Source organism: Bos indicus x Bos taurus, chromosome X (genome assembly GCF_003369695.1).
Source record: "Bos indicus x Bos taurus breed Angus x Brahman F1 hybrid chromosome X, Bos_hybrid_MaternalHap_v2.0, whole genome shotgun sequence".
Lineage (NCBI taxonomy): Eukaryota > Metazoa > Chordata > Mammalia > Artiodactyla > Bovidae > Bos > Bos indicus x Bos taurus.
In genome coordinates, this window is record NC_040105.1 from 55,914,639 (window position 1) to 56,150,248 (window position 235,610).

Here is a 235,610-nt window from a genome sequence, read left to right on the forward strand (position 1 = left end):
AGGATTGATTGGTTTGATCTCCTTGCTGTCCAAGGGACTTTCAAGAATCTTCTCCAGCTGCTGCTGCTGCTGCTGCTAAGTCACGTCAGTCGTGTCCGACTCTGTGTGACCCCATAGATGGCAGCCCGCCAGGCTCCTCTGTCCCTGGGATTCTCCAGGCAAGAACACTGGAATGGGTTGCCATTTCCTTCTCCAGTGCATGAAAGTAAAAAGTGAAAGTGAAGTCTCTCAGTCATGCCCGATTCTTCGCGACCCCATGGACTGGAGCCTACCAGGCTCCTCCACCCATGGGATTTTCCAGGCAAGAGTACTGGAGTGGGGTGCCATTGCCTTCTCCCATCTTCTCCAGCACCACAGTTCAAAAGCATGAATTCTTCAGTGCTCAGCCTTCTTTAGAAATGGCAACCCACTCCAGTATTCTTGCCTGGAGAATCCCAGGGACAGAGGAGCCTAGTGGGCTGCCATCTATGGGGTTGCACAGAGTCAGACATGACTGAAGTGACTTAGCAGCAGCAGCAGCAGCCTTCTTTACGGTCCAACTCTCACATCCATACATGACTACTAGAAAAACCATAGCTTTGACTATAAGGACCTTTGTTGGCCAAGTGATGTCTTTGCTTTTTAATATGCTGTCTAGGTTTGTCATAACTTTTCTTCCAAGGCTACCCAAGCTAGATTTGATGCCATTCCTCTTTACTCCCATAGCACCCTTTACTATCCCTCTCATAGTCCTGATCACACTAGATTGTACTGGCTTGTTTATGGTCTGGTTTACCATGGTAGTCTCAGCATCTATCACAGATTCTGGCACAGTGGCACAATGAAGGCTATTGAATGAGCAAATGAAAGAAAATTCATTTCTATGAAGCCTCCCCCACCTCTCTCAGTCAGGACAAACTGTTCTTTCCATGTTTTATAGCACTTTTTTACAGACCTCTATTCTAGGCTGTCTCATGTTATAATTAGTTGCGTACAAGATGTCTTCCCTCACAATGTTTCATGCTTCTAGGGGCAAGGAATTAACCTTATCTATCTCTGAATTTTCCCTAAGACCTACACTCTTCCTTATTTGTACAAAGTAGACCTCAATAAATGTTTGTTGAATTGAATTGAATTTTTCTGCCCTCTAGCCCCACTGTCACACAGTTGATGATTAGTAATGAGTGGTTCATGATCTGTAAACAAAAACTTAACTGCACTAGAGAAATTGCTATTTTAAAGAACCCCTTAGCAAATGTTTGGGGGTAGCAAAAAAAATATGGATGGTGTAATGTGAGTAATTATCTCTTAGTTTAGCTGGTTTGTAAATCCAATATTTCATAAATAGATTCTTTTTACTACAAAAAGAGGCATACTCTTGTGATTACTTCAGATTTTTCAATTTTACTGTTTTGCTTCTCAGAATTATATATGTATATGAAATGGTCAGGATTAACCTATATATATTTGTGTGTGTGTGTGTGCGTGTGTATGCCAGAATTAATTTAGAGAACTAAATGAGAAGACACTGAGATGTCATATGCATGCACATACACACGTATGGGAAAAGGTTGCAAATTAGAGAGACCTTTTTGGTCTTAGCTCTAATCTGAGAGGGCACAGTTAACTGAGATGAGAGGCAGCATAATGAACATAGCCTGACACTTTTGCAAGGCACTAATTTAAACTCAAGGCATGTATGCTGCTGCTGCTGCTGCTGCTGCTAAGTCGCTTCAGTCATGTCCGACTCTGCACGACCCCATAGATGGCAGCCCACCAGGCTCCTCCATCCATGGGATTTTCCAGGCAAGAACACTGGAGTGGGTTGCCATTTCCTTCTCCAATGCATGAAAGTGAAAAGAGAAAGTGAAATCGCTCAGTCGTGTCCGACTCTTAGCGACTTCATGGACTGCAGCCTTCCAGGCTCCTCCATCCGTGGGATTTTCCAGGCAAGAGTACTGGAATGGAGTGCCATTGCCTTCTCCGCAAGGCATGTATATTCATTCTTTAATTTGTTGCTTATATTGCATACTTTGGTCACAACTTTGAAAAATTAAACAGAACATTGCCATCTCTACTCTACCGGTCTCCCAGTAGAAAAACTTTCCCTTGCGCAGTCCGTTTCCCACACAGCTTGCCAGAGTTTTCTAATGAAAACATAAATCATATCACATATGTATACTGCTTGCAACTCTCGAATGGCTTTACACAACATGAGGGCAAAAATACAAACTCCCTATCTCAGTCTAGCAGATCTCAGATGACTCAAACCCTACATACTTCTCTTAACTATTCTCCACCTCACTCTGATTGTTGTTCAATTCCTTGAACAAGTCAAGCTATTCCCAGCTGAGACTTTGCAAATAGTTTCCTTGCCTTGAATACTCTTCTCTTAGCTCTTCCCAAGGCTGATTCCTTTTCATCTTCCTGGTCTCCAGTCAAATACCATACCCTGACCACTTTACTTAAAGAAATACTCCATCCCAACATTGGTCACTTTCTAAAGTCATTACCTTTATAGCACTTGGGCTTCCCTGATAGCTCAATTGGTAAAGAATCCACCTGCAATGCAGGAGACCCCAGTTTGATTCCTGGGTCAGGAAGATCCACTGGAGAATGGATAGGCTACCCGCTCCAGTATTCATGGGCTTCCCTTGTGGCTCAGCTGGTAAAGAATCCGCCTGCAATGCAGGAGACCTTGGTTCGATCCTTAGGTTGGGAAGATTCCCCAGAGAAGGGAAAAGCTACCCACTCTAGTATTCTGGCCTGGAGATTTCCACAGACTGTATAGTCCATGGGGTCGCAATGGGTCAGACATGACTGAGCGACTTTCACTTCACTCTACAGCACTTAACTGCCATCTAATATCATTATCTTATTTATATACTTGCTTATTGTGTGTCTTTTTCTTTAAGAAAGTAAGTTCTATTAAAGCAAAGGCCTTGTACACTGCTGTATCCTCTGCAGCTAGAATAGTGCCTCATACAGAGTAAGTGTTTAATAAATATTCATGAAATAAATGATTGTGAAAATCAGTTGGGATCCTTTTCAGTACTGAGATAGTTCAGTGTCTTGCCAAAGGCTGAAAAATTCAATCTGACTCAATTTAATTTAGTCCAGCAAGCATTTATTTGTGTTATTCACCTCTGATTCTCTAGAACCTAAGAATAGAGCCTGGCACATTGTAGATGCTCAACTAACCATGGTTAAATGAAGGAACAAGCTGTGCACCTACTGTGTGCAACAATGAGATAGGGATAGTCCCTGGGAAAGGGGGCCACAATAATGAAGAAAGCAGTCCAAGAATTATTTGTTGACTACCAAATGGCCAAAGGCAGAGGCTTGGTCTGGTCTCCATGGCAACCTTTCAACAGAAAGCATACGAAGGAATCTATCTTATACCCTTCTGTGAGGCCAAATAGGAGCTGTAAAGAAGTAGAGAGAAGGAAAGGAATTTTTTTCCAAGGCTCTATGTCACTTCTCCTTTCTACTAACAGGGTGTGGATCTTCAAACTGCATGCGGGAGGTCTGTTTGGGGAGAGGCCTCTCCGTCAATCTTGTTTCCACCAGAACTCACTGATGGAGGAGTAAGTACAGCACAGCACCAGTTTCCTAGTAAGGGGATCCCTGGAGGCCTACCTGAATCACTGCGGAGGAGGAGTTTCCATGGAGAGGGCTTCTTCCCTTAACTCCATTAGGCCTAGATGAAAGGTGGGGATGGCAAGTGGGAAGGGGCCTAGCCTGGATTAAAGCTGCAACTTACGAAGCAGGAAGGAGGCTCTGTGCCACTTCTTCCTACAGCTGCATCTCGCCCCTGCTGCCCTATTGGTGACATGTTCTGGAAAAGTACTGTCTATACTGTAGATTGTACAGAAAGTCTCTTTCTAAAAGCATCAGTTCAGCAGGGCTGAGCTGGATTATCTATGAAGAATTGGTCCCGAGATATGTTACTTCTATTTTTCCAAACTCTCCAAAGAAGGATAATACTGGCCTCATTTTACAAATGAGAAAACTGAGACTCAAGTTAAGTAGAAGTTTAAAAGTTCAGACTCTGAAGCCAGACTACCTGAGCTGAGTTCCATCACTTAACCCTTCAGAGCCTCAGCTTCCTCATCTCTAAAGTCATGGTGAAAATCCACAGGTATTACACAAACACACACACACACACATGCACACACACTAATCCTGTGAAAGTGCTTAACACATTATCTAGTAAATAGTACATCATCGTTCAATAAATATTAGCTGCTGTCATTATCCAAAGTTACCCAAGTAGTGTGGAGTCCAGATTCAAACCCAGCTCTGTCAGGCCCCAAAACCCAATTGCTTTCATTATACCATGGGTTCTCAAATCTTAGCATGCACCAGAATGACTTAGAGCATGAGCTAAAACACAAGTTACTAGGCTTTGCCCCTAGAGTTTTAGGTCTCGGTGGACTCTAAGAATTTACATTTCTAAGAAGTTCCCAGCTGCTACTGCTGCTATTGGTCTAGAGACCTTACTAGGGACCACTGCACAAAACCCCTAAACTGGAGGTTTGCTTTCAAAGAACATCTAAAACCAGTTCAAGAGATTTTAGATGATAATAAGGTGTGAATTCTTCCAGAGCAACTGCATTTTAAATAGGGGATTATAGAAGCTGAGAGACTGAGGCTCTGCCTACAGAGAACCACAAAGTAGGGCTGCATTTTTAGAGCCAGGAACTTGCCCCTCCAATCATAAAAACTATATGCCTGCTCTTCATCTAGAGACTATACAGCTACTGTGAGCAACATAAGAAGGCCCAAGGGGATAATCTCCTCTTGACTGCTCATCAAAGCCACAATGGCAAACAGCCAACCCTTGAGGGGAGGTGTTCAGGACTTTTCTAGGGCTTTTTGGGGCTTGTCCAAATCACATTATTGGCATTGGTTCAGGTCTGAGCTCACACCTTGGGGATTTGAGAGCTAATGGGATATATGGAGCCTATAGGTCTGTTTTAACAGTGAATCCACTTGGCTGGGATGGACTTTTCCTTTCAGTGGAACAACTGTAAAATACTGTCTCACCAACAATTCATTTCAAAAAGGATGGAACATAGATACATGGGCCTTTTCAGTTCTCCCACTAATTAAAGTATATGTCTGGGAATTCTGCACTCTGGAACATCCATATCAACTTTCCTAAACTCCTATCTACAGTCCAGCTACCATTGGAGGTAATAATGCATCACATAGGGCTTATGCAAAGCCCCTCTCCCCACTGCTTCTTAAGACTCTCTGTGCTATGCTTGATGCCCATAATAACTATCCACTTCTACTCTAGACTCTCAATTATTTATTTCCCCCTTATAACAACACCATCATAGGTATCCAGAGACCAGATTCAGATCCCTGATAGACAATATTTCCCTAATTTTCCAAGAAACATTGGTTCAAAATATAGTCTTTTGGCATAGGCTGCTCAAAATACAAACATCCCTGGCAGAATAAGACTTCAAAACACAGTAATTCTTAATACCTTAATGTCAGTGATTCTGGAAGTCCTTTCCAAGTGTCAGCAAGCTAGGAAAAGATGGGGCATACAATGCAAGCTTCTAAAGAGCTGGGCCTATGGTTGCCATATCTCCATATTCATATTCCCAGGAAGGTCCTGCTTTTATTCTGCCCTGTTTCTTTTCATATTTTGTTGTTTCATTGGGAAAGCCAGTTAAGAGTGTGCATGCATTAGCTACTAAGTCTTTCAGAATGTATCTATACACTGAAAACATAGACATTTTACTTTACTGTGCCAGGTCTCCAGTTTTGACTTTTGTAAACAATAGATAGCTTTCTTTCCAGACAGTGTAAGTCCTATCTGGCTGTCTGTCTGTCTCTCTCTCTCTGTCACACACACATATACATGTCTCTTTATGTAATGTTACAGCTGGAAATGCCTTCATGATCATCTATTGCCCATGTTTCTCAGTTGGAGGAATGTATTAGAATCAGCTAGGTCACTTTATGGCTGCAAAGAATATAATCAATCTGATTTCAGTATTGGCCATCTGGTGATGTCCATGTGTAGAGTCTTCTCTTGTGTTGTTGGAAGAGGGTGTTTGCTATGACCAGTGCATTCTCTTGACAAAATTCTATTAGCCTTTGTCCTGCTTCATTCTGTATTCCAAGGCAAAATTTGCCTGCTACTCCAGGTATTTCTTAACTTCTGACTTTCACATTCTAGTCCCCTATAATGAAAAGGACATGTTTTGGGGCGTTAGTTCTAATGAAAAGGGGCTTCCCTTTTCACAACTAAGCGACTTCACTTTCACTTTTTAATGAAAAGGACATCTTTTTGGGGTGTTAGTCTTGTAGGTCTTCACAGAACCATTCAACTCTAGCTTCTTCAGCATTACTGGTCAGGGCATAGACTTGGATTACTGTGATATTGATTGGTTTGCCTTGGAAACGAACAGAGGCCATTCTGTCATTTAAAAAATTGTATCCAAGTACTGCATTTTGGACTCTTTTGTTGACTATGTTGGCCACTCCATATCTTCTAAGGGATTCTTATTCACAGTAGTAAATATAATGGTCATCTGAGTTAAATTCACCCATTCAGTCCATTTTAGTTCGCTGATTCCCAAAATGTCGACGTTCACTCTTGCCATCTCCTGTTTGACCACTTTCCATTTGCCTTGATTCATGGACCTAACATTCCAGGTTCCTATGCAATATTGCTCTTTACAGCATTGGACCTTGCTTTTATCACCAGTCACATCCACAACTGGGTATTGATTTTTCTTTGGCTCCCTCTCTTCATTATTTCTGGAGTTATTTCTCCACTGATCACCAGTAGCATATTGGGCACCTACCGACCTGGGTAGTTCATCCTTCAGTGTCCAATCTTTTTACCTTTTCATACTGTTCATGGTGTTCTCAAGGCAAGAATACTGAAGTGGTTTGCCATTCCCTTCACCAATGGACCACATTTTTTCAGAAGACCAGGAGTTGACTATGGCTCAGATCATGAACTCCTTACTGCAAAATTCAGATTTAAATTGAAGAAAGTAGGGGAAATCACTGGACCATTCAGGTATGACCTAAATCAAATCCCTTACGATTATACAGTGGAAGTGATAAACAGATTAAAGGGATTAGAGCTGATAGAGTGCCTGAAGAACTTTGGATGGAAGTTAGTGACATTCTGACTTCCCTGGTGGCTCAGATGGTAAAGCATCTGTCTACAATGTGGGAGACCCGGGTTCAATCCCTGGGTCCGGAAGGTCCGCTGGAGAAGGAAATGGCAATCCACTCCAGTACTATTGCCTGGAAAATCCCATGGACAGAGGAGGCTGGTAGGCTACAGTCCATGGGGTCGCAAAGAGTCAGACACGACTGAAGTGACATTCTACAGAAACAGGAATCAAGACGATCCCCAAGATAAAGAAATACAAAAAGGCAAAATGGTTGTCTGAGGAGGCCTTACAAATAGCTGAGGAAAGGAGAGAAGCAAAAGGCAAAGGAGAAAAGGAAAGATATACCCATTTGAATGCAGAATTCCAAAGAATAGCAAGGAGAGATAAGAAAGCCTTCCTCAGTGATCAATGCAAATAAATAGAGAAAATCAATAGAATGAAAAAGACTAGAGATCTGGTCAAGAAAGTTAGAGCTATCAAGGGACCATTTCATGCAAAGATGGGTACAATAAAGGACAGAAATGGTACGGATCTAACAGAAGCAGAAGATATTAAGAAGAGGTGGCAAGAATACACAGAAGAACTATACAAAAAAGATCTTCACAACCCAGATAATCACGAAGGTGTGGTCACTCACCTAGAGCCAGACATCCTGGAATGAAAAGTCAAGTGGGCCTTAGGAAGCATCACTATGAATAAAGCTAGTGGAGGTGATGAAATTCCAGTTGAGCTATTTTAAATCCTAAAAGATGATGCTTTGAAAGTGCTGCACTCAGTGTGCCAGCAAATTTGGAAAACTTGTGGCCACAGGACTGGGAAAGGTCAGTTTTCATTCCAATCCCAAAGAAAGGCAATGACAAAGAATGCTCAAACTACCGCACAATTGCACTCATTTCACATGCTAGTAAAGTAATGCTCAAAATTCTCCAAGCCAGGCTTCAACAGTACGTGAACCATGAAATCCCAGATGTTCAAGCTGGTTTTAGAAAAGGCAGAGGAACCAGAAATCAAATTGCCAACATCTGTTGGATCATTGAAAAAGCAAGAGAGTTCTAGAAAAACATCTATTTCTGCTTTATTGATGATCCCAAAGCCTTTGATTGTGTGGATCACAACAAACTGTGGAAAATTCTAAAAAAAGATGGGAATACCAGACCACCTGACCTGCCTCTTGAGAAATCTGTATGCAGTTCAGGAAGCAACAGTTAGAACTGGACATGGAACAACAGGCTTGTTCCAAATTGAGAAAGGAGTATGTCAAGGCTGTATATTGTCACCATGCTTATTTAACTTATATGCAGAGTACATCATGAGAAACGCTGGGCTGGATGAAGCACAAGCTGGAATCAAGATTGTCCGGAGAAATATCAATAACCTCAGATATGCAGATGACACCACACTTATGGCAGAAAGTGGAGAGGAACTAAAGAGCCTCTTGATGAAAGTGAGAGAGGAGAGTGAAAAAGCTGGTTTAAAACTCAACATTCAGAAAACTAAGATCATGGCATCTGGTCCCATCACTTCATGGCAAATAGATGGGGAAACAATGGAAACACTGAGAGACTTCATTTTGGGGGTTCCAAAATCACTGCAGATGGTGAGTGCAGCCATTAAATTAAAAGACACTTGCTCCTTGGAAGAAAAGCTTTGACCAACCTAGACAGCATATTAAAAAGCAGAGACATTATTTTGCCAACAAAGGTCCATCTAGTCGAAGTTATGGTTTTTCCAGTAGTCATGTATGGATGTGAGTTGGACTATAAAGAAAGCTGAGCACCAAAGAATTGATGGCTTTGAACTGTGGCGTTGGAGTCCCTTGGACTGCAAGGCGATCAAGCCAGTCTATCCTAAAAGAGATCAGTCCTGAATATTCATTGGAAGGACTGATGTTGAAGCTGAAACTCCAATACTTTGGCCACCTGATGTGAAGAACTGACTCACTGGAAAAGGCCCTGATGCTGGGAAACATTGAAGGTGGAGGAGAAGGGGATGACAGAGGATGAGATGGTTGGATGGCATCACCGACTCGATGGACATGAGTTTGAATAAACTCTGGGAGTTTGTGATAGATGGGGAGGCCTGGCGTGCTGCAGTCCATGGGGTCGCAAAGAGTCAAACATGACTGAGTGACTGAACTGAACTGAGCTGAGGTCACTTTTTAAAACAAGGCACCTAGGCCTTATTCTGTATTTATTGTGGCTCTCACAAGGAGACCTGAGCAACTAGATCTTCTAATGCACACAGTTGGTTGATCTAGTTCAGGCTCTTCATTTTTAAAAAATTTAGAACGTGAAGTCCAGGGAGGGAAGGCACTTGCCCAAGGTTACATTGTCAGTCATGACGGAACTGAAATAACCAATCTTGAAATAGCCAATTCATTGCCTTGACTCACAAATTTGTCCAGAACTATTCTGGTGACCCAACAAAAGCTATGAAACAGTGAACACAAAGATAAGGGATAAAGGAAAAACAGGGAGAAGGAAAAAGAAAGCACAGTGGATTTCAAATGATTCAGGAGCTTTGATGGGGATAAGGACCTGGGAAGTTGTGAAATTTCCAAAACTTACTAACTGAACAGAATCTGCACAGAAACTATTTGCAAGTCATACTGCAAATTCTATTGGGAATTATATGATCCTTGAGCTCAGTCACTGTCATCTTTGTATTGCTATTAGTCACCTTAGGTTGGTCTTCCATTCCCCCACTATAATCTCTTCAATTGTCCTTATCCCCAGGCTGTGCTGTGTGACACTTTCACCCCACACTGAATTCTACCCAATCTTCTGTCTCTTTTTGGGTCAGACAGGCTCCCATCTATCCTTTGGTGTTACAGCCACTTGTGGATGGGCAGAGACAATGTCCCTACGGACTTATTTACATGAGTTAGTTTTCTTTTCAGATTTATTTTTGAGAAGGAGGGAACTGAAAGGCTCCAAAGCTTTTTCTACCAACACATCAATGATATCCCAATCGAGAGGAAGGATTTTTTAGTTGTCACAGCTGTCTGTTTGAAATAGGGTCCTGAAAGAAATTAAACTATTATAAATTCAAGATTAAGGAAACTGGCTAGAAGGCTTGTAGCATCAATTACTCAACCATCTTAACCTTCTATCAATACACAAGTAACCCCTACCATGTGCATTTGTGATTTCTGCCCTTCTGAGCCTTGATAACAGAGGTCATAAAATTATGCTGAAGTCATTTTCTTCAGCTTTGAGTTTTATTTTATTGTGTGAAATACATGTATAGTTACAAAATTGAAAAGGTACAAAAGGATATAATTTTACATGAATCACTTCCCCTTACCCACTCCCGCCCCGTTGCTGACCTCCACCCTTTTGCTCTGTCATTCAGTTCTGTGTACACAAAAGATACATAGTTTACACTCTTGTTTATCTTGCTTCTTTTACATAATATTTCTGTATAGTTTCATATCGATATGTATGAAACTACCTCATCCTTACTGCCTATAGTAACCATAACCAATTGGTGGGTAGTTCAATTCCTTATCTTATGCTTTTACAAATAATGCTATATTGAGTAATCTTGACCATACATCAATTTGCATACATACATCTTTATCAATATGATAAATTCTTAAGAATAGAATTATTGGGTCAAAATCTAATATTTTAAACTAAGTTTTAAATTAATTTTCTGTTTATACCCAATAGGAGTCATAATATTCTAGATTTTCTGAGAGAAATAAGGATGTTTTAATTCTATTTTTTTAAACTTTTTATCTTGTATTGGAGTAGAGCTGATTAACAATGTTGTGATAGTTTCAGGTGGACAGCAAAGAGACTCAGCTGTACATATACATGTAAATTCTAGAAACTCCTCAGCATGTATTAAGAGCAAGACTTGAAAGCCTATACATAATTTTACTATAAGCAAGAGTATATAAAGCACACAGGATGACAGATAGGAAATTTCTGTCACACTAGAAGAAGAAATCTTTTCCAGTGCTGAGAAGAGCCATAGGTCAGTGTCTTCATTCACCTACACACCTTTTCAGAGGCTGAAAATGAAAGTAGGAAATGGAGGTGCTGATGATAATAGTGATCATGATAAAAAGAGCTGGTTAGCTTCAGAAGGAAATCTGAGAACAACAGGATTGCCTTAAAAAATTGACGCTTTAGGGATAGAGAAATTCTAAGAGGGCTGGTCAGCTAGTCAAAGCCTATAAACAGAAAGCCTAGATGCCACCGAGTACCTGGACCTCAAAGCCAGAGGTTCTCAAACCCATAGACTATAGCAATATTCAAGGTCATCTCTCAGCTGAAAAGACCAGCCAAATCTCAGCTGACACATGCATTGAACACCTAGTGCTTAGGTAGAACGGCAAATGTCTAAGGTGAAGCCAGTTAGTTGCCTGGCCTATGGCAAGTGAATCACCACTGGTCTCCCCTTCCCCATGACTATGGGACAACTCAAACATCCTCCTTTTAATTTGCCACTATCTTAAAAAGAGCTTCTCCAGTGGCCCAGTGGTAAAGAACCCACCTGCAATGCAGGAGATGCAGGTTTGATCCCTAGGTCAGAAAGATCTCCTGGAGGAGGAAATGACAACCCACTCCAGTATTCTTGCCTGGAAAATCTCACGGACAGAGGAGCCTGGTGGACTATAGTCCATAGCATCACAGAGAGTAAGACACGACTTAGCAACAACAACACAGCTTAATGACAATACATCCCAGGAAAAAAGAGATTTGGGGAAATTCCTTAAAGAGATTGAACTTGTAATTGAATGACACAAGGAAGTTAAGAAATTTTGTGTGGGATTTGAAGTAGAATACACTCTAAACCAAGGAAATGGCATTGCGTCCAGTACCTTGAGTTTTTTGTTTGCATATGCTGAAGTCATTTTATACATAGATTTTGGCTCCTCCATTACATTCCCTAGAGTATTCATCACATATCTTCTCTACTCAGTCAAGCCCCCCTCTACGCAATCCTGCCTACCACTTTACTGAAAACATCATTCTAAGTGAGCACCATAGAATTCCCTTCTCCTTACATTTCTACCCAGCATTCTGTTTCCTTCTTTGTATTAACTACCTTCTCTGCAAAAACTGTCTATGTCCCTCTATTTGCCCTTTCCTTAACCTCCAGCCCTTCAGCTTCTAGCCCCACCACTCTCCTATACTCTTCTACTTTTTTTTTCTTTTTTTAAATTTTATTTTATTTTTAAACTTCACATAATTGTATTAGTTTTGCCAAATATCAAAATGAATCCACCACAGGTATACATGTGTTCCTCATCCTGAACCCTCCTCCCTCCTCCCTCCCCATACCATCCCTCTGGGTCGTCCCAGTGCACTAGCCCGAAGCATCCAGTATTGTGCATCGAACCTGGACTGGCAACTCATTTCTTACATGATATTTTACATGTTTCAGTGTCATTCTCCCAAATCTTCCCACCCTCTCCCTCTCCCACAGAGTCCATAAGACTGTCTTACTCTTCTACTTTTATCAGTAAACCCATGAAATGAAATAATAATTTTAGAGTATATGGCAGAGTTCATGACACAGAATTCATGTTTGATAACATTGTAGGTTTCCTCAAACATATGTGTATGTGTGCACCCATGCATACACACACACACACACACACACACACACACACACACAGAGTCAACTCCAATGACTTTCCCTCTCTCATTCTTTACCTCTTTGTAGCATTTGACACTATTGACCACTCTCCTTCCATTTCTCAAAGTTTCTCTCACTTGATTCCAGGAACACTACCCATTAGTGTAGTGCCATAATATTTTTCTCTTTTCCTCCTATCCCCTCCAAATACAGTCACAGCCCAAGGTTCACAATGGAAATCCCTTATGTCTCTACATTGTCTCTCCCATAAAGCACTGCTACACAAACCATAGTTCATGTATCAGTACTGATACTCAAATTATTAGTTACTAGTCCACAATGAGATAAGAAGCTTGTCCAGAATGTAAATCACTCACATCACTAAGCACATAGATTAGCCCAGCTGGCAGTTTTGGGTAACAAAGCTTTCTCCATGAAGAAAGCAGTGCACTGATTTACATTCTACCCAAAGCGTCTGCTCTCATCACAGTCTGGTGCCTTGAGAAGTATTGCCTTTGAGGTCCTACATTGTTATGGCTTCACTACTGGCTTCTAGTCAACATCCCTAACCCCAGCTTCTCCCCCAAAGTTCCAAACCTGCATCTCTAGCTGACTGTTAGACCCTAACAACCAACAACAACCTGGATATTATATTAGCTCTTTAAACTCAACAAATCAAAAACTAAACTCATACCTAAAATCCTTTTTTGAAACACATAAAACTACAATAAAACCAAATACATCTTTTTATATAAATTTTTATCATATGCACAATATATGCATTCATTTTCCTTATAAATTTTTTGATGTTACAGATGAGGCTCATTCTGCATAACCATTAATAGTCAAGGTCCACTCCTTTCCTCCTCAGAAATAATCCTTGTTGACAGTTTGGGTTTTGGTATACTTCTAGATCTTTTTCTACATGTGTACATATATACATACAGAATATGTACTTATAGAAAACATAGGCATTTGGGCTTTTTCATCTCAGTGTTATATTGCAATGTATCATTTAAAATCTATCAGTGGAATGTGAATGGAAGTGATACATTCTACTGCTAAACCTTGGTGCTAAAATACAAGTCCTTCTGCTCTCTCTCTTTCCCTTCTATTGTGACCATGGAGCCCATATGTGGAAGATAGTGGTTTACAATATGGCAGAAACTGGATCTCTGGATGACTGTGAGAAGCAGATGATCCTTCACTGGCTTCATTGGACCATCTGTGTGAACAATATATCATTGGTCATATATGAACAAACAATATATTTTTATGGTTTAAAGTCACAGAGATTTCAGGGTTGTTTATTACAATATCTAGCATTTATTATCCTGATCAATATATACCTGTAGGTTGTCTTAAAGCTTTTGCCACTTCAAATAATGCCAAAATGAACAAGTTTTGCACATGTCCATTTGCTTTCCTGTGATAAATTCCTTTCTACACTTTATCCTCTACTTTGGCTCAAACTTCATGGTCATTGTTAACTATTTACAATTTTGCCCTCCTCCCCATCCAGTTAGTTATAAAACTTTGGTAAATTTTACTTGGTAATGTCTCTTACATTTCTCCTTTTCCCACCCCCTCTAATATCAACTCAGGTCAACCTCCTATCTGATCTCACTGCCTCAGTCCTCTACCTGCTCTAATCAATCCTCACAACCATAGTTGATCTGAGTTTCATACACTTCCACTTTGATCAAGAAATTATCATGAGCTCCTCATTCCATATACAATAAAATATAAACTCTCTGACCTGACACTTAGTCACAATCCAGTCCATTTCTACCTTTCCAACTTTAACATTAGTTACTTCCCCTAAGAAACTCCACTTCAATCAGAAATATTTTCCTTAAATATAAATTTGCTGCCTATATTTACAATGCTGCTTCTCTTTAGTTCCCCTTTCTATATATCTGAGTCCTACTATTTTTAATGATCATTATATCCTCTCTCTTCTGTGAAACTATTTCTGACCAGTTTACTTCACTGTAACTTCCAAGTCCACTAATTCCATCAGCAACTTTATTTCCTCATTTGGCTCATAGACACTCTCTGGTTTTTAACCTTTCAAACAATCAATTTCATATCACCACCCACATCAAGACCTTTCTGTAGAATAATACAGCTTTCCTGCTTCAGGACATCATCTGTTCTGAAATTTTCTACCATACATGTATTTTCTTCCCACTTAGGAATCCTGTGTTACCTCCTTTTTGTCTCTGTTCCACCATGTATTTCTCCTTTTGGTATTTTTTCGTAAATATTCTTATATCTTCAAGCACAGCAGCATTTCTCTTCTGGCACTTTTCCATTGACCCTAAAAGACTCCCTCATTTTCTCTTGTCCAAATATGGGTCAAAATGTGTAAGACTGGACGCTTACAACTTTTGCTACTTAAAGGAAAGTGGAAGCAGCAAAGATCTTGTGGTCATGTTGGGCAGTTACTGGGGATTTTATAAAAGAGGGCAGAGGCTAGGTAAAAATATATATATATATAGAAGTCACTTCAGGAGTTCCAGATAAAAGAAATGGATGAAGCAGTCTGGAGGAGGGAAAAACCAAGACAGAAAGAAATTGGAAGAGCTATACAACTAGGGAGAAAACAGGCTGGATGGAAACTATGGACCAAGTGTTTAGGAGGTGAAAAGGTAACCAAGAATCTATGATACCTACTCCTAGGTAGCCAAAAATCTATGATAGACTTAATGTTTTCTTCTTTGTTCCATTTCTGATTCAACCAAAGGCTATAACTATGGTTGATGAGTGTAAAAGCAGTGCTGATGCAACCAAATTAATGAATTCAGAACCATGTGCTTTAAAGTGAAATTAAATATGGTAGAAAAAAAAACCTGTGCAACGTCTTCTAAAGTCCTTAAAAGTGCCAAAAGTCCTATTTAGAAACTCTACTGAAGCCTTCATCTTATTTTATCCCATTCCTAATTAAACCAGTTTCTCTTCAAGTACCAGCACTAAAACACGTCTTAATAAACTTTATAAGTTTATTTAATTATCAGTGCATTATTTCTCTTGCTTGACCACATCCAATATACCTTGATTCATGGACCTAGCACTCCAAGTTCCTATGAAATATTGTTCTTTACAGCATCAGGCTTTATCTCACCACCAGACACATCCACAACTGAGTGTCATTTCTGCTTTGGCCCAGCCACTTCACTCTTTCTGGTCAGTCAGTCAGTTCAGTCGCTCAGTCACGTCTGACTCTTTGCGACCCCATGAATCGCAGCACGCCAGGCCTCCCTGTCCATCACCAACTCCTGGAGTTCACCCAGACTCACATCCATTGAGTCAGTGATGCCATCCAGCCATCTCATCCTTTGTCGTCCCCTTCTCCTCCTGCCCTCAATCCCTCCCAACATCAGAGTCTTTTCCAATGAGTCAGCTCTTCACATGAGGTGGCCAAAGTATCGGAGTTTCAGCTTCAGCATCATTCCTTCCAATGAACACCCAGGACTGATCTCCTTTAGAATGGACTGGTTGGATCCTTCTGCTCTACCCCAGTAGCATGTTGGACACCTTCCATCTGGTGGGCTCATAATACAGTGTCATATCTTTTTGCCTTTTCATACTGTTCATGTTCATGGGGTTCTCATGGCAAGAATACCAGAGTAATTTGCCATTCCCTCCTCTGGTGGATAATGTTTTGTCCGTGAATCAAGGTAAATTGGATGTCATCAAGCAGGGGATGGCAAAAGTGAACATCAACATCTTAGGAATCAGTGAACTAAAATGGACGGGAATTGGTAAATTTAATTCAGATGACCATTATATCTACTTCTGTGGGCAAGAATCCCTTAGGAAAAATGGAATAAGTACTCCTCATAGACAACAAAAGATTCAGAAATGCAGTACTTGGATACAATCACAAAAGTAGGAAGTCAAGAGATACCTGGAGTAACAGGCAAGTTTGGCCTTGGAGTACAAAATGAAGCAGGTCAAAGGCTAATAGCGTTTTGTCAAGAGAACACACTGGTCACAGTAAACACCATTTTCCAACAGTACAAGAGACAACTCTACACATGGACATCACCAAATTGTCAATACTGAAATCAGATTGATTATATTCTTTGCAGCCTAAGATGAAGAAACCCTTTACAGTCAGCAAAAACAAGACCTGAAGTTGACTGTGGCTCAGATCATCAGCTCCTTATTGCAAAATCCAGGCTTAAATTTAAAAAAGCAGGGAAAATCACTAGGCCATTTAGGTATGACCTAAATCAAATTCCTTATGATTATACAGTGGAGGTGACAAATAGGTTCAAGGGATTAGATCTGGAAAACAGAGTGCTTGAAGAACTATGGACAGAGGTTCATAAAATTGTATAGGAGGCAGTGACCAAAACCATCCCAAAGAAAAAGAAATGCAAGAAGGCAAAGTGGTTGCTGAGAAGGCTTTACAAATAGCTGAGGAAAGAAGAGAAGTGAAAAGCAAGCGAGAAAGGGAAAAATATACCCAAGTGAATGCAGGATACCAGAGAATAACAAGGGCAGATAAGAAGGCCTTCTTAAGTGAACAATACAAAGAGAATGTGAAAGACTAGAGATCTCTTTGAGAAAATTGGAGATATCAAGGGAACTGTTCATGCAAGGATGGGCATGATAAAGGACAGAAATGTTAAGGACCTAACAGAGGCAGAGAGATTAAGAAGAGGTGGCAATAATACATAGAAGAACTGTACCGAAAAAATGTCTTAATGACTGGGATAACCATGATGGTATGGTCACTCACCTAGAGCCAGACATCCTGGAGTATGAAATCAAGGAGCCTTATGAAGCATTACTACAAACAAAGCTAGTGGAGGTGATGGAATTCCAGCTGAGCTATTTAAAATCCTAAGAGATGATGCTGTTAAAGTCTTGCATTCAATATTTCAGCAAATTTGGAAAACTCAGCAGTGGCCACAGGACTGGAAAATGTCAGTTTTCATCTCAATCCCAAAGAAGGGCAGTGCCAAAGAATGTTCAAACTACCAGACAATTGTGCTCATTTTGCATGACAGCCAGGTTATGCTCAAAATCCTTCAAGCTAAGATTCAGCAGTACATGAACTGAGAACTTCCAGATGTACAAGCTGGATTTAGAAAAGGCAGAGGAACCAGAGACCAAGTTGCCAACCTTTGTTGGATCGTAGAGAAAGAAAGGGAATTCCAGAAAACATCCACTTCTGCTTCATTGACTAAGCCAAATCCTTTGACTGTATGGATGACAACACGTTGTGGAAAACTCTTAGAGATAGGAATATCAGACCACCTTACCTGTTTTGTGAGAAATCTGTATGTGGGTCAAGAAACAACAGTTAGAACCTTACATGGAACAATGGAGTGGTTCAAAATTGGGAAAGGAGTACATCAAGGCTGTAAATTGTCACCCTGCTTATTTAACTTATATGCAGAATACATCATGAGAAATGCCAGGCTGGATGCAACACAAGCTGGAATCATGACTGCAGGGAGAACTATCAATAACCTCTGATATGCATATGACACCACCCTTATATCAGAAAGGGAAGAGAACTAAAGAGCCTCTTGATGAAAGTGAAAGAGAGTGAAAAAGCTGGCTTAGAACTCAACATTCAAATCACGAAGATCATGGCATCTGGTCCCATCATTTCATGGCAAATAGATGGGCAAATAATGGAAACAGTGACAGACTTTATTTTCTTGGGCTCCAAAATCACTGCAGATGGTAGCTGCAGCTTGCTCCTTGGAATGAAAGTTATGACCATCCTAGACAGCATATTAAAAGGCAGACATTACTTTTCAGACAAACTTCTGTCAAGTTGAAGTTATGGTTTTTCCAGTAGTCATGTATGCATGTGAGAGTTGGAACATAAAGAAAGCTGAGCACTGAAGAATTTATTCTTTTGAACTGTGGACTTGGAGAAGACTCTTGAGAGTCCCTTGGACTGCAAGGAGATCAAACTAGTCAATCCTAAAGTAAATCAGTCCTGAATATTCATTGGAAGGACTGATGCTGAAGCTCCAGTACTTCGGCCACCTGATGCGAAGAACTGACTCACTGGAAAAGACCCTGATGCTGGGAAAGTTTGAAGGCAGGAGGAGAAGGGGATGACAGAGGATGAGATGGTTGGATGGCATCACCGACTTGATGGACATGAGCTTGAGAAAGCTCTGGGAGTTGGTGATGGACAGTGAAGCCCAGCCTGCTACAGTCTATGGGGTGGCAAAGAGTTGGACACGACTGAGTGACTGAGCTGAGCAGAGTACATCACATAAGGTGCTGGGCTGGATGAATTACAGGCTGCAATCAAGATTACTGGGAGAAATATCAACAACCTCAGATATGCAGATGATACCACTCTAATGGCAGAAATGGAAGAGGAACTAAAGAGCCTCACGATGAGGGTGAAAATGGAGAGTGAAAAAGTCTGCTTAAAACTCAACATTCAAAAAACTAAGTCATGGCGTCTGGCCCCATGACTTGATGGCAAATGGAAGGGGTAGAAAGTGGAATCAATGACCCATTTTATTTTCTTGATCTCCAAAATCACTTCAGACAATGACTGTGGCCGTGAAATGAAAAGATGCTTGCTCCTTGGAAGGAAAACTATGACAAAGCTAAACAGCATATTAAAAAGCAAAGACATCACTTTGCCAACAAAGGTCCATATAGTCAAAGCTATAGTTTTTCCAGTAGTCATGTATGGATCTTCCCAACCCAGAGATTGAACCCAGGTCTCCCACATTGCTGGCAGATTGTTTAAGAAGAATGTTTAAAAACATTCTTTAAAGAGAAGGTTAAGTGCCCAAGAAATGATGCTTTCAAATTGTGGTCTAGAGAAGACTCTTGAGAGTCTCTTAGAGACTCTCAAAGAGATCAAACCAGTCAATCCTAAAGGAACTCAACTCTGAATAGTCATTGAAAGGACTGATGCTGAGGCTGAAGCTCCAATACTTTGGCCACCTGATATGAACAGCCCATTCATTGGGAAAAACTCTAATGCTGGGAATGACTGAAAGCAAAGGAGAAGAGGGCGACAGAGGATGAGATGGTTGGATAGCATCACTGACTCAGTGGACATGAATTTGAGCAAACTCCAGGAGATAGTGAAGGACAGGGAATACTAGTTTGCTGCTGTCCATGAGGTCGCAGATTCGGACATGACCTAGCAAATGAACAACAACAACAACAAAAGCACGTTATTTCTCATACTAATTTTTATAACAAATATACAGCATTTCAGCTATGTCATGGGACAAATCATATTTGTGGATGCACCTTTATCAGATCAGATCAGATCAGTCGCTCAGTCATGTCCGACTCTTTGCGATCCCATGTATCACAGCACGCCAGGCCTCCCTGTCCATCACCAACTCCCGGAGTTCACCCAGACTCACATCCATCGAGTCAGTGATGCCATCCAGCCATCTCATCCTCTGTCGTCCCCTTCTCCTCTTGCCCCCAATCCCTCCCAGCATCAGAGTCTTTTCCAATGAGTCAACTCTTCGCATCAGATGGCCAAAGTACTGGAGTTTCAGCTTTAGCATCATTCCTTCCAAAGAAATCCCAGGGCTGATCTCCTTCAGAATGGACTGGTTGGATCTCCTTGCAGTCCATGGGACTCTCAAGAGTCTTCTCCAACACCACAGTTCAAAGGCATCAATTCTTCGGCACTCAGCCTTCTTCACAGTGCAACTCTCACATCCATACATGACCACAGGAAAAACCATAGCCTTGACTAGACGAACCTTTGTTGGCAAAGTAATGTCTCTGCTTTTGAATATGCTATCTAGGTTGGTCATAACTTTCCTTCCAAGGAGTTGCGTCTTTTAATTTCATGGCTGCAGTCACCATCTGTAGTGATTTTGGAGCCCAGAAAAATAAAGTCTGACACTGTTTCCACTGTTTCCCTATCTATTTCCCATGAAGTGGTGGGACCAGATGCCATGATCTTCGTTTTCTGAATGTTGAGCTTTAAGCCAACTTTTTCACTCTCCACTTTCACTTTCATCAAGAGGCTTTTGAGTTCCTCTTCACTTTCTGCCATAAGGGTGGTATCATCTGCATATCTGAGGTTATTGATATTTCTCCTGGCAATCTTGATTCCAGCTTGTGTTTCTTCCAGTCCAGCGTTTCTCATGGTGTACTCTGCATATAAGTTAAATAAACAGGGTGACAATATACAGCCTTGACGAACTCCTTTTCCTATTTGGAACCAGTCTGTTGTTCCATGTCCAGTTCTAACTGTTGCTTCCTGACCTGCATACAAATTTCTCAAGAGGCAGGGCAGGTGGTCTGGTATTCCCATCTCTTTCAGAATTTTCCACAGTTTATTGTGATCCACACAGTCAAAGGCTTTGTCATAGTCAATAAAGCAGAAATAGATGTTTTTCTGGAACTCTTGCTTTCTCGATGATCCAGCAGATGTTGGCAATTTGATCTCTGGTTCCTCTGGCTTTTCTAAAACCAGCTTGCACATCAGGAAGTTCATGGTTCACATATTGCTGAGGCCTGGCTTGGAGAATTTTGAGCATTACTTTACTAGTGTGTGAGATGAGTGCAATTGTGCGGTAGTTTGAGCATTCTTTGGCATTGCCTTTCTTTGGGACTGGAATGAAAACTGACCTTTTCCAGTCCTGTGGCCACTGCTGAGTTTTCCAAATGTGCTGGCATATTGAGTGCAGCACTTTCACAGCATCATCTTTCAGGATTTGGAATAGCTCAACTGGAATTCCATCACCTCCACTAGCTTTGTTCATAGTGATGCTTTCTAAGGCCCACTTGACTTCACATTCCAGGATGTCTGGCTCTAGGTCAGTGATCACACCATCATGATTATCTGGGTCGTGAAGATCTTTTTTGTACAGTTCTTCTGTGTATTCTTGCCATCTCTTCTTAATATCTTCTGCTTCTGTTAGGTCCATAACATTTCTGTCCTTTATCGAGCTCATCTTTGCACGAAATGTTCCTTTGGTATCTCTAATTTTCTTGAAGAGATCCCTAGTCTTTCCCATTCTGTTGTTTTCCTCTATTTCTTTGCACTGATGGCTGAAGAAGGCTTTCTTATCTCTTCTTGCTATTCTTTGGAACTCTGCATTCAGATGTTTATATCTTTCCTTTTCTCCTTTGCTTTTCCCTTCTCTTCTTTTCACAAGAAGATGGGCGGGTCATGGTGGAGAGATTTGACAGAATGTGGTCCACTGGAGAAGGGAATGGCAAACCACTTCAGTATTCTTGCCTTGAGAACCCCATGAACTGTATGAAAAGGCAAAATGATAGGATACTGAAAGAGAAACTCCCCAGGTCAGTAGGTGCCCAATATGCTACTGGAGATCAGTGGAGAAATAATTACAGAAAGAATGAAGGGATGGAGCCAAAGCAAAAACAATACCCAGCTGTGGATGTGACTGGTGACAGAAGCAAAGTCCGATGCTGTAAAGAGCAATATTGCATAGGAACCTGGAATGTCAGGTCCATGAATCAAGGCAAATTGGAAGTGGTCAAACAAGAGACGGCAAGAGTGAATGTCGACATTCTAGGAATCAGCGAACTCAAATGGACTGGAATAGGTGAATTTAACTCAGATGACCATTATATCTACTACTGCGGGCAGGAATCCCTCAGAAGAAATGGAGTGGCCATCATGGTCAACAAAAAGAGTCCGAAATGCAGTACTTGGATGCAATCTCAAAAACGACAGAATGATCTCTGTTCGTTTCCAAGGCAAACCATTCAATATCACAGTAATCCAAGTCTATGCCCCAACCAGTAACGCTGAACAAGCTGAAGTTGAACGGTTCTATGAAGACCTACAAGACCTTTTAGAACTAACACCCAAAAGAGATGTCTTTTTCATTATAGGGGACTGTAATGCAAAAGTAGGAAGTCAAGAAACACCTGGAGTAACAGGCAAATTTGGCCTTGGAATACGGAATGAAGCAGGGCAAAAAGTGATAGAGTTTTGCCAAGAAAATGCACTGGTCATAACAAACACCCTCTTCCAACAACACAAGAGAAGACTCTATACATGGACATCACCAGATGGTCAACACCGAAATCAGATTGATCATATTCTTTGGAGCCAAAGACGGAGAAGCTCTATACAGTCAGCAAAAACAAGACCAGGGGCTGACTGTGGCTCAGACCATGAACTCCTTATTGCCAAATTCAGACTTAAATTGAAGAAAGTAGGGAAAACCTCTAGACCATTCAGGTATGACCTAAATCAAATCCCTTATGATGATACAGTGGAAGTGAGAAGTAGATTTAAGGGCCTAGATCTGATAGATAGAGTGCCTGATGAACTATGGAATGAGGTTTGTGACACTGTACAGGAGACAAGGATCAAGACCATTCCCATGGAAAAGAAATGCAGAAAAGCAAAATGGCTGTCTGGGGAGGGCTTACAAATAGCACCTGTTATACTACCCATCTTTAGCAAGTTCCTGATATGAAGTGCACTCTAAGTTCCAAGCAACTGCCTTACAACCAAACTTTAAGAAGCACCACTTAGTTTTCACTTTTCTACATGTCTGTTTCTTGCCTCATCAAATACTCCATTTTGCACCACAGAGTCAGGAACTCTGCCATTTTCATCTCTTATCCGTCCCCAGTGTTCCCTTGACACAGGGCTAGGCACACAATCCACATCTTCTTCAAAAAAAAAAACAGAGTTCAAATAAGTATTCAGTTAAATGGCAAAATACACCTGTATTCTTCAAAACTGTTCTTTCCACTTTCTCTCTTCCTTTACCACCACACTTCTGGTGTGTCTGTCAGGACAAGTCACTTGACCTCTCTGACTTTGTTTCCACATCTGTATCCTGGGAACACAGTAATTTACTTAATTGATGTAAAATGTCGAGGACAATGTCTGGATATTTAATAAAAGCGGTCCATCATTATTATCTCTCTTCTTGGCTATCACTGAATTATTGTTTCTGATACTGCAAATCAGACAACCCCACTCTTTGTGTGATAGAGTGAGAAAAGGATTAAGCACCAGTGTCTGAGATGGTTCCTCCATGGATTTCAGAGTTTAGTCTTCATAACTGCCTTGAGAATCCCTGATGGACTCAGAAGTGCTCCTCAGTCTTGATTTGCAAAAAAGTCTTTATGCCTATAAAAAGCACACAGAAAGAGCAATATTCCCAGCATGCATTAATTCAGATGATTCCAGGAAAGATTCATACCCTACAGAATAACATTCCCTCTAGGTTAGGGAGCTTTTTATGTAGGTAGAAGCTTTTCTTAAACCAAAGGAGTCAGTAGGTCTATGGACCTTACTCTCCAGATGGGAGTTCCTACACTGTAATTGTGCTTACGGTAAAGCATCTGTCTACAATGCGGGAGACCCAGGTTCGATTCCTGGGTTGGGAAGATCCCCTGGAGAAGGAAATGGCAATCCACTCCAGTACTATTGTCTGGAAAATCCCATGGACAGAGGAGGCTGGTAGGCTACAGTACATGGTATCACAAAGAGTCGGACACGACTGAGCAACTTCACTTTCACTTTATCAGAAACCAAAGCACCCTCATATATGTATCTTTACTTATGTGTATATTATGCAAACCACAGTACAGTATACAAAAATAAATACTAAATGTGAGATTCAGATAAAAAGCATCCGTTGCTAATCATTGCATCTCAGTGTACAACAGACTCTCAGGGTAAGTTTTGTTGTTATTGAAATGTTTATAAATCCATAGTGCAAAGTAAACACAAAAGGGTAATCTCTCAGTCTCCACTTCCTTTCCTCCCATTTGTGTCTCAACCCCCTTAGCCTGGGTTGCTTCTGGTGCAATTCTACTGAATATGCTCTCTAGTACTGAATCATGTGGGCCCTTCTCCTATCATCATCTTTCTTGACCTCTATATAGTAGTTGACACTGGGGACCAGGCCTTTCATGTGTCCAACTCTTAGTGACCCCATGGACTGCAGCCTACCAGGCTCCTCCATCCATGGTATTTTCCAGGCAAGAGTACTGGGAGTGGGTTGCCATTGCCTTCTCCATTGAACATTCTAAACCCCTTTATATTTCTGTTTCTTCACAAATACCTTTTCTTATGCATGGAATGACTTTTCCCTTTTTCTCCTTCTTTGAAACATATCTCAAATGTCACCTCCTTTATGAACACTTCTCTGGTTCCCCTGGAGCAAAGATAGATTATTCCTCTTCTGAGTTAGCATTTCATCTAGGCATCTAATCCTATTATTCTGTATTTCAGTGATTTGTGCATGCTTTTGTCTTAAAGAGAGATCTGTCTATGAAGCTGTAGTAGTATGGAAGGCAGTAAATTGTAGGTGGCACAGTGGTAAAGAATCCCCCAACCAATGCAGGAGACTCACGAGACAAAGGTTCGGTCCCTGGGTTGGGAAGATCCCCTAGAGAAGGAAATGGCAACCCAATCCAATATTCTTGCCTGGGAAATCCCATAGACAGAGGAGCCTGGTGGGCTATGGTGGGGGTGGGGGGTCCCTCCCATAGGATCACAAAGACTGGACACAACTGAGTGACTGAGGATAACACAGCACATGTGTCTTTACACCTTTAATACTTATTATAGTAACTGGCATAGAGTAGATGCTCAATAGGTGCGTGGTGAAAGGGTGAATATGGTTGACTGCCTAAACAGGCACTAAGCCAAAAAGAAAATTAATACAAACTACTCCCTACCCAGAGTTGCATGCATGCACTGAGACTCATTAATTAGTTGAAACTCAAATGTCTGGGTTCACAGTCAATGGCTACATGAACTCTACTCTAAAGGTGCCTAGGGCAATAATGGAAGATTCTATAGCAGCAACCTAAACTATAATAACCCAGAAAATAAGTTACTTAGTTACTTATGGCACTGTGATTTTTTTTTTCATTCTTTAGTACCTTCATTCTCAGTGCAGAAGAAAAACATTCACCCTTAAGGCTAGTGGTGGAGGTGGGAGTGGAGTTGGGGAGTCAGGATTAGCTGACTTCTTGAGTCTCATTCACACATTTCAGTTTCCATGGAGGAGAGAGAGAGAGCACATATGTGATGTAGTCAAGATTACAAAATCTTCCCTCATCATTCTTGTCTCCAAAGAAGTCAAATCTCTTTTAAGAACTCTATCCTCTGACTTCCACTCATCCACCTTCACTAGTCAAATAAAAAAAGACCTTTATCAAGGGAGGAAAATCTATGATATTTCAGTATGTAGTCAATCAATCTAGTCATCTCTTTTATCATCATACCAGAAGTATGTCTTGATGAAGCTTAATATAGTACAGAAGAATGAGATTTACAGAGAAAGACTAAAAATCTAACCAGAACTCAGCAGAAACAAAATGGTTAAAGGCAAAGAGTGAATCATCTCTACAAGCACTGCCATAGCTAGTGGTACCTAGGAAAACATGGACATGCATGCAAACCTCACCTGTGTTTGAGACAACAACCTGACTTTGTTTTCAGTGCCTTGTGTTCTCACTCTACTGATTAACACTGCAAGAAGGGGGAGGTTCGATGAGGACCCCACAAAACAGTTTGGTCTTCCGCCATGTACTGAATTGTGTCTCATGAAAATTCATAATGCTGAAGCCTTAACCCCTAATGTGATGATATTTGGAGGTGGGGCCTCTGGGAGGTAATTAGGCTTAAATGAGGTCTTGAGAGTTTGTTTGGAGAGGTTTGACAGAAAACAGCAAAATTCTGTAAAGCAACTATCCTTCAATAAAAAATAAATTAATTTTTAAAAAAATGAGGTCTTGAGGGTGGAGGAATTAATGCCCTTCAAAGAAGAGACAACAGAAAGCTTGCTCTCTCTTCACTGTATGAGGACATAGTGAGGAGGCAGCCATTTGCAAGCCAGGAAGAGAGCTCTCACCAGAACCCAGCCATCTTGATCTCAGACTCCCAGCCTACAGAACTGTGAGAAATAAATTCCTATTGTTTAATAATGTCAACCAGTTAATTACATTTTGTTACGGCAACCCAAGCTGACTAAGACATCCTCCTAGGTTTTCCCAAGGGTCACAACCCCAAGTAATTAATGGTGAATTAATTTACTGTATACTGTCTATTCCCAGTTCTCGCAACTATTCCACTTCTCAAGAAGCTCAGGAAAAGTTCCAAATTGCATTAAAATCACTTCTCCCAGATCCCCTTGTTTGTCTTCCTGCAAGCTATGTTCACGTGAACAATTTAAGACATTTCCATTCTTAAGTGCTTTATTCCCAAAATTGTACATTAGCTTGCAAAGTCCTCTTCATCTCTATTCTAAGTCTCTATTTCTCCTATGAAGAAGTTGTGGAGTAGAATAAGGCTGCAGTTCTGTGCTGCAGATGGAATAAAGCATAAGAAAGGATTTAAAAAGGAAAGAATGGCAAGGCAAGAATGGGAGGAAGTGGTTTATGGGCAGGGGAGGGAGAATTGATAAAGAGCAGATGTCTCTTACCACAGGTTTGGAGTGTACAGCAAATGATTAAGAATGACAATGGCTAATGTAATGCCCTTTTATCACTTCTAGAGATCTGACACAATTTGTAGGGAAAATTATTCTCCCCAGACCTTGATTGATTTAGAAAGTATCCACTTGAAGGATCCAACAGTAATAAACCATAGTTGGTATTTATCTCCCAGGGCTGTTGGGGAAATTAAATGAAATAATATATATAAAGGGTTTAACAAGGCTTATAATAATTACTCCATAAATGGGAGCGATTGTTGCAGTTGTTGTTGCTGGTGGTGCTGTTTAAATTAAGATAACTTAATTTAACATGGTTACTGTGTTCCTGGCAATGTTAGATTTCTCTGAGTCAGTTCTCTGGTGACATCAATTGTGGTAGTGAGGGGAGACAAGTGAGTTGATAGCAGTCCTGGAAAACAACCTGACAGTAAATCAAGAAATAGATGAAATGTACCATCCATCCTGCTACACGAGCTTGAGAGTCATCAGTGACATCTCTCTCTCTCCCCATCCCCTCTCATACATGCACCACACACACACACACACTCAATCTACCATCAAGCTCTATTTCTCCTCTTAAGTAGCTCTTGACTGGCTACCTAATTGCTCTCCCACCTTCTCTTATCCCTCCCTCATAGTCTATTCTTCACAAAAAGGTCAGTGTAATCTTCTTAGCATGTAAATCGTAACATCCCACTGACCATAAAAATTTGAACATACACATTTACCTCCACTCCTTTGGCAAACTCAAAGACAGTAATTAGGGAAGAAATGATGATAACAATATATATATTTTTTTGAGCTAGAAAATAGAAATACAAGAAAAACTGCCTTTGCATACCGGAGGAAATTGAATCCAAAACTGGCAGTGGGGGAAGTTGGTAAGTTCACAACTCGAAACAAAGAACCTCCAAAGGCTTAGCAATCAGTGGTATCAGTACTTCTATAAGTGAAGGTGAATGGGAGGTTTAAAAGAAGAATATTACTTGAAACTTTTATTAAGCAGTTAGATCCCAAGATCCCCTAAAAAACTTCACAGTTAGGTGATTGTCTCTGCCCTCCTCCCTACCAGAAGATGTGAAGTTTATTCTCTAGAGAGAGTAAAACATAAGTTCTCTGGACTGGGGAAGCATTGAGCATAGCTGAGGCAGAGGTATTATATGGAAAACTTAAAAATTTCACATTTTGATGGTTGAGACCCCTAGTCCCTTATCTCACTTGGTTCTCAGAATGTTGGCAGTCAGCTGTTAGGCAGAGTATTGGAATATTCTCCTTTAAGAATATGAGAAATCTAAGAAAAGACTTAAACACGCTGGCATATGTGGTTGTCCAATGAAATGACCCAACCAGATCATCTTGCAGTGAAGCTTCTCATGGTAGATAGACCCTAAGGTGATTGTCAATGAGTCCCACCTCCTGATATTCATGCCTGTGTATAATTTTCTTTTCTTAAATGCTGTTGAACCTGTGACTTGCTTCTAACCAATGGAATATGGCAAAGGTGATTCATTCCCATCTTTAAGTTATGATATATAAGATTCTGCTTAGCAGATTGGAGCCAGAGTCTCTTCTTCTGAACTAAATGAAATCAGAAGTCATGTTGGGTAATTCCACATGGCAAAGAACTCCACATGGCAAAGAACTGCCAGCAGCCTTAAGGAACTGTGGGTGGCTTCCAGGACCTAAGGGCGACCTTCAGCCAATAGCTAGCAATAAGCCAGAGTCCTCAAGTATATGATCACAAGGAAATAAATTCTGCCAAAAAACTGAATGAGTCTGAAAGCAAATTCTTCCCCAAATTTTTAGATGAGAATGCATCTTGACCCACACCTTGATTCACCCTGTGAGACCTTGAACAAAAGACCCAGCTATGCTCTACCCCTCTGGATGCATAGAAACTGTGAGATAATCAATGTGTCATTTTAAGCCACAAAGTTTGTGGTAATTTGTTATACAGCAATAGAAAATTTGTGTACTGAGATAGTCTACAAGTCTCAATAAGCACCCTGATCTTCTAATCACAATTTTTAGGAACTTATTCATAAATATGAGCAGGAAGCTAAGGATGATGAGGTATCTGAGAAAAGTCTCTGATATCAGGGTAGAGATCTAAACCAACAAATAAATCAAAAACTTAAAAGAAATAGGGAGAGAAAAAAAATATTATCCTCAAAGAAATTCCAGAAGCTGATGCCTCCACCAACCAAGAACAGGATGATACATAAGGGCGGGGGGAGAGAACACTCAGAAAACAAATTAGTCTTAAAAATTCCTGCTTTTGAATTTCTTATTAGAAATTGTCATAAAATAAGGAATCTGTCTGGTCTCTATCCCACGATCATGGGATGGAGCTTCTAAACTCTTGGAATTTCTTGAGTGATAAGATTGTCTTTGTTATTCATGGTAGGCCTCTGGGACTGTGCCGAAATTTATGCTAATTAGGTAACTGATGGGATGACTGTAGATAGTTTCAGGATGGGAGCCGGCCATGCTGGAATGACCAACCATGTGACGAGAGAGGCAGGGCTTTGAGCCAATTATATAAGTCCAACTTGATATCTGGGGAGGGAATGGAGAGCTGGAGATTGAGTTCATAATTCAACCAAACATATCTACATAATGAAACCACTAAAAACTCTGGACAGGAAAGCTCAGGTGAGCTTCCTGATTGATTGAATACATCAATATGCCAGGAAAGCAATGCATCCTGATCCCATGGACTCATGGGAGGAAGGGTATGGAAGCTTCATTTTGGGGACTCCCCCCTCCCCCGCCCAGACTTCATCCTATGAATCTCTTCATTTGACTAGTCCTGATTTGCATCCTTTATAATAAAAATGTAATTGCAAGCATAGCACTTTCCTGAGTTATGTGAGTTGTTCTAGGGAATTACCAAATCTGAGGGGATACTGGGAACCCCTAAGTTTGTAATCAGTTGGTCAGAAATGTGAGTCACATGGAGACCCCTGAATTTTGGCTGGTGTATCAAAGGAGGGTGATCTTATTGGAAACTGTGCACCTAACCAGTGAAGTCTGTGCTAACTCTGGGTAGCCAGTGTCAGTATTGCAGAAGGTTTGGAAGATAAAACTGAGGAAATCTTTCAGAAGTAAAACAGACATAGAGATAAAAAGAGATAGAAAATAAAATATAAGCAAATTACAAGATCAGTGCAGGAAGCTCAATATAAGAATAACATGACTTCCAAAAAATAAGTCAGAAAAATTGGAGAGAAAAAATATGAAATAAATAAAGAAAATTTATCATAATTTAAAGGACAGTTTTAAAATTTAAAGGGCCCAAAAAATGCCCACCACAATGGAAGAAAATAGATAAGCACTACTAGGACTGTGAAGAAAGCTGAGCGCCGAAGAATTGATGCTTTTCAACTGTGGTGTTGGAGAAGACTCTTGAGAGTCCCTTGAACTGCAAGGAGATCCAACCAGTCCATTCTGAAAGAGGTCAGCCCTGGGATTTCTTTGGAAGGAATGACGCTAAAGCTGAAACTCCAGTACTTTGGCCACCTGATGTGAAGAGTTGACTCATTGGAAAAGACTCTGATGCTGGGAGGTATTGGGGGCAGGAGGAGAAGGGGACGGCAGAGGATGAGATGGCTGGATGGCATCACTGACTCGATGCATGTGAGTCTGAGTGAATTCCAGGAGTTGGTGATGGACAGGGAGGCCTGGTGTGCTGGGTTTCATGGGGTCGCAAAGAGTTGAACAGGACTGAACGACTGAACTGAACTGAACTGAGGGTATTTCAGTGTGATATTGCATATTAAAGGCAAAACAAAAAACCTAACAACTTCCAGAGAAGAAAAAAATTGAAGGTCACTTATAAGATACCCCAGGTAGCTCAATGATAAAGAATCTGTCTGCCAATGCAAGAGCCGCAGTATCCATGGGTTCAATCCCTTGGTCGGGAAGATCCCGTGGAGTAGGAAATAGCAACCCACTCCAGTATTCTTGCCTGGAGAATCCCATGGACAGGGAGCCTGGCAGGCTATAGTCCATGGAGGTGCAAAGAGTTAGACACGACTGAGCACGGATGCACCTTGTAAGATATAAGAATGGCTTTAGGTTTCTTAAAAGTTAGGAACTAGAACACCATGAGGCAATGTCTTCAAAATTATTTAGGGATATCATGGGATGAGAGCAGTACCACAAATCTACAGTGCAAACAGGCCATACCGGAGAAATTCAAAAGAATGTCTTCCGAAGTTGAAATTGATAGAAGAGTCAATGTTCTCAATGCTTTCAATCTTCACATATTTGGAGAATATTTAGTTAATTGGGGAACAGGTTACAGATGAAGTAATGTTGAGTATATAGAAAATTAAGAAATTGAATAAACAAGATAATTATCAGGTCCATTAAAAACAAACAGATGTGCAAGAAAGCAAAGGTAATCACAGCATGCTATATAACTTTACTGTGAATAGAATTTCCCTAGTAATAATAACATAAACACTGAATATGGATGTAATTAAATTATGACATAATTATACCAGGAAATTGGTGAAATGGGAAGTTTATGTTTGTGTGTACATGACGGCTGATGGTGATGATGAGCTAACCTCCCCTTTTCCATAGAATACTTTAATCTGAAAATTATGCATTAGCTTTATAAGCATGCTATTTGACTAAAGGGGTTGAAAGTAGTTGCCTTTGGGAGGTAGATAACAGGAGTGGGCTTCTCTGATCGCTCAGACAGTAAAAATCTGCCTTCAATGTGGGAGACCTGGGTTGGAAAGATCTCCTGGAGGAGGGCATGGCAACCCACTCCAGTATTCTTGCCTGGAGAATCCCTGTGGACAGAGGAGCCTGGCGGGCTGCAGTCCACGAAGTCCCAAAGAGTAAGCACAGCACAGCACAGCACATAATAGGAGCAGGGGACACTGACAGCTGTGACAAATGATTTTCTCTCTTTAAACTGCATATAAAGTAAAAATTTTAGAAAATAAAAACTACTTTTAAAAGAAAATTCAAGTCATATCATGTCACCAAATTGTTTAAAACTCTTAGTAGTTTACTATTGCAATTAGAATAAAATTCTAACTCTTTCCCATGATGTATAGGGCTCTGAATCATGTCTAACTATCTTACTTCAAGTATGCTCTCTTCCAAGAAGCTTTCTCTGATTCATTCACAGGATCAGTGATATTTTGTGCTAGAACAGACTTTAAAGCTAGCTGATCAAGTTCAACTATCTTACTTTATCTCATACCATTCCCCGCATCACCAGTATCTAGGCCCCAGCCCCTCTGGTCTACTTTCTCTTCTTCAAACACAACAAGCTTGTTTCCAACTCAGTGCCTTTGTGGTCCCTATTCCCTCTGCCAGAAATCACTGTCGCCAGATCTTTGCATGGCTGAATCCTTCTTTTCATTCAGGATTCAGCTGAAAGTTGCCCCTTTAGAGATGCCTTCCACAATCAGACAAACTCCAATTGAGGAACAGTCTGAAAGTCAGCTGACCTGGGCTCTTCAAAATGTCAGTGTCATGAGAGAAAAATTAAAGCTGGGACTAGTCTACATTAAAGGAGACTAAAGAGACAAGAACAGTTACATGCAATTTATGATTTGACTCTTTATTTCTGTTTTTATAAAGCTATACTGAGCATTATTGGGACAACTGGAGAAATTTTAATATATAGTGTTTAAATAATAGATAATAGTGTTATTGTTAAAATTCCTAAATATGGTAATTATATATTACCATGTATATATTAAATATGTTAAGTACATATATAAATTAAATATGGTATATATTACATATATATTATATATAACATATATATATTAAATATGGTAAATATATATGCAAGAATGCTTTTGTTCTCATGAGATATATGCTAAAATGCTTATGAGTGGAGTTCATGATGTCTGCAATTAATTTCCAAATGATTTAAAGCAGAGAGGGAGAGAGAAAGTTTATAGTTTATAGATATCAAGTAACTGTGGCAAAATGTTAACAACTGGTGAATATTAATGAAGAATATATGTGTTCACTATTTTATTCATGCAACTTTTCTGTAGAATTGAAAACTTGCCAAATCAAAAGTTGGAGGAAAAAAATCTTGAACTTTACTTAGTAGGTTTGCTGATAGTGTATTTGTGAAGTAATTCCAAACTACCTTGCATATGTAATAGGATTAGGCAAATGAGTAAAAATATTGACCAAAGGAGCCCTCTAGTCACTTTTTATCGTGTTATCCTGTTTTGTTTTCATCATTACATTTATCATCTCTACAGCATTCATTTTATTTGTGCATTTGCTTAATGCATAAAGCCCCTACCCAATAAATGTTATTTAAGCAGAGATGGTGTCTGTCAAATTTACTTTTGAATTCTCAGCATTCAAACAAGTGCCTACCTAGCACATTGATATTTGTCTTGTTTATTCAATTTCTTAATTTTCTATATACTCAACATTACTTCATCTGTAACCTGTTCCCCAATTAACTAAATATTCTCCAAATATGTGAAGATTGAAAGCATTGAGAACATTGACTCTATCAATTTCAACTTCGGAAGACATTCTTTTGAATTTCTCCAGTATGGCCCGTTTGCACTGTAGATTTGTGGCACTGCTCTCATCCCATGATATCCCTAAATAATTTTGAAGACATTGCTTCATGGTGTTCTAGTTCCTAACTTTTAAGAAACCTAACGCCATTCTTAGATCTTACAATGTGCATCCGTGCTCAGTCGTGTCTAACTCTTTGCAACTCCATGGACTGTAGCCTGCCAGGGTCCCTGGCAGCCCCCCAAAACCCTTGGGTAGAAATAATGGAAAAGGAGAACTGCAATTTTGCCCCTACGACCAAGGTAAGGCTCTGACGCACAGTTGCGAAAGGGTCTTGTTATTTCAGAGACCTGTGAAGTTGAGATAGGAAAAAGAGAGAAACTCAGCCTCATTCTGGCATGTGGACTGTGCTTAAAGGTAATAACCACTACCTGAAATGGCAGTGACCCCAAAGGTTACAACTACAGGATAGGGACTTAAAACTAAAATGTGAATGATGATGGAGAGGTCCTGGAAATGACTTTTAATGCTTTAATCTCCATCTAAGACACCTGAGTTATGTGACACCTTGTCCTTGCAAGTCACTTCAATTGTGTAAAGACTTCCTGAAATGCCCTCTTCCCACAGAGCTGATGAATGGTGCATTTCCAGCTAACTTTCAGTAATGGAAGAGAACTACAGGGAAGAGAAAATGAGGCCCCTAAGAACACAGTTGGTAATTCTTTGGAAGAAAGGAAATCTCCCTTACTTCTCAACTCTTTTCATCACAGCAGTTTTGCCTATCAATGTCTTTTTTTTTTTTTTTTTTGTGAGACCTTAGTTCCCTTGCCTGGAGAATTCCATGGACTGAGAAGACTGGTGGGCTACAGTCCATGGGGTCATGAAGAGTCGCACACGACTGAACAACTAACACGTTTTTTAGTTTCACGAACAAGGATTGAATCCGGGGCCATGACAGTGAAAGCGCTGTGTCCTAACCACTGGACTGTAAGGGATCTCCCCAGCCTCTCTTTTTCTTAATCTCCTTTCCCTACCTGTTTCTCACTCTTCCATCATTCCTCCCCACCAGGTTGGTGCCAGAAAGAAGTGCTTGTGGAGAGTGGTGGGATAATAAAGTAATTACGTGCACGGATAATCCTTACTAAAACAATCTCTATTTTTTTCATTTTTGGATAAAGACACAAACATGCACACTCAAATACAGAGAATGACTAATGCAGTTGTCTGCTTGCCTCCATTATTGACGTCATACCATGAGGGTTCTAAGACAGAGTCTTTTCTAGTCATTCCAAACACCATTACCTCAGGAATGCTATCAGCTCTTTGCTTTCCCTCATCCTACCCTCCCACACACCTGTGATCTGTCACACTACTGCTTTCTCTATGGCATTAGAGCAATCTGTTTTCTCTTATTACTCCTAGCTCAGTTTAGATCCTTGGCAGTTCTTGACTGGATGGCTGTTCCTCATCAGCTTTTCCCCATGTTAAAGCCATAGTAAGTCAAAGATACTACAAAGATCCACTTTTCTTATCCTCCTTCAGATTGTCCTCAATCTCTTAAACTGCTTTCAGGTCCACAACCATCCCACTCCTGCCTCCTTAAGACTTTTCTCTCATCTCCTCTAGTCTGTTGGTCATTCCTTATTGGTTAGAATTTCAAATTAGGAACTCCATTATGATGTTGAGCCCACTGAAGTCAAATGACCCCATTATGGACTGAATCCAAATGTATAGGCAAGTGGTTAAGCAGGTTGGGCCAGAAGCCTTGGCAGTAAATACACAAAACTAGAGGCTGCAACAAAAATAAAGAATCATAATTTCACAAGTGACCTGAAATTAACTGGATACCAACTCAAAGGGAGCAAAGTAGATTTTGTACATGCTTCCAAAACTAAATGCACTGTCAAGGATAATTTTTCTCACTAGTTAGTTTTATCATTTTGCCATGTCACCCCTACTCAAACAATATTCATTGACTCCCAATTACCTTTACAATAAAATTTTCAAATCCTTCAGTCTGGCATTCAGTGTCTTTTACAACCTGCCTTCTTCCTACCACTTACACTTACTCTGCTCTAAATTCATCTTTCATCAATCCTTGGTAGGGTCCCCCTACCTCAACCAATGACATATTACCACCAGGTTTCAATCCCTGCTCCTCTCCCTTCAGCTTCCTTCTTATTGATTCATATTAACTGCATCATTCAAGATCCACTTCAAGTATGCTCTCTTCCAAGAAGCTTTCTCTGATTCATTTACAGGATTAGTGATATTTTGTGCTAGAACAGACTTTAAAGCTAGCTGATCAAGTTCAACTTTATCCCTTCACCCCCTTTTTTCAGATGAGAAAACTTTAGGCCCAAAGATAGTAAATGATTTGTATAAGGTCATGCTGTAAGTTTCGCGGTAGCAACTTAATCTGAAGCCAGAGTTCCTGACTCCCTTTGCAGTTTCCTTTCCACACTGTCACACTTTGTTCCACTGCTACACCCCATGTGCACAAAGTGTGAAGTCATAATCATAAACTGACATCTGTGCTTGGATTTCTTTTCACCTGTAATTGTCCTGTTTCAATCACCAAGTTCTAAAAATTCTTGAGGGAAAGGACATTGTCTAATATTTCTGCTCCATCTTCTCCTTCCCCATCGCGGCTAAAAGGGCTGTATATACCTCGGACTGGCAGTAAATGCCAGTTAAATCTTAACTGTGGAATGCTTCACTCAAGAAAATAAAAAACAGAACCAATAAAACAAGTACACACTGGGTGAATTATTATATTACATACATATTCAAAAAGATTCCTCTAAGCAGGGGCCTCCTATAGTGAGGTTGGCTACAGATCATTAACTACCATCGAGAGAAAGAGTGAGAGTTGAGAAACCTAAAGGTAAAAATGTAAGAATCACTGCTCCTCTTACAGGCTCAAGAAATAGAAGGGCATTAAAGCAGGGTTCCTGCTTTGTGATGGAGAGGATTCATGCAGCCCCTGTCTCACAAACCCCAACTCAGCACTACACTCTGGGAGTTGAGTGACACAAGTTCTAAATGTCTGTTCCACCACTAATTATCTCTGTGACCTAAGACATATCATTTAATCTCAATGGACTTGTGTTTTCTCATCTGTAAAAGGTTAGAGGGATGTGGAATGGAAGTCCAGACTTGCTTTGCCTCACACATTTGCTGTGAGGCTCAAGTGAGATAATACATGTGAATGTACTTTAGAAAGCAAAGGCTCTATATGAATACAAGATATTAACTCTTAAACCCCCAATCTTGGATCAATTAAATCCTATGGGACTAGAGCAAGTGAAAGATAATGGGTTTGCATGTTAATCCCATTGAAATTAATTGTCTGAATCCTCTACCTTCCTCAGTAAACACTGTTCTTCATCCCATCTCTTTATTTTATTTAGTAGAGTATTCTAAAGGTTGTTATTTTGGCTTTTCACATTGCCAAGGTGGCAGAAGTGGGGGAGACTGGCAGCTAAGACTCAGTAAAGGCACCTATTTCATCCCCAAATTGCTCTAAAAGGGAAGGTTTAGGAAAATTGAAGCTATGGGTCAAGGGAAAAAGGGGCTTCCACTTAGCTCAGCAGTGTCACACTCTCACTCAATAGTGAAAAGAAAATGAAAAAAAAGGAGTAATAAGAGCTTTAATTTGGCCACATTTCTTGGGTTTTCTCTACTTTGCCTCTCCAGAATTTCTAACAAGCCTGGAATCAAGGATCTCTGTTTTGACTTGGATTTACTTTATTTTGTGTGGAAGTGGGATAAATGCTAGGGGTGGGGGTGAGGTAGCATATTGCATACCCAAAGGTATGAGCCCACCATACTGATAAATCCTTCATCCTGCCCAATTGGATAACATATATAACATGCCAAAAAGTCCCAGCTGAGGGACCATGTCTGCCCTGGGACACACAGAATCATGTCCACTCAAGCCTCTGTGGAGATGGTCGTCATTCTTACTCTTATGTAGCTCTTGGCCCTTTTGTCAGTATTGTTGAATTAGAAAAGAGCCTCTTAGGAGATCATCAATCATCTGGAATATCAAATACTTTTTAGAAGCAATTCAGAGGAGAAAGACATCCTAACCGGTAAGCTGCACATCCATTTAGCAGACATTTCCTGAATCCTTACTATGGCCTCAGCACTGGGTTACGTTTTAAAGAAAATACACAAGCATCCAAGTAAAACTTTCTCTCTAGGAGACCAGTAGACTATGGGGGAGAGGAAGGTATAGATAAGATACAGCAGAAGTGTCTCCCTAACTCAAGCACCAATCAATCCATTCTAACCACCCTCCCCTTCTCTCCCCCGCCCCACTCCGCTGCAAACCGTGGTCCCATGCAAAGCACTGCATTCAACACTGAGCTGATGAGGGAATAAAAAGCAAAACAAAACACTGCTGACACATAAGGCAATAAGGCAGCTTCTGATGTGCTGAGAACTTTCTATTAAATTAATCATAATACAATCTAGCCAATATATCTCTAGTAACACACCCTAATGGAGCAAAAGTCACCCACAAACAACTATTTTAACATTCACCCTCAAACTAACCTTGCAGCGAGACTTTACATCATACATTTTGGACTCCTTGTGATTAAATATAGAAGAATAGACAAGAGTATCAATTAACATATATAAAGCAATAGCTCCAAGTTTTCCTCTGGTGGTGCCCTGCTTGATGACACCTGGTCTATGCCAAACTGCACCCCATCACTCTCTAACCCAAGAGGTCATTCTACTCAATGACTCCTCTGCCTTCAGCTCTTCTAATATGCCAGGGCCTAGTGAAAATAAGATTTAAATGTGAGATAATGGCCCTTTCTAAGGTTAGAGATTTCACCAAAGCCTAAAAGCCCAAGAAGTGAGCTCCAAGCATAGGCTTACTGGCTGGTCAGGTCTGGCATCTGTATGTTCAGTCCTGAACCCTTAGGGGTAAAAGCAGCTTGGCTGCTTGAGTAAGGGATAGGAAAGAGGAAGAAAACCCCAAGGAGGATGAAGAGGATGAACCGTCTGTGTGGATTTACTGGAAGGAGTTCTGCCATCAGTGAAGAACTTGATAGAAAAGGTTCACCTCCCCTGGACTTCTCCAGCCCCAGAGGTTAGAGATGGTCCCTGTGGTAGCTTAGTAGCTGTCAAGCAGTGTAACCCTTCTCCAGAAGAGTGGGTTGAGGCTGGGATGCTGCAGTGAGGATCTGGGAAATGCAGCTCTCATCAGAGATTCTGGTCTTTGGACGGGGATAGGGGAGACTGTCTTCTGAGGTGTTAATAATAATAATAAAGCAAATATTATTAATATTTAGTGCTGGGATGTGGTGTGGGAAACAGAAAAATGTTGCAGATTCTAGAAAATTCCGGGTGGGTCACTGTCAGTTAGCAAAAGAAGAGGGATTAGTGGAGGATATGGTCTGGGAGGAAACGGGGAAAGGAGGGGCTGCAAAAGAAGGGCTGCCATCCACAACAGCAGCATTATGTGTGTCAGAGATTAATTCAATTGTCATATTTCAAATTAGGTTTATAGGTGCTCCTTCCCCCACTCCCACAGAGCAGTGACTTAACGAGCTGTCATCTCAATTTTTAATTGCAATTTTTCAGTATATTAGCATCTAAAGTCTAGCTCTGACTGAGGTGATAGTTTGTATGTACGTGAACATGTACATGACTAACAATCGAGAGAGCTTCTAAAGTCTCCAGATGCGGTGGGAAGGGTGATGCGGCAGGCACCGGCCGCTCTTTTTTGCAAGAGTATGCTTCGGAGGTATCAGGAGGTGAAAAAGGTGTGAGTGTTGCAGTGAATTTCCTCAGCCCAAGATGCACACACACACATTAACAAGTTCAGTAAAAAGTCCTCCTGAAACCTGACAAGTCCAGCTAAAAGCAAAAGGCAGTCTCCTACCGTAAAGGCGAGCCAGACAGACGCCCGGCGGATCGCTGCGGATACCCGGGCAGCCTCAGCTCAGGAGAGCACAACCGAGCCGCCGCTACCCGGGCACTCTTGTCTGGTTCTTGGGCTACATCCGCGGGCTGCGGAAAGCCAGGGCTGTCGCCCAGTTTCATAACACACGTTTCCCGAAGCACTCTCAAACCCTGTACCCTACGGCAAACCTCTTGGATCTGGCAAAGGTCAGAAATGCAAAAACTGAGACAGGGGACAAATTTTACTTCAATGCAAAAGATTGACCACACACACACCCATTTTACTTCAACCCCAAAGACTGAACACATACACAGACACAGAGAGAGATACACACACCCCCAACCCCGTGCCACCTAATTTCTTTTCCCTGGTTAGAAAAAAAGGATTACTTGCCCACAGAGGCTTGGAGATGGGGGGCAAGAGGTTGGTCCGAGGCTAGGTTCACCTGCTGCTGAGGTGAGAGAGCAGTCACAGGATGGAAGCCGACCTGAGCAGCAGCTCACAGCTGGGTGGTAAGGGGGATTGCAAAGACCCTCAAGTTCGCTTTTAGCTTTTTATTTTTTATTTTTTTCGCATTTGCGTCACTAAAGGGTTAAACACAGCGGGGCTCCAACACCCCCCTCTCAACGCCTCCCCACTCCCCCTCCCCTTTGTGTCTTCCCCCTCCCCTCCCGCGCGTCGCTAGGAGGTCATCAAGCGCTCTGTCCAGTCCGCGTTCTCAAGCCCCTCCGCTTCCCGCCCATCCGGCCCGTGGCTGCTTACGAAGAGGTGTGCGCTCACCGAGGGGCGTGTTCCAGCACTGGGAGACGCCGAGCATCCCCCGGTTAGACCTCAGAGCAGAGCCAGCCATGGAGCGGGGCGGGGGAAAGTTTGGCACCTTGAAAGGGGTTGTTGAACTGGGGTGGGCGGGGCGCCCGAGGGTACTTTAGCTCTCCGAATTCAAGGGCGCCCGCTGCCCGGACCTGAGGCGGTGTGCGGCCATGGACCGCGGAGCTGCGGCGGCCCAGGGCACTGCCCCGCCTCAGGATGGAGAGCAGCCCGCGGAATCTCCAGAGCCGCCGCCGCCGTGGCCGCCGCCGCAGCCGCTGCTCCTGCCGTCGCCACCGGCGCGGGCTCCTCGGCTGCTCCGCGCGCCTTCGCCGGAACCGGCACCGCAGTTCTGTCCAGAGCTTGCTCCAGAACCTGGTCCGGAGGCGACCCCAGAACCAGCCTCAGAACTCGACACAGAACCGATCCTAGAACCAGATAGAGAACCAGCCCCAGATCCAGACCCTGAGCCGATCCCAGTACCAGCCGTAGAACCGGCCCCCGAGCCGGCCCCAGTACCAGCCAGAGAACCAGCCACAGAGTCCTGCCCTGAGCCGGCTCAAGTGTCCCGTCTGGAGCAGAGCCCAGCACCACATTTATTGCAGTGTCCGGTGGTCGCTCCAGAGAAGGGTCTAAGGACCTCGCCAACGCCGCGAACACCAGTGCCAGTGCCACTGTCCAGTATAAAGGTAAGAAAAAGACCCCCTGGGGCGGGAGGGCTCGTAGCCAGGCGAGGCCGTATGGCTATCCTGCTTTCGGGACTCTGGGCACCCTTAGCATCCCATTTGGTTGCCACGGACTAGCAAAGATGCTCGGAAAGATGCGGGGATGTGGGAGCCCAGGGAAGAGGGAAGCGGTTGGGAGGCGGGAAGCAACATGTGGAAGTGAGAGTGGGCTGTTAGGGGTCTAGAAACGGGGGTGATAGCACCGGTTGGGAGTCAGAGCAGTGTTTCCTATGAGAAGTGACAGTGCAGTGAGCGCCTATATCTTGAAAAAGAAGAGGAAGATGACCCAGGGAGCGAAAGAGACCTAGAGAGGTGTTAGCGGCCGGTCCACGGTACCCAGGGATGGGATTGAGTGGGGGCAGTGGGATACACCTATTAGCCGCGGTCACTGCCGCAGAGGCCCAAGCTGTGGAGCCGCAGTCGTTTGCTTGACCCCCTCCCTGCCACTGGAGAGGGAGTCCTCAGCTCGGGCGCAACTGGCAGCGCTCCAGGGAAGGGCCCGGAGTCTCTGTTGCCCGCTGGGCGCTGGTAGTCGATTCGGGTGGGGATTAGGGGTTGGGCGGCGCCCACGCGCACTGCAGGGGAAGGGCAGGGTTCGCCCGAGAGGACTGGGAGAGCATGCGTGCGTCGAAGCCACCATTCCATCTGTTTGCAGGATTTCCCGTCAGGTAGGTGCAAACACAGTGTTACAGTGATGGGCCGCGTCACAAGCGGGCGACTGGCATCCCGCACTGGTGCCAGTTGAAATGGTACAGGAGTCCTGGTTTAAGGACAGGAAAATAGGAGTTGATATTTGAGAGCGTGTGAATGGGAACCCTCCTCTCTTCCAGTCTTCAGAGACGCCTTTGTAAATGTTGCACTTCACCGGGATCCTCCCGCTAAGGGGGGAGGGGGAAGAAAGAAGGTTTTCGGTCTTTCTTTGGACCTTGAAACCCCAAAAACGACGTCTGATCTTCAGGAGTCTGTCTCTCATGCTTTCTTTGTGCTCCCCCTACTCTTCGTTTTCCTAAACTTCGTTCCACAAGATTGTGAAAATCATAATAATGTATACATACACCTTCATTGAGCTTAGCCCCAAAGAAAAACAATACAAAACACAGAAACAACACACCACACCAACCTGCTGCTTAGCAGGGCATAGGGACAAGGCTCAGAATCCTGTCACTCTGGACCGCACACTTGTAGAATGTAGGGGAATGGGAGACAGAGGTTGTCATCTTAAAATGGAAATGGAAGCGCTGGTTGCTTCCTGAGTTACGAATAGGGAGGCTTGAATTTGCGAAAAAGAGGAACAATGAAGGGAAAAGTTTAACAGGGGAAAAAAGTGCACAGGTTTCAAAAGAAAGAAAACAGAACTGCAGGAGATTAAGATTAAAAAAAAAATCCAACAATCCCGCTTTCACAGAGAGTGGATCTCCACGCCCCACCATTTCCTCCTGCAGCCCTTCCCTGCAGTGATCTCTAGGGCAGCTGGGCCTGGGAAGTCACCCTAACCAGGTGCTTGCTCTTGTCTTTTTGGGAGAGTTTGCATAAAGCTGATAAGAACAATAAGGCTGACCTGACTTGTGGCCTTCTTGAGATTCCAACAGCAGGACTGAGAAACTGACACCTGAAGGCTTAATTACCAGGATGGTCAGTGAATGTATGGCCTCTTTGGCCTCTGAAAGACTGACTGGAGGCCGGGAGCTCCAGGGATGAGCCCTGTGACAGAGGGAAAGCATCTCTCACCAGCTTGACAAGAAAATTTCTATTGCCAGACAGATAAGGAGTATCAAGGTAGGTGTTAGCTTGTGTTAGCTTCCTCCACACAGTGTCCATTCAGGCATGCTAGCCAACTGACCCACAGGTACTTGGCCGTCTCAGCAGGTGACCATGACCACCTCCCTCCAGTTTGATTTTGCCAAGTAGAGCTGGTCTTTTGTTCAGTCACTTATCTTGTAGAGTGAGTTTCTTCCCATCTGTGAAAAGGGTCATATACACGAACCCTAGAGGGTTTTGAAGGATGCAAAAATCTGGATAATGCTAAAACTGCCAGGAGCAAACACTTCTCCAACAGTCTAGGTGTTGCTATGCAATTGTTCCCTGGTGCAGATGAGAATACCTGATCTTCAGTGATAGGACCATTCTCGGCTGCATTCTCCTCAGGCAAATAGCACCCATAACCAGCTGACTTGCATCTTAACATTCAAGGCAAACGGGCTGCCATCTTATCTAGGGTTTTGTTGCATTGTTCTCAGACACTGCCTTCTTGAGGCAAGCTTGGGGAATGACATATACACACACACACACACATATATGTACACACACACAGAATCTTAGAGATCAAAACAATATATAGCTCTCATCATACAATGAAATCCTACGTGGTAAGGCACAGTCAGTACCAGTAGCATGAAACTAGCCTGATAAATCAAAGGACAAAATGAGTGAAACTAAGGCTTTGAATGTGACTGCAAATTTCTCCCAGATAACTTTGCTGACCAGTACTGCACTAAAAAAAGGTCTTCTAGTGTGTAGTCTGCTCTCTTTGGGGGTTTCAGAACCTGCTGGTTGCAAATCTATGACAAGCATAAGGGTAGAGACAGAGAAAAGAGGGCTAGTATTTTCTTTCCAAATAGCTACCAGAATAACAGACTGTGAACCAAATTTATTTCCTTCCTTTCTGAAATGGTTTAACTTCCAGGAAATGAGCCATGGTCTCCCACCTGGTGGCAGCAAGTATAAGTAAAGATGTGTGAATTGGTTCTTTAACAATGTTATAACTCTCTTGGGTGGGGCGGGGTGGGGGGGGGTCCTACATGTGAACCATATTTGCTTCCTTTCCTTCAGCTGTGGTTGAAAAAAGACCATATGTATTTTTATTCATTGGGTTTGATCAGCTATGAAATTATAATCACACCACACAGGTGACTGATGAAATACACTTTTGTGGCTTTTATTTCTAGGGTGGAGAGAGGCCTCTGTATCCCTCACTCCTAATGACTACTCAGCAGTGACCATTATATCCCAAACCATAACAGAACAGTTTCCTGGTATTTTTGCACACATTTTCTTGAAAAGCAGCAGGCATTTGCTTATATGACACCTGGTAATTCTTGCTGGAATGCTTTATTATCTTACCTATGACCAAGCTTCTCAAAGGTAGATACCATCTCTCCTTCCCAGTGCCCAATACAATTCAGCCCTTACTATTTTTGCTCAATAAACACTCGCTGAGGCTTGAGACCTATCAATTCCATTTTCAGCAATGACATAGAGACTGCTTCTGTGAATGAATAAAAAATGCATTCTCACTTATTTCAGTGGGATAAGTAAATGCTTATTTAAATAGCCTGGAATATATAGCCCTTGGGGAAATGCAGTCAATCTTTCCATTTTCAGAATGAATGTTAGAATCATAATTAAGAAGCAAATTACTAACAATTAAAAAACTGATTTGGAAAGTGTCCTTATTCCCTGCAGTCTCAGCAGCAGCAGACTAATGATGTTGTTGATTTCAGGGGTAATACATTTTTTTTCCCTAAGTGAACAGAATATCTGCAGTGACTGTAAACAGCTTCAGGATTGTAAATTCGAATGTTTAACCTGTTGAAGGTCAGGATGAAATTACTTTCTTTCCTGTTAGGCTCTTTCCCCCCTCCTTACCAGGTTTTGATGACACCATCTGATATATTTGGTATATTCCGAGAGCGCCTGAGCATTTGCTGCAGGATGTTCTAAAAAAGTTAATGAGATATTTGGCCAGTGGTCTTTCTTTTCTGAGAATACAGTTCTTATGTGTTTATTAAAATCTCCAACTGGGGCTTCTGGGGATCTGCAGCCCAAAAGGCACAGGAACAGCTGAGCCATCAGTTACCCAAAGTGCTTCCAGGGAAAGGGGGAAAATCCACAGAGGCCAGGAAAGCATTCAGGGGCATTATCACAAGGATTATATAATGCCTACTGCTAGTATGGTACTCTACAGTTTGCAGAATGCTTTCCTCTGCATTATTAACTCTTTTATTCCCCTGAAGAAGGCAGCAGGGTGGGAGAGAGCAAAAATAGAATGTGATACCCAATGAGTGCATGTATGCTAAGTCGCTTCAGTGGTGTCTGACTCTTTGTGACCCCCACGGACCATAACCCACCAGGCTCCTCTGTCCATGAGATTCTCCAAGGAAGAAAACTAGAGTGGTTGCCATTTCCTTTTCCAGTGACACCTAATAGGGTATAACTATCAATTTATCTATTATAGACTTTTTACAAATCCAACATATGCCTTTCTGTGACACACAAGATGCTCATTTGTTTAAGAAAAACTTTTAAGCTGACATTCCATTAGGCTTGATTTTTTTCCCAAAGTAGTAATTGCTGTTCCCTGTGTGATGCTCCCAGAGGAGACCATCATAGAACAGGAGCCTGAGGAGGAAGGAGAAGAGGCACAAGACCCTGAACCTATTACTCCCAAAGAAGCCCACCTTTTTTTCTGGAAAGAAAATAAATAGAAATTCTGCTAGGGATATGGTTCCCAATCTTTCCAAAGCCTGCCTACTATAATCTTCTAAGTGGGAAAAAAAGCATTTAAAAAAGAAAGCAGTCATTCCAAAAGGGAGATGCCCCCACCCTCACCAAAGCAAATAAACCTTATTCTCAAAATAGAAGAAACAAATTTACAAATTTTTTAAAAAAGAAAGGGACAATGACCCCAGATAATGAAACGCCCCTGAAAATTATTTTAAGAAAAAAAAAAAATTCTAAAGGGAGGAGCTCCTCTCCTTCGACAAAGCCCATGAAACATGTCCCCAAGAGAAAAATCTTAATGAAAAGAATGAAACAATAAGAAATCATGTCAAGGTAAACAGTATTTTTCACCCTAAAATTTTCTTGAAATTTATAAACTTTATTTGCACCTCATGGCCCATGCCCAGTCTCTCACAAAACCTATGGGGGTGAAAATAAGTTGATGTCCACCAATCTCATCAAAGCTCCCTACAGTCATCTCTTCCAATTATATGTGATGTCCAAAATAAGCAAATCCTTAGAGACAGAAAGTAGATTAGTGGTTGCCAGGAACTGCAGTGGGTGGGAGGGCAAGTGTGGGTGATAGCTAAAAGGTATAGGGTTTCTTTGGAGGGCGATAAAAATGTTCTGAAATTAGGCAATGGTGATGTTTGGGAGGGGCTTCCCCAGTGGCTCAGTGGTAAAGAATCTACCTGCAATGCAGGAGACACAGAAGATACAGGTTCCATCCCTGGGTCAGGAAGATCCCCTGGAGGAGGAAATGGCAACCCGCTCCAGTATTCTTGCCTGAAAAATCCCATGGACAGAGAAGTCTGTGGGCTATAGTCCAAAGGGTCGCAAAGAGTAGGACATGATGAGCACAAGCACGATGTTTGCACAGCTTGTGAATATACTAAAAACCACTGACTTGTATGCTGTAAAATCATGAATCTTATGGTATGTGAATTATATCTTAATTAAAAAGATAAGAGATTATTCCTCCAACTATATGATAATAAACCTACTACCTTCCCACAAATAAGCAAACAAATGAATAAATTTTAAAAGAGAGGATCCTCTTAAGGCCTTCCAACCTCACCAAGAAAAATAAATTTTATTCACTTCCATTTTTTTTTCTTTTGAGAAAAACAAAAGGGGAAATCTCTTCAAGGGCATATACTTTCAAAATCATCAAAATTAATGAAAGTTATGAATCCCTCCACCCAAATGCATGTAAACATTTTAACTTAATAAAGAAAGAAATATTAAAGGATAAGGTTCCTAATCTTACCAAATCCCCTGAATGTTTAATTCCCATGAAAGGGGGGAAAACAAATAAATAAATAAGGGGAGATGCCCCATCCTCACCAAGAACATGAATATTATTTCAAAATACAATTTCTTTAGGATTTTTAAGATTTAAAAGAAAATTAATGATGGAAAGACGTGTGTTGGTGGATGGGATTATATCAAAGAAATGAATACAAAATCCTCTTAAAAAGAAGCTCCAATCTCACAGACACATGAACTTTTCTGTCAAAATACAATGAAAACAAATGCAAACAATTTTTTAAAAGAAGAAAAAAAGAAAAGGAAATCTTCTTCTAGTGAGAGGTGACCTGAATTCATCAAAACCCCAAAGCTTTATTTTTAATACAAGAAATTTTTACCTTGGAAAGGTAAGAGAGAAACAGAAACAAGACCAAGAAAGTCCTCTTAAGGAAAGATGTCCCCAGTCTCCACAAAGTTCCCTTTTCTCAAAACAAGTAATGCATTTAGAATTAGAGGGGAAAGAAGAAAGAAAATAATATAACATTTTAAAAGAGAAATCTCCTTTTTAGGGAATGATGAAGCTCCCAAACTCACCAAAGTCCCTGAACATTTTTTCTCCAAAGAAAGAAAGAAAGAGAATGAGGGAGGTGGGAGAAGAGGAGGAGGAAAGGGAGAGAAAAGATAGGAGGGGAAAAGGAGGGGGAGAAAGGAGGGAAGAATGGAAGAGGAGGAAGAAGAAAATAAATTAAGGAGTAATTTTTAAAGGAAAAAATTCATAGGGGAGGTGAACCAATGCCTTATTGAAAATAATGAATGTTATTTCTGATAATCAACCCACCCCACCCCACATAAAAAGGAGAAATAAAACACAAAATCTCTTTATAAAGCTTCTTCAAAGGGAGATACACCCAGTCTCACTGGAACCCTGGTACCTTATCTATCTTCCATCCTTCAAATATTATTTTCTATTAAAAGGAAAATAAATTCTTTCAAAGACAAATGTTCCCAATCTTACTTCTTCCAAATAGATTACTTATTTTAAAGAAAGAAAGAGAAATCCTCCTGAAAAGGGCTCCCCAATCTCATTAAAGTCAGTGGCCCTTAGAGCTCCTGTCCACAATACCTGTTTAAAAAAAAAAAAAAAAAGGAAGTCCTCCAAACCTAAAGAGAGGTGCTCCCTCTAAAGAAAAAATTTTCCATCATAAGAGATACCCTCAAATTCACTAAAATCAATAATGATTCCTCTCCACATTCAAAGGGTTTGGGGAAAAAAAGAAATTTAAGAGGAAAAGAAGAGAAACCCCCCTAACCTAAGGCAAGTTGGCCATAATCTCACCAACAGCCTTGAACTTTATTCCCCTAAAGAAACTTCTTAAAGAAAGAGCAAAACTGAGAAAAAAGACCAGTCTTTTAAGAAAAAGTACCCTCTCTACCCACCCCACTCTAAAGACTAGAAATTATTACACAAAGAAAAGTGGTCACTCAGTCGTGTCCAACTCCTTGCGACCCCAAGGACCGTAGCCTACCAGGCTCCTCCGTCCAAGGGATTTTCCAGGCAAGAGTACTGGAGTGGGTTGCCATTCCCTTCTCCAGAGTATCTTCCCGACCCAGGGGTTGAACCCAGGTCTCCCGCACTGTAAGCAAGACACTTTACCGTCTGAGCCACCAATGAACTATGCAAGGAAAAGGTTATATCATTCTAGAACCAGTGAGCCTAGGGCTTCCCAGGTGGCGCTATTAGTAGAGAACCTGCCTGCCAATTCCAGAGACCTAAGAGATGTGGGTTTGATCCCTGGGTCAGGAAGAACCCCTGGAGGAGAGCAAGATCCGTGGAGGAGAGCATTGCAAACTGCTCCAGTATTCTTGCCTGAAGAATCCCATAGGCAGAGGAGCCTGGTGAGCTAAGGCCCATAGGGTTGCAAAGAGTTGGACATGACTGAAGTGAGTTAGCATGCATGGCACGCACACCAGTGAACCTTAAATTCAGAACATGAAGCTGAGGAGTTTGTTGTTGTTGTTTAGTTGCTAAGTCATGTCCAACTCTTTGCCATGCCATGGACTGTAGCCCATCAGGCTCCTCTTTCCATGGGATTCTCCAGCCAAGAATACTGGAGTGGGTTACCATTTCCTTCTCCAGGGGATCTTCCTGATCCAGAAATGGAACCCATGCCTCCTGCATTGGCAGCAGAATTCTTTACCACTGAACCACCAAGTAGGCTGAAGTGTAGTCAATGTTTAATTCCAGGCTGGCTTCTCTCTGCCCCCCGGCCCATTTCAGGTTAACCTCTCCCATCCATCAGTCAGGGTGTACAGTCAGGAAAGGCAAATCCTGTCCATGGAAAACAGAATTAATAAGGAAAACCTTCTGAGGAAAAAATCATATACTTCTTTTACAAACCAAACAGAAATAATTTGGGAATTAACTGTATTATTATGCCTCTCTAATACTATAAAACTTCAAGAGCTGATGATAAACTTAAAGCAATGACAGTCTTACTACTAATTTTCAAATTAGACACACACCCCTACCTAGCTGAGAAGGAGCTTAGCCAGTTCAATAATGGTGTTCTGACAGTGGCTGTCTAATTATGTGCTCACTTAAATGTCTGTTCTTGTAGAGTGATAAAGGGCTTGGCTCTTACAAATACATACAATTTCCAAGTCAGGTTTATAAGCAGAGAATAAGACTCAATGTTTTCCAAATTTTAAACTTCATTTACTTATTTAAAAATTAAATTGAAGGTCCTACCGTATAGCACAGGGAACTATATTCAAGATCTTGTAATAACCTATAATGGAAAATAATCTGAAAAAGAATTGTGTGTGTGTGTGTGTGTATATATATATATATATATATATATATACACACATACATACATATAACTGAGTCACTTTGCTGTACACCTGAAACTAACACATTATAAACCAACTATACTTCAGTTTTTTAAAGGGTTTAAAAAATTTTTAATTACACTGAGTGCCTCTTTTGTGTCCCTACTTGTTTAGCACTGAGGAATCCATGGTGGGCAAAATCACATAGATGAGATTTCCTTGAAGCAACACTAGTAAATGAGGGACCCAGTTAGCAAAACAGATGTACAGGGAGTGATTATTTGCTTTCCCAGCTTGCTTTACCAAGGCATTCACTCAGTCAATTCTTTCAGCATACCTCTTCTTAAACAAAAATGTAATACAATAAAACAATGAAATATATACTAATTTCAGGGAATGTGGAAAATCATGAAAGCTTCCAAAAAGTAAATAAAAATTATATAGCAACCGACCAATCAAGAGATAATTACTCATACATTTTTCCCATTTATTTCCTCTGAATACATGCTTATAGTCTACAACAGTGAGATGTTAGGGAATGTGCAATTATGTCTCAAGCTTCCTCCTACCCCAGTCACCTCCCTCACTTAATCATTAGGTCATGTGCATTGTTCTACACTGTATTTGAAAGTGAAAAAAAGTGAAAGTATTAGTCACTCAGTCCTGTCTGACTCTTTGTGACCCCATAGTCTGTAGCCCGCCAGGCTTCTCTGTCCATGGAATTCTCCAAGGAAGAATACTAGAGTGGATAGCCATTCCCTTCTCCAGGGGATCTTCCCGGCCCAGTAAACACGAATTAATTTTAGCTTAAAATGTATCTACCTGTATGATATGCTTGCTAAACATGTGCTTGAAACATAACTATTAAGGGATGTATTAGAGGTATAAAGCAATGAGAGTATACATTTTATGTATACACAATTGGTGTGTCTACACACACAAAATGTCTCATATGTAAATAGCAGACTGAACTCACATTTACTTGGCCATCTAGATTTCATTTGTCCAGCTAGGTTTGTGACTTGAGTTTGGGGGAGACTCACTGTTAAATTTCCAAAAGGAAAATCTAAGTCTCTGAGACTATTTTTTAGCCATATGCAAAAATGTACTGATGGCTTTGTCTCTTTAACACAAAGTTACAGAATCATGCTTTTCTGTGTACCTCCTACCCAGAAGGGAAATACCTATGTGTTGAGGACATTATCAACAATTATTAGGAGACAGACTATTCAATTTATCCAGCTTTCATTAACCCAATATAGAAAATTAAGAGAGTTAATAAAATGTGTACAATCCAACCAAGGTTGAATCAGTAATTTAAAAGGCAAATGTAATGCAGTATTGAGTGGCTAAGTGGTTAAGAACCGGCCTGCCAATGCAGGAGATGTGGGTTCCATCCCTGGATCAGGAAGATCCCCTGGAAAAGGGAATGGCAACCCACTCCAGCATTCTTGCCTGGGAGATCCCATGGACAGAGGACCCTGGTGGGTTACAGTCCACGGTGTCGCAAAAGAGTTGGACACGAGCAACTAAACAATAACTATGCAGTATTAAGATCAGAATCTTCAGCCTTGTCTGTAGCACTTAGAGATTCTCATCTTCCAAAGTGTTACAAGTATTTGCCGTTTAAGTCTTTTGCTTTTAAAAAGCCTGTAAGAGAGATATTGGCCCCTGAGAATAGGGATTCCCATTGCCTTGTTTCCCTCATAGCAACACAAGGCAAGGCACATGATACTGTGGGATTCTGAGATAAGCATGATGCTCCCACCCAGAGCTTTGGTGAGTTCTTCTGAAACAAGAAGTGATGGGCATGGGGACTGAGCTTGGCCCCTGCCTCCAGGAGCAGGAGAGGCTAGAAGCACTGCTCACAGGACTCAACTAAGAACACTCAGAATCCTGGATATTCATTCATTTGCTTTCTGCTGCCGCTAACGTTCTCGTCTGGAATTTTGCAACTTGAGGCAGGAAATGAAAGGTACCTGCTGAGTAAAATTTGTTCATCTCCTTGGCTCTGAGTAGAGATGCTTGAAATCAGGAAAATTTTTCAGTAACCCTGGGCTTTGTCAGTTGAGTTCCCATTCTCCTGAAGTGGTTTCAGCATCATCCTCCAAATCCCAACTCTAACAGTAGTTGCCACATCCTATTTTAGAATTACCTTGATTGTTAACTTTCCTTTAATAAGTGTCATTTGTCATTAATAAGTGTAATCTATTATCTACTTTTAACATACTATTTCATGGTTTACTTACATCACTGTACATCTCCCTTGCAGTATAAAAGGAAAATGTGATGTAGCATTATTAAAACAGCTAAGCATAAACAGAAGAGAGGAAAGTAAATGAGGCTATAAAACAAGATTATTGATTTCAGAAAATTAACAAGTTGGTGCCCTTCTCACTAACAATTAATGCTTATTGTGACGATTTCCCTCCTGCCAGACTTGAGTAGAACATAACTTTTCTCTTACCCATAATTTGGATACTGTTGTCCTTTTTTCCTCACCTTAATCAGCTTGACTAATGTTAAGACTAATTAAAATGATAATTTTGGTGTTTACCATGGTCTCCTTTGCTTTAATGTACTCAACTTGTAACAATATCTCCAGGACATTTTTGCTTGTTTTTGACTTCACTTTGGAAGTCCAAGCACCCATTCAGTGGCTCTCTTCATGGTTTTCCTATTATATCGCTTCTCACTAGTGAGTCCTCTGTCTAGAAGTTCTTGGAAAAGCCTTATTTTGCCTTTCCAACATCCCTCATCAGAACTAAAGTTTTTTTTTTTTTTTAAGTTTTTTAAAAAGAAGAAAAATTCTTTTCTTCTAATGGTGCAAATCAAAAACATACATTCCCAGGCAGCTTGAAAGCCAGCTTTGTTTTTCTGTTTGTTTGTATCCAGTATAGCATAAGCATCATTGTGAACTACACATATCTGCTAATTTGTTCATTAAGTGTTAATAATTAGATATTGATGTTCTGGGCTTCGCAGGTGGAGCTAATGGTAAAGAACCCACCTGTCAATGCAGAGATGTAAGAAATGCGGGTTTGATCCCAGGTGAGGAAGGTCCCCTGGAGGAGAGCATGGTAACCCCCTCCAGTATTCTTGCCTGGAGAATCCCATGGACAGAGGAGCCTGGTGGGCTACAGCCAACAGGATTGCAATGAGTTGGATATGACTGAAGCAACTTAGCACACACGCACTGATGTGTTAAATGCTTTACAATATGGTACATATTTGGAGGACAGTTGCATAAGTATTTTAGAGTGTTTTAATGAAAACACTAAGTCGGTTGAGGATTTTGAAGATGGAATGGGAAAGCATTATTACTTTTCCAATTATCAGAATGGAATAAAGTTGCCCATTACCCAAACTTTTCATGGATGGGTTAGATTCAGATATAAGGGATTGCCTAATAGCAAATTTACTTTGATATAAGAAATTTAGGAGAAAGAATGAAGTTGTTTGAGGAAAGTGGAAACACTATATCTTCCTCAAACCTAGAGAAAAGTGGAATTAAATTAAACAGAGACAGTGGAAAATATCAGGTAGAAATGTGGTGTGCTTGAAGAATTATGGTATGCTTGAAGAAGAATTATGCTTCAATTGGGCAAGTGAGGCCAGGGCCTACAGATGGGAGAGTGAGGTATATGGACTTAGAAGTAAACGCCACTTTGATAACATTGCAGACTACAGATTGAAATGTTGTGGAAAATAAAGTGGATTGGGCAAAGTCCTATTGAAACTTTGAAGGCAACTTATACAATTGTGTGTATCATTCGACTGATAAGGTACAACCACTGGAGAGCTGTTGATTAGTAAAATAATGACTGAAGCAGAGGGTTGGCTGATAAGGCATGTAATTAAACACTAACTTTTAATTTCCTTGTATACCAAATTCCAAATAAAACTATTAAAACTAAAAATGGAAGAAAATAATTACATTATCTAGTGTCTCTTTTCTATTGTTTTGGGCCTTCATTGGCCACATGCCACTTTTGTAAAAGCCTAATGCGCTTTCTCTTCAATATTTTTCCTATTTCATACCACAGGATTTTCTACAGAGAAAATAAGAAACCATGATGGGAATCCAGTGAAACCTTTTATCTTCAGTATTGTAGACCCATGGACTGTTGTGAAAGGGACCTTTGGAGTGTTTTTAAAACAATAGTCCAGTGTTTTAAAAAACCTTTTTAGCAGTAGAATCTTTTAATGTTGTTCTCAATGAAGTCAAATGAAAGCCTAATATTTAACACAAATGCAAGAAGTATTTCATTAGTCCTTATCTATGCTAATTTGGATCTGTAACTGACCTACCTTCCCAGTTCTTTATTTTAAGCTAATAGGAAAGTGAGTTTGTACTCCCTGTTTAGTACTGGCTTCTTAGCAATGGTGCTGGTGATGTAGGAACATGCTGTATAATAAAAAGAAGAAAGTCAGAGTTTAAAATTTGACCTAATATTCCAGAAACTAGATAACACTGTCCTGGAAACATGGTCATTCTAGAGAGTTCCTCCCTCCTCACCCACCCCAGGAATGTATAACAGCTGTCTTATAAAGTAGGTTGTCATAAAGTAGGTTGTATACTGTCTTTGCCTGTAGAAACATTTTTGTTATTGGGGATTGTGTTCCTGACTAAGGACACCACAAGTAAATTGTAGATAGAACTAAAAGTAGGTAATAAAAGCTAATATATAACTGTAAGCTTCTGTAATAATTTAAAACAGTAAAATTGTTCCAAAACCTATAAAATGGGCATAAATGTGTCATACACATTGATTTTGTAAGGGGCCCCAGGGTACTGTAAAATGTGCATTTGAGGTAATGTATATGTTTCCATGCTACTCCCTCGTTTCATCCCACCCTGTACTTTCCACACTGTGTCTACAAGTCTGTTCTCTATGTCCGTGTCTCCCTTGCTGCCCTGCAAATAGGTTCATCAGTACCATCTTTCCAGATTCCATGCACATGTGTTAATACATAATATTTGTCTTTTTCTTTCTTACTTTACTCTATACAATAGGCTCTATACAATAGTTACTCTACTCTTAACTTTACTCTATACAATAGGCTCTATACAATAGTTACTCTACTCTTACTTTACTCTATACAATAGGTTCATCCACCTTATTAGGAGTGACTCAAATGCATTCTTTTTTTTATAGCTGAGTAATGATAGCCAGTGGGAATTTGCTGTGTGACACAGGGAGCCCAACCCAGGGCTCTGTGACAACCTAGAGAGGTGGGATGGGGTGGGAGGTGGGAGGGAGGCTCAAGAGGGAGGGGACATATGTATAACTATGACTGATTCATGTTGATGTATGGCAGAAACCAATATTGTAAACAATATTGTAAAGCAATTATCCTCCAATAATTTTTTAAATGTGCACATGCAGCACATAAAAGAGCCTGTAATCTATTGTTATTATTTATTTAGAATTCATACTCTGCCTGCATCCAAAAAGAATATAAAGTATTCTACAAAATTAAACACATAAAATAGGACAATTAAGCACAAATAAAGATAGGACAAAACCAATTCAAAGCAGTGGTGAATGAGACTTTAAACTAATATATACTAGTTATAATAAACCCTAATTACACATTTAATTAGCAGTGCTTTTGTCTTCTGCCTTTGGTGGTGGAAGAACTTTAGAGAATGATTTGAATGACTCATGTTTCTTAAAGTTGGTATCCAAGGAAGTTAGAGCTAATGCCTCATTTTTATGCAATACATCTTCCTGTAGCAAGCTCTGTGTGTGTGTGTGTGTGTGTGTGTGTTAGTCGCTCAGTTGTGTCTGACTCCTCGCAACCCATGGATTGTAGCCCACCAGGCTCCTCTGTCCATGGTATTCTCCAGACAAGAATACTGGAGTGGATTGCCATTCCCTTCTCCAGAGGATCTTCCCGACCCAGGGATTGAACCCAGGTCTCCTGCATTGCAAGCTGTAGCAACCACAAAATTAAGAACTAGAGGTTGCCAGGACTGTGGCATAGGTATTAATTAGCTATCCTAAGAGGCTACAGGTTTGGATTATTTTGGTGTGCCTGAATTTTTCTAATATTCTAACGTATGTATGTGACTAAGAGGCATATAAGTATGGAACTTTCTCAAATAAAATTTATTTCTGAAATAAAATGATACTTTGTAACCAGACATTCAATAGTTTTTGACTCTTTCTTGGATTGGGAGGTACTTCACATTGGTTCTAGTCCTGATCACTATATAGCTGTGTAATAAGGAGTCGGAGAAGGCAACGGCAACCCATTTCAGTACTCTTGCCTGGAAAATCCCATTGATGGAGGAGCCTGGTAGGCTGCAGTCCATGGGGTCGCTAAGAGTGGGACACGACTGAGTGACTTCACTTTCACTTTTCACTTTCATGCACTGGAGAAGGAAATGGCAAGCCACTCCAGTGATCTTGCCTGGAGAATCCCAGGGACAGGGGAGCCTGGTGGGCTGCCGTCTATGGGGTCGCACAGAGTTGGACACGACTGAAGCTACTTAGCAGCAGCAGCAGTAATAAGGAGTAAACTGCTTAATCTTTCTATAGCTTAGCTTTTGTGACTCTTAAATGAAGCCAGTAATGTGCGGCTGACTCAGTTCAGTTCAGCAGTCTTCTCTAGCAAGTCTTCACCAGTATCCCATCTGGGTTGGGTGCCCTTCTTCTGGACTCCTGTACCACCACCCTGTACAAACTTCTGCTTCTCATTTGCTTCTCATGAACTGAGCTTATCAGCTTGTGTCCCATTAAGGCTATAAAGATAAGGCTCTTAAGGCCTAACATACTTCATGCCACTCCATACATGGTGGCTGAACTACTTTATGAAAAATATAAAGACTGAGTGAAAAATTAGATTTAAAATACATATTTCAAAAATAAAAATATGCAAATACTGGCTTATTTTAGTATCATTTGCATATGTGCCATGATATTTGCCATCATTACTTTCTTTCTTTAGGTATACAGGTAAGTTTTAATATACTCACCCCTCAAAAGCTGGACTTAATGACACAGGTGCATTACCAATAGGTGATGGGAGGCGGGGCTGCCTCCTGTCCTCCCAGAAGGCTATAGTTTTTTCTATCTCACCCAGAAGGACCCTATATATTATTAGCACTCATGTATTGATCATGTGAACTTGAATTACTAGTCTTGAGTTATATGTGTAATCCTGATAAAAATGAGAATGATGAGTTGTCTAGTCAGGTTGTTTTACAAAATGCAAATTTATTAAAACACAAGTATAGCAACACTAAAGAATATTATAGTATATAGAGAGCAAGGTTTTGTGTTTAACTACTTGGCATGATTTTCACTAATCTTAACTGTTAATCAGAATTTAATTTATTTATGGTATTCTTTTCACCACAGTTGAAAAGCTCCTGACTCATTATCTTGGTGTAAAATTTCTGTATCTGGCACCTGAATTTGAAGGTAGATGTCAATATGACTATTCTAAGGTTCTCCCTTTCTTGTGAGGAATAAGAAGCAACAATTAAGCTTTGATGCCCCCTTGGCAGTCCAAGTTTTATCCAAAATAGCTTTCTACTAGTTACAGGAAAAGCCTTAATTTATTTTACCAATGCCTCTGATCAGATCAGCACCCTGAGCTTGAAAATGCTCTGATCAGGAAAGTGAACATGGAGTCTCTACTTAGCAGGGAACTCTAATAGCCATCTTGTTTCCAATCAGTAGGAGCTTCTCCATTAAATGAGGTAGAAAACTTCTACCATTTCTAGACTAGCTACGAGGCAGGATCACCACATAAAGCTGTGCAGGTGTACACTATGTGAGGCTGCCATGCCTAAGGGGACACCTTTTGCAAAGTAGACATCATAAAGATAGATACAGATATTTAGTCTAACAGTTTTCCTGCAGATGGCAGTCAAGTGCCTCACACTAACAAAATCAACTGACCCCTTTGAACAACTCTGGGGTTAGGAGCAGCAACTTTCCACTCAGTCAAAAATCTGTATATAATTTGTAGTTGGCCCTCTGTATTTGGACTTCCTCCTTATATGCGCTTCCTCCATATCCAAGATTCTACATCTGTAGATTTAACCTACTGCAAATCATGTAGTAGTATAGTATTTACTATTGAAAAAATTCCACCTGTAAGTGGACTTGAACAGTCAAATCCATTTTGTTCAAGGATCAACTGCTTTGTGACAATTTTCTGACAAAGGAAACTAAAATATCTTTAGCAATGGTACATTTTCCAATTGTGTCTTATGGACTAATCCTGATACTAATTCCTCACATTTAAATACAGCGGCTCCCTTAGCAACCCCCAGAAGCCTGTAAACCATATGGTTTATATGCTCAGAACTGATTTTAGAAGTCCCTATTTTACTTCATATCACATTTAACCTGAGCATCATTTTATGGACCCAGCACACATCCACTGTGCCACTCTGCTAGATGTGAGCATCATTTTAAAACAGAAAACTGTGACAAGGATTTGAACCAGGAGTTTATAGGGGCACAGTCATGGGAAGGTATACATCCATGGATACATGCTGGTAGATTCACTCCCAGGAACATACCCAGTATATGTTCTTCAATAGATGAACAACCTGGTAGGTAGGCGTGTGCACATATGCATGCATGCACAACACACACACACACATGCACACATAGATAAATAGAGATTTAGCTGCACATTGAAGAATATAAAGGAGGAGGTTCTGGCATCAAGCTCTTGCCCACCTCTCCTATGTAACCTGTTTTCAGCCTATTTCATTCCCTGTCTTCTTTAGGCAATGATTTCCCTAAAGTTTACATGCTCTTATGTGATTTCAATTCAACAAACATCTCTAGGGTATACTAGTGACAAAGAACTGTGCTAAGTAGATATAGGAAGTCACTCAGTCTTGGAAGGTTATTTGATGGAAGTGAGATCTGAACTGTGTCTGAAGATTGAGGAGGATAGGCAAGCATAGGGAAAGAGATGGGAGGCAGAGGGAATATCTTGAGTATAGACATGGAAGAAGTAGAAAGAGTGATACTCTGAGAATCCCACAAAGACTGGATATGTTTGGAACATTTAGTGCATCAGGAAGAAAGGCTAGAAAAGTTAGTTGGAAGCTAAATTGCACAGGGCCTTGAATGTCAGATGAAGGAATCGTGTGTTCTGTTTCATAAGCAGTAGAGAATTATGGAAGGTTTCTGATTGAGAGTAACATGACTAGCTTTAGATTTAAGAAAACTGTCAATATATAGGATGGGTTAGCCAGGAAGATGCTAGAGAAAGGGACATTAATCTAGGCAAGAGATATTGAGGACCTAAGGCAATGAGTATGAGAAAAAGTGGATAGAAGAGATACTGTCAGGATTTGGTTTGTAACTCATTTGGTGTGGATGGTGAGGAAAGAGGAGAATGGAAGGTGACTCAACTTTCTAGCCCGAAGTTGTTAAACTGATAAAGAAAACAGGAGCAAGAACAGGCTTAGGTAGAATCCAGAGGAAGATTATGAGTACACTCGTGGAAATTTTGAGTTTCAGGTGTTGGTGACACCTAAAGCCCAAGAGAGTGATTAGAAAAGGGTGAGACTGCTGCTGCTGCTAAGTCACTTCAGTTGTGTCTGACTCTGTGCGACTCCATAGATGGCAGCCCACCAGGCTCCCCCGTCCCTGGGATTCTCCAGGCAAGAACACTGGAGTGGGTTGCCATTTCCTTCTCCAATGCATGAAAGTGAAAAGTGAAAGTTAAGTCACTCAGTTGTGTCCAACTCTTAGTCACCCCATGGACTGCAGCCTATCAGGCTCCTCCGTCCATGGGATTTTCCAGGCAAGAGTACTGGAGTGGGGTGCCATTGCCTTCTCCGGAAAAGGGTGAGAACTCAAGGGTTAAATGACCAAAGCATGTGTGTTTCCCATGAAATGTAGGCAAGGTGAGAAAAGTTTGTTTCTCCCCCCACCCACCACACACGTATACACTAATTGAAAGTAATGAACAAAATCAGTAGAATCAGATAATGGAAGAGAGATGAACATGAAAAAAATGTTTGGAGACATAGGCAGAGAAAAAGATATTGATTTCAAAGTTGAAATATTGAGCAAGAAGAGAGAAAGAAGAGACTTTGTAATTTTTTACAGAAACATTTTCTTTGGAAGTGTTGATCCTGAGTAATTTTTTTCAACAACTTTTCTATCTTCTCCTTTGGCTGTTTTCTCTTTGTTGAGAAAAATTCTCTGAATGGGGATATTGTTCATGTGTTGTCCTTGGATAGGATGCAAGTAGCTTTTCTCTTATTACTCAAGTCTTTATCTGTGAGTCTAAGAATATACTGTGTTTTGGGAAACCAGTAAGTAAGGTTAACAGTTATCTAGTTATTGATAGGAAGACCATGAGAACATTTTTCATGTGTTAAAGAAGAATATATTGTTCTCTATATCATAAAGATTCTATTTTAAAGCTCTTCACATATAGTAGGCACTTAATAATTGTTGAATTTGCAATAAATAACAAATAATCATATGTTATTTCTTATAAATTTGATAGCTTGTGATATTAAGATGTTTCCAAAGACAGCAAGCTAAGATATACTTAGGGTATTGTAAGATTTACTCTGAAAATATTGAAGGTAGGTGGGGGCTTTCTTAAAAAAAAACTATTCTTACCAGGTAAATTTTGTCTTTTAGGTATGAACTGAATAATAAGCCCCTCAAAATAGTGGCAGACAGTGAAAGGAAACAAAGGAAAAGCCAAATGAAATAATCAGGGAATAAATTGACAAATGTTTGAAAATATGAACTAAAGACCTGGTAGGTCCTCAGACCTTTGCTATGCTAGTTGATGTGGACAGAACAAGGGAAGCTGTGAAGTCTTCAGTGTCACTTAGAAAACAAAACATGTATACCAGAGACAGGTACATAATAATATAAGAAAATATATGAGTATGTTACAGCATGTGTAGGTCAGAGAGTAATGTTACAGAATTATAAAAGAGGAACAATAAGGGATAGAAAAGTGAGGAAAGGCTTCCTGACAGAGGTGAGATCAATGTAACTTAGACCTTGCAGCAACATATACAAAGACTTGGAAACAGCAAGGACTCTATTCAACTGATATCAAAGGGTTTTGAGAGAAAGGCAGGAGAATTTGCACATTATTCTGTATAGCAGGACATTATTTAAGGTTCTTGGGTATAAGAAAGTAACATAATGAAAGTAATTTTATGAGATATATATTGTGATAATGAAAAGGATAGACTAGAGTGGGATAAGTAGTGGGGAGATTACTTAGGCTGTTGCAAAAATCCAGGTGAGAGATGATGGTGGCCTGCTTATTGAAAACAATGATGATCATTTGTTCATTCATCTAAAATAACTTCTTGAACATCTATTCCGTGTCAGGCACTGTGCCGATAACTATAAGTTCCCTGAAGAAAATTATAGCCAAGTAAGAAAAATAAGACTGAGCATAAAATAACTACCAGCCCCAAGCAGAAAATGACAATGGTCATGAGAGAAACTCTGAGTTCAAAGGAGATGAGAACTGATTACAGCCTAGCAGGATGGCGTAGACTTGGGTTTGGAAATGAGTAAAAGGACATTCCAGAATTTTTATTTGAGAAGAGATGCTGGGAAGAGTGCTAAGAAGGGAATTCTAGGCAAACAGAACAGTGTGAGCAAAGGAACCAAGGAGAGAAAATACTGGGTATTTTTTGGAGACCAGAGGATGTGGGGTGCAGACAGAAATAAAGAGCTAGGAGAGGGCAAAAACAGGACAAGCAAATGGGGGCGAACAGGTAAAGAGAAGGGACATTAATCATTTCTAATTTTTTTCCTGCTTTGCAGCTCACAGTTTGCTCAAACTCTGTCTGGATTCTTTCCAAGGGTCTGGGATGCTTTTGTTTCATTCCTGGCCTGCCCGCTTCTATGCACCATCTTCTCTGACATAACGTCCTGACTGATAGTCAGAGGTGCCCTGATCTGAGAAGGGAACTGATTCCCCCTCCCACGCATCTTATACAGGGCCGTTTTGACACTAAGCAGAATGTATATTCAATCTTTGGTATTTGAGGACATGTCTCAATTTTGCTGCCAAATATGCTTATTTGGCATGCCTTTGGAATGCTTTGTCATGCATGTAAGGAACACTATCCCTAATTCATTTCTTAGTGCATTTCAAACTGAGCCTTCAGAGATACTTCTCAATTAGGTATGTTATAGCTATAAAATGTTATGGCTAGACTACTAGACTACTACTTGATATTTGTATCCTACTCTACGGCCTCCTAAAATGCTTTCACATTTCCCATGTCCTATGTCCTTGAATTCTTACCCCAACTCTGTATGTGATGTTGGTTCTATCCCCATTGTGCAGATGAGAAAAATGAGGCTAAAGGAAATCAGGGTCAAGATTCAAGCCCAAGGCTCCTGATGCCAAATCCAATCCCTAATCCATGTCAGGCTAGTTAGTACAAGGTTTTCAAAGCAGCCCCCTTGAGCCCAGAAATGATCTAGGATCCTCTAAACAAACTAGGATAAGGGGCCATCTGCCTTTATTTTAGAACTAATTACCTTCCTTAAAGCTAACAAATCCAAAAGCTTAAAATGAGACACAGCTTTAAGTTGGTTGTAATGGTTGTTTTCTAAAAAAATTCTTTTGGGTGCTTATAATGATGATTCATCGTGTAAATAGTTTGGTACTTCCCAATATCAGAATTCTCAAAAGGTTCTACAGTTTGTAAGAGATTGAAAGCACACCCATCTAGAGGTTTGGGCCTGGAATTGAGATTTAAGAGGCTGATTCTATTCCTAGCTGTGCCTTTGTGATTTGAGGTAAATCCTTTAACCTCTCACTTCTTATTTATCCATTGGTAAGTAAGCATAATTCCCATCATATAATATCTGGGAAACACTTTAAAATTCTAAGCTCAAGGGTATTTTAAAGCCTTGCAAATCCTATAACGCACTTTGTACAGCTTCAAAATGACTGTGGCATCAATACCTGGTGGAATTAGTTCATTAAAAGCAAGTGTATGGAGACAGGGTTAAAGCACGGATTTCTGCCTGCTTACTACTGTTTCTTAATAGGTACAGCTTAGATCTGTGTTCCCCTTTCATCTCTGCCACAATGTGGTATTGCCACAGCAAGTTGGTTCATCTTCATGCCACCTCCTGCGAAGTCATATGTCATTACAACTAATTTCCCCGTGTAGAGATTTTTCTAAGGTAGAAGCCTAGTGAAGAAGGCTAATTCTCTATTTCATTTCTTCCCTTTGAAGGCTAGATTGTGTGGAAGGGAAAATGTTTTAGACTCTTTGGAATAATACTTCTCTGTCCTATGCCTTAATGTCTCTGTCTATAAAATGGAGCTATTAAGATCTGCTTCTACCTGCGGAAACAATACATGAGGCTAACCATGGGAGATGCAGTGTAAACCTAATGGGCCCTAGAGTAGGACACATTTGGGTTGAAATCCATCTCTGTCACTTCCTAGTTCTGTGACCTTGGGCAAAGAACTTCACTCACCTGTCTGAGTCTCATTTTCCTCATCTATCATATGAGATTAATAATTCCCACTTTGTGTGCTTGCTGTATGGATAACATAGCAAGTGTTTACTTCAGTGCCTGGTACCTAGTTAGTTCTTGTCAAATTGGTAGCTATTAACACCTATCCTGCTCAAACTCTTCTCAAAAATTGCAAAGGGAGGAAAACTCCCAGACTCATTCTATGAGGCCACCATCACACTGATACCAAAGTCAGACAAAGGTATCACACAAAAAAGAAAATTATAGGCCAGTATCACTGATGAACATAGATGCAAAAATCCTCAACAAAATTCTAGCAAACAGAATCCAACAACACATTGAAAGGATCATACATCATGATCAAGTAGCATTCATCCCAGGGATGTAAGGATTCTTCACTACATGAAAATCAATCAATGTAATGCACCATATTAATAAATTTAAAGAGAAAAACCATATGACCATCTCAATAGATGCAGAGGAAGCTTTTGACAAAATTCAACACCCATTTATGATTAAAGAAAAAGAAAAAAAAAACACCTCTCCAGATAATTGGCATAAAAGGAACCTGCATGTGTGGGTGCTAATAAGTCACTTCAGTCGTGTCCATGGGATTTTCCAGGCAAGAATACTGAAGTGTGTTGCTATGCCCTTCTTCAGGAGATCTTCCCAATCTAGGGATCAAACCCATGTCTCCTGAATCCACCTGCAGGATTCTTTACCGCTGAGCCACCGGGGAAGACCCTAGAAGGAACCTACCTCAACATAATAAAAGCCATATATGACAAACCCACAGCAAACATTATTCTTAATGATGAAAAACTGAAAGCATTCCCTCTAAGATCAGGAACAAGACAAAGGTGCCCACTCTCACCCCTATTATTCAACATAGTTTTGTAAGTCCTACACATGGCAATCAGAAAAGATAAAGAAAAAAAAAAAAAAGGAATCCAAATTGGAAACAAAGAAATAAAACTCTCACTGTTTGAAGACGACATGACACTATATATAGAAAACCCTAAAAATACCACCAGAAAAATTACTAGAGCTAATCAGTGAATTTAGTAAAGTCACACGGTATAAAATTAATACGTAGAAGTCCCTTAGCTCCCCAACCAGGGATCAAACTTGCACCCCCTGCATTGGAAGGCAAAGTCTCAACCACTGGACTGCCAGGGAAGTCCCCCTATGGTTGCTTTTCAACAAATCTTAACATCAGAGTCATAGACCCCCTCCCCTTTATATACTGCTGCTCTCTTCTAGTTAAATTAAGAAGGGCATGTCAAGAGAGAGACTTGCAATTCAATTCAACAAGTATTTTTGAGCACTTAGTAATTGCATCTCTGACTTCTTTCATAATAAATTCTCTCCTGTTTCCATAATTTATTGGTAAGAGCAGATATTTCATTCGTATTAACTAATTATAGAATTCTAAATTTCTAGTTAATTATTTCAATTCTGCCTGACATTTGAGCTACTGATATCTCTCAGGATTTTTTCCCCCAGGAAAGCAGCAATTTTAATTTGAAAGCAATCTTATGTGTGAGTGAAAGAGAGGAGAAAGGACCCCCCCCCAGCCCCCCCTGCTGGCGAGCTGCAGAGGAAAAAAAAATCTGCAACACCTATCTGTGTAAACCTGCAAAGAAAGACAGATGGTAGATAGATAGATATGATAGATATAGATAGAAGATAGATTAGACAGGATAGATAGATGATAGATATATAGAGAGAGGGCTTCCCTAGTGGCTCAGATGGTAAAGAATCTGCCTGCAATGCAGGAGACCTGGGTTCAATCCCTGGGTTGGGAAGATCCCCTGGAGGAGGGCATGGCAATCCACTCCAGTATTCTTGCCTGGAGAATTCCCATTGACAGAGGAACCTGGCAGGCTACAGTCCATGGAGTGGCAAAGAGTCGGACACAACTGAGCAACTAAGCACAGCACGGCATAGAGAGAGATGATAGGTAGATAGTTGATAGATAGATGATAGATTAATAGATACAGATACATAGATGATAGATGCATAGATACATAAATAGAGATGATAGATACATAGATAATAAATGCATAGATAGATGATAGGTGATAGAGAAGACAGATAGGATAGATAGTTATAGATAGGGCTTCCCTGGTGGCTCAGATAGTAAAGAATCTGCCTGCAGTGTGGGAGACCCAGGTTCAATCCCTGGATCAGGAAGATCCCCTGGAGAAAGAAATAGCAACCCACTCCAGGATTCTTGCCTGGAGAATTTCATGGACAGAGGAGCCTGGCAGGCTACAGAGGATATCTGTCCTCTGGCATATGGCTTCCTTCTAACTCTGGGGTAAAGTGGGGGGGGAAGCAAAGTAGCAGTTGGCCTTCTCTTTCTTCATGGGAGGAAAAAGATTTCATGGGATCTCAAAGAGTTAAATACAACTGAGAAACTAACACACATAGATATAGATAGATAGATAATCATAATCTCCAGGGTACATAGAATTGGTACCAAGTTAATTTGGGCTGGCCTCCAGCAAGAATGTTAGTAACACTTGAGTGATCTTCCTTTGAACATCAAGTTCATGATGAACTTTTATGATCAAGCGAAATGAGAATTTACAAAGTCTAGTGTTAAGTTGATTCTAATATTTGTAGAAGTTGCCACAGGAGCCTAAGTCCTGAAAGAGGCTTTTTTTTCACTTGGAGACTCTCCAAGGGAGATTTTTCAAGCAGATATGATATTTTCTTAGTATTGCTTTGTAATTTGAGGTTGTAGCATAGCAGTAATGGCAGGCTCACTCTCTGACATGTGGATTTATATCTAAGAACACGGATGTTTATGCACTGATAATACAACAATGTTTGCTATTAAGAGACCTGAACTCTGATATCAAGTTTGGCTTTTTGACAAGATCTCCAAGATCCTAAGACTCCTCATAGAGAATCATATCATGTATAACCAACTCTCCATCTCTAGGTGAAATAAAAACAGATTTAGGTATTTAATCCATGGTGCCAAGTAGCCTTGAGATTTTATGAAGGAGGCTCATAGCAGAGAAATTCTTGGACTTCGTAGTTTAAAAATAACACTTAAATTCCAAGGATAGTGATTTAGATACTGCTGTGGTTAAATGGTTACATTTGCTAAGCACACACCTCAGGAGACAGGCAAATTATTATAAATGACAGTACATATACAGCACTGCACTTCTGGGAAGCATGAACAAATCCAGTTTATGTGTCATCCTGCAACAGCATCAAGTTCTGTCCATGGATGGCATTCAGTGGAAAGGTACCACTTAAATCTCACCAATGGAACACAGAGGGCAGTATCAAAAGTCAGGGCAGCAACATCTGAGTTCCCATCACCCCTCAGTTCCTCTGAGTTGGCACTCTGTGGATTATCAATGGAAGCTGGAAATTCAACAACCAGTATGTGATGGAATGAGGTAATCAGAAGCCTAGAGGATGAAGAAAAGCTTCCAAGACACACTCAGTTCAGTTCAGTTCAGTTGCTCAGTCGTGTCCGACTCTGCGACCCCATGAATCACAGCACGCCAGGCCTCCCTGTCCATCACCAACTCCCGGAGTTCACTCAGACTCACGTCCGTCGAGTCAGTGATGCCATCCAGCCATCTCATCCTCTGTCGTCCCTTTCTCCTCCTGCCCCCAATCCCTCCCAGCATCAGAGTCTTTTCCAAAGAGTCAACTCTTCGCATGAGGTGGCCAAAGTACTGGAGTTTCAGCTTTAGCATCATTCCTTCCAAAGAAATCCCAGGGCTGATCTCCTTCAGAACGGACTGGTTGGATCTCCTTGCAGTCCAAGGGACTCTCAAGAGTCTTCTCCAACACCACAGTTCAAAAGCATCAATTCTTTGGCGCTCAGCCTTCTTCACAGTCCAACTCTCACATCCATACATGACCACAGGAAAAACCATAGCCTTGACTAGACGGACCTTTGTTGGCAAAGTAATGTCTCTGCTTTTGAATATGTTATCTAGTTGGACATAACTTTCCTTCCAAGGAGCAAGCGTCTGTTAATTTCATGGCTGCAGTCACCATCTGCAGTGATTTTGGAGCCCCCAAAAATAAAGTCTGACACTGTTTCCCCATCTAGTTCCCATGAAGATCATGGGGTGCCATGATCTTTTTTTTGTGAATGTTGAGCTTTAAGCCAACTTTTTCACTCTCCTCTTTCACTTTCATCAAGAGACTTTTGAGTTCCTCTTCACTTTCTGCCATAAGGGTTGTGTCATCTGCATATCTGAGGTTATTGATATTTCTCCCGGCAATCTTGATTCCAGCTTGTGTCTCTTCCAGTCCAGCGTTTCTCATGATGTACTCTGCATATAAGTTAAATAAGCAGGGTGACAATATACAGCCTTGACGTACTCCTTTTCTTATTTGGAACCAGTCTGTTGTTCCATGTCCAGTTCTAACTGTTGCTTCCTGACCTGCATACAGATTTCTCAAGAGGCAGAGCAGGTGGTCTGGTATTCCCATCTCTTTCAGAGTTTTGCACAGTTGATTGTGACCCACACAGCCAAAGGCTTTGGCATAGTCAATAAAGCAGAAATAGATGTTTTTCTGGAACTCTCTTGCTTTTTCCATGATCCAGCAGATGTTGGCAATTTGATCTCTGGTTCCTCTGCCTTTTCTAAAACCAGCTTGAATATCAGGAAGTTCACGGTTCACATATTGCTGAAGCCTGGCTTGGAGAATTTTGAGCATTACTTTACTAGCATGTGAGATGAGTGCAATTGTGCGGTAGTTTGAGCATTCTTTGGCATTGCCTTTCTTTGGGATTGGAATGAAAACTGACCTTTTCCAGTCCTGTGGCCACTGCTGAGTTTTCCAAATTTGGTGGCATATTGAGTGCAGCACTTTCACAGCATCATCTTTCAGGATTTGAAATAGCTCCACTGGAATTCCATCACCTCCACTAGCTTTGTTAGTAGTGATGCTTTCTAAGGCCCACTTGACTTCACATTCCAGGATGTCTGGCTCTAGGTGAGTGATCACACCATCGTGATTATCTGGGACATGAAGATCTTTTTTGTACAGTTCTTCTGTGTATTCTTGCCACCTCTTCTTGATATCTTCTGCTTTTGTTAGGTCCATACCATTTCTGTCCTTTATCGAGCCCATCTTTGCATGAAATGTTCCCTTGGTATCTCTAATTTTCTTGAAGAGATCTCTAGTCTTTCCCATTCTGTTGTTTTCCTCTATTTCTTTGCATTGATTGCCAAAACACACTGAAACATAGCAAGACATGCTCTTGGACTTAACTCACTGTGGGAGCCGTTGAATCACTCTATACTCCATGTGTGTCTGAGCAAGAGTGGGCATCATACCAATAGCATAGATGATAGCACTGGAATAGTTGTGAGCCAGTTCACTTCTTATGGTCAGAGTGCTTTATTACTGCTTTTTCTCTCTAGGGAGCCTGGAAACGGGTATATGCATGATGCATTGCCTTCTTTGCTCAGAGGCTGCATAGGATATCTGTCCTCTGGCATATGGCTTCCTTCTAACTCTGGGATAGAGGAGGGGAAAGCAAACAAAGTAGCAGTTGGCCTTCTCTTTCCTCAGTGTCTTTTAGTCCTATCAGTGATGAACTTGGTCTTAGCTGTTACACGTCTTAGCTTTGTCTTAGCTGTCAAGGCTTTCACCTCATCAGACATTTGTGGAATAGCTGTTGGTGGGGCAGTTGGGTATGTCATCATCTTCAGGTAGGCCTTTCCCAGCTTCTGCTTCAGGAGGAGAAATGTGGGAGGAGTGACGGAGGAGGGGGCGCTCCAAGTGGGTAATATCTCAGATGCTGTTATTTCTCCCTCTGACCCCTCCCTGGGCTGCCATCCTAGGGAGCACACGGTTCCTGGGTTTTGGTGTCAGCAGTAGTTTAGCATGTTACAGTCCAGAGCTTGAACTTCCTGCCTCACAGGAGTAGTGTAGTGATGACCTCAACAAAGAAAGAAATTGATATTCTTTGTGAGAAACAAAACTAGTGTGGGCAGGCTACTGATGGTATGGGCTGATGATAATGACCTCTGCTTTACCCTGCCCTTGCTGTAGGAAAACGGTCCAAAGAATCATTACAGGTAAAGATACCACTCAGTTCATTCTGATATCCTGGCAATTATTTTGTTAGGGTGGATACAGGGGCAACTCTCTACCCCTCCCAACATCACAGGTCCCTGCAGTCCCTCTAGGGCAGCGAAGGCCACTATTTGTAGTGAATTCTGCAGGAAGAATTGCATGTCAGGGGGCAGGATGGAGCCCTTAGCTTTTATGGATTGCAGTGTGGTTTACTGTTGGGGCACCTTCCACAGTGACTCACAGTAGGCGCCTGATCTTCTGAGTCACCACTTTTAAGGGAACATGGTCATCCAGTGCTCAGCATGAGGCCCTGATAGCTACGAAGACTTTACAGGCCCTAAGAAGTACAGGAGAATCTATTTTGAAGCTCATCACCCTCTACTGCACCCCTTCTATGCGTTATTGAGTCCATTTATGGCTGTTGTATACTTATGCAGTTTCATATGGATTCGCCCCTGGTGATGTATGTGTGCTTTTCTTCCTACGAGTGTGGGTCAGTATTTTGTGTAGGTGTCTAGCATTATATTTTTAAGTCAAGTCCTAGGAAGGGCATTCTCAGAAGAATTAATAGAGCAATTTGTTTAGAAAAAAATTCCCACCTCCAGATGTCCCTAAGCAGACCAGGCTGGTTACAAAAAGGACCAATTCAAACCAGAACTCTTTGAGAAGTTCCCAGAAGATTAAATATCTCAACATCAGACCAGCCATTTGTGGCCTGGGGAAAGATATTGGGACTAGAAGCTATAAAATGGAGGTAACTGGGCATGGGATAGAAAAAGAGGAGGGGAGAAAGGAGGTTTGGTAAAAGCTTAAAAAGAATAACAACTAAAAAGAACATAGTTCCTGCCAGATGCCTAATTTCTCTTTCAAAGTTTGGAAATACCACACAAATAGCTCTTGCATTTGAGTTGTCCAGGTGACTAGAGATCTATTTATTTTGCATTTAACCAAGGGTCAAAGGATCTTTGATGATGGTTTTGCTTAATGGTTCCAAATAAATTTCCCACCATGTTTATCTGGGAATGGACTGAAGTAGAGGTGGTTTATTTAGTACTTAAGTTATTTTTAGATCACCTTTAAAGTCACTCCTTTGGAAGAAAGCAGCATTTATATCCTGAAGGATTTCCAAAAAGAATCCAGAAAAGTTGGGTTACTACCCTTCATTCCTGACTCTGAAAGGATTTCCAACTAGGAATCCAAGTAAGTCACTTGGACTATCTGTTTGCCCCAATCTCAAAGGGGAAAATAACTGAGATTTGTCAAATAGTGGTAAACACTAAGCCAAAATATCAGAGATACAGCCCTCAGTTCAGTTCAGTTCAGTCGCTCAGTCGTGTCCGACTCTTTGCGACCCCATGAATCACAGCACGCCAGGCCTCCCTGTCCATCACCAACTCCCAGAGTTCACCCAGACTCATGTCCATCGAGTCAGTGATGCCATCCAGCCATCTCATCCTCTGTCGTCCCCTTCTCCTCCTGCCCCCAATCCCTCCCAATTGAGTTTCAAAGGCTGATAATGACAACTAGTCAGTGCTTGGCGATATAAACTCATGGAATCTGACTGTCCTCATATGGAATACCGAAAACCACTGTCCTGCTCTGAGTCCCATTTTACTCAATTTTGATTCATGTTGGCAACTTACTAAAAGTAGATGTGTCAAGCATTTTATGTCTGGCCACATAATTTTTAAGGTAGAAATTTCACAGATTTATATGACATTGTATATATATTTGGTGGGCTGCTGTCTGTGGGGTCGCACAGAGTTGGACACGACTGAAGCGACTTAGCAGTAGCAGCAGCAGCAGTATATATATTTGGAGAAGGCAATGGCAACCCACTCCAGTACTCTTGCCTGGAAAATCCCATGGACGGAGGAGCCTGGTAGGCTGCAGTCCATGGGGTCACTAAGAGTCAGACATGACTGAAGCGACTTAGCAGCAGCAGCAGCAGCAGTATATATATTAGTCATGTGTATCTTTTCTAAATGGAGGACAGCAGAATTCAAAGAGAAATTGTAATTTTATGAGCTATTTCTACCCTGCTCATATCAGGCATGGTAAATAAACTCTCAAAATTCACTAGGTGTATTTTATAGTATTATATGCAGTTCTAGGAGCCACATAGTAATACAAATACATTAGTAATTATACAAAAGCCCAAATTCTTCTAGACAGACCGGTGCGCGCGCACACACACACACACACACACGGAAAAGCCTTCCAAGGCAAGAAAGAAGCAGATAGTCATGGTGAATGTGTTCTCAAAACGTGTTATAAAATAGGCATTTACCAATATGATAGCGAAAGCAAGAGCCATAAAAATAAAAGGTAATAAACTTGACTTAATCAAAATGTAAAATTTTTATTCTGTGAAAGATCTTGTTAAGAGGATGAAAAGGCAAATTACAGACTGGGAGAAATATTTTCAAATCATATATGTATATCTCAAAGGACTTGTTATTAGAATGTATAAAGAACTCTAAAAACTCAACATTTTAAAACAAAAAATCCAATTAGAAAATTGGCAAAAGACATATAGAGACATTTCATCCAAGAGAATATACAGGTGGCAAATAAGTATATGAAAAGATGTTCAATACCATTAACCATTAGGGAAATGCAATGAGAACCACAGTAATATGTTACTACATACCTATGAAGTAAAATAATAGTGACACGACCAAATGCTAGAGAGGATATAGAGAAACTAGATCATTCATAAATTGCTGGTGGGAATGTAAAGTGGTACAGGCACTGTGAAATATAGTTTGGCAGTTTCTTTTCAAGCCAAAAGTAGATTTACCATATGGCCCAGCAATTGCATACTTGGGCATATATTCCAGAGAAATAAAAACTTATTTTCATCCAGAAATGTGTACACATATGTTTATAGCAGCTTTATTCATAATAGCCAAATACTGGAAAGTACCCAGATGTCTTTCATTAAATTGAATGGCTAAAGAAATGGTGGTACATGCATACCATTGAATACTACTGAACAATACAACCTCAAGGAAACTATCCTATGTGTAAAAAGTCAATCTTAAAATAATATGAACTGAATGATTCCATTTATGTAACAATTGTGAAATAACAAATGATAGCGATGGAAAACAGATTTGTGGATGCTATGGGTTAAGAGTAAGAGGCGGGGCCAGAGGAAACAGGTGTGGTTATAAAGGAGTAGTGTGAGGGAGTGGTGATGGTACCACAATAGTGGTGATGGTTCAGTTCAGAATCTTAATTAGTATGATGTTTAGTCAAAGCTACAAATGTGATAAAATTGCATAGAGGTCCACACACATACCCACACAACTCACATATAAAATGGGTACCTGTATCACTGGTGAAATCTAGATAAGCTCTATGGATTGTACGAATGTCAGTCTCCTGATTTTGATATTGTGCTATAGTTATACAAGATGTTAACATTGAGGGAGGATGGGTGAAGTGTACACAGGACCTCTCTGAACATTTCTTTGCACCTTTCTGTGAATCTGTAATTATTTCAATTTTTTATGTTTAAAAAACAAGAATAATAATTTTTGGATGCTGCATATTTTGTTTAATATACAAGGCACAACTTTTTGCATTACAAATAATTCCTGTGCATTAAAAATAATTTTATATTTTTGTGCCAAAATATAACTTAATGTATTTTTAAAAGTATATCTTCTAATGTAAAAATTAATAATTCTGTGGTATAGGGGTGCCAGGGTGGAAATGGGAGATACCTAACAAAGCCAAACCCAGAGTTTTATTGTCAAACTGTAATTGACAAATTTAATAGGATCTTTTGTTTAGGATTTTGCAATAATCAGTCCTCAGTTGTCGTAAAGCTAATTAAAATACATTTATATTTGTCTTTTAAAATAGGTTTTACACTTTCATTTAAATATGCTTGTATAAGCCTGAGCGACTTCATATTCCATTCAGAAAATAGATGACAATAAATTACATCTTAAACTCATGAAAAGTACTCAAGAACACTTTCTTGGGACTTGAAAAATGTATTTTTCACATATTTCATAGCTTTCAGTTGCTCCTGGTTGTTTATAACATGGAGAAATGGCCTTGTGACATTAAACTTCAGGTAATTAATCAGATATTTTGATTCAGGAAGCTTCTTTGGGGGCTGTAGTTTGCATCAGAATTTAAAAAGAGAAAAAAGAATGTTATCAGTAATCTTCCTCAGGATTCTTTGTTGAATTGTATCAATGAGCTCCTGAAGGCATTTGGGCCCAGGAGAATGAGATCATTTTTACTTATTTATATAAATTTACGAAAAGGTTTATACCTAGACTAATATATGTCTGCACACATTCTGAAAAAGCATATAAGTGATGATACTACAAAATGACCATGGTCTATAACACACTTTCACATTCTTAGACGTAGATGCTACTGAGAAAATATGACATTTTGCTACGTTTTAAACTTGGAGAAGGAAAAGCGCTAAGTGTACCTATTGAGGCAGTGAGTTACAAAAATGATTACCTACTTCCTCATTCACAAAACTAAAATCATGGCATCTGGTCTCATCACTTCATGACAAATATATGGGGAAAAAGTGGAAACAGTGACAGATTTTATTTTCTTGGGCTCCAAAATCATTGAGGACAGTGACTGCAGCCATGAAATTAAAAGACACTTGCTCCTTGGAAAAAAAGCTATGACAAACCTAGATAGCATTTTAAAAAGCAGAGACATCACTTTGCCGACAAAGGACCATATAGTCAAAGCTATGGTTTTTCCAGTAGTCATGTATGGATGTGAGAGTTGGACCATAACGAAGGCTGAGTGCCGAAGAATAGATGCTTTCGAACTGTGGTATTGGAGAAGACTCTTGAGAGTCCCTTGAACTGCAAGATCAAACCAGTCAATCCTAAAGGAAATCAACCCTGCATATTCATTGGAAGGACTGATGCTGAAACTGAAGCTCCAATACTTTGGCCACCTGATGTGAAGAGCTGACTCATTGGCAAAGACCCTGATGCTGGGAATGATTGAAGGCAAAAGGAGAAGAGGGTGACAGAGGATAAGATGGTTAGATGGCATCACTGTCTCAGTGGACATGAATTTGAGCAAACTCAGGGAGATTGTAAAGGATAAGGAAGCCTGGCGTGCTGCAGTCCATTGGGTCACAAAGAATCAGACACAACTGAGTCAGACATGACTGAGTGACTGAACAACAACATTGCCTTTGTGTGATGTTGTAAGGATAAATCAGGCAGAGTATACAAAGTATTTTCTGCTTAATGCAAAATATATGCTTGAAACATTTTTCTATATAATAAAATATTTTACACACTGAAAAATTCCTTCACTGACACCTTTTATTCTAATTACCATTTCTTGCTTTGACTTTCATATCCATTCAGTCCAGAACTACCTTCTGTTATCTAAATATCCATATACCTACCCTAGTTTCAAGCCATCAATGAACATGTCCTTTTACTTCTGAACATGCTATTTGGAGGAAATATATATGTGAGACTCAGGAAACTGAGACAGACCAAAGGGCATCCCAAAACAACCCTAAGTCCTTGAATGAGGAGATGACATGTATATGTGCTTTTCACATTTTGGGGTCAGAAAGATTATCTCCTTTCACACTTACTCAAAGCTCATGAGGTTTCCAGTTTGCATTTCTTTTGTTATTTTTCATTACGTAAGTTGCTTCTCCTAGCTAAAAGCACTTCAGTGAATCATGAGCCTGGAAAGAGTCTTACACGGTGTTTTCAGGTGAGAAAGACCTGAAGAAATCAAAAACCTCATCAGTTGAGAATGCCAAGGTGGAAATTCTGCCCATCAGGAAAACCCTAGGGATTGTAGGCAAACATGTTGTTGTTCAGTCACTAAGTCCTGTCTGATTCTTTGCAACCCCATGGACTGTAGCACGCCATGCTTCCCTGTCCTTCACTATCTCCTGGAGTTTGCCCAAACTCATGTCTGTTGATTCAGTGATGCCATCCAACCGTTTCATTCTCTGTCGCCCCCTTCTCCCCCTGCCCTCGCTTATAGCTCATTTCTCTGTAATAACCATAGAGAATTCACTGGCACAGGCAATCTCCGTGTCCTCTACACTCATTTCTCTGCAGGAAAAGTGCTCTTGGTTTTTCACTGGTCTCAAGTTAGTAGAGCAAATCTTCAACTGCTCCTGTAGAATTGAGAGCTAAGAAGAATGAGCATCTTTCTTTGCATCAATGGTAAGAGGAGAAAGATTTTTTTAAGAAAAGTAAGAACCAAAAAAGATTTTAAAAAATAAGGATAGTCATTTGGATGAGATAACTTACGTATATAGTCTTCTCCCATTGCCATGGGCAAGGTGGTGGATTTGTTGACTGTGAAGTCCACTCTAACCATCTTAAGGTTTTGAAAGGGACACATGTAATGAAAAGATACATTTGCCCATTATCACTGTACAGCTGTACATTTAGACTTTCCTTGAAAGCCCAAGGAACATCAATGGCAAGGTAGAATAAGAAGGGGTTGGAATTTTTGCTTTAGGACAAATACATGCAGAAGCTATTATATGGATAGTTGCAGACTTCTGGGTTCTGTCCATTGTAAAAGATCTAGTCAGCTGGTATGATAAAACCCTGATTTTAGTTAGTTATGTGGCAAAATTGCCTTATGATATTTCTGTTTATTTCATTTAACTAGTTTTAAGTTTGCAAGGTTAGACTTCTAAAAGCTAATGATTTCCTCCTAGATAATTGGCCTGGGATAATAGGAATACTATCAGTAGAATAAAATGCCACCTTTAGTTATGGCAGATTATAGCTGCCTTTGAAAACTGTGTTTCTCATAGTTGTGGTTAATGGAATATAATAGAAGAGGATATTTTCAACTAGTTATCCTTTTTGTCCTTCAAAATTTGCCTCACTGTTTTAACATAAACATTACAGAAGATTAGATTTGAAATGTCTATGTGCTAAGTTTAAAGAGATAGAAACACTTGAGCTCACTAATCCTAACTGTTCTAATCAGCACTTGTTCTCACACTGGTTTCTCTTCCAGGCTTGAACAGAACATTTCTCTTAACTTGCCTTAAATATTCAAACCTACTATCAGAAGCCCTTCTGATCTTCTAGGTTCTTTTTTTTTAAGGGAGGGGAGTTCAAAAGTCCCAGCATTATGGGTATCTTTATGTGGACGGCAGTCACAAATTCATCTCCAGACTTAAATTTGATTTTTTATTTATAGTCTTTGTTTCCTTTCTCAGCCATCCCCGTTCTGTTACTCATGGGAAGGAAAGAGTCTGTGTTTGCACAGACTAAATCCACAAAAATCAAAAGCACACTAACCACAAGTATTAAAAGATCCACTGGACTTAGATTATTATCATTTAAATTATGCTCCCAATTTTGGGGGCAAATACTGATTTCAAATTAATCCATTAATCCACCAATACCCCATTGCAACCACATATACACTTACACTTGGTAAGTCTTGTGGTCCAATTTAGAGGTCAAAATATTGACACCATATCCACAGAGGGGAAGAGGAAATATACATTGAATTTCTACTTGGCCATAAGCACTTTCATGTATTCCCTTGATCTTTGTAAGAGTTGAATGTCTTTATATGTTGTTTTGCAGATAAAAATGCTGAGGTTTCTAAGTTAAATTACTTGCCCAAAAACAAACACATAGTAAGTGATGGAGTTAGTTTCAAATCCAAGTTCATTTGATTTCAAAATCTATAGTCCTTTACACCATACCAAATTGGTTTTTGCCAGTCGTGGTTAGAAATGTAAATAACATCATGTGTTTCCTGCAATAGCAACTGGCTTTTAGGAGCCAAGTGATAGGCTGAACATTTGAGAACACCTTTTTTTTTTTTCATTTTCAGTTTCTCATTGTCCTCTCTAGGTGTGTTTTCCCTTACTCAATTTCATTTTATAATTATTTATCAAATACCTACTATGGGTAGGTTGTAGCACTCTGGGCACTTTGCCTGTCAGACGTAACTCAGCTATAGCATGTATTTGTGATTACCAAGAAAGCTTTAAACTGAGGTTTGCCTTCCTGATCTAATTGGTTTTGAAATAATTTCTATTTCTGGGGCCAGGGCCTATCCTTTGCTTCCATCTTTAATTTGGTAGGAGGTTACTTTGTGACAATAGACCTGAGCAACCTTAGCAGTTTTGTTCTGTTATGCATTGGTCTTCCCTTGATGAATCAAGTGCCAAATTTTAGCATCTTTATCTGCAATTCTTAGCATAAAGTTGAGAGCTTGGGAAAGTGGCATGACTTGCTTATATAGCAGTTTACTTCTGGAGCCCAAACTGTATGGAATTCATAGTCCATTAAGCCACTGTCTTTTCATGGTACCATATGCTGCCCATACTGCACCCATGTACAAATATTTCTGTGAAAACTCACAGGTTGAATCTTTCAGATCTCCCATGGTTTTGCAAACTACCTATCCCCCTACCCCAAATCAACTCTCACTTTCCAGGAGAGAGAGAGACTAGGCATACAGTATAATGAGTAGAAATGTGTGTAGGCTTTAGAATCAGACAGACCTGGGTTCATAGTCATCTTCCTTTGTAACTGTGTGTGATCTTAGAAAAGTCAGCTGACCAGTCTGAGCTCCAGTGCCTTATCTGTAATGTGAGGCTAATAATACTTACCTCACAGTTTTATTGTATTATTACTAATGGATATAACTCGCTTAGCAAGATGCCTAACCATAATGGACATTTCAGAAAAGGTGTAGATTTCAAACTTAAGGGGCAAAAGGGGTTAGCCTTGTGTCTCCATATTTCTCTGTATCGATTTTGGTGTATGTATATTGCTATTAGTGAGTGTTTTTGATACTGAGTCTCCCCTGCCATCTCCTCTGCTTCTTTTCTTTCTTAAGCAATGCTAGTTTTTAGGCTCTGTTTCCAATTAAAGAATAGTCCCCTCCCCCTGCCAAAGGACAATTTTGCTTACTGTTTATTTTTTGTGTGACTCAGGTCTAGCTGTCCCCCAGATCTCTGTTGATAAATCCTTCTCTTCCCATTTTAGTCAGCACTGTCTTCTCCCCAGCAAGCTTAGAACAGAGAACTATACACATGGATTAGGGCACAATCTCAGAGCCAGTGAAATAGTGGTTGAGAGAAGGTTCCAGGATCAATGAGAGTCCTATGCATCACTGGTGGGGAAATGAGCCTCTTGTGTCATCTATTCTGTGTTTTCAGTTATCCCCAGCCACCCCTCCATGCTCATCCTAGTCTTATTTCTTCTCGATTCCTCCTCTCTTCCCCTTTTCCAGGCCTGTCAGCTTAACTTTCTTCCCCTCTCTCTTTCCCTCTTCTTCAGTGCAATTGTACTTTTCTGGTGGCCCCTTCTGGATAAGCTATAAAGAGCTGAACAGTGCAAAAACTGACTGGTAACAGTCAGTCAGGTTTGCTCTAAGCCCTGGTCAGTGGGTGTTAGAATTTGATTACTGTAGTTAGTAGCCATTTAGGAGTGGGGAAGTCTTAATCCCTTAAACATAGCCTGGCTAGAGAGGCTGGTGGTGTTTTACCAGGTGTTTGACTGCAAGGAGAAGGTGAAGAAGAATGCAGTCTTACAACAGAGAAATAAATGAAGGTCTAAAACTATGAAAAGAGTAACAGCATGTCTTCTGGTTAAAGCATCTGAATAGGCTGTGGGAAGTGGCCCCTAGGAAGGGAGGGGAACAGTAATAGCAGTGTTCTCGGTCTATCTAGTAAGATCTTTGTAGAATGCTTTTGTGGGGTAGTTTCACATCCAAGTTAATTTTTCATTATTGTTACTAAGAGTCATCCAGGTCAGAGAAGAGTTTCCCTTTGGGTCCAGCATAGTACTACCATCATTAACCATGAAGATGCCTGCCAATGGCACACTTGACTATGTCCATATTTCTTTACCAGCAGTGATGGCAGAGAGTTCTATTGCTGGATGGCAGAACAGGGATGATAAGGGGAAATTGGACTTTGAAACTACAGACTACTAATTAAAATGATATCAAGCAATATAGAAGGCTTCCCAGGTGGCTCAGTGGTAAAGAATCCACTTGACAATGCAGGAATGCAGGAGACAGATGTTTGATCCCTGGGTGGGGAAGATCCTCAGGAAGAAGAGAGGGCAATCTGTTCCAGTATTCTTGCCTGGGAAATCCCATGGACAGAGGAGCCTGGTGGGCTACAGTCCATACTGTTGCAGAGTCAGATATGACTGAGTGACTGAGCATGCATAAACAACACAGAAAACATAAAATACAAAGATACAGTGAAAAGAGCCTTGTACCAGAAGTCAGGAGGCCAGAGCTAGTTTACAACATAGTGACCTTGGGCAAGTCATTTCACTTCCTTGAGTCACATTGTTCTTATCTTGAAACTAACCCATAGTATTACCTCCCTCGTTGACTCCTCACAGTTATTTTCAGAGTCAAGTGAGAATCTTCCAGCTCTTTATAGCCGATAAAGTGCTGTATAAATTAAACATTATTGTTGTCTTAATTACTTTAGCATGTAATATTAAAAACAAAACTATGATTGAATCAAATATGTGCGATTGACACCACCACCAAGCTCCCCTGGCTGTCCTGCCTCCTTCTGTTAACTGATGTAGGATAGGGTATAACTTACAATAAGACCAGTGATTTAAACCCTACTCTTTTTCTTTCAATGAAGGAATAACTTGTCTTCCATGTCCTAAAAACTCCGAGAGAGTTTCACTCTACTATTTATTAACCTATTAGAGAATTTACCTAATCTCTCTAAGCCTCAGTTTCTCGATCTATAAAATGAAAATTGTTATGGCACCTACTTATTAGAATTGTTATTGGGCTTAAGTGAGATGTAACATGATTTAATCAGAGAAGGCAATGGCAAGCCACTCCAGTACTCTTGCCTAGAAAATCCCATGGATGGAGGAGGCTGGTAAGCTGCAGTCCATGGGGTCGCTAGGAGTCGGACACGACTGAGCAACTTCACTTTCACTTTTCACTTTCACACAATGGAGAAGGCAATGGCAGCCTACTCCAGTGTTCTTGCCTGGAGAATCCCAGGGACGGCAGAGCCTGGTGGGCTGCCGTCTATGGGGTCGCACAGAGTCGGACACGACTGAAGCAACTTAGCAGCAGCAGCAGCAACGTGATTTAATACAGTGCTTCCCACATAGTAAAGGCTCACCAACTGTTAGTAATTCTTGTTACTACTACTATTACTACTACTACTACACTACTATTACTACTCCAGAAAGCTTGTCCCTGGCAGCCTCCTTTTACTAACTGGAATAGCTTTTCAACTTTGTTACCTGGCCAGTAATTTCACCATAACCAAAGCCTACAACATAGTCACCTCTTTGGCAGATTAGTGTCTCCTGCAATCACAGCTCTTTCCTCCATTCCCCTCCAGGCCTGGTGGGCTATTAAATTACCATACCTCCTGCCTCCTGTTGACTTAAAAAAAATGCTCAACATGAGAGTTGCAAGTTAAGTTTTATTTGGGGCAAAATGAGGACTGCAGCCAGGGAGACAGCACCTCAGATAGCTCTGAGAAACTGCTCCAAAGAGGTGGGGATGGGGGAGGTCAGAATATATATGATTTTGGTGAAAGGAAAATACATACAATCAAACATATATTTTTCCAGAAGGTTTCTGCTAGTCTCATGAAACTTTCTGCTAGTCACGAGGAACAGTCATCACCATGAAGGATTTTAGTACTTTTCTGGATAGGAGATACAAGAATTGAGCTCATATTAATAAATTGGCTCCTGAAAATATTTAACTCTCTTGAAGACCTGTTCTGCCAGTTTTTCTCTGAGCACAGAGTGCCTCATTTCTGCTCTCCACCCTGAAGTTCTTTTAGGGGCTGTTGAAAATCGGCAGCTACAGCAGCACATGCTTTAATCCTTGTAGAGGTAGATGGCAAGCACCTATGGCAAGTGTCAATTTTTAGTTGACACTCTGCATGAGGCAGTTTTACTCAGCCAGGGATAGTCCTCTACTCAGAGGCAGCAAGGCTATCCACAGCTTTAGTTGTTGGCTGGAGTCTCCCATGGCTCTGTCCTTCACCCTGCTCCCAGGCCAATCCCATCCCTCAGGTTCCCTTACCTGAGACCTTTCTCCTGCTCTCACCTGTCACTGATGGGGCAAAGTGGGCAAGCACACACACACGTGTGCGTGCGCACACACACACACACACAATATGCATATAGATCTTCTATTCCCCCCAACACACAACCACTAGTGAATCAGTGAACTTCATCTTGCCTAGACTATTACTGATGTAAGAAGCAGGCAAGAAGCAAGCAAACCAACTGTTTCTAGCATCAGTTTGTCTTCCAACCTCACAGTTCTTGTCAACACCAATTCATAAGGCTGAGAACAAATTAAAATGAAAAAATCTCACATCCCCTTTTTATCATCTAATCACTTCATCCCCAGAGGACCTGTTAGTGACTGTATTTTTAGGTCCTGTGCACATCTTCAGATGATTGTCTGCATGGAGCCAGTTTCACAATAAGGCAATCTCCCCAACTCCCCAAGTATATATGGTTAGGTGATATGGGTTCATCCAGCCCACTTATCAGAGACTTTTGAAGCCATGATTTGAAAGAGGTATTTCTAAAGATGAAAGCACCAGTCAAATCTTCATTGATTTGCTCTTCAAGTGAGTTATAGCCAAATGAACTACACATTTCCATTCCTACAAAGTTTTTTTGGCCTCAGGTTGCAAGCACTTTAAAATACCTCTAAAAGCTGAAGTCCTCAGGTTTAGGAGCTCCTAGAAATGGTATGAACCTAACAGAAGCAGAAGATATCAAGAAGAGGTGGCAAGAATACACAGAAGAACTGTACAAAAAAGATCTTCACGTCCCAGATAATCACGATGGTGTGATCACTCACCTAGAGCCAGACATCCTGGAATGTGAAGTCAAGTGGGCCTTAGAAAGCATCACTACTAACAAAGCTAGTGGAGGTGATGGAATTCCAGTTCCTGAAAGATGATACTGTGAAAGTGCTGCACTCAATATGCCAGCACATTTGGAAGACTCAGCAGTGGCCACAGGACTGGAAAAGGTCAGTTTTCATTCCAATCCCAAAGAAAGGCAATGCCAAAGAATGCTCAAACTACCGCACAATTGCACTCATCTCACATGCTAGTAAAGTAATGCTCAAAATTCTCCAAGCCAGGCTTCAGCAATATGTGAACCGTGAAATTCCTGATGTTCAAGCTGGTTTTAGAAAAGGCAGAGGAACCAGAGATCAAATTTCCAACATCCACTGGATCATGGAAAAAGCAAGAGAGTTCCAGAAAAACATCTATTTCTGCTTTATTGACTGTGCCAAAGCCTTTGACTGTGTGGATCACAATAAACTGTGGAAAATTCTGAAAGAGATGGGAATACCAGACCACCTGCCCTGCCTCTTGAGAAATCTGTATGCAGGTCAGGAAGCAACAGTTAGAACTGGACATGGAACAACAGACTGGTTCCAAATAGGAAAAGGAGTACGTCAAGGCTGTATATTGTCACCCTGCTTATTTAGCTTATATGCAGAGTACATCATGAGAAACACTGGACTGGAAGAGACACAAGCTGGAATAAAGATTGCCAGGAGAAATATCAATAAGCTTAGATATGCAGATGACACCACCCTTATGGCAGAAAGTGAAGAGGAACTAAAAATCCTCTTGATGAAAGTGAAAGAGGAGAGTGAAAAAGTTGGCTTAAAGCTCAACATTCAGAAAATGAAGATCATGGCATCCCATGATCTTCATGGGAACTAGATGGGGAAACAGTGGAAACAGTGTCAGACTTTATTTTTGGGGGCTCCAAAATCACTGCAGATGGTGACTGCAGCCATGAAATTAAAAGACACTTACTCCTTGGAAGGAAAGTTATGACCAACCTAGATAGCATATTCAAAAGCAGAGACATTACTTTGCCAACAAGGTCTGTCTAGTCAAGGCTATGGTTTTTCCTGTGGTCATGTATGGATGTGAGAGTTGGACTGTGAAGAAGGCTGAGCACCAAAGAATTGGTGCTTTTGAACTGTGGTGTTGGAGAAGACTCTTGAGAGTCCCTTGGACTGCAAGGAGATCCAACCAGTCCATTCTGAAGGAGATCAGCCCTGGGATTTCTTTGGAAGGAATGATGCTAAAGCTGAAACTCCAGTATTTCGGCCACCTGATGTGAAGAATTGACTCATTGGAAAAGACTCTGATGCTGGGAGGGATTAGGGGCAGGAGGAGAAGGGGACGACAGAGGATGAAATGGCTGGATGGCATCACTGTCTCAATGGACCTGAGTCTGAGTGAACTCCGGGAGTTGGTGATGGACAGGGAGGCCTGGCGTGCTGTGATTCCTGGGGTCGCAAAGAGTCAGACACGACTGAGTGACTGAACTGAACTGAACTGAGACATGTGGGGTCGCACAGAGTTGGATACGACTGAAGCGACTTAGCAGCAGCAGCAGACGTGATCCAGCATATTGTTTCAAAGTATCAACATATGAAAATATGGGATTATTATATTTCAGGCGTCCCTCAAAAAACTGACTTTTTTCTTCCCTTGTGAAATCATTTATAATACATGGTCTCCTTCTGTTAAACTAGTGGGAAATCTGCAGACATTACTGGCCATGGCTTTGCCTCCTAAGTGAAATATTGGCCTCTAGGGGAAGAAATACCAGACCACCCTACTTGCCTCCTGAGAAATCTGTATGCAGGTCAAGAAGCAACAGTCAGAACTGGACCCTGAACATCAGACTGGTTCCAAATCGGGAAAGGAGTACATCAAGGCTGTATATCATCACCCTGCTTATTTAATTTATATGCAGAGTTCAGTTCAGTTCAGTCGCTCAGTTGTGTCTGACTCTGTGACCCCATGGACTGCAGCACGCCAGGCTTCCTTGTCAATCACCAACTCCCAGAGCCTATTCAAACTCATGTCCATCGCATCAGTAATGCCATCCAACCATCTCATCCTCTGTTGTCTCCTTCTCCTCCTGCCTTCAATCTTTCCCAGCATTAAGGTCTTTTTCAATGAGTTGGTTCTTTGCATCAGGTGGCCAAAATATTGGAGTTTCAGCTTCAGCATCAGTCCTTCCAATGAATATTCAGGACATATGCAGAGTACATCATACGAAATTCCAGGCTGGATGAACCACAAGCTGGAATCAAGATATCCAGGAGAAGTATTGATAACCTCAGATATGCAGATGATACCACCATTTTGGCAGAAAGTGAAGAACTAAAGAGCCTCTTGATGAAAGTGAAAGAGGAGAGTGAAAAAGTTGGCTCAACATTCAGAAAACTAAGATCATGGCATCTGGTCCCATCACTTCATGGGAAATAGATGGGGAAACTTCATGGAAGCAGTGAGAAGCTTTATTTTGGGGGGCTCCAAAATGACTGCAGATGGTGACTGCAGCCATGAAATTAAAAGACAGTTACTCCTTGGAATGGAGAAGGCAATGGCACACCACTCCAGTACTCTTGCCTGGAAAATCCTATGGACAGAGGAGCCTGGTAGGCTGCAGTCCATGGGGTTGCTAAGAGTCGGACACGACTGAGCGACTTCACTTTCACTTTTCACTTTCATGCATTGGAGAAGGAAATGGCAACCCACTCCAGTGTTCTTGCCTGGAGAATCCCAGGGACGGGGGAGCCTGGTGAGCTGCCATCTCTGGGGTCGCACAGAGTCAGACACGGCTGAAGTGACTTAGCAGCAGCACTCCTTGGAAGGAAAGTTATGACCAACTTAGACAGCATATTAAAAAGCAGAGACATTACTTTGCCAACAAAGGTCTGTCTAGTCAAGGCTATGGTTTTCCCAGTAGTCATGCATGGATGTGAGAGTTGGACTATAAAGAAAGCTGAGCACTGAAGAATTGATGCTTTTGAACTGTGGTATTGGAAAAGACTCTTGAGAGACCCTTGGACAGCAAGGAGATCCAACCAGTCCATCCTAAAGGAGATCAGTCCTGGGTGTTCATTGGAAGGACTGATGCTAAAGCTGAAACTCCAGTACTTTGACCACCTGATGTGAAGAACTGACTCATTGGAAAGGACCCTAATGCTGGAAAAGATTGAAGGTGGAAGGAGAAGGGGACGACAAGAGGATGAGATGGTTGGATGGCATCATTGACTCGATGGATATGAGTTTGAGTAAGCTCTGGGAGTTGGTAATGGACAGGGAAGCCTGGTGAGCTGCAGTTAATGGGGTCACAAAGAGGCGGACACAACTGAGCAACTAAACTGAACTGAGGGTAAGAAATAAGTGGACTGAAGTGATCCCTAGGTTGGATCTGACACCCATGCCAGATCATGATGACCATCATTCTGTTGATGCTTAGGATTTTGTGGGGGGAGAGGCAGTAGTGTCAAACGGAGCTGGCTTTAAACCCCAGCTCTGCCACTCACTGTGACTTGGAGCTAATTACTTAACCTCCCTAATCCTCAACTTCTCCACCTCCCCAACAGGACAATTTCTGTAGGCAAGAAATTAGATAATGCATATAAAACAAAGGCAGATAGTAGGCATTTGTCAGCCAGAAACAACTGTCTTCCTCTGGAGAAAGATAATTGAAGAGAAGCTTAGAGAAGATGCTGCCCTGGCTGCTTCTATGGGGATGTCACCAGAGTCAGAACAGGAGCCACATGTCTCACAGAAGGTGGTTAGGACAGAGAAGGCGTGTGACATGGTGGTGGCACCAAAGGGCTAGAAGCAGTAGGGGCAGTATCCCTGAGAGAAGAAACATACACAGGATGTTATAAGAACCTATCCATTTCTGACTACAGATAGTCAGGTGAAGATACGGGGAAGAAAGCAGTTGGAAGCAGTTATGTTTTGTCATTCCTTGTAATTCAGTGGCACTAGATATGATAATGTGTGTTCTGGCCTCTGTGAGCTTGGTTAGGTTGAAGGCCAGTGTCCAAAATTCCCTAATATCTTTCCTTTAGGGATTTTGTGTGACCACAGAGCTTCCTTTTCTAGGCAGCAGTTGCTGCTTCCACTTAGCTTCTACTTATACTGCTCCTTTAACTGGATTTCCTGCTTCCAAGATTTTGGTTCTCCCAAGGCTAAAACTGGGACTCAAATGGTAAAGAATCTGCCTACAATGCAAGAGATATGGGTTAGATTCCTGGGTCAGGAATATTCCCTGGAGAAGGAAATGGCAACCCACTCCAGTATTCTTGCCTGAAGAATCCCATGGACAGAGGAACCTGGCGGGCTCCAGTTTATGGGGTTGCAAAGAGTCAGACATGACTGGGCGACTGAGCACAGCAGAGCACAACACATGTTTGTGCATGTATATAAAATCTCTTTGGAATGATATGGAAGAATTGGTTAAAATTTTCTCATATTCAGAGAAAAATGTAGCATCATTTTCAACTGTCTTTTATTTCACTAACAGAGAATAGGGATGTGGTTGAGCCTCTGCAGTTCTTCCTTAGCACAGGAAGCAGCAGGAGGGATTTGAAGCTATAGTCCTTGTAGACCTGAGCAGTAGAGAGACCTGGCTCCTGAATGCTAGGGTGACCAACAAGTCTCAGTTTGCCTATGACTCTTCTGGTTTTAGCACTGAAAGTCCTGGGAAAACTGAGACAGTTGGTCCCTATTCCTCATTCTTCTGCTTCAGCCTTTAGCCAGCCAGGCCTGCTAGTAGGGCCAGAGACAGGAGCTCCCAGTAGTGGGATGAATGGACTGCTTGCCCCCACACACCACAAGGGACTCACACTTAGATGGTGGCTGTCAGGCACATGCTCTGCAAGGTATTCTCATCTGACAGACAAGGAAATTGAGGCTCAGAGAGGTTAAGTGATTTGCCCAAGGTTACACAGCTAGTCAGTGCTGGAGCCAGTCTGTCTGACTCTGGCAACATCAACAAGGACCCTGGGGAATGTAAAGCTTTCAGAGACGCAGCGGGCCTGGCCTTTCTTAAAGCCTAAAAACTCCCAGAGTTGCATTTTAACCAAATCAAACATTGTTGCTCTGAATCAACTTTGGCGGGCCTGGTTTACGAAATGGCTTTCTTTCCATCACCCCCACCCCCAAAGCAAAGAGAATAGATGTTCCAGGTTTTGGACTGAAGGAGCCATAGATATAAAACTGACTTCCTTACCTGTGCTCATAGTGGAAGTCTGGTTTTCACTGGAGGAATGGTAACCCACTCATCCCAACTTGGTCCAGCCTCCCTCCCAAGAGCAGCATGAGGAAGTAAAACAGAAGAACAGCCAGCTAATAACAGGTAGTGGTGCATGTCATGATACTTGCTTACTTTTTGATTAGGTGGGGGTGAAATTCACTCTGGCTATGTAATAGGGGCTCCTTTTGCTAGGACAGGGTAAGAGAATCCTCCAAAGCCTCATCCAGCAAAAAACCACTGAGCCACAGAAAAAGAGGCCTAACAGATAGTAGAAGCTTTGGAGGATTTTGGAGGAGCACGAGGAAAGTTTCATAGAAGCAGTTGTACTTGCCCTTTCCCAACTAAGCAGCAGGCAGGTGTTAATTATATATAGGCAATGGGGCTGCTTTACAGACCTTGTTGAGATATTTTATAAAATACACTTTTATAAATATGGAGCAAAGGAAATCCTTACCATCACTGTTGGCAATTAATTTGTACATGCCGAGTTATAGAACATCAGGGAGAAAGATCACTGGTGCTAGAGTGCAGGGGTTTCTGGGACTAATGAATTGAGGGGTTGGCTTATTAAAGAAGACACAAAAAGAAACTGCTTTCTCTTCAAGGGCTGCCACAGGTTAGGCAAAGATTTTTTGTGTGAATGCTGTACTCAAGACCTGAATTAACTATGCCTCAATAAGTCCTGGGGGCTTCCCAGGTGGCTCAGTGGGTAAAGAATCTGCCTGCAATGCAGGAGACGCAGGAGACTGGGGTTTGATCCCCGTGTGAAGAAGATCCCCTGGAGGAGGGCATGGCAACCCACTCCAGTATTCTTGCCTGGAGAATCCCATGGACAGAGGAGCCTGGCGAGCTACAGTCCATAGGGTCACAAAGAGTTGGACAGGACTGAAGCAGCTAAACGCACACGCATGATAAATCCTGCGCTTTTGAATTTGAATGAAGTCAGTTGATGTCTGTGGTAATTGAACTCAGCATCACACTCACTCCCACTATGAAACACCCAGCCTTGAGAGTTTAAGAGTAGAGATATCAGTGCTATTTGCATTTTAATGTCAGATAGAACTGCGTACAATGTGTTCTGACTTAAGAAGCATTTCAGTATGTACAAGGATCCAATGGCCCTTCCTAACTTTTTCCTATTTGCAGCACCACACATATTGCCACAGGAATGTGGCAACTTGAACCAAGAGGATTACAGGTGTGCCTCATTTTATGAACTATCTGTGTGCCTATAAACATGGCCACCAAAAAACAATTCCCATACATAATCCTGTTTTTTATTGCCTCCCATAATAACACTGGAGATGCCTTCTTCTGACAAATGTTGTAGTCCCAAGATGCTGCAAAATCTCAAAAATATCAAACATTGACCATCTTACTTGAGAAGGAAATTTTCAACTGTCTTGATAATGCCTTAGAAATAAAAATAGTAGTCGCTTAAAGAAATAAAAGTTCAGGGTATCTTTCATAGGACAGAATTGATGTAGGTGCCTTTCACTACCTACTTCAGAGTGATGCTGGGGAGTTTCAGTAACAAAAGTAAAAGCACTTTATCCATTGCAAAGCTCTGTATGCATGTGAATTCTCCTTACTCTTCTAATTATTCTTGGATAGTCACTTTAAAGAAACAGAAAAACTCCCCATCTGGAAATTGGAAGTAACATTTCACATGGTTGTGGCAAGGGGTCAATGAAATGATGTTATCTGGAAACTGAAAATCCTGTTACAGGATAAGCGAGGGTTCTTCTGCTAATGCATCACTTTATAGGCTGTATTTTTTGGTTTGTTTCTTCCAATTTTTGTCTCATGTCCTTGTTAAGTTTAGTGACCCTAGGCAGGTAAAGTTTCGTTTGCATGCACATATTTTATTGACTTGTGGTAGCCTATTGATTTGAGTGGCTTTTTAGCGTCTGCTTGTTCAAACTGACTTTTGGGAGCTGCTTATTGTGTTTTTAAGTAAACCATGGTTTATTTAGAAACATCTCCCCAAGGGGGACAGAGTTTAAAGAGAAAGAAACTATAGGAATTTTACCTTCTCTCAACCCATTAATGGGTATTTTTGAACAGTAATGGATTAATGGATATTTGTAGAAGTTCAGAGTTGACGATATAGAGCCTGAGTTTAGAACTTGGTACATTATTTACCAGAGACATATTAATGCTAGAGGCATTAGTTTCTGTAAAAATCGCCCAGTCAATAATGTGTTAAGAAACTTTTAAATGGTCTTCTAACCTTTCCCCTTAATTACTATACATGAGTCACATCAACATTTATCTGCTACCAACTTGGTAATATATATCTTACATATACAGGCACACAAACGCTGAACTCATACACTGCAACCTCTTCTGCTGCCAGCCAGGAATACCCACCACTCACTCATTTTGTCATCTAGAGAAACTGACAGTAGTTACGTTCAGAAATTGCAAACTGGTTGTCTGTGGCATAATTTTGGCCTCATCTATGTTTTGTTTGGCCCTCTCAAGTTTTTTGTTTTAATTTAATTAGTAGTTAATATGTCCATATTCCAAAACTTCACACAAATTTTCACCTGAATTGCCAACTTGTCTTGAAAAATGGAATGAATTGGTAATACTGGGTCAGCATTCAATAATCCCCTAGAATTTAGCAGCAACTGGGCTTGGGCTCCCAGTTCACCTGCTAGGTTGTTGATTCTTTTGTAACCAGCTAGCCTTCTATGGTCATTGAGTAGACAGCCCTGTACTTAAAACTAATGCATTCACAAAGACCAGTTTAATATCATGGAACAGAGAGGAGATAATTGTGTTGGCCAGTGTACCTAATGGCAGGATGTGTGAGTGGATAGCCACTATCTTAGTGGAACCTCTCATTTGAACCAGAAGGTAAAGATTTAACGCAATGGACATGAAGCTCCCACGGCTCTTTCAAATGGTGCTCTGAGCTCATATAACTTCATGTTTGTCTACATGGATTATCTGTCCCTCCACCTCCACTCCCACTATCCATATATTTGAGACAGAGAAAGTAAAAGTGAAGACACTCAGTCGTGTCCGACTCTTTGCAACCACATGGACTGTAGCCTATCAGGCTCCTCCGTCCATGGGATTTTCCAGCCAAGAGTGCTAGAGTGGATTGCCATTGCCTTCTCCAGGGGATCTTCCTGACCCAGGAATTGAACCCAGGTCTCCCGCATTGCAGGCAGACGCTTTACTGTCTAAGCCACCAGGGAGACAGGGAAGGTGCTTGCAACTTCTTTAGCTGCTTCTAAGGGCCTAGCGTAAGGTGGAGTCAATAGTAGGAGCTCAGAAAATATGAAGCATTCTATCCAGTGATCAGTTCAGTTCAGTCACTCCATCGTGTCCGACTCTTGGCAACCCCATAAATCACAGCACACCAGGCCTCCCTGTCCATCACCAATTCCCGGAGTTTACCCAAACTCATGTCCATGGAGTCGGTGAGGCCATCCAGCCATCTCATCCTCTGTCGTCCCCTTCTCCTCCTGCCCCCAATCCCTCCCAGCATCAGAGTCTTTTCCAGTGAGTCAACTCTTCGCATCAGGTGGCCAAAGTACTGGAGTTTCAGCTTTAGCATCATTCCTTCCAAAGAAAGCCCAGGGCTGATCTCCTTCAGAATGGACTGGTTGGATCTCCTTGCAGTCCAAGGGACTCTCAAGAGTCTTCTCCAACACCACAGTTCAAAAGCATCAATTCTTCAGCACTCAGCTTTCTTCACAATCCAACTCTCACACCCATACATGACCACTGGAAAAACCATAATTTTGACTAGACGGACCTTTGTTGGCAAAGCAATGTCTTTGCTTTTGAATATGCTATCTAGGTTGGTCATAACTTTCCTTCTAAGGAGTAAGCGTCTTTTAATTTCATGGCTGCAGTCACCATCTGCAGTGATTTTGGAGCCCAAAAAAATAAAGTCTGACACTGTTTCCACTGTTTCCCTATCTATTTCCCAAGAAGTGATCGGACTGGATGGCATGATCTTAGTTTTCTGAATGTTGAGCATTAAGCCAACTTTTTCACTGTCCTCTTTCACTTTCATCAAGAGGCTTTTGAGTTCCTCTTCACTTTCTGCCATAAGGGTGGTGTCATCTGCATATCTGAGGTTATTGATATTTCTCCTGGCAATCTTGATTCCAGCTTGTGCTTCTTCCAGCCCAGTGTTTCTCATGATGTACTCTGCATATAAGTTAAATAAGCAGGGTGACAGTATACAGCCTTGACGTACTCCTTTTCCTATGCACCATAAAGTCTTTCTTTTTTTAAGTATAGCAATATGAAGCTTATTAAAGTAAACTAACATGCATGCAGTTAAAGCTATCCAGTCCTTACAATTAGAGTAGCTAGATATTGGTTACATGGCTTTTACCCTGAAAGAAAACAATTCTTAGTTAACCAAATCACCTGTCATTTTCTTTCTTTTCTTTTCTTGACCATGACAAATGCAGAGTTCATGAAATGAGAACTGAACATTTTGATGATTTGCTGTGTCTCCAGATTAATGGATTAATTAACTAATTAATTAACTGGTTTTCTGTGTGCCTAGGTGGATAACATGATTAATTAGTAGGGCACAAGTAAGGGAAGAAAAGGAAATATTTCTTAAGTACCGGGAAGGGGAATTAAACAGTGATCATTACTACAGGTTGATAGAAGGAAGTAGCTGGGGAGAAGAGGCTGAATTCTATATGTTTTAGTATGTCAAATCATAGGGTGTGGCAATTTTGTGCGGGAACCAGAAGGTCCAGGGTTCTGGGAGTCTTCTAGAAAAGCAAATCCCCCTCCTCATTTCATCATTGCCACCTCACCCCATCATCCTAATCCTGAAAGCAACAGGAGGAGAAGGAACCTGGGTATGGCAGCAGGGGTAAGAAAAAGCAGTTGAAATTAAGAGATGTTTTAAACTTAAAATGGAATGGGGGAAATATCCAGCCAAAAACTGTAAATAAACTATTACAAAGGATAGCATACATGGTAAAATAAGAACAATAGAAGAATTTAGCAATTGACAAAGTAGAATAGCTTGGGAAAGGGGAAGAAATAATGGATGTGGCTTCAGTTGTATGAAGTTGGAGCACTTAAAATTTTGAACTTAAGTCTTTGGCAGAGAGAAGTAAATATGACTGTCTAGGTATCATGAAGACTTAGTGTGGAACAATATATGGCATAAAGTTGAAAAGATTGGGATAGAGAATACCAAATGCCATCATTGAGAATATATTCCATAGGCCATCTGACCAGAGAAAGAGTGATACAATCACAGTGCTTACACAGAGTTGTTTTCTCATTGATGACTCAATTTCAACAATTTAAATGTAATTTCTCACTCTCCATGCCACATTCCCACAAGATCTTTTTTTATTTTTTTGTCTTGACTCCTTGGCACCATTCTTTTGTAAACATCTCAAGGGTGGTACAGTAACTTGGAAACTCCCATAAGTTGTCAAGATGATTCAGGTAAACTTTGATTGCTATGAACTGACTTTTCAATTGACATACAAAGGCTCTCTCCATTAGTACTAACTTATTGGTTAAAGAATTGAACAGATAGTATAACAGATATGGGTATATTTGGGAGAGCGGAAGTAGCAAATGATTGTTTAAGTGGGGTCCCAAACTTAAATACCTGCTGGAATTGGGTGCCCCATCTAAAGGGAGCAGCTGCTACTCTGTTCCAGCAGACTGTTGCCATGTGAAAATGTAGGTCCCCTGTTACCAGATGTTCAGATTTTTTAATAGAAACTTGGATTTTTATTTGAAATTTTCTGCTTTTTAAATATTATCAATTAATTAAGAACTTAAAAACACTAGGTGGGCCAAGCAAACACTTCCATAACCGCCAAATGGTGAATTCTAATTTAGATGATGGATGGAATTCATGATAGAACTTTGATTTTATGACTTAAGTCTGTCTCTTCGTCCATTCAGCATGGGCTTATTTGCAGTTTGGTGGATGTGAGTACTCCCAGATGGTAGTCTTGCATGTTGACTTGTATCCTATAAGGTTACATTGGGGAAAGCCTCCCCAACGGTAACATGGTAAGCAGACTCTGCTTGGTTAGAATCAATCTGTCGACAAGTAACAGAAAAATCAGTTGGTAAAACTATGAGATATGTAAAGTAATCAGATGGTAGTTCTTGTTCATGCACTTTTTGCTCTCACCAGATCATGAATCCCTTGAAGGCTATGATAAAGACTTGGGATTTGGTTCTAAAACTGTTGGGAAGCTATTGGAGGCTTGCGAGTAGGAAGGGATATGATCCAACTTATTATTCTAAAAAGAACACTCTAAAATAGAAGATATGAAAGCCCTGTCTAGGCCTTCAACCTGAAGATTTCCAAAATATCTGTCCTTACTGAACTCAGCCTCTCCCCCAACCATTTGTCCTTCCCTAGGAATGTAGCTCTTATATTTATGTGTTCTGTCTTTCATCCCCTCCTCCTCCCACAAATGAAAATGTTTTCCATGGTTGTTGGGCCATGTGTCCTAAGAAACTTAGAGCCTATATGATTTGGAATATGTTATCCAAGAGTAACCAATGCTTTTTCTGAATAACTAAGAAACTCTGTATTCTTGCCTGGCCCTTAGGCCATTTCTCAGATATGTGACAGGGCCTTCAAGATATCTGAACTTCTCAAATGAGAGGACAAGTGATATGGTCTTGCAAATTGACCTAATTACTCAAAGCTATGCTTCTATCTTTCAGAAAATACTGAAGGAAGGACCTCTGCTAAAGAACTGTAACTCATTCAAGAGATGGAAGCTTAGATATTTTCTGGTTCGAGGACAAAGGCTCTGCTTTGCACACCATCCTGCGGTAAGAGAATATATATATATATATATATATATATATATACACACACACACACACACACACACATATATACACACACACATAAATGTGTATGTATATATATATACGTATATGTGTCAATTGTTTTAGTAGGTAGGTACCAGGAAATAATTTGAGAGGAGATAAACCAAGAGGTAAAGACATGTTAGCAAGAATTAAGGTGGATAATCCTAATCTGCTCCACTATGTCCCTAGCTAGACCATATCCCATTATGTTGTTGCTGTTCAGTCCCTAAGTCGTCCCAGACTCTTTGCAACGCCATGGACTGCAGCACTCCAGGCTACCCTGTCCTTCACTACCTCCAGGATTTGCTCAAATTCATGTCTACTGAGTCAGTGATGCTATCTAATCATCTCATCCTCTGCTGCCCCGTCTCCTTTTGCCTTCAATCTTTCCAAGCATCAGGGTCTTTTCCAATTTTTACATCAGGTAGCAAAAGTATTGATGCTTCAGCTTCAACATCAGTCCTTCCAATGAGTATTCAAGGTTAATTTCCTTTAGGATCAACTAGTTCAATCTCCTTGCTGTCCAAGGGACTCTCAGGAGTCTTCTCCAACACCGCATTTCAAAAGCATTAATTCTTCGGTGGTCAGCCTTCTTTATGGTCCAACTCTCACATCCATACATGACTACTTGAAAAAATATAGTTTTGACTAGACAGACCTTTGCAGGCAAAGTGATGTCTCTGCTTTTTAATATGTTATCTAGGTTTGTCACAGGTTTCCTTTCAAGGGGCAAGCATCTTTTAGTTTCATGGTTGCAATCACTGTCCACATGATTTTGGAGCCCAAGAAAATAAAACCTGTCACTACTTGCACTTTTTCACCTTCTATTTACCATGAAATGATGGGACCAGAGGCCATGATCTTAGTTTTTTGAATGTTGAGTTTCAAGCCAGATTTTTCCCTCTCCTCTTTCACCTTCATCAAGAGGCTCTTTAGCTTCTCTTTACTTTATGCCTTTAGAATGATATCATTTGCATATCTGAGGTTGTTGGTATTTGTCCTGACAGTCTTGATTCCAGCTTGAGCTTCATCCAGCCTGGCATTTCTCATGATGTACTCTGCCTATAAGTTAAATAAGCAGGGTGACAATATACAGCCTTCTCACACTCCTTTCCCAATTTTGAACCAGTCCATTGTTCCATGTCTGGTTCTAACTGTTGCTTCTTGACTGGCATACAAGTTTATCAGGAGACAGGTAAGGTGGTTTCGTACTTACATCTCTTTAAGAATTTTCCACAGTTTGTTGTGATCCACACGGGAAAAGGCTTTAGTGTAATCAATGAAACGGAAGTAGATGTTTTCCTGGAGTTCCCTTGCTTTCTCTGTGATCCAACAAATATCGGCAATTTGATCTCTGGTTCCTCTGCTTCTGTTAGGTCCATACTATTTCTGTCCTTTATCGAGCCCATCTTTGCATTAAATGTTCCCTTGGTATCTCTAATTTTCTTGAAGAGATCGCTAGTCTTTCCCATTCTATTGTTTTCCTCTATTTATTTGCATTGATCACTGAGGAAGGCTTTCTTATCTCTCCTTGCTATTCTTTGGAACTCTGCATTCAGATGGATATCTTTCCTTTTCTCCTTTGCCTCTCACTTCTCTTCTTTTCATAGCTTTTTGTAAGGCCTCCTCGACAACCATTTTGCCTTTTTGCATTTCTTTTTCTTGGGGATGGTCTTGATCAGTGCCTCCTGTACAATGTCATGAAACTCCGTCCATAATTCTTCAGGCACTTTTGACTAGACAGACCTTTGCAGGCAAAGTCTGTGTATCAGATATAATCCCTTGAATCCATTTGTCACTTCCACTGAATAGTCATAAGGGATTTGATTTAGGTCAAACTTGATTTAGGTCAAACCTGAGCGGTCTAGGGATTTGATTTAGGTCAAACCTGAGTGGTCTAGTGGTTTTCCCTACTCTCTTCAGTTTAAGTCTGAATTTTGCAATAAGGAGTTCATGACCTGAGCCACAGTCAGCTATAGAGCTTCTCCATCTTTGGCTGAAAAGAATATAATCAATCTGATTTCAAATCCCTAAAGATGATGCTGTGAAAGTGCTGCACTCAATATGCAAGCAATTTTGGAAAATTCAGCAGGGGCCACAGACTGGAAAAGGTCAGTTTTCATTCCAATCCCAAAGAAAGGCAATGCCAAAGAATGCTCAAACTACCATACAATTGCACTCATCTCACACGCTAGCAAAGTTATACTCAAAGTTCTCCAAGCCAGGCTTCAACAGTACATGAACCATGAACTTCCAGATGTTAAAGCTGGATTTGGAAAAGGCAGAGGAACCAGCGGTCAAATTGTCAACATCTGTTGGATCATTGAAAAAGCAAGCGAGTTCCAGAAAAACATCTACTTCTGCTTTATTGACTATGCCAAAGCCTTTGACTGTGTGGATCACAAGAAACTGTGGAAAATTCTTCAAGACATGGGAATACCAGACCACCTGAACTGCCTCCTGAGAAATCTGTATGCAGGTCAAGAAGCAACAGTTAGAACTGGACCTGAACAACAGACTGGTTCCAAATCGGGAAAGGAGTACAGCAAGGCTGTATATTGTCACCCTGCATATTTAACCTATATGCAGAGTACATCATGAGAAACGCTGGACTGGATGAAGCACAAGCTGGAATTAAGATTGCCAGAAGAAATATCAATAACCTCAGATATGCAGATGACACCACCCTTATGGCAGAAAGTGAAGAAGAACTAAAGAGCCTCTTGATGAAAGTGAAAGAGGAGAGTGAAAAAGTTGGCTTAAAACTCAACATTCAGAAAACTAAGATCATGGCATCTGGTCCCATTACTTCATGGCAAATAGATAGGGAAACAGTGGAAACAGTGACAGACTATTTTGGAGGGCTCCAAAATCACTGCAGATGGTGACTGCAGCCATAAAATTAAAAGACACTTGCTCCTCAGAAGGAAAGTTATGACCAAACTAGACAGCTTATTAAAAAGCAGAGACATTACTTTGCCTGCAGAGGTCCATCTAGTCAAGGCTATGGTTTTTCCAGTAGTCATGTATGGATGTGAGAGTTGGACTATGAAGAAATCTGAGCACTGAAGAATTGATGCTTTTGAACTGTGGTGTTAGTGAAGACTCTTGAAAGTCCCTTGTACAGCAAGGAGATCCAACCAGTCCATCCTAAAGGAAATCAGTCCTAAATATTCATTGGAAGGACTGATGCTGAAGCTGAAACTCCAATACTTTGACCACCTGATGCTAAGAACGGACTCATTTGAAAAGATCCTGATGCTGGGAAAGATTGAAGGAAGAAGGAGAAGGGGATGACAGAAGACGAGATGGTTGGATGGCATCACTGACTCAATGGACATGAGTTTGAGTAAACTCCAGGAGATGGTGATGGACAGGGAGGCCTGGCATGCTGCAGTCCACGGGGTCACAAAAATTCAGACATGACTGAGCGACTGAACTGAAGGCCCACTTGACTTCACATTCCAGGATGTCTGGCTCTAGGAGACTGACCACACCATCATGGTTATCTGGTTCATTAAGACCTTTTCTGTATAGTTTTTCTGTGTATTCTTGCCACCCTCTTTTAATCTCCTCTGCTTCTGTTAGGTTCTTACTGAGCCACTTCATTCTTTCTGGCCTGAGTACATGCTAAGTCACTTCAGTTGTGTCCGACTCTTTGCAACCCTAGGTACTGTAGCCTGCCAGGCTCCTCTGTCCATGAGATTCTCCAGGCAAGAACACTGGAGTGGGTTGCCATGCCCTCTTCCAGGGGATCTTCCTGAGGCAGGGATCAAATCTGCATCTCCTGTGGCTCCTGTATTGCAGGCAGATTCTTTCCCCCTGGGCCACCAGAGAAGCCTCATTCTTTCTGGAGCTATTAGTAATTGCCCTGAACTCTTCCCCAGTAGCATATTGGACATCTTTCAACCTGGGGGCTCATTTTCCAGTGTCATACCTTTTTGCCTTTTCATATTGTTCATGGAGTTCTCCAGTCAAGAATACTGGAGTGGGTTGCCATGCCCTCCTCCAGTGGACCACGTTTTGTCAGAACTCTTCACTATGTCCTGTCCATCTTGGGTGGCCCTGCATGGCATGGCTCATAGCTTCCTTGAATTATGCAAGACCCTTCACCACAACAAAGCTGTGATCCATGAAAGCAGTATCCTACTATGTTCTCCAGCATAAACCTTTAGTTTTAAATAATCCTGAGCTACCTAAGCTTTCCTATAAATCCCATAAAAGTTTGGGGAAGAGTTGTGTTTTGGGTTTAGTTTGGTTAATTTTCTGTTTGTTACATGATATATCAATCAAAACCATGATGCTAAATAAATCCAGCACTCAAGCCAAATAAATAATGGGATTATAACTGCCAAAAATGCCTTTAGTGTACCTGTGTGTGTGTTTAATTTTTAGTGTATCTTTGCCTCAATAACCAGATGATTCCTTTTCCCTCTCCCTCTCATACCTTTCCAGTTTGCACGCTTTGAAACAATTGATTTGTCTCAAGTTGCCTTGGCAGAAAGCAGCTGTAGAAACCTTTGCCACAGTTTTTGCGTAAGTAAGATTAGGATTGCCTGAATGGGCAAGGGTGAGAGCTAGCTGGGAAGAGGGGTCTCCATATCCGCCTGTTGCCTGTTTGGAATTCAAATTTCCCAAGTCTTCTTTAATCCCAAAGTGTGTTTGGAAATCCACTTAGAGTAGCATTGCAAATGAGTGCTAAAGATTATTCATGTGAGTATTTTCTATCAGCCCACTGATGGGGGGAAAGAGCATGATTGCCCTTGTCTCTATTACCAGTTTGATATAAAAGCAGAGATGATTTCAGAATGTGGGTGACTATTTCAAAAATCAATCCTTCTGGTGAAGGTAATTTAAATGAATATCATTGGGAGGCTTTCAAGAGACTGCTAATATGTTGTAGACTAAATCAAGATATTTGAGCTACATGGCATTTTCTCCTTTGATGAAACAGATAAGAACCTAAATCCAAAGTGAAAGTTACTCTATGCTGAGATTACTAATGAGAGTACCTCAAAGAAAGCAGAGGATTTTCCAGGGATGTATTCAAGGGCTTGTCACTGCTAAAATGTCATAAGACTTGGTCATTCAGGTAAATTCAGAACAGAAATCTCACTGAAAAATAACAAGTCCATTGGCCCAAGAATTCTCATACCCATCTTCTCACAGAAATGTTTTTTTTTTCAGCGTCAGTGGTGGGTTATGGAGAGCAGGGTTCCTCTTCAGGCAGGTGGAGAGTGGTACTTGGCAGACTAAAGAGCTATGGGCCCAATACCCTGCTTCCATAGCTGGTCCACAGTCTCTTCTTTGAAAGGAGAGCAGTTGAAAGGAGACCCTATCTCATTTCTCTCTCATTGCATCATACTGACCCAGGAAAAGCTGAGGGTTCCGTTGACCCAGTTCCAAAATCTTAACTTTTGAGTGATAAGCACACAAGATAATGTTTTGGGTATCATTCTATAAAAATTCCAAGGGCTAGGTTTCCCCTTAGCCTAATTAAAACATAGAGGCACTATGCATCAACCCCACATAAGAATGGGTTTAGACCAAAGGAGCGACTGTTGTTACTAATTCCAACTAGTTCCTATTGCCATTATCACAGAATCATGCGGTGCTACATGCACAAGAAGAACAAATTGTTTGTTGTTGTGGTGAGCTCTAGCTGCAAGATTTGGGCTTGGGGTGGTGGACACTGGTAATGAAGACAAGTAGGGCCATTGAAGCAATGCTATAGCTATAGCTATCCATGCTCCCTCCTGCCCTTTGGGAAAAGATGAAGTTAGCAGGGTCTACCTCTGCTAGACCCTCAACATGGCTTTCTCATTGTTTCTGCAAGGTTTTTGCACCAAGCAGGATTAAGAGAGATAATAGTAAAATTCTCTTCAGATTTTCCCTGACCATAAGAAAGAAAGAAACTGGATTTGTAGTTTCCTCACTCCAGTCTCACTCTCCCCTCAAACAGAAATAGCCACACCCTGATGAAAAAGAAACACTTTTACCATTTCAGGTAGGTAGAGCAGGAAGTAAACAAGTAAGATTTTCAGGCAACTTTATTTTAGTAACAGATGGGTGCTTGGCCTAGTGTTTAAGAGCATGTGTGCTGGAGCCAAAGAATCTAGATTCAAATTTTGGCTTAGTTTCTTACCTACTCTTTTGCCCTGAGCAAGTCATTTAACTCCCTTTGCCACAGAAAAAGTATCCTGACTATAAAGTGAGGGAAAATAATACTGCCTAGCTCTTGGATTTGTAATGAAGATTGAAATAAATAAGATAAATAAAGTACAATAGAACAGTGCCCGGTACATAGTAAGTGCCTTTAAATTGTTGTTTATTACTGTTATTAGTTGGGCTGGCTCTTGGAACTGCTGTCATATATTTAAGAAGTGGCTTTGGTAGTGCTTGGTAGACCTGTCTAGTATCTTAGAGAGTTCAAATGCTCTGGGGGCAAAGTTTGAGTTGGGAACCAGCTAATAATGTGACTTTCTGTAGGTGATCACACCACAACGAAAAGTTACGCTGGCTGCACCAAATCGGAAAGACATGGAAGAATGGATTAACGTCATAAAAACCGTGCAACAGGGAGAAATCCGTAAGGTAAGCTAAATAATAGAGAATCCACTCAACTCTCATGGGTACACACTTAATTGACTGCATTAGCTAAGCCACCTTTCAAACACGGAAATAATAAAATGGAAGCAGATACCATCTGATCAGGAATTTTGTGTGTATATCATTAGGAAATCTGTCTATAAATAGAATTAATTCACTTAGACTCAAACCTTGGTAAATATGTGGTTTAGAAACCTCTGTACACATCCAGTTTATATATAGATGTCACTGTTTGCTCAATGGATGAGGTATTCAAGATGAATGTGGGAAGCTAACTTAGATGTTCTTATGTTATTAATAGCATAGCTGCAATCAGCAGTCTTGACTTGAGTCTGCGAAGTGACTATAGTAAGAACTAAGGAAACTGAGGCTCAAAGATAAGGAACTAGACCAAGACAAAATAACTATTCAGTTGCAAAGCCAAGATTTAGACCCAGGCTATGTGAATCCAAAGCCTAGGTCCCTAACCATTATGCCCTTCTGCCTCTCTGTTTACTGTTCACAATAAAGGAAATATAGAGGGAGGAGCAAGGAACAGTCTTCCCCAAAGCATGGCAGGGTTCCTTTTCTCCTTAACAATACCAAGCCCTGGGCTACTGCTCCGGGCAACAAGTGGTACTACCATTGAAACTCTGGGCTATGCCCTCTGCTCAGACTTCTACAGACCTACTGCACTAGAAGTTATGTAAGTTCCAAGAGAGGAGGGATTTTTGTCATTTATTCACTTAGAGCAGTGTCTCGCACATAGTAGAGGCTCAATAAGTATTCTTTGAATGAATAAATGAATCTGAGGGTAATCTTGGGGCCAGGGTTTAGAAAGAGAGTGATATATAGTTCATCCTAAACAAAGTTCTACTGTGAAGATTTTGAGATAATGGGGAAGATTAATTCAAACGTGAAAAGAAACTGATGTATAGGAGATGTATAGGCCCTGTGATACTCAAGAGGGATAATGGATTCTATACTCCCATAATCATAAGCTAGCAAACTTTATAAAAACCATTAAAAAGTAGAGCACCTATATATGAAAGGGGTCAAGTTTTCCAGTAAAATGCTAATGTTTTATAGTTTGAGAATTCAGGATTTCTTTCTCTACTTATTAGCAAAAATGCATATAAAAGTTAAAAAATATAACCTGATGTCTTAAGTAACTAGTAAAGGGTAGAGGATTGTTATAGATATTTGGGGTGGAGCGGTAATGGCACCCCACTCCAGTACTCTTGCCTGGAAAATCCCATGGACAGGGGAGCCTGGTGGGCTGCAGTCCATGGGATTGCTAGGAGTCGGACACGACTGAGCGACTTCGCTTTCACTTTTCACTTTCATGCATTGGAGAAGGAAATGGCAACCCACTCCAGTGTTCTTGCCTGGAGAATCCCAGGGACGGGGGAGCCTGGTGGGCTGCCGTCAATGGGGTCACACAGAGTCAGACATGACTGAATCGACTTAGCAGCAGCAGCAGCAGTGTAAAATAATAGGTAGTGATGTTGTTCAGTCGCTCAGTCGTGTCTGACTCTGCGACACCATGGACTGCAGCACGCCAGGATTCTCTATCCTTCACCATCTCCTGGAGCTTGCTCAAACTTATGTCCATTGAGTCAGTGATGCCATCCAACCATCTCGTCCTCTGTCATCCCCTTCTACTGCTTTCAATCTTTTCCAGCATCAGGGTCTTTTCTAATGAGTCGGTTCTTTGCATCAAGTGGCCAAAGTATTGGAGCTTCAGCTTCAGCATCAGTCCTTCTAACGAATATTCAGGACTGATTTCCTTTAGGATTAACTGGTTTGATCTCCTTGCAGTCTAAGGGACTCTCAAGAGTCTTCTCAAAACCACAACTCAAAAGCATCAATTCTTTGGCATTCAGCCCTCTTTATGGTCCAAATCTCACATCCATACATGACTACTGGAAAAACCATAGCTTTGACTATACGGACCTTCATCAGAAAAGTAATGTCTCTGCTTTTTTAATATGCTGTCTAGGTTTGTCATGGCTTTCTTCCAAGGAGCAAGTGTCTTTTAATTTCATGGCTGCAGTCACCATCTGCATGATTTTGGAGCCCAAAAAAATAAAGTCTGTCACTGTTTCCATTTTCCCCCCATCTATTTGCCGTAAAGTGCTGAGACCAGCTGCCATGATCTTCATTATTTGAATGTTGAGTTTTAAACCAGCTTTTTCACTCTCTTCTTTCACTTTCATCAGTAAGCTCTTTAGTTCCTCTTCACTTTCTGACATAAGGATGGTGTCATCTGTATATTAGAGGTTATTGATAGTTCTCCCTGCAGTCTTGATTCCAGCTTGTGTTGCATCCAGCCCAGCATTTCTCATGATGTATTCTGCATATAAGTTAAATAAGCAGGGTGACAATATATAGCCTTGATGTATACTTTTCCCAATTTTGAACCACTCCATTGTTCCATGTCTGGTTCTAACTATTGCTTCTTGACCTGTATACAGATTTCTCAGGAGGCTGGTAAGGTGGTCTGGTATTCCCATATCTTTAAGAATTTTCCACATTTTGTTGTGATGCACACAGTCAAAGGCTTTAGCATAGTCAATGAAGCAGAAGTAGATGGTTTTCTGGAATTCTCTTGCTTTATCTATGATCCAGCAGATGTTGGCAATTTGATCTCTGGAGAACTCCATGGACAGTATGAAAAGGCAAAAAGATATGACGTTGGAAGATGAGCTCCCCTGGTTAGAAGGTGCCTGATATGCTAATGGAGAAGAGAGGAAGGCAATTACTTCTGGCTCCAGAAAGAATTAAGAGGCTGGGCCAAAGCGGAAACATTTCTAAGTTGTGGATGTATCTGGTGGTGAAAGTAAACTCTGATGCTGTAAAGAACAATATTGCATAGGAACCTGGAATGTTAGGTACATGAATCAAGGTAAATTAGACATGGTCAAGCAGGAGAGGGCAACACTGAACATTGATATTTTAGGAACCAGTGAACTAAAATGGACAGAATTGGGAGAATTTAATTCAGGTAACAATTATATCTACTACTGTGGGCAAGAATCCCTTAGAAGAATTGGAGTAGCCCTCATAGTTAACAAAAGAGACTGAAGTGCAGTACTTGGGTGCAACCTCAAAAATGACAAAATGATCTCAGCTTGTTTCCAAGTAAACCATTCAACATCACAGTAATACAAGTCTATGCCCCAACCACTGATGCCAAAAAGGCTAAAGTTGACCACGTTTATGAAGACCCACAGCACCTTCTAGAAGTAACACCAAAAAAAGATGTCCTTTTCATCATAGGGGATTGGAATGCAAAAGTAGGAAGTGAGGAGATACCCAGAATAACAGGCAAGTTTGGCCTTGGTGCGCAAAATGAAGCAGGGCAAAGGCTAGCAGAGTTTTGTCAACAGAAAACACTGGTCATAGCAAACACCTTTTTTCAACAACAAGGGACAACTCTACACATGGACATAACCAGACGGTCATACAGAATTCAGATTGATTATATTCTTGGCAGCTGAAGATGGAGAAGCTCTATACAGTCAGCAAAAACAAGACAAAGAGCTGAATATGGCTCAGATCATGAGCTCCTTATTGTAAAATTAAGGCCTAAATTGAAGAAAGTAGGGAAAACCACCAGAGAAGGCAATGGCACCCCACTCCAGTACTCTTGTCTGGAAAATCCCATGGATGGAGGAGCCTGGTAGGCTGCAGTCCCTGGGGTCGCTGAGGGTCGGACACGACTGAGCAACTTCACTTTCACTTTTCACTTTTCACTTTCCTGCATTGGAGAAGGAAATGGCAATCCACTCCAGTGTTCTTGCCTGGAGAATCCCAGGGATGGCGGAGCCTGGTGGGCTGCCATCTCTGGGGTCGCAGAGTCGGACACGACTGAAGTGACAGCAGCAGCAGAGAAAACCACTAGATCATTCAGGTATGACCTAAATCAAACCCCTTAATGATTATATAATGGAGGTGACAAATAGATTCAAGGGATTATATCTGGTAGACAGAGTCCCTAAAGAACTGTGGACAGGTTTGTAACATTGTACAGAAGGCAATGACCAACACCAACCCCAAGAAAAAGAAATGCAAGAAGGCAAAGTGGTTATCGGAGGAGGCTTTACAAATAGCTAAGGAAAGAAGAGAAGCGAAAGTCAAGAGAGAAAGGGTAAGATATACCCAAATGATTGTAGAACTCCAGAGAATAGCAAGGAGAGATGAGAAGGATTTCTTAAGTAACCAATGCAAAGAAATAGAGAAAACAATAGAATGGGAAAGACTAGAGATCTTATCAAGAAAATTGGAGACACCAAGGGAACATTTCATGAAAATATGGGCACAGTAAAGGACAGAAAAGGCTAGGACCTAAAAGAAGCAGAAGAGATTAAAAAGAGGTGGCAAGGATACACAAATGTATACAAAGAAGGTCTTAATGACCTGGATAACCACAATGGTGTGGTCACTCACTTAGAGCCAGATATCCTGGAGTGTGAAGTCAAGTGGGCCTTAGAAAGTATTAGTATGAACAAAGCTAGTGGAGATGATGAAATTCCAGCTGAGTTATTTAAAATACTAAAAACAATGATGCTGTTAAAGTGCTATACTCAATATGTCAGCAAATTTGGAAAACCCGGCTATGGCCACAGGACTGGAAAAGGTCAGATTTCCTTCCAATCCCAAAGAAAGGCAATGCCAAAGAATGTTCAAACTACCGTACACTTGTGCTCATTTCACATGCTAGCAAGTTAATGCTCAGAATCCTTCAAGTTAAGCTTCAACAATATGTGATCTGAGAATTTCCAGATGTACAAGCTGGATTTAGAAAAGGCAAAGGAACCAGAGATCAAATTGCCAACATCCGCTGGATCATAGAAAAAGCAAGGGAATTTTAGAAAAACATCTACTTTTGCTTCATTGACTACACAAAAGGTTTTGTGTGGATCACAACAAACTGGAAAATGCTTAAAGAAATGGGAATACCAGACCACCTTAGCTGCCTCATGAGAAACCTCTATGTAGGTCAAGAAGCAGCAGTTAAAACTGGACATGGAACAACTATGTGGTTCAAAATTGGGAAAGGAGTGTGACAAGGCTGTATATTGTCACCCTCCTTATTTAACTTATAGGCAGAGTACCTCATTTGAAATACTGGACTGGACGAATCACAAGCTCTAATCATGATTACTGGGAGAAATATCAACAACCTCAGATATGCAGATGATACCATTCTAATGGCAGAAAGTGAAAAGGAACTAAAGAGCCTCTTGATAAGGGTGAAAGGAGAGTGAAAAAACTGGCTTAAAACTCAACATTCAAAAAAACTAAGATCATAGCATCTGGTCCCATCACTTCATGACAAACAGAAGGGGAAAAAGTAGAAGCAGTGACAGATTTTTTTTCTTGGGCTCCAAAATCACTGCGAATGGTGATTGTAGCCATGAAATTAAAAGACGTTTGCTCCTTGGAAGGAAAACTATGACAAACCTAGACAACATATTAAAAAGCAGAGACATCATTTTGCTGACAAAGGTCTGATAGAGCTATGATTTTTCCAGTAATCATGTACAGATGTGAGAACTTGACCATAAAGGAGGCTGAGCACTGAAAAACTGATGCTTTTGAATTGTGGTGCTGGACAAGACTCTCGAGAGCCCCTTAGACTGCAAGGAGATCAAATCGGTCAATCCTAAAGGAAAACAACCTTGAATATTCACTGGAAGTACTGTTGTTGAAGCTGAAGCTCCAATATTTTGACTGCCTGATGAGAAGAAATGACTTGTTGCAAAAGACCCTGATGTTGGAAAAGATTTAGGTCAGGAGGAGATGGGGGTGGCAGAGGATGAGATGGTTAGATAGAATCACCATTGAGTTGGAAGATAGTGGAGGACAGATGAGCCTGGTGTGCTGCAGTCCATGAAGTCCCAAAGAGTTGGACTGGACTTGGCAACTGAACATCAACAACAGCATATATAATTAAATCACTCTACTGTACCTGGATCTAACACAATATTGTAAATCAACTATACTTCAATATTTAAAAAAGAGATAACACAAGAGGTAATTACAAGAGGTAATAAGTCCTGACAAGAATGTGGAGAAAAGAGATTAATAATAAATTATTATTGATACAGGCCTTATAAAAAGTAGTATTGCAGTTTCTCAAAGTATTAAAAATATAACTACCTTATGCTCCAGCAATTCCACTGCTGGGTATATATATCTATCAGACATGAAATCAGGATCTTGAATATGTATCATCACTCTCGTGTTTCTTTCAGCATTATTCACAGTAACCAAGATATGGATGTAACCTAAATGTCCCTCAGTGGATTAATGGGTTTAAAATGTAATATTTTATATACAGATACAATGGAATATTGTTCAGCCTTTAAAAAGAAGCAAATCTTGCCCATTGGAATAACATGGATGAACCTGGAAGACATTATGCTAAATTAAATAAGCCAGACACAGAAAGACAGTACTGTATGTCCTAATTTATATGTGGCATCTAAAATAAACTCAATCCCCAGGAGAAGGAAATAGCAACCCACTCCAGTATTCTTACCTGGGCAATCCCACGGACAGAGTAACCTGGTGGGCTACAGTTCATGGGGTCACAAAGAGTTGGACCCCAAACTTCTTGTCACTAAGAGTTGGACCCCAAACTTCTTGAAGGGGTTAGACTGCAAGAACTTGGACTGCTACAACAAATCCATAAATTGTGTGAATTAAGAAAATCTGTCACAGTTCTGGAGTTTAGAATTCCAAAATCAGTGTATTGGCAGGGCCATGCTCTCCTGAAGCCTCTAGAAGAGAATCCTTCTTTACCTCTTCTTAACTTCTAGTGATTACAGGCATTCCTTGACATTCCTTCACTTGTAGACACATCATTCCAATCTCACCCTCTGTCAGCACTTGCGGTTCTCTTCTGTGACTGTGTCTGAATTTCCCTCTTCTTATAAGGACAGTAGTCACTGGTTTAGGGCCTACTCTAATCCATTTTGTGTGTGTGTCTGTGTGTGTGTGTGTGTGTGTCTGTCTGTGTGTGTGTGTGTGTGTGTGTAAGTCGCTCAGTCTTGTCCGACTCTTTGTGACCCCATGGACTGTAGCTCGCCAGGCTCCTCTGTTCACGGAATTCTCCAGGCAAGAATATTGGAGTGGATTGCCATTCCCTTCTCCAGGGAATCTTCCTGACCCAGAGATCAAACCTAGGTCTCCTGCATTGTGGGCAGATTCTTTACCGTCTGAGCCTCCAGGGAACCCCAATCCATTATGACCACATCTTAAATTGATTGCATCTATAAATATCCTATTTTCAAATAAGATCACATTAACAGATACTAGGAATTTGAACATATTTTGGCAAGGGACATAATTCAGCATACCACACATACTAACTCAGGGTTGTATGCATCAAAGTTTCCTTATACAATAAGATGCACATAAGGAATATAAATCCCATTTCCTCTACTGCTAAACCAAAACAATGTCCATTTTATATATGTTTATATTATGTAGCCAATTGTACCGTGAAATTCAGTATTCTACTCAGAGTTCTTCATTTCTTCCATTTGTCCCATAGAATCTTGATCATTATAGGAGAGCTCACTTGTAAGTCTATACTGGAAGGATCTGTTTAGGAAGTTGTCTCCTACCGTAGACCATGAGCTCCTTGAGGGCAAAAACTATGGACCATGCATCTCTGCATCTCTAGTTCCTAGCTTCATAGATGACACAAAGTAGCTCTTAGTAATTATTGGAGGAGAGGGGGAAGCTGGAAGGAAGGAAGGTACTTGTAGAGTTTTTAATCTAGTGGCTTGAGAAATGGAAAGGTGCTGGTTGCTCAGTATGTCAAGACCAAGTCTATTTCATTTCCTCATGACTCTACACTCTCTACTCTGATCTTCTTGGAACTTTGTCAGGGTCTCAATATGCAAAAAATAATACAATCACAAAGTGACCTCATACTAGATGAGCCTTTGTCTCATCCAAGTAGCTTTTCCTTCCAGAAGCTTCCTAGTCAATCCAACAGCAATTTAGCACATAAATAGCATGTCAGAGAGGGAAGCAGGGTTCAAAGAGTACCATATACAGGCTATGTTTTAGATGACTAATTCCTATAAATTAATCAAAGTTGAAGACTAAATGTGCTAGGTCCCTTAATAGTGCCCTCTCTCCTCCCCCTCTTTTTTTTTCTCTCTCTCCTATCCTTCTCTCTCTCTCTCAGGGACCACTATCAGGAAGACTGTGTATTTCATTTTAAGGTCTTATGCCTTTACACGCCTAAATGATTATAACATCAAGAATAAATAGCTGAATATGTATGCCTATGTCTACATTCCAGAGGAAGGCAGAGAAAGAAGAGATCAGGCATACACAGGAATTAGAGAAAAGGTGGAAGTGTCCTGTGGAATGTACACCCAGAATAAATTGGAAGGTTTTTGGTGCCCACCCCTCCCCTTCTCCTTTTAACCCCAAAACTAGTTGTTGTTATACCCTGTACCTGCCCAACAGTCATGAGAAATAGGCTGTGTTAAACAAATGCAACATTTACAGGCAGGTTAATAGTAAACATCAAATTCAATACCATGAAAGAGGGACACCAAACAGAATGCTGTTTCAAGAAAGCAGAGACTTTGTCTTATTCATCATTATATCCCCAGTGCCTTGAAAAGTGCCAAGCACATAGTAGTTACTTGGTAAATATTTAATGAATTTTGAATGAATTAAATTGATTAACCAGAAAATTTCTATAGGCAGTCAGAGCATGGTATTCAGAAAAGAATGCTTTGGCCAGAAGCTTCTGAAATGAAACTATTGTCCCAGCAATGCAATTTTCTACTCACTTGGCAGCACTAAGCCAGGAAGGGTAACATATATCTCCAGGAGGAAGCTAAAGCCTGACAAGTATTCCTTAGCCCAGGGTCAGAGCCCTACTTCCTCCCTTTCTTGCCTGGTCAGAGGATTTGGAACCCATGCGCCCTGCACTGGGAGTGTGGAGTCTTAATCACTGGACTGCCAGGGAATTCCACCCCCCTCATTCTTTTTCCCTTTCCAAAACCATTGGGAAAAAATAGAGATGGGAGGTTTATTAAGTGTCAGCTCAACTTTGATACTTACTTTTCACATGCTCTGGCACCTTATATAGATGGCCATTTCACCCTTAGCATCAGGTTTTCTGGCCTTCTCTAATCCATCTCTGTGATTAACTCTCTATTCTTTGTTCTCTTTGCTTTATTTTAGATACCTGCAGCAGAAAACAACCCTTTTCTTGTTGGAATGCACTACTGGTATTCGAGCCACAGTCCCCGGACCCAGCACTGCAATGTTTGTCGGGGGAGCATTCCTGCCTTATCTCAAAATGTTATCATCTGTGAAGGTAACTTTCTGATTCCTTTAGGAAGTGGAGCTCAGTGGGTGGAGAGAGGGGTGGAAAAGTTCATGTGGCTTTAGTATCATTGACTCAAACCACATCGCTGAGTCTAGTGTAAGATTAACCCTGATATTTAACGACTGGGAAAAGAATATGGGAGGAAACTGGCATGAGGAAGAATTTTCATGAATCAAAAGAGAGGGTTGGATCTGGGAGGACTGGACAATACAGTCACATGGTTGAAAAAAAAAAACAGAAAATCACCTCTTTTTATCATCAATTTCCATTAAAGTTGGGTAGTAGAAAATTTGGCCAGGAAGAATAAAAAGAAACTGAAATATATGGAAAATAAGCCTTTGGAGTTAAGTCATAACTACTTAGATGCATCTAGGTTCTAACTTTTAGAGCAGCTTAGGGAAAAAAAAATAGAATCTTCATTGTCACCAGATTAACATCCATCTTTTTTCTTCTTTTTACAGTGTGTAAAGTAAAGTCTCACAGATTATGTGCTTTAAGAGCAAACAAAGATTGCAAATGGAATACATTATCCATTACTGATGACCTCCTCATGCCTGCAGATGAAGTAGTGAGTACCAGCCATGCTTTCTCGTAATCACCCTTTTACATCTCCCCTTCAGTCAGGACACAGACAACCCAAGTAGGCTTGTTCCCTAAGCTCATGATCCAAACAAATCTATAAGAATGAAAGCCTCCTCCCATCTCCCACCTGTCATTGGTCACTAGCATTGAAGTAGGGAGAGCAGGACGATGGAGAACTTCCTTAGGGTTATCTAGTGTCCTCCGGGGGGTAGTACAGTTATTCCAGCTGGCCTTCCTCTCTTTATATCTCTAACTTCTATATCTTGTCTCTTTCTATCCTTCAGAAAACCATGCCTCATCAGTGGGTAGAAGGAAACATATCTGCCAGTTCTCAGTGCGCAGTATGTCATGAGAACTGCGGCAGTTACCAGAGACTTCAAGATTTCCGGTGTCTCTGGTGTAATTCTACGGTAAGATTCTTCTCATCTTGATACTTAGAGAATTGACTTCTAGAGAAGGGGTGGGTTGGAGGTTGATTGTGCCTACATATAGATAGAAATCTCAGTGACCCTTACTCAGAAATAGATTATACAGATTCTATAGTGTAGAACTCAATATCCTACCTTTCCAAAATTGGCTATGGAATCTTTGAAAGAAAGATGTAATACTCCCTCTTATCTTTGAGGGTCTTAAATGATGAAGCCTGCTAGCAAATGGGAAGAGCTGAACTCTTTTATGACATTATGGTCAATTAAAAAAATTGTTCTCAGTATACCCTTAAGAAACATCCTGCTTTCCTCATTTACCATTTCCTAGGAAATTGTAATCTTTGTTAATTAATAATGGTTAATAATATTAGCACATTATTACTGCCACTATATATTATTTTATATACACAACCTCATTTAATCTTAAAACAACCCTAAACCAACCCTCATTGTCCCCATTTACAGAAGGGGAAAGTGAGGTTCAGAAAAGTGAAGTGATTTGCTCAAGGTCATGCAGCCAGTAAACAAAACAGTCTTGATTTATACATAATTGTGCAAAAAACTATGTTCTTAACTACAACATTACCATACCTTTAAACCAGTGGTTCTCAGTTGGGGTTATTTTCTCCCACCCCCAGAACACATTTGACAATGTCCAGAAAATTTTTTGTATCCAATGATATTCTGATGGAATTTTTTCTATTTATTGAAGTATAGTTGTTTTATAATATTATATAAATTTCAAGGGTACAAAATGATGATTCACAATTTTTAAAGTTTATACTCCATTTATGCATATTATAAAATATGGTCTATATTCCCTGTGTTGTTCTATATATCCTTATAGCTTATTTATTTCATATATAATATTAGTAATTTGTACCCCTTAATCCCCTACCCCTATCTTCACCTCCCCTCTTCCTTCTCCTCACTAGTAAACACAAGTTTTTTTCTCTATACCTGTGAGTCTATTTCTTTTTTGTTATATTCACTAGTTCATTTTTTAGATTCCGTATGTAAAAGGTAATATACAGTATTTGTCTTTCTCTGTCTGACTTATTTCACTTAGCATAATACTGTCAAGGTCCATCCATGTCAGTGCAAATGGCAGATTTTCATTCTTTTAAATGTCAGAGTACTATTCCATTATATATAACAGAAAAAAAAACAAATGAACTTTTTAGCTCTCCAACCTTTATATATCTAACAATTGTTCTTTATCAATTCATCTGTTGATGGGCACTAAGTAAGGATGCTTCCATATCTTCACTGTTACAAAAAATGCTGCTGTGAACATTGAGGTGCATGTATATTTTTGTTTTTTGTTTTTGTTTTTAACTTTTTTTAAATTTTATTTTATTTTTAAACTTTACAATATTGTATTAGTTTTTGCCAAATATCGAAATGAATCCACCACAGGTTTACCCGTGTTCCCCATCCTGAACCTTCTTCCCTCCTCCCTCCCCTACCCTCCCTCTGGGTCGTCCCAGTGCACCAGCCCCAAGCATCCAGTACCGTGCATCGAACCTGGACTGGCGACTCGTTTCATACATGATATTATACATGTTTCAATGCTATTCTCCCAAATCTCCCCACCCTCTCCCTCTCCCACAGAGTCCATAAGACTGATCTATACATCGGTGTCTCTTTTGCTGTCTCATACACAGGGTTATTGTTACCATCTTTCTAAATTCCATATATATGCGTTAGTATACTGTATTGGTGTTTTTCTTTTCTGGCTTACTTCACTCTGTATATTTTTAAATTAATGTTTTCTTCAGATATATAGCCAGAAGTAGGATTGTTGGATCCTAGGAGCCTAGCAAGCTATAGTCCATAGGGTCACAGAGTTGGACACAACTGAAGCGACTGAACATGCATGTGGTACCTCTATGTTTAGTTTTTTGAGGAACCTCCATACTGTTCTCCATAGTGACTGTACCAGTTTACATTCCCACCAACAGTATACTAGGGTTCCATTTTCTCCATATCCTTGCCCACATTTGTCATTTGTGGTCTTTTTGATGATAACCATTCTGACAGGTGTGATGTGATATCTCATAGTGGCTTTGATGTGCATTCCCCTGATAATTAGTGATATTGAGCATCTTTTCATGTGCCTGTTGGTTTTCTGTATATCTTCTTTGGAAAAATTGTCTATTTAGGTCTTCTGTCCATTTTTTATTGGAAGATAATTGCTTTAGAATGTTGTGTTGGTTTCTACTGTACAAAAATGTTCATCAGCCATAAATATATACAGACTCCCTCTTGAGCCTCCCTTCCATTTTTTACTTTGGTTGTTTTTAAATACTGAGTTGTATGAGCTATTTATGTATTTTGGCTATTAACCCCTTAATGGTCATATCATTTGCAAATAGTTTCTCCCATTCTGTCGGGTGTCTTTTCATTTTGTTGATGGTTTCCTTTGCTATGCAAAAGCATTTAATTTTAACTGGACCCCATTCGTTTATTTTTGCTTTTATTTCCCTGCCTTAGGAGACAGATCAAAAAAAAATTGCTATAATTTATGTCAAAGAGTGTTTTGCCTATATTCCTTTCTAGTAGTTTTATGGTTTCAGTTCAGTTCAGTTCAGTTCAGTCGCTCAGTCGTGTCTGACTCTTTGCGACCACATGAATCGCAGCACGCCAGGCCTCCCTGTCCATCACCAACTCCTGGAGTTCACCCAGACTCATGTCCATCGAGTCAGTGATGCCATCCAGCCATCTCATCCTCTGTCGTCCCCTTCTCCTCCTGCCCCCAATCCCTCCCAGCATCAGAGTTTTTTCCAATGAGTCAACTCTTTGCATGAGGTGGCCAAAGTACTGGAGTTTCAGCTTTAGCATCATTCCTTCCAAAGAAATCCCAGGGCTGATCTCCTTCAGAATGGACTGGTTGGATCTCCTTGCTGTCCAAGGGACTCTCAAGAGTCTTCTCCAACACCACAGTTCAAAAGCATCAATTCTTCGGTGCTCAGCCTTCTTCACAGTCCAACTCTCACATCCATACATGACCACAGGAAAAACCACAGCCTTGACTAGACGAACCTTTGTTGGCAAAGTAATGTCTCTGCTTTTGAATATGCTATCTAGGTTGGTCATAACTTTCTTTCCAAGGAGTAAGTGTCTTTTATTTTATTTATTTTATTTTATTTAACTTTACAACATTGTATTGGTTTTGCCATATATCAAAATGAATCTGCCACAGGTATACAGTAAGCATGTTTTAATTTCATGGCTGGAGTCACCATTTGCAGTGATTTTGGAGCCCAGAAAAATAAAGTCTGACACTGTTTCCACTGTTTCTCCATCTATTTCCCATGAAGTGATGGGACCGGATTATATTTAGGTCTTAAATCCATTTTGAGTTTACTTTTGTATATGGTATGAGAAAATGTTCTAATTTCACTCTTTTACATGTAGTTGTCCAGTTATCTCAGCACCACTTAATGAAGAGACTGTCTTTTCTCCATAGTCTATTCTTGCTTCTTTTTTTGTAGATTAACTTATCATTAAGTGTGTGGGTATATTTCTGGGCTCTTTATTTTGTTCCAATGATCTATATATCTGTTTTAGTGCCATTACTATTGCCTATTGCTCTGTGTAAGGTCTGAAGTTAGGGAGTATTTCTTTCTCAAAAATGTTTTGGTTTTCAGGGTCTCTTGTCCCATATAAACTTTTAGAATTATTTGTTCTGGTTCTGGAAAAATGCCATTGGTATTTTGATAGGGATTGCATCAGACCTGTAAATTTCCTTGGGTAGTATGGTAATTTTAACAATTTTAATTCTTGCAATCCATGAAAAAGGTATATCTTTCTATCTGTTTGTATTGTCTTTCATCAGTATATAAGTACAGGTCTTTTTACCTCCTTAGATAAGTTTATTCTTACATCTTTGATTCTTTTAATGTTATAGTAAATAGGATTTTCCCATAATTTTCTGATGGTCCATTGTTAGTGGATAGAAATTCAACAGATTTCCATATATTAATTTTGTATCCTGCAACTTTACCGAACTCATTGATGAGCTCTTGTTTTCGGATGGTGTCTTTGGGATTTTCTATGTATAATATCATGTCATCTGCAAATAGTGACAGTTTTACTTCTTCCTTTCTAATATGGATTCCTTATAATTATTTTTCTTGTCTGATTGCCATGGCTAGGAATTCCAATACTATGTTGAATAAAAATAGTGGGAATGTCTTTTCCTGATCTTAGGGGAAGTGCTTTCAGCTTTGTGCTACTGTTGAATATGATGTTAGCTGTGGGATTATCATATATGGCCTTTATTATGCTAAGGTATGTTCCCTCTATACACACTTTCTGGAGAGTTTTTATCACAAATGGATGTAGACTAAAGAAAGCTGTGTGCCAAAGAATTGATGCTTTTGAACTGTGGTGTTGGAGAAGACTCTTGAGAGTCCCTTGGACTGCAAGGAAATCAAACCAGTCAATCCTAAAGGAAATCAGTCCTGAATATTCATTAGAAGGACTGATGCTAAAGCTGAAGCTCCAATACTTTGGCTACCTGATGCAAAGAACTGACTCATTGGAAAAGACCCTAATACTGGGAAAGATTGAAGGCAGGAGTAGAAGGGGATGATAGAGGATGAGATGGTTGGATGGCATCACAAACTCAATGGACATGAGTTTGAGCAAGCTCTGGAAGTTGGTGAAGGACAGGGAAGCCTGGCATGCTGCAGTCCATGGGGTCACAAAGAGTTGACCATGACTGAGCGACTGAACTGAACTGACTGAATTGAGAATTCACCTGTGAAGCTATCTGGTCTTGGACTTCTGTTTGTTGGAAGTTGTTTCATTACTGATTAAATTAAATTATTGGTAGTTAATCTGTTCATATTTTCTATTTCTTCCTGGTTCAGTCTTGATAGATGGTACATTTCTAGGAATTTGTCCATTTCTTCTATATTGTCCATTTTATTGGTATATAATTATTTGTGGGAGTCTCATTATCTTTTGCATTTCTATGGTATCAGTTGTAACTTCTCCATTGTCATTTATAATTTTATCAATTTGGGCCATCTCTCTTTTTTCTTGATGAGTCTGGCTAAGGGTTTATCAATTCTGTTTATCTTTTCAAAGAACTAACCTGTAGTTTTACTGATCTTTTCTATTGTATTTTAGTCTTCATTTTGTTTATTTCTACTCCAATCTTTATGAATTTTCCTCTACCAACTTTGGGGTTTGATCTCTCTTTCTACTTCCTTTAGGTGTAAGGTTAGTTTCTTTGAGATTTTTCTTCTTTCATTAGGTAAGCTTATATCACTATAAAATTGTGTCTCATATATTTTGGATTGTGTGTTTTCATTTTCATCAGTCTCCAGACATTTTTTTAAAATTTCTGTTTGAGTTCTTCAGTGATCTATTGGTTGTTTAGTGACATATTATTTAGCCTCCACATGTTTCTGTTTTTCACAGGTTTCTTTCTTTCTTTCTTTCTTTTTTTTTTTTTTTTTTTTTTGCTTTTAGTTGGTTTCCAGTTTCATAATATTGTGAAAAGAAAAGATGCTTTATATGATTTCGGTTTTCTTAAGTTTACCAAGGGGCCTCCCTGGTGGCTCAGATAGTAAAGAATCAGCCAGCAATGCAGGAGACCCAAATTCAATCCCTGGGTCTGGAAGATCCCCTGGAGAAGGGAATGGCTACCCAATCCAGTATTCTTGCCTGGAGAATCCCATAAACAGAGGAGCCTCGTGGGCTACAGTCCGTGGGGTCACAAAGAGTTGGACATGACTGAGCAACTAAGCACATATACACATGCAAGTTCACTGAGATTTGTTTTGTGATATAGTATGTGATATATCCTGGAGAAAGTTCCTTGTACACTTGAAAATATGTGTATTCTGCTGTTTTTTGATGGAATATATATACATATATATTCCACTTTCTCTAATATGTCTTTTAAGTGTTTATTTCCTTTCTGGATGATCTGTTCATTGATGCAGTGGGGTGTTAAAGTCCCCTCCTATTATTGTGTTGCTATCAGTTTCTCCCTTTATGTCTGTTAATATTTACTTCATGCATTTAGGTGCTCCTATGTTGGGTGCATATATATTTACAACTGTTATACCTTCTTCTTGGAATGATCCCTTTATTATTATGTACTATCCTTCTTTCTCTCCTGTAATAGCTTTTGCTTTAAAGTATTTTTGCCTGATATAACTATAGCTATCCCCTTTTATTTTCCATTTGCATGGAATAATGTTTTCTATCCCCTAACTTACAGTATGTGTTTGTCTTTAAATCTGAAGCGAGTCTCTTTTAGGCGATATATATACAGGTCTTGTTTTTGTATCCATTCAGCCACTCAATATCTTATGATTGGAGCACGTAGTCCTTTTACACTGAAAGCAAATACTGATAGGTATGTACTTATTGCCATTTTGTTCATTGTTTCTGGTCATTTTTAGTACTTTTTGTTCTCTTCTTCCCTTACTCTCTTCTCTTATGATTTGATGACTATCTTTAGTGTTATGTTTGGATTCTTCTGTTTGTCTTTTGTGTGTGTGTACCTATTATAGATTTTAAATTTTTGGTTACCATGAGGTTTATATCTATATCTATACTTAATTGTTTTAAGTTACTGATCTCAATTTCAAATACATTTTAACAATCCAACATTTGTACACTCCTCCCTTCACAGTTTACTGCTTTTGACATCACATTTTATATTTAACTCTTGTGTAATCCATAACTATTTATTGCAGATATAGATTATTTTATTCCTTTTTTCTTTTAACCTTCCTACTTTCTATGTGGTTGGTTTTCTACCTTTACTGTATATTTATCTTTTAACAACGAGCTTTTTCATTTTGTAATTTTAATGTTTCTAGTTGCGGGCTTCTGTTTTTCACTTAGAGAAGTCTCTTTAACATTTGTACGACTTGTGTGGTGGTGCTGAACTCTTTTATCTTTTGCTTGTATGTATAGCTTTTCACCATTCCATCAATCTAAATGAGAGCCGTGCCAGGTAGCTTATTCTTGGTTATAGGTTTTCCCCTTTCATCACTATAAATATATCATGCCACTCCCTTCTAGCCTGCTGAAAAGTCCACTGGTAGACTTATGGGAGTTCCCTTGTGTGTAATGTGTTGCTTTTTCCCTTATTGCTTCTATGGTGGCTCAGATGGTAAAGAATCTGCCTGCAGTGCAGGATACCCAGGTTCAATGCCTGGGTTGAGAAGATCCCCTGGAGAAGGGAATGGCAGCCCACTCCTGTATTCTTGCCTGGAGAATTCCATGGAGAGAGGAGCCTGGCAGGCTACAGTCCATGGGGTCGCAAAAAGTCGGACATGACTGAACATGACTTTCACTTCACTTCATTTTCATTTTTTCCATTTTAATTACAGTGTATCTTGGTGTGTCCCTCTTTGGTTTAATCCTGTATGGGTCACTCTGCACTTCTTGGATTTGAATGTCTATTTACTTTCCCAAGTTAGGGAAATTTTCAGCTATTATTTCTTCAATTATGTTCTCAGCACCTTTCTCTCTTCTACTTCTGGGTTCCCTATAATGTGAATATTAGTGCTCTTGATGTTGTCTCAGAGATCTCTTAAACTGTTCTTATTTCTTTTCATTCTTTTTCTGTTCAGCATCAATGATTTCTGCTACCCTGTATTCCAGCTTGCTGATCCATTCCTCTGTATCATTTAGTCTACAGTTGATTCCTTCTAGTGTATCTTTTATTTCAGTTATTATATTCTTCATCTGTTTTTGGTTGTTCTTTATATTTTCCAACTCTTTGTTAAAAACTTCTAACTTTTCAACTCTGTGCATCCATTCTTCTCCCAAGTCCTTTGATTATTTGTATGATCACTACCCCAAACTCTTTTTTAGTTAGATTGGCTGTCTCCACTTCACTTAGTTTTTCTTCTGGGATTTTGTCTTGTTCCTTCATTTGGAACATGTTTGTCTGTCACCTCATTTTGCCTAAGTTGTTGTTTGTATATATACGGTAGGTTAGTTACATTTCCCAACCTTGAAAAAGTAGCCTTTTGTAAGAGACATCCTCTGTGTCCCAGAAACACATTCCTCTCTTATCACCAGAGCTAAATTCTCTAGGGGTCCCCCCTATGTGGGCTACATGGGTCTTTCTGTTGTGGTGGGCTGACTACTATGGGTCGTCTGGTAGTCATGGCTGACCTTCAGTCCAGCTGGTTGACAGGTTTTGCCTCATGTGGGTGCTGCAGGACCAAGTCACTAGGCGGCTGGCTGTGAAACAGCAGGGGGCCCTAGGACTAGTGCTGGCTTACTGGTGGTCAGAACCAGGGTCCAAGAGATCCTGGGGCTGTTGCCAACAGACTTGTGGTTGAAGCCAGGTCCTCTGACTAGTGGTGGCCCACTAACAGAAAGAACTGAGTCCTGAGGTCTGGCTTCAGGGCCCCACAGCTGGTGTTGGACTCCAGTGGGTAGGGCCAATTTCTGACACAACTGGCCTGGGGTGTCTTGAAGCTTGTATTGGCCTGCTAGAAAGCAGGACTATGGCCCAGTGGTCCCATGGCTGGTGCGTCTGCAGGCTGTGAGGCCATAGTTCTCTTGTGGGTGGTGTCTGTCCACTGATGGGTAAGGCTGGTCCTGAGGCTAGAGCAGTCTTGCTGGTGGGTGGGTCCAGGCATTCTAGAGCTGGTGCCTGCCAACTGGTGGGTAGAGGTCAGTCCCAGGTCTCTGGCTGCCAGACTCTTAGGGTTCCTGGTCTAGTACCTTCAGACACTGGCGTGTGGGGACACTCCCTGGGCCCTCTGGTGGGCAGGGCCATGTGTAGGGGGCTGTTTGTGGGTTCAGAAGATCTTAAGGTAGCATGTGTGCTGGTGGATAGGGCTTGCCCTGAGGCATTCTGGTACTGATGCCTATGGACTGTTGAGTGGGAGTGGGAAGGGTCCTGAGATTAGTAAGATGTAGGGATGATTCCAAAATGGTGCTTGCTAGCTCCAGTTTCCCCATGGTAGAGCAAGCTTCCCAAAATGGCTGCAACCATTGTCCCCAGAGTGAACTCCACTTGCCACCTGCCTCTCCAGGAGAATCTCCAAGATCATCAGTTAGGTCTAACCCAGGCTCCTTTCAAATTACTGCTTCTACCCTGGGTCCAAGAGCATATGAAATTTTGTTGTGTCCTTTAAGAGTAGAGTCTCTATTTCCCACAGCCCTCTGAGACTCCTGAAAGTAAGCCCTGCTGACCTTCAAAGACAAACATCTAGGGGCTCATCTTCCAGGGCAGGACCCCCAGACTGGGTAGCCTGATATGGGGCTCAGACCCCTCTCTTCTTGGGGAGAACTTCTACAATTGTAATTCCTATTTGTTGGTTGCCCACCCAGAGGTATGAAAATTGACTATACCACAACTCCACCCCTCCTACCCATCATGTTGTGATTCCTTCTTTATAGTTTTAGTTGTGTTAATAGAAGATCTTTTCTGATAAGCTCCAGAATTTCTCATGGATGGTTGTTCTGTAAATAGTTGTATTTTGGTGTGCCCAGTGAAAGGAGGTGAGCTCAGGATCTTTCTACTCTGCCATTTTGGCTGATGTCTTTGTCTGGAGATATTTTTATTGTTACAGTGTCTTTGTATAGAGATATTTTTATTGTTACAACTCAGGGGGAAAGGATGTGCTGCATACTTCTAGTGAATAGAGGCCTAAGATTCTGCTAAACTTCCTGCAATACACAGTATAGCACAAAGAACTATTTGGCCCAAAATATCAGTAGCAATGATATTGAGAGACCCTGATCCAGTCTTTGTAGCCTTTTATATGCTTCTTTAAAACCAATCATTCTAAACAAGAAGAAATGAAAGTATGAGCTTCTTGGAAGATTTTGGTTTCCTCTGCCTTGCTTCTGCCAGTGGACATCATCTTTGTAATTTCCTTCTGCTCTGCTCCAGTTTACCATTATCTCCTGGAAGGAAGCTTCAGCCCTCATCAGGTGTCCTGATTTTTGCACCTGCCCCCCAGGGAACACCTCTAGATCACCTGGATCTGATGACCAGCAGGATTTTTGCTCAGAGGTCCCAACAAATTGTAACAAATGAAGAAAGAGTTCTTATAGCTGCCACCACCAGGGCACAGCAAGAAGCACAGATTGAGGAGCCCAATCTTTCTGCAAAAGAGGTCTGTTATCTTATCTTCATCCTAGCAGCCTGAGGAATAGACTTTTAATTAAACATATATCTAAGAGCCAACTCTAATCCTTTCCACAGACCTTAGAAGCAGGTGCTTTTTCACGCTCTCTTTTTTGACATGATCCAAAATGCTAGTATCTCCTGGAGAGGAGCTGTTACACATGTTTTGTGCCCAAGTGTTTTGTGATTTCTGCCCAAGGGACAACTCTTGATTGCCTGGCTCTGGTGGCAAATCTAGCTTTCATTTTGGGGTCCCATGGGACTGTAACAGAGAGAGAGTTTTTGGCCAACCACCACCCGAAGGGCACACACAGACAGTAGGCTGAAACACAACTCGTCTTTCTGTGAAAGAGGCTTATTTGCTTGTCCTGGAACTTTGGCATGGAGAGCAGGCTTCTGGCTTCACACACATCTAAGAATCTACTGAGATGCTCTTTGAGGATGGTGGATGCCACAATTCTGCTCTCCCTATGATTTACAACAGGTCATGGACATCTACTGGAAAGGGGCATGTATACTATCTGGCACCCCAGTTTTTGCAAATGCCACACAAGTGACACTTATAGGTCACCCAACTCTGGTGACCAGTGGGACTTACATATTCAATCCCACAGAACTATATGTATTGGCATACTCTAAAACCTATGGCCTGAGGACCCAGCTACCAATTAATCTGAATCTAGGTACTTATTGAGCTATTCTCCTTTGGGACACTGAGGTTCAGTTCAGTTTAGTTCAGTGGCTTAGTTGTGTCCAACTCTTTGCAACCCCATGGACTGAAGCACACCAGGCCTCCCTGTCCATCACCAACTCCCAGAGCTTACTCAAACTCATGTCCATCGAGTTGGTGATGCCATCCAGCCATCTCATCCTCTGTTGTCCCCTTATCCTCCTGCTTTCAATCTTTCTCAGCATCAGGATATTTTCCAATGAGTCAGTATTTCGCATCAAGTGGCCAAAGTATTGGAGTTTCAGCTTCAGCATCAGTCCTTGCAATGAATATTTAAGACTGATTTCCTTTAGGATTGACTTGTTTGAGATCCTTGCAGTCCAAGGGACTCTCCAGAACCTTCTCCAACACTACAGTTCAAAAGCACTAATTCTTTGGTGCTCAGCTTTCTTGTTTTCTCACATCCATACATGGCTACTGGAAAAACCATAGCTTTGACTAGATAAAACTTTGTCAGCTAAATAAATAAATAATTTTTTTTAAAACAAACAAACTTTGTCGGCAAAGTAATGTCTCTGCTTTTTAATACACTGTCTAGGTTGGTCATAACTTTCCTTCCAAGGAGTAAGTGTCTTTTAATTTCATGGCTGCAATCACCATCTGCAGTGATTTTGGAGCCCCCAAAAATAAAGTCAGCCACTGTTTCCACTGTTTCCCCATCTATTTGCCATGAAGTGATGGGACCAGATGCCATGATCTTAGTTTTCTGAATGTTGAACTTTAAGCCAACTTTTTCACTCTCCTCTTTCACTTTCATCAAGAGGCTCTTTAGTTCTTCACTAGTTGGGACACCCCAAATATTGTGATCAATTAAAAATAAAATAGGCTGCTTGGAAAATCATAAAAGCTTGAGAAACAACCAAGACCTAGGGAAAGGTTGAACAATAAGATTCATCCTCTATGAGGCCACTTCCCCAAGACTGGTAGAAGTAACTGTTTTATATAATGCTAAAAAAAAAAAAAAAAAAAACAGAAAGCCAAGGAAAATGAAGAAACAGAGGAATATGTTCTAAATGAAATAACAATAACATAAACAAGTTCAGAAAAAGTCCTTAATGAAACAGAGATAAGTGATTTACCTAATCCAGAATTCAAAATAACAGTCATAAAGATGCTTACCATGCTGAGGGAAAAAAATGGATGAACACAGTGAGAACCTCAACAGAGAGATGAAAATTATAAAAAAGTACCAAATGGAAGTCATAGAGCTGAAGAAAACAATTAAAGTGAAAAATACACTAGATGGTTTCAACAGCAGACTAGATGAAACAATAGAAAAGATTAGAGAACTCAAAGACAGAGAAATGGAACTCATCCAATCAGAGTGACAGAAAGAAAAAAAGACTGACAAAAAGTGAAGATAGCTCAAATAATGTATGGGGCAACATCAGGCAGACAAACACTCACATTATAGGGGTAATAGTAATAGAATAGAGACAGAAAGTGGCAGAAAACTTACTTGAAGAAATGATAGCTGAAAACTTCCCTAACCCAGGAAAGGAAACAGCCATCCAGACCACTTAGCCCAGAAAGAGCCAAATAAGAGGAACTCAAATAGACCACACCAATATACATTGGAATTAAAATGTCAAAAGTTAAGGACAAGGAGAGAATCATAAAAACAGCAAGAGAAAAAAGTTATGTACAAGGTAACACCCATAAGACTATGAGCAGATATTTCAGCACAAAATTTGCAGGCCAGAAGGGAATTGCACAATATATTCAAAATGCTGAAAGAAAAAACCTTCCAATTTTGCCAGAAAAAGCTGTCCTTCTGAATTGAAAAAGAGAGAGTTTTCTAGACAAGCAAAGGTTAAAGGAGTTCATCACCACTAGACTAGCATTACAAGAATATTAAAGGGAAATTAAGCTGAAATTAAAGGGCACTAACATGAAAACACAGGAAAGTATAAAGTTCACTGGTAAAGGTAAATATGCAATAAAATTCAGAATAATCTAATGTTGTAAAGGTTGTACATTGATCACTTATAAAACTAGTACGAGGTTTCGTGAAAAGATGCTCAATGTTGCTCATTATTAGAGAAATGCAAATCTAAACTAAAATGAGATATCATCTCACACCAGTCAGAATGGCCCTCATCAAAAAGTCTACAAACAATAAATGCTGGAAAGGGTGTGGAGAAAAGGGAACATTCTTGCACTGTTGGTGGGAATGTAAATTGATATAGCCACTATGGAAGATGGTATGGAGATTCCTTAAAAAACTAGGAATAAAACCACCATATGACCCAGCAATCCCACTCCTAGGCACATACCCTGAGGAAGCCAAAATTGAAAGAGGCACATGTATCCCATTGTTCATTTCAGCACTACTTACAATAGCTAGAATATGGAAGCAACATAGATGTCCATTGACAGATGAATGGATAAAGAAATTGTGGTATATATATACAATGGAATATTACTCGGCCATAAAAAGGAATGCATTTGAGTCAGTTCTAATGAGGTGGATGAACCTAGAACCTATTATACAGAGTGAAGTGAGTCAGAAAGAGAAAAATAAATACCGTATTCTGAAAGGTCCATCTAGTCAAGGCTAGGTTTTTCCAGTGGTCATGTATGGATGTGAGAGTTGGACTGTGAAGAAAGCTGAGCACTGAAGAATTGATGCTTTTGAACTGTGGTGTTGGAGAAGACTCTTGAGAGTCCCTTGGACTGCAAGGAGATCCAACCAGTCCATTCTAAAGGAGATCAGTCCTGGGTGTTCTTTGGAAGGACTGATGCTAAAGCTGAAACTCCAATACTTTGGCCACCTGATGCGAAGAGTTGACTCATTGGAAAAGACTCTGATGCTGGGAGGGATTGGGGGCAGGAGGAGAAGGGGACGACAGAGGATGAGATGGCTGGATGGCATCACCTACTGGATGGACATGAGTTTGAGTAAACTCCGGGAGTTGGTGATGGACAGGGAGGCCTGTCATGCTGCGATTCATGGGGTCGCATAGAGTCGGACACGACTGAGTGACTGAACTGAACTGAACTGAACTAAATACATATATACAGAATCTAGAAATATGCTACTGAAGAATTTACTTACATGGCAACAGTGGAGAAACAGACATAGCGAATAGACTTATGGACATGGGGAGAGGGGAGGAGAGGGTGAGATGTATGGGAAGAATAACATGGAAACTTACATTACCATATGTAAAATAGATAGCCAATGGAAATTTTCTGTATGGCTCAGAAAACTCAAACAGGGGCTCTGTAACAACCTAGAGGGGTGGGATGAGGAGGGAGATGGGAGGGAGGTTCAAAAGGGAGGGGTATATGTATACCTATGGCTGATTCATGTTGAGGTTTGACAGAAAACAGCAAAATTATGTAAAGCAATTATCCTTCAATAAAAAGTAAATTAATTTTTTTTAAAAACTAGTATGAAGGTTAAAAGACAAAAGTAGTAAAGAATAACAACCATAACTACAAAGAGAAAGAGGTAAACTGTGGAAACAAAAACATAAAAGTTGTCGAGGGAGAGTAAAAATGTGGACCTTTAGAAGGCACTCAAACTTAAATCATTATCAACATAAATTAGACTATTTTAAGTCCTTGTGTGTAAACCTCATGTTAACCACAATGCAAAAACCTATAGTAGATACACAAAAGATAAAGATAAAGGAATCTAAGCATACCACTATAGAAAATTATGAAATCACAAAGGAAGAAAGCAAGGGAAGAAGAATGGAACAAAGGAAATACATCCAGTGAACAATTAATAAAATAGAAATAAGCACGTACCTATCAGTAATTACTTTCAAAGTAAGTGGTCTAAATTCTCCAATAAAGAGATAGAAAAACATGGCTTATCTCTATGCTTCCCACAAGAGACTCACCACAGATATAAGGATGAAAGGGGGTACTTTGTGCAAATTTAATGCAAAAGAAGGCAAGGGCAGCTATACTTATATCAGGCAAAATGGACTTTAAAACAGTGACTGTAATGAGACAAAAACTGGCCATCATATAATGATAAAGGGGATAATCCAAAACAATCCTAACAAAAGGATATAGTATTTGTAAATATTTATGCATTCAACATAGAAGCACCTAAATTATAAAGTAAATATTAACCAACTGAAAGGGAGGGATGTACAGGGTATATTAAGAGCAGGGGATTTTAATATCCCATTATCATTAATGGATAGATCATCTAGAAACAAATTTCAAAGGAAACTGGCTTTAAATGATACGTTATATCAGATACATACAGAATATTTCATCCAAAAGCAGCAGAATACAAATTCTTCTCAAGCACACATTGAACATTTGCGAGGATAGGTCATATGTAAGGCCACAAACAAGTCTTGATAAATTTGAAAATATTGAAATAATCTTTCCTAACCACAATAGTATGAAACTACAAATTAATTACATGAAGAAAACTGGAAAATTCACAAAGATGTGGAGATTAAACAACATGCTACTGAAAAACCAATGGGCAATGAATAAATCAAAAGATAAAAACAACTTTGAGACAAATGAAAAATTTTTTTAAAAAGCATGAAAAAACATATGGCATACTACAAAAGCAGTTCTAAGCAGAAAGTGTGTTGTGTTTAGTCTCTAAGTTATGTCCAACTCTTTCGCAGCCCTATGGACTGGAGCCCACCAGGCTCATCTGTCCATGGGATTTCCCCAGCAAGAATACTGGAGTGAGTTGCCATTTCCTTCTCCAGGGGATCTTCCCAACCCAAGGATCAAACCCACATTTCCTGCATTGGCAGGCAGATTCCTTACCACCAAGCCAACAGGGCAGCCCATAAGAAGAAAGTACATCATGATAAATGCCTACATTAAGAAAGAAGAAATTTTTGAAATAAACAACTTAACTTTGTACCTCAAGGAATTAGAAAAAATGAAAATATAGAGCCTAAAATTGGTAGGAAGAAGGGAATAATAAATATCAGAGTTGAAATAAATGCAATAGAGACTAAAAAGAAAGCAGAAAAAAAAATCAGTGAAATTAAAACAAGCAGAATCAACAAATTATTAGCTAGACATACCAAGAAAATAAGAGACAGGATTCACATCAATAAAATCAGAACTGAAAGAGGAGAGATTGAACCAACACCTAAGAAATAAAGGATCATAAAGACTACTGTGAACTATTTCTCAAGTGGAAACATAAGAGATGGACAAATTCCTAAAAACATAGACTGAATCATGAAGAAATAGAATATCTGAACAAACTGATTGCAAGTAATGAGACTGAGTCAGTAATCAAAAAATCCCCACAAAGACAAAAATGCAGAAACAGATGGCACTTGGCTGTTGAATTCTACCAAACATTTAAAAAAGAATCAATAGCAATCCTCAAATTCTTCCCAGAAAATAAAAGAGGAAGGAACATTTCCAAACCCATTTTACCAGGACAAAATTACCGAGACAACAAAACTGGACAAAGATGATACAAGAAAAGAAAATTATGGAAACAATACCCCAAATGAACACAGATGCAAACATCCTCAACAGAATATTAGCAAACTGAATTTAAAAATACCTTAAAAGGACCATATCCCATTTTCAACTGAGATCTATTCCAAGGATGCAAGGATGATTCAACATCTGCTCATAAAACAATGTGATACATTAATACAATGAAAGACAAAAATCATACAATCATCTCAACTGATGTAGAAAAAGCATTTGACAAAATTCAACATTCGTTTATGATAAAAACCCTCAATAAAGGGAGTATAAAGGGAATGTACCTAGACATGATAAAGGCAATATATGACAAATTCTCAGCTATCATCACATTAAACTGGAAAGGCTATAAAGTTTTCCTCTCAGATCAGGAATGAGAATGGACAAGGATGCCGATTCTTGCCACTTTTATTCAACATGGTGTTGGAAGTCTTAGCCACAGCAACTGAGCAAGAAAAAGTAACAAAAGGTAACAAAATCATGAAGAAGTAAAACTCACTTTTTGGAGATAATGATGTATTTTTTCCTTGCAATTTTATTGAGATACAATTGACATACATTCATGAAAAGATGGGCACAATAAAGGACAGAAATGGAAAGGACCAAACAGAAGCAGAAAAAAATTAAGAGGTGGGAAAAAAATACACAGACGAACTATACAAAAAAGGTCCCAATGACCCAGATAACCACAATAGTGTGGTTACTCACCTAGAGCCAGACATCCTGAAGTGTGAAGTCAAGTGAGTCTTAAGAAGCATTAGTACGAACAAAGCTAATGGAGGTGATGGAATTCCATCTGAGCTATTTCAAATCCTAAATGATGATGCTGTTAAAGTGTTGCACTCAATATGTCAGCAAATTTGGAAAATTCAGCAATGGCCAGAGGACTAAAAAAGGTCAGTTTTCATTCCAATCCTAAAGAAAGGCAATGCCAAAGGATGTTCAAAGTACTATACAATTGTGGTCATTTTGCCTGCTAGCAAGGTTATTCTCAAAATCCTTCAAGCTAAGCCTCAACAGTACATGAACCAAGAACTTCCAGATGTACGGGCTGAATTTAGAAAAGGCAGAGGAACCAGAGATCGAATTGCCAACATCTGTTGGATCATAGAAGAAGCAAGAGAATTCCAGAAAATCATTTACTTCTGCTTCATTGACTATGTGAAAGCCTTTGACTATGTGGATCACAACAAACTGGAAAATTCTTCAAGAGATGGGAATATCAGACCATCTTACCTGCCTCCTGAGAAGCTGGTATGCAGGTCAAGAAGCAACAGAACTGGACATGGAACAATGGACTGGTTCAAAATTGGGAAAGGAGAGGTCAAGGCTACATATTGTCACCCTGCTTATTTCTATGCAGAGTACATCAAGCAAAATTCTGGGAAGGATTAATCACAAGCTGGAATTAAGATTGCTGTGAGAAATTTCAACAACCTCAGAAATGCAGATGATACCACCCTAATGGCAGAAAATGAAGAGGAACTAAAGAGCCTCTTGATGAAAGTAAAAGAGAAGAGTGAAAAAGTGGGCTTTAAACTCAACATTCAAAAAACTAAAATCATGGCATCCAGTCCCATCACTTCATGGAAAATAGATGGGGAAAAAATGAAAACAGTAGCAGATTTTAATTTCTTGGCTCCAAAATCACTGTGGACAATGACCACGGCCATGAAATTAAAAGGCGCTTGCTCCTTGGAAGAAAAGCTATGACAGATCTAGATGGCATATTAAAAAGCAGAGACATCACTACACCCACAAAGATACATATAGTCAAAGCTATGGTTTTTCCAGTAGTCATGTACAGATGTGAGAGCTGGACCATAAAGAAGACTGAGTGCCAAAGAATTGATACTTTCGAATTATGATGAGCAATGGCACCCCACTCCAGTACTCTTGCCTGGAAGATCCCATGGACTGAGGAGCCTGGTGGGCTGCAGTCCATGGGGTCGCTAAGGGTCGGACACGACTGAGCGACTTCACTTTCACGCGTTGGAGAAGGAAATGGCAACCCACTCCAGTGTTCTTGCCTGGAGAATCCCAGGGACCGGAGAGCCTGGTCGGCTGCCATCTCTGGGGTCGCACAGAGTCGGACACGACTGAAGCGACTTAGCAGCAGCAGCAGCAGCAGAAGAAGACTCCTGAGAGTCCCTTGAACAGCAAGGAGATCAAACCAGTCAACCCTAAAGGAAATCAACCCTGAGTATTCGTTGGAAAGACTGTTGGCTGAAGCTGAAGCTCGAATACTTTGGCCACCTAATGCATAGAGCTGACTAATTGGAAAAGACCGTGATGCTGGGAAAGATTGAGGGCAAGAGGAGAAGGGGGTGGCAGAGGATGAGGTGGTTGGATGCATCACTGACTCAATGAGTGAGCAAACTCAGGGAGATAGTGAAGGACAGCGAAGCCTGTCTTGCTTCAGTCCATGGAGCATGGAGTTGCAAAGTCATCTGAACAACAAATTGACATACAGCACTGTACAAGATTACGCTATCCAGCATAATGATTAGACTTAACTACATACATCATGAAATGATTGTTAAAATAAGTTTAGTGAGCCTACATTATCTCATAAAGATACAAAATTAAACAAATAAAAACATTATCTTCCTCATAAGGAGAGCACTTAGGATTGACCCTCTTAACAACTTTCGTATATAACGTGTGCATGCATTCTTAGTGGCCTCATTGTGTCTGACTCTATGCAACCTCATGGGTCCTTTCTCTTTTCTTTCTTGTACCCTTATAATGCAAATGTTGGTGCATTTAATGTTATTCCAGAGATCTCTTAGGTTGTCTTCATTTCTTTTCATTCTTTTTCCTTTATTCTCTTCTGCAGCAGTGAGTTCCACCATTCTGTCTTCCAGGTCATTTATCCGTTCTTCTATCTTAGTTATTCTGCTATTGATTCCTTCTAGTGTATTTTTAATTTAAGTTATTGTATTCTTCATCTCTGTTTGTTCTTTAGGTCTCTGTTAAACACTTCTTACATCCTCTCAATCTTTGCCTCCATTCTTTTCCCAAGATCTTCGATCATCTTCACTATCATTATGCTGAATTCTTTTTCTGGAAGGTTTCCTATCTCCACTTCATTTAGTTGTTTTTATATGATTTTATCTTGTTCCTTCATGTAGGAGATAATTCTCTGCCTTTTCATTTTGTTTAACTTTCTGTGATTGTGGTTTCATTCTGAAAACTGCATGATTGTAGTTCTTTTTGCTTCTTCTCTCTCTGTCCTCTGGTGGATGAGGCTATCTAAGGCTTGTGCAAGATTCCTGATGGGAAGGACTGGTGGTGGGTAGAACTGAGTCCTGCTCTGGTGCTCAGTAAAACTTTAATCCACTTGTCTGCTGATGGGTGAAGCTGTGATCCCTCCCTGTTATTTCTTTGGCCTGAGATGAACCAGCCTTGGAGTCTACAAGCTCTATGGTAAGGCTAATTATGACCTCCAGGAGGGCTCATGCCAATGGGTACTTCCTAAGACTGCTGCTTCCAGTGTCTTTGTCCCTGCAGTGAGCCACAGCTGCCCCACACCTCTGTAGGAGACCTTCCAACACTAGCAGGTAGGTTTGGTTCAGTTTCCTGTAAGGTCACTGCTCCTTTCCCCTGGGTCCTGGTGCACACAAGTTTTTTTGTGTGCCTTCCAACAGTGGAGTCTCTGTTTCCTCCAGTCCTGTGGAAGTCCAGCAACCAAGTCCCACGGGCCTTCAAAGTCAGATTCTCTGGGGATTCCTAGTCCCTTGGGTGCCAAATGCTCAGCTTCTCTGTACACTGGTGCTGAATCAAATCTCAGACACAGGGTTTGGGGAGAAGTAGAGAAGGATAGCTTTATTACTTTGTCAGGCAAAGGGGGCCACAGCCAGCTGGTGCCCTCAAAACTGTGTGTCCCAACTTGAGAAAGATAGTGAGAAGTTTTATAGTGATTGTTCAAGGGGACGTGATCAGCTCTGGACATTCTTCTGATGGGTTGGTGATGAGATAAGTAGGAGTCAGCATCATCAAGCTTCAGGTCTAATTGGTCTGGGGTCTACATGCTCATAGGGAGCATATCACCATTAACTGTTAACTTCTCCCAGGTGGAGGGGAGTTTAGTATCTACAAAATAGCTCAAAGATATTGTTGTGTGTATCTGTTGATGGGAAAACAGGACCTTGCCCCAAGGCTGCTTTTGACTGTCTCTCCCTGGTCTCACCCCCTCTCCCTTCTCTAATTAACAACTGATTGAATCTTCCCATTGGTACTCAGGAAAGGTTATGGAGGCTGAATGAATGCTGAAAGAAATGGGGGACACAGAAAGGCTTTGTGCCCTGGAGCCCCACAGGGCCCTGCATGCTATCACCTTTGCTGGATGCTCAGGCTGGGAAGCCTGGCTGGGCTCAAAACCTTCACAACAATGGGAGAACTTCTGTGGTATAACTGTTCTCCAGTCTGTGGGTCACCCACCTGGGGGTATGGGATTTGATTTTATTGTGACTGCAGTCCTCCTACCTTCTCCTTTGTTTTTGGATGTGGGATATCTTTTCTGTTGAGTTCCACTGTCTTCTTGTTGATGGTTGTTCAGCAGTTGTGACTTTGGTCTTCTCACAGGAGTAGATGATGCAACTCCACCATCGTGAACCAATTTTCATTGTGGGTTTTACTTACATTTCCATGATGATTAGTGATATTCAGCATCTTTTCATGTGCCTGTTGGTCATCTATATGTCTTCTTTGGAGAAATATTTATTCAGGTCCTCTGTCTATTTTTCAACCAAGTTTTTTGTTTTTATGATGTTAAGTTATATGAGTCCTTGTACAATATATTTTGGGTATTAAACTCTTATTGGATATATTGGTTGAAAATATGTTTTACCATTCACTAGGTGGTCTTTTCATTTTGTTGATAGTAACCGCCACAGTGCAAAAGTTTTCTATGAATAGTTTGATTAGGTTCCATTTGCTTTTGTTTCCCTTGCCTGAGCATCACTCCAAAAATATTTATATTACTAAGACCAGTAATATTTATATTACTAAAACTTACTGTGTTTACTTACCTGTGTTTACTTCTAGAATTTTTGCAATTTTAGGTCTTACATCTAAGGTTTTAATCCATTTTGAAATTTTTTTGTCATGGTATGAGAGAGTAATCCAGTTTATTCTTTTGCATGTAGCTGCCAAGGTTAATCAGCTCCATTTATTGAAGAGGCTATCTTCTCCCTATTGTATATTCTTACCTCCTTTGTCATAGATTAATTGCCAAAAAAGTGTGCATTCATTTCTTGGCACTCTATTCTGTTCCACTGAGCTATGGCATTTTGTACCGCTACCAATGTGCTTTGATTACTGTAGCTTTGTAGTACAGCTTGTAATCATGGAGGGTGATACCTCCAGCTCTGTTTTTTTCAAGATTATTATAGCTCTTTTGGGTCTTTTGTGTTTCCACACAAATTTTAGAATTATTTGTCCTAGTTCTGTGAAAAATGACATTGGTATTTTTATAAGGATTGCACTGAATCTGTAGATTGCCTTGATAATATGGTCATTTTAACATTAATTCTTCTAGTCCATGAAGATGGTATATCTTGTGTCATATTCAATTTCCTTCATCAGTGTTTTATAGTTTTGTGTAAAGGTCTTTAATATCCTCAGTTATATTTATTCCTAGGTATTTTATTATTTTGATGTTATTGTAAATAGGATTGTTTTCTTAATTTCACTTTCTCATAGTTTGTTGTGAGTATATAGAAATGCAACAGATTTCTGTGTCTTAATTTCATAAACTACAACTTCCCCAAATTCATTGATGAGTTCTAGTAGTGTTTTCATGACATTTTTAGGGTATTCTATGTATAGTACCATGTCATCTGCAAACAGTGACAATTTTACATCTTCCTTTCCAATTTGGATTCCTTTTATTACTTTTTTTTCCTATTGTGGCTAGAACTTCCAGTATCATGTTGAACAAAAGTGGCAAGAGTGGAATGCTTTGTCTTGTTCCTGATCTCAGAGAAAATACTTTCAGCTTTTCACATTGAGTATGCTGTTAGCTATCAGTTTGTCATTTTGTTAGCTATCAGTTGGCTTTTATTCAGTGAAAGTATGTTTCCTCTATTCCCACTTTCTGGAGAGTTTTATCATAAATAAATGTTGAATTTTGTCAAAAGCTTTTTAGGCATCTATTGAGATTATCATATGATTTTTATTCTTTAGTTTGTTAATATGGTGTATTACATTGATTGATTTGCAGATATTTAATCATCTTTACATCCCTGGGATAAATACTACTTGATGTATGATCCTTTTCATAATGCATTGTTAAATTCAGTTTACTAATATTTTGTTAAGGATTTTTTAAAAATTTGTGACATCTTTATTGAGACATAATTCACGTGCCACACAATTCACCCATTTAAAGTGTACATTCAGTTTTTTTAGTATATCACAGTGTTGTGTAATCACCACTACAATATGTTAGAACATTTCATCACCTCAAAAAGAAACCACACACCTATTGGCAGTCAATCCCCAGGACCGCTCTTTGCAGGCTCTGGCAACCACTAATATACATTTTGTCTCAGAATTTGACTATTTCAGACATTTCATATAAACGAAATCACACAATAGTGGCTTTTTTTGACTGATGTTTCATTTAGCTTAATATTTTCAGGGTCCATCCATGTATAAGAATGAATGTACTAGAGACTGTCATGCAAAGTGAAGTAAGTTAGAAATAGAAAAGCAAATATCGTATATTAATGCATATATGTGGAATCTTGAAAAATGGTATAGATGATCTTATTTGCAAAACAAATAGAGACACAGACATAGAGAACAAATGTGTACACACAAAGCTGGGAAAGGGAGGGGTGGGATGAATTGGGAGGTTGAGATTGATATATATATATATATATATATACACACTATTGATACAATGTATAAAATTGATAACTAATGGAAACCTACTGTATAGCTCAGGGAACCATACTCAGTGTTCTGTGGTGACCTTAGTGGGAAAGAAATCCACAAAAGAGGAGATATATGTATACATATAGTGTATCAAAGACAGCAGAGTAGAAGAATGTGCGCTCATCTTCCCCTGCAAGAACTCCAAAATCGCAACTTGCTGCTGGGCAACCATCAACAGGAGAATGTTGGATCCCACCACAAAAAAGATACCCCACATCCAAAGACAAAGGAGAAGCCCCAAAAGACAGTAGGAGGAGTGAAACCGTATTTAGAATCAAACCCCATATCTGCCAGAGAAGATCAGAGGAGGGCTCAAATGTTTGAGTGTTGACTGCGGAGGCACTAGTCAGCAGAAGCCTGCTGCGGGGACAGTGGCTCTGGCTGCAGCAGATCTGGGAAGCACAGTGGGTGGCTCCAAGTCCTCTTGGAGGAGGTCGCCATTAGCCCCACCATAGAGCCACTGATCAGATGACCCACAAACTGGAGAACAGTTTTAGCAAATAATTTATCACACTGTTATGAAAGTTCTAGGGCCCACAACAGATTTCCCAACCTGGGGATCTACAAAGGGACTGAGAACCCCAAGGGAATTTGACTTTGAAGGACAGTGGGATTTGATTACAGAACTTCCACAGGACTGGAGAAACGGACACTTGGAGGGAACAAACAAAACCTTGTGCACACCAGGACCCAGGAGAAAGGAGCAGTGATCCCACTAGAGACTGAGCCAGACTTGCCTGTGAGTGTCCAGGAGTCTTCAGTGAAGGCGTGGGTCAATAGTGGGCTGCCATGGGGTCAGGGGCACTGAATACAACAGTCCTGGGAGCCTCAACATAAGTCCTTTTGAAGGAGGTTGGCATTACCCCTACCATAGTTTGGCCTCAGGCAAAACTACAGGGAGGGAACACAGTTCCACCCATCAACGAAAAAGTGAATTAAAGATTTACTGAGCATGACATTGCCCATCAGAGCAAGGCCCAGATTCCCCCATAGCCAGTCCCTCCCATCAGGAAGATTCCACAAGCTTCTTATCCTTATCCATCAAAGGCCAGACAAAATGGAAACTACAATCACAGAAAACTAACCAAATTGATCACATGGATCACAGCCTTTGTCTAACTCAGTTAAACTATGAGCCATGCCTGTGTAGGGCCACCCAAGATGGGCGTGTCATGGTGGAGAGTTCTGACAAAATGTAGTCCATTGGAGAAGGGAATGGCAAACTACTTCATTATTCTTGCCTTGAAAACCCCATGAATAATTTGAAACAGCAAAAAGATATGACACTGAAAGACGAACTCTCCAGGTCAGTAGGTGCTTAATATGCTGCTGGGGAGAAGAGTGAAGAAATAACTCTGGAAAGAATGAAAAGATGGAGCCAAAGCAAAAACAACACCCAGTTGAGGATGTGACTGGTGATGGAAGTAAGTCTGATGCTGTAAAGAACAATACTACATAGGAATCTGGAATGTTAGGTCCATGAATCAAGGTAAATTGGAAGTGGTCAATCAGGAGATGGCAAGAGTGAACATTGACATTATAGGAATCAGTGAACTAAAATGGACCAGAATGTGTGAATTTAATTCAGATGACCATTATATATACTACTATGGGCAAGCATCCCTTAGAAGAAATGGAGTAGCTCTCATAGTCAATAAAAGAGTCTGAAATGCTTTGGGTGCAGTCTCAACAGCGACAGAATGATCTTTGTTTATTTCTAAGGCAAACCATTCAATATCACAGTAATCCAAGTCTATGCCCCAACCACTAATGATAAAGAAGCTGAAGTTAAATGGTTCTATGAAGACCTACAAAACATTCTAGAACTAACACCAAAAAAGATATCCTTTTCATCATAGGGGACTGGAATGCAAAAGTAGGAATTCAAGAGATACCTGGAGTAACAGGCAAGTTTGGCCTTGGAGTACAAAATGAAGCAGGGCAGAGGCTAATAGAGTTTTGCTGAGAGAATGCACTGGTCATACAAAACACCCCTTTCCAACAACACAAGAGACGACTCTACACATGGACATCACCAGATGGTCAATACTGAAATCAAACTGATTATTTTATTTGTAGCCGAAGATGGAGAAGCTCTATACAGTCAGCAAAAACAAGACCAGGAGCTGACTGTGGCTCAGATCATGAACTCCTTATTGCAAAATCCAGACTTAAATTGAACAAAGTAGGGAAAAACCACTAGGTCATTCAATTATTAACTAAATCAAATCCCTTACGATTATACAGTGGAAGTGACAAATAGATTCAAGGGATTAGATCTGATAGAGTGCCTGAAGAACTATGGATGGAGATTCATAACATTGTATAGGAGGCTGTGATCAAAAACGTCTCCAAGACAAAGAAATACAAAAGGCAAAATGGTTGTCTGAGGAGGCCTTACAAATAGCTGAGAAAAGAAGAGAAGCAAAAGGCAAAGGAGAAAAGGAAAGATATCCATTTGAATGCAGAGTTCCAAAAAATAGCAAGGAGAGATAAGAAAGCCTTCCTCAGTGATCAAAGCAAAGAAATAAAGGAAAACAATAGAATAGGAAAGACTGGAGATCTCTGCAAGAAAATTAGAGATACCAAGGGAACATTTCATGCAAAGATGGGCACAATAAAGGACAGAAATGGTATGGACCTAACAGAAGCAGAAGATATTAAGAAGAGGGGGCAAGAATAAATAGAAGAACTATACAAAAAAACATCTTAATGACCCAGAAAACCACGATGGTATGATCATTTACCTAGAGCCAGACATCCTGGAGTGAAAATTCATGTCATCCTTAGGAAGCATCACTATGAAAAAACTAGTGGAGGTGATGGAATTCCAGCTGAGCTATTTCAAATCCTAAATGATGATGCTGTTTAATTGTTGCATTCAATATGCCAGCAAATTTGAAAACACAGCAGTGGCCCCAGGACTGGAAAAAGTCAGTTATCATTCAAATCTCAAAGAAAGGCAAGGCCAAAGAATGTTCAAACTACTGCACAATTGCACTCACCTCACAAACTACTGCACAATTGCACTCATCTCACACACTAGCAAAGTCATGCTCAAAATTCTCCAAGCTAGGCTTCAAAAGTATATGAACTGAGAACTTCCAGATGTTCAAGCTGGAATTAGAAAAGGCAGAGGAACCAGAGATCAAATTGTCAACATCCGTTGCATCATAGTAAAAGCTAGAGAATTCCAGGAAAACATCTATTTCTGCTTTATTGACTACGCTAATGCCTTTGACTGAATGGATCGCAACAAACTGTGGAAAATTCTTCAAGAGATGGGAATACCAGACCACCTTACCTGCCTCCTGAGAAATCTGTATGCAGGTCAGAAAGCAACAGTTAGAATGGGACATAGAACAATGAACTGGTTCCAAATTGGGAAAGGAATATATCAAGGCTATATATTGTCACCCTGCTTATTTAAGTTATATGCAGAGTTCATCATGTGAAATGGGAGTCTGATTGGAACACAAGCTGGAATCAAAATTTCCAGGAGAAATACCAGTAACCTCAGATATGCAGATGACACCACCCTTATGGCAAAGAGGAATTAAAAAGCCTCTTGATGAAAGTGAAAGAGGAGAGTGAAAAAGCTGGCTTAAAGCTCAACATTAAAAAAAACTAAGATCATGGCATCCAGTCCCATCACTTCATGGCAAATAAATGGGTAAACAATGGAAACAGTGAGAGACTTTATATTCTTGGGCTCCAAAATCACTGCAGACAGTGACTGCAGTCATGAAATTAAAAGACGCTTGCTCCTTGGAAGAAAAGCAATGACAAACCTAGACAGCATATTAGAAAGCAGAGACATTACTTTGCCAACAAAAGTCCATCTAGTCAAGGCTATGGTTTTTCACTGTCACGTATGGATGTGAGAGTTGGACCATAAAGAAAGCTTGAGTGCCGAAGAATTGATGCTTTTGAACTGTGGCATTGGAGAAGCCTCTTGAGAGTCCCTTGGACTGCAAGGAGATCCAACCAGTCCATCCTAAAAGAAATCAGTCCTGAATATCCATTGGAAGGACTGATGCTGAAGCTGAAACTCAAATACTTTGTTCACCTGATGGGAAGAACTGACTCATTAGAAAAGACTCTGATGCTGGGAAAGATAGAAGGCAGGAGGAGAAGGGTACGACAGAGGATGAGATGGTTGGATGGCATCACTGACTCAATGGACATGAGTTTGAGCAAGCTCCGGCAGTTGGTGATCCACAGGGAAGGCTGGCGTGCTGCAGTCCATGGGGACACAAAGGACTGAACACAACTGAGTGACTGAACTGAAAGTTGATCCACTTGGCTGTACAGTAGAAACTAATACAACATTGTAAAGCAACTCTACTCAAATAAAAAATAGAAGGCTAGTAAACAAAACAACAGCAACAAGAATGAATGTAATACTTCGGTCCCTTTTATGGATGAGTAGTATTGCATTCTAAGTGTTTCTATTGCTTCCTATCCTCATCTACACTCTTTATAATCTTTTGTTTCATTTTTAATGAAAGTATAATTGAGTTATAAAAGTATGTTAACTTCAGGTGTACAGTATTCAATTTTTTGCAGATTATATTCCATTATGGATTTTTACAAGATATTGTACATACTTCCCCATGCAGTATATATACTATACATACTGCATATTCCCTATATAGTAAATCTTTGTTGTTTATTTATTTTGTGTATAGTACATTGTATCTATTAATCCCATACTCTTAATTTGTCCCTCCTCTAGTTCCTCTCCCATTTGAAAAACCCAAGCTTTTTTCTTTCTCTGTGAGTCTATTTCTCAAATTTATTTGTATTATTTTTTAGATTCCACATAAGAATAATATCATATCAGTCAGTTCAGTCGCTCAGTCATGTCCGACTCTTTGCGACCCCATGAATCACAGCACGCCAGGCCTCCCTGTCCATCACCAACTCCCGGAGTTTACCCAAACTCATGTCCATTGAGTTGATGATGCCATCTAACCATCTCATCCTCTGTCGTCCATAGTATTTGTCTTTCTCTGTCTGACTTATTTCACTAAGCATAATATTCTCTAGGTCCATGCACTTTGCTGCAAATGGAAAGATTTCATTCCTTTTATGACTAATATTCCATTGTGTATACATTTCATACTTTCTTAAACCAGTCATCTTTTGATGGGCACTTGGGTTACTTCCACATCTTGGCTGTTGTAAATAGTGCTGCTGAGAACATTGAAATGCATGTATCTTATCAAATTAGAGTTTTCATTTTTTCCAGATACATACCAAGGAGTAGAAATGCTGGATCATATGGTTTAGTTTTTTATGAAAACTCCATACTGTTTTCCACAATGATTATACAAATTTAAATTTCCACAAACAATGTAGGAGGGTTCTCTTTTCTATAAATCCTCTCCAGCATCTATTATTTATATACCTTTTGATGATAACCATTCTGAGTGCTGTGAAGAGATACCTCATTATAGTTTTTTCCCTATTTGCATTTCCCTAATAATTAGTGATATTGAGATCTTTTTGTTAGCCAACTGTATTTCTTCTTTAGAAAAATGTCTTTTTAAGTCTTCTGCACATTTTTTGATTGGGTTGTTTGTTTTTTCAATATTGAGTTGTATGGGTTGTTTGTATATATTGGATATTAACTGCTTCTTGGTCACATTGCAAATATTTTCTCTCATTCCATAGGTTATCTTTTCATTTTGTTGATGGTTTTCATTGGTGTGCAATAGCTTTTAAGTTTGATTATGTCCTATTTTAAAATATTTTCCAATTATTTCTTTTGCTTTGGGGAACTGATCTAAGAAAATATTGCTATGATTTATGTCAAGGAATGTTTTGCCCCTGTTCTCTTCTAGAAGTGTTATGTCATAACATTTAGGTCTTTAACCATTTTGAGTTTATTTTTATATGTGGTTTAAGGGAATATTCTAATTTTTTTTAATCTACATGTCCAGTTTTCCCAGGACCACTTACTGAAGAGACTCTCTTTTATCTATTGTATAACCTTGCCTCCTTTGTCATGGGCCGTATCTGTGTGGGTTTATTTCTGGGCTCTCTATTTTATTCCATTGATCCATGTGTCTGTTTTAGTGCCAATACTATAATGTTTTCATTACTGTTGCTGTGTATTACTACAAAGTCTGAAGGTCTGAAGTTAGGGAGTGTGATTCTTCCAGCTTTCTAATTCTTTGTCAAGATTTTTTTTTTTGGCAATTCTGGGTCTTTTGTGGTTTCCTATAAATTTTAGGATTATCTGTTCTAGTTCTGTGAAAAATGTTATGGGTATTTTGATAGGGATTGCATTGAATCTGTAGATTGCTTTGGGTAGTATGGCCATTTTAGCAATATTAGTTCTTCCATTCCAAGAACAAGTGATTATCTTTCCATTTCTCTGAGTAATATTTAATCACTTTTATCAAAATTTTATAGTTTTCATACAATGAGTCTTTCACCTCCTTGGTTAACTCTATTCCTAGAGTTTTTTTTAATGCTACTTCAAATGAGATTTTTTTCACTTTTTTTTCTGATATTTCATTATTAGTGTATAGAAATACAAAAGATTTCTGTGTATTAAACTTGTATCCTAGTCCCTTTCTGAAATCATTTATTAGTTCTAGTAGTTTTACATATCGGAGAAGGCAATGGCACCCCACTCCAGTACTCTTGCCTGGAAAGTCCCATGGACGGAGGAGCCTGGTGGGCTGCAGTCCATGGGGTCGATAAGAGTCGGACACAACTGAGCGACTTCACTTTCACTTTTCACTTTCATGCATTAGAGAAGGAAATGGCAACCCACTCCAGTGTTCTTGCCTGGAGAATCCCAGGGATGGGGGAGCCTGGTGGGCTGCCGTCTGTGGAGTCGCACAGAGTCGGACACAACTGAAGCGACTTAGCAGCAGCAGCAGCAGCAGCAGTTTTACATATAGACTTTAGTATTCTGTATATAGAGTAGCATGTCATCTTCAGATAATGACAGTTTTATTCCTTCCATTCCAATTTGGACAATTTTTGTTTCTTTTGCTTGCCTCATGGCTATATCCAAGACTTCTAATGATATGTTAAACAGAAGCAGTGAGAGTTGGCATCTTTGTCTTATGCCTCAATTTGGCAGGAAGGTTTTCAGCTTTTCTCCACTGAGTATTATGTTTGCCATGAATTTGTTGTTAACAAACACATCTTTATTATATCCACTTTGATGAGAATTTTTATTTTGAATTTTGTCAGATGCTTCTTATACATTTATTGAGATTATCAAGTGCTTTTGCCTTTCTTTTTGTTAATGTGCTGTATCACATTGATTGATTTGTGTATGTTGAACCACCCTTGTGACTCTAGAATGAATCCAGCTTTATCATCATGTATGATCCTTTTTATGTATTGTAACATTTGTTTGCTAATATTTTGTTGAGGATTTTTGCATCTATATTCATCAAAGATATTAGCCTTTGATTTTCTTTTTTGTAGTGTTTTGTCTGGTTTAGGTATCAGGGTAATGGTGGCCTCATAGAATGAATTTGGAAGTGTTCCCTCTTCTTCAATTTTTTGAATACTTTGAGAATATAGGTGTCAACTCATCTAAATGTTTGGTAAAATTCACCTGCAAAGCCATCTGGTCCTGGACTTTTCTTTCTTGAGAGTGGTGTCTGATTACTGATTTAGTTTCATTACTAGTAATTGGTCTAATAATAGTTTCTATTTCTTCTTGGTTCAGTCTTGGGAGATTGTACATTTCTAGGAATTTGTCCATTTCTTCTACATTGTCCTTTTTACTATTATATACTTTTTCATAGAAATCTCTTATGATCCTTTGTATTTCTGTGGTATCAGTTGTAAATTCTTTTTCATTTCTGATTTTATTTACTTGGATCCTCTCTCTTTTTTATGATTCTGACTAAAGGTTTATCAATTTTATATTTTAAATAACCAGTTCTTAGTGTCATTGATCTTTTCCATTTTTTAGTCTCTATTTCATTTATTAGAGAAGAAATCTTTATCATTTACTTCATTCTATTAACTTTGGGTTATATTTGTTCTTCTTTTTCTAGTTCCTTTAGGTATAAAATTATAGATTGTTTGTATGAGATTTTCCCACCATCCTATCTTTCAGCTCACTTATCCTCTCTTCTGCCTCAGTTATTCTACTGTTGGTTCCCTCCAGAGGGTTTTTTATTTCATTTATTGCATTATCCATTATTGATTGACTCTTTTATTTCTTCTAGGTCCTTGTTAAACATTTCTTGTGTCTTCTCAATCCTTGTCTCTAATCTATTCATCTGTAACTCCATTTTGTTTTCAAGATTTTGGATCATCTTTACTATCACTATTCTGAATTCATTTTCAGGTAGACTCCCTATCTCCTCCTCTTTTATTTGCTTTGGTGGATTTTTATCGTGTTCCTTCACCTGCTGAATATTTCTCTGCTTTTGCATTTTGTTTACATTGTTGTGTTTGGGGTGCCCTTTCTGAAGGCTGGAAGTTCGTGGTTCCTCTTAATTGTGGAGTCTGCTCCCTATGGATGGGGTTAGACTAATGGCTTCTCAAGGTTTTCTGGTTGGAGGAGCTTGTGTCTGTCTTCTGGTGGGTGGAGCTGGATCTCTTCTCTCTGGAGTGCAATGAAGTGTCCAATAGTGAGTTTTGGAGTTTCTATGGATTTGGCATGGCTTTGGGCAGCCTGTTTTTTAATGTGCAGGGTTGTGTTCCTGTTTTGCTGGAGAATTAGTATGGTGTGTCTTGCACTGGAACTTTTTGGCTCTTGGGTGGAGCTTGGTTTCAGTGTAGGTGTAGACACTTTTGAGTGAGCTCTTGTCTATTAATGTTTCCTAGAGTTAGGAGCCTCTTGATGAAAGTGAAAGTGGAGAGTGAAAAAGTTGGCTTAAAGCTCAACATTCAGAAAACGAAGATCATGGCATCCGGTCCCATTACTTCATGGGAAATAGATGGGGAAACAGTGGAAACAGTGGCAGACTTTATTTTTCTGGGCTCCAAAATCACTACAGATGGTGACTGCAGCCATGAAATTAAAAGACGCTTACTCCTTGGAAGGAAAGTTATGACCAACCTAGATAGCATATTCAAAAGCAGAGACATTACTTTGCCAACAAAGGTCCGTCTAGTCAAGGCTATGGTTTTTCCTGTGGTCATGTATGGATGTGAGAGTTGGACTATGAAGAAGGCTGAGCGCCGAAGAATTGATGCTTTTGAACTGTGGTGTTGGAGAAGACTCTTGAGAGTCCCTTGGACTGCAAGGAGATCCAACCAGTCCATTCTGAAGGAGATCAGCCCTGGGATTTCTTTGGAAGGAATGATGCTAAAGCTGAAACTCCAGTACTTCGGCCACCTCATGCGAAGAGTTGACTCATTGGAAAAAACTCTGATGCTGGGAGGGATTGGGGGCAAGAGGAGAAGGGGACGACAGAGGATGAGATGGCTGGATGGCATCACTGACTCGATGGACATGAGTCTGAGTGAACTCCTAGAGTTGGTTATGGACATGGAGGCCTGGCATGCTGCGATTCATGGGGTCGCAAAGAGTCGGACATGACTGAGCGACTGATCTGATCTGAGAGTTATGAGTTCTCTGATGTTTCACAGTTTTGGAGTTAAGCCTCCTGCTTCTGGGTTTTGATCCTTGTCTTACAGTAGCCTCAAGACTTTTCCATCCATACAGCTTAGAAGATAAAACCCCTAGGTTATTGGTGAAATGATTCTCCACAGCCAGGAGTACCCAGAGAGATTCACAGAGTTATATACAGAAGAGAAGAGGGAGGAGGGAGATAGAGGTGACCAGGAGGAGAAAAGGGGGAGTCAAAAGGAGAGAGAGCAATCTAGCCAGTAGTCAAATCCCTAAGTACTCTCCATAGCCTGGAACACCCAGAGAGATTCACAGAGTTATATAGAGAAGAGAAGAGGGAGGAAGGAGATAGAGGTGACCAGGAGGAGAAAAGGGAGAGTCAAAAGGGGAGAGAACAATCAACCCAGTAATCAAATTCTTAAGTGAAAATGGATAGCAAATATTAGATTCTTAGCAGTACAAAATTGATAACAAATATCAAAAAGCAAAGATTAAAAACCTAGAATAGAGGTTAGATTCTCAAAAATACAATATAAAAAATACAAAACATAATCACAAAATTTTTTTTAATATATATGGAACTTGTTTTAAAAAATAGGGTTTTTTTTTGAAAAGTAATAGTAGGCTATAAAAATGAAAGTTAAAGGAGTAATAAAAACTAATTTTAAAACAATAATTAAGTGGTAATAGTAAAAATATATCTAGAAATTTCTCTTGGCTGTTGTGGGCAGTGTGGGGTCAGTTGTGTCAGATGATCCCTCGTTCCAGCTTGTACTTGTTCTCAAGGTCTATGAGTGAAAGTGAAGTCGCTCAGTCATGTCCGACTCTGTGACCCCATGGACTCCTCTGTCCATGGGATTTTCCAGGCAGGAGTACTGGAGTAGGTTGCCATTTCCTTCTCCAGGGGATCTTTCCCACCCAGGGATCAAACCCAGGTCTCCCGCATTGTGGGCAGACGCTTTACCATCTAAGCCACCAGGGAAACCCATTAAGGTCTATCGGTGACCTTCAAATGCAGTCTCCAGTACTAAATGCAGGGCTTTAATCTGTTGCACCTGTCACTTCCAGAGCGGTTCCCCCTTCTTTGTTTATTTTGGCTTCCTTCCTTTGCAAGTCTCTTCAGTATCTAATTTCCACCCTGACACAAGGGGGCAAAGGGGGCCACTAATTTAGGCTCACTTGTTCAGTTGTGTTGTGGGGAGGGAAGGACACTGCAACCAAATACCACTGGCATGTGGGGGGCAGTGCTCGCAGTGGATGGACCTCATTAGGTTTGCCACAGCCCAAGGCACCATGTATTTCCCAGGTCTACACTGCTCAGGCTCCAGGGTTCTCTGCAAGGGCACTGTCTCAAGTGGGCCCTGCATTTCATGCAATTCCCAGGTATAAGCCACTCAGGTTCTCCGCAGGGGCACAGACCCAGATGGGCTGTGTGTTTTGTGCCCTTCCCAGGTCCGAGCAGCTCAGGCAACTGGGCGCTTGACGAGAGCACTGTCCCAGGTGGGCTGTGCTCTTATTCACCTCCCTGGTCCTGGTCACTCGGTTTCCTAGGTGCGCCACTAGAGCACAGTCCCAGCTGTTTGATGTGTCTCCTCTGGGGAGCCGATCTCAGGCTGTGACACTCCTGACAGATGTCAACCTTCCAGGATCCCTGGAAGATGTGGTTAGCAACTGAGAACCTGCTCACAGTTTGGTGGAAGATGCAGTCTCTGGGGCTGAGGTTGCAGCAGCCCCTTGCCTTCTGGCTCTGGCTGTCGCAGGCCTGCCTCTCTGCCTCCGGGGAGGGAGGGCCCTATGTGGCAGCCAGCTTGCTCTCCTTTGGTATTCACTCAATCCTTTGTTCTGTGATCATGCCAGGGGTCACCATGAGGCTTTAGAGCCTTTTGCAGGAAAAGTTTTTTGTTTTTTTTTTTTTGTTTTTTTTTGTCTCTGGTGTTCTGAGGATTTGGGTTGTTATCTCACATTAGCTCCTTCAGATTGTCCTCAAGGCATTCAGGCCCAGTCCTTACCCTAAGGACCAATGATGCAGCCCAGGTCCCCCTGCCCAACCCCCACTTGCTGCTGGAGGACATGAGTGTCTGGGCCACTTCTCCACTGGCAGTTGTGGTTAGGCGCATATTCTGTGGATTTTTTTTCCCTCCCAGTTATGTTGCCCTCTGAGATTCCAAAACTCCCCACAGACATGCCTGTGAGAGAGTTTCCTGCTGTGTGGAAACTTCTCCTTCATGACTCCCTCCCCAGGAAGGGTCTCCATCCCTAAATCTTTTGTCTCTTTTTGTCTTTTATATTTTGTCCTGTCTCCTATTGAAGAGATTGGGCTGCCTTTTTGGGTGCCTGGTGTCCTCCACCAGTGTTCAGAAGTTGTTTTGTGGAAGTTGCTCAACATTCAAATGATCTTTTGATGAATTTGTGGGGGTGAAAGTGGTTTCCCGTCCTATTCCTCTTCCATCTTGGGATTGCCCTCCTCCAGTTTTGTTTTTTCTCCTTGTAGTTTATTTATAGTCTCATAACATTGTGGTCTGGAGAGGGCAATGGCACCCCACTCCAGTACTCTTGCCTGGAAAATCCCACGGACGGAGGAGCCTGGTAGGCTGCAGTCCATGGGGTCGCTAAGAGTCAGACACGACTGAGCAACTTCACCTAACATTGTGGTCAGAAGAGTTGTTTGATATAATTTCAATTTTCTTAAAATTTACTGAAACATTTTCTTCAGCCTAACATGTGATCTATTCTGGATAATTTTCCATGTATAGTCAAAAATAATTTATTTTCTGCTGCTTTTGAATGGAATATATATAAAGAACAGTTTGTCTTATGTATTAAGGACAATATTTCCTTATTGGTTTTCTACCTCGATAAACTGTTTATTGATATGTGGGTTGTTAAAAACCTATTATTGTGTTACTATAAATTTCTCCCTTTAATATGTGGGTTGTTAAAAACCTATTATTGTGTTACTATAAATTTCTCCCTTTATGTCTGCCAGTATTTGCTTCTGCCTGCATGCAGGAGACCTGAGTTCGATCCCTGGGTCTGGAAGATCCCCAGAGAAGGAAATGCAACCCACCCCGGTACTCTTGCCTGGAAAATCCCATGGACAGAGAAGCCTGGTAGGCTACAGTCCATGGGGTGGCAAAAGAGTCAGACACGACTGAGCAACTTCACTTTCTTTAGTGTTATGTTTAGATTCCTTTCTCTTTTTTGTATGTATGGTTGTTGTTCAGTCACTCAGTCATGTCCAACTCTTTGTGACCCCATGGACTGAAGCATGCCAGGTTTCCCTGTCCTTCACCATTTCCGTGAGCTTCCTCAAACTCATGTCCATTGAGTTGGTGATGCCATCCAACCATCTCATCCTCTGCCATTCCCTTATCCTCCTGTTCTATCTTTCCCAGCATCAGGATCTTTGTATGTATATCTAATAATTATATATATATTGTTGTTGTGGTTGTTTAGTCTCTAAGTTGTGTCCAACTCTTTGCAACCCCATGCACTACAGAACACCAGGCTACTCTGTCTTCCACTATCTCTAAGAGTTTGCTAAAATTCGTGTCCATTAAATAAGTGATGCTATCTAACCATTTCATCCCATCCTCTGCTGCCCCCTTCTCCTTTTGCCTTAATCTTTCCCAGCATCAGGGTCTTTTCCAATGAGTCAGCTCTTTGCATTAGGTGGCCAAAGTACTGGAGCTTCAACTTAAGCGTCAGTCCTTCCAATGAATATTCAGGGTTGATTTCCTTTAGGATTGACTTGGTTTGATCTCTCAAGAGTCTTCTGCGGCACCCCAATTCAAAAGCATCAATTCTTCAGTGCTCAGCCTTCTTTATGGTCCAACTCTCACATCCATACATGACTACTGCAACAACCATAGATTTTACTATATGGTCCTTTGTCAGCAAAGTGATGTATATTTCTCAATATGTTGTCTGGGTTTGTCATAGCTTTCTTTCCAAGGAGCAAGCATCTTTTAATTTCATGATGGCAGTCACTGTCTGCAGTGATTTTTGGAGCCCAAGAAAATAAAATCTGTCACTGCTTCCACTTTTCCCCCTTCTATTAATATTTGCCATTGAGTGATGGGATCAAATGCCATGATCTTAGTTTTTTTTAGTGTTGAGTTTCAAGCCAGCTATTTCACTCTCCTCTTTACCTTCATCAAGAAATTATTTGGTTCCTTTTCACTTTCTACCATTAGAGTGGTACCATCTGCATATCTGAGGTTGTTGATATGTCTCTTGGCAATCTTGATTCCAGCTTGTGATTCATCCAGCTTGGCATTTCACATGACGTACTCTGCATATAAGTTAAATAAGCAGGGTGACAATATACAGCCTTGTTGTACTCCTTTCCCAATTTTGAACCAGTCAGTTGTTCGATGTCTGATTCTAACTGTTGCTTCTTGACTATCATATTGGTTTCTCAGGAGACAGGTAAGGTGGTATGGTACTCTGATCTCTTTAAGAGTTTTCCACAGTTTGTTGTGATCCACATAGTAAAAGGCTTTAGAGTAGTCGTTGAAGCAGAAGTAGATGTTTTCCTGGAATTCCCTTGCTTTCTCCATGATACAGTGAATGTTGGCAACTTGGGCTCTAGTTCCTCTGCCTTTTCTCAACCTAGCTTGTACATCTGCAAGTTAGTTCACATACTGCTGAGACCTGTGCTGTGTGCTGTGCTTAGTCACACAGTTGTGTCTCTTTGCAACCCCATGGACTGTAGCCCACCAGGCTCCTCTGTCCACAGGGATTCTCCAGGCAAGAATACTGGGGTGAGTTGCCATGCCCTCCTCCAGGGGATCTTCCCAATTCAGGTATCAAACCCATGTCTTCCACATTGCAGGCAGATTCTCTACCATCTGAGCCACCAGAAAAACCCAAGAATACTTGGATATTCTTGTGGATATCTATCTGAGGGATAGTCAGATAGAGAAAAACAAATACAGTATTATTTCATATATATGTGGAACCTGAAAAGAAAACACACGAACAAACATAACAAAACAGTGATATCTTGTGGATAGCCTGTCCCTCCTCCAGGGGATCTTCCCAGGAGTCATACCTATGACCCAGGAATCATACTGGGGTCTCCTGCATTGCAGGCGGATTCTTTACCAGCTGAGTTACCAGGGAAACCCCACTGAGGCCTAGCTTGAAGGCTGTTTTATAGCCCTAAGTTTGTGCCTCTTAATCCCACTCACTTATTTCACTCACCCCAACCTCTTCCACTCTGGCAACCACCTGTTTGTATATATGAGCCCATTTCTGTTTTGTTATGTTTGTTATTGTGTTTTCTTTTCAGGTTCCACATATATATGAAATAATACTGTATTTGTTTTTCTTTATCTGACTTATTTCACTTAGCATAATATCCTGCAGGTCCATCCATGTTGGCACAAATGACAAAATGTTGTTCTTTTTTATGGCTGTGTGATATACCATCCAGTTCAGTTCAGTTCAGTCGCTCAGTCATGTCCGACTCTTTACGACCCCATGAACCACAGCACGCCAGGCCTCCCTGTCCATCACAAACTCCCGGAGTTCACTCAGACTCATGTCCATCGAGTCAGTGATGCCATCCAGCCATCTCATCCTCTGTCATCCCCTTCTCCTCCTGCCCCCAATCCCTCCCAGCATCAGAGTCTTTTCCAATGAGTCAACACTTCGCATGAGGTGGCCAAAGTACTGGAGTTTCAGCTTTAGCGTCATTCCTTCCAAAGAAATCCCAGGGCTGATCTCCTTCAGAATGGACTGGTTGGATCTCCTTGCAGTCCATGGGACTCTCAAGAGTCTTCTCCAACACCACAGCTCAAAAGCATCAATTCTTCGGCGCTCAGCCTTCTTCACAGTCCAACTCTCACATCCATACATGACCACTGGAAAAACCATAGCCTTGACTAGACTATATAAATATATATGTACATATATATGTATACATTATATATATTATATATGTGTATGTATATACATATGATGTATGTGTGCATGTGTATATGTATGTATTATATATGTATACATTATATCTGTGTGTGTGTGTGTATATATATATATATATATCTCACATGTTCTTTATCCATTCACCTATGAATGGACACTTACAGTGGTTCCATATCTTTGTTATTATAAATAGTATTCAGTGAACATAGGGGTATGTATATCTCTTGGAGTTAGTGTTTTCATTTCTTTGGATAAATACCTAGAAGTCGAATTGGTGGATTGCATGGTAGTTCTATTTTTAGTTCTTTTGAGGAATCCCCATAATGCTTTACATAGTGGCTGCATCAATTTAAATTCCCACCAACATTGCACAAGTGAACCTTTTCTCCACATCCCCACCATCAGTTGTTGTTTCTTGTCTTTTTGACAAGTCATCAGAAACTTGTGAGATGATATCTTATTGTCATTTTGATTTGCATTTCCCTGATGATTAAGGATGTTGAGCATCTTTCCATGTGTCTGTTGGCTATCTGTATGTCTGCACTGGCAAATGTCTGTTCAGGTCCTCTGCCCATTTATTAACCAGGTTTGGTTTTTTTTTTTTTTTTGTATTGAGTTGTATGTGTTCCTGATATATTTTCCATATCAACCTTTTATTGGGTATATCACTTGCGATTATCTTCGCCCAGTCAGGGGGCTGTCTTTTCATTTGGTTGGTGTTTTCCTTCACTGTGCAAAAGTCTTTGTTTCATATAGTTCTATTTGTTTTTGCTTTTGTTTCCTTCCCTGAGGATACATATACAAAAAAATATTTCAAAGAGCTCACTGCTTATGTTTTCTTCTAGTTTTATGGTTTCAAGTCTTACATTTAAGCCTCTAATCCATTTTATTTTATTTTCATATATTTGTAAGAAAGTGGTCCAGTTTCATTCTTTTCAATACAGCTGTCCAGTTTTATTGAAGAGGCTGTCTTTTTTCCATTTATATTCTTATTATCTCTTTTGTCATAGGTTAGCTGATCATATGAGTGTGGATTTATTTCTGGACTCTCTGTTCTGTTCCCTTGATCTGTGTGTCTTGTTTCTGTGCCAGTTCCATACTGCTATGAATTCTATAGCTTTGTAGTATAGAACTGTGACAGCTCTAGTTTTGTTCTGTCAAGATTGCTTTGGCTATTAGGAGTCTTTTGTGTTTTCATTTAAGAACTGTGTTTTTTCTTGTTCTGTGAAATATGCCATTGATATTTTGATAGGGACTGAATTTACTCTGTTGATTACTTTGGGGAGTATGGACACTTTAACAATATTGAATCATCCAGTTCATGACTGTTGTATATTTTTCCATATTTTGGTGTGTCATCCTCAGTTTCTTTAATCATTGTCTTATTGTTTTGAGGTTACAGGTCTTTTTACTTCCTTGGTTAAATTTATTCCTAGGTATTTTATTATTTTTGATGCAATTATAAATTGGATTCTTTTCTTCATTTCTCTTTCTGATAGTTCATCATTAGTATATAGAAATGCAACAGGTTCCTGTATATTAATTTTGTATCTGCAAATTTCTTAATTCATTAGCTTTACTACATTTTTGGTGCAGTCTTTGGTGTCTTCTCTATATAGTGTTCTGTCATATGAAAATAGTGATTTTTTACTTTTCTTATTTTGATTATTTTATTTCTTTTTTGTACCTCATTGCTATAGCTAGGTTGAGGATTTTTGCATCTATATTTATCAAAGATATTGGCCTGTAATTTTCTTTCTTGTAGTGTTTTTGTCTGGTTTTGGTATCAGGATAATGGTGGCCCTATAGAATGAGTTTGGAAGTATTCCTTTGTCATTTTTTTGGAAACTGATAGATATTAACTCTTCTTAAAATATTTGGTAGAATTCATCATGAAGCCATCTGGACCTTGATTTTTCTATGGGGGAGTCTTTTGATTACTGATTCAATTTCATTACTAGTAATGAGTCTATTCAGATTTTCTGTTTCTTCATGATTCTGTATTGGATTATTATATGATCTAGAAGTTTTTTTCATTTCTTCTAGGTTGTTTAATTTGTTGGCATATAATTGTTCATAATATTCTCTTATAATCCTTTGTATTTCTGGTGTGTAAAGTTGTAATTTTTCCTTTTTAATTTCTAATTCTCTTTTTGGGGGTGCTCCTTTTTTTTTTCTTGATCAGCTTAACTAAATATAAGTTTCTTGATTTTGCTTTTCTTTTTAATGCCATGATCTTAGTTTTTTCAGCGTTGAGTTTCAAGCCAGCTTTTTCACTCTCCCTTTTAACCCTCATCAAGAGACTCTTTAATTCCTCTCTTAAACCAACTCTTACTTTCATTGATCTTTTGTATTTTTTAGACTCTATTTCATTTATTTCCTCTCTGATCTATTATTTTCTTCCTTCTCCTAAGTTTGGGCTTTGCTTATTCTTCTTTTTGTAGTTCCTTTAAATGGATATTTAGATTCTTTGAGATTTTTGTTTCTTCGAGTACACCTGTATAATTATAAAGTTCCCTCCTAGGGCTGCTTTTGCTGTGTCCCATAGATTTGGGGACATGCAAAAAAAATGCTCAAACTACACTACACTGTGCTCATTTCACATGCCAACAAGGTTATGCTCAAAATCGTTCAAACTAGGCTTCAGCAATACATGAACTAAGAACTTGTAAATGTACAAGCTGGGTTTTGAAGAGGCAGAGGAATCAGAGATCAAATTGCCAACATTCATTGGATCATGGAGAAAGCAAAGGAATTCCAGGAAAACATCTACTTCTGATTCATTGACTACTCTAAAGCCTTTGACTGTGTGGCTCACAACAAACTATGGAAAATTCTTAAACAGACAGGAATACCAGACCACCTTACCTGCCTCCTGAGAAATCTGTATGCAGATCAAAGAAAAAAAAAACAGAACCAGACTTGGAACAACTGACTGGTTCAAAATTGGGAAAGGAGTATGACAAGGCTGTATATTGTCACCCTGCTTATTTAACTTATATGCAGAGTACATCATGAGAAACGCTGGGCTGGAAGAAGCACAAGCTGGAATCAAGATTGCCGGGAGAAATATCAACAACCTCAGATATATAGATGGTATCACTCTAATGGTAGAATGTGAAGAGGAGTTAAAGAGTCTCTTGATGAGGGTTAAAAGGGAGAGTGAAAAAGCTGGCTTGAAACTCAATGCTGAAATAACTAAGATCATGGTATCTGGTCCTATCACTCAACGGCAACTATTAATAGAAGGGGGAAAAGTGGAAGCAGTGACAGATTTTATTTTCTTGGGCTCCAAAATCAGTGCAGACGGTGACTGCAGTCATAAAATTAAAACAAGGCTTGCTCCTTGGAAGGAAAGTTATGACAAACCTGGGCAGTGTATTAACAAGCAGAGACATCACTTTGCTGACAAAGGACCATATAGTCAAATCTATGGTTGTTGCTGTAGTCATGTATGGATGTGAGAGTTGAACCATAAAGAAGGCTGAGTGCCAAAGAATTAATGCTTTCAAACTATGGTGCTGGAGAAGACTCTTGAGAGTGACTTGGACTGCAAGGATATCAAACCAGTCAGTGTGTTAGCCACTCAGTTGTGTCCGACTCTTTGCAGTCCCATGGACTATAGCCTGCCATGCTCCTCTGTCCATGGGATTTCCCAGGCAAGAATACTGAAGTGGTTGCTGTTTCCTTCCTAAAGGAAATCAACACTGAATATTTATTAGAAAGACTGATGCTGAAGCTGAAGCTTCAATATTTCGGCCACCTGATGCAAAAAGCCGACTCACTGGGAAAGACCCTGGTGCTGGGAAAGATTGAAGGCAAGAGGAGAAGAGTGTAACAGAGGATGAGATGGTTAGATAACATCACCAACTCAATGAACATGAATTTGAGCAAACTCCAAGAGACAGTGGAGGACAGGGGAGCCTGGCATGATACAGACCTTGGGGTTGCAAAGATTTGGACACATCTTAACACTGAATACAACAACATAGATTTTAGAGGTGTGTTTCCATTTTCATTTGTCTCAAGGTATATTCTGATTTTTTATTGACCTATTGGTTATTTAGCAGCATGTCGTTTAGTGTCCCTATGTTTGTGTTTCTTCCCGTTTTTTTCATGTAGTTGATTTCTAGTTTCATAGTGTTGTTTTCAGAAAAGACATTTACCATGATTTGATCTTATTACATTTAATGTGACTTTGTTTTATGGCTTAGCATGTGATGTATCTGGAGAATGTTCTATGCACACTTGTGTTAAGGTAATCTAATTTGTAATCTAATTTGTTAAGGCCAGTGTTTTCCTTATTGACTACCTGTTGGCTGATGTATCCATTGATGTAACTGGGATATTAAAGTCCTCTAAAATTCTTGTATTCCTGTCTCTTTCTTCAGTTATTTCTGTTAATATTTGCTTTATATATTTAGGTGCTCCTCTGTTGAGTGCATAAATGTTGACAAATGTTATATATTCTTGTTGGATTAACCCCTTTATCATAATTTAATGCCCTTCCTTGTTTTGTTACAGTCTTTGTATTAAAGTCTGTTTTGTCAGATATAAGTATTGCTACTATGGTTTTCTTTTAATATCCATTTGCACTTTCAGTCTGTATGTGGCTTTAGATCTGAAGTGAGTTTCTTGTCCGCAACATATATGTGCCCTGTTTTGGTATCCATTCAGTCCTCTATTTCTTCTGATTGGAGAATTCATCCATATAAATTTAAAGTGATTATTGATAGGTATTTACTTACTGCTATTTTGTTCATTGTTTTCTGGTTGTTTTTGTAGTTCTCTGTTCTTGTCTTCTCCTCTTGGTTTCTTGTGTCTTGATGGATTCCTTTAGTAATATGTTAGGGTTCCTTAAGAAAGTAAATCTAGTAACCATCAGTGACATATGGAACAGCACAGGGAACTCTGATCAATATTCTATAATAATCTAAATGAGAAAAGAACATGACAAAAGAATATATACATGTACATGTGTAACTGAATCACTTCACTGTATACCTAAAACTAGCACAACATCATTAATCAGTTATATTCCAGTATAAAATAAAAATTTTAAAGGAAAGTAAATCTTAAGTTTTCATCACAAGGAAAAAAAATGTAACTATGTATAATTATTGATTTAACTAGACTTACTCTGGTGACAGTTTCACAATGTATACAGATATCAGGTTGTTAGGTTGTATACCTGAAATTAATGTAATGTTTATTTCAATTATATTGTCATTTAAAAAATAAGACAACTCTGGTTGTCCTCTGGATCTTTTTAAATTAATTTCGCCTAATTAGGCCAGGTTCATGTTATCTAGTAACTGTAATTTTTCAGGAAGTGATGCTTGAAGATATCAGAAATCTGCGAAGTATGCCATTAGTAGGGAAGGTAGCCGAGTCTTAGGTTTTTTACGTCAAGGTTTGACCTTGAGCAAAATCCTTTTCCTCTCTGAGCTTTGGCTTTCTTATTTCTAAAACAAATTTAATAATGTCTTCCCTAACACACATCACTGTTGTAAGGCTTGAAGTATAATAACATATTGTCAGGATTAGCACTCTTATACTGCAAGTAAACTCCCCATTCTGTAGGCCACTAAAATTATACCCTAGGACTGGCATCTACTCAGTGTCTATAATAGTATCTTCTGAAAGGCACCTTTGAAAGGAACATGGTTCAGAGACCACATTCAGGGATGATGCAGACTCAAAATGGAGAAAGCCGTTGAGTCAGGAGTATGTGTATGGCACCAAATCTCAAAAAGGGAGTTTTGAGTACTGAGCACTTAAATTTTGGAATTGAGACAAAATGATGCTGTATGTTATCCTTTTCTCACCCCACTCATTTTTTTTTTTTTCTTTCTTTCTTCTGTCGTTCCAGGTGCATGATGACTGCAGGAGACGGTTTTCCAAGGAATGCTGGTTTGGAAGTCATCGATCATCAGTCATTCCTCCCACTGCCCTGAGCGACCCCAAAGGTGATGGTGAGTAGCTAAATGTTAATCTCAGAAATACATTGGGGAGGGAGGGAAGGTGCAAAGCCTGGGGGAAATGACTGCAATTAAATTATTCTGGTCAACCAGTCAAGCATTTCTGAAAGTACAAGTGCAAATGTGTAGAGCATGCCTGTGTGCTCAGTTGCTCAGTGTGTCCTACTCTTTGTGACCCCGTGGACCATAGCCCACCGGGCTCCTCTGTTAATGGGATTTTCCCAGCACAAATACTGGAGTGGGTTGCCATTTCCTCCTCAAGAGGATCTCCCTGACCCAGGAATCAGACCTGCGTCTCCTGTGTCTTGTGCATTGCAGGCAGATTCTTTACCACTGAGCCACCAGGGAAGCCCCTATGTGTAAGGCAGCTCATGATTTTTAGACCTTTGGGATGGTGAATGTAGATGTATCTGTATGTGGGGATGTTCTTTGTAGCCTCTGTCACAATTGTTTCCAAATGATCAGAATTCATTTCAGCTTTTTCATGATTTCCAGACACTAGATAATCCATGAAATAATTTTGTTTGCTTGCTGCCTACTTCATTGCCAAGGAAAACCCAGCATTAGCTGGGAGCAGAGAAAGGAAAAGAAAGAAAAGTATATAGTTTCCTTAGAGAACAGAAGGGGGAAGTATTCCTGTAATCATTACAACAGTTTTAGAACTAGACACAGCATATGTGCACATACATGTATGTGAGCTGCTCTAGTCTTTTCCAGTTTCTTTCCTAATCCCAACACAGATACAAACAGACATTGGTACATGGAATGAGCCACTCACACAGTTTTCTGCAGGCAAGCATACTCATATGTCTCCATGATGACATGCTCAGGCACATATCCCTCACTCAGGGATGCATGCATATAATAATCTCTGATCTATTCAAATATTTATCCACATAGATTCACCTGCAAGATAGGTGACTAGAGAGGTCATGAGACTGATGCCTTGGTACATAAGAGATACTTGACTGGCTAGGAGAAAAAAGAGACTACAGGAAAGATGGAGTTGATAGAACAGGAGAAGTAGCCAACTAGTCAGCCAAGTGTTCTCAGGCTCCTAGTGAAAGTCAATGAAGTCCTGAATCTGAAGTGGTGAGACTTTGCTCACCACTGCAGGAACCTGGGAAAGATGTCTCTGGGGAGTCTGAAGGATAGCCACTTCAGCATCTCATAAATAACTCCCAAATAAGTGTTAAGGGGCTGCCACCTCTTCCTTGTAATTGGCCCAATGGGTTCTATGTTTCCTGGCCTGGTGGAAGTTAGAGTTTTTTAGTTTGTTTTTTCCCATCCTATATAATTTCTTATTCCTGTTATAGATGGCCAACTAATAGCATTGCTGCTTCCTTTTGCTTTCCACCAATGTCATTATTTCTTAAAAGCACCTATGCTAAGCCATTCTTTTGATGTAGTGACTCATATTAATGCCCCATGAGTTAGCCTTTCATCCTCGTCATCTATAGTCTTGATCCAACTGAATGTCACTCTTGAGAACCCGTCATTCTAGCATGTATTACTTGGTTTATTAGGAGTATCTTTTAAAACCTCCGTATCTTCTTGACTTTTTCTGGCTTCTTGGACCTATCCTTAATGGATAGGTCTCCTGTTGGGAAGTCCCACCCATCTTGGAGATGATAAAATCATTAAAAATGATCTGGGCCAACCCCTCTGGCCAAGCTAGGGAATCCCTTCTCCAACATTCCAGAGTGGAGGCATCTGAGGAAACATGTGCCATTGTTGAGTAGCACTCATCTATTCATTCATTATTTATTCAGTCAACAAACTCTTAATTTCTGAGAATGTCTTCTAATTTCTCCTTTTTCCTACCCAATCTGCCTGGTAAATTTCTTCTCTCATCATAGAGGGTGAGAACAAAATTAATTCTTATCTCCTGTTTAAAGGTTTCTGTAATTGCCCCTCCCCATTTCTCTTGACAAATAAATCACTTCCTTTGCTGTGAACCCAGAACACATATCTCAGAGCACTTACTACACTATACTATAGTTCATCACATGAATGTCTCCTACTCTAGACTGGGAGCTCTTGTACCACTAGCACTTAAACCTGGATACATTGCATATTCACAGTCAAGATTTGTTGCATGAATTAATTAATACATTTACTGAATACCAAGTATATGTAAGGCTCAGTGAGGAACAATGTAGAGAATAGGATATGACTAAGACAGAATCCCTGATCCATATGGGGGCAAAATTCATATGCAGTATTTGTCAAATCTGAGAATGCATCAGAATCATCTGGAAGGCTTGTTAAAACACAGATTTCTAGGCCCCAGTCCCTGCCCCACAGCTTTTGATTCAGTAGAGCTGAGTAGGGCACAAGAATTTTCATTTCTAACACATGCCCAGATGATGCTGATACTACTAGTCTTGGGAGCATACTCCATCATGTACTAATTGTGTGACTTTGGGCCAGTTACTTAACCTCTCTTTGCCTCATGTACCATTTGTTTCCTGCCAATAGGAAATAAATTTGTACTTGGATGCCTTATGAGGGTTAAATGAGGAGTTAACATTTGTAAAAGAGGATTTTAAAATACAGGAAGGGGAACAGGAAGCCAACCTTAACATCTTTTTGTGATATGAACTGAACAAGTTTGAGAGTTGGTTCCTTGGTTTGGGGCACTGTGATTATATTAATGTACCTCAAAGAAGCATGAGCTCTTTTTTGAAAGGCTCTTTCAGACTGTTGACTCATCTGGAGCTTAAAGTCAAGTAAATCCCCTAAACCCTTTTCACACTTTGATGCTGCCAAGCCAAGTTCCTATTGTCCTGTTCTGCTGCAATTTATGCCCTTGGGCCTAAAGGCCAAGCTTCACATTTATTCCCTTTTCAGCTTGTTGACTTTGACCCAACTGCTTGTTAAGGTCATTTGTCAATCTTGATTCTGTCATCCAGTGGCTCTCCATCCAGCTGTAGGTGCTTCAAAGTTGACAAGTTGCCCTTCTATATTTTTATTTTAATTAGTTAAAATTGCTGAATAATGCAGGACATTCCCTTACAATTAACATTAGCCTATTCAAAAGCAACCTTGTGGACATGATTATTTACTTAGTTATGAATCTTCTTAACATTGCTATATCCTAGCCCACATTACTATCCATGTAGTAATCTTGTCACCTTGTTCACAGGATTCATCTAACATCTTATTGTCATTTTATCTGGTCCCTGTCACCTCTCTCCCTCACTCCACAGTAGCCATGCTCTTCTCTTCACTGTCCCTAGACATCCTAGGCCGTCTCCCTTCTCTGGGTAGCTTCTTAATCTTCCTCCTGACCCCTAAAAAACTCTTCCCCCAGATATCTGCTTTACTTACTACCTCCCTTCATTCAAATCTCATCTCAAATGTCATCTCCCAAGAGGAGCCATTCCTGACCATCTTGTCTAAAATAACATCCCCTTCAGTCTCCATCCCCTTTTCCTGCTCTATTTTCTTCATATCACATTATTTCTATATTTATTTGTTACAGTCTATATCCTTATATTAGAATATATGTTCCACAAGAGCAAAGATTGTTTCTATCTTGTCTATCATTATATATCAGAACATAACAAGGACAAGCACAAAGAATGCCCTCAATACATATATGTTGAATGAATGAATGTCTTAACTACCACTATTTTAACATATTTTTCGTTTAAAAAAAAGAAGTATTAAAAAAGGATAATGTGTTCAAGGAGGATAACTCCTTCCAGGATATGCTACTGAAGGGACATAGCAGACTCCTCATGTAGTTGTGAGCCCTGGCAAGCCCTGAAAATTTGGTGCATGACAGCCTAACTGGTTCAGGATGCCTTCAAGTTCCACTGGCCAGTGAGTAGAACTTAGCCCATAGAGGAAGCTTGCTTTAGATTTTTCCAGGTAAAATAGCCATGAAATCTGCTCAAGTCTTCCTTCAGGCTCCTTTTTATCCAGGCTACAACAAATGGGACATTTCAACCTGCCTCTCTCCCCCTAGCCCACACCATTCAGGAGCAACCCACATCCTTTTTCCTCTTTGCACATATTTTTGCTGGGGAATCCCTGCAAAGCCATGAGCTCAGAGGTTTGGGGGCTCACAATTTGTCTAGCATCTCCTATGAGGCCATTGTTCACTGCCTGTCTCCCTGCCAACAGACTCTATGACTCTGCATGAGCTGGCAGGCTTTGGCAATTTAGACTGCTATAACTCCACTTCTCTATGGGGAATTTTACTATTGGGGATTATTAAAAGCTTCTGTCTTGTCCAGACAATTTCCCTATAGTCTTGTTTCCCCTGAAAGTTGATATGATAACTTAGATTGCTCTACCGGAGCCTTAGAGTAGCAATTAAATCGCCCTGCTTCACCCCACGTTGATACCTTCTGTTATTAGTTCTTGGCTGAAAGGCAGCCTTTCCTACCTATCTCTCCTGACCTTATATCTTCTCAGTGTAGCAACTGAGCTATCACTCACTGAGCTAGTACTCATTAGGTATGATGATCCTTCTCCTAAGCTCTCAGTCTTCTCTTTCCTTAGTTTCCCCTTGGCATTTTATTGATCTTTGGTTGTGGTACCAAATTTTTATTCTTTGTATTACAATACACTCTTGTGTATGTCTGTTTCCCCAGCTTGAGGGCAAGGTCTAGAATCCTATAAGTATCTAGCATGATGATTGGCATGTAGTAGTTGCTTAGGAAATATTGGCTACCTGGCAACAGCTAGGCAAAGACCAGCTGTTTTTTTTGTTTGTTTGTTTGTTTGTTTTTGTTTTTTAATGAAAGCCCCTTTGGTTTGCATCTGACTTCCCTTCTGTTCTTCAGTCTCAGAGGCACAAGGAAGCTGTGGGAGGTATTAGATGCCTGTTATCTTGATGGTGGTGATGGTATCATGGGTGTTTGCATAAGTCTAAGCTCACTAAATTGTACACATTAAATATATGCAGTTCTTTGTATATGTTATACCTCAATAAAGCTGTTTTTAAAAGTCTGCAACATTTGATGTTAAGTCATCTCAATGGCCCTTTTCTTTTTTTTTCTTTTCTTTCTGTTGTGTGCATTATTAGGCCAATTAGTAGTATCTCCAGACTTTTGGAATCTTGATTGGTCTTCAGTCTGTTCATGCCCCCTTCTCATCTTCATCAACTCCAAAAGCGGCGATCATCAAGGGGTCGTCTTCCTCCGGAAATTCAAGCAGTACCTTAACCCATCTCAAGTGTTTGACCTGTCGAAGGGTGGACCTGAAGCTGGGTAAGCATGGGGTAAAGGATGTAGTTGGGCATATAGAAATGATTCCCCTCTCTGCACATTGTAGAGTAGGATAGGCTTCCTGGAATTAGTTCTAGTACCTGGACAGGAAAGATCTATTTTCTCAAGACAGGACACAAACACAGCTCCAGAACATCTTGAGTTGGCTGGCTAGAGAACTTTAAGCCCTCTCCAGAAATCCTTTCAAGCCTATGTCTTGCTCTCAGATTTGCTTCATCTTTTCCAGTTGGAAAAGGTAAAACTATGTCTCCTGACTTCAGAGGAGGAGGCAAACTGATATTACTGTACACGTTTCCTGTCATTCACTCTTTTTCCTGGGGCCAAGTAGATATATCTCTACTAGAGAGCTGTATTATTTAGAGACCATCTGGCTATTCAGCCCTGGTTTCTGTGAACTCACTGGCAACTGTGCAAGGCATTCTTCCTAGGCCTCAGCAAGTAGATTTGGCTAGGCCACTAGTAACTTACAGAACAAGGTTGAGCCAACAAAAGTGTGGGTCAAGGCAAGGCCTGCACTCCAGGATTGCCTGTGGGAGCATTTCCTATGATCTTAAGTACACAGAGAGATAGAGGTTAAGGAAAAGGAAGCAGGTAGCCTAACAGCAAAGTGCAGAAGGAGCAGTCCTTAGCTCCTGGCACATTGTAGGAAAGAGTTTTAAAACTTGTCAGTTCATGAAATGACTGCCCTTTCCCTTCTTCTTTCCAGGCTCTGCATGTTCAAGAACTTTGCTCGCTTTCGCGTGGTGGTTTGTGGTGGAGATGGCAGCGTGAACTGGGTCTTATCTCTGATTGATGCCTTTGGATTACATGAACAGGTGAGTCCCTCGCTGATTTAGTTTAACCATCGCTAGAGAGACTAGGAATATGGAGCTACTTATCCCATGATGTCCCCGTCTTTACTCTTTTTGTCTATAAAAAGTATGTTTCCTACTGGTTTCACAGTCAACCTGACTGGTAGGAATATACCTGTACCATTTTGGGGTTTATCAATAGGAAGGAGAAAAGAAGAAATTAGCCAAAAAAATGAGCAATGCTCTATTCCCCAAGACCCAAGATGAAGATTTGAAGGGGAGGAGGGCAAGCAAAAAAGAAGTGGCATCAGGGAGCATTCAACACCCATTCCCTACCCTTCCTGAGGCCACTTATTTTATTCGCTGAGTCTCAAGTGTAGCAGAATGTTCCTCTACCTCTACCTCACCTCGGTCTCCCTAAGCAGCCCCCTACTCTTCTGACTGTAGTAACTTTGTCTCCTTGAGGCACCTCATCTCCTTGGACCAGCCTAGATAAAAATTTGTGGCTATGTTTCTCTTTTAGAAGCATGACTACAAATATTGGCATATTCCAGCAACTTTTCCGCTTACTGAGTAGGTTCTGTATTGCCAAGAGTGACACCCAACTACTTAGGGAAAATTTCACTCAATTTCAAACATCTTCCTATATACTTCCTAAAATCACAAGTCCTTTATTGCCACTGACTTTGAGACAATATTCTTTCCCAAAAAGCACTCTCTGGGTCCTTTTATGGGTGGATCTTGGTAGGATTGTCTGAAAAGGTTGCCTGGTATTGTTCTTGCAGTGTCAGCTGGCAGTCATCCCTCTTGGAACTGGTAATGACCTGGCCCGTGTCCTCGGCTGGGGTGCATTCTGGAACAAAAACAAGTCACCTCTGAACATCCTCAACAGAGTAGAGCAAGCTGGTGTGAGGACTCTAGACAGGTGAGTGGCTGAAAGATCAGGTCATTGTGGCTCTTCATCTCTTGCCAGTTGCTCTCAGTTATATTATCTCAATCAGGGATGTTCTAAACTCCTTCACAGAGCCTCATTGCTTTTCTGGCTCCAGTGCAAGGAAATTTGGGGGATCTTGTTTATTAAGAAAAAAGAATCTACTATGTATCCTTTAAACATCACTGAAGCCCCTCTTCAAACTTAAAAGATCCTAGAGCAGGAGCCCCCATTAGTAAATTTCAAGGATTCTTCCAACCTCCTTCAAATTGCATAGCTAATTATCTATGTAAGCATAGTTTTTCCTTGGGGAAATTTCCATCTTTCTATTCTAAGATTGTATAAAAAACTATTCTATAGTTCTATAGCTTAATCCAGTTCTCAAAGAAATTAAAAAAAGAGGATTTAATAAATAAATAATTGGCCTGGATTATTTGTGCCCTAGAAAAGAGAGAATATTGCCCTCCAATCTTCTGAGAAGAAAGATTTTCTATGAGGGGGCATACTGTTTGATTTATGGCTGCTAGTAAGACTATCCTTGGGAGCTTTTTCAAGGTACCAAGTTTGGCCCTAGCACAAATATTCTTATTCAGTAGGTCTTGGGTAGGGCCCTGGTATGTATATGTTACAAAAGCACCTCAAGTGATCTTGATAGTTATCACTGCTTGGGAAGTGCTGCTCTCTGAGAACCCTGTAGTAAAATTCCTTCCAACAAACTGGCCTTGAGAAGTCATGAGGCAGAGGACCCTCTTGGTCCTCTCACCTTGAGATCAAGTGACCTAAGATAACTTGGGCATCCCCTACAACACATCATAACTCACCACATAAATATTGTGACCTTTTTCATGACATATGAAGCACTGATGCCACCCTTTAATGAAACAGAGCCCTAAATATTTGTCTTTAAACTTCATCTCAGATGGAGTGTGATGATCCGTGAGACTCCCAGACAAACCCCATTGCTAAGAGGGCAAGTTGAAATGGACGTACCCCGATTTGAGGTAACTACTGCCTAGTTGTAATTCAAGCCAACATCTTTATTATGCATTGAAATAATAGGTAAAACCCAGAGAGAACCATTTGTATTATCCATGGGCTTGATGAAGATGAGATCAATGAGGATTAGGGACATTTCAATCAGCAGTTCTTTACCAAACAAAACTGTGTGAGGTGTTGGGGATATAATTCCATTGGAAAATATGGATTAACTATAGTGTGTGAGATACTGTTCTAGGAGTTGTTCTTATAGGCTAATTGGCAAAGAAGATTGACACAGTTCATGCTGTCATGGAGCCCATAGTCTATGTGTAGTGGTAGAAAAATAGTTTAATAAAATGGTAAGAGTGTTTGTATATAACGAAATAGAAGGGAATGGAAATACCCAGCAGGTGTACCTAACCCGGGGCTTCCCAGGTGGTGCTAGTGGTAAAAAAAAACCCACCTGCCAATGCAGGTAGGTGTAAGAGATGCAGGTTTGATCCCTGGGTCAGGAAGATCCCCTGGAGGAGGGCATGGCAACCCACTCCAGTATTCTTGCTTGAAGAATCCCATGGACAGAAGAGCCTGGTGGGCTGCAGTCCATAGTGTTGCAAAAAGTCAGACATGACTAAAGCGACTTAGCACACACGAAACTAACCCAGTCTGGGGAAAATCCGGGAAAACTCAGAAGGTCATTTCAGAAGCGATTCAAGGACCAGAGGGAGTTAATTCAGATAATAAGAAAAGAGGAGGCCTGTTTCAGACAGATGGAACAGTATATGTTACAAAGGAAAGACCATGAAATATTCACAGAACATAAATGCATTCATAATGGCTAAGGCATAGGGACCTTAGCCATAGTGGGTATATAGGGAAAGTAACCAAACATGAGGTTGGAAAGGTAATCAGGGGTCAGACCAGGAAGGACCTGGTAAACCATGGCAGGAAGTTTAAACTTTTTTTTAGTTGATTTAGGGCTCCCCTGGTGGCTCAGACAGTAAAGAATCTGCCTGCAATGCAGGGGACCCAGGTTCAGTCCCTGGGTCAGGAAGATCCCTTGGAGAAGGGAATGACAATCCACTCCAGTATTCTTGCCTGAAGAATTCCATGGACAGAGGAGCCTGGCAGGCTACAGTCCACAGGGTCACAAAGAGTTGGGCACAACTGAGCAACTAACACTTTCAACACGTAGTTGATTTAGGGCTTCCCTGGTGGCTCAGATGGTAAAGAATCTTCCTGCAATGCAGGAGACCTGGGTTCAATCCCTGGGTGGGGAAGACCCCCTGAAGGAGAGCATGGAAACCCACTCCAATATTCTTGCCTGGAGAATTTCAAGGATAGAGGAGTCTGGCAGGCTATAGTCCCTAGGATTGCAAAGAGTCAGACATGACTGAGGCAACTTAGCACACATGCACAAAGTTTAAAGGTATTACAATATAATAGCTATATTTTGCTGTGCAATATATCTTTATTGCTTATTTTATAGATAGTAGTTTGTATCTCATATTCCTGCCTTGCTCTTCCCATCTTCCTTCTCCCCACTTGTAGCCACCAGATTTTTCTAAATATCTGAGTCTATTTCTGTTTTCTAGTATTAATCCTTTTGTATTATATTTTAGATTCTACATATAAGTGGTAACAGTATTTGTGTTTCTAGTTTTACTTATTTCATTATGAATAATACCCTCTAGGTCCATCTACATTTTTGAAAATAGCAGAATTTCATTCTTTCTATGACTGTTATATCCCATTTTGTGTGTACACACACACACATACCCCCAAATCTTCTTTATCCATTCATCTGTTGATAGATATTTAGGTTGCTTCCATATTTTGGTCATTGTAAATAATGCTGTTAAGAATATTGAGATACATGTATCTTTTCAAATAAGTGTTTTCATTTCTTCAGATATATTCCTAGGAATGGAATTTATAAATCATATGGTAGTTCTATTTTCAGTTTTTTCAGGAATTTTAATACTGTTTTCCATAGTGGCTGTACCAATTTATATTCCTACTGATGGTATAATTGGGTTCCCTTTTCTCAGCATCCTCACAAATGTTTACTATGTATTGTCTTTTTTATGATAGTCATTCTGACAGGTGTGAAGTGGTATCTCATTGTGGTTTTCATTTGCATTTCTCTAATGATTAGCAGTTTTGAGCATCTTTTTCATGAGCCTGTTGGCCATTTGTATATCTTCTTTGGAAAAACATTTATTCAGGTCTTCTGCTCATTTTACTTTAAATTTTTTATTTTGCACTGGGTGTAGTCCAAGCTTGACAGTTTCAGGTGAGCAGCAAAGGGTCTCAGCCATACATATACATGTATCCATTCTTCTCCAAACTCTGCTACATAAGATTGAGCAGAGTTCCATGTGCTATACAATCGGTCCTTTTTGGTTATCCATTTTAAATATACCAGTGTGCACATGTCCATCCCAAACTCACTATCTCTTCCCCGCACCCTTCCTCCTGGCAGCCATGAACTTACTCTCTAAGTCTGTGAGTCTGTTTCTGTTTTGTAAGTAAGTTCATTTGTATCATTTCTTTTTAGATTCCATATATAAGGGATGTCACGTGATATTGCTCCTTCTCTGTCTGACTTACTTCACTCAGTATGACACTGTTAGGTCCATCCATGTTGCTGCAAATGGCATTATTTTGTTCTTCTTAATGGCTGGGTAATATTCCAAAATTGCATATATGTATCACATCTTCTTTATCCATTCCTCTGTCAATTGACATTCAAGTTGCTTCTATGTCTTGGCTATTGTAAACAGTGCTGCAATGAACATTGGGGTGCATGTATCCTTTTGGATCATGTTTTTCTCTGGATAAATGCCCAGGAGTGTGATTGTAGGGTTATATGGTAGCTCTGTTTTTAGTTTGCTTTTTTTTTAAGGAACTGCCATTCTGTTCTCCATAGTAGCTATACCAATAAGAGGGTTCTCTTCTCTCCACACCCTCTCCAGCATTTATCATTTGTCGATTTTTTGATGATAGCAATTCTGGCTGGTGTGAGATATTATCTCATTGTAGTTTTGATTTGCATTTCCCCAGTAATTAATGATGTTGAATATCTTTTCATGTGCCTCTTCTCCATCTGTATGTCTTTTTTGGAGAAACATCTATTCTTCCCTTTTTTCTGATTGGGTTGTTTGTTTTGTTGCTGTTAGGTGTCATAAGCTGTTCAAAAATTTTGGAGACTAATCCCTTATCAGTCACATCATTTGCAAATATTTTCTCCCAATCTGTGGGTTGTCTTTTCATTTTGTTTATTGTTTCCTTTGCTGTGCAAAAGGTTCTGAGCTTTAGGTCCTGTTTGTTTATTTTGCTTTTATTTCTATTATTCTGGGAGACCTTCTGCCCATTTTTGTAGGTTGTTTTTTTTTTTTAATATTGAATTGTATGAGTTGTTATGCATTTTGGCTATAAACTCCTAATACTGGTCATATCATATATGAATATTTTCTTTCATTCAGTAGGTTGTCCTTTCAGTTTGTCAATGGTTTCCTTTGCTGTGCCAAAACCTTCAAGTTTAATTAGATCCCACTTGCTAATTTTGTTTTTGTTTCATCTTGGAGAAGGCAATGGCACCCCACTCCAGTACTGTTGCCTGGAAAATCCCATGAATGGAGGAGCCTGGTGGGCTATAGTCCATGGGGTCGCTAAGTCGGACACGACTGATCGACTTCACTTTCACTTTCCATTTTCATGCATTGGAGAAGGAAATGGCAACCCACTCCAGTGTTCTTGCCTGGAGAATCCCATGGATGGAGAAGCCTGGTAGGCTGCAGTCCATGGGGTTGCACAGAGTCGGACACAACTGAAGCGACTTAGCAGCAGCAGCAGACATATACAAAAAAATATTGCTACAACTTATGTAAAGTAGTATGCTGCTTATGTTCTCTTCTAGGTTTATAGATCTTTAATTAGTTTTGAGTTTCTTTTTTGTATGTGGTATGAGAAAATGTTCTAATTTTATTCTTTTGCATGTAACTGACCAGTGATCCCAGCACCATTTTTTGAAGAGATAGTATTTTCTTCATTGTATATTCTTGATTCATTTCTTATAGATTAATTGATCATAAATCTAAAGGTTTATTTCTGAGCTCTCTCTTCTGTTCCATTTATCTTTGTGTCTGTTTTTGTGCCAGTGCCATGCTGTTTGATTACTGTAGCTTTGTAATATAGTTTGAAGTCAAGTAGCATGATACTTCCCACTTTGTTCTTTTTTCTCAAGATGGCTTTGGCAATTTTGGTTCTTTTGTGGTTCCATATAAAATTTAGGATTATTCTAGTTCTGTGAAAGATATCCTGGATATTTGATAGAGATTGCATTAAATCTATAGATTACTTCAAGTACTATGGACATTTTAAACCATATTTACTTTTTCAACCCATGAACAAGAGATATATTCCCATTTCATTGTATCATCTTCAGTTTCTTTCATCAAGTTTTTATAGTTTTCAGAGTATAGGTCTTTCACCTCCTTGGTTAGGTTTACTCCTAGTTATTTTATTCTTCTTCAGTGCAATTTTAAACAGGATTATTTTCTTTCTTTCTTTTTCTGATAGCTCATCATTTGTGTAGAGGAAAGCAACAGATTTCTGTACATTTATCTTGTATCCTGCAACTTTACTGAATTCTTTTCTGGTTCTAATAGTGTTTTGTGGAAAATTTAGAGTTTCATTTATATATACATATATATATATATATATATAGTTTCATGTCACCTGCAATTTGTGACAGTTTTACTGCTGCTGCTGCTGCTTAGTCGCTTCAGTCATGTCCGACTCTGCGACCCCAGAGATGGAAGCCCACCAGGCTCCCCTGTCCCTGGGATTCTCCAGGCAAGAACACTAGAGTGGGTTGCCATTTCCTTCTCCAATGCGTGAAAGTGAAAAGTGAAAGTGAAGTCGCTCAGTCATGTCCGACTCTTAGTGACCCCATGGACTGCAGCCTACCAGGCTCCTCCGTCCATGGGATTTTCCAGGCAAGAGTACTGGAGTGGGGTGCCATAGCCTTCTCCAGACAGTTTTACTACTTCCCTTCTAATTTGGATGCCTTTTATTTCTATTTTCTGACTGCTATGGCTAGGACTTCCAATAGTATGTTAAACAGAAGTAGCAAGAATGAGTATCCATGTCTCATTCTTGATTTTAGAGGAAAGGCTTTCAGCTTTTTACCACTGAGTATGATGTTGCCTGTGGATTTGTCACAATGGTCTTAATTATGTTGAGATATATTCCCTCTATACCCACTGGGATGAGAGTTCTATCATGAATGGATTTTGAATTTTGTCAATGCTTTTTCTGCATCTATTGAGATGGTCATGTGATTTTTTTCCTTCCTTTTGTTAATGTGATATATCACATTGATTAATTTGCAAATATTGAATCATCTTTTCATCCCTGGAATAAATCCAACTTAATTATGGTGTATGATTATGTTTATATGTGATTGGATTTGGTTTGCCAATATTTTGCTGAAGATTTTTACATCTATAGTCATCAAAGATATTGGTGTGTAATTTTGTGTGTGTGATGTCTTTGTCTGGTTTTGGTATCAGGGTAAAAGTGGCCTTGTACAACGAATTTGGAAGTGTTCCTTTTTCTTCAATTTTTTGGAACAGTTTGAGAAGACTAGGTATTAGTTCTTCTCTGTATGTTTGGTAGGATCTCCTGTGAAGTCATACAATCATGGACTTTGGTTTGCTGGGAGATTATTTTATTACAAATTCAAATTTACTACTACTGATCAGTCTGTTCAGATTGTCTATTTCTTCCTTATTCAGTCTTGAAAGATGGTATATTTCTAGAAATGTGCTCATTCCTTCTAGGTTGTTCAATTTATTGGCATATAACTGTTCACGGTATTCTTTTTGAATGTCTGTGGTATTGGTTGTTATATCTCCTGTTTCATTTCTTATTTGGGTCCTCTCTCTTTTCTTCTTGGTGAGCCTCACTTGAAGGTTTATCGTTTTTTTCTTTTCAAATAACCAACACTTAGTTTCATTGCTTTTTTTTCTATTGGTTTCTTATGGGGCCTGTATTTTATTTATTTTCTCTTGAACTTTATTTCCTGCCTTCTGATGACTTTGGGCTTCATTTGCTCTTTTTCTCTTTTAGGTGGTAGTATAAGTTGTTTACTTGGGATTTTTCTTGTTGCTTGAGGTAGGCCTGTATCCCTGTAAATTTCCCACTTAGAACTTCTTTGCTGTTTCCTACAAATTTTGGAAAGTTTTGTCTCCATTTTCATTTGTATCAAGATATTTTCTGATTTCCTCTTTGACTTCATCATTGTCCCATGAAATTTTTTTTTTAGTAGCATGTTGTTTAGTCTTCACATGTTGTGTTTTTCCATCTCTCTTCCTATAATTGATTTCTAGCTTCGTATTGTCATGGTCAGAAAAAATGCTTGATATAATTTCTATCCTCTCAAATTTGTTGAGGCTTGTTTGGTGGCCTATCATGTGATCTGTCCTGGAGAACATTCCATGTGCACTTGAAAATAATGTGTATTCTGCTGTTTGGTGATGGAATGAATGTCCTGTAGATATCTACTGATATTAAGTTCAACTGGTATAATATGTCATTTAAGACTATTTCCTTCTTGATTTTCTCTCTGGATGATATGTCTATTGACATAAGTGAGGTATTAAAGTCCCCTACTATATTTGTATTATTGTCAACTTTTCCCTTCATGTTTGTTAATATTTGCTTTATATAGTTAGGTGTTCCTATATTTGGTGTGTATATGTTAAGGAGTGTTGTATCCTGATTGTATTTATCACTTTGTCATTATATAACACCCTTCATGTTTTAAAGACTGTTTTGTCCTATATGAATATTCCTATTCCCATTTTCTTGGTGTTTTTATTTACATGAATTATGTTTTTCCATCCTCTGGTTTTCATTCCATGTGTGTCTTTAATTCTGAAGTGAGTCTCTTGTAAGCAGCATATATATGGGTCTTATTTTGATCCAGTCAGCCACCCTAAGTTTTTCAATTGGAATATTTAGTCCATTGACCTTTAAAGTAATTAGTGACAGATATGTATTTATTCAGAGAAGGCAATGGCACCCCACTCCAGTACTCTTGCCTGGAAAATCCCATGGACGGAGGAGCCTGGTGGGCTGCAGTCCATGGAGTTGCTAAGAGTCAGGCATGACTGAGCGACTTCACTTTCACTTTTCACTTTCATGCATTAGAGAAGGAAATGGCAACCCACTCCAGTGATCTTGACTGGAGAATCCCAGGGACAGGGGAGCCTGGTGGGCTGCCGTCTATGGGGTCATACAGAGTCGGACACGACTGAAGCGACTTAGCAGCAGCAGCAGCAATGTATTTATTGCCAATTTGTTAATTATATTTTACTTGTGTTTGTATTCATCCATTCTTCTTCTTTTAGTTTCTTCCCTTGTTGTTTGATGGTTTTCCTTATTGGTATACTTATATTCTGTTCACTGTAGTTTTATGTTTCAGTTGTAGGTTTTTAATTTGTGGTTATCAATGGGTTTCTATATGTTGACCTACTTTTTTAAAACTTTTAGTCCTTTAAGTTCAAACATATTCTAAAATATCTACTTTTTTACTCCCCTCCCCCACATTTTGTTTTTGATATCATATTTTACATCTCTATGTTTATCCCTTCAGTTTATTGTAGTTATAATTGATTTTACTTTTTTTTCAATCTTTGTACTAGCTTATTTAGGTGGTTGATTCTCAGCCTTTACTATATATTTGCCTTTACTAATGTAAATGTAAGTCTACCCTGGTGGCTCAATGGTAAAGAATCTGCCTCCAATGAGGGGACATGGGTTTGAGCCCTGTGTCCAGAAACTCTGCTGGAGAAGGAAATGGCAACCAATTCCAGTATTCTTGCCTGGACAGAGGAGCCTAGCAGGTTACAGTCCCTGAGTCACAAAGAGCTGGACATGACTTAGTGACTAAACAACAGCAAATGTAAATGTAAGCCTTTTCAATTAGAGAAGACCCTTTAATATTTCTTTTAGGATAGGTTTTTATTGCTCAGTGTTTTTAGTTTTTGCTTATCTGGGAAGTTCTTTTATCTCTCCTCCAATTACCATTTAGGTAATCTTGCTGGGTAGAGTATCCTAGGTTGCAGGTTTTTCCCTTTTAGCACTTTATATACAGCGTGCCCTTCCTTCTGCCCTGCAAGTTTTCTGCAGAGAAATCAGCTGATAGCCTTATGAAGGTTCTTCATAAGATTCTTATGATTCTTTTGATTTTTCTTGCTGCATTTAGAATTCTTTATCTTAAACTTTTGCTGTTTTAATTACTTTTTTGGTGTGGGTTTGTTGGGATTCATCTTGTTTAGAACGCTCTAAGCTTCATGTACATGGATATTGGTTTCCTTCTTCACATTTAAGAAGTTTTCAGCCATAACTTCATTGAATACATTTTCAACAACCCCCCTCACTCTGCTTCTGAGACCCCTATAGTGCAGATGTTAGTATGCTTTAATATCATCCTAAATATCGCTAAACTGTTATCTTTTTTTTAAATTTTCTTTTTGCTGTTCTGATTGTGTCCTTTCTGTTTTTCTGTCTTCCAGATAACTTATGCATTCTTCTGTATCACCTAGGCTCCTGTTAATGCCTTCTAGCATGTTTTTCATTTCATCTTTAAAAAATTCTTATTTCTGTGTTAAAATTCTCAGTGTTCATCTATTATTTTCCGTAATTCAGTTAGCCTATCTATTACTAATGCTTTGAATTCTTTATCTAGCAAATCATGTATTTCTGTTTCATTAGTTGCTTTTTCAGGGGTTTTCTCCTGTTTTTTCAATGAAACAAATCCCTCTGTCTTCTCATTTTTGCTGTATGTATTCTATGAAATTAGATGAAACAATTACCTTTTTCAAGCCTTGAAGGGGTGTTCTTGTCTATGGGCATCCCCATACACTTTGCCTGTGCCCAAGGACTTTAGTGTGAGAGCTACATCTGCCTTGAGCACAAGTCATGTCTTTCCCCAGAGCGTGCTAGCAGCTATCATCTTGTTAGGAGGTAATGCTGGAGATAGAGCAACAAGAGCCAGAGTCAGGTGTGAAGCAGGGCTTCTCCTTCCTTCAGTGCCAACACTACCCTCTTAGAGTGGGGGCAGGTCCCAAATTGCTGGAGCAGAAGCCCTGAGGGTCAAGTCTAAGATAGCTCTACTCCTTCTAAGTGTATTCTTTCCCTCCCAGCACCAGCACACTTCCTCAGAGGGGAATAGAACTAGAGCAAGAGGGGCTGGAGAGGGCACTTGGCATGGGCCTGGGCACAGACTGTGGTGTCCCTAGTTTTACTCAGAATTCTGGAATACTTCTGATGTGGTGCCTCCATAAACTCCAGTTTGAGGCCCCTGCCTCATTCAGATGCCATTCAGGATCTGGGCTGGCATAGTCCCTCACATCTGAGCACTCCCCTCAGCCATTCTCACCCTAGTGTAGAACTACTATTGTGAAGCAAATGGGATAAAATGGGTTCTTGGCTCAGGCTGGCCATGGGCCAGAGGTTGTGAGAAACTGGCCAGAGTCCTATTCAGTTTCAATCTGTTTCTTCTGCCTTGTTTCAGGAGAAAGCACATGTGTGTGTGATCACTAGCAAAAAAAAATTTCTTTGGTTTGTTTGCTGTACAATATATCCAAGTTGTTTATTTTTTCTACATATAACTTGCTTATATTTTATAAATATATATTTATTTGTATTTCTAAATCTGACACCCCTTTCTCACCCCTCCCTGTTCCCTCTACACTTGTAACCACTAGTTTGTTCTCTACGCCTGTGAGTCTGTTTTTATTCTGTAAGTATACATTTGTTTTATTTTTCATATCCTATATATAAGTGATAAAATATTCTTTTTTTTCTCACTGACATATTTCATTAAGCATAATACCTCCAAGGTCTATTCACATGTTATAAATGGCAGGATTCCATTTTGAGGGGGAGCTGAGTAGTATTCCAGTAGTATGGTATGTATAAACTACATTTGTATCCATTCATCTGTTGATGGGCACTCAAGTTGCTTCCATATCTTGGCTATTATAAATAGTGCTGCTATGAACATTGAGGTCCATTAATCTTTTCAAATTACTGTTTTCATTTTCTGCAAATACACACCTAGCACTGAAATTGCCGGATCATATCATAGTTCTATTTTTAGTTTTTTGAAGAAAACTCCATACAGTTTCCCATAATGAATGGAAACAGTGTAAAACCCCACCAGTAGTATATGAAGGTTTCCATTTCTCCACATCCTATCCAACATTTGTTATTTGTAGACTTTTTGATAATAGCCATTCTGACAGGTGTGAGGTGATATCTCATTGTTGTTTTGTATTTCTATAATAATTACTGACGTTGATCATCTTTTCATGTGCCTATTAGCCATATAGTCTTCTTTGGAAAATGTCTATTGAAGTCTTCTGCCCATTTGTTGATTGGGTTGTTTCTTTTTGTGGTATTGAGTTGTATGAGCTGTTTGTGTATTTTAGGTATTAACCCCTTGTCAGCCACATCACTTGGAAATATTTTCTCCCCTTTCATAGGTTGTATTTTCATTTTATTGATAATTTCCCTTGCTGTGCAAAAGCTTTTAAGTTTAAATAGGTCCCATTACTTTATTTTTGCATTATTTCCTTTGATTTAGGAGACTGACCAAAAATATTGTTACAGTTTTGCAAAGAACGTTCTGCCTATGTTCTCTTCTAGGACTTTTATGGTGTCATGTCTTACATTTAGGTCTTTGAACCACTTCGAGTTATATTTGTGTATATGGTCTGAGGGAATGTTCTAATCTCGTTGTTTTACATGTGGTTGTCCAGTTTTCCCAATACCACTTGCTAAAGAGACTGTCTTTTCTCCACTGTATATTCTTACCTCCTTTCTCATAATTAATTGACAATAGATGTGTGGGTTCATTTCTGGTTCTCTATTCTGCTCCACTGATCTATGTATCTGTTTTTGTGCTAGTACCATGCTGTTGATTACTGTAGTTTTGCAGTATATTCTGAAGTCTGAGGGGTTATAGCTCAACTTTGTTCTTTTTCTCAAGATGGCTACAGCAATTTGGGGTCTTTTGTAGTTACATATGGATTTTTATTTGTTCTGGTTCTGTGAAAAATGTCATGGGTGTTTTGATAGATGTAGTCAGTCATGTCTGACTCATTGCAACCCTATGGAATGTAGCCCACCAGGCTCCCCTGTCCGTGGGATTCTCCAGGCAAGAATACTGGAGTGGGTTGTCATGCCCCTTCTCCAGGGAATCTTCCCAACCCAGGAATTGATCCTGGGTCCCCTGCATTGCAGGCAGACTCTTTGCCATTAAATCTGCAGATTGCTTTGGGTAGTATGGCCATCTTAAAAATATTTATTCTTCTAATCCAGGGTATAAGGTATCTTTCCATTTCTTTTAAACTGTCTTCAATTCCCTTAATCAATGTTTTTTCAGGTTTTAGATTATAGGCCTTTCACCTCCTTCGTTAAGTTTATTCTTAGTATTTTATTCTTCTGGTTGTGATTTCAAACAGGATGATTTTTTACTTTCTGTTTCTAAAATTTCCTTGTGTAGTGTATAGAAATGCAATATATTTTATATAGTAGTCTTATATCCTACAACCTTATTGAATTCATTTATTAGCCCTAATATTTGGGTGCAGAGACTTTAGAATTTCCTATATAAATATAGTGTCATCCCTATATAAATATAGTGTCATCTGCAAATAGTGACAGTTTTACCTCTTCCCTTCTAATTTGGATGCTTTTTATTTCTTTTACTTCTCTGATTACTGTGGCTAGAACTTCCATTACTATGTTAAACAGAAGTAGTAAGACTGGGCATCCTTGTCTTGTTCCAGAATATAGTGAGAAGTTTTTCAGCTTTTCATTGCTGAGTATGATGTTGGTTATGAGTTTATCAATATGGCCTTAATTATGTTGAGATATGTTTCCTCTATACATACTATATGAGAATTTTTATCATGAATGTCAGTTCAGTTCAGTTCAGTCGCTCAGTCACGTCCGACTCTTTGTGACCCCATGAACCGCAGCACGCCAGGCCTCCCTGTCCATCACCAACTCCCAGAGTCCACTCCAAACCCATGCCCATTGAGTTGGTGATGCATCCACCATCTCATCCTCTGTTGTCTCCTTCTCCTCCTGCCCTTAATCTTTCCCAGCATCAGGGTCTTTTCCAATGAGTCAGCTCTTTGCATCAGGTGGCCAAAGTATTTGAGTTTCAGCTTCAAACATCAGTCCCTCCAACGAACACCCGGGACTGATCTCCTTTAGGATAGACTGGTTGGATTCCTTGCAGTCCAAGGGACTCTCAAGAGTCTTCTCCAACACCATAGTTCAAAAGCATCAATTCTTCTGTGCTCAGCTTTCTTTATAGTCCAACTCTCACATCCATACATGACCACTGGAAAAACCATAGCCTTGACTAGACGGACCTTTGTTGGCAAAGTAACGTCTCTGCTTTTTAATATGCTGTCTAGGTTGGTCATAACTTTCCTTCCAAGGAGTAAGCGTCTTTTAATTTCATGGCTGCAATCACCATTTGCAGTGATTTTGGAGCCCAGAAAAATAAAGTCAGTCACTGTTTCCACTGTTTCCCCATCTATTTGTCATGAAGTGATGAATGGATGTTGAAATTTTTCAAATGCTTTTTCTGCATCTATTGAGATGATCGTGTGACTTTTTTATCCTTCCTTTTGTTAATGTTGTGTATCAGGGGTCCCCACTCCCTGAGTCATGGACTGCTACTAGTCCATGGCCTGTAGGAACCAGGCTGCAGAGCAGGAGGTGAGTGGCAGGTGAGCAAGCAAAGTTTCCTCTGCTGCATCCTATTTTTCCCCATTGCTCGCATTACTACCTGAACCATCCCCACCCCTCCACACTACCTGCAGGTCTGTGGAAAAATTGTCTTCTGTGAAACTGATCACTGGTGCCAAAAAGTTTGGGGATTACTATTGTATATCACATTTATTGATTTGCAAATGTTAGTCCACCCTTTTGATCCTGGAATAAATCCAACTTGATCATGATGTATGATCCTTTTTATATATTGTTGGATTCAGTTTCCTAATATTTGTTGAGGATTTTTGCCTCTATATTCATCAAAGATATTGGCCTATACACTATGGAGAACAGTATGGAGCTTCCTCAAAAAACTAAAAATAGAGCTACCATATGACCCTGCAATCACACTCCTGGGCATTTGTCCAGAGAAAAACATGATCCAAAAGGATACATGCACCCTAATGTTCATTGCAGCACTGTTTACAATAGCCAAGACATAGAAGCAACTGAAATGTCAATCGACAGAGGAATGGATAAAGAAGATGTGGTACATATATGCAATTTTAGAATATTACTCAACCATTGAAAAGAATAAAATAATGCCATTTGCAGCAACATGGATGGACCTAGACATTGTCAAACTGAGTGAAGTCAGTCAGACAGAGAAGGAGAAATATCATATGACATCCCTTATATATGGAATCTAAAAAGAAATTATACAAATGAACTTACTTACAAAACAGAAACAGACTCACAGCCTTAAAGAGTGAATTTATGGTTGCCAGGAGGAAGGATGAGGGGAAGGGATAGTTAGGGAGTTTGGGATGGACATATCCACACTGGTATATTTAAAATGGATAACCAACAAGGACCTAGTGGAACTCTGCTCAGTCTTATGTGGCAGAATTTGGAGAATGGATATATGTATATGTATGGCTGAGATCCTTTGCTGTTCACCTGAAACTATCACAACATTGTTTGTTAGTCAGCTATACCCCAATACAAAATAAAAATCTTTTTAAAAAATGTATATATTGGCCTATAATTTTCTCTTTTTTTGTAGTGGTTGTTTTTTGTTTTTGTTTTTGTTTTTGTTTTTTTGTCATATTTTGGTATCAGGATAAGGGTGACCTTCTAGAATAAATTTGGGAGTACTCCTCCCTCTTCAAGTTTTAGAACAATTGACAGGGATAGTTATTAACTCTTGTCTATATCTTTGAAAAATGCAGAGACATTACTCTGCTGACAAAGGTCCATCTAGTCAAAGCTATGGTTTTTCCAGCAGTCATGTACGGACATGACAGTTGGACCATAAAGAAGGCTACACGCCAAAGAATTGATGCTTTTGAATTGAGGTGTTGGAGAAGACTTGAGAGTCCCTTGTACTGCAAGGAGATCAAACCAGTCAATCCTAAAGAAAATCAACCCTGAATATTTATTGGAAGGACTGATGCTGAAGCTCCAATACTTTAGCCACCTGATGCAAAGAGCCAACTCATTGAAAAAGACCCTCATGCTGGGAAAGATGGAAGGCAGGAGAAAAGGGGGACAACAGAGGATGAGATGGTTGGATGGCATCACCGACTCAATGGATATGAGTTTGAGCAAGCTCTGGGAGATGGTGAAGGACTGGGAAGCCTGGCATGCTACAGTCCATGGGGTTGCAAAGAGTCAGATATGACTGTGCGACTGAACAGCAACAAATATCTTTGTTAGAATTCTTTTCTGAAATCATCTGATCCTAGACTGTTCTTAGCTGGAAATTTTTATTATAAATTGAATTTTACTTGTAGTGATTACTCTGTTCAAATTGTTTCTTCTTGAATCAGTCTTACCAGGCTGTATTTTTCTAGAAATTTGTTCATTTCTTCTAGGTTGTCCAATTTGTTGGCATATAACATAGTATTCTCTTATGATTTTTTACATTTTTGTGGTATTAGCTGTTTTGTCTCCTCTTTCATTTTTATTTTATTTGGGTCCTCACTCTTTTTCTTGGTGACCCTGGTGAAAAGTTTATCAATTTTATCATTTCAAAGAACCAGTTCTTGGTTTCATTGATCTTTTCTATTGTTTTTTATTTTTTTAATTCATTTATTTTAATTTGAGGCTAATTACAATATTGTGGTGGTTTTTGCCATACATTGACATGAAACTGCCACAGGTGTACGTGTGTCTCTTATTTTATTTATTTCTTCTCTGATCTTTATTTTTTTCTTCCTTCTAATGTCTTTGGGTTTATTCTTTTTCTAATGCTTTTAGGTGACAAGATGTTTTATGCAAGATTTTTCTTGTTTCTTGAGAAAGGCCTGTATTGGCACTAACTTCTCTATTAGAACTGCTTTTGTTGCATCTAATAGATTTTGGAAAATTGTGTTTCCATTTGCATTTGTCTTGAGGGACTTTCTGATTTCCTCTTTGATTTCATCCTGTCCCAATGGTTTTTAGTAGTGTGTTGTGTAGCCTCCATGTGTTTGTTCTTTTACCATTTTTCTTTTTGTAGTTGATTTCTAGTTTCATACTGTTTTGGTCATAAAAAAAATACTTGATATAATTTCTATCTTAAATTTGTTGAGACTTGTTCTGTGGCCCAGCATGTGATCTGTCCTGGAGGACATTCCATAAGCACTTGAGAAGAATGTATATTCTGTTATTTGGGGATGGAATGTCTTGTAAGACATCTATTAAGTCCAACTAGTCTATTGTGTCATTTAAGTTCACTGTTTTCTTATTATCTGTCTAGATGATATGTCTATAGATATCAGGGGAGTGTTAAAGTCTTCTACTAATATTGTATCATTGTCAAATTCTCCCTTTATGTCTGCTAGTATTTGCTTTATATATTTAGGGGCTCCTGTGTTAGGTACATGTATGTTAACAAGAGTAATAGCTTCTTTATATATTGATCCCTTTGTGATTACATAATGCACTCATCTTTTTTTTTTCTAATTTTATTTTTAAACTTTACATAATTGTATTAGTTTTGCCAAATATCAAAATGAATCCACCACAGGTATACATGTGTTCCCCATCCTGAACCCTCCTCCCTCCTCCCTCCCCATACCATCCCTCTGGGCCGTCCCAGTGCACCAGCCCCAAGCATCCAGCATCGTGCATTGAACCTGGACTGGCAACTCGTTTCCTACATGATATTTTACATGTTTCATTGCCATTCTCCCAAATCTTCCCACCCTCTCCCTCTCCCACAGAGTCCATAAGACTGTTCTATACATCAGTGTCTCTTTTGCTGTCTCGTACACTGGGTTATTGTTACCATCTTTCTAAATTCCATATATATGCGTTAGTATACTGTATTTATGTTTTTCCTTCTGGCTTACTTCACTCTGTATAATAGGCTCCAGTTTCATCCACCTCATTAGAACTGATTCAAATGTATTCTTTTTAATGGCTGAGTAATACTCCATTGTGTATATGTACCACAGCTTTCTTATCCATTCATCTGCTGATGGACATCTAGGTTGCTTCCATGTCCTGGCTATTATAAACAGTGCTGCGATGAACATTGGGGTACACGTGTCTCTTTCCCTTCTGGTTTCCTCAGTGTGTATGCCCAGCAGTGGGGTTGCTGGATCATAAGGCAGTTCTATTTCCAGTTTTTTAAGGAATCTCCACACTGTTCTCCATAGTGGCACTCGTCTTTTGTTATAGCCTTCATTTTAAAGTTTTTTTGTCCTATACAAATACTGCTACCCTCACTTTCTTGTCATTAACGATTTCAAGAAGTATCTTTTTCCATTCCTTCACTTTCATTCTGTATGTCTTTGGCCCTGAAGAGCTTCCCTTAAGCTCTTAGGCAGCATGTTAAAGGGTCTTGTTTTTTAATCCAATCAGTCACCCTTTGTCTTTTGGAATATTTAGTCTATTGACATTTAAAGTCATTTAAAGTAATTATTGATTGGTATGTACTTACTGGGCTTCCCAGGTAGCTCAGCTGTAAAGAATCTGCCTGCAATACAAGAGCTGCAGGAGCCACAGTTTCAATCCCTGTCTTGGGAAGATCCCCTGGAGGAGGGCATGGCAACCCATTCCAGTATTCTTGCCTGGAAAATCCTATGGACAGAGGAGCCTGGCCACAGTCCACGGGGTCACAAAGAATCGAACATGACTGAAGCACCTTAGTACAGCACAGCACCTGTACTTATTGTCATTCTATTACTTGTTTTCCAGTTGTTTTTATAGTTCTCTGTTTATTTCTTCTGTTTCTCCCACTGTGGTTTAATGATTTTCTTTAGTAGTATGCTTAGGTTCCTTTCTTTTTGGTTTTTGTATGTCTTTTGCAGGTTTCTGATTTGTGGTTAACGTGGGGTTCAAATATGTTGACTCATAATTATATCTATGTGATTTTAACTGATAGTCATTTAAGTTTAAACACATTCTAAAACATCTACATTTTAATTCCCTTCCCCAACATTTTGTATTTTTTAAAATCATATTTTGCATCTTTACATTTTTTCCTTCACTGTTTATTGTCTTTATAGTTGATTTTACAATTTTTCCTTCTTCGGGGGATCTTCCTGACCCAGGGTTCTAACTCATGTCTCCTGAGTTGGCAGGTGTATTCTTTACCACTGAGCTACCAAGGAAGCCCTTTTAATCTATGTGCTTGCTTATTTAGGTTATCTTAAATCCTTTCCTATTTTGGAGTTTGCCTTTCCTATAGATTCTTACTTCTTTTTCATTTGGAGTAGGACATTTCTTTTAGAGTAGGTTTAGTATTGCTCATTTATTTTGGTTTTTGCTAGTTTGAAGAGGTCTTTATCTCTCCTAAATAATAATCTTGCTGGGCAGAGTATCCTAGGTAGCAGGTTTTTCCTTTTCAGTATTTTGAATATTTCTTATCATACCCCTCTGGCCTGCAATATTTCTCTAAAGAAATCAGCTGATAGCCTTATGGGGGTTCACTTGTAACTGACTCTTAATTTTTCTCTTGCTGCCATTAGAATTTGTTTTGACATTTTAATTATATGTCTTGGTGTGGATCTGCTTGTGTTCATCTTATTTGGGAACTTCCATGCTTCTTATACCTGGATATCTGTTTCTTTTTTCAGGCTTGGGAAGTTTTCAGCCATAATTTCATTTAATACATTTTCAACCCCCTTCTCTCTCTCTTTTCCCCTTCTGCAATGCCTATAATGTGAAAAAGTCATATATATATGGACTACATATCAGGCAAGCAAGTTTTCATGGGCTCCTTCCAAGCAGAGTCCAGGCTTCCCTGCAGCCCTCCTATTAGTCCCACTGATGCTCCAACCAGCCAAGGGGGCTCATCTTCCCTTTGCTGAACCCCAAGGATGGAATGCCTGCTATAAATAGCTCCCTATCTCCATATACAAAAATCCACATATAAAAGTTCCTTTTAAGTGTCTGCTCTTGCCCCTCCCAGCACTGACACCCTCACCCAAGTAGAAAAGTGCTAGAGCAAGAGGGGCTAGTGTGGGTGTTCAGCAGGGGTGGGGGCATGGGCTGTGGTGGTCTGGCTGCCATCAGAGATCTTGTCTGCCTCTGATGCTTCAACTTTGCAACTGCCAGTAGTCGATGCCCCCTCCCTGCTCAGATGCCACTTAAGGTTTTACCCACCATAGTATCTTTTTTACTTATTTACTTTATTTACAATATTTCAGGTGTACAGCAAAGTTTTATACACACACACATTCTATTTTCAGATTCTTCTCCATTGTAGGTAGTTATACCATAGCAATATTAAAAAGCAGAGACATTACTTCGCCAACAAAGGTCCATCTAGTCAAGGCTATGGTTTTTCCAGTGGTCATGTATGGATGTGAGAGTTGGACTGTGAAGAAAGCTGAGCACTGAAGAATTGATGCTTTTGAACTGTGCTGTTGGAGAAGACTCTTGAGAGTCCCTTGGACTGAAAGGAGGTCCAACCAGTCCATCCTGGGGGAGATCAGTCCTGGGTGTTCATTGGAAGGACTGATGCTGAAGCTGAAACTCCAATACTTTGGCCACCTCATGCGAAGAGTTGACTCGTTGGAAAAGACTCTGATGCTGGGAGGGATTGGGGGCAGGAGGAGAAGGGGACGACAGAAGATGAGATGGCTAGATGGCATCACTGACTCGATGGACGTGAGTCTGAGTGAACTCTGGGAGTTGGTGATGGACATGGAGGCCTGGCGTGCTGTGGTTCATGGGGTCACAAAGAGTCGGACACGACTGAGCAACTGAACTGAACTGACACCATAGCATCTTACTGCAAAGTTTTTTCCTTGTTGTGGCAGCCCTTAGTCCTGTGTGGAGCTGCTTATGGTGCTGGAGCATTTGCTTGGCTCAGGCTGGGGCACACACCAGAGTGGTCAGAGGAAACAAGTCAGCCCTGGGTGGTTTCAACCCACCATTTCTGCACTGATTAGGGAGCTAGTAAGTGTTCATGGGCTCCTTCCAAGCAGAGTCCAGGCTTCCCTGTAGCCCTCCTATTAGTCCCACTGACCCTCCAACCAGCCAAGGGGGCTCGTCTCCCCTTTGCTGAACCCAGGGGATGGAATGCCTGATATGTAGCTCTCACTGCTCACTCCCCAGGGAGGGCATGTACCCATGTAGTCTCCCTTTTTCTACACATCCCCTCCTAGGGACACATCCCATCATGATCAATTCTCTTCCTTCCTATGTGATTCTGTGTGGATCTTTCTTATAGCCTTGGTTATATAGGAGTCTTTTTGCCAGTCTCCTGTTAGTTTTCAGTGATAATTGTTCCACATGTAGATGTATTTTTGATATATTCATGGGGGAAGCTGAGTTCCATATCCCCCTACTCTTCCTTCTTAATTTGAATCCCTCTGAGTCTAGGTTTCTTACAGTGTTCCTATTAGTCCCACTGGTTTTCTAACCCGCTTAGGGGACCTGTCTTCCTGGTGTCAAACTCCACGGATGTGGCGCCCAATATGTGGCTTGAACTGCTCACTCCCCAGGGAGGCTCTCTGCCTTTGTAATGCTCTTCATCTTCTGTGCCCCCCACCAAGGGCACAGGTCCCAACATGATTGCTACTCCTCCATTCCTACTGGATTCTGTATGGCTCTTTATTATAGCCTTGGTTGTACAAAAGTCTTTCTGCCAGTCTCCAATTCGTTTTCAGTGATACTTTCTCCACATTTAGACGTATTTTTCGTGTTCATGGGGGAAGTGAGTTCCATATCCTCCTAATCTGTCTTGATCTCTCCCCCAGGAAATTTGAACTTTTATCCTAAGAACAGTAAGAATTATAGAAGAACATTTTATTTTATTATGAAATTTTCAAACATATAGGAAATTTTGAATGGTAGATTCTACCATTAATATTTCACTATACTTTATCTCATATCTATCCATCTGTCTATTCTGCTATCTAATAGAAAGGTGTTAAGCAGAATATTTCCGTGGTATATGGAGAAACAATTGAAGGAATAAAGCATAGAGGCAAGGAAAAAAGATAGGCAGTGCTAAAATTGTATAGGCAAAAGATGATGGTGATTTGGGCTGCTGAAGTGGTAATAGGGCATATTTAAAACATATTCAAGTGATAGAATCATCAGATCTTGGTATATATCTCAATACAGAGGGTGATAGAGAAGGGTGAGTATAAGTTATAGTTAGGAGTGCAGACTCAAGAACCAGACTACCTGGAATCAAATCCTGGCTCTACCATTTAACAGCTCTCCTTTTCCTATGCCTCAGTTTTCTGTTCTGTGAAATGGGATAATAATCCTTATTTCATGCTGCTGCTAAGTCGCTTCAGTCATGTCCAACTCTGTGTGACCCCATAGACGGGAGCCCACCAGGCTCCCCCGTCCCTGGGATTCTCCAGGCAAGAATACTGGAGTGGGTTGCCATTTCCTTCTCCAATGCATGAAAGTGAAAAGTGAAAGTGAAGTCGCTCAGTCGTGTCCGACTCTTCGCGACCCCATGGACTGCAGCCTACCAGGCTCCTCCGTCCATGGGATTTTCCAGGCAAGAGTACTGGAGTGGGGTGCCATTGCCTTCTCCGCCTTATTTCATAGGACTGTTATAAAGGTTACCTGAAAATACACACCCACACACACACACACACATATATATGTATCTTAGAACAGAGCCTGGCACATAGCAAGTTCTATATAAGTGGATGCTGTTATTATTTTTCCCTGGAGAAAGAAATGGCAACCCACTGTAGTATTCTTGCCTGGAAGATTCCATGGGCAGAGGATCCTGGTGGGCTACAGTCCATGGGGTCGCAAAGAGTTTGATATGATGGAACATGAGAATGATTATTATTTTTAATATTATATGTAAGAGATGACACTCTGGTTGGAAAGATATAGGTTCAAATCCCAGATCTATTATTTACTAGCTATGTGATATGAGATGGTTTTTTCATTTGAAACATAGAACAAACAGTACCCCTTCACATGAGTGTTTGAGTATTAATTTAAATGAGAGGAAATAATATACATCTCTTATTTTTAGAGTAAGCACAGATCTAAGATCATCTGTGGAGATTTTCAATGAGAATTCTTTTTAAGTGTATTATTTTCAAAGAAGCAGTTGTGTTGCTGGTAAAGCATCAGTAGGAAATAGTGAGGGGGTGGGGATGTGTAGCACACTGTGTCACAGTGCTAAGATTCCAGGGCTGAACACTCATTTTCTCCCTAGGCTGCTGCCATCCAACACTTAGAATCTGCATCCACTGAGTTAAACAAAATCCTGAAGGCCAAGTACCCAACAGAGACAATTATCGCAACCAGGTCAGTCTTCCTTTGCCTCTCAACCTTTTGGGGTGTTTTTTCTCATAGGCTGTTTCATCAGTCAGAGATGGTGCTCATTTTAATAGCTTGGGGGTTGAGGTCAAAGAAAGCATATGTTTACCTTCCCAAATCAAATTTCTTCTAATTCAAATCTCCTGAGTGGGAAGTTTATGAAAAATAAATTTTTAAAAAAGATGAGATTGGGGTGAGGGCTCCTGCTACTCCAAAATGACAAAATTGCAAGCCACAGATTTGGAAGAGGGGTTACAGAAAGGAAACACAACATTCCATTACCACTCAAGAGCATAGCATAGCTCCCTCCAGTAGGGATACCTTTTCCATCTAATACCTGGAAAATTCTCTGTGGTGCCTACTACTGCTGCTTTCTCATAGCTGAGCAACACATTCTCCTCTTCTACGTATGTGGGCCATTCATTCCTCCTGGGACTCTGGTGGAGTCCTTCCAAGTCTACCACATTCTTTTTTGAGAAACAGTCCCTACATGGGCCATAATACCAAAGTCATTATATTTCTACTAAATTAGCTGGGTCCTTGAACCATAGTTGATTTGACCCAGAATGAAATCCGGACCCAAGTTATACCAATTGAATTCTGTTTTCTGGAAATTTGGTATTTGGGCTAAGAAATGTTTGTTAAACTCTCTTAAGTACTGGCATATTTGCCCAAATGCACATGAAGAATCAGAATAAATAAAGAGAGGAGAGGGAGTTGGGAGAGAGGGACAAGGAGAGGGAGAAAGGAGAGATCAGAAAAGAGAGAGGGAGAAGGAAGAGGAGGAAGATGGAAACTAATGACATTATAAGACAGAAGGGCTCTGGACCTCATGTCCATGTCACATTGTGCCATCTATCTTATCTTTCCAGATTCCTGTGCTCAGCAGTGGAAGATTTTGTGGTTGATATTGTAAAGGCCTGGAGCCGGATAAAGCAGAACAATACAGCAATAGAGTCTGTCATTTTGAAAGTAAGTTTCCATCCTTTTGTCTTGTACTCTTTGTGGCAAGGGCCCCATTTTTTAATAAAAGCAAATGTCCCTCTCACTGGGAATCATTAAAGGGCAAGGAGAAGCAGCTGGTAAGCCTCCCTGATGGTGAAAATCCTCATTGAACTTCCACCTTTCACCAAATAAAGAGTGGCACTGTACATGCTTATCCATGTACCATGTACCTAAGCATCTGTTAAGCATCTGTACACACCTAGACACAAGCATATGCCAACATGTATGCACATGGCTGTATACTAGAACATTCTTGAAACTACATACGAATACATGCTAGAAATACACCCATGGTCACCTCTATGATAACAGTAACAATAATAGCTAATACTTCTATAGCACTTATTCTGTGCCAGGAACTGTTCTAAGCACTTATAATGTATTTACTTATTTAATCTTCACAACTTCTCAAGAATATAAAAGCACAACGAGATTAAGTTACTTGCCTCAGTTCACAAACTATTAAGTGATGGAGCTGGGAATCAGGCCATAATCATGCAGTACATCCCCAAACATACACACAGACAAAAGCAGACACCAGGCACCCATGCAGAGCCACATCCGTATCCATAGGAGCATGCCCATGAAAACACCAATCCAGAAACGTTTGTTTATCTTTCCTCAATCTTGCTATATTGCATATCATTTTACAGACCATTTGGACATGAGAAAGACTAGGCAACATACATTGGTGCCTGCAGCTGCTCAGAAACAAATGATGTCTCTTTAACCCCCTAACACTCTTTGGCTCCTATCACATCTACCCCAAATTTCTTTCCCTAAACTTTCATCTCCCCACATTTAGCTTCCTATGCTCAGTGTCCTGGCCAACTGTTACCCTTCTGCACTTCTCTCCATGCTATCTAACTATTCATTCTGTCCTTTCAAGCATGAATTTCTCACAACAATGCCCTGTCTGTCTCATTCCCTATATAGAGTGACTTAATGTACGACAAGCTCAGTGTCCTGATTGATATCCTTGCTGAGGATGCAGCAGTTGAGAAGAGTGCCAAAGCACATAAAGAAAGTGCCAAGGCAGATGGAAAGCCCTCCATCCCTCAAATAGACCACATAGCCAAGTGCAAGTTGGAGCTGGCTACAAAGGCCCAGAATCTCCAAAAGTCGTTGAAACTCATCATATTCCAAGTTGAACAAGGTAAAGGTTCCAGGGTTGTGCTGACTGAGGGAGGGGAAAGAGAAGGTTCCTGTGGATGGTTACTGATCTACCTCACTCTGGGTCTTCTATTTGACACCACTACCCAAACTTGACTAGATTCTGCATTCGTAAAGCATCAAAAAAGTCCTCAGACTGACTTTGAAAAGCCTCACTCCTGATAAGTTGCCCCTTTGGCACCTTCTACCTCACAGGGACTAAACTCTTGCTACTTATTTATTTTTGGAACTAACACTCATCCTAAACAATTACAGCTGCTTAGAGGCTTGGCTCAAAGTTCTGTCAGCTTCCACCTCCAGCCATGGAATTTTTTTCCACCTGCTCCTATCCCCTTCCAACCACTGAGCCTATGATGATTCTAGAAAGAAAACAGTGTTCATCTCTGCATGTCTTACACAGTATTCATCAGGCACAAGGGCCCTGAGAGTGGTCCTGGTAGCTCCGGCATTGATTGCCATTTCCCATAATTCATGACAACCTACAAGCTTCCAACTGAGTATGAAAGCTCTTTCAATCCCTCCAACTTCTTAATTTAACATTCTGGTTTCCATTTCTTCTCACAGTGCTTCTTTGAAAAACAGATCAGAAAATTATGTTAACACCAAGTGTGTTCTACCTAAGCTATTGGAATTGAGCAGTAGTTCGTGTAGCAAGGAAGTCCCTTTGGCTGGCCTTTAGCTTTTACCTATGGTACCTTCTCCTGCCTTGGTGCATGTAGGTACAACCTCAGCCAAGTTTCTAAGAAAAAAAAAGGAAATATCCCTTCTGCAGTGTGAAATAACCAAAGAGCCATTTTGCCTCTATTTCTGTAGGTAGTTTCCATGGGGGCTTCCCAGGTAGCGCTAATGGTAAATAACCCGCCTGCCAATGAAGGAGACACAAGAAATGTGGGTTCAACCCCTGGGTCAGGAAGATCCCTTGGAGAAGGGCATGGCAACCCACTCCAGGATTCTTGCCTGAAGAATCCCATGGACAGAGGAACCTGCCAGGCTACAGTTCATAGGGTCACAAAGAGTCAGACACGACTGAAGTGACTTAGCATGCACAGTTTCCAAGGAGCAGGGATCAGATCAATCTGATGTAGCCATAACACTGTCACGACTAGTACTCAGCCTGCTCCATTAATACATAAGTCAGGTTTAGAAGTATAGCTTGTGGCCATGGGACAGAGAAAGGCACCCCTGGGTAGGATAGGGATTGAACCTATAGGCTTTGGCATAAGCCAAGCACCTGAGCTATGTGATATTAATATATAGGTTGGTGAAAGGAAGGCAACTTCTCAAATATTCTGGGTATTGGTGAGACATTTGAGTGAAAGAAAGCCATGGTCCTAGAGGGTTAAGTTTAGAACAAAGGGCACATGAGTAAATGAATTGCAAATAGGATGAAAATGGAGTTAGAAGAGCAGAGGGTTTCCTATCCTGCTCCACCTACCCCTGGCCCCAAGCTTCTACTCATAACCACATTTACTGGGTGATGGGAAAAGAGTAACAAGTAAAACAGAGAAAGCTCAAGCATGGACATAAGGAAACGTGCCAATCCTATAGAAAAACTGAAAACATAAACAGCATCATGGAGCAGAGGTGGTGATCAAATGGGAGTCTCCGTTGTCTCCCCATACACTGACTGGTGTTAACAAAAGAGATGCTCAAGAAACGTGACCAATCCTCCTTTTCTCCTTTCCTCCCTCTGTCCCCTCCTCCTTCCTCCCCTTTCTTTCTTCCAACCCTCCTTCCCTCCTTCCTTCCATTTTTTTCTCTGTAGTTCTTGATGAGCAAAGCCGACAGACAATATCAGTTAAGAACTTCAGTTCAACTTTCTTCCTAGAAGATGATTCAGAAGATAATAACCAGATGAGCCCAAGACACCGTAAGGATCTTTCTCCTTTTATTCTATGCTTCATCTCTGTCTTCTAGTTCTCAGAGAATATATCTTTAGTATTTTCATGCATCTTCCTTTTGCCTTAATCCTATTCTGCCATGTGGCTCAGCTGGTAAAGAATCCACCTGCAATGCAGGAGACCTGGGTTTGATCCCTGGGTTGGAGAAGGGAAAGGCTACCCACTCCAGTATTCTGGCCTGGAGAATTCCATGGACTACAGTCCATGGGGTTGCAAAGAGTCAGACATGACTTATCAATGTTCGCTTTCACTTATTCTGCCATAGAGATCCCTCCTTCTCCTCCAGAAACCCCACACTATAAGGCCCCATGCCTATCTCGAGAAGTAATGGCCCCATTAGGCTCTTTGAAAAGGCCTGATGAAACCCAAGATTTGAAGCTGTTTCACTGCCAGCAAGCAGTCTTCCCAGCCTTATTATTCTCTCAGTGGAAGTCCCTGTCCATCCAAGATGATCCCTCTTTGGAATGAGAACCCTGAATATTATCTAAAAGAAAGTCATTGAGCTTGACTCTGTTCCAACAGAGAAAGTAGGGTGAAATAAAAGTAGGGGAAGGGCTTTCTTTTTTGTATCTGACACCAAGGTGCTATCTTTTGTGTCTAGGTTCTCGTCTTGGTACTCTGTCTTCTATATCTTCTCTCAAAAGTGAAGACCTAGAAAACCTCAATTTGGAGCACTTACATTTTACACCTGAAACTATGTAAGTATTTATAGACCTATTACCTTTCTATGGCTTCTTCCTTTCTCTGGTTGAGAGAGTAGAATAAGGATACCTAGAGTCAGATGCTGACTCACTAATTGTGTGACCTTACACAAATAGTTCAACCAAACCTCAGTTTCCTCACATATAATGTGGAGATAATTGTAGAACTTGTCACATAGGTTTGTTGTATTTATTGAGTTTATTTATCCAAAGTACTTACATTGGTCAGTCTTTGGCATCCATAGTTAGGTTTATATGTATTATAGTTATTATTATTATTATTATTATTATCACAACTTCATTTCATTTCAAAGGACCTGTTTTTCACTGTTGCCTTTGATAGTAAACAACTGAAGTTGCTAAGAAATAAGTGGGTATTTAGGGGACTAGGAAACAAATGTAAAGACATTTGTCTCAGTAACCCTACCTCTTTAGAATACTCCCAGTAGCCAAATTCCAACACCCTCACTGATTTTGAGTTCCATTAAGAAGATTGGTGATATCAGTCAAAGATACCCCAATATCTGGACTATAGTCAAGGGAGGCAAATCTTACATGAAAGATGTAGTCAGTTTAGTAGTGAATTATAAAAAATCTGTGATTAAGTAGCTAAACTACCTATTTTTAGTTTCTGGAAAGACAGCTAGCAATTATATGTTTTCTACAGCTTCCCCCCATTTTCAACTCCCACTTCCCTCCACTTTGCCACTGGCTTAAGTTCATATCTGAGACCTCAGTGAACTTATCACTTATACTTTGATCAATGGTGTGCTGAAAAATATTTAACAACCAGCTTCCAGAGGTGGGTGGCAGGTGGGAAGCCCTGATTTATTCCTGTTATATACCTTCCCATTATGGCCTATTTCAAGCTACTGATACAATGTCATTGATTGCAGAGTTGAGAATTATAGGCATAACCAGCTTACATAAGCTAATATGAACTGCCTCCAGCACACCACTGGTTTTAATGGATGGATGCAAAAGAATCAAATAAACTGCGTGTTTTGTTTGTTTGTTTTTGTTCTACATATATCTACCTTCTTTTATAAGGTTTTCCCCCCTCAAATCTGTGGTCACTTTGCCCTTGGATGTAAAAGTGCTAAAAGGAGTTCAGAAATCTCTAAAAACAGTAATACAGAGTTTCCTCTCATCATACATTTTAATATGCACTGTTTATAATAGCCAGGACATGGAAGCAACCTAGATGTCCATCAGCAGATGAATGGATAAGAAAGCTGTGGTACATATACACAATGGAGTATTACTCAGCCATTAAAAAGAATACATTTGAGTCAGTTCTAATGAGGTGGATGAAACTGGAGCCTATTATACAGAGTGAAGTAAGCCAGAAAGAAAAACACCAATACAGTATACTAATGCATGTATATGGAATTTAGAAAGATGGTAACAATAACCCTGTATATGAGACAGCAAAAGAGACACAGATGTATAGAACAGTCTTTTGGACTCTGTGGGAGAGGAAGAGGGAGTAGGTAGGGTGATTTGGGAGAATGGCATTGAAACATGTATAATATCATATAAGAAATGAATCGTCAGTCCAGGTTTGATGCAGGATACAGGATGCTTGGGGCTGGTGCACTGGGATAACCCAGAGGGATGGTACGGGGAGGGAGGTGGGAGGAGGGTTCAGGATGGGGAACACGTGTACACCCGTGGCAGATTCATGATGATGTATGGCAAAACCAATATAATATTGTAAAGTAATTAGCCTCCAATTAAAATAAATAAATTTAAAATTTTAAAAAATAGGAGATACTTGAGGGTTCTTTTTGGGAATAAGTCAGTGACTCTTATTTCCCTCTAGTTTATGTGGAGAAAATATTGGCCACTCATATCTGACAGTCTCCAAAGACTACTTCTTCATTATGAGTCTCAATCCCACTGAATCCTCCCAGCTGGCTGGGTATCCTCTCTTACAGCTAATAAGCTACTTGTTAACAAAATAGGATATCTGCATGTGCCTCTCAAGAATATTAAGCCTTGTATCCAATGTAGAACAGGCCTTCGCTCATTGGTTTTGAACATTCAGATAAAGTCTGCAGCCCAGTGATAATAGCACTTCTTTCCTATACCAATGTCTACTCTTTTCTTCCCTTTGGCTAATTTCAGACGCTTCAAAGAAAAGCGTGTCATGAACAACTATTTTGGAATTGGACTAGATGCTAAAATTTCTCTGGAATTCAACACCAGAAGAGATGAACACCCAGGACAATACAAGTAAGGAAAAGAAACTTCCCTGCCCACATGCAAACACACAATCACAATACACACATGTACTCCTGCATCCCCCACATCACAAACAACAACAGAACTCTTTTGAAAAGTAAAGAGTCCGTCATTTGAAAGTAAAACATTAGTCCGAAGCTTAGCCTAATAAGATAGCTTGCCCCAAATGTTGACCAAATCTGTGATGACTGCACTGGTATTCTGAACTTGGAGCCATCTTCATGGTCTTGACCTGTGGACTGCTGTGTAAATACAGCTAACTGTGTTACTGTTAGTGAAAACAGATTGCATTGACTTGATTCAGCCAGTTCTCTATCTTTGTTCTGTCTCTGAGAATTTGACAAGGTCCTAGTAGTAGTTTCAGGTCTGCTTTTGCTTGGCAAGGCTGCAAAGTACCAAAGATCACTCTACTAGTTCTTAGGGTTCCTAACCTGGTTCCCCTGGACCTACTGATTTTACCCCATTCAGGGCTGGCCTGCTTGGCACCTTCCAGTACTTTTGTACTGTAGATATACCCTAAGGCAGCCTCAGAGTTCTTCTGGTAGATTGAAATTATGAAGAAAAATAAGCACCTCCTCCATCCACCATCATCACTCCTGCCACCTGCCACCAGAAGATCTTTCTCACAACAGGTCTGCACTGAGAAACAAGTACTTTATCAGATAAGCATTTTGAAAATATTGTTTCCCAGTTGCTTGTCTTTTTTGTTGTTATTGCTTGTCTTTTCATTTAATGGTATCTTATGATATACAAAAGTCTTGAATTTTGATGAGTTCCTATTAATCGATTTATTTTTTTTACGGACCATGATTTTGATGCTGTATCTAAGAAATCTTTGCCTAACCCAAGGTCTTAAAAATTTGCTCTGTTTTCTTCCAAAATTATTGTTTTTTTCTCTTACCTTTAAGTCTGTGACCTGCTTCAAGTTAATTTTTATGTGTGGTGTTAGGTAAGAACCTAGTTCATCTTTTTGCACATGGATATCCAATTACCACAACACCATTTTTAAAAACTACCCTTTGAATTGTATTTCCCCCAACAAATTGTGTTGGCACCTTTGTCAAAAATTGCTTGACCCTAAATATAAAGGTTTTTTCCCTAGATTCTCATGTATGTTCCACTGATCTATGTATCTATCCTATGCAAGCACCACACTGTCTTGATAACTGTAGCTTTATAGTAAGTTTGGAAATTGGGAGATGAAAGTCCTCCAACTTTGTTCTTTTTTAAGAATGGTCTTAGTTGTTCTAGGTATTTTGCATTTCCGTATAACTAAGCTCTGATTTTTAATAGATGAGGAAACTAAAGTGTCCAGAGAACTTATGGTTTAAAGCAGAGTGCAAATAATATTGTGCTAGCCTTGTTACATTTCAAAACCCATGCCTTGTGGTGGCTCATTTCTGTGACTCTACTTTGAAAGTTCAGAGTAGATTCTATCCAGCCTTTCTAGGGATTGTGAGTATCCTGCCTGCTTTTATCAGAGACTCTACAGTGAGCAGGACCTTGTTCTTCCCACCTCCACCACAAGTCTCCTGATATCCTTACCTGTCCCATATTCTCTCCACTGGGCCCTCCTCTACAGTCTGTCTAGTAAGCTTAGCTCTATTCTATAGCACTGAATTAAGTGTTTAGCCTTTGACTGTATGGATCACAACAAACTGGAAAATTCTTAAAGAGATGGGAATACCAGACCACCTGACCTGCCTCCTGAGAAATCTATATGCAGGTCAAGAAGCAACAGTTAGAACTGGACATGGAACAACAGGGTGGTTCCAAATCAGAAAAGGAGTACGTCAAGGCTGTATATTGTCACCCTGCTTATTTAACTTATATGCAGAGTATATCATGCAAAATGCTGGGCTGGATGAAACACAAGCTGGAATCAAGATTGCCAGGAGAATATCAATAACCTCAGATAGACAGATGACACCATCCTTATGGGAGAAAGTGAAGAAGAACTAAAGAGCCTCTTGATGAATGTGAAAGAAGAGAGTGAAAAAGCTGGCTTAAAACTCAACATTTAGAAAACATGGCATCCAGTCCCATCACTTCATGGCAAATAGATGAGGAAGCAATGGAAACAGTGTCAGACTTTATTTTCTTGGGCTCCAAAATCACTGCAGATGGTGACTGCAGCCATGAAATTAAAAGACTCTTGCTCCTTGGAAGAAAATCTATGACAAACCTAGACAGCATATTAAAAAACAGAGACATTACTTCGCCAACAAAGGTCCATCTAGTCAAAGGTATGGTTTTTCCAGTACTCATGTATGGATGTGAGAGTTGGGCTATAAAGAAAGTTGAGTGCCAAAGAATTGATGCTTTTGAACTGTGGTATTGGAGAAGACTCTTGAGAATCCCTTGGACTGCAAGGAGATCCAACCAGTCCATCCTAAAGGAAATCAGTCCTGAATATTCATTGGAAGGAATGATGCTAAAAGCTGAAACTCCAATACTTTGGCCACCTGATGTAAAGAACTGACTCATTTGAAAAGACCCTGATGCTGGGAAAGATTGAAGGCAGAAGAAGAAGGGGATGAGATGGTTGGATATAGCATCACCGACTCGATGGACATGAGTTTGAGTAAGCCCCAGGATTTGGTGATGGATATGGAAGCCTGGCGTGTTGCAGTCCATGGGTTCTCAAAGAGTCAGACACGACTGAGCAACTGAACTGAACTGAAGTCTTTGAGATACAGGTCTTACAAAATCCCTCCACTTTGCCAGAAAAGTTATGCTTCAAAGAAACTTCAGTCTGTCACATATTTCAAATGAAATTGATTCCAAGAGGGTAAAATCTTGATCTCCCAGAGTGGCACTTGCTGGTATGTACCAGCCAGTTGGGCTTCCTAGGTGATGCAAGTGGTAAAGAAACCAATGCAGGAGACATAAGAGAAGCAGGCTCGATCCCAGGGTCAGGAAGATCCCCTGGAGGAGGGCATGGTAACCCACTCAAGTATTTTTGCCTGGAGAACCTCATGGACAGAGGAAGTTGGTGGGCTACTGTTCAAAGGATTGCAAAGAGTCGAAACAACTGAAGTGACTTAACACGTACAAGCCAGTTATGCTCACAGCTTTTTATGAGCTTTATTTTAAAATATAGCCTATCTCTTGCAAAACTGAACCAGTATCAACAGCAAGTGACAAATCAATGGGACGCTGAAGTCTCAAGGACACCCAGGAACCCATTACAGCTGGTGTATGAATAAGGATTCCAGTTACACTATCCTAGCATTCCCTCTTGTGTCACGTTACCATGACTCCTCCCTATAACAAGGCACTTGAGGAATAAGATGGTATCTCGTCTTACTTTTCTTCATCTGTTTACCTTTATTCACCCTCTGACTATCTTTCTCTACCTTTATCTCCCTGTAGTAGCCGCTTTAAGAACAAGATGTGGTATGGCCTTCTGGGAAGCAAGGAACTCTTTCAGCGCTCTTACAGGAAACTGGAAGAACGAGTGCACCTGGAGGTCAGTAGAAAAAGAGGATGATCCTTCCTGGGCATCAAGAAAGGAAATATCATGACCTTGGGAATCAACTTCCCTCTATATCCTTAGTTCTTCTCAAGCTTTAACTCTAATCCTCACTCATGGGAGTAAAGCATGAAGATAGGTTTCCATTTTATGGATAAGAAAATGATAGCATGACAAGAAGACAGAGCCCTTCCCCCATGTCTGTAAATATGCCTTCACACTGGTATCTGAAGAGCCAGCCAATAAGGGCTACTCTTTTCTTTCAGTGTGATGGAGAGGCCATCTCCTTGCCAAATCTGCAAGGCATTGTAGTGCTCAACATTACCAGCTATGCCGGAGGCGTCAACTTTTGGGGAAGCAGCACGGCAACCACAGTGAGTATGGAACAGGGAATGGGGAGGGAGAAAAATCTTGACCCCTCTAAAGTCTATCAGAAAGGAGAGCTGAACTGACTGGAGTGTGGGGGAAAAGGAGGCAGGCTGGGGACCATTATTAGCAGCTGTATGATGAGTATTTTTAAGGCAATTACCACCCCATAGCACAAGAATCAACCAAAAACCTGAGGATCAGATCAATTCTTCCGTGTTGCATGGACTTTGAATTTTCCATTTCTCAAGCCTGACAGATCCTTGAAAGGTTGACTACATTATGATCTTTTCTCTACGGAGGTCTATCAATAAAATCTCCTGAGAAATTGGTCATGAATCCTTTCCTCTGAGCTCACCCAAGAAGGCCATGAGACCAGTGGCTTTGGGGATTTATGATGCTATATTGGACAGGGAGGGAACCAGCTAAGAGTTGTGATCTCAAAAGGAGCTGAGTTTAGGTCTCAGTGCCTTTCTCCCAAGTTGGCTTCCTGACCTCATCCTTCCCCTTTTCATAATGTAGTAGTTTCTCCACTCTTCATGAGCTAGAAAAAATTATTTTACTATGAGCTTTCAAAGCATACCTGCTTGTGACAAAGTATGGTTCTTCAAGAGTGAGATATGTGACACAGTTCTTTTTCTTCAGGAATATGAGGCTCCTGCGATAGATGACGGGAAGCTAGAGGTAGTGGCAATCTTTGGTTCTGTACAGATGGCAATGTCTCGTATCATCAACCTGTATCATCATCGCATCGCCCAGGTAGGCACACGCTGGGTGGGCACCAGAAAGGGTCTGAGCTCTGTGGCTACAACATAGGATGTGGGGTGCTCCCAGGAATTAACCAGGTATAAGAATGGCAGAGTGGAGGGAGTAGGGTATCTGGTAGGCAGCAAGGTGCTGGCTGAGGTTAGAAATAGAGGTGGTAGGAACCAAAGGAGCAAAAAGTCTATAGCAAACATATGTTTCCTCCCTGGGATAGTCTGATTCACAATTTTGCTGATCCTGTTCAGATACACATTTAGGCTGTGACTGTGAGATTATCAGATTAGTCTATAGTCATTGCCTGATTTTTCTTCCCCATTCTCCCTCCTTCTCTTCTCTGGCAGTGCCGTGAGGTGATGATAACTATCAATGGTGAAGAAGGTGTCCCAGTACAGGTGGATGGAGAGGCCTGGGTTCAGAGGCCAGGCCTTATCAAGATTAGATACAAGAACACCGCTCAGATGTTGACCAGAGATCGGGTAAGAAAGGAAGGCTCGTCTTGGGCTCCTCCATTGTCTCATCTACAGCTATCACTTGAGTACTGAATGCTTCCAGTCAGGCAGAATTTCTCAAAGGGAGGTCTGCATGACATCTCAGAATCACCTTGGGTGCCTGTTAGAGATGCTCATTCTTAGGCCCCACAAGGTCCCACTGCATCAGAATGGGGAAGGGTATTTCCTGGGAACTTGCATTTGCAGACAAGCTCTCTGAGATACTCTCGTACGTAGAGACACTTGCAAAGCACTGTCCAAGAGAGTGAGACAAGGAGCTGCCTCCTGTGGTTTTCAACAAAGTTGTCCTCATTCTTACAATGCACAGAGAGCTAAAGACCTCAGTGGTTATGGAGAAATCTGCTCCCTCAACAAGAGATTCTTCATTGAATAGGATCTTTAGGTTCCAAATGGTATGGACCTAACAGAAGCAGAAGATATTAAGAAGAGGTGGCAAGAATACACATAACTGTACAAAAAACATCTTCATGACGAAGATAATCATGATGGTGTGATCACTCACCTAGAGCCAGACATCCTGGAATGTGAAGTCAAGTGGGCCTCAGAAAGCATCACTACGAACAAAGCTAGTGGAGGTGATGGAATTCTAGTTGAGCTATTTCAAATCTTGAAAGATGATGCTATGAAAGTGCTGCACTCAATATGCTAGCACATTTGGAAAACTCAGCAGTGGCCACAGGACTGGAAAAGGTCAGTTTTCATTCCAATCCCAAAGAAAGGCAATGCAAAAGAATGCTCAAACTGCCGCACAATTGCACTCATCTCACATGCTAGTAAGTGAAAGTGAAGTCGCTCAGTTGTGTCCAACTCTTTGCGACCCCTTGGACTTGTAGCCCACCAGGCTCCTCCATCCATGGGGTTTTCCAGGCAAGAATACTGGAGTGGGTTGCCATTTCCTTCTCCAAGAGATCTTCCCAACCCAGGGATTGAACCCGGGTCTCCTGCATTGTAGGCAGACGCTTTACCGTCTGAGCCACCAGGGAAGCCCACACGCTAGTAAAGTAATGCTCAAAATTCTCCAAGCCAGGCTTCAGCAGTATGTGAACCGTGAACTTCCAGATGTTCAAGCTGGTTTTAGCAAAGGCAGAGGAACCAGAGATAAAATTGACAACATCCAATGGATTATCAAAAAAGCAAGAGAGTTCCAGAAAAACATCTATTTGTGCTTTATTGACTATGCCAAAGCCTTTGACTGTGTGGATCACAATAAAATGTGGAAAATTCTGAAAGAGATGGGAATACCAAACTACCTGACCTGCCTCTTGAGAAACCTATATGCAGGTCAGGAAGCAACAGTTAGGACTGGACATGGAACAACAGACTGGTTCCAAATAGGAAAAGGAGTACATCAGGCTGTATACTGTCACCCTGCTTATTTAACTTATATGCAGAGTACATCATGAAAAAACGCTGGACTGGAAGAAGCACAAGCTAGAATCAAAATTGCTGGGAGAAAAATCAATAACCTCAGATATGCAGATGACACCATTCTTATGGCAGAAAATGAAAAGGAACTAAAAAGCCTCTTGATGAAAGTGAAAGAGGAGAGTGAAAAAGTTGGCTTAAAGCTCAACATTCAGAAAACAAAGATCATGGCATCCCATGATCTTCATGGGAAATAGATGGGGAAACAGTGGAAACAGTGTCAGACTTTATTTTTTAGGCTCCAAAATGACTGCAGATGGTGACTGCAGCCGTGAAATTAAAAGACGCTTACTCCTTGGAAGGAAAGTTATGACCAACCTAGATAGCATATTAAAAAGGAGAGACATTACTTTGCCACCAAAGGTCTGTCTAGTCAAGGTTATGGTTTTTCCAGTAGTCATGTATGGATGTGAGAGTTGGACTGTGAAGAAAGCTGAGTGCCCAAGAATTGATGGTTTTCAATTATGGTGTTGGAGAAGACTCTTGAGAGTCCCTTGGACTGCAAGGAGATCCAACCAGTCCATTCTAAAGGAGATCAGTCCTGGGTGTTCTTTGGAAGGAATGACGCTAAAGCTGAAACTCCAGTACTTTGGCCACCTCATGCGAAGAGTTGACTCATTGGAAAAGACTCTGATGCTGGGAGGGATTGGGGGCAGGAGGAGAAGGGGACAACAGAGGATGAGATGGCTGGATGGCATCACTGACTTGATGGACATGAGTTTGAGTCGGACACAACTGAGCGACTGAACTGAACTGATAAGGCATCTTAAAGGGCTTCCCTGATAGCTCAGTTGGTAAAGAATCCGCCTGCAATGAGGGAGACCTGAGTTCAATCCCTGGGTTGGGAAGATCCCCTGAAGAAGGAAACGGCTACCCACTCCAGTATTCTGGCCTGGAGAATTCCATGGACTGTATAGTCCATGGGGTTGCAAAGATTTGGACACAACAGAGTGACTTTCACTTTCACGGCATCTTAAAATACTGCATTCACAAATATCACCCACCTCAGCTAAACCATCTAAAGCTAAAAAGGAGCCATTGTTGATCAGTGTTCAGTGATTACAGGCTTTCTTACACTGTGGCCTATGCACAGTCCATAGACACAGCACTAGTGAAGGGATGGGATGTCTAGTTTATAAACTACCTGCTTTGTGTTGGGCACTTTACATATATTCTCTCAAATAGATCCTGTCAACAATCTATGAGGTTCAGTTCAGTCACTCAGTCATGTCCGACTCTTTGCAACCCCATGAACCGCAGCATGCCAGGCCTCACTGTCCATCACCAACTCCCGGAGTTTACCCAAACTCATGTCCATTGAGTCGGTGATGCCATCCAACCATCTCATCCTCTATCGTCCCCTTGACCTCCTGCCCTCAATGTTTCCCAGCATCAGGGTCTTTTCAAATGAGTCAGCTCTTCGCATCAGGTGGCCAAAGCACTGGAGTTTCAACATCAGTCTTTCCAATAAAAACCCAGGACTGATCTCCTGTATGATGGACTGGTTGGATCTCCTTGCAGTCCAAGGGACTCTCAAGAGTCTTCTCCAACACCACAGTACAAAAGCATCAATTCTTCAGTACTCAGCTTTCTTTATGGTCCAACTCTCACATCCATACATGACTACTGGAAAAACCATAGCCTTGACTAGATGGACCTTTGTTGACAAAGTAATGTCTCTGATTTTTAATATGCTGTCTAGGTTGATCATAACTTTCCTTCCAAGGAGTAAGTGTCTTTTAATTTCATGACTGCAATCACCATCTGTAGTGATTTTGTAGCCCCAAAAAATAAAGTCTGACACTCTTTCCACTGTTTCCCCATCTATTTGCCATTAAGTGATGGGACCAGATGCCATGATCTTAGTTTTCTGAATGTTGAGGTTTAAGCCAACTTTTTTACTCTCCTCTTTCTATGAGGTACATACACTTATTCCCATTTTACAGGTGAGGAAAATAAGGACCAGAGAGGTTAAATACTTTTCTAAAAGTCACATGACTAGTGAATGACAGAAGCACAATTCAAAGTTAAATTAGATACATCTGGCTCTAAAATCCATCAGCATATATTGCCTAGGTTCGGCAAAGAAGGGAGCATGAAATGGGCTCTACTGTCTTACTGATCGTGATGCCTTCCTATAGAAGCTTCTGGAAGGCAGACATCTGTCTGATTCAAGCGTCTTGTCCCAAGACTTGGCATTGTAACAGTAAAAACAACAACAAAACTATAAGTGCTTAGTATTAAAGACATTGAATAAAATGTTGGACAGATGTATAAAGTGTGGAGATGGGTGTATGAGGGAATATGTGGGGCCCTCATTCCCCTTGACCCACACATATCAGACTCACATACAGACCTGTCATGTGCCCTCTTAGCTAACAGCAGTCATTAGGATCTGCCACTGTCTTCATTTCCAGGACTTTGAGAACTCAATGAAAATGTGGGAGTGCAAGCATGCTGAAATCCAAGCTGCCTCTCAACCCCAGCTGGATTCCCAGGAATTTCAAGATAGCCTCTCTGATGAGGAGTATGCCCAGATACAGCACTTAACTCGGCTTGCAGAAAACCTCATCAGCAGGTAAGTGGTCTGGCCCAGATACAGGCCTGGAAATCCCAAGAAGGGATGGGGAGAAGAAGCCAACTTGTGTCTATAGGCTACTGCAGAGCCTGACCTCAGAAAGGAGTCTTTCCCAGAGCTCTGAGGACTGAAAGGGACTCTAACAATCCAGACAGGAAGTAGTCTTTGTGGTCAGCTTGGACTTCTCCCATTAAGTCCAAAGATGAATTTTGATCTCTTCCTGCTGCCCCAGACCCAACAGGATTTAAAATGTTTATCCTTGGCCTTAAATATCAGGAAGGCCTTAGAGTTTCTGGAATCAGCTCCTTCCTCTATTCTAGCCTCCCACTCTTCCAAAGTACCTAGTATCTAATTCAGGTGAGATAAGGATGGACAAAGTGGGAATTCCCTGGCAGTCCAGTGGTTAGGACTTGGTGCTTTCACTGCCAGGACCCGGGGTTCCACCCCTGGTTGGGGAACTAAGATCCCCCAAAAAAGAATGGACAAAAGTGAATACCTATAGAAGAGTAGAAACATTTTCTGGCATAAGTGGCTACCTAGAAACGAGTAGAAATAATAGGAGGGAGTAAAGAATACAATTCAGGTACTCAGAGCTTTCATTTTTACTTTTAATCCTAACCCTCACAAGTACCTCAGACCAGAAGTCCTTCAGAACTCTAGACTCATTTATTTGTCCTTGCTTTATTACAGACTTACTGACCTGAGCAAGGTCCACCAGCATGTGTCTGTCCTCATGGATTCTGTGAATGCCAGTGCTAACACCCTAAACGATGTATTTTACAAACAAGAGAGTGGCAATGAGACAGCTGCAGCTTCCTGCACTCCCATTGAGGTAAGGGACGAAGGGGCAGATGAAGGAAAGGAGTAAACCAAATAGGAAAGGGAATAGAAGGGAAGGAAGAGGAACCAGAGGCTGGCTAGAAAGCCCGAGCAAATGACATGGCAGGAAACTGATGGATGGAATAGAAAGAGAGGCAGATATTCCTTGACTTGTTACAGGTTCAGAGTGGCTACTGGGAGAATCCCATAGCAGACTTCATCAGCCTGAGAGCTATCTACCACACTGGTCTCAAGGAGAAATAGCCTGTGAATGGAGAGGAACTTGGCTTTGGCCCTTCCTCATCCTAGGTGGATCCCTGTATAACCTGTTAAGGCGATACTTGTCATTGAAACCTGAACTCCAGGCTGCCTTGGTTTTCCTCTTGAGGGAAAGGTCCAGATTAGGATGCTTGATGTTAAATGTGCCATCTCGTGACTTGACCCACTGGCAGAAGATTTTTAAGTGATGTTTTTTAAAAGTAACTTTATGCTAAGAAAAACCATACAAAAGGGCCACATACAGGATCAGGATCTCCTAAAATATAGGCTACCTATTTATGGGGGGGCCAGATCTTCGTTGGAAGGGGCCTGGAGTTTCAAGAAGAGAGATGGTTAGGCCTAATTCCACATTCCTTGGAAAAGGCGGCTTTAGCTAGTGGCATGGAGAGGGCAATGGCACCCCACTCCAGTACTCTTGCCTGGAAAATCCCATAGATGGAGGACCCTAGTTGGCTGCAGTCCATGGGGTCGCTAAGAGTCGGACACAACTGAGCGACTTCACTTTCACTTTTCACTTTCATACATTGGAGAAGGAAATGGCAACCCACTCCAGTGTTCTTGCCTGGAGAATCCCAGGGATGGGGGAGCCTGGTGGGCTGCTGTCTATGGGGTCGCACAGAGTCAGACACGACTGAAGCAACTTAGCAGCAGCAGCAGCAGCAGCTAGTGGCAAGAAGTGGCCTTAAATTTATGTCTGGTTTGCATATTTTGTGTTTCCCTATACCCAGAGTACTCAATCAGTGATGATAAATGCAAAGTTGCCCTTTGTCGCTACATAGGACACACCAGTACAGCTGCACTTATAGTTGATAGCTGGCATCAGTTTTGACTGGTTGGTGCCCATGCTGAACTATTAGTTGTGCTATATTGTGAATATTACTTTTTCACTTACAGCCACATCCTACTAGCCTGCCCCTACCTTCCCGCAGAAAAGCCAGTTGCATGCTTACTAACCAACAACTTCTCTCTCTTTGTCCTTTCCCTTCCTTTCTTTTCTTCTCCTCTCAGACTTTAACCAGAAATGATGCAGTAGATGTTACATTTAGTCTTAAAGGGCTCTACGATGACACCAAAGCTTTCCTGGATGAAAACTTGGTGAGTGGATGGGTTTGGAACAAGGGAGGGCAATGTATCCCATCTGAAGTTGCTCACAGTCTGCACTTGGTTCTAAGGCATTGGAAAACATGTAGGAGCATTTTGCCCAGGTTTTATCTGGCAGTCCCTGCTGCATCATCCTCACCTAGAGTTATTATCGATCATGTCACTTCATAAATTATGCGAGTCCATAGGAACTATCATATCCTTGAAGAAAAATCTCCCCCTCTTCTTTGGCAAATGTTACTTAGGTCCATACGAGACCAAACAGAAGTAGGGTGTTCTCATTATACCCAATACAGCTTCAGTAGAAAAGGGTGAGCTCTTTTGAGCTGCTCTATGTCTCCCAAGTTTCCATAATACGTCTTTCACCATGTGGGAAGAGAGTAAGAAACAGTGGGGGAAATTGGTGGTCTCTGAGTTCAAATCTGCCAGTTACTAACTGTATTAATTTCCTAAGGATGCTGTAACAAACAGTGAAACCTGGGTGACTTTGGACAACAGAAAGTCATTGTTTCACTGTTCTGTAGGCTAGCAGCCTGAAATCAAGGTGTCAGCAGGCTTATGTTCCCTCTGAAACCTGTAGGGAAATCCTTCCTTGCCTCTTCCTAGCTGCTGGTGATTTGTTGGCAGTGTTTGGAGCATTCCTTGGCTTGTAATACAGATGCACTGCTCCAATCCTCCATATTCACATGGTGCTCTCTTCTGTCTTCCCATGGCCATCTCCTTAAAGGATACCAGTCATACTGGATGAGGGCCAACCCTACACCAGGGTCCAGACCAGGCCAATGATCTCAGTAATTACATCTTCAGTGACCCTATTTCCCAATAGTTGAGGTACTGAAAGTTAGGATTTCAAGATATCTTTCTGGAGGGGACACAAATGAATCCATAACAGTATCTGTATGAGGTAACTTCACCTCTGTTTCCCAACCTACAAAATAGGGATTGTAATCTCTACCTCTCCAGGTTGTTGTGAGGATTAAACAAACTACTGTTTATTAAGTGCCTAGCTCTGCCTAGCAGCTTGACAGATGGTAGATTTTATCAGTGGTAGGGAAAATGGACTGAGGCTCAGTTTTTGAGCTACAAGAAGAGTTGCTATTTCTCATACTGCAGAGCCCATAGGCACACCTGGTGAGTGTGCGCTAATGAGTCAACTGTACATGACCACCCCACTTTGAGTTTCACTGCTAAGGCCCTGAGGAAGATGCTGTTCTTGCTTCTCATCTAATTAAGGTTTATTTGAAGAGGGGCCTCTGAGTTGATTTGGAAGAAGGGCATCCACTTCCCCCTTCCATTTGCACATCTAATTGGCACACTGCACAGGTGGCAGAGTGGCAAAGACAATCAGGCCAGACTGTCCCAGCATCTGAGCCCCAGGCTAGAGTTTCAGCCTTTAGAGACAGCACCAGAAGTACCTTCTATATATAGGTAGAGCTCAATGGCCTTGCCAATTTGAGCAGCAGGAAATATGGGAGCCTGGCCTCTCATTGACACTCAGGCTTTCCTGAGGCTCATGGGCTCATGAAAATTGACTTATACCAGCCAACAACCCAAACTGAGCACATACCACACTTAATAAAGGACCTGGTAAGGACCCACACACACATACAAACATCCAAATGAGACCTGGGTACAAATGGAAGCTAAGAAAGGCCATATCATGAAGGTGACATGGACATAAGGTTTATTTCATTTGAATGTTGTTATTTCTCCCTTTGAAGGAGGAGGACAATAAGGAGCTCAGTGTCGGGAGAGGGTTGTAGCCTTTTGATGAAGAAAATCCCACCCAGTAACTCCCACTTCCCTTATTCGGCAAACTGACTTAGTGATGTGTTCGAACAGGAACAAGAAGTGAGCAACAAAGCCCCCTGAGTCAGTTTGCACATTTATCTCAGAAAAGAGTCCTGGACAAGGTCTCTCTTGGAGCCAGAAGGACAAGAGAATATAGCACGAGATTCAGGCCCACCGATGTACTGTTTTTCAGAGCCTGATTCTCTAGGTACCAAATAGGAAGTTCTTAGGAAGCCATTTTACTCCTCTCCTATTATGATCAGGAATCATTTTCTAAGGCCCCAGCTCCTCATTTTACTCTGTGGCTGTGGGTTTGCCTACCAAATCCCTTTTGAGCATTGCTTGTAAGTATGCCCCCAAGGGCCCCTGCCCCTCTCCCCCTTACCCCAAGTGATGGCGTGTCTGCCTGTCACCGCCGATCCCCAGCCCACAAGTGCACACACGTGTCCTGTGCACCTGGGCTGCCCTGTACTGTCCTAACTCATTAGTTGTAAAGCAAAAGCAGATGATTTGTCGGCATGACTTGGTCACCCTCTCATATCCCATCCTGATTGGTCATAACCTCCAATCCCCACCCCCCTGCTCATTCACCTGCCACTCCTTTGTGACAGTTGGGAAGGTTCCACTAAAGGCTGGCTCATGCACAGCAAGAAGCCACATAAGTACCAAATTGAAAGTAGAGCACATGCCAGGGAGGAGAGATGAAGGCAAGTTAGGTGATCTGGAAAGGACATCAGGGCTGATGATATTGGCATGCATCTGTCCTCCCAGCTCACTAATGGAATATGAACAATCTCACCCATGTTGTTGGTCTGGAACTTGGGTCTTCTAAGTTGGAGATGGTTTTAGAAGAATCTATTTTAACTCTTCCATGGAGTATACAGAGTTCATCCTGTGGGTGCTGGGGGATACTAGGGAATGCTTAAGCTTTGTTTCTTGAACCTGTGAGACAAGCCAACTGAAACTATTTCTTATTTACTAAGAGTGAATAGCTAGGGGCTAAAAGCACAGCCTGGAGAGGCAGACCCTCTTTGCCAGGAAGGGAAATTTGGAGCCTGTCTCTCTGTAGCCCTCCCCCTTGCTTCACAAAGCAGCCTTTAAATTATGGTAACTGGGTAATAAAGATTCCCTCCCCCCCACCAACCCTAATATCTAGCCACCCGACATACCCTTTCTGGGATAGTATGGTATAGAGGGTAGGCTATAGAGTTAAATGGATCTGGTTTCTATCTAGTCATGCGATCTTGAGCACTAAACTTTGAGTTCATTTTTCTACCTGTAAAATGAAAACAGTAGTACATCATAAAGTATTATCAAGCTACTGAGAAGATGGAATGAAATCATGTATGCATAGTGCCTAGCATATAGTATGTGCTCAAAAATTGGTAGCTATTATTATGAGGACATTTAGATGTCTCCAGAGACTTGAGGATCAAGGGTAGGACCTTTATCCTGGACCCTAAGCTGTTGGGGTACAACTCAGTGTTAACTTATACTGGTCAAAGGACCTCTCTACTTTCAAACTGTGAGTGTGCCAAGCTCCAAAGAAAACATCACTATCTGATTTTTTTCCTGAATCTCCCTTTTGAGAAGGTAAAGAGCTGGCTGACTATACTTTCCAGTGAACCTATGGACCAAAGGAGATATAGGTTGGCAACCTGTGGTCTAATGGCCACTAGGCAGGGACTGGGAGTTGGGGAGAAGGCAAGAGTCTATGACGTATTGGCGTTGGATACTCACTCTTTTTCCTGTTTTCACCAGCTGAGAAATGCTGAATATGAGGCCGCACTGAAAATTTCCCTGGATGCCATGAGTAAGGAGTTTGAAAAGCTATCCAAGATTGACTGGATGAATTCAATCCTTTTTCCGGAGGTATGTGACCTGTGGATTGGGAAATAAAGGGAAAGAGGGGTTCTTCCTGAGGGTTTTGCCTTCCAGTGTAAGCCAGGACACAATGACTGATATAGCAGATGGAGACCAGTAGTGGCTTTCAGCCTGAGCTTAATGGAGCCTCCTCCTTGCATCTCCTCGCCATTGAAGTAGACAGGACAAGGCAGAAAGCACATTGAAAAACTAGATGACCATGGGAACATAACCAGAAAGAAGAACCACTCTGTAGAGAAGATTGGAAAAGAATAAGCAAGACTGGTCTTTTTCTGTGCTTTTCTCCTGGCCACAATTCCCCTCCCCTGCTTAGTACCTGCTGCCAGGACTGAATTTCATCTGGTACATACCATTAGGGCCAATACCAGTTGTTTACAGCCAACATTTGTTCTAAATGGTTGGTGCCCAGGCCATACTCGTGGTTACATCTACCAAGTATCACCTCTCCCTTGCTGCTTTCTGTCCCTCCCATTCTTGGAGGAAAGCAGGCTTTCTCAGTGCCTTCCCCTAGCAGATGTGTGGCTTAAAAGAAAATCAAGCATGGCAGCAGTGGCTACAGTATAGCTCTGGGGATGCTGTCGTTTTTTTACAATTCTGAGTGCTTTCCCGAGATAGAAAAATAGTGCATTTCATAAATCAAATGACTGAAAGATGTCTACCTATCACCAAGTAAGTTACTCCCATTATGGTCTGACAGGGTTTTTTTTAAAACTTCTCTACCATGGAATTGCTCATTTCAACACTGTGTAGGAATCCTTATTTATTTTACTCATTATACCTGTTTTCTGACTTTATACACCAGTTATATGAATGTGAGCAAGCCATACAAGGATTTGGACTAGTGCAGCAATTAGGCTCGGAGAAGGCAATGGCACCCCACTCCAGTACTCTTGCCTGGAAAATCCCATGGACGGAGGAGCCTGGTAGGCTGTAGTCCATGGGGTCACTAAGAGTCGGACACGACTGAGCGACTTCACTTTCACTTTTTACTTTCATGCATTGGAGAAGGAAATGGCAACCCACTCCAGTGTTCTTGCCTGGAGAATCCCAGGGACGGGGGAGCCTGGTGGGCTCCCGTCTATGGAGTCACACAGAGTCGAACACGACTGAAGCGACTTAGCAGCAGCAGCAGCAATTAGGCTACCATTTAAGAGAAAAAGCCATGGGCAAATTCAGATCTTAAATAGTTTAATAACTTTATCATATGCCTTTGCTGCTCTTGACCAGCAGCCCTCTGGGAAAGGAAAACATGCTGTTATGCAGATAAGGAAGCAAAATCTTGTAGCACTTTCTTCTTCAGTTCAACTATCTAGCACCAAGCCCCTGGCCTAGACAGACAGACTGGATGTTGAGAGAACTAAGACAAACAGTCCATGCTCTGAGGTCTCAATATTCGAGTTTGCCTTTCCTGGGCATAATCTCTTTTTGGACTTCAGTATTTCCATAAAGATGAAGAAATGAGGCTCTAAAGAAGGGCAGAGTAGATTGAAAGAAAGGCACCTGACACACACCTTGCTTGCCTTAATGCCACAGAAGGTGCAGATCCACTTTGATGAGGAAAAGCAGGAGGAGAGTCAGTCATTCATTGGGCTTTCCAGAGTTTTGGTTGAGAGGGAAGGTCCTGTGCCCTTACCTTAGGTTTCTTCTGAAAGGCAATTCAGAAGAGCAGTTATACATATGAGAGCATTTATTTAGGGGCTAGGGGTTTCCCTGGTGGCTCAGTGGTAAAGAATCCGACTGCAGTTCAGGAAACCCGGGTTCTATCCCTGGGTCAGGAAGATCCTCTGGAGAAGGGAATGGCTACCCACTCCAGTATTTCTTGCCTGGAAAATTTCATGGACAGAGGAACCCGGTAGGGCAATAGTCCATGGGGGTCGCAAAGAGTTGGACATGACTGAGCGACTGACTACACACACATTAAAGCGTTTAGCAAAGCGTCTGGCACAGAGTAGGATCTTGGTAAAGACCAGATGCCTTCTCAGGTATGGTACTAGTGAGTAGGGATGTCTCCCACACCTGAATAGATATCAGATTGGCCAGCTTCCTGCAGCCATCCTTGTTCACCATCTCTCCAAGCCTCTAAGAATTGTTTCTATTAGGCAACTAACATTTTGACCTTCCTTTTGTCGTGCTTTGCTAGGAAAAGTCCTCAGACACTGACAGCAAAAGCTTCAGACTGAAAGTTAAGTTCCCCAAATTGGGGAAAAGGAAGTCAGAAGAGGAATACAAGTCTCAATCAGGCCAAGGCATCCAGGGATTTATTGGTAAGTTTCCCCCACAGGCATCAAGGTCATGAAGACCTCCCAGCAGCCTAGGTCCCTCCCTCCCAAAGACCTGAAGCTCACATTAGAAATGTGTGCAGGTACGGTGGTAATGGAGGAGGCAGCCAGCTGGGAGCCAACTTTAGGTGATGCCAAGAAGTCTCTTGGATAAGGTATGAGTTAGAAAGTGATATGGAGGGACTTCCCTGACGGTCCAGTGGTTAGGACTCCATACTTCCACTGCGGGGGGCACAGGCTTGATCTCTGGTTGGGGAACTAAGATCCCACATGTTGTGCAGTGTGACCAAAAAAAAAAAAAAAAGAAAGAAAGACCCTTAAGAAAAAAAAGCAAGTGGTTATGGACACTAACAAGGAGAGAGCCTGAGTGGCAACCTTACGGTGCAGTCTCTGTGATGTAAACAGCTGCAGAGGAAAAAATGAGAATAAGCAGTTAACTTTCCACTTGATTCATTCCTTTCTTTGTTGATAAAGTATTGCAAAATAGTCATATTTAGATCTCTTTCCCAGTCAAATACAACTACAAGCTTCTGGTCCTACTCCAGAAAGCAGTATTATTTGACATGGGTTGGGGGTGTTGGTATGGGCACCTACAGTGTCAGGAACAGTTTTCATGACCTATCTAAACACTCCTATTCTGTATCTGTTATAGTCGGTCCCTGGAAATGCAAACTTTGTTTCATTATTTGAATTTTGGTTCCACCTCTTCTTCAGAATACAGGCTTCCCAGGTGGCACAGTGATAAAGAAAACACCTGCCAATGCAGGAGACACAAGAGACATGGGTTTGGTCCCTAGGTTGGGAAGATCCCCTGGAGGAGGTCATGGCAACCCACTCAAGTATTCTTGCCTGGGAAATAAGAGGAGCCTGGCAGGCTGCAGTCCATAGGGTTGCAAAGAGTCAGACATGACTGAAGCGACTGAGCACTTCTTCAGAATTGGACTTAAATATTCTTGATATGTCAGTGGAACTCAAAAGAATGTTCCCTTAGAGTTGTCAGTTATGCCAATTCTGATGTCAGTGGTCTCTCCTAAATTCTGAGCCTAGATGACCTGGAAGCTTGAGAGAGATAACAATGGTGGACATAGGGGGAAAAGGGTGGAGGGTGGTAGTTTTTTGTTTTTTGAGAGACTAAGACTTGCACAGATGCCAAGAGAGAATTTCCTGGATCAAGTTGTGTTTGGTCCAGCTATGTTGAGTCCCAAAGAATCTGCCAGCTAGGAGACCCATGGTGCTTGAGAGTCTTTCTGAATACTCAGAAGGGGTCAATAGCCGTTTCATGGATTATCAGGTTCTAAGAACTCATCCCATCTGTGTTTGGCTCGCATGGTATTAGCTGGTTTTCTAAGATGGCTCAGAGATGGTTGATACAATATGAACAAATGAGTGTCTCCTAAAAGACTGTTTGCTCTCTTTAGGGTCCCTACATTTAGGCTGGCAATGTGCTAACCTCTTTGTTTCTATATTTGCTTTTTTTCTCTAAAGGAAATTTGTGGCATCACAGACATCATGAAGACGAAGCAAAATCTGATGATTCTCCAACACCATCAGGATCTCAACTATAATCCTGGAAAGATGGAAGAACTCACAACATTTAGGATTCTACTGAAAACTCTCGAAACCTCAATACAGGCTAGACTAAATTATTTCAGAACAAACATGAGCACCACCAAGAAAGATCCTCCAATTCTTTACACTAATACATTTTTGTCTGGACTCAATCAGGTCTCCTTAGAGGTTTACATTTTCTCATTGGCCAAAGATTCTTGTTCCGAGTTGTCTTGTTCAGTTCTTTTCGTGCATCTTGAGCAACTACAATATTTAATTGAGATATGCTTTTTGTGAATGGCCTGGGATCTGCAAAGGATTCAAGGGAGTTCACTTTTTCAGGGAGTTGGGGAATGTTTTTCTCTGACTGGCAGAAAAACTGCTGATGCTAGGAAATGAATGAAAGAAATACTCTCAGGGAGGTGAGGAGAGGGGTCAGGAAAGCCAGGTGTGGTGGTGTTTCTCCCCCAATCCCTGCCAATTGCAACTTGTAACTTCAGGAGGTCTCTACTAGTTGACTTATTAACATGAGAACTAGGTCATGGGGGCTTGTGCAGTTGCCTGTTACAATGACCATGTGAGATCTTTTCCTGTGGTGACTGCTCTCTCTGCAAAACCTTTCTGTTTTTCCATGTGCGCATGTATATCTTTGCACATGTCCAGGTGGTGCTCTGGTGGCTGGGTGGGCCACCCATTGGTTGGAACTCACCCCTATGGCAACCATACAGGCTCCCCTCCTACTGCCTTCATCCTAGCCTGCATGCCTCCATGGAGTGTTTTGCTGCATTCTTGCTGGATTTTTTAACTAAATGTTTTGCTACTGTGCTGCAGTATAGTTATGTATAGAGACATATAAAGATGTATATATATAAATATATATATATATATTTTTAAGAACTGAAAATACAACTCGACCTCTAAATGACCCTATAATTTATTGTGCTAACCCAGGAATCCCTCCCCACCCCCACTACCCTACACACACATATGCCTCTACCAACTGCCCTAGTTCTTGGTGGAGCTTCTAAACTATTGGTGCATTTTCAGCGTCTCAGAAGTGGCTGGGATCTACCTATGGCCCAGCTGATTCCGACGCCCCCTTAAAATTCTGAGCCAGGCCACAGAAAGGGGAACAAAAACATCAATGCCCTAGAGAAGGGGGCTAAGCTGGCATGCTGCCTTTTTTGCTCTATCTGTCCTGGACTCGACATCAGCAACTGCCCCAACCTTTGCTGTCCCCTCACCCAATAAACAGTATATGGAGCAACGAGGCCTTGAGCTCTCTGACTTAGATGTCTGAGCAAAGGACTGCCTGACAATCAAGCCACAGCCTAGGCCCTTCCCCACAAGCTCCATCTTGGTCTGCTGTTGGTTAAGTCCCCAGATCATCTTTGAATCTCCCTTCTTGCTCCTTTCCCTTGAGTACCAGAGGGAAATTCAAAGTGATCAGAGAAAACAAGGGCCTGGGAAAATGGAGGCTAAAAGCTTCTGCTTCTCCCATGGTTCTTCTTCCAAATTTCTCAAGAAAACAAACCAGGCCAAAATTGCTCCAAATCCCAATTGGCATTTTTTTGAATGCCTGTGCCCAATCAGGCAAATCTAATCAAACTCCAGTATTTCCCCAGTGATTTCCTCTAGTCTGCCTTGTATCCCCACCCACCTTCAATTTATACCTTTAGGTAAATGTCCCTTCCCATTTACAACAGAAAGCCAGGAAACTGGCCTCTCCCCCACTTCTCAGACAAACTTAGCGTGCTCAGTTACCTGACTCAGTCCACTGGCTGGTTCATCGAGGTGCACAATCCAACTCTAAGCACTGGTTCTCAACTCTGGAATTCCACCAGCCTAGCCCACTTAAACCAGCCACCTGTGTTCCACCTCTACAGGGGTGAGGAGAAACATACTAACAAGGGGATAGTCCCCAGATGTCTGATTGCTGTGCCAAACAAACAAAAAAGTCTTAGCTCTACAACTAGTTAAGAAAGTTAATGGAAAAATATTGAGAGAAAACATTTAAAACTTATTTAAGCATCAGAATATGTTAACTTACTGTATGTATTTAAGTGGGGAATGTGCTGTTGCTGTGTCTTTGGCTTTCTCTGCATTACTCTTCCCAGGAGGAGGTATTCGATCAAATCAGTAAGGCCACAGTTGTTGCAGCCCAACTTGACTCCTCCGTGGCTGCACACATTAACAGCTGCACACATGCTCACTCACAGAGTTGGGAACCAAGTTGCATTTTTTTCTCAGAAGATCCAAATGAGCAAATTTAAGGAAACAAAAGAAAGTCCTGGGAGAGGGTAGCTTTTACTTGCAGTGCCTAAGCAGGGCTGTGTCTTGTAGTTATTTTTTAATCACCGGTGACAGTAAACTGTAATAGTACTCCATCTCTTGTGCTTACTTTGCTGACTTACTACATGCCTTTGTATGTTGTAATGCTACTCTTGCTCTGTTGTATCGTCTGGATTCTGTTTCATTCACCCTGTCCTCCCAACCTGATTCAGAGTGATATTGAATAAAACCACTAGGATTGGAAGCTGGAGTCAACTCCTGGAGCAGAATTGATAGGCCATGAGACCTAGGAGCAGATGTGGCTAGCTAAATCACTTGGTTACCTCCTACACTGCTTAGTTACCAGTTGCTTTCCAAAAAAGGGAGACAGCTTTGCTGAGCACTTGCTCATACTAGCTTGAAAGTGGTTATCTCTTTTTCAAGAGAGTTGGCTCAGCCTCTGGAAGTATAAGCTCCTTTCAGGACTTCATGGTTAACTTCTTGCAGTAATATAGTTGTTCAGGTGGTGGGACCAGACACCAAATATCCATCTCAATTCTGTTCAAAGTTGCCATCAAGAGCCAAAGTTCTGGGATTTGATTGCATGTTTCTGGCACTTTCTGAGGGACTGATTGAGTGGGCAATTCCTAGTCAGGAGAACTAGTGGGGAAGCAGAATGCCAGTAGATTTGGACTGCCATTAACTGCTTTTGGTGTCAACAATATAGGAGGTCAGCAGCTATCAGTCCCTTCACCAAAAAGACGCCTGTGTTGTGTCCAAAGGAACAAGGGAAGAATAAGGAAGACATTTTCAACTTAATAACTTAGGTTAAAGGTTGAGCAGAAGCAATAGTTGGGGTCAACGTCATCTTCCCTTGGGACATGAGTAGAAGAATTTTTGTTTCATAAGACGTAGAAAATAATACCAAGGCAACCAAACTCATTAGCACCATTCCATCCTTGTAAAGGACCTTGATTGGTTTTATGGTTTGTGGAACTGCATCTGTCTATTCGTCTAATCTTTAATCTACATTGTATTCTATTTGTTGTTTTGATTCCTCAGAGGCCCCTGCAAATAAGCAGCAGGGCCAGGGGCTTGTTGGGGGGAGGAAACTGGGGTAGTTATGGGGTAACGCAAAAAAGCAGAAAGTAAAGGTCTACAAAGTGTGCCTATTCCTCCTCCCCACAAAATGGAACACCAGTCTTCAAAGTTAATAAAGTTTTGCTTCTTAAAGTATTTTAATAAATGGATAAACATAATTAACACCAATATCTCATCATTTACCTCAGGATGGGAGGAGTTGAATGGTGGTGGAAATGGGGAGTGGGCTGGGGTGGTCATCCAAGCTCTAAACAAGCCACATGCATGTAGAAAATGGCATGTGGCGGTGGGGGTGGGATGGGGACAGCAGCAGCACAAACCAAGATTCTCCATCAGGGTGATCATAACACTAAAAGGGCTGCCACAAAAAGTTCTAAAACCTAAAACAACTCAGGACGAACTTGTGGGGAAATATACCTGCTACTATACTTCTTCTTTGGAAGGAATGATGCTAAAGCTGAAACTCCAGTACTTTGGCCACCTCATGCGAAGAGTTGACTCATTAGAAAAGACTCTGATGCTGGGAGGGATTGGGGGCAGGAGGAGAAGGGGACGACAGAGGATGAAATGGCTGGATGGCATCACTGACTCGATGGATATGAGTCTGAGTGAACTCCGGGAGTTGGTGATGGACAGGGAGGCCTGGTGTGCTGTGGTTCACGGGGTCGCAAAGAGCATGACTGAGCAACTGAACTGAACTGAACTAATACTTCTTCTAAAAGCCAATTCTGTGCAGAATCTAGATTCCAATGAAATGAGTCAGGTTACAGGGGAGGTGAAGTGAGTAGAGGAGTACAGCCCAGATTGCTAACTAAATGCATAAATGCAAAAAGTAACTAGAAAAACTCTTGACAATACAATGTGCTCCCCTCAACTGACCACACATCACATACTCCTCTCCCTTCCAGAAGGGTTGAAGTGGGAAGGATTGTTCTTGTCAGATGCAAAGTTGACTAGGCCTGGGATCAAAAGTGGTTCAGTTTCTGCCCAACAATGACTCTGGGGGAATCAGTTATTAGTCACATTTAATAGAGTCAACTGAGGCTGTACTAGACCAGGATTCCACAAAATGCTATACCAGCATTTCTCACCAGGTAAGGATGGATATTCTAAATCCTCAACTTTCCAGTACTACTATCTCTTATGTGCTGCTGTGCTTAGTCACTCAGTCGTGTCTGACTCTCTGCAACCCCATGGACTGTAGCCTGCCAGGTTCCTCTGTCCATGGGGATTCTCCAGGCAAGAATAATGGGGTGGGTTGCCATGCCTTCCTCCAGGGGATCTTTCCAAACCAGGGATTGAACCCAGGTCTTCCGCATTGCATACAGATTCTTTACCATCTGAGCCAAAAAAAACTGTCTCTTACTTAGAGACAAAACAGTTGTGACCTTCAGGACCACACATCAGTCTCTCCATAAAAATGATAATCTTATGCTTTATGAGGGAAACAGCCCTGTTGCTGAGGAGCTACCCCAGGGTGGGCCCTGTAATTCATGCTAAGAAGTTTACACTACATCTTATAAACCTAGTAAAGTACCATCAGAATTTAATTTTGTCTGTTTTTTAAATTATCACACAATACAATTGCTTTTTTATCTTTTGGTATATACTCTGGTGAATTTTAACACATGTGGATATTCATGTAACCACCACCAGTATCAGGATACAGAAATTTCCACTACCCCATAAATCTCCTTTGTATAATTCCATTAAATTAATTAACTTAGGGTGTGCTGGGTCTTCATCACTGCACATAGGCTTCCCCTAGTTGTGGTGAGCAGGTCTACCCTCCAGTCGCAGTACAAGGGCTTCTCATCACAGTGGCTTCTCTTGTTGCTGAGCATAGGCTGTAGGGTGTGTGGGCTTCAGTGGTTGCCGTGTGTAGGCTCAGTAGTTGCGGCACACAGGCTTAGTCGCCTCATAGCCTGTGGAATCTTACTGGACCACGGATAGAATCTGTGTCCCCTGCATTGGCAGGCAGATTCTTTACTGCACCACCAGGGAAGTCCTGTATAATTCCTTTAACGTAACTTAACCTCACCTCCAACCACTTATCTATTTGCCATCCTTACAGTTGAGTCCATTCAAGAATGGCACAGAATATGTAACTGTTTGAGACAAGCTTCTTTAACTCAGCATAATGCCTTTCAGACTCTTTCAAGTTGTTATATGATCAACAGTTTGTTCCTTTTATTGTTGAATAGCATTCCATTATATCGATCTACTACTTTGTTTATCCATCTAGTCACTGAAGGACCTTTAGTTTGTTTCCAGTTTTAGACAATTATTAATAAAGCTGTTATAAACATTCATATCCAGGTTATTGTATCCACTTCTCTAGGATAAATACCCAGGAGTGTGACTGATGGATTATATGATAAATGCATGTTTAACCTGATCAGAAACTTCCAAACTATTTTCCAGAATGGCTGTACCATTTTGCATACAAAAAAGAAATGCTTGAAAGTTTCACTTCCTACACATTCTCACTAGCTCTTGATATTCAGTAATTTTTATTTTAGCCATTCTAACAGGTGTTCAGTGGCACCTCATCATAGCATTTCCCTAATAGCTAATGATGTTGAATATCTTTTCATGTGCTTATTGGTCATATTTAAATTTTCTTTGGTGAAATATTTGCTAAAATTATTTTCCCTCTTTATAACTGCGCTTTTCATTTACTCATTACTGAATTTTCAGAATTCTTTATATATCCTGGATCCAAGTTCTTTTTCAGATACATGATTTCCAAATATCTCCTGCCAGTCCATAGTTTGTCTTTTCATCCTCTCAACAATATCTTTCGGAGGAAAACTTTTACATTTTTATAAAAAGAATAATTCATCATTTTTTTCTTCTATGGACAGTACTTTATTGTCATATCTAAAAAACCAACTCAATGGTTTTTAACCAGGGGTTACTTTGTCCCCAGGGACACTGGGCAATGTCTGGATACCTTTTTGGCTGTCATGAATTGGGGGGCATGGTGTTACTGGTTTCTCGTGGGTAAAGGCTGGAGATGGTGCTAAATATCCCACGTGCATGTGTGCTTAGATGCTCAGTCGTTCTCCAGCTCTTTGCAACTCCATGGACTGTAGCCTGCCAGGCTCCTCTGTCCATGGGGATACTCCAGGCAAGAATACTAGGGTGGGTTACCATGCCCTCCTCCAGGGGATCTTCCAGAACCAGGAATCAAATCCGTGTCTCTTATGTCTCCTGCATTGGCAGGCGGGTTCTTTACTACTAGCGCCGCCTGGGAAGCCCAAATATCCTACAACGCACAGCAACATTTCCCTGACAAAGAATTATCAGGCCAAAAATGTCAGTGGTGCTGCTGCTGCTCAGAAACCCAAGTTTAACTCCAGGTCACAAAAATTTTCCTTTATATTGATTTCTAAAGGTTTTATAGTTTTATGTTTCAGTTTTAGATCGATGACTCATTTTGAGCTAATTTTTGTATAATGAATGATGTTTAGGTGAGGGTTCATTGTTTAGCATATGGATGTTCAATTGCTCCAACACCATGTAGTAAAAAAGACTGCCATTATCACAGAACTGGTTTTTGCACCTTTCTCAAATATCAAATAGCCATAATTGTGTGGGTCTAATTCTGGGCTGTCTGTTACATTGTCTTGCCTCTCTCTTTCCCAACTGTGGTTGCTGTTCAGTCACTAAGTCATGTCTGACTCTTTGCGACCCCATGGACTGAAGCATGCCAAGCTCCTCTGTCCTCCACTATCTCTCGGAGTTTGCTCAAATTCATGTTCATTAAGTCAGTGATGCTATCTAACCATCTCTTCTACTGCCACCCTCTTCTCTTCTTGCCTTCAATCTTTTCCAGCATCATGGTCTTTTCCAATGAGTTGGTTCCTCAAATCAGATGGCCAAAATATTGGAACTTCAGCTTCAATATCAGTCCTTCCAACAGATTCATGGTTGATTTCCTTTAGGATTGACTGGTTTGATCTTTTTTTTTTATTTCTTCTATTTATTCATTGTTTGGGTTTATTTATTTATTTATTATCAAAGGATAATTGCTTTACAGAATTTTGTTGTTTTCTGTCAAACCTCAACATGAATCAGCCATCAGTTCAGTTCAGTCACTCAGTCATGTCTGACTCTTTGCAACCCCACAGACTTCAGCACACCAGGCCTCCCTGTCCATCACCAACTCCCGGAGTTTACCCAAACTCATGTCCATTGAGTCGGTGATGCCGTCCAACCATCTCATCCTCTGCTGTCCCCTTCTCCTCCCGCCCTCAATCAGCCATAGGCATACATATATTCCCTCCCTTTTGAACCTCCCTCCCATCTCCCGCTCCATCCCACCCCTCTGGGTTGATACAGAGCCCCTGTTTGAGTTTCCTGAGCCATATAGTAAATTCCAGTTGGCTATCTCTTTTGCATATGGTAATTTAAGTTTCCATGTTACTCTTTTCATACATTTCACCATCTCCTCCCCTCTCCCCATGTCCATAAGTCTATTCTCTATGTCTGTTTCTCCATTGTTGCCATGTAGGTAAATTCTTCAGTACCATTTTCCTAGACTCCATATATATGCATTAGAATATGATATTTATCTTTCTCTTTCTGACTTACTTCACTCTGTATAATAGGTTCTAGGTTCATTCACCTCATTAGAACTGACTCAAATGCGTTCCTTTTTATGGCTGACTAATATTTCATTATGTATATGTACAACAAGTTCTTTATCCACTCATCTGTCAATGGACATCTAGGTTGCTTCCATGTCCTACCTATTGTAAATAGTGCTGCAATGATCAATGGGATACATGTGTCTGTTTCTTTTTGGTTTCCTCAGGGTATCTGCCTAGGAGTGGGATTGCTGGGTCATGCAGTGATTTTATTCCTAGTTTTTTAAGGAATCTCTATATCCTCTTCCACAGTGGCTGTATCAATTTACATTCCCAACAACAGTGCAAGAGCATTCCCTTTTCTCTACACCCTCTTCAGCATTTATTGTTTGTAGACTTTTTGATGAGGGTCATTCTGACCAGTGTGAGGTGATATCTCATTGTAGTTCAGATTTTCATTTCTCTAATAATGATTGATGTTGAGCAGCTTTTCATGTGTTTATTAGCCATCTGTAAGTCTTCTTTGGAGAAATGTCTGTTTAGGTTTTTCCCACTTGTTGACTGGGTTGTTTCTTTTTCAGGTATTGAGTTATATGAACTGCATGTATATTTTGGAAATTAATCCTTTGTCAGGTGTTTCACTTGCTTTTATTTTCTCCCATTCTGAACATTGTCTTTTCACCTTGCTTATAGTTTCCTTTGCTGTGCAAAAGCTTTTAAGTTTAATCAAGTCCTACTTGCTTACTTTTGTTTTTATTTCCATTACTCTAGGAGGTGGGTCATAGAGGATCTTGTTTTGATTTATGTCATCGAGTGTTCTGCCTGTGATTTCCTCTAAGAGTTTGATAGTTTCTGGTCTTACACTTAGGTCTTTAATCCATTTTGACTTCATCTTTGTGTATGGTGTTAGGAGATGGTCTAATTTCATTCTTTTACATGTAGCTGTCCAGTTTTCCCAGCACATTTATGGAAGATGCTGTCTTTGCCCTCATTGTATATTCTTGCCTCCTTTGTCAAAAATAAGGTACCCATAGGTGCATGGGTTTATTTCTGGGCTTTCTATCTTGTTCCATTGGTCTATATTTCTGTTTTTGTGCCAGTACCATACTGTCTTGATGACTGTAGCTTTGTAGTATAATCTGAAGTCAGGAAGGTTGATTCCTCCAGCTCCATTCTTCTTTCTCAGGACTGCTTTGGCCATTCGGGGTCTTTTGTGTTTCCATATGAATTGTGAATTTTTTTATTCTAGTACTGTGAAAAATACCATTGGTAATTTGATAGGGATCACATTAAATCTGTAGATTGCATTTGGTAGTATAGTCATTTTCACATTATTGATTCTTCCTATCCAGGAACATGGAATATCTCTGCATCTGTTTATGTCATCTTTGATTTCTTTCATTAATGTCTTATAATTTTCTGTGTACAGTTCTTTTCTCTCCTTGCTACTGCTGCTAAGTTGCTTCAGTCGTGTCCGACTCTGTGAGACCCCATAGACAGCAGCCCACCAGGCTCCACCGTCCTTGGAATTCTCCAGGAAAGAACACTGGAGTGGGTTGCCATTTCCTTCTCCAAAGCATGAAAGTGAAAAGTGAAAGTGAAGTCACTCGGTCGTGTCTGACTCTTCACAACTCCATGGACTGCAGCCTACCAGGATCCTCCGTCCATGGGATTTTCCAGTCAAGAGTACTGGAGTGGGCTGCCATTGCGTTCTCCAACAGCATATCTCAATTCATATCAATTCATAATAGGCACTTCCTATTAGCTATAATAGGAAAACAACAGAATGGGAAAGACTAGGGATCTCTTCAAGAAAATTAGAGATACCAAGGGAACATTTCATGCAAAGACGGGCTCGATAAAGGACAGAAATGGTATGGACCTAACAGAAGCAGAAGATATCAAGAAGAGATGGCAAGAATACACAGAAGAACTGTACAAAAAAGATCTTCACGACCCACATAATCACGATGGTGTGATCACTCACCTAGAGCCAGACATCCTGGAATGCGAAGTCAAGTGGGCCTTAGAAAGCATCACTACGAACAAAGCTAGTGGAGATGATGGAATTCCAGTTCAGCTATTTCAAATCCTGAGAGATGATGCTGTGAAAGTGCTGCACTCAATATGCCAGCACATTTGGAAGACTCAGCAGTGGCCACAGGACTGGAAAAGGTCAATTTTCATTCCAGTCCCAAAGAAAGGCAATGCCAAAGAATGCTCAAACTACCACACAATTGCACTCATCTCACACGCTAGTAAAGTAATGCTCAAAATTCTCCAAGCCAGGCTTCAGCAATATGTGAACCGTGAACTTCCTGATGTTCAAGCTGGTTTTAGAAAAGGCAGAGGAACCAGAGATCAAATTGCCAACATCTGCTGGATCATGGAAAAAGCAAGAGAGTTCCAGAAAAACATCTATTTCTACTTTATTGACTATGCCAAAGCCTTTGATTGTGTGGATTACAATGAACTGTGGAAAATTCTGAAGGAGATGGGAATACCAGACCACCTGATCTGCCTCTTGAGAAACCTGTATGCAGGTCAGGAAGCAACGGTTAAAACTGGACATGGAACAACAGACTGGTTCCAAATAGGAAAAGGAGTACATCAAGGTTGTATATTGTCACCCTGCTTATTTAACTTATATGCAGAGTACATCATGAGAAACGCTGGGCTAGAAGAAACACAAGCTGGAATCAAGATTGCTGGGAGAAATATCAATAACCTCAGATAAGCAGATGACACCACTCTTATGGCAGAAAGTGAAGAGGAACTCAAAAGCCTCTTGATGAAAGTGAAAGAGGAGAGTGAAAAAGTTGGCTTAAAACTCAACATTCAGAAAACGAAGATCATGGCATCCAGTCCCATCACTTCATGGGAAATAGATGGGGAAACAGGGGAAACAGTGTCAGACTTTATTTTTGGGGGCTCCAAAATCACTGCAGATGGTGACTGCAGCCATGAAATTAAAAGACGCTTACTCATTGGAAGGAAAGTTATGACCAACCTAGATACCATATTCAAAAGCAGAGACATTACTTTGCCAACAAAGGTTCGTCTAGTCAGAGCTATGGTTTTTCCTGTGGTCGTGTATGGATGTGAGAGTTGGATTGTGAAGAAGGCTGAGCGCCGAAGAATTGATGCTTTTGAGCTGTGGTGTTGGAGAAGACTCTTGAGAGTCCCTTGGACTGCAAGGAGATCCACCCAGTCCATTCTGAAGGAGATCAGCCCTGGGATTTCTTTGGAAGGAATGATGCTGAGGCTGAAACTCCAGTACTTTGGCCACCTCATGCAAAGAGCTGACTCGTTGGAAAAGACTCTGATGCTGGGAGGGATTGGGGGCAGGAGGAGAAGGGGATGACGGAGGATGAGATGGCTGGATGGCATCACTGACTCGATGGACATGAGTCTGAGTGAACTCCAGGAGATGGTGATGGACAGGGAGGCCTGGCGTGCTGTGATTCATGGGCTCGCAGAGTTGGACACGACTGAGCGACTGAACTGAACTGATTAGCTATAAAAGCTACTTACTTGTCTGCCTCAGTTTCCTCAATTTTAAAATGGGAATAACAATATTCACCTTAGAGCATTGAACTGAAGTTTAAAAATATGGGCTTCGGACAGTACCTGGAAAATTATAAGGGCTCAATAAATATTAACTACCTTTAGGAAGTTAAATAGTTCTATGTTCTACCAAAACAGCTCTGTAAGTTTCATTTTTTTATCCATAAAATAACACAATATGGCCCATTTTGAAAGATAATTATGATAGTCTGAGATGATGTGTGTAAATAACTTATGTTGTTGCTGTTATGACAATTTGCAAACCACATATCCTTTCAACCTTTGTGGTTCCATCAATAAACAGCATTCTACCTTTGGATGTTCTTAACCCTAAGTAAAAGATATCTATAATTTTCAAAACAATTAACTACCTTTATCATCAACATCTTCCATTTACTATATGAAAGAACTGAGCATATGAAGACACTAAGCAGAATTTCCTAAGTTCATAAAATAAATCAGTGCTGGTTCTATTTCCTTTTAAATACTCATCTAGTAAACCATGCAGGGCAGTTGGGAGCAATGGAAAATCATATTTTTTACCCATTTAAATTCCAAAGTGCTAGCCAAATGGAGTTTCGGAGTCAGTCCAACAGGCAACATTCTTCAAAATGGTAGCTTAAAGAAAGGCCATCCAGCTGTGTTATACTAAAGGTCTTTTCACCCTACCACTTCCTTTAAGCCATGAGGCTGTGTCATAAGCAAATGACACACTGAAAATCGCAAGTCTCTGTATAAGCTTAATTACAAAGGAATTGGGGCTTCCCTTGTAGCTCAGTTGGTAAAGAATCTTCCTGCCATATAGGAGACCCAGGGTTCGATTCCTGGGTCAGGAAGATCCCCTGGAGAAGGAAATGGCAACCCACTCCAGTATTCTTGCCTGGAGAATCCCATGGACAGAAGAACTTGACAGGCTACAGTCTGTGGGGTCGCAAGAGTCAGACACGACTTAGCGACTACACTACTACTACTAAAATTCGCATTGGAGAAGGAAATGGCATTCATTTCCTTTAAATTCCAGTATTCTTGTCTGGAGAATTCCATGGACAGAGGAGCCTGGCAGACTGCAGTCCATGGGGTCACAGAGAGTCGGACATGACTGAGTGAACACATACACAGACGCACACACTACATTCGAATTCTTATTTGTTTTGGCTGTGCTGGGTCTTTGTTGCTGATCAGGCTTTTCTCTAGTTGCAGTGAGTGGGGGCTACTGTTTGTTACGGTGCCTGGGCTTCTCACTGCAGTGGCTTCTCCTGTTGCAGAGCACGGGCTCTAGGACATGTGGGCTTCAATAGTTGCAGAGTGTGGGCTTAGCAGTTGTGGTTCCCAGGCTCTAGAGCACAGGCTCAGTAGTTGTGGCACATGGGCTTAGTTGCTCTGTGGCATGTGGATCTTCCCAGACCAGGGATTGAACCCATGTCTCCTGCATTGGAAGGTGGATTCTTTACCACTGAGCCCCCAGGGAAGCCCTGCATTCTAATTCTTAATCCTAAATATTGCAGGTGAATTTATCTTAAACTGAGATGCAGCTTAGGAGTTTAAGTGTGTTGTCCAAGGTCACATAGTGATTTAATTATAAACCCTGGGCCAGAAATCAGGTCTCCTGACTTCCAGGCTATTATTTTTTCAGTTCTGCCATTGCTTCTGTGTTGCTTCTTTTCCTGAAGAGCACAATCAAGTATGTCAAAGGTTGGATGGCCTTGGATACTGGATGTTTTGATGACATATTGACTGCAGCACTTTTAGGCAGCACATACTGACAGCATTATCTTTTAGGATTTGAAATAGCTCAGCTGGAATTCCATCACCTCCACTAGTTTTGTTCATAGTAATGATTCCTAAGACCCACTCGACTTCACACTCCAGGATGTCCAGCTCTAGGTGAGTGGGCACTGCCTCATGGTTATCTGGGTCATTAAGACCTTTTCTGTGTAGCTCTTCTGTGCATTCTTACCATTTCTTCTTAATCTCTTCTGCTTCTCTTAGGTCCTTGCTATTTCTGTCTTTCATTGTGCCCTTTCTTGCATGAAATGTTCCCTGGATACCTTCAATTTTCTTGAAGAGATGTCTAGTCTTTCCCATTCTATTGTTTTCCTCTATTTCCTTGTATTGTTCACTTAAGAAGGGCTTCTTATCTCACCTTGTTATTTTCTGGAACTCTGCAATCAGTTAGGTATAGCCTTCCTTTTCTCCCTTGCCTTTCGCTTCTCTTCTTTCCTCAGCTATTTGTAAGGCCTCCTCAGATAACCATTTTGCCTTTGTGCATTTCTTCTTTCTCAGGGATAATTTTAGTCACCACCTCCTGTACAGTGATACAAATCTCCACCCTAGTTCTCCAGGCACTGTCTACCAGATCTAATCCCTTGAATCTATTTGTCACCTCTGCTGTATAATCATAAGGGATTGGATTAAGGTCATACCTGAATGGTCTAGTGGTTTTCCCTATTTTCTTCAGTTTAAGTCTGAATTTTGCAATAAGGAACTCATGATCTGAGTCACAATCAGTGACCAGTCTTGTTTTTATTGATTGAATAGAACGTTTCCACCTTCAGCTGCAAAGAATATAATCAATCTGATTTCAGTCTTGACCATCTCGTGATGTACATGTGTAGAGTCATCTCTTGTGTTGTTGGAAAAGGGTGTTTGGTATGACCAGCAGTTCTCTTGAGAAACCTCTGTTAGATTTTGCCCTGGTTCATTTTGTACTCCAAGGCCAAACTTGCTGATATTCTAGGTATCTCTTGACTTTCTACATTCGCTCAGTATTAGAGAAATGCAAATCAAAACTACAATGAGGTATCACCTCACACCAGTCAGAATGGCCATCATCAAAATAATTACAAACAATAAATGCTGGAGAGGATGTGGAGAAAATGGAACCCTTCTGCACTGTTGGTGGAAATGTAAATTGATAAAACCACTATGGAGAACAGCATGGAAATTCCTTAAAAAAAACCTAGGAATAAAACTACCAACCAACCCATCAATCCCATTACTGTGCATACTTTGAGAAAACCACAGTTCAAAAAGACAGAAGTACCCCAATGTTCACTGCAGCACTATTTACAATAGCCAGGACATTGAAGCAACCTAGATATCCATTGGCAGATGGATAGGTAAAGAAGATGTGGACATATATTCAATGGAATATTACTCAGCCACTAAAAGGAATGAATTTGAGTCAGTTTTAGTGAGGAGGATGAACCTAGAGCTTGTTATACAGAGTGAAGTAAGTCAGAAAGAAAAAAACAAATATCATACATTAACACATATATATGGAATCTAGAAAAATAGTACTGATGAACCTATTTTCAGGGAAGTAATGGATACTCAGGCATAGAGAATGTACTTGTGGACACCACAGGGAAAGGAGAAGGTACAACAAATTGAAACAGCATTGACATATATACAGTACCATGTAAAACAGATAATTAGTGGGAAGCTGCTATAACAAAGGGAGGCCAGCCTGGTGCTCTGTGGTCACCTAGAAGTGTGAGATGGGAGCGGGGAAGGAGGCTCAAGAGGGAAGGGAGATATATATAGATACAGATATAAAATTATGACTGATTTGCATTTTTGCAGGGCAGAAACCAACACAACATTGTAAAGCAGTTATCCTCCAATTTAAGAAGATAATTTTAAAAATAAAAAGAAAGTTTAGAATCAATTTGTCTATGTCTATAAAAAATATCCTGCTGAATTTTGACTTGTATTGAGTTAATCTATAGATCAATTGAGAAGTGACGTCTTTACTTAGTTGACACCATGAACACCATGTTTCTCAATTTACATGATTTCATCAGCATTTTTAGTTTCCACTACATAGATTTTGTAAATATTTTATTAGATTTATACCTAACCATTTCATATTGGGGACCTATTGTAAGTGGTATTTTGAAGTTTTAATTGCCTTTTACATTGTCAAGATATACAAATGTGATTGATTTTTATGTTTTCGTTTTGTGTTGTATTACTTTGTTAGACTAACAAGTTAGCTCTAGGAGCTTTACTTTTTCTTTTATAGATCCCTTGATATTTTCTACACATATGGTCATGTCATTTGCCCCCCAAAATCAATTTTATTTATTCTTTTCCAATCTGTATTCTTTTTCCTTCTTTTTGTTGTCTCATTGCACTGGATAAAACTTCTAGTATACTGTTGAAAAGAACTGGTGAGAGTAGAGATCCTTGTCTTGTTCCTAATCTAAAAGGGAAAGCATTCAGTCTTTCACCATTAAGCATGATGTTACATGCAGAGTTTTGGAGACAACCAGCTTCCCTGGTGGCTCAGATGGTAAAGAATCCACCTGCAATGTGGGAGACCTGGCTTCGATCCCTGGGTTGGGAAGATCCTCTGAGAAGGGAAGAGCTACCCATTCCAGTATTCTGGCCTAGAGAATTCCATGGAAAGAGAACCCTGGCAGGCTACAGTCCATGGGTTGCAAAGAGTCGGACATGACTGAGCAACTTTCACTTCACTTTATCAGGTTCAGAATGTTTCTATCTACTCTTAATTTGTTGATTATTTTTATCATGGATGAATGTTGAATTCTGTCAACTGCTTTTTTCATATCAATTGACATGTGACTTTTCATCTTTAAATTGCTAATAATTACTGATTACACTGGATAATTTTCAAATATTGAACCAGCTTTTCTTTCCAAAGATGAACTTCATTTGTTTGAGTATTACTATTTCTGGACTGGATTTGTTAAAGATGTTTTTGAGTCTATGTTTATGAGAGATATTAATCTGTAATTTTCCTTTTTTTTATACTGTTTTTGTTTGTTTCTGGTTATATGGATAAAGGTAGCCTTGCAAAATGAGTTGGGAAATGTTCCATCTTTTTTCTGGTGAGATAGTGTAGAATTGGTGTTAATTCTTCTTTAAATGTTTGGTAGAATTCACCAGTGAAACCACCTGATAATGTAGATTTCTCTAGGGGTGGGGGGAGGTTTTCAACTATGAATTCAATTACTATATTAGTTATAGGACTACTCAGGTTATCTATTCTATCTGAAAGACATTTGGTAGTTCATAGTATTCAGGAAATTGGTCCATTTCATCTAAGTTGTTAAATTTATTGCATAGAGTTGTTCTTAGTATTGCCTTACTAGCCTTTTAATTAATATGAAATCTGTAGTAATTTCCCCTCTTTCATTCCTGATATTGATGATTTGAATCTTCCTTCAAGTTTCTGTAGGTGACATAGTTGAGTATGCCATTTTAATTTCTGTCTTTTCATTGTTGTGTTTAAACCACTAATATAATTACTGATATGACTATATTTAGGTTTGCAATTTTACTATTTATATTCTGTCTGGTTCCTCTGAATTTTTATTCCTGTTTCTCTTTTCCAGCCTTCTTCTAAATTATTTGAACATTTTTTATACTCAATTTATTGTGACTTTGAAATCTCTTTGTATAATTTTTTTAGTAGGTGGTCTAGGGATTTAAAAAACACATATTTTTCACAGTTTATTTAGAATCAATATTTTACCACTTTAATTGCAAGGTGAATAAAGCTTTCCAGCATTTTGGGCCCTTTACCTCTCCACTTTATGCTAATATCCTCTTATATATTGCATCTACATACACTGAAAATCCCATCAGAAATTGTTGCTATTCACTTTCCATCAAAACTCAAAAGAAGAAAAATAGTTTATTACCCAGGTTTTCACCACTCGGTGGTCTTCCTTCATTTGTAAAGTTCCACTTTCCCTTCTGATATCATTTGACTTCTGTATGAGGAAATTTAGGCTCATCTTCTCCTGTGAGAACTCCAAAATTGCAGCTAACCGGTGAAATACCATCGATAGGAGAATGCTGAATCCCACCAAAAAAGATACCCCATGTGCAAGGGCAAAGGAGAAGCCCCAACAAAATGGTAGGAGGGGCAAAATTGTGTTTAGAATCAAACCTCATACCCACTAGAGATGCTTGGAGGACTCAAACAAAACCTTGTGTGCACCAGGAGCTAGGCATCCCACAACAGACTGAAACAAACCTGCCTTTGAGTGTTTGAGTGTTTTCTGCAAAGGCATGGGTCAGCAGTGGCCTGCCACGGGGACAGGGGCTCTGGCTGCAGCAGACCTGGGAGGTGTGGCACATGAGCCCCACCATAGAGCTACTGAGCACACAAACCACAAACTAGAGAACAATTTTACCATAGAAGTTCTCGCACTGTTATAAAAGTTTTAGGGCCAACAACAGATTTCCCACCATGGGGGTCCAGCAAAGGGACTGAGAACCCTCCAGAGAATCTGACTTTGAAGGCCAGTGGGATTTGATTACAGAACTTCCACAGGATTGAGGAAAAAGATGCTTGGAGGGCACAAACAAAACCTCATGCATACCAGGACCCAAGAGAAAGGAGGAGTGACCCCACAGTAGACTGAGCCCACAGGAGACTGAGCCAGACTGAGAGTGTCCAGGAGTCTCTGACAGAGGTGTGGGTTGACAGTGGCCTTCTGTGGGGTCAGGGACACTGAATACAACAGTGCTGGCGTAAGTCCTTCTAAGGGAGGTCGCCATTAACAAATAACCCTACCAAAGTTTGGCCTCAGACCAAACAACAGGGAGGGAATACAGCCCCATCCATCAATAGAAAATTGGATTAAAGATTTACTGAGCATGGCCCCACCCATCAGAGCAAGACCCACATTCCCCCACAGCCAGTCCTTCCCATCAGAAAGTTTCTATAAGCCTCTAATTCATCAGAGACCAGACAGAATGGAAACCACATATCACAGAAATATAATGAAACTGACCACTTGGATCATCAGTTCAGTTCAGTTCAGTCGCTCAGTCCTGTCGGACTCTTTGCGACCCCATGAATCACAGCACGCCATGCCTCCCTGTTCATCACCAACTCCCGGAGTTCACTCAGACTCAGGTCCATCGAGTCAGTGATGCCATCTAGCCATCTCATCCTCCGTCGTCCCCTTCTCCTCCTGCCCCCAATCCCTCCCAGCATCACAGTCTTTTCCAACGAGTCAGCTCTTTGCATGAGGTGGCCAAAGTACTGGAGTTTCAGCTTCAGCATCATTCCCTCCAAAGAAATCCCAGGGTTGATCTCCTTCAGAATGGACTGGTTGGATCTCCTTGCAGTCCAAGGGACCCTCAAGAGTCTTCTCCAACACCACAGTTCAAAAGCATCAATTCTTCAGTGCTCAGCCTTCTTCACAGTCCAGCTCTCACATCCATACATGACCACAGGAAAAACCATAGCCTTGACTAGACGGACCTTTGTTGGCAAAGTAATGTCTCTGCTTTTGAATATGGTATCTAGGTTGGTCATAACTTTCCTTCCAAGGAGTAAGCGTCTTTTGATTTCATGGCTGCAGTCACCACCTGCAGTGATTTTGGAGCCCAAAAAAATAAAGGCTGACACTGTTTCCCCATCTATTTCCCATGAAGTGATGGGACCAGATGCCATGATCTTCGTTTTCTGAATGTTGAGCTTTAAGCCAACTTTTTCACTCTCCTCTTTCACTTTCATCAAGAGGGTCCTCTGTTCCTTTTCACTTTCTGCCATAAGGGTGGTGTCATCTGCATATCTGAGGTTATTGATAATTCTCCTGGCAATCTTGATTCCAGCTTGTGTTTCTTCCAGTCCAGGGTTTCTCATGATGTACTCTGCATATAAGTTAAATAAGCAGGGTGACTGTATACAGCCTTGACGTACTCCTTTTCCTATTTGGAACCACTCTGTTGTTCCATGTCCAGTTCTAACTGTTGCTTCCTGACTGGCATACAAATTTCTCAAGAGGCAGATCAGGTGGTCTGGTATTCCCATCTCTTTCAGAATTTCCGACAGTTTATTGTGATCCACACAGTCAAAGGCTTTGGCATAGTCAATAAAGCAGAAATAGATGTTTTTCTGGAACTCTCTTGCTTTTTCCATGATCCAGCAGATGTTGGCAATTTGATCTCTGGTTCCTCTGCCTTTTCTAAAACCAGCTTGAACATCAGGAAGTTCATGGTTCACATATTGCTGAAGCCTGGCTTGGAGAATTTTGAGGATTACTTCACTAGCGTGTGAGATGAGCACAATTGTGTGGTAGTTTGAGCATTCTTTGGCATTGCCTTTCTTTGGGATTGGAATGAAAACTGACCTTTTCCAGTCCTGTGGCTACTGCTGAGTTTTCCAAACTTGCTGGCATATTGGGTGCAGCACTTTAACAGCATCATCTTTCAAGATTTGAAATAGCTGAACTGGAATTCCATCATCTCCACTAGCTTTGTTCGTAGTGATGCTTTCTAAGGCCCACTTGACTTCACATTCCAGGATGTCTGGCTCTAGGTCAGTGATCACACCATTGTGATTATGTGGGTCGTGAAGATCTTTTTTGTACAGTTCTTCTGTGTATTCTTGCCACCTCTTCTTAATATCTTGTTTCTGTTAGGTCCATACCATTTCTGTCCTTTATCAAGCCCATCTTTGCATGAAATATTCCTTTGGTATCTCTGATTTTCTTGAAGAAATCTCTAGCCTTTCCCATTCTGTTGTTTTCCTCTATTTCTTTGCATTGATCACTGAGGAAGGCTTTCTTATCTCTTCTTGCTATTCTTTGGAACTCTGCATTCAGATGTTTATATCTTTCCTTTTCTCCATTGCTTTTCACTTATCTTCTTTTCACAGCTATTTGTAGGCCTCCCCAGACAGCCATTTTGCTTTTCTGCATTTCTTTTCCATGGGGATGGTCTTGATCCCTGTCTCCTGTACAATGTCACGAACATCAGTCCATAGTTCATCAGGCACTCTATCAGATCTAGGCCCTTAAATCTATTTATCACTTCCACTGTATAATCATAAGGGATTTGACTTAAGTCATACCTGAATGGTCTAGTGATTTTCCCTACTTTCTTCAATTTAAGTCTGAATTTGGTAATAAGGAGTTCATGATCTGAGCCACAGTCAGCTCCTGGTCTTATTTTTGTTGACTGTATAGATCTTCTCCATCTTTGGCTGCAAAGAACATAATCAATCTGATTTTGGTGTTGACCATCTGGTGATGTCCATGTGTAGAGTCTTCTCTTGTGTTTTTGAAAGAGGGTGTTTGTTATGACCAGTGCATTTTCTTGTCAAAACTCTATTAGTCTTGGCCATGGTTCATTCTGTATTCCAAGGCCAAATTTGCCTGTTACTCCAGGTGTTTCTTGACTTCCTACTTTTGCATTCCAGTCCCCTATAATGAAAAGGACATGTTTTTTGGGTGTTAGTTCTAAAAGGTCTTATAGGTCTTCATAGAACCATTCAACTTCAGCTTCTTCAGTGTTACTGGTTGGGGTATAGACTTGGATTACTGTGATATTGAATGGTTTGCCTTGGAAACGAACAGAGATCATTCTGTTGTTTTTGAGATTGCATCCAAGTACTGTGTTTCGGACTCTTTTGTTGACCATGATGGCTACTCCATTTCTTCTGAGGGATTCCTGCCCACAGTAGTAGATATAATGGTCATCTGAGTTAAATTCACCCATTCCAGTCCATTTTAGTTCGCTGATTCCTAGAATGTTGACATTCACTCTTGCCATCTCTTGTTTGACCACTTCCAATTTGCCTTGATTCATGGACCTGACATTCCAGGTTCCTATGCAATATTGTTCTTTACAGCATCGGACCTTTCTTCTATCACCAGTCACATCTACAGCTGGGTATTCTTTTTGCTTTGGCTCCATCCCTTCATTCTTTCTGGGATCATTTCTCCACTGATCTCCAGTAGCATATTGGGCACCTACTGACCTGGGGAGTTCCTCTTTCAGTATCCTATCATTTTGCCTTTTCATACTGTTCATGGGGTTCTCAAGGCAAGAATACTGAAGTGGTTTGCCATTCCCTTCTCCAGTGGACCACATTCTATCAGATCTCTCTCCACCATGACCCGCCCGTCTTGGGTTGCCCCATGGGCATGGCTTAGTTTCATTGAGTTAGACAAGGCTATGGTCCTAGTGTGATTAGATTGACTAGTTTTCTGTGAGTATGGTTTCAGTGTGTCTGCCCTCTGATGCCCTCTTGCAACACCTACCATCTTATTTGGGTTTCTCTTACCTTGGAGATGGGGTATTTTTTCACTGCTGCTCCAACAAAGCGCAGCCACTGCTCCTTACCTTGGACGAGGGGTATCTCCTCACCGCCGCCCGTCCTGACCTTCAGTGTGGGATAGCGCCTCTAGGCCCTCCTGTGTCCCCGCAGCCACCACTCCGTGGACATGGGGTAGGTCCTCCCCACCGCCGGCCCTGACCTCGGACGCGGGGTAGCTCCTCCTGGCCGCCGCCCCTGACCTCGGACTTGGGTAGCTCTTCTCTGCCGTTCCTGTGCCGTTGCAGCCTGGCACTCTCCGCCGCTGCCCCTGACCTCGGACGTGGGGTAACTCCTCTTGGCTGCTGCCATTTGGTCATGGGGTCCTCCCGGCTTCTGCCCCTGACCTCGGACAGGGTATCTCCTCTCGGCCGCGCTTAGTGCGCCGGTCGCAGCCGCTGTAGCGCTACTTGGATCATAGCCTTGTCTAACTCAATTAAACTATGACCATGCCATGCAGGGCCACCCAAGATGGATGGGTCATGGTGGAGAGTTCTAGTGGTCCACTGGAGAAGGGAATAGCAAGCCACTTTAGTATTCTCGCCTTGAGAACCCCATAAATAGTAATGAAAAGGCAAAAAGATAGGACACTGAAAGATGAATTCCCCAGGTCAGTAGGTGCTCAATATGCTGCTGGTGGAATAGTGAAGAAATAACTGTGGAAAGAATGAAAAGATGGACCCAAAGCTTGTGGATGTGACTGGTGTTTAAGCTCAATGCTGTAAGGAACAATATTACATAGGAATATGGAATGTTAGGTCCATGAATCAAGGTAAATTGGAAGTGGTCAATCAGGAGATGGCAAGAGTGAACATCGGCATTTTAGAAATCACTGAAATAAAATGGACTGGAATGGGAGCATTTAATTCAGATGACCACTATATATACTACTGTGGGCAAGAATCCCTTAGAAGAAATGGAGTAGCCCTCATAGTCAATAAAAGAGTCTGAAATGCAGTACTTGGGTGCAATCTCAAAAATGACAGAATGATCTCTGTTCATTTCCAAGGCAAATCATCAATATCACAGTAATCCAAATTTATGCCCCAATCACTAATGCCAAAGAAGCTGAACAGTTATTTTTTTTTATTTTTTAACTTTACAATATTGTATTGGTTTTGCCATATATCAAAATGAATCTGCCACAGGTATACATGTGTTCCCCATCCTGAACCCTCCTCCCTCCTCCCTTCCCATACCATCCCTCTGGGTTGTCCCAGTGGACCAGCCCCAAGCATCCAGTATCGTGCATCAACCTGGACTGGCGACTCGTTTCATATATGATTTTATACATGTTTCAATGCCATTCTCCCAAGTCATCTCACCCTCTCCCTCTCCCATAGAGTCCAAAAGGCTGTTCTATACATCTGTGTCTCTTTTGCTGTCTCGCATACAGAGTTATCATTACCATCTTTCTAAATTCCATATATATGCGTTAGTATACTGTATTGGTGTTTTTCTTTCTGGCTTACTTCACTCTGTATAATAGGCTCTAGTTTCATCCACCTCATTAGAACTGATTCAAATGTATTCTTTTTAATGGCTGAGTAATACTCCATTGTGTATATGTACCACAGCTTTCTTATCCATTCATCTGCAGATGGACATCTAGGTTGCTTCCATGTCCTGGCTATTATAAACAGTGCTGCGATGAACATTGGGGTACACGTGTCTCTCAATTCTGGTTTCCTCAGTGTGTAGGCCCAGCAGTGGGATTGCTGGATCATAAGGCAGTTCTATTTCCAGTTTTTTAAGGAATCTCCACACTGTTCTCCATAGTGGCTGTACTAGTTTGCATTCCCACCAACAGTGTAAGAGGGTTCCCTTTTCTCCACACCCTCTCCAGCATTTATTGCTTGTAGACTTTTGGATCGCAGCCATTCTGACTGGCATGAAATGGTACCTCATAGTGGTTTTGATTTGCATTTCTCTGATAATGAGTGATGTTGAGCATCTTTTCATGTGTTTGTTCTATGATGACCTACAAGACCTTCTGGAACTAACACCAAGAAAAGATGTCCTTTTCACCACAGGGGACAGGAAAAAGAAGGAAGTCAAAAGATACCTAGAGTAACAGGCAAGTTTGGCCTTGAAGTGCAGAATGAAGCGGGGCAAAGGCTAACAGAGTTTTGTCAAGAGAATGCACTGGTCATAGAAAACACCCTCTTCCAAGAAAAGAGATGACTCTACACGTGGACATCACCAGATGGTCAACACTGAAATCAGACTGATTATATTCTTTGCAGCTGAAGATGGAGAAGCTCTATACATTAAGCAAAACAAGACCAGGAGCTGACTGTGGCTCAGATCATGAACTCCTTATTGCAAAATTCAGACTTAAATTGAAGAAAGTAGGGAAAACCACTGGACTATTCAGGTATGACCTAAATCATATCCCTGAAGATTATACAATGGAAGTGACAATTAGATTTAAGCGATTAAAACTGATAGAGTGCCTGAAGAACTATGGACAGAGGTTTGAAACATTGTACAGGAGGCAGTGATCAAAACCATCCTCAAGAAGAAGAAATGCCAAGAGGCAAAATGGTTGTCTGAATAGGTCTTACAAATAGCTGAGAAAAGAAGAGAAGCTAAAGGCAAATGAAAAAAGGAAAGATATACCCATCTGAATGCAGAGTTCCAAAGAAAACAAGGAGAGATAAGAAAGCCTTCCTCAGTGATCAAT

The 235,610-nt window shown here is 40.6% G+C and overlaps 1 protein-coding gene across 1 annotated transcript; it reads left to right on the top strand.

The window, feature by feature from the left end:
• The first annotated feature begins 40,436 nt into the window (after positions 1 to 40,436).
• Positions 40,437 to 214,837, top strand: DGKK (diacylglycerol kinase kappa). Its single transcript, XM_027534554.1, has 28 exons — positions 40,437 to 41,107; positions 94,104 to 94,214; positions 98,712 to 98,792; positions 100,746 to 100,850; positions 110,073 to 110,208; positions 110,682 to 110,788; positions 111,087 to 111,212; positions 155,854 to 155,956; positions 161,004 to 161,187; positions 161,912 to 162,020; positions 162,782 to 162,921; positions 163,847 to 163,928; positions 185,354 to 185,445; positions 186,330 to 186,429; positions 187,399 to 187,618; positions 189,401 to 189,505; positions 190,138 to 190,234; positions 192,368 to 192,475; positions 195,860 to 195,956; positions 196,226 to 196,333; positions 196,971 to 197,084; positions 197,432 to 197,566; positions 201,442 to 201,602; positions 202,293 to 202,434; positions 203,709 to 203,795; positions 207,354 to 207,464; positions 209,617 to 209,740; positions 211,241 to 214,837. Exons 1-28 carry the CDS (start codon positions 40,592 to 40,594, stop codon positions 211,318 to 211,320), a joined length of 3,681 nt encoding a protein of 1,226 aa, XP_027390355.1. The 5' UTR covers positions 40,437 to 40,591; the 3' UTR covers positions 211,321 to 214,837.
• Positions 214,838 to 235,610: the final 20,773 nt, after the last annotated feature.

What these genes read in the sequence shown, in the direction of transcription:
- DGKK (XM_027534554.1), top strand. Translation starts at nt 40,592, where the DNA reads ATGGACCGCGGAGCTGCGGCGGCCCAGGGCACTGCCCCGCCTCAGGAT. An exon ending in ACCTTTGCCACAGTTTTTGC is followed by an intron (nt 98,793 to 100,745) that starts GTAAGTAAGATT and finishes GACTTTCTGTAG; the next exon opens with GTGATCACACCACAACGAAA. An exon ending in CTTCCTGCACTCCCATTGAG is followed by an intron (nt 202,435 to 203,708) that starts GTAAGGGACGAA and finishes TTCTCCTCTCAG; the next exon opens with ACTTTAACCAGAAATGATGC.